Source organism: Aquarana catesbeiana, linkage group LG12 (genome assembly GCF_042186555.1).
Source record: "Aquarana catesbeiana isolate 2022-GZ linkage group LG12, ASM4218655v1, whole genome shotgun sequence".
NCBI classification, from domain to species: Eukaryota; Metazoa; Chordata; class Amphibia; order Anura; family Ranidae; genus Aquarana; species Aquarana catesbeiana.
Genome location: NC_133335.1, coordinates 204,325,788 through 204,614,145, shown reverse-complemented (window position 1 = coordinate 204,614,145; position 288,358 = coordinate 204,325,788). Strand labels below are relative to the sequence as shown.

Here is a 288,358-nt window from a genome sequence, read left to right as displayed (position 1 = left end):
TTTTTCCCCAAACAATGCGTTTGAAAAATCGCTGCACAATTACTGTGTGAAAAAAAAAAAATGAAACACCCACCATTTTAATCTGTAGGGCATTTGCTTTAAAAAAATATATAATGTTTGGGGGTTCAAAGTAATTTTCTTGCAAAAAAAAAATTATTTGTTCATGTAAACAAAAAGTGTCAGAAAGGGCTTTGTCTTCAAGTGGTTAGAAGAGTGGGTGATGTGTGACATAAGCTTCTAAATGTTGTGCATAAAATGCCAGGACAGTTCAAAACTCCCCCAAATGACCCCATTTTGGAAAGTAGACACCCCAAGCTATTTGCTGAGATATGTGATATGGCATTTTATGGCATTTTATGGCCTTCAAAATAGTGATAGGTAGTGAGGAGTGAAATCAAAAATTTACGCCCTTAGAAATCATGAAGGAGGTGCTTGGTTTTCGGGGCCCCGTACACGGCTAGGCTCCCAAAAAGTCCCACACATGTGGTATCCCCATACTCAGTAGAAGCAGCTAAATGTATTTTGGGGTGCAATTCCACATATGCCCATGGCCTGTGTGAGCAATATATCATTTAGTGACAACTTTGTGCAAAAAAAAATAAAAAATTGTCACTTTCCCGCAACTTGTGTCAAAAAATAAAATATTCCATGGACTCAACATGCCTCTCAGCAAATAGCTTGGGGTGTCTACTTTCCAAAATGGGGTCATTTGGGGGGGGGGTTTGTGCCATCTGGGCATTTTATGGCCTTCAAAACTGTGATAGGTAGTGAGGAGTGAAATCAAAAATTTATGCCCTTAGAAATCCTGAAGGCAGAGATTGGTTTTCGGGGCCCCGTATGCGGCTAGGTTCCCAAAAAGTCCCACACATGTGGTATTCCCATACTCAGGAGAAGCAGCTGAATGTATTTTGGGGTGCAATTCCACATATGCCCATGGCCTGTGTGAGCAATATATCATTTAGTGACAACTTTTTGTAAATATTTTTTTTTTTTGTCCTTATTCAATCACTTGGGACAAAAAAAATAAATATTCAATGGGTTCAACATGCCTCTCAGCAATTTCCTTGTGGTGTCTACTTTCCAAAATGGGGTCATTTGGGGGTGTTTTGTACTGCCCTGCCATTTTAGCACCTCAAGAAATGACATAGGCAGTCATAAACTAAAAGCTGTGTAAATTCCAGAAAATGTACCCTAGCTTGTAGACGCTATAACTTTTGCGCAGACCAATAAATATACGCTTATTTACATTTTTTTTTTTACCAAAGACATGTGGCCGAATACATTTTGGCCTAAATGTATGACTAAAATTGAGTTTATTGGATTTTTTTTATAACAAAAAATAGAAAATATAATTTTTTTTCAAAATTTTCGGTCTTTTTCCGTTTATAGCGCAAAAAATAAAAACGGCAGAGGTGATCAAATACCATCAAAAGAAAGCTCTATTTGTGGGAAGAAAAGGACGCAAATTTTGTTTGGGTACAGCATTGCATGACCGCGCAATTAGCAGTTAAATTGACGCAGTGCCAAATTGGAAAAAGTCCTCTGGTCCTTATGCAGCATAATGGTCCGGGGCTGAAGTGGTTAAGGTACACTGAGAGAACCTTCTGATTTTTGCACAATTGTCGTGTTTACTAGATCCTTTTAATAGATTCCTTACTGATTTCATGTGTTGCCTGGAATTGCTGTGTAACAATGATTGAATGTATATTTTTGTAAGAAAAAAAAAAAAAGTGAAAATCCAGTTTTTTCTGGACCATATGTATGCCTGAGCATGTTGAATGTATTTATATAGTGAACCATTGTTTGCAATAATCAGTCATGTTGTCAAAGTGTGAAATTACTTCTCAGTTGACCTGGTTTTTACCTGATACTGGCATAGTATTCTGTTTTGTTGGTTTTTGACATACCCTGTCCTGTTCCATCCTGCCATACATTGCTTTGTTGCTTCACTTTTTTGACGTCCTTCTTACCTTTTCTGCTGGTTTATCTGTAATAAGCATACTTACACACCCAGCATTGATCTGATGTGTTCCACCTCTCCACTGCTGTACACTAGATCCCGTGCTAGCATCTTCTTTTTTAATGTCATTAGGAGTCTGCTGATTTTTGTAGTTGGTCCCCAGTTGATGCACCACCAGGTCCACCCTCCAGTGCAGCCAGATATACCCTCTTCCAGCACTGTGTATGCCTGTGGGATCTGTAACATGGATCTCTCAGGATGCTTGTGTTATTCTTCCATAGGATGAATTGGAGGCAGGGAGCTAGGTGGATCAGAAATTAGACAAAAAAAATGTAAATTAACTATTTTTTTTAAGTGCTTTTTTTCCTATTATTTTCTTTTATTGAAAAGTAAAAAGCAATTACAGATATCTTAAACAGCGGTTAAACAATGAAGAATTGTAAAACCATATAATACCATTGCATAGAAAAACAATCACTTCAACATTGGAATATTTGTGGTGGGGGAATAGGACCCGACCTGTATTTCCAAATGTACTAAAGGATGGCAGAGAACAATAACTCAGAGGAGAGTCCAACATATGTTCGGTTGTAGTCTGGATTTGTAGGTATTGTGTTGTAGAGGAAGGACTTGACAGGTATGGGGTATAGTTAATGTGTTGGGTTAGGGTGTGGTCAGTGGATGAAGGAGATAGCTATGTGTTTGTCCACATCTAGAACTGGGTGCCCCTTCCTTTTGTGCTTGTCCTATACCTGGTTCCTGAGGCGGGTGATTTATGACTGTGTGAAGTGGTGGGAAGGTTAAATGTAATCACATCACAGACAAGGAGGCACTTGGAGGATACAGGACAGGAAGTTTTCCTACTCCACAGGCTGCACAGTGGCTCATACTGTGAGAGTGAAATACCTCCTTGTGGGGTGAATAATAGCGATGAGTGCGTTTCTTATGGGGCACTGTTTTCTAAGAAGCACAGAACAATTTGAAGGAGCAAATTGTCACTTTATTATTGGACTTTTTTTATACACCAAGGTTAAAAGCGGGATTCCGTCCTAAAAAAAAAAAAATTTTAAAGTCAGCAGCTACTAACACTGTAGCTGCTGACTTTAAATAAGTACTTACCTGTCCCGGGTGCCCGTGATGTTGGCCGCCCGAGGCCGACCTGTCCCTCGGCTCTCGGGTCCCGGCACCGCCATCCTAAGTAAGGGAAACAGGCAGTGGAGCCTTGCGGCTTCACTGCCAGTTTCCTATTGCGCATGCGCGAGCGGCGCAGCGCTCCGTTCTGTGAATGGCCCCGTGATGTTCTGGGAACACACACAGTTCCCAGAAGACAACGGGGCTGCTCACCGAGGAGAAGAATACACCGCGGAAGAGGCAGATTAGGAAGACTGCCTAGCAACAAGGGTTTAGGTAATACAAATAAACAATAAATACCGCGCTGTGATAAAAATAAATAAAGTGAAAAATAACAAATTTTGAAAAAACTATATCCAAAAAGCTGCCGCTACAAGTGAGATACACACCCAACAAAACAACTAGCAATAAGTAGCAGCGCTAATTAACCTAAAAAAACGTACACCAGAAATGATATACAAAGTGACAATATTAGTGACATATACGATTATATATATGTGAATAAACAGCAGCCCATAAACTAAATGGGTTAAAAAATATAAACATAAGTAAACAGCTCTAAATAGGCATCAATCAAGTCCATTTAGATGTAAGTGAGGAATTATATAATCATATAATAGTATCTCCAGGGTGATGTTGCTGGGTAAACAAATGAATCCTCCACCGCACCACTGTGATAACACCAGTAAATTTATATGCTTACCACAAGGCAAGCTCAAGTAAGCTTGTGACCTTGACCCCTTCGGGGCCTTTAAACAGAAGGGATGAATGGAGGCGATGATCCACCACACCACATAGAGGGGTCGGTCCCAGTAAAAACTTTTCACAAACACTTCCAGAGCACCAGAGTGACTTGTGTTCCGGTGCTCTGGAAGTGTTTGTGAAAAGTTTTTACTGGGACCGACCCCTCTATGTGGTGTGGTGGATCATCGCCTCCATTCATCCCTTCTGTTTAAAGGCCCCGAAGGGGTCAAGGTCACAAGCTTACTTGAGCTTGCCTTGTGGTAAGCATATAAATTTACTGGTGTTATCACAGTGGTGCGGTGGAGGATTCATTTGTTTACCCAGCAACATCACCCTGGAGATACTATTATATGATTATATAATTCCTCACTTACATCTAAATGGACTTGATTGATGCCTATTTAGAGCTGTTTACTTATGTTTATATTTTTTAACCCATTTAGTTTATGGGCTGCTGTTTATTCACATATATATAATCGTATATGTCACTAATATTGTCACTTTGTATATCATTTCTGGTGTACGTTTTTTTAGGTTAATTAGCGCTGCTACTTATTGCTAAGGGTTTAGGTAAGTTTAAAATTTTTTTTTTTTCAAATTTTTTTTTTTTAATTTCTTTTAGGATTTTTTGTGATTTTTTTTTTTCAGGGTGGCCCTCCACTTTAAGGACGGTATATGCATGTTTCTGAGCCCAGTTTCACAGCAATACTATATACCAGTCATATATGTTGTATTTTTTGGCACAGAAATGTTACTTTGAATTGCAGATTTTGCACAGGATTGTGAATTTCACACAGGAAAAGTTAGCACTTTTCTATTTGTATTTTCATTTTTATTTTTTATTATATTTTTTTGTTTGAATGCACATAGCTTCTAACAGTATGCATTATAAATAAGCGATTAGGAAGCTTACACAGTAGGATATTCTATACATTTCTTATTTTCTGCACTTTTTTTTCACTTTTTGCATTATATGCACCCGTGGTATATACACTCAAGTATCTAGAGCAGTGGTTCTCAACTCCAGTCCTCAGGACCCACCAACAGGCCAGGTTTGCAAGATAGCTGAAATACATTACAGGTGATATCACTTGCTGCTCAGTGATTGCAGTATTCTAGTCTGCATCTCCCCAAGGTAATACTTAAAATCTGGCCTGTTGGTGGGTCCCGAGGACTGGAGTTGAGAACCACTGATCTAGAGGTTGCAAATTACCTCTTAATTAAAGCAGCACCAAATCTATCCTTTCCTTTTTTTCACAAGTTTGTAAAGGAGGCTTCCAGGGAGACCCAGAACCAGGGGAATATTGGTTTGTTCCAGTTTTTGAGGTCAGAGGTTAGTTTACCTATATATAGATCTGAGAGTTTGGATGGAATTTGGATGCAAGTATGTGATTGATTCGTGTTTCCACTGAAAAGGAATGTTCTCTTTGCACTGGTCTACTAGGTTTTGAGGTAGCAAGATATTAAGGGCAAAGGACTTAGTAAAATTAATTTTGAGCTTTGAAAGGAGCTGGAAGTATATAAATTCTGTCAGTAATATCAGTAGGGTAGTCAATGGATTTGTTAGGAATAGCAGAATGTCACCTGCGAAGGCAGCGTACTTATACTCCTTCTTGGGTGTTTGAATTCCCTGTATGTCTGAGTTAAATCTCAGTTTGCGGAGGAATGGTTCAGGTGTAAGTACGAAAAGAATAGGGGACAGTGGGCAGCCCTGTCTCGTTCCGTTGCGGCTGGAGAAGGCATTCGACAGAGTGTTGTTGACCCTTACCTTAGCTGATGGGTCTGCGTATAGCGAAAGGATCAGACCAGACATATGTGGGCCTATGGCTTGCAGGACCACTGTCATGTAGTCCCATGCCACGCTGTCGAATGCCTTCTCCGCATCTAGTGATAGGAAGAATCCTTTTTGGTTTGTTTGGGTTATCAGATGATATAAGTTGATAGCTTTAATGGTGTTATCCCTGGCTTCGCGGCCAGGGATGAATTCTACTTGGTCTTGGGAGATGATGGAGGGAAGGAGTGGTAAGAGTCTGTTTGCTAGTATCTTGGAAAATATCTTAATGTCCACGTTTAACAGTGAGATTGGCCTGTAATTTCCTGTTTGTGTGGGATCTTTTTCGTCTTTGGGAATGACCACTATGTGGGCTCCCAACATCCCCTGAGTGAAAGGATTTGAGGGGGAGAGGGAGTTGAAGGCTTTTAAAAAGGGTGTTTTGAGGGGTTTTGAGAACGTCTTATAGTATACTGCGGAAAGGCCATCTGGGCTTGGGCTCTTACCGGGTTTTAATTGTTTAATTGTCTGTTCCTATTCTGTAATGGTGATCGGGGATTCAAGGTTAGCTGCTGTGCCTTTGGAAATTTTCCCTGGGGCAAATTGGTCTAGAAACAAATTCATTTCTACCTGATCTTTTGGAGGGTGGAGTCGTGGGGGGTCGGATGTGCTGAGGTCGTATAGGGAGGAGTAGTATTTTTCAAATACCTTTGCTAAGTCGTTGTTGTTCGTGAGAGTTTTACCTGTAGGGGTGTGTAGTTGATGTATCATGTTGTTGCTTTTTTCTTACGCAGTGCTTGTGCAAGGAGATGGCCACACTTATTTCCATACTCGTAAAAGAGTTTCTGGGATAAAATGTATTTTTTCCTGAGGTTGTGGCCTAATTCTTCTTGTATGAGCGTACGAGTCTCAATTAGTTCTGAGTGCGTTTGTTGAGCTAGGTTGCGCTTATGTAGTGCTTCTAGTTTTCTAAGTTTGGTGAATAGGGTAACAAGTTTAGCTTTCTTTTCTCTCTTAAGCGCAGTTGTTAAAGAGATCAGTTTTCCTCGTACAACACATTTGTGTGCCTCCCTTTGTGTCAGTTCTGATGTGTCTGGGGTGTCATTTTCAGTGAAGTAGTTAGTTAGACAGTTACGGATCTCTTGTTCTTTTATTTTGTCAGTCAGGATAGATGGGTCTAGTTTCCATATATACGTGTGGTTGAGTTTGTCAGGGAAGGTGAGTATCATTGAGATGGGGTGGTGGTCAGAGAGTGTCATCAGTTCTATGGTTGCCGCCGTCAGGGTTGGGAGGTCCTGTTGCATGAGAAAGAGGTAGTCAATGCATGAGTATTTGTTGTGGGGGGCAGAGAAGAAGGTAAAGTCTGTGTCTTTTGGATGGAGGGTTCGCCAGGTGTCACAGAGTTGAAAACATTGTCTAATTTGCTTAAGTGCCCTATATGGTAGATGGGATTTACCTGAAGAGGTATCTAGGAGAGGGTCTAGTGGGACATTAAAGTCCACCCCTAGGATTAAGATCCCTTCCTGGAAGGTGGATAACTGTCGTGTTACAGCTCGGAAGAAGGGGATTTGGGATGCATTGGGGCTATATATTTTTGCTAATGTGATTGGCCTGTTTCCGAAGGTGCTCTTAAGGAAGATAAATCTCCCCTGGTCATTGATGAGGGTATCTGAAATTTGTAATCGTACCTTTTTGGATAGGAGTATTGAGACTCCTTTAGATTTGAGATTGGGGAAGTGGCATGGTAACTGTGGGGGAAGAAGTGGTTTTTCAGTTTTGGTATGTTTTTAGTACAGAAGTGGGTTTCCTGGAGGAAGACTATGTCTGCTTTCGTGCTCCGCTTGCTGGTTAGTAGTTGTGAACTTTTTTCTGGGGTATTCAGGCCCTTAGTGTTGAGAGAGAGTACTTTCAAAGGTCAGAGGTTTGTGGCTTGTGTGGTGCCATGTTGGACGTATGACGAGGCTGGGTTTCAATTGTGTTGAGTTATTGTAGGGAAGTCAGAGACGGGGGAGGATGGAGGGGGACCAGTGACAGGGGGTGAGAAGGGCGGATGGAGGAGGGGGAGTGGGTCTTGGAAGGGTTTGGGGAGGTGGGAGGTAATGGTTAAGGGTGTCTGGGAAGTCCAAATGGGGGGGGGTCTGGAGACTATACCGGGTGTGGGGGTTGTCCTGCAATCCCACCTAAAGAGACGGGGGGATCCGGTTTGGGTCAGCGGTGTCTACCAGAGTCCGCTGTGAGTGGAGGTAGTAGGTGACGTTCAACCAGAGGAGGGAGTTCTGTGTCCCTGTGAGGTCAATGTAATGAATGAATCATGAATCAATGAAATTTGAAATTTTAACTTGAATGTTTTAACTTGAAAACTAAGGTCTACATGACACAGAGAAGAAAACTGAAGTTAACCAACACATTAGCTGCAAGAATAACTGTATTATTGGTAGTTGTATTTATACCTGTGAGAATTACGAGTAAGTATTTTCGGATCCGAGGGGGATATGCTCAGCCCTGGTCCGAGGGGCCGTACTTTATGTATAGTTCCCTTTAGTTCAGTGAGGGAGATGAGTATTGTGTGCTAGTTAGGAGAAAGTTTTTGCTCCTGTAGATGGTAGGGATCAAAGAACAATAAGGGGTGTAGTGGACTCCTTACCTGAGCATATCCCGCACGGACTCCAGACAGCATTTTCATATCTGGATTTCTAGAAATCTAGGTACCAGGTTTCCCTAAGGCAGAAAAAAGAGGTAAGTAAAATGCATATTAACTGCACATGCTGATACAAAATTACTACATTTTGAAGGAGCAGGAGGGAAAAGAAGAGAGAGTTGGAAAGGGAAGGAAGGGAGTAGGGATAGATGTGTAAGTGTAGGGAGGGGGTAGAGGGGAGTGGAAGAAAAGAAGGAAGGGTAGTTGAGTGGAGTCACTGATATCTCGGGTCATTCTTTGGTACTGAATATGTCCTTTTCTTCTTTGGGGTGCCTGTGCAGGGCACCTTTCTAGTTCAGGCTCTGTCATTAAAACAGAGATTTATCAAAAAGGGTTATGATCCAGACGCTATTGACTTGGAACTACAAAATGTTGCGCAGGTTGACAGACAGTCATTATTGACTACAAAACCTTCACGAGAACCTAATGAATCCTTTAAGTGTTCCATGCTTACAACATTTTCAGTACAGCACAAAGATATTTAGGCTATTATCAACCGCCACTGGAATATACTCAGAAACTATCGTATTCTTGGCACTGTCTTACTCGAACGACCAAAGGTCATTTTCAAGTTGGCCCCCTCCTTGCAGAGTAGAGTTGCCCCCTACATTATTAATCCCCAAAGCGTCCCACATTTTTTCATGATATGGTGGGCTATTTCCCGTGTAAAAAGTGCACAGTATGTCAGCACAACTCCTGCGGGAGACATAAGACATTGGAGTTTCGATCAAATGTGACAAATAAAACTTACCCCATCAAAGAATTTTGTACTTGTGCAACTAGGTATGTTGCATACTTGATCACCTGCCCGTGCGGTAAGCAATATGTGGGTCGTACGATCCGTACCTTTTCCGTTCGGGTAGGTGAGCATATTGCGAAGATCATAGGTGGCGACACTAAACACACCATACCTAGGTATTACAGACAGCACCATAATCGTGACCCTACGGGATCACAATTTCTTATCATTGATCGATATGTCCCCCCCCTGGAGAGGTGGGGCCTTGACCCGTGGGGTGTCACGGCTAGAAACCTATTGGATTTATGAACTACAGTCTCATTTGCTATTAGGGTTAAATGTGGAATGGGATATTAATGCATTTATTAACCAATCCTAAGATTTGTCCGATTCTGGGTGCAGTAACATGATATTTTGCACATCATATTCCTAATTTTTTATTTTCTCTTTGTATGGTTCATTTATGTATTGTATGGCGTCTACAGAGGTTCCATATTGAGCTATGGCTCCTCGATTGGAAGGAGTGTAATAGACATGAGCATACACACTACGTTTCTGTATTTTTAAATTATCACATTGGTTTTATTCACTATCAATTTAGATACTATTGTCTCCTTACATTTAACTTAGTAGGTCATGTCCCCTATTTACTTCTGGTTAACATCAGTAACTTTTTGTTTCCAGTTTTCATGGCCTTGTCTATAATGTGACACTTCAGTACTGTCATTATTTATCTTAAATTGTTGTTTTTCACTGACGGCGATGCTTGGGCTATGCGTGATGACACTGTTTGTTCCAGTGCGAGGTATGCTATGTATCACCGCTATGCACTTTCAGCTTTTGACTCTTGTTCATAACGAGTCTTGAGCCGCATGTGTATCATGCCATCACACTTACCCGGATGTGAACGTAATTGTGTGACATCCGTTTTGCGAAGCGCACGCCACTGACGCCATCTTGCCTACCCGGAAGTAAGCCTAATTGAATGGTAACGTTCTATTGGAGCCATAGCTTAATGTGGGGGCTTCTTTTACTATATATAGGCAGTATTTACAGTGGATCTGTACCCCAGATGATGTCCCATAGGACGAAACGCGTCATTTTTTTTTTGGACATTAACTGTCCATTTATTTTTTATACTGTTCAGCGCTGTTTTATATTTCACATGATTTTTGCACAGTCACTGTTTGTGTATACTTGCTACTATTCTCAGTAGGAATCTGAGATTCACAATTTTTAGCGCTGCACTTTTTTATTGTATGCCCGTGCAGGGTGGCATTTTAAGGCAGTTCCGTGGGAGTTTGTTGGAATCTTCCATGAGGTGCCCAAATGGGCAAAATGAGAGTTTGACTAGTTTCTGTGGTTGAGATTTTGTGTGGGAGTCCATATATTCTTGCTTGGGGATAAATTGTTGAGTTGTTTGGTCGGGAGCAGAGGGGGAGTGTCCGGGCCTTGTGCTCCAAAGTTGGATTTTTCTCTATGGGGCATTCTTTGGGAATGGGCAAATTTCGGCGGTCCCCTTGTGAGGTTTTGCGGTATATGGCATGGGTTCTGAACATGAGTTAATGGGAGTCTTTTGGAAGAGCGAATTGTCGTTCTGCTTGCATGGTAGAAGTACAAACTGCACTGTGTCTTGTTGTAAATAATAAAGGTTGATTGACTTGGAATGTGTGTCTCAGGCTCTAGTGAAGTCAGGCGAAGTGAACTCTTTCAAGTGTAAAGTGCAAGGAGTAGAGTTTGTAGAAAAGAGGGAGGCGGCTGTTGTCGGGTAAGCAGACTTGGGTTGCGTTATCCATGTCTCTAGCTGGTGGAGATAGAGGGAGAAAGATAAATGGGTTTCAACCTGGTGTTGTAGCCAGCAAGGATCAGAGGGAGATTCGTCTGTCTTGTGGGACCGTAGTAGCGTGGTTGCCAACATTTCGGGGCTTTTCAGACAGGTAATAAAGTTAGTAGACATGCTATGCTAACATGGGAGGTGAGGAACAGAACATGGAGATTAGGTCTCTGTGTCATGTATAAAGAGGAAAAATATTGCGTTTACCTGTCTAGGTGATGCGGGCCCTGCATTGAGCTGGAGAGGCTGTAGGGCTACTGTTCCGTGGTACTCACGGATCTCTTAGTTGGGAGTGAGGAGGTAGAGGATGGGGACGGCGGCATCTGATACTGAAGTTGCCCGCCTCATCGATGCCTTCCATGGGTGTGGCTCTTTTGAGTGAGGATAGGCGAAAGTCGCTGTACCAATCTGGCAGATCGACTAGTGGGATATCCAGAGTAGTGCAGAAATACTGCAAATCTTCAGGCCTTGATGTGATGCTGAAATGCGAAAGGGGAACTTCCATCGGTATATTATGGACCTGGCTCTCAGGTTATCCAGTAAAGGCCACAATTCCTGTCTGCGTTGTAGGGTGATGTTAGACAGGTCTTGGTAAATCTTTATCACTGTACCTTGGAAAGATAGTTGGTTTGCCACTTCTTGCTTTGCGGAGTATTTCCTCCTTTAGTGGAAAGTCCATGAGACAACAGACCGTGTCTCTGGGAGGATCTGTGTCTCTCCGCCTCGGGCGCAGCGCTCTGTGAATTCGCTCAAAGGCGATCGATGTGTCTGGGGATCTTTCTAGTAGGTCATTAAAGATGTTAGTGACCGTTTGGGAGAGCTGGCTGGGATCGATCGATTCTGGGACTCCTCTTACCCTGAGATTGCGACTTCTTCCATGATTGTCTAGATCATCCATGTGACAATTGATTTCTCTAAGATGGACGGCGTGGGACTCTGTTATCTGCTGCACATGGCACAAAGATGAATCAAGGCGTGCCTGTGTGATTTCTACCTCTTCCACTGTTAGGGCCATGGCTTGGATGTCAGATCTCATGTCTGAAATGGCTGCCATGAGTGTGTTCTTAATGTCCGCAGAAACGCTGCAGAGGTCATCTAAGTTTGGGAGGATGTCTCTGTCCTGTCTCCGAGCTCCGGAGCAGTGGGAGCTATCACTTGGGGAGTGGGACTCACGTGAAGAGGCTGTTTGTGAGGCCTGCATTCTGTCCCTGGACCGCGACCGAAAGATCTCGGGGATGTGCCTGCTGAGCTGCGTATCCTGTCCCCGTGGAGATCGGGACCGCATTGCCGAGGCACTACGGGATGTTCTCACCATGGATTTGGGTACAGATAAGATGAGTAGCTGAAGTTGCTGGACCTCATGGACGGGAGCTCCAGACTTACGTGTCCATCTTGGAACGGCACCAGACCAGGCCCCCCTTTAAGTGCTTTTTTAACATTAGGGAGGGGGGGGGGGGGTTGCAGTAGTTGTTGCAAAGTTGTTTTTCTGTATGAAGGTCTGCTTTAAGCTTTTAACCGCTTGCGGACCAGCTGTCGCAGTTTTAACTGCGGCAGTTTGGCTCCACTGCGTGAAATCGCGGTATTGTATGTGATCTTGCGAGGCTTGCATAGCAATCCGCGATCGTCTCAGGGAGAGGAAGAATGGTGAGATGCTAATGTAAACAAGCTTCTCCCCGTTCTGCCTAGTGACTCTGTCACTGATCACAGCTCCCTGTAATTGGGAGCGGTGATCAGTGATGTGTCACACACAGCCCCTCCCCTCACAGTTAGAATCACTCCCTAGGACCCTCCTGGTTAACCCCTTTACTGCCAGTCACATTTACACAGTAATCAGTGCATTTTTAATCGCACTGATCGCTGTTTAAATGTGAATGGTCCCAAAATAGCGCCAAAAGTGTCCAATGTGTCCGCCATAATGTTGCAGTCATGATAAAAATCGCTGATCGCCGCCATTACTAGTAAAAAAGAAATTATTAATAAAAATGCCATAAAACTATCCCCTATTTTGTAGACGCTATAACTTTTGCGCAAACCAATCAATAAACGCTTATTGCGATTTTTTTTACCAAAGATATGTAGAAGAATATGTATCGGCCTAAACTGAGGAAAAAAAATGTTTTTTATATATATTTTTTGGGGATATTTATTATAGCAAAAAGTAAAAAAATAATGCGTTTTTTTCAAAATTATCGCTCTTTTTTTGTTTATAGCACAAAAAATAAAAACTGCAGGGGTGATCAAATACCACCAAAAGAAAGCTCTATTTGTGGGGAAAAAAGGACGTCAATTTTGTTTGGGAGCCACGTCGCACGACCACGTAATTGTCAGTTAAAGCGACACAGTGCCGAATCGCAAAAAGTGCTCTGGTCTTTGGCCAGCCAAATGCTCCGGGGCTGAAGTGGTTAAGCATCTTTTATACATTAGAACAAACAAAAGCACTAGCATTGAAAACTATTTCGTTTAATTGCGCACATACAACGTTAAACATTAAAAGTACAGATCATAGAAGGAGTTGACAGTCCAACAAGACACACGTATTCCCTAAGGGATGAACTTTAAGTGGGATGTCTTTTGTTTCTAGGATTGAAAAGGAAAAGGCGTCTATGTAAAGACTTCTTTATTGTAACATTCTGTAAACTGATGTTTTTTGATGTATTCATATTAATCACTCTTTGTCCTCGCAAATCACCAAACTGTTCTACAGTTTTATTTATTTTTCCTATTATCTATTTTTGTTTTATTATTAAACATAATAAAGTTTGATTTCTACAGTATATACTAAACTTTACTATTTAAAACGTTTTTGATATACATATTAATGATCTTAGAATTTCCCATCAAGGGGTATAGGTTGGTTATATGAACACCACCTCCAAAAAAATTCTAGAAAATAAAGAAAAAGGACTTCCAAGTGTCACAAGTCATCCTGAGAAAAAGATAAGTACACAACCGCAATAAAAGCAAAAATATTTTATTACAAATACCAATAGTTAAAATGTAGCACAAAAACACAGGATGCTAGGATTACTACATTTATGGTCATTCAGAAAAGCGCTTATCCTGTATCGCCCAACAACAACACATATATAATTAAAAAAATATACAAATGGTATCATATATGATGGGAACCAAAAATACAAGATCGGGTCATGGGTCTCGATGCGTTTCGCTGTAGATTAACTTCCTCAGGAGGCCCTATTGTTGTAAAGAGTCACTTATGGGGGTCCATTTTGCTTTTCAGACCCCACTAGGCCTCCTCATTCTCAGGTACTAGGGACACTCTGATTGGTCAGATGCAACGCTATACACGTCATGTTTGTTATGGATTTGTGAGTATACAACTATAAGATGTCTTTTAATTTGGATATTGATTGTATATGCTATATACTAACTGTCATCCACTCTTTTAACTATTGATATTTGTAATAAAATATTTTTGATATTATGGTGGTTGTGTACCTATCTTTTTCTCGGGATAAATGATGACATCTGAAAGTCCTGTTTCTTTATCTCCTCTTTTCTATGTATGCAACCATGGTGACCATGTTTGTTTTCATGTTTTCATCAGTTTTCCATTTTTTCCCCCTTATCCTGGCCAATGTTCTTCCCCCTTCCCATATCCTTAACCCCCCCCCCCATCTCTCCCTCCTTCTTGGTTCCCTTCCACTCTACTCTTCCTTCTACCTTTCCCTTTCCTCCTTTCCCCCTCCTCCTCTTCTCCCTCCCCCATACCAAGATGCATCATTTTTTTCCTGCCCTTTCATCCCTCTTCCCCCTCCATCAACCACTTATCCTTCCCTTTATCACCCCCAGGTTATTCTCCCACCAACCCATCTACCATTCTTCCCATTCCCCCCCCCCCCTGTACATTGCCTATAGAAATAATAATGATCAGGTTGCATGCTTACTTTAAAGCCGCGTACAAACGAGCGGAATGTCCGACAGAAAAAGTCAGACGAAAGCTTTTCATCGTATATTCTGATCGTGTGTAGGCCTCATCAAACTTTTTTTTCCGAAAATTCTGACGGAGCTAGAACATGTTCTAAATATTTCCGACAAGACCAATTCCTATCAGGAAAACCGATCGTCTGTATGCTGTTCCGACGGACCAAAAACGACGCATGCTCTGAAGCAAGTACGAGACGGAAGCTATTGGCTACTGGCTATTGAACTTCGTTTTTCTAGTCCCGTCATAAATGTTGTACGTCACCGCGTTCTGGACGGTCGGACTTTGGTCGGACTTTGGTTTGACCGTGTGTAGGCAAGACCGCTAGAATGGAATTCCGAGTTTGCACAGCAATAAAACAAGGGTTAAAATATTGCAGGCGATTGCCTCTTTCCCCCTGACCACCTCAGCCTCCATGATTAAACCCATCAAGTGAAACATGTCAGAGGAGTGGTCCTGGGGCGGAACCATGTACTAAAGCTTATTGGCGCAATACATTTCGCCTGTAAAGACATCAGTGTGTAGCTTTTCCTTTGGATTATACAGAGGCATGTGTCTCTTTGCTAGAAAAAAATGCTGACAAGAGGAAAAACAATTATGTGCCAAGACTTGTAAAATATCTTGTGGAGAAATAGCAGTGCGAATTAAAACCCTGATGACATCTATTCTCTTTGTCATCTCCTAATTAAAACCATCATAAAATAGGATCCTATTTGAAAATGTGGAACTTGGCTTTACTGAGAAAAAAAAGCCATTCTTCCATGGTATTTAAGGAATAACATTGCAAGGATTTTTACACCATCACAGTCAGTGCCAAACTGAATCACCTGCCCCCTACTTCCTGCAGCTGCTTCCTACAACTTCCTGACTGCCGAGTGGGAGGGTCTTCATGTACAGTACTAGTCACATATTCAGTCCTAGTATTCTAATAAATAATAAAAAAATCTGTTGGAAAAAAAAAGTCCATAAAGCTTTTTTATTAAATCCATCATAAGGCATTATACAATTAAAATCCTAAGTGAAATAAAATAAATAAATATATATATATATATATATATATATATATATATATATATATATATATATTTATTTTTATATATATAATATATATATATATATATATATATATATATATATATATATATATATATATATATATATATATATATATATATATATATATATATATATATATATATATATATATACAGTGGGGAAATAATTATTTGATCCCCTGCTGATTTTGTAAGTTTGCCCACTTACAAAGCAATGAAGAATCTATCAATTTTATTATAGGCGTATTTTAAATGATAGAGTCAGAACATCAACCAAAAATCCAGAAAACACACAGGATACAAATGTTATAAATTGAGTTGCAGTTCAGTGAGTAAAATAAGTATTTAATCCCCTACCAACCAACAGACTTGCTACAGTATGTGCTCATGTAGTACACAGAATAGTCCTGTCGGTTTACGAGAGTGCTCCTAACCACAACTTGTTATGTGTATAAAAGACACCTGTCCACTGAATCTCTTTCTTCCATTCAAAACTCACCATCATTGACAAGACCAAAGAGCTGTCAAAGGACATCAGGGACAAGATTGTAGACCTGCACAAGGCTGGAATGGGGTACAAGACCATCAGCAAGAAGCTTGATGAGTACGAGACAACTGTTGGAGTGGTTATTCAGTAACTAATAATGGCGGCAATCAGCGACTTATAGCGGGACTGCGACATTGTGGCGGACAAATCGGACACTAAGTGACATTTTTTGGGGACCAATGACACTAATACAATGATCAGTGCTAAAAATATGCACTGTCACTGTACTAATGACACTGGCAGGGAACGGGCTAACATCAGGGGCGATCAATAGGTTAAATGCGTGCCTAGGGAGTGCTTGCTAACTTTAGGGGAGGTACTTTTATTATGGGAAGGTAGAGATCCACGTTCCTGCTTTGTAGGAACACAGGATCACAATTTTCCCTTCTGACAGAATGGCGATCTGCTTTATTTACGTTTCCCAAACGATCTGCGAAGTCCTGGTGGACATTGTGTCCGCCGGACCCGATAATTGGCTCCCGCTGTGTCCAATCACAGCGGGAGCAGGTTCGTTGGTGGTGTGGGTGCGCACCCCAGACCCAGAAGTGCAGGATCACACACAGGTATACGGTATAATAATTCGGCCTATCCAAAATTCAGAAATCCTATGTCATATTTTTAATTAATTCACCAATGCTCTGACAATATATATATGTGTATATATATATATATATATATATATATATATATATATGCAGTATATACTATATTACTAAAAGGATTGGGACCCCTGCCTTTACACGCACATGAAGTTTAATGGCATCCCAGTCTTAGTCCGTAGGGTTCAATATTCAGTTAAGTTCCTCCACCCCAAACTTGCTCATCCATGTCTTTATGGACCTTGCTTTGTGTACCGGTGCGCAGTCATGTTGGAACAGGAAGGAGCCATCCCCAAACTGTTCTCACAAAGTTGGGAGCATGAAATTGTCCAACATTTCTTGGTATGCTTTAAGAGTTCCCTTCACTGGATGATTTGGACAAAGCAAGGTCCATAAAGACATGGATGAGTGAGTTTGTGGTGGAGGAACTTGACTGACCTGCACAGAATCCTGACTTTAATCCGATAGAACACCTTTGGGATGAATTAAAGCGGAGACTGCAAGCCAAGCCTTCTCGTCCAACATCAGTGCCTGACCTCACAAATGTCCTTCTGGAAGAATGGTCAAACATTCCCATAGACACACTCCTAAACCTTGTGGACAGCCTTCCCAGAAGAGCTGAAGCTGTTATAGCTGCAAAGGGTGGGCCAAGTCAATATTGAACCCTACAGACTTATGCTGCGTACACACGAGCGGTTTTGCCGTCAGAATAAACTCTGAAGGTTTCTCCAACGGAATTCCGATCAAGCTGTCTTGCATACACACGGTCACACCAAAGTCCGACCGTCATGAACGCGGTGACGTACAACACGTACGACGGGACTAGAAAAAGGAAGTTTAATAGCCAGTTCGCCACCCTTTGGGCTCCTTCTACTAATCTCGTCGGAACAGCATACAGACAAGCGGTTTTACCGATAGTAATTTGTTCCGTCGGAAAAATATAGAACATATTCTCTCTATCTAAATCCGTCTGAATTTTCAACGGAAAAAGTTCGATGGGGCATACACATGGTCGGAATATACGATACATAGCTCCCATCGGACTTTTTCTGACGGACATTCCACTCATGTGTACACGGCATAAGACTGGGATGCCATTAAAGTTCATGTGCATATATATATATATATATATATATAACAATTAGCCAGTGCACTGCAGCTATTCTGCTGGAACATAAACCAACTTAGGTATAAAATTATGAAAAGGACAGCGCTGTGCTCAGATATGTTGTGTTCTCTCCTCTCCCCTCCTCGGTGCTTTAATCCTATAAATCAGGGATATGCAATTAGCGGACCTCCAGCTGTTGCAAAACTACAAGTCCCATCATGCTTCTGCCTCTGGGTGTCATGCTTGTTGAATCTTGCTATGCCTCATGAGACTTGTAGTTCTGCAACAGCTGGAGGTCCACTAATTGCATATCCCTGCTATAAATGATAACCAATACTATTCAGTATAAATTATGGTGTGATACACCCACATATGCTAGAGCGCCATTGTGCAAAACATATTAAACCAATAGGATTAAATATAAGTAAAAAAGTCTATGTAATTCATATATATTTCAAAAGTAACAATATAATAAATACAGGTGAAAATTTCTTTTAAATCTTTCTTCCACCACACCACAAGTGAAATCAACCTCCAAATGTGCTAAATGAACCCACCAGAGGTAAATGCTGGTAATATTATAAACCGCCTAGCAGCGCATTCTCCTCTTTCACAGCTATCAATATATATATTTAGAAGGAAGAGAGGAAAGCTTGCATATTGTGAAATCCTTAAAAACTCTTTATTCATAGAATCAATCCAATAAATTCACATTTCCGTGTGTCTCCATTGACACAAGTGTAATTCACATAAAAGCAGGCTTGCTCCAACCACGCCCCCCGGAGGAAGTTGGATAACGAAATGCGCAGGAAGGGGCTTGGAGTTGACATCACCACGCACGCAGGGACTGCACTCCCAGCCAGGAGTCATGGTCAGAGAGAGCCTGTATCCTCCTCTTCTCTGTCCCTCACCGGCTTTCCTGGCCCCTCCTACTTGCCAAGTGACCCCACAGCATGCAGCTTGCAAATAAGGCACCCGAACGGAGCCGGTGCTCCGTGGGTCCATTCGGACACAGAACCGTGGCTCAGCCCCGCCCTCTCTCCCCTCATTTGCTCACTGACTTTGATTGACAGCAGCGGGAGCCAATGGAGCCAGCTGTTGTTTCTCATCCAATCAGGAGGGAGAGTCCCGGACAGCTGAGTCTCTCGTGTAACATCGCTGGATCAAGATGGGACTCAGGTAAGTATTAAGGAAGGGGGGGGGGGGGGCTGAGGGGGGCTGCTGCACACTGAAGGTTTTTTTATCTTCATACATAGATGCATTAAGATAAAAAAAACTTCTGCCTTTAGAACCACTTCAAGTCTCTTTTCTTGCACTACAGTCCTTCACAGTTTTCTAACAGTCCATGTCCAGTGGATGGAGGGCAACTTAAAGTGATTGTAAAGCTTCTTTTTTTTTAAATTAATCTTTTTTTTAAATTAAAATAACAAACAAACATATTATGCCTACCTGCTCTATGCAATGGTTTTACACAGAGCAGCAGCCCCGATCCTCCTCTTCTGGGGTCCCCAGCATGAGCTACTGGCTTTACCCCCCGAGCCAATGGCTTCTGCTGCTTTATCTGAGCCAATGAGAAGAGAGAGAGCCTAGAAAGCCTCGACTCTTGTGCACATCACTGGATCGAGATTGGGCTTAGGTATTTATTTAGGCGGGCTGTGGGGAGAGCTGCATGCAGAAGGTTTGTTACCTTATGGCATAGAATGTCGTAAGGTAACAAACCTTCTGCCTTTACCACCATTTTACCACTATCTGCTCTGTGTTCTGTGACAGCAGCCAGTTCTGCAGCCATGCAAATAAACTGTCTCTGAATCCTCTCCACAAAGGTAGCTTCGGACTGTATGGATATAGCTAGATAGCCCTTGTAGTTCTGGAGAAGGCATCCAGCATCCATCCAACTGCAGCCTCTGTTTCTAGGCGATTAATAAAATACATAGTCCTTGTTTTCATGCTTGTTCCAGGTCAGTGACTCATAGTATTGAAGCATTGGGGTCAGCATGGGCAGCCAGGCAACTAGCATTTTCAGAAGCAGAGGTGAACAAAATCAGATTTTTGAGTTTCTTTCCCGAAATGTTTTTATTAGTTCTCGTTGTTCCTTTTCTAAAACAAAACACCTGTTCGACCTCGTCCTGCGGAACATGTGGCTTGTATAGAGCTGCAGGATGTCTGAGACTGGTTTAATTTCCTGCTATGGACCTAAAAAAAGTCAAGGAACATTATTTGTTCTTCCAAAAACAAAATGCAGCCAGCTAAATGTATTTTTACATGCTGTGTTACTTGCCTACTGGGGCAACCTTTTCATTTTTTCATGTCAAAATCTTTTTGCTAGAAATGACTGAACCTTCCCCCCCAAAAAGTATATACTTTCTGCAGAGACCCTGGAAAATAAAATGGTGGTAGTTGCATATTATTCAGGAAAAAACACATTAACGTGAATTTTAATGTAAACAAACACAATATTATATCTAAATGTTGGTGAAATATAAATGATGTGCTGTGTCAAGTAATAAGATACCAAACATGTTAAGTGTTAAAATTGTGCATGCCCATGAAATTGCGAAAAAAAAAAAAACAATGGTACTCAAAATTCTCTATAGATGATGTTTTAAAAACCTTTATAGATTATTGATTTGGAGGTAACTATGGCCCTAGAATTTTTACTCACACTTCGGTGTTTGTGACAATACCTCACATGGGCGGCGCAATCGATGTTTACATACACGTGCTCATCCTACGCTGCATTTTTATATGGAGTGTATGAAGGCGTAACAGGGGTACTTTAAAAAAATGTTAAATTATTTTATTTTATATCATTCTTTTTTTTTTTTTTGCTTTTTTTTTGTTACATTACATTACATTTTTTTTTTACATTTTTTTAGATTATTGGTTTGGAGTTAACCATGGCCCTAGAATTTTTACTCACACTTCGGTGTTTGTAACAATACCTCACATGGGTGGTGCAATCAATGTTTACATACACGTGCTCATCCTACGCTGTATTTTTATATGGAGTGTATGAAGGCGTAACAGGGGTACTTTAAAAAAATGTTAAATTATTTTATTTTATTTTCTATCATTCTTTTTTTTTTTTACATTACATTACATTTTTTTTTACATTTTTTTTAGATTATTGGTTTGGAGTTAACCATGGCCCTAGAATTTTTACTCACACTTCGGTGTTTGTAACAATACCTCACATGGGCGGTGCAATCATTGTTTACATACACGCGCTCATCCTACGCTGCATTTTTATATGGAGTGTATGAAGGCGTAACAGGGGTACTTTAAAAAAAAATTTTAATTATTTTATTTTATTTTCTATCATTCTTTTTTTTTTTTTTTTCCTTTTACATTACATTACATTTTTTTTTACTTTTTTTTTTCGATTATTGGTTTGGAGTTAACCATGGCCCTAGAATTTTTACTCACACTTCGGTGTTTGTAACAATACCTCACATGGGCGGTGCAATCGATGTTTACATACACGCGCTCATCCTACGCTGCATTTTTATATGGAGCGTATGAAGGCATAACAGGGGTACCTTAAAAAAAATGTTAAATTATTTTATTGTATATCATTCTTTTTTTTTTTTTTTTTGCACTTTTAAAAAAAAAAAAAACTTTATTGCTATCACAAGGGGGCTAGCAAGCCTCTATATGATGGCATGGGCAAGTGACAGGTACTCTAATGGACCCCTAATGTTTTCCATACCCTCTGATCTGTATTTGAATAGCTACATCCTCAGCTACACTAGCCAAGGACTGACAGCTGTGACCCCGGAGGTGACGTAATACACGTAATACACAGCTGTGACCCCGGAGGTGACGTAATACACGTAATACACAGCTGTGACCCCGGAGGTGACGTAATACACGTAATACACAGCTGTGACCCCGGAGGTGACGTAATACACGTAATACACAGCTGTGACCCCGGAGGTGACGTAATACACGTAATACACAGCTGTGACCCCGGAGGTGACGTAATACACGTAATACACAGCTGTGACCCCGGAGGTGACGTAATACACGTAATACACAGCTGTGACCCCGGAGGTGACGTAATACACGTAATACACAGCTGTGACCCCGGAGGTGACGTAATACACGTAATACACAGCTGTGACCCCGGAGGTAACGTAATACACGTCACTGCAAGGGTCATTAGTCAAGAGGGATCAGGGAATTGATGTTCCACAGGTTTCTCCTGCTTTCAATGGGGAAAATGATTCCTGTTGTCCACATTGGGTACCTCTGGCAGGAGGGGCGCCCTTTGAGAGACACCCAATCACTTTTATCGGTAAGCCTTTTGCTAGCTCTTAAAGCTGATACCAACACTTGATGTAGCTACTTGTCTACCATACCGTTTATAAATTTGCCTTGGTAGACAAGTGGTTAATCTGGTGCTTTTCTCAGTTTTCTTTTGTATATTATTTCTTGTAATATAGAACTACTCCCCGAGAAGCCAGTCTAGCAGCTCTCATGATCTTGCTAATCTAACTGCTAAAGTAAAACTCCAAATTAGCCACGAACTCAGAAAAAAAATTAATTATGAAAGAAAATCCGACAACTAAGATATTAAATCCACATGGTATAAAAGAGCTAACTGCGTCAAGAGTAGTTATGCTAAACTACTAAATGCTAAACATTCTGGCCGTACTTGTGAAGTCATTAAAGCGGATCTCCACCCGATTTCACAACACTAGCTGCAGAGGATTGCCGCAATGTCCTAATGACAAAACTGCACTTTTTTTTTTTTTTTTATACTGTACCTTTGTTGTTGATTGTATCTGTGTCCTCCAGGATGTACAGGCTGTGGATAGGGGCGTGTTCTCTGCGGCTAAATCGTCACTTCCTCTTAGCCGCACTGGCTCCTGGGAGCTTGTGTCATTGTTCCCAGGAGTCAGTGCGGCGGCCTGTTGTGAGAGTTATCTCGGGAATTCAATCCTGGGAGTGACGTCATTGCCATCACAAAGGGGCGGGACTTCCTATGACGCCGCTCGTTGTGATGGCAACCGGAGCTGTTGATGGCGCTGCGATGTCAATCTACTGCGCATGCGCGAGATCGAGAACAGAACGGGCGGTGCATGCTGGTTGATCAGCAGCACCATATCCCGGAAGAGGATGCCTGTGGGCTTCACATGCCCACAGGCAAGATGACAACCGCCTGGATCGTAATTTATAAGTTTCTTTATTAGGAGAAAACGGACAACACTCATCTTTAAAAACCAAACAAGTGAGTTCTATATTCATAGAGCATATTCATTGTCATTTTGCAAAAAAAAATAAAAAATCTCGGAGATAGTGGAACCCTGCTTTCAAGTGATGTAGCAAATAATGAAGCTCAAAAATTCAGTAATTTAAAAAAAAATAAAGTAAAAAAAGTAAAACATTTAGTAACCTTATTTTGTTAGGATTGCAAAATCCAGACTTCTAACACAAGGTGAAAAAAAAAGTGACTACAGTTTTTTCTATCTTCTATGGCACATACATGCTTATATTGGTCCAAGCTGGATAAATGTAACCTATGCAAAAATTGCCATACCTAAACTTAAACAATAAAAAACTTGCATACGTCCTTCTTACTCATTGCAAAATTATTAAAGGGCGACTCCAGAAATTAGAAAAAAAAGTGGAATCTTGCAGTGAATCTCCTCTGGACCACGAAGGTTAAATGTTCGTTATGTCTAGGGGTGTTGGAACAAAGAGAAATACTTACCTTATTTTGTGTTCCAGCAGGGTCCCACTAGCGGTGCGAGACGAATGGTATAAGGTCCGCTACCCTTTTTTACATCTACATATGCTGGATATATCCAAAAACAAAAGAGCCTGTGTAAGTAATGAAGGTATGAAATAAATAAAATGTTTGATACAAATATCATTTAAGTAAAATGTTCCAAAAAGTGTCCGTGCCTGAATTAAAGTGCAATCCATGACTTCATGAGATAATATTCATTAAACATTCAAACAAGAAAGTCCATTGTGATAAACAAGCGCAACGTTTTTATTGAAACAATTGGTTGGTGTATAGCTCAATCACCTCCTCTAATGATCGATGCCAGTGCTCTTAAAGTGACAGTGCAGTGCTATTCCACTTCAATTCACTCCATGTGTGCTGTGCCTCAACCCCAATGGGTCCAGACTCACCAAATGTAGTTGACCTCTTATGGCTCATGCCAAAAGGGATCAAAAGAAACACTGAACAGCATGGATGTAAAGATCTCCTGCTACGGCTTTTATATTCTGAACAGATGGCACCGCCACCTAGCTCCTTTTTTCAATCAAAGGATGTTGAGCGGAGTGATGCCACCAAGGCCATCAACGGATCAAATTGTTTCCAGTATATTAGAACTGGTCGAAATTTTCAGTATATAGTGAATCATTGCCACAGCACTATTATGTTCTATGACGCTGAGCATGTGCACTCAACTTCTTTGGTCGACCAAGGAGAGGCCTGTTCTGAGTGGAACCTGTCCTATTAAACCGCTGAATGGTCTTGGCCACCGTGCTGCAGCTCAGTTTCAGGGTCGTGGCAATCTTCTTATAGCCTTGGCCAGTGATGGCGAACCTTGTCACCCCAGATGTTTTGGAACTACATTTCCCATGATGCTCATGCATTCTGCAGTGTAGTTGAGCATTATGGGAAATGTAGTTCCAAAACATCTGGGGTGCCAAGGTTCGCCATCACTGGTCTATGCCCTCTTTATGTAGAGCAACAATTCTTTTTTTCAGATCCTCAGAGAGTTCTTTGTCATGAGGTGCCATGTTCAACTTCCAGTGACCAGTATGAGAGAGTGAGAGCGATAACACCACATTTAGCACACCTGCTCCCCATTGACACCTGAGACCTTGTAACACTAACGAGTCACATGACATCGGAGAGGAAAAATGGCTAATTGAGCCCAATTTGGACATTTTCACTTAGGGGTGTACTCACTTTTGTTGTCAGATGTTTAGACATTAATGGCTGTGTGAGTTATTTTGAGGGGACAACAAATTTACACTGTTATACAAGCTGTACACTCACTACTTTACATTGTAGCAAAGTGTCATTTCATCAGTGTTGTCACATGAAAAGATAGAATAAAATATTTACAAAAATGTGAGGGGTGTACTCACTTTTCTCAGACACTGTAGCTGGCGGCACTGATTGGGTGAAAAAGAACACGACAGGCTGGTTGTTCAGAAATCATTGTTTACCATGTTAAGGCAGACTCTGGTCAAACATGACATTTTTGCAAGTTAACTGACTCAGAGGACACAGTATACCTCTGAAATGGCCCTAAATGTGTGAATATTTGTCTTTTGCGCCTCCCTGCCCTGCTTTTTAGATCTATATACAGTAGTTGACATTATCCTTATTTTCTAGACAGCCTTGGACTTGAGATTGCGAAAATACAAGTTAATATGTTTTCTGGCTCCGTCTCTGTGGGTTCACTGGGATCTCCAACAGGAGTAGAAACGCTGCTTCAAGCCAATGATACTGCACAAACGGGGTGATGGGTGCAATTTATATAAAATTTTATTTTTAAACTTGTATATACAGTTGTGCTCAAAAGTTTGCATACCCTGGCAGAAATTGTGAAATGTTGGCATTAATATTGAAAATATGACTGATTATGCCAAAAAACTGTCTTTTATTTAAGGATAGCAATCACATGAAACCATTTATTATCACATATGATTTAAAAAGGATCCAAAAATGCTAATGATAACAGAAATCACCCAAATGGCCCTGATAAAAAGTTTACATACCCTGGAATGTTTGGCCTTGGGACAGACACAGAAGGTGGCACACACAGGTTAACCACTTAAGGACCAGCCTCGTTTTGGATTTTAGGTGTTTACATGTTTAACCCTTTCATGACTAAGCCTATTTTTGAAATTTGGTGTTTACAAGTTAAAATCCATATTTTTTGCTAGAAAATTACTTAGAACCCCCAAACATTATATATATTTTTTTAGCAAAGAATCTAGAGAATAAAATGACGATTGTTGCAATATTTTTTATCACACGGTATTTGTGCAGCGGTGTTTTAAACGCAAATTTTTGGAAAAGTGACACTTTCATGAATTTTAAAAAATCCAAACAGTAAAGTTACCCCAATTTTTTTGTATAATGTGAAAGATGATGTTACGCCGAGTAAATAGATACCAAACATGTCACCCTTTATAATTGCACGCACTCGTGGAATGGCGACGAACTACGGTACCTTTGAATTTCCATAGGCGACGCTTTAAAAAAATTTTACGGTTACCAGGTTTGAGCTACAGAGGAGGTCTAGAGCTAGAATTATTGCTCTCGCTCTGACGATCGCGGCGATACCTCACATGTGTGGTTTGAACACCGTTTACATATGCGGGCGCGACTTCCGTATGCGTTTTCTTCGCTGCGCGAGCTCGCGGGGACAGGGGCACTTTAAAAAATTTTTTTTTTTTTTTTTTATTTAATTTATTTATTTTTGTACTTTATAAATTGTGTTTAAATTTTTTTTTTTTTTTTTTTACTTTTATTGCTGTCACAAGCAATGTAAACATCCCTTGTGACAGTAATAGGTGGTGACAGGTACTCTTTATGGAGGGATCGGGGGTCTAAAAGACCTCCCATCCCTCCTTTACACTTCAAAGTATTCAGATCGCCGAAAACGGCGATTCTGAATACTGTGTACTTTTTTAAATTCGGCGCCATTGGCAGCCGAGTAAACGGGAAGTGACGTCATGACGTCGCTTCCGCATTTACAAGAAGAAGGCTGGAACGAAGCCGCTCGCAGCTTCGTTCCAGTCCGCCCCCAGCCGCCGAAGGCAGCGGACCGGACACCGGGCCTCCCGATCGCACGGGAGGCCCGGTAACAGCGGCGGGAGGCGGCGGGAGGGGGGGGATGTCCCCTCCCGCTCCTCCGGTATAACAACCGAGCGGCTTTTAGCCGCATCGGTTGTTATATTCGGGTAGCCGATCGCCCGCTGAAAACAACGGTACCGGGATGATGCCTGCAGCTGCGGGCATCATCCCGGTATAACCCCGGAAAGCCGAGGACGCATATATGCGTTCGGTCGGCGGGAAGGGGTTAAAACAGGTTTTTCTGCTAGAAAATTACTTAGAACCCCCAAACATTATATATGGTTTTTCTTCTAACACCCTAGAGAATACAATGGCGGTCATTGCAATACTTTTTTTTGCACCGTATTTGCGCAGCGGTCTTATAAGCGCACTTTTTTTGGAAAAAATTCACTTTTTTGAATAAAAAAATAAAACAACAGTAAAGTTAGCCCAATTTTTTTTTATATTGTGAAATTGATACCCAACATGTCATGCTTGAAAATTGCGCCCGCTCGTGGAATGGCGTCAAACTTTTACCCTCAAAAATCTCCATAGGCGACGTTTAAAAAATTCTACAGGTTGCATATTTTGCGCTACAGAGGAGGTCTAGGGCTAGAATTATTGCTCTCGCTCTACCGGTCGCGGCGATACCTCACATGTGTGGTTTGACCACCGTTTTCATATGCGGGCGCTACTCGCGTATGCGTTCGCTTCTGCGCGCGAGCTCGTCGGGACAGGGGGGGTTTAAAAAATTTTTTTTTAATTTTTATTATTTATTTTACAATATTTTATTTATTTTTACACTGTTTAAAAAAAAAAAAAAATTGTGTCACTTTTATTCCTATTACAAGGAATGTAAACATCCCTTGTAATAGAAAAAAGCATGGCAGGACCTCTTAAATATGAGATCTGGGGTCAAAAAGACCTCAGATCTCATATTTACACTAAAATGCAATAAAAAAAAAAAAAGTCATTTAGAAAAATGACATTTGAAAAAATATGCCTTTAAGAGGCGTGGACGGAAGTGACGTTTTGACGTCGCTTCCGCCCAGCAGTGTCATGGAGACGAGTGAGCGGCATCTTGGCCTCACTCGTCTCCAGACACACCACGGCACAGGACGCGATCACCTCCGCCGCTACCGACGGCTCCAGTAAGTGGCAGAGGGCACCGGATCGCGGCGGGAGGGGGGGCCCTCTCCCGCCACCGATAAAAGGGTTCTCGCGGCGAATCCGCCGCAGGGACCACTTTTATCTGAAAGCCGGCTGCCGCACGAAAACGGGGATACCGGGGTTATGGCTAGACATGTGCACACTGAAATATTTCGTTTCGGAATTTCGTTTTCGTCCAAAAAATAAATTTATTTAGTTACTCCCGAAATTCGTTTTTATTTATTTAGTTTTTCGTTAAAAATTGCATTCGTCCGAAAATCCAAATTGGGGTCGAATCTGTCATTGAAGGCTCATGGTGTCTGTCGAATGTTCAAAGAAGACTCGACGGAGCAGCTAAACTGTACGACGCCGTATAGTTTACCTGCTCCGTCGAATCTTCTTAGAACTTTCAACAGACACCATAAGCCAAAGTACGTGTGTACTTAGTTCTAGCTATTTTACTGCTCCTCCTCTTTGGTTACAATCAGCCAATAACATTCATCATCATCATTATTTTTATTCATCTTTTCTCCCCTACGTCGAATCTTTTCTCCCCTACGTCGAATCTTTTCTCCCCTACGTCGAATCTTTTCTCCCCTACGTCGAATCTTTCTCCCCTACGTCAAATCTTTTCTCTCTATGTAGAATAATCTTGGACTAATAGAGTTAAAGTTAGGCACATTCGACCACAGGTTTGATGGACACAGATTGTTATTGTCATCATCATGTCGAATCTCCTATCTATATCGAACTGTTGTAGCAACGAAAATGAAAATAAAGCATATGTTTATGTCGGATCTTTCGTTTTTCGGATTCTGCACTTTCGTTATCGTTTGTTAAAACGATAACGAAAATACCTGAAATTCGGACGAAAATGCATTCGGACGAAAACGAATGCACATGTCTCCTTATGGCAGCTAGCTGCTGCCATAACAACGATATCCTCAATCAAACTTAGGACGTACATCGTCGTGCGGCGGTCGGGAAGTGGTTAAAATGACAATTAAAGGTTCATTTCTCACATTTGTGGCTTTTTAAACCACAATTAGTGTCTGTGTATAAATAGTCAATGAGTTTGTTAGCTCTCACTTGGATGCACTAAGCAGGCTAGACACTGAGCCCTGAGGAGGTAGTAAAGAACAGTCAAAAGACCTGCCTAACAAGGTAATGAAACTTTACCAAGATTGAAAAGGATATAAAAGATATCCAAAGCCTTGAATATGCCAGTCAGTACTGTTGAATCACTTAAGAAGTGGACAATTTGGGGATTTCTTGATACCAAGCCAAGGTCAGGTAGATCAAGAAAGATTTCAGCCACAACTGCCACAGGAAAAGAGCTGCATGGTCAAGTTGCCAGAAAGAAGCCTTTACTGTACAAGTTCCACAAAAAATCCTGGTTACAATATGCCCAACAACACCTTGACATGCCTCATTTGCTTTTTTATCGCATTGGCGCAGTAAAGGCTTCCTTCTGGCAGCTCAACCATGCAGCTCCTTTTTGTTCAAGTATCGTTGAATTGTGCTCCTTAAAAACAACCACACCGTCTTTTTGGAGAGCAGCCTGTTTTTCTCCTGTGTTTACATGTGGGTTTTTCGTTGTATTATGAGCAATTCTGCCGCCAGTTGCGGCTGCAATCTTTCTTGGTCTACCTGACCTTGGCTTGGTATCAAAAGAGCCCCTATTTTTCCACTTCTTAATAAGTGATTGAACAGTACTAACTGGCATATTCAAGGCTTTAGACATCTTTTTATATTCTTTTCCATCTTTGTAAAGTTTCACTACCTTGTTACGCAGGTCTTTTGACTGTTCTTTTATACCTCCTCATGGCTCAGTGTCTAGCCTGCTTAGTGCATCCATGTAAGAGCTAACAAATTCATTGATTATTTATACACAGACACTAATTGTAACTTAAAAAGCTACAAATGTGGGAAATTAACCTTTAATTGACATTTTAACCTGTGTGTGCCACTTTCTGTGTCTGTACTAAGGCCAAACATTCCAGGGTATGTAAACTTTTTATCAGGGCCATTTGGGTGATTTCTGTTATCATTATGATTTAAAAAGGATCCAAAAAACTATGTAATAATAAATGGCTTCATGTGATTGCTATCCTTAAATAATAAGAAAAAAATAATAATTTCTGCCAGGGTATGCAAACTTTTGAGTACAACTGTAAGTAGCATGAACATCTATTTAAAAAATATAAACTTGAAAAAAACTTGAAAAAAGAGCCCAGTGTCAGAGCTGGAAGTGGAGAGGAAGGCGGGTAGCAGTCCCTGGCTGCCTACGCCTTCTGACGTCCTCCGGGGACCCTGATCCGCCTGCCCTCGGGGCCCACTGTCAGAGCTGGAAGAGAAGAAGAGGGCCCCAATCCCCCTGTCCTATTGGCCTCCTGTCAGAGCTGGAAGTCTAGAGGAGGTTGGAGGAATCCAGGCTCTGGGCGGCAGTGGCGCCGCCATATCAGGTATGCTGCACCTGCTGCTCCTCACCTCTCCGGTGGTCAGGGAGCTCTTATCCCTCCCGGGCTCTCGCTTATCCCTGATCCTGCTGCCACCGGGTCATGCCTCCCCATGACAAGGGGCTCAAGGGGCAGCTGCTTTGAGCCCCTCAAAAATGACTGTGCCCTTGGCAGCTGCCCTTTTTGCCCCACGTTAAAGAAGGCCCTGAGGCCAGTGATGTTGCTGGATTGGAGTTGGAGTCTTTAACAACAGTGATGGAGAGAAGAGTGTTGTTCAAGGTACGTTCAATCTTGGACAACTCCTCCCACCCATTTCACAATACGCTGGTCAGTCTGCGGAGTACTATCAGTGACAGATTGTTACAGCCAACGGTGCACCACAGAGCGACACGTGAAATAATTTTTGCCCATGTCTACCAAGTTATACAATTCTTCTCTGAGGGCTGGAGGTGAAGATTTAATTCTGGTTTATGATCAGGATTTTATGTCGTTTTTATAATACCCTGTTCCCCCGAAAATAAGACCTAGCGTGATTCTCTGTGATGGCTGCAATATAAGCCCTACCCCCCAAATAAGCCCTACCCTGTTTCCCCGAAAATAAGCCCTACCCTGAAAACAAGACCTACAAGGACTTTAACTAGGGCTTATTTGGGGGGGTAGAGCTTATATTGCAGCCATCACCGACAATCACGCTAGGTCTTATTTTCGGGGGAAACAGGGTATGTTGGCATTATGTTTATTATTATTTGGAATAATGTTTAAACAAGTGGTGCATTGTTTACATTTTGGTAGTTTGATTCTCTGTCATTTTTATTCTACGTTATTTATTTTATGTTGTATTTTCATTGGTTAGAATGTAGTTTTAATTTGTTTTAGTTGGTGCTAATGGCTGTTACTGGTAATTTAGTGTCTTTGTGTCTTGTTCTGTTCATTGTGATCCTGTGTTGTCTTTGTTGAGTGTGGCTGTGTCGCAACAATTTCCCGTTGGGATTAATAAAGTATTCTGATTCTGAATCTTATCAAATTAAAAAGTATTTTTAAATATTTTGTTTCTATTACTGGTGCCTAAAAAGTCGATATTCTCTCTCCATATGCAACCACTGCTTTAGACCAAACATGCATTAGAGCCTTACTATAAAGGGGAGCTACCAAGGGGGGACTTTTAACAGTTGACAAGGGTTCAGCTTTACCAGGAAAGAGGCTCAGTTGTAGAAAGCATATTGTATAGAAATATGTACCTTGCAGGGGGCCAAACATTTCTCTTTTATTTATCCAGAGCACATAGATAACTCTACAGGCAAAGGAGATAACCCATTTTAACCACTTGCCGACCACTGCACGCCGATATATGTTGGCACAATGGCAGTGGTGGGCAAATGGGTGTACCTGTATGTCCCCTTTAAGAGCCGGGGATAGCAGGCACGCGCGCACCAGCCGTGTATATCGTGACCGTGCCCATGGGACCGGCGGACGCGATGTCCACCAGTCTCCTGGTGATCGTGTCACGGAGCCTCAGAACGGGGAAGTGTAAACAAGGCATTTCCTCGTTCTGGCTTCTGTCATGACAGAGATCACTGCTCCGTGTCATCGGGATAGGTGATCGCTGTCATGTAACTTGAAGCCCATCCCCCCCACAGTTAGAATCACTCCCCAGGACACACTTAACCCCATTCATCGCCCCCTAGTGGTTAACCCCTTCACTGCCAGTGTCATTTACACAGTAATCTGTGCATTTTTCTTGTACAAAAGTTTTATTGAATAGAAAGACCATTAATTATACAGTAACAAAAGGAACACATAAGTGAACATAATGCAATGACTTGCTTACATAAGCTTAATGAGTAGTCTCAAATTACATAACAATAGCGATATGTAAAGTGATGTATTGTATGATACACAAATGAACGTATTATCTGACCATAAAGTAATGAACAATTCTCTAAAGTGGCAATATGTGCTCATATAATAATGTCATCTTATACCCTGTCCCAGACAGGAGTAAGCCCGTGGGTCAGAGACTGAAAAAAGAAAAAGGAACCAGAGAATGTTAGAGAAGAAAGGGGCAGAGAAGAGCTATAGTAGGTTTATAGAGTAGAAAAGATGGGGGGAAACAAAGGAGAGAGTATGAGGGGAGAGGGAAAGTAGTAGAGGGGAGGGGGGGGTCCGCGGGGTGAAGGGGTGGAAACCCATTACAGTGAGAGTAGCATTGAATCAAATCTGGAGGGATGGGCATAATTCACCCATGGTTGCCATGTCCGAAGAAATTTATCGTGCTTATCTGATAATATTGCAGTCAATTTTTCATTGACCATGATGTCATTAACGCGGGTTTTTACCGCTTCAATACTGAGAATTGGGGTTTTCCAAGCTTTTGCGATAGTTAATTTAGTTGCAGTAAATATATGGGATGCCAGTTGGCGTTCTGGTCGCAACAGTTCAGTGATTGGTTTCCCCAGGATGGCCTCAAATGGGTCCCTCTTTATATTAGTGTTGAAAAGATTTCGAAGGAGTGCATAAACCCTAATCCACAGTCTGCATACCCTGGGACACCTCCACCAAATGTGTGCCATCGTGCCCTCTTGCAAACACCCACGGAAACATAAAGGGGAATATGATGGGATGAAACTCGCCAGTCTGGCTGGAGTATAGTACCATCTGTATAGTACTTTGTATGCATTTTCCAAGAAAAGAAGATTCCTAGAGCTTTTGGACAATGCAATAGTCATGACCTGCCAATCCTCCGGGTCCAACCTTTTTCCCAGTTCTGCCTCCCACTGGAGATGATATGGTCTTAAAGGCGGTTTTGTGGAGCCAATAATGGCTGCATAAATCAATGAAATCAGACCCGAGGATTGGGGCCGTGATCTGCACAGACTTTCAAACGGGGTTAGCGTGTAAGAGGTAGTTTGTGATTTTATGAGGGATTGCAGAAAGTGTCTTATTTGTGTGTATCTAAAATGTTCTCTGAGAGGGATATTGTGGGAAGAGCGTAAGGCTGCGTAAGGCTGCGAATGTTATAATTCTAGTTGGGGAAAGTAAGGAGTGGACATCCGTGAAGCTGTTTTCAGACCACCACCGGAATTGCTGTGGTAATCTGTGCATTTTTATAGCACTGATTGCTGTATAAATTACAATGGTCCCAAAATAGTGTCAAAAGTGTCCAATGTGTCCGCCATAATGTCTCAGTCCCGAGAAAAATCGCACATCGCTGCCATTACTAATAAAAAAAATGAAAAATAAAAATTCCATAAAACTATCCCCATTTCCCGCTATAACTTTTGTGCAAACCAATCAATATATGCTTATTGCGATTTTTTTACCAAAAATATGTAGAAGAATACATATTGGCCTAAACTGAGAAAAAAAGAGTTTTTTTATTTATTTTTGGGGGATATTTATTATAGCAAAAAGTAAAAAATAATACTTTTTTTCAAAATTGTCACTCTTTTTTTGTTTATAGCGTAAAAAATAAAAAACACAGAGGCGATCAAATACCAACAAAAGAAAAGAAAGCTCTATTTGTGGTTTATTCACTGTATAAGTTTCACATACATTGGTAACTCACACATACTTCATATACCCCCCCTTAAAGGAGCACCATTCACCCCAATTTTAATATAATATACACTTTAGCCCCTTGTGGGTCTAACAGGGGAGGCTGCATACCTTTTTTCCTTTTCTCTCTTTTTTTTCTTCTTCTTTTTTCTTCTTCTTTGTTTTCTTTCCTTTTTTCTCCTTTTTTTCTTCTTTTTTCTTTCTTCAGTCCTAAGCGCGGAGCCTCTGTGTCCTTTGTTATTACCTGGGAAAAAAAGGATGTCAATTTTGTTTGGGTGCCACGTCGCACGACCGCGCAATTGTCAGTTAAAGCGACGCAGTGCCAAATCGCAAAATGTGCTCTGGTCAGGAAGGGGGCAAAATCTTCAGGGCTGAAGCAGTTAAGCTCCACCCATGAAACATCAACTTCAATTAAAAATGTATAAAGACAATTATATTACACATTTTAAAAATTATAAAAAAATGATATTACACTTAAAGCCAGAATGAAGAACAGGCAACCTCTGTAACAGCTGCTCAAGTCACTGGGAATCAGTAACTGTAGGAAAGGATCCCTTATCAGCGCTCACTACAGCTCAGCATCTCCCCTAAACATAAATTTAACATTAATGGAAACTGTGGTAGCTTCCTGCCGTAGTGTTTTACATAGATTTTAATCCACTGAGATATAGCAGGGTTTATTCCACACAGACAATCATCAAATAACCGCATTAAAATTTGAAACCTGCTACATGTAGTGAATGCCACAAGTATTCCACTCTGTCTGCTGAGCCTTGAAATGGAGAAGACTTTTGACAGCCTCTTAAGGAATAGCTAGGAAAGGTTTACTGAATGGTGGAAATCAAGAAGGGCTTTGGCAGAATGTTATAGAAGAAAAAGTCAAAGAAAATTTGAAAAGCAATTAAAAAATATTTGGCTGGTTCAAAATATATATAACTAACTCTATTGATTTTAAATATATTAAAGAGGTTCTCTGGGAACTCTTTTTCAATTGTACAGAGGTGTTCTGTTTTAATAGCCACTTTATACATTGACATACCTCCTTAGACCCAGTCTGTATGGACAGTTTGGTCACCTGCTGACTTGGCAAAATCCACAGGCAGCCAGGGGCGGACTGACAACTCATGGGGCCCCCGGGCAATCAGAGATTATGGGGCCACACAGTATACACAAACACACACAGTATACAATCACACAGTATACACATACATGTACACACAGTATACACAGACATGTTTCTATTGGCTGAGAAGGTACTGGAGAGGTGGGGCAGCTATAATCTCGGGATTTTTAGACCAAAAGGATGTCGGTAAGGGACATTTCGGAGACAAATGTAAAAAAAACCCACAGATTTTTACATACTGTCCCTGGTTTTACTGAGGCTGGCAACCCTGATGGGGCCCCCTAGTGGCCCGGGGCCCTCGGGCAGTGCCCGAGAGGCCAAATGGTCAGTCCGCCCCTGCAGGCAGCTTAACTCTTCAATAAGACACAGAAGTCAAAGTGGCACTAAACCCACAACAGTAAAATCAGTCTGTATATGCAGTAAAGCATGCTTGTTATGCCGTGTACACACAGGCGGACTTATCGACCGGACTGGTCCGACGGAACTAATCCGGCGGACAATCTGACCGTGTGTGGGCTCCATCGGACCTGCAGCGCACTTTTTTGGTCAAAAATCTGACGGACTTTTGATTTGAAACACGTATCAAAGCTTTCCGACAGACTCGAGTCCGGGCGAAAAATCTGCTCGTCTGTATGCTAGTCCGACGGACGAAAACCCACGCTAGGGCAGCTATTGGCTACCGGCTATCAACTTCCTTATTTTAGTTCAATCGTATGTCATCACGTACGAATCCGTGGGACTATGGTGTGATCGTGTGTAGGCAAGTCCGTTCATTCAAAAGTCTGTCGGAAGTCCATCCAAAGTCTGTCGAAAGTCCGTTGGAAAGTCCATCAGACCAGTCCGGTCGAAAAGTCCGCCCGTGTGTACGCGGCATTATAATCACCGTGGAACCTAAGAGGTTATTCCTCAGCATTGGTTAAAAAAACTGTTTGATCCTGTTTTCTCTGATCCTCCCCTTCTTCCACTGTCCCCAATCCATCTCTTGATAGTACAGAGCCTTGGGGGCACTCTGCACATGCTCATTTTGGTGTGTATTGCTAGAGAGTTTTTTTTTCTTGGGAGGATGCATATGATCAGCACAGGGCCAATCAGCCATGTCCAGATATAGGGTCAGGGGTCCTGCAGTCCCATAGGACAGTCAGAGTAGAATGAAAACTCCTCCTACAAGCTTTAACCACTGCTCAGCTGGACACTAATAGAAGTCACAAGACTGCTATATACTGCTTATGAGACAAGGTATTTAGCAGTTTATATTTACTAAAATAATTGCATTTCCATATTCTGTGTACTGTGGGAGACCAGATATAGTGAATGCAGGCTCCTGGGTTTAGTAATACTTTAAATCCAATTTTTCTCCAGCTAATTGCAGTACAGTGGATGTGTTTGAAGTGTAAAAAGACAATGACTTTCCAAAGCTCTGTCTCAGTGAAGAACCAACACTGACTGAGGGAACATGGAACAAACAGGGAGGGTCAAGTTTGGACTGAACTAACTAGCACTAAAAAGGAGGTGAGAGCATAGAGAGAAAACAATTCACATAAGTAAACTAGTTGTAGTGACCACTAGGTGTCAGCATGCAACAGAACAATCATACCCTCATGCAGTTCAATACAATACAGAAAAAAATATATATAAGTGGATAGAACAAAAGGTACCCACTGCAACCCTGCTGGGGGCTGGAGTGATACCATTTAGGGAGATTGGCCTTTTCATAGCTGATTGTTGGCCTTTGGCTCCAACCCACTTTCCACTGAAGGACAGGCCAGAACAGGTGACAATACCAGAACTAAAGAGGAGTTCCACTCGTTTTTCAGTTTATTAAAAGTCAGCAGCTACAAAAAGTGTAGCTGTTGACTTTTAATAAACACACACTCACCTGTCCCACAGTCCAGCGATGCGGCCGTCCAAAGCCTCACTTCTCCCCCCCCACCTCTCCTCTGTGCTGGCATCACAAGTGTGGGCAACCGGCTGTGACAGCTTGCGGCTTCACAGCCAGGTGCGCACTGCTCATGCGCGAGTCTTGCTGCACTGTCCTGAATGGCCGAGCAATCTTCTGGGACCTGTGACATGTCCCAAAAGATTGCAGGGAGGGAGGGGGAGAGGAGGAGTCACCTAGGTGGCATGACCGGAAGTGGAAGCTGGGTACCTGTCAAAACTAGGTACCCACTCCTCCCCCCCCAAAAAAAAAAATGGCATGCCAAATGTGACATGTAAGGGCTAGTTTACACTTACTTCAAAACATGGCTTCGGACACACTTTGTTAAAGCTCTCTGAACGCCAGTCAAAGCCCCTGTCACTAAAATAAATGGTTAGCTTACAGTCCTGTTTACACCTTGCTTTTGCTTGGTGCTTCGATGAGGCTTTGATGAGGCTTCGGTGGGGCTTCGATGGGGCTTCAGTGAGGCTTCGTGGGGTTTCAATGCAGTTTCGGTGGGGGTTCGATGAAGCTTTGGTGGAGCTTCGGTAAGGCTTCATGGAGCTTCTAAGAGGCTTCGGTGGAGCTTTAGTGGGGCTTCAAGCGAGCTTTGCCATAGACTTCTATGGAGGCTTTGAAGATGCTTTGAAGCAACACTAAGGGCTAGTTTACACTTGCTTCAAAACATGGCTTTGGACAGGCTTTGTTAAAGCTCTCTGAACGCCAGTCAAAGCTCCTGTCACTAAATAAAATGGTTAGCTTACAATCCTGTTTACACCTTGCTTTTGCTTGGTGCTTTGATGAGGCTTCGGTGGGGCTTCGATGAGGCTTTGGTGGGGCTTCGATGGGGCTTCAGTGAGGTGTCGTGGGGCTTCGATGAGGCTTCGGTGGGGCTTCAGTGAGGCTTCGTGGGGTTTCAATGCAGTTTCGGTGGGGGTTCGATGAAGCTTTGGTGGAGCTTCGGTAAGGCTTCATGGAGCTTCTAAGAGGCTTCGGTGGAGCTTTAGTGGGGCTTCAAGCGAGCTTTGCCATAGACTTCTATGGAGGCTTTGAAGATGCTTTGAAGCAACACTAAGGGCTAGTTTACACTTGCTTCAAAACATGGCTTTGGACAGGCTTTGTTAAAGCTCTCTGAACGCCAGTCAAAGCTCCTGTCACTAAATAAAATGGTTAGCTTACAATCCTGTTTACACCTTGCTTTTGCTTGGTGCTTTGATGAGGCTTCGGTGGGGCTTCGATGAGGCTTTGGTGGGGCTTCGATGGGGCTTCAGTGAGGCATCGTGGGGCTTCGATGAGGCTTTGGTGGGGCTTTGATGAGGCTTTGGTGCAGCTTCGATGAGGCTTTGGTGGGGCTTCAGTGGGGCTTTAAGCGAGCTTTGCCATAGATGCCTATGGAGGCTTTGAAGACTCTTTGAAGCAACACAAAGGCCTAGTTTACACTTGCTTCAAAACATGGCTTTGGACAGGCTTTGTTAAAGCTCTCTGTCCAGTCAAAGCCCCTGTCACTAAATAAAATGGTTAGCTTACAGTCCTGTTTACACCTTGCTTTTGCTTGGTGCTTTGATGAGGCTTCGATGAGGCTTCGTGGGGCTTCAGTGCAGGGCTGGTGCAAAGATTTTTGAAACCCTAGACGAAACCTCATTTGCCCTGCCCATGTTACAGGAGCCGGAGCTATACAGCTTCCTTTAGTGCCGGCTCCGTTCTTCACACTGTTGCTCGGGAACCCGCAATCTGGGCTTGCCGACCCACCATCCCAGAGCAGGAGGTGGTGAGCCACATCAGAGGGCCAGCAGTTGGGCACCCCTGCTGTAAGGAATGCATTGTGTGTAAGACAGAGCTGGCTGTACTAGAACGATCACCAGAGAGTCTCTGAGAGAGGCAGACAGGTTGGTCACTGATGATCATAGAGGCGGGCAGTGGCAGGGGATGTTTGCTTCCGTTCTGTTGGTACATGTCCTCCAGTCATCGGTCAGATGGAGCGGCTGCCTGAGACTGAGCCTGCAGAGCATGAAGACGCGGAGGGAAACCAGCAGCTGGGCGCCCTAGGCGGTTGCCTAGTTTGCCTAGTGGTAGCACCTGCCCTGCTTCAGTGAGGCTTAGGTGAGGCTTCAGTGGGGGTTCAAGCGAGCTTTGCTATAGACTTCTATGGAGGCTTTGAAGAAGCTTTGAAGCACTACTGAAGCTACATGGGGTATAATTTTTGAAGCAAAGCAAGGTGTAAACAGGACTGTAAGCTAACCATTTTATTTAGTGACAGGGGCTTTGACTAGCGTTCAGAAAGTTTTAACAAAGCCTGTCCAAAGCCTTGTTTTGAAGCAAGTGTAAACTAGCCGTTAATGTGTGTTGAAGCCAAAGCAAGTGTAAATGAGCCCAAAGGGGGTTAGGACTCCTTAAAGCGGAAGTTCCACTTTTGGGTGGAACTCCGAATTAAGAAGAGCCTGTCACCAACTTGAAAAAATTGCAGGTAACAGCACAGAAAAATCAAGCACCGTAAATGCTTGCTTACATTTTTTCCTTACCATAAGTGAATTTTATTTACTTGCAATGTGTCTCGGAATTTGCCTGCAAAGTTTACTTCTTCCGGATGAGTTCCTGAGTAAAGCCCACTCCCTTCTTGCAGGTCATAATCCTCTCCCTCCTCTGGGATTGTCCTATTACTGTCTGTGCTGGTGCAACTCCTAGATCCCTCCCCTAATCAACCTATATACGTTTTTATGTGGATGCCGGGGAGGAGAGAGGGTTTATACTGCATTGGGGGTTATTTACTAAAGGAAAATCCACTTTGCACTGCAAGTGCACTTGGAAGTGCAGTCGCTGTAGATCTGAGGATGACATGTATGGAATATAAAAAACAGCATTTTAGCTTGCACATGATTGGATGATAAAATCAGCAGAGCTTCCACTCATTTCAGATCTACCCCTTAGATTGAGAGCGACTGCACTTTCAAGTGCACTTGCAGTGCAAAGTGGATTTGCCTTTCGTAAATAACCTCCATTGTGTCACTTGAGTGACAGCTCTGAGTGTGCTTGGGCTGCTGACATCACATCCAAGATGGCAGCCCAGAAGCAGTCTTTGTATAAATTAATAACAGGTCTAGAATATGTTAAATGTATATATAATATTATGGCATCACATTAGCTCAGTGGTAAGCACAGGGATCCCAGCCAGAACACTATCTGCATGGGTTTTCCTTGTTCTCTCAGTGCTTACAAGGGCTTCCTCTGATTTCCCCCTACACTCCAAAATTAAATACATAATGCATAAATGCCCATGATGATGTCTATGATGACGAAACGCGTTTTACATTTAATGTTTGTGAGTACTTTGGCACTTTTTTATTAAAGCACCTTAACACTAATACTACGCAATTAGGTGTTTATGTTTTATCTCCATGTGAGATTCGATTCATTTCTGGAAAAGAGACTTAGCCTGATGATCACATTCACTGTGGATTCAGAGGAGCTTCAAGTCCATATTGTAGACAATGCTGTATTGACTACTTAATTCGGGTAGTCCAATGTTTAGATTAAAGGTCAGTGTGTGTCCTTTTCATCGGTGGTGGTTTCCATTGCAACACCTACTGTTTGGGTTTATTATCACTGGACTCTTTTGGAACTTTGATCCATGTTATTATGGACTATATCTCTATCCTTACCATTGGATTTAAACAATACACTATTCACTTGGTGTTTTTGTTTCTTCAATGCACTGCATTTTATTATTATAATGCATGAACTGACAGAACTATATTAATAGATTGCAGGGTCCCTTTAAAGAATTTCCCAGGGCATCTTTTTTTTTTTAAATGCACAACGAACAGACAAAAATATATAATTTTTTAAAAGCACAATGCATTCAAAATTGAAAAATAAACCTTGCTTTGTATGAATGCAACAAAGCCTACCTGCTCAGAATCGCTATGTACCAGTTCACCTAATTACTTTTATCAGAAATCTGGTGATCCTGGAACACATCTGTTAGTGATGTTGGAACATCCTCCCTACTGCATTTTATACACAGAAAGCCTGATGTTTGTTTGGAATAGGCTTCAGGCTCTAATAAATGTAAATATTATATGACTACCTTACCGGACAGATTGGTTTGCTGTTCTGGGTTGCCCTCTGGAAATGCCAAGCAGGCCAGGTTCAGAAGGTGAGGCAAGAGGCACCCTAGACTGCCAGGTAACCAAGCCATCACAGGGAGTCCCAAAAGTGTTAGCTAGATAGGCACAAAAGAAGGATTCTTTCCAAGAAGGATTAGGATACCCAGGGTAAGTAAGATTACAAGGATTACTGAAAACAATGATAACCATAGAATGTGTATGCCAGAGGCTGGTTGATGTGATGTTCTCCAGAAGAGAATCTTGATCATAAATCCTGCAGTATTTGTTGCACATTCAGTCTCTGAGTATCCAGTGTTGTTAATTTTTTAAAGCTGAACTCATTGTTCATTCACTTGAATCATCTCTGTCCTTCTCTAACACCCTGTTCTTCATACCGATAGCCAAAAAAGTTCACTTGCCTCAAACTTTTCAGCAAACGAAAGAATAGCTGTTCCTATATTAAAAGTTAAAAACAATGCAGAGATTAGGTTTAATAACAGTTTTTAGGTTTTTAGTTAGTTCAAGCAAATGGGAATGTGGGATTCATATATACGGTATATATATGAGATTTATTTTTTTTATTATTAAATATACTTATATAACTATATTAACTATATACTTATTTATTTTTTTGTATGTATTAACATCATGTGTCAAGCTTTTTCTTTATTGTCTTTTTTCATCAGCTTTTGCAAATTATTGTCTTTATAAAATTTACCACTTGCGTCCAGCAGGTAGCATTATGATACAGATCAGTTTATAAACTTGTAAGTATATAAACCTACAAGTAAAATATAAAAGAAAATTGACAGAAAATACGGTTTCCCGTTAAAAAAAAAAAAAAAAAAGGTAAAGCATTGCATGCAAAACATGAAATCAGCTGTCACTATAACAAATACACTGTCCAGACTGAACATTTGCCATTTTTATCGTACACCTTAGCCAGTGCAAAGTATGAACATTCGTACAAAAATTCTCATCAATATATTCAATGACTTGACAAATGTCTTTTGAAAGTACTTAAAAAAAAACGTTGCTTTCAACATTCATTTCTCTAGTGAAAGGACTACTAGTGTATGGTCAACTTTAGTCCTTTTATTACTCTTCAATAATAATCCCTGCAATACAAACAAATGGCCTCTGCCCCCTCCTATAACTGGCCTTTGCAGCAAGGAGCACATGGAAGGGCGATTAATCCCAGCAATTAATCCCAGCAAGCCTGTACACATAGGAGTCTAATTATAAAACATCTGTTGGACAAATATCTCAAGCATTTGTCCACACTGCACAAATTTACCCTGTATTTTCTCAAATACCGAGGGGTCTATATATAAATCGTTAGTTGAGCAAATATCACACATTTTCGTCCAGGCTGCACAGAGTTTCCCTGTATTTTTTCTAATATTATGACTTCCTATGATCATCAGCTCCATCTAGTGGCCAAAATGAAATATATTTGGCCAAAATGATATATATTTTTGCCACTAGATGGAGCTGATGATAATAGGAAGTCAAAGTATTAGAGAAAATACAGGGAACGTTTGTGCAACCCGGAGGAATGCTTGTGACATTCATCCAAAGAATGTTTTATATAAATAGACCCTTATGACTTCCTATGACCATCAGCTCCATCTAGTGGCCAAAATGTGCCATATTTTGTGATTGAGGTAAAATATATCACATAGACCCCATAGTGTTATGTCTAAGCGTAGGCCCTCTTCATTAAGTATGGAGATTGGAACTGAGTTTTTGTACAAAAGAACACTATCAAAATCCTCAGTGGAATTAAAAGCCAAGACCTCAGTTTTAATGAAGTATTTGTCACAATCTTTTGTTGTCACCAAACCCTCTACATCTGTCAAGCGCTAATCTGCCATTTCATCACTAAACCACTATGAATATCAATCTCAGCCCTTCTGCTCCATAGCATACATGCTATAAATATCAGCCATTTGTCAAGGGAATTGCTATTTTTGCTACGCTGCTATGAAAGTAAGTGTCTCACTGCTTAACAAGAAACACTTTACGTAAATGCAACAGAGCAGATCAAAGCTAAAAGTCCTTCAAAGCTAAGCTATGACCATCAAACGCTGTAATATCCATGGCACTGGTAGCAGGCCTATCAGTAACGACAAAAGTCTACATCAAAAAATGACTGACATGTCACAATATACAGAAATGGTATAGTTTAAAAAAGCAGGTCTTGAGCTCCAATTTTGACCTCTGGTAGCTGAAAATTTTTTGGAATTTTTTTTTTTTTATATATAATTTTTTTCACATACAGCTTTCAGAGTTTGTAAAATGCTTAGAAATCACACAAAAAAGGTGCATGGACCTTTTCTTTTTTTAATACGCAGCACACCACAATGCATGGTGCAACACACATTTGTTATTTGAAGAAACAAGTTTATACTGAGCTGGCCAGCCATAGGTAACGTCGGTGGCAGCAAATGGGTTAAAGTGGACAAAAAGTGAAGATGTGCTATTTTATTGAGAAAATCTAGAAATATTAAAGTAGTATCCTGAATAAGCTACTTTTTTCTTTAACTCCTCCTAAAAATTGCACTCCCGTGTCTTGAGCCCTATAGCTGTATAATTGCTGTGTGAGGTCCAGGGCTTTTTTTCAGCGGGAACATGGAGGAACGCAATTCCGGCACCTCCACAACTAAATGTATTTTTTGGCAAGGATTGCTAGAGTGTGCTGGATGGTCTATTGATGTTGTCATTGTTGGGAGTCTAATTTTGTGTGGGAGTCTATTGTTATTGGGCAGGTCTATTGTTCCTGGCAGGGGGTCTACTGTTGCTGGGAAAGATCTACTATTGAGGGAGTGGTCTACTGTTGCTGGCTGCTGGAGGATCTGTTGTTGCAGGTGGGGTCTATTGTTGTTGGGGTGGTATTTTGTTGCGGGGGGGAAGGTCTGTTGTTGTGTGGGGGATCTATTGTTGCTGGAAGGTCTACTGTTGCTGGGGTGGGGTCTATCAAATTCCATACAAATTACTGCGTTAGCACTAATTAGCACAAAATGATACTTGGTTTTGTATTCTCTAAAAGGGACGATTTTGGGAAGTGTGTAGGGGTTGGAACCAAGAGACAGTGCTCAGAGGTGGGTAGGGGGCAGAGACGAAGGGTGACTCAGGAGGAGGGAGTTCCTGCACCTATTTTCTGAGAAAAAAAGCCCTGGTGAGGTCTAATACACTCCTGCCTCTGAATGCTAGTCTCACCAGATTTGAAGTTAGCAATGATATTCTTGTACTGCTTACTGTAGAGGAAGTTTCACCTGAAGACCTGCAATGCAAGGAACTTCCTGCTCCTGTTTCATTCATTCTGCGGATCTGTACTTCCTCCACCTTTCTTGCTTCTTTTTGATCATTATCTCACCAGTCATCAGAGGGGCCACGCTGACATGAGATGGTAAAATCCCACCTCTACCAAGATGGCCACCTCCACATAGAGATACAGTAGAGAACAAGGCATGGTATGCCCACAGGCAATACTGATGATGTTTATTGTACACAGATTCATGGGTTCAAAGCCTTTGAATTCTAGTAAGAAAAAGAAGGGGAGTTGGGACCTTAAATGAAGCACAACAAAGTGCCTCCATCCCAGTATTGGGTAATAATAAAGGGAAATTGGGACTTTAAAATGAATCGTTTGGATAGTGGAGGTAAATTTCACCATGTTTGAATTTCACCATGGAATGTTTGATAATATACAAACAATAAAAAGTATGGATTTCATGTACATATAAGAAGCGTGCACATGGCATAGGCATAGTAAAAAGGTACAGTTGTAACAGCACATGATTCTGGTAGTATAGCATAATAATGTAAGTGACAACATGCCAGATACCGACAAATGTACCCGTACGGTAAATATACATCCACCGAGTAGGAACAAGTAATATAGTTGAGTACATAAGATGGTGGTTCAATAAGTATTGTTGCGTATAAGATGTAGCTGGGGCATCACAACAGAGCTCGATGCGTTTCGTGGATGGATGTATTTCCACTCATCAGGAGCTGATGCATCCAAAAATTCCTATGGAAAATGTAGTAAGTAAGTAAAATGATTAGTAAGTAAGTAAATTGAAAAAATTGGTGGGAGATGAGATATACTGGTTGTTGTATATGTTGTAATATGTTCACCGAGTTATGTGGGACATTGTTGTGTGTATGTACACATGCAGTCAATGTTGACCAGGACAGAATGACAATGGTTGATTTGTCCAACTGAATTTTAACATAGCAAGGGGACAGCTGAAGACCCTTTGATGTGTTAATCTTATGCAAGTCTATTTGAACATTTCAAAGGGTGTTCAGGTGGTATCTGTTAATCTAATCTAATTACACATATCTAAGGGGACTTGTTGATGTTGATATGCAGGAGTGCAAATTGGCGTGGTTTATGACTGCAGCTGTTCATGGCTGGGAGTTGTTGTCTATCTGAAAGACTAAAGTATATACAGTAAAAGACCTGAATGGAGACGGCCAATCAAATTGCTCAGCCATTCAATATATAGGGAATATAACACGGCATTCAGTCTATAGTTTAAGTTAGGCTTATCTGTGTGTGAACACACAGACCTAAGAACATGGGACTTTGAATTATATACTCTGTCGGATTTTTTTGTCACCTGTGGACTTTGGACTTTGTTCTGTGTTGGAAGTCAATAAAGTGCATCTCTCTGGAAGAATTGGGTTGCTGCGGAAGAGTACTTACTCATTCATTATCATACCCACTCTACACTATATCCACCCAATATATTAAATCACTACACTGGTGTGCAAAAACTGCCATCATCCTAAATAGAATTAGAGAAATTATATGCAACAAAGTGCATGTAGGGGGATGCCCCATTGGATTTTAAAGGCAGCATATACGTAAGAAAAATAGATAATAATAAAAGGCAAAATCAATGCCAACTTTATTGTAGTACAAATATGAATAAAATTGTCTGAGACAGAACAAACATACAAAAAATGTTCAATATCTTTACAAATACTTGATTATAAGCCATACAGAGCATAAATAAATAATATCACCCGATGCCTTCAACCCCAAACCAACCCAGTCAAAATAGGCATGGTGGGGGTGGGCGGCTAGAAAATATATCCCGACATGTTTCGGAGCGGACCGTAGTCAAACTTGTATATTCCTTCTTCAGGGGAATTATTTTACATACAGGCGGGTGAAAAATATTTCTTGTCTATGGTTAAGCTCGCATCATAGATCAAAAAATAATAATTGAAGGGATCATATGCTGGCTGTAAGGGTCCACCGGTGGCAAGACAGGGGAAAGCCGTGGTGACACACAGAGCCGCAGGGGCACTTTCACAAGGGACGCCAGATCCTCCCTTGATTAGTGATTGATTGTATCAGATTGTAGAAGCACAAAAGCCATCTGCTGCTGACAGTCCGGTGTCCGCCTAGGAAATGGCAAAAGACATCTGATGACCAGACACACTCACCAACTCAGACAGCGAGTGCAGTGCATGGCGGTGGGTTCTGAATTGAAATTTGAATTCTAGTAAAGTGAATCTGCCTAGGTACAGTCTTCTCAAGGTCTGCCTAGAAGAGCATGTGAGCGGGTCCTATATTAAGGGCTTTTGGGTAGTACTACAAGCCATTAACATTTCACCAACAGTTCAACTTCAGTGTGGGTTGACAAAACTCATAGGCCAGAGGCCATATTACACTTCAGAACCCAACACACATCTTCAGTAAGATGAAGTCTTTACTTCAGCTTGCAACATGGTCTATCCTTTCCTATCTTGACTCTTGATCTCAACTACGAAGTCATTTTAAGAAAATAGCTCTGACTTATCTCCTCCAGATTGTTTTGACTCATTACACTGTACCATTAACTGTGTTTCACCCATACACACAGAGGGAAGCCACTGTACTCTATATCGAAAGGCCTTCGCTTACAGGTTTGGTCCCTGAGAGGGTCCTGCTCCGCAGTGGACTCCAAGACAGAGATTCAGCCGCTTAGTGAGGTACCTGAAGTACTACTGCTTTCTGTCAGAACCTCGATCATCAACCACCACTTACAGTCTCAGTTTGCCCTTACTCTTATCCCAGAGGTTTAACCATGGCTATACACATTACTTCCCCAATTCTTTGGATACACCATGAATACACTTGCTCTTGTCACACTGGATTCTTCTTCAAATAAGCAAGACCAGAAAACTTCTTCTTTTAAAGCGGTAGTAAAGATTGTACAAAAAAAATTTCACATTGCAAGGCAATGTCATAACATGCTAGTATGCATCGCATACAGGCATATTATGAGAGACTTACTTTAAACCAAAGCCCTCCAGCGGTGTACTATCACCTCTGACAGGTCTCCATCTTCACACAGTTCTCCTTCCGAGTGTGTGGACTCCACCCATCTGACTGGCTGGGCCACAATGACATCACTCCCGAGCATGCGCACAGCAGTCATGGCTAATGGCACAAACCTCTGAAGGAACGGCACGGTATGCCGTTCCTTCAGAACGCATGCATTGGTGCTGCTGTTTCTGTGAAATATCTCCTAAACGGTGCACGTAATAAAGCCTACCTGTAGGTAAAAATGTCAGACACGGCTTTACTAAACTTTAAACAAGAACTGAGTTTACTTGAATAAATGGTCATCACAAGTTGAGGTATGTGATGCGAACTGAGCACTCCAAAAACTGGTGTGAGAAGACACAAGGCAGCTATGTTGTGTATTAACCCCTGCATGCACCAAGCAGAACTTAAAGAAACATACTTAATAAAAACTGGTAGAACAAAGTAATATCTAAGACTGCTGCAGACATGACATGAAATTTCCTTGGTCTTTTCTTTTCCAAAAACTACACTCTCAACTGTACATTGTAACCTTTCTGGCAACTTGACACCAGGATTTACATAGCAGTGCCAAGAGCCAGCATCAAAGTCCAGGAAGTAGATTCTGACTTTGGATCATACGTAAACAACGATGGTGCAATCTTCTGGGGACATACAAAGGGCAAGGTAGTCCCGTCATACAGCATAATGTGATCTCATTGAGAAGTAATAAACGCCAACAAGTTTTACATTTGAACATTACACAATGCATGCACTTGAAAAAAATTTGTTCTGATGCCAGGTTCACTTTAAAGTCTCACCAAAGACGTTACAGGACAAGTGGTTGTTGGCAGGATTCTACTACAAAAAGAGCTTTCTTGTGAAGTATCATTCATTAAGCATACACATTGGGTTCATCAGAGAATGTATATTTGTGGCTCTTGAGAAGGAAGGAGGCAGAGCAGCCAGACTTCCTTGCCTGGCAACATCTTATCTTGGGGGGGGGGGGGGAGTGGAGAGCTAGATTTTCCTGACAGTAATACGAATTTTCCACACAAGTCCCCCTCGGCCTAGTCTCATTACATAGACAAGGCAATGTACCTACGTTCATATTGCTTTAGTTTACAGCAAAATGCTTTTTTGAAGAAAATAGGACAATGCACCCGCTAATGTGAAAGAGTCCTTGTTTCCCATGATAGCATAGTCATGTATGCTGCTTTTGGGATTTTTTAATCTTCCTTTTGTTGATTTTTTTAAAGGTTGTTTTAGCTCTGGCAGTGGCCCTTTGGAATCTGTAAACCTGACCAGATGTGATAAGTCCTTTCCATTCTCAGTCACATGTACAGTAAATCCTAGCTCAATTCCAGGTTTGGATATTTTTACATGGTTACATTTGTTCAGCTTGGACCAATGTAACTAGATATATACCATACCTGTAAAATCCCTCTAGAACCGCCTTTTTCTACCTTTTAAACACAGAGAAACCCTTAAAATAATGTTCCAGTCTCAGGAAACCCCGTTAAAAATGACAATATCTACAACTCATGATACATTACACTTATGGTCATTGGGAAGAATTCCCCCCTTACAGATAGTTAAAAATATCAATGGTGTCAGTGGGAACTTATCTGAGAGGCAGAAATTGCTCATTGTTCTAGGAATCCCTAACAACTTCTGAAGGAACCTGAGGGTTCCATGGAACCCTGTTTGGGAAACCCTGCTCTTGAAGCTGAAAACCACTGTAGAAGACACCGTTAATCCAGAAATCTCCACTTGCTTCTGAGTCCTGTGCCAAGTGGCTGCCCTGCTGCATTCTGAACATAGGAGGTTGGTCACATGGCACAGGCGCCAGAAGACACCACTACTTCAGTGATCTCTGCTAGCTTTCAGGTCCCATGGTGAGCGACTGGTCTGATGCATTGGGATTACAGGAGGTCGACCACTCAGCACAGGTACCATTCAGAGAATATTTTGTATTTTCTTAATGAATGCAAAGCCTTCTTTGATTTGATGAGGTGTGGATTGTGACATCACTACCTCATCTCTCCACCTCATCCAATCAGAGGATGCTTTGAATTCACTAAAAAAAAATGCAAGGCGATATCTGAATGGCAGACAGTATGGTCACCTGCTGACTTGGCACAATCCACAGGCATCCTAATAATTCAACAAGACACAGAAGTTGAATCCAACACAATTTTTCAGCTAATTGCAGCACAGAGCATGTTTTTCCAGACAGTGACCTTAGCAATCACAGTGGTCATGTAATTGGGAAGCCCACCTTCCCCCTTTCCTGGGCAAAGGACCCATTTAAAGGGACATTGGGGCTGGACGGAAAGGGGTAATATAGTAAAAACCTTGTTTTTTAATGTGGTATTAACAATTACCTCTCTGCTAATTTAAATGAATAGACTCTTTGAAATAATTGGTAGCCTAAGTTGCCTTGGTTGGGAGCCAAAGAAGAGCTGCTTTTCATGCAAAGAAAGGTATAAATTTTGGTATTTATAATAATCCTTTCTTTTGGCAAATATGAGATGTACCTTACAGAATTGTAAATGTTTAATACTAAATCCTGTATAGTAACAAATATAGAGAATCATTAGGGATCTTGGTATCAAAAAAGCTGGAATTGAGCATTAAATTTAAAAATGAGCTTGTTTAGCAATTTTATCTGTTATATCGATTGTTTAAGTAAAGTGGAATTTTCCTTTAAGCAAATCCAATTTAAATGTGATGCACCACACTTCAAAAGCTCCTCTGTGAATCGATTTATTATAAATTGTAGTGGAATACAGGAACCACAAAACTCTCTAACGCGTTTCATGCCTGAGCACTTAGCATACATTGGCATTAGTTATTAGATACTTAAGTCTACACCAAGTTTTGCTCTATAACTTATATAGCCAGAGGTAAAGGGATTATTCATATTGCTTGTTATCAGTGCTGACTGCAGGGGTAGCGAGGCATTATATATGCAGCATATCCAAAAAACCCACTGTGTATTGTGATCATAGCTCCTGTCTTCACAGTAGTTACAGATACTGGTTCATATTTACAGATCTTGTGAGCATATGAAATCTTGTGTATAATGTGGCTTATAACTATGTAGTCCATGAACAGTACTTTTTTTCTTATATAATATTTTTTTTTTCTTTATGACCTTGTTATAGGGTATGATGTGAGTCTTAGATATGAAGTTTCATTTAAAGGGTATCTAAAAAAAAAAAATTAGATTTTTAAAAACTAGAGGAAATTATTAAAAAAATGTTATATATATATATATATATATATATATATACAGTATCTCACAAAAGTGAGCACACCCCTCACATTTTTGTAAACATTTTATTCTATCTTTTCATATGACAACACTGAAGAAATGACACTTTGCTACAATGTAAAGTAGTGAGTGTACAGCTTGTATAACAGTGTAAATTTGCTGTCCCCTCAAAATAACTCAACACACAGCCATTAACAGGGCCGTCTTTAATATTGTTTGGACCCTGGGCAAATGTTTTCTTGCCCCCCCCATACAATTTTGCTCTCCACCTGCTCTGAGACATACAATAAATAGCAGCTAGACTTAAAATGAGTTTACTGTATCAGATCAGGCAGCGATTGCAATTGGTTGCTAGACATTACAGTGTATCATTGCCACTTACTGACTGGTTGCTAGAGGTTACAGCACACATTACGGCTCACTGATTAGTTACTAGATGTTACAGCACATGCTAGAGGTTACAGCACACATTACGGCTCACTGATTAGTTACTAGATGTTACAGCACTTGTGCTTGTTGATTGGTTGCTAGAGATTACTGTACAGTAATACTGCTCACTGATTGGTTGCTAGAGGTTATAGCATATCATCTCCTCACTGCAGGGGGTATGATACACATATGAATGCCGCTTTTATTTACACATCTATACTGCCGGATGCAGCTATTTACATATGAATGCTGCTGCAATTTACATATGAATGCCGGTTATTTACATGTAAACACAGGGTCTGCAGGTGAGTCATCTGTACACAAAAATAGGGCAGAGCTGGGCAGCATTAGTAGCAGCACTTCACACTGAGATATCAGGACACAGCAAGGGACTAAAACTTCAAGGGACAAGGGAATTTAAACTGGGATACTTGTAAAGTATGAGGCAGCTATGTAAAGTATTGGGCCCCACAACAATGACAGGGCCCAGGGCAGCTGCCCCTTTTGCCCTGCCTTAAAGAGGGCCCTGGCCATTAATGTCTAAACCCCTGGCAACAAAATGAGTACACCCCTAAGTGAAAATGTCCAAATCATGCCCAATTAGCCATTTTCCCTCCCCGGTGTCATGTGACTCGTTAGTGTTACAAGGTCCCAGGTGTGAATGGGGAGCAGGTGTGTTAAATTTGGTGTTATCGCTCTCACTCTCTCACACTGGTCACTGGAAGTTCAACATGGCACCTCATGGCAAAGAACTCTCTAAGGATCTGAAAAAAAAGAATTGTTGCTCTACATAAAGATGGCCTAGGCTATAAGAAGATTGCCAAGACCCTGAAACTGAGTTGCAGCACAGTGGTCAAGACCATACAGTGGTTTAACAGGACAGGTTCCACCCAAAACAGGCCTTGCCATGGTCGACCAAAGAGTGCACGTGCTCAGCGTCATATCCAGAGGTTGTCTTTGGGAAATAGACATATGAGTGCTACCAGCACTGCTGCAGAGGTTGAAGGGGTGGGGGGTCAGCCTGTCTGTTCTCAGACCATACCAAAAAATTGGTCTGCATGGCTTTCGTCCCAGAAGGAAGCATCTTCTAAAGATGATGCACAAGTAAGCCCGCAGAATCAGATGGTGTCAAGCATGTATGGTGGCAACCAGGTGAGGAGTACAAAGGCAAGTGTGTCTTGCCTACAGTCAAGGTTGGTGGTGGGAGTGTCATGGTCTGGGACTGCATGAGTACTTCCGGCACTGGAGAGCTATAGTTCATTGAGGGAACCATGAATGCCAACATGTACTGTGACATGCCGAAGCAGAGCATGATCCCCTCCCTTCAGAAAATGGGCCGCAGGGCAGTATTCCAACATGATAACGACCCCAAACACACCTCTAAGAAGACCACTGCCTTGCTAAAGAAGCTGAGGGTAAAGGTGATGGACTGGCCAAGCATGTCTCCAGACCTAAACCCTATTGAGCATCTGTGGGGCATCCTCAAAGATCTCTAACATCCACCAGCTCCATAATGTCATCATGGATAAATAGAAGAGGACTCCAGTGGCAATCTGTGAAGCTCTGGTGAACTCCATGCCCAAGAGGGTTAAGCCAGTGCTGGAAAATAATGGTGGCCACACAAAATATTGACACTTTGGGCCCAATTTAGACATTTTCACTTAGGGGTGTACTCACTTTTGTTGCCAGTGGTTTAGACATTAGTGGCTGTGTGTTGAGTTATTTTGAGGGGACAGCAAATTTACACTGTTATACAAGCTGTACACTCACTACTTTACATTGTAGCAAAGTGTCATTTCTTCAGTGTTGTCACATGAAGATATAACATATTTACAAAAATGTGAGGGGTGTACTCACTTTTGTGAGCTACTGTATGTTGTTTATTAAAAAAAAAAATTATATATATATATATATATATATATATATATATATATATACAGTATATATTTATATATTTACTGTATATATAAATATAGTGTACAGGAAACTTGGTGATGAGTTATTCACATTAAGGTCATCACAGAGGATAAGTCAGCACTCTTTACATCTAGAGGAAAAGAGATTTAATCTCCAAATACAGAAAGGCAACTTCACATTATGTGTGGAATAGACTCCCTCCAGAGGTAGTTCTGGCAAGCTCTGTAGATTGCTTTAAAAAAGGCCTGGATTCTTTCATAAATGTGCATAATATAGCTGGGTACTAACATTTATAGGTAAAGTTGATCCAGGGAATATTCGATTGTCCCTCGGGGGATCAGGAAGGATTTTTTCCCCTGCTGTAGCAAATTGGAGCATGCTTTGCTGGGGTTTTTCGCCTTCCTCTGGATCAACTGTGGGTATAGGATTGTGTATATGGGACTGTATGGTTTTTTTTTAGTGGAAATTAGATGCACTTGTGCCTTTTTTCAACCTAACTATGTAGCTATGTAACTGTAAACTTAAAGCTCCGCTCCAGGCTAGCCAGCTTAAAACAATGCAACTCTGGATACAATGCTCACCTCTTCTCCGGTGCTGCCCCCCTCTTCCTCACAGTAATCGTTTAAAAACACAATATATGTCCATAAAGTACACATATAGTGCCCTTTTAAACTATATAACATTGGAATATCTGTATGAGGTGCTTATCTATTGATGCCCCTAAGTGTCCATGTTTGCTTTTATTATATCTGGGACTTAAACTAGGTGGTACGCATGGCTTGTTTTAAATTTCTGTCAATTTGGCAAGTGTATGGTTGGTGTTCTTGTTTAGCCTTTTCAATGCTATTTGATCTATACAGATAATGTGTAGCTCATGCATCTGCTCCCATGCTCTCCCCGGGGGATTGACTGGGTGCCTCTATAGGGCTTATGTTTAATCCACTCCATTTGTTATCTTGGGTAAGTGTTTGATCATCATGTTCACTATGTTCACCAAATATACATATTATTATCATTAATATACAGGATTTATATAGCGCCAACAGTTTGCGCAGCGTTTTACAACATGAGGGCAGACAGGACAGTTACAATACAATTCAATACAGGAGGAATCAGAGGGCCCTGCTCGTTAGAGCTTACAATCTAGGAGGGAGGGTCAAGTGATACAAAAGGTAATAGCTGTGGGGGGTGATCTGATGGAGAAAGTAAAAGTACAGTTGCCCCAGTGTTTCCTGACGGATCAGCATCTGAAAAAGGATCTCTTGTTGATTGACCCTTATGGGAATGCCTTATTGACCCTTTATAACTTAAGGGTCCTGGTCATCAGGTGAGAGGCCACTCAGTGTATCGGTGTTGGGCACATTCATCAATCACTCTATTGGCATGCTGACACGTGTGGTGGATACTCACTGAATATCTTGGACATTATTATTGCTACATTTATCAATTATAGGACTGTTTGTTATGTTCCTCTGAAGGACTATTTGTTCTATTGATACCTCCGCATTTATCCCTTGAAGTCTACTAGTTTAAATTTTTTAGCGCTGCACCTTATTTTGTAATTTTTGGATTAAGGGATTTGATTGTGTTGACCCTGGTGTACAGCTGCTTTGTAGTTTTTGCATATATGCGCTGATTTACTCATCTCATTTTACAGTTGTTAGGTGGGGGTTGGATAGGCTTTTCTGGAGAGAAGGGTTTTCAGGGAGTGTCTAAAAGCAAGCAGAGTAGGAGATAGTTGGACAGATTGGAGTAGGGAGTTCCAGAGGATGGGAGAGGCTCAGGAAAAGTCCTGGAGGCAAGCATGGTAGGAGGTGATGAGGGAACTACAGAGCAGGAGGTCTTGGAAGGAACGAAGGGAACTTTGCTTAAACCCAATTGAAATGGGAGCACATATTTTCAGCTATTACATGTTTTCAGCCGTCCAGGTTAAATGATATCCAGTGTCATTCATCCTTAAAGACTAAGGACATCCGGTGAGTTCATGTTGTCATGGATTATCCCCATAAGAGGTGTCACCATGGAACCCTGCACTCACAATGTAATGATGCAGCGCTGATGTCATCTCAGCGCCAATCTTTGCATCATTGAGGACCACACGGCATTAGAGAAAGGACAGAGGAAAAATATCACAAGACCAACCTAAAGACATCTGGAAAATTTAGGTATAAAAAAAAAATAAAATAAAATAAAAAGTTGAAGTGGTTATACGGTCAGCTGCAGCCATTTTCAAAATTTTCAACCGGTGATAGGCTTTTCTGCAGAAATGTTCCAATTGGCTCTACAGGTACAGACTCGTTCATAGAAGGACATCTATCAGACCCTAGGATCCTGCCTATTGGCTTAATTGGCTCTGTGAAGAATCAGGCAGAATGCTGTCATGCAAGCTCTGATCATGGCTTGAATAATGGAAATCTCCAGATTTCAGGGCTCCCGGGGCTCCTCTGTGGATCAACTGTACATTCTGAAACCAGAGGTCTTTACTGTACACTCCCATGGCCGGCTCAGTGTCTGAAGATCTTACAAGTCTGCTTTACTCATGTATCAGAGACTTGCATAAAAATATACTAAAATAAAATACAAAAATGCTACGCTTCCTTTTCTTTTTCAGTGCAGTTTCAAATCAAATCAAAACTGTAAAATAACTTACAGCTGAGCAGAAAATGAGCAGATCTAAAACTGGAAAATTGTAAAAAAGTAACAATTTCAATGCTCTGCATTTTAGCCCCTTAAGTGCTAGGCACATTGTGGCTATTTCATTAAGATTCTAGGGGGATCACACGTAAAATACGCTTTTTGCTACTCATAAATAATGGATTGTTTAGTGAATTCCCTGTGGACATTACATCAAAAATTTGTTAATGTTACAGAGCAGATTCAACACTTTGATGTTTTAAAAGTGGCAACATGGCTTTTTAACACAGCCTGCTAGAGCTGAATTACTGCAAATCCATCTTGTTTTTATTTATAAAAATCTACCCTAAAAGCAGACCTTATTGACATTACAGAAAAAATCAGCAAAATGAACAAAAATAGAATATATAATATTATGGGCATTAGGCTTTTTAATGTACAGAAACAAACGTCCAGTTCTTAAAGTGGTAGTAAACTCAGTTTTACCATTTGTAGCTACAGGTAAACCAATAATAAGGCTTACCTCTAGGTACTGTGAATATCTTCTAAACTTGCAGAGATATTCTGAGCATACCGTGCCAGACCTTCAGAGCCTGTGCCGTAAACGTGACGTCATCGAACCCCCGACCACTCATGTATTCAGAGGACGCGGACCTGGAAGGCAAACCAGGAGAAGATAGAAGCCCTCTCAGCAGTGACAGGGCGGCGCTGGAGGGTTTGTTTTTGAATATCTCTTAAACTTGCACTGTTTGCAGAGATATTCCGAGCATACCGTGCCAGACCTTCAGAGCCTGTGCCGTAAACGTGACGTCATCCAACCCCCTACCACTCATGTATCCAGAGGACGCGGACCTGGAAGGAAGACCAGGAGAAGATAGAAGCCCTCTCAGCAGTGACAGGGCGGCGCTGGAGGGCTTTGTTTTTGAATATCTCTTAAACTTGCACTGTTTGCAGAGAGATTCCGAGCATACCGTGCCAGACCTTCAGAGCCTGTGCCGTAAACGTGACATCATCGAACCCCCTACCACTCATGTATCCAGAGGACGCGGACCTGGAAGGAAGACCAGGAGAAGATGGAAGCCCTCTCAGCAGTGACAGTGAGGCGCTGGAGGGCTTTGTTTTTGAATATCTCTTAAACTTGCACTGTTTGCAGAGATATTCCGAGCATACCGTGCCAGACCTTCAGAGCCTGTGCCGTAAACGTGATATCATCGAACCCCCGACCACTCATGTATCCAGAGGACGCGGACCTGGAAGGAAGACCAGGAGAAGATGGAAGCCCTCTCAGCAGTGACAGGGCGGCGCTGGAGGGCTTTGTTTTTGAATATCTCTTAAACTTGCACTGTTTGCAGAGAGATTCCGAGCATACCGTGCCAGACCTTCAGAGCCTGTGCCGCAAACGTGACGTCATCGAACCCCCGACCACTCATGTATCCAGAGGACGCGGACCTGGAAGAAAGACCAGGAGAAGATGGAAACCCTCTCAGCAGTGACAGCGCAGCGCTGGAGGTCTTTGTTTTAAGGTAAGGCTCTCATAATATGCCAGTATGCGATGCATACTAGCACATTATGACATTGCCTAGCAGGTGATTTTTTCTTCCTTTAACTGCATTTTATTACCGCTTTAAACAATACAAGTTGTTTATTCCAACAGAATGTAACAAAAACCTTATACTAGGCTAGAGATGAGGCTCAGGTTTGGCCCAATGTAGAGTTCAACCTAATCTTTGGATGTTTGGTGTTTCAGACCTGCTGAACAATTTGGCCCATTCACCAGCCTGAACAACTACTGCCAATAAATGAATACTTCTAGCTGTACAGCGGCGTTGGTTGCCAAGATGCCGTTAGCATCTTAGCAGCACTATGTGGCTGCTTGCCGGCTTTTTTTTTCTTTAACAAAGATGTGTGGTCTTCCCAAAAATCACCACTAGACCCTTACCCTAATTATTATGGATTAGTATGGATTTTAAGAGGGGCACATGAAAAAGAAAATATCCTTACAAGACCCTTATCTGAGCATACAGGCTGGCTGGTCAGGTAAAAGGGGGAAGCAAGCCTGGGGCACCCCCTTTCTGAACCATGGGAATGGTACCTTGCCAGAGGGGAACACCCCTGGCAAAGCATATTCTCCCCATGTTGATGAAGACAAGGGCTTAAAAAGTAAATAATCAATTAAAAAATAATTGATTAAAAATAAGGAGGCCCTAGATACATGAATAACCCCAGTTTACCCCATCACTCCTTCCAAATATTGTAAAGACATCTCAAACTTTTGTCCTGTATTTTAAAAAAAAAGTCCCATGACACATATTTTTTTTATCAATCACGATGTCTGGCAATTTCGATCCTTGTCACAATGAATGACACCCACTAACCTGTCGAAACAAAAAACACATCGACCCGCCAGGTACTCTCTCCATACTGGGGGCATGTGACCTAGTATGGTTCAGGGAAGGAGAGCGCTATGGTATTATTATTATTATACAGGATTTATATAGCGCCAACAGTTTGCGCAGCACTTTACAATATAAAGAGAGACAATACAGCAACAATACAATTCAATACAAGAAGGTTATGAGGGCCCTGCTCCTGGGAGCTTACAATCTAATAGGAAGGTACTGGTGAAACAGTAGTAACTGTGAGGGATGAACTGATGAGGGAAGTAGAAGGTTTGGTTGTTAGCTGAAGGCGGGAGAGGCCTCCCTTAAAGGGGTTGTAAACCCTCGTGTTTTTTTATCTTAATGCATGCTATGCATTAAGGTGAAAAAACACCTGTCAGTGACCGGCCCTCCAGCTCCCCCGTTTTACTTACCTGAGCCCCTTATTTCCATTGGCGGAGACGCGCTCTCCCCCTCTCCGCAGTCTCTTGATTGGATAGATTGATAGCAGCGCAGCCATTGGCTCTAGCTGCTGTCAGTCAAATCCAATAACGCGGGCGTCGGAGGGGCGGGGCCGAGTCTGGCATTCGTATCTGTGGACGCAAATACTGGACTCGGGAGTGTGCCCGCAAGGTAACCCCCCCGGGAGAGCGCTTCTCCTAGGAGGTTATCTGATGCAGGGAGGGGCCGCGAGATCCGCCGGGGGACCCCCAGAAGACCAGGTTCGGGGGCCACTCTGTGCAAAACGAACTGCACAGTGGAGGTAAGTATGATATGTTTGTTATTTAAAAAAATAAAAATCGAGCCTTTACAATCACTTTAAGAGATGAGTTTTCAGGGATCGCCTAAAAGTGGACAGAGTAGGAGATAACCAGACAGATTGAAGTAGTGAATTCCAGAGGATGAGAGAGGCTCTGGAGAAGTCCTGGAGAGGAGCATGGGAGGAGGAGACCAGGGAACTAGAGAGCAAGAGGTCTCGGGAGGAGCGGAGAGGATGGTTTGGGTGATATTTGGAGGTAGGTTTGGTGATGTAGCTCGGGACAGAGTTGTAAATGGCTTTGTATGTTATTGTTAGTGTTTTGAATTTTATGCAGTCTGATATGTAGTTTTAGGGGCAAACCGATGCGTCTGTAGTCCTCCCTTAACCATTATAGTAGACCATCTTCTAGTATAGATGAATGGAATCTCTAGTTTCTTTGTTTGCAAACAGAACAAAGCGGCCTGGAAATGTCATTTACTTTTTTTTGTGTCACGGGTACATAGATGTTGTTAAAAAGAATGTGACATTTTTAATATTTCACTTTGAACATTATTAAAATTTCTACTCTCTGCCAAACTGTTTTTTTTTTTTCGATCCTGATAACGTTTAGGGAAACTCTAATTAATAATATTAGTGTGTTGATTTCATATCTAGTTTTTTCCCTTGCCACCACGCAAGGTGGGGTTATTCTAGTTTGGGTTCATTCTGGAACACTAAGCAGTGGAAAAGAATGGGAGATGAACTTTCAGAATATATGAACTATGAACGAAAAATTTTATAAGCATATATTAAAATTTACGACAAAAAAATAAAATAATCTTGACAATAACACTTTGCTGATAAAAATAAAAAATAAAAGTTTAGGTTTCTGTTCATACATTTCTATAAGACAGAATTTCCCTGGAAGCAGCAGTAATTGGCAAGTGAACAATGACACTAAAGAATGCCTAAGGAATCGAATATTACTTTTTACAGCTATCAATTAAGTGTAGTATTGTTTTGGCAGAGGAAATTACAACACAGAAAAATAAATATTTTATTCCTGAATGTTTAGTTGGAATTTTCAGCTATTCCGCACATTAACCCAAGACCCTCCAGCCAAGGAAATCCCCCAACATTTTATTTTGCCTGCACTGTGCAGGAGGAGTATCAGACAGCTGGAGAGTGGAGACCTGGACCAGTGCGATCTATAAGAGACCAGCGATCCAGCTATACAGTGTGCTGATGACATACAATGCCTTGAAAAAGTATTCATACCCCTTAAAATTATCCATATTTTGTCATCTTACAACCAAAAACGTAAATGTATCTTATTGGAATTTTATGTCATAGACCAACACACAGTGGCACATAATTGTGAAGTGGAAAGAAAATGATAAATGGTTTTTATTTTTTTTTACAAATAAATATGTGAAAAGTGTCAATACTTTGTAGAACCACCTTTCGCTGCAATTACAGCTGCAAGTCTTTTTGGGGATGTCTCTACCAGCTTTGTAGATTTAGAGAGTGACATTTTTGCCCATTCTTCTTTACAAAATAGCTTAAGCTCTGTCAGATTAGATGGAGAGTGTCTGTGAACAGCAGTTTTTAAGTCTTGCCACAGATTGGATTTAGGTCTGGACTTTGGCTGGGCCATTCTAACACATGAATATGCTTTGATCTAAACCATTCCATTGTTGCCCTGGCTGTATGTTTAGTGTCGTTGTCCTGCTGGAAGGTGAACCTCCGCCCCATCCCAAGTCTTTTGCAGACTCTAATGCCCCGTACACACGGTCGGACTTTGTTCAGACATTCCGACAACAAAATCCTAGGATTTTTTCCGACGGATGTTGGCTCAAACTTGTCTTGCATACACACGGTCACACAAAGTTGTTGGAAAATCCGATCGTTCTAAACGCGGTGACGTAAAACACATAGGTCAGGGCTATAAATGGGGCAGTGTCCAATAGCTTTCATCTCTTTATTTATTCTGAGCATGCGTGGCACTTTGTCCGTCGGATTTGTGTACACACGTTTGGAATTTCCGACAACGGATTTTGTTGTCGGAAAATTTTATAGCCTGCTCTCAAACTTTCTGTGTCAGAAAATCCAATGGAAAATGTGTGATGGAGCCTACACATGGTCGGAATTTCCGACAACAAGGTCCTATGACACATTTTCCGTTGGAAAATCCGACCGTGTGTACGGGGCATAACAGGTTTTTTTTCGAAGATTTCCCTGTATTTGGCTCCATCCATCATCCCATCAATGCTAACCAGCATCCCTGTCCCTGCTGAAGAAAAGCATCCTCAGAGTAGGATGCTGCCACCACCATGTTTCACAGTGGGGATGGTGTGTTTAGGGTGATGTGCAGTGTTAGTTTTCCGCCACACATAGCATTTTGCTTATAGCTCAGAAATTTTAATTCTGGTCTCACCTGACCAGAGCACCTTCTTCCACATGTTTGCTGTGTCCCCCACATGGCTTCTCACAAGCTGCAAACTGGACTTCTTATGGCTTTCTTTCAACAATGGCTTTCTTCTTGCCACTCTTCCACAAAGGCCTGATTTGTGGAGTGCACGACTAATATTTGTCCTCAGACCTGAGCTGTGGATCTCTGCAGCTCCTCCAGAGTTACCATGGGTCTTTTGGATGCTTCTCTGATTAATGCTCTCCTTACCTGGCCTGTCAGCTTAGGTGGACGGCCATGTCTAGGTGAGGAGTATCAGAGTAAAGGGAGCTGAATACAAATGCACGCCACACTTTTCAGGTATTTATTTGTTAAAAAATGTAAAAAAACATTTATCATTTTCCTTCTACTTCACAATTATGTGCCACTTTGTGTTGGTCTATCACATAAAATCCCAATAAAATACATTTACGGTTTTGGTTGTAACATGACAAGGGGTATGAATACTTTTTAAAGGGACTGTAGGGCAAATTTTAGAGTATTAAGAATGTGCACAATGTAAAAAAAAAAAAAAAAAAACAGTTATAGCCCTCTTTTGGAAAAATGAAAAATTACCCTCTCCAAACAGTAGAACGCACTAAACCTGTAGGTAAATAAACACACATATCTGACTATGATAGGTCACTCCCTTTTTGCTATAAACAGAAAAAGACAGACAATTTTGATAAAAAAATATATTTTCTACGTTCTGCTATAAAACATACCAAATAAAAAATTGTAAAAAATCGAATGTATTCATCAATTTAGGCCAATATGTATTCTGCTACATATTTTTGGTAAAAAAAAAATCCCAATAAGCGTATATTTATTGGTTTGCTCAAAAGTTATAGCATCTACAAACTATAGGATAGATTTATGGAATTTTTATATCTACGGACGGTATTTACATTTTTTACTAGTAATGGCGTACAGGTACGTGATTTCACACAGGAAGGCTGCCCTGCCACAGTATATCTGTGTGGGACAGTCCATTTGGGCCAATTTGCTTTGTAACATGGCACCATTTTTCTGCTGAGAAAAGATAAAAATGTAACCCTGCGCTTACCAAACAAAGGAAGCAGCTCACACAACAAATAAGGATTTTGTCAAATTACAAATGCATATACAAGTGTAGCGCTGTGGATTAAAAAGCTAGTAAAATAATAAAAATAAAGGAAAAACGTCTATGTCAAACAACCGTAGTTGCAAATTATGTTAATCTTCACAGATAAAGAAAATAGACAAAAATAAACAAAATAAAGTCTCTGATGTTTCTTCAGAAGTTTTTAAAGGTTTGAAGAGAACTGGTGTTAGTCCAAAGGTATGTATAGTTCCTTATTCACCACGTGGATAATACATGCAAACGAGTGATGAACCCTCCACATAAGGAAAAATGAAGGCTTACCAGAAGGATTGAACTCATAAGAACATACGTTCAATGAGTCAATCAAGCTTGTAACCCCAACGGGTAATCAAAGAGAAGAGCCTTGCGATTGGATGGTGGTAAGGCTTCAGTATATGTCCACACTTCTGACGGAACTCAAGGTAAATGGCAAACCTTCCCACGGGTCATCTCAGATGGATAATCCATATATGAATAAAGAAGGGGAGCCACATAGCATAATACCGTATGGAAAAACAGATTTATTAAAATAAGTAAACAACTTACATTTCGGTAGTAAGAAAAGCGCTTCAAATTAAAATTATGGCAGGCAGTGGAGTCTCCCGACGCGTTTCGTCTCAAAAGACTTCTTCTGGGGTGCTCACTCACTGCTGCCATACCCCTTAATATAGATATCTAAGCCCCCTTAATGAGGATATAGCTCGTGTCTAAATTACAAAGGTACTTCCGGGTTTGGCCAAAATGGCGGACCCGCGTGCGTTCCACGCCTCAATTGGGTGTATGTATATGCGTTCCAGCATTGTACTGAGAAGTTGCTATAAGATGTAATCAAAATATTTTCCAAACGGTATTATGCTATGTGGCTCCTCTTCTTTATTCATATATGGATTATCCATCTGAGATGACCCGTGGGAAGGTTTGTCATTTACCTTGAGTTCCGTCAGAAGTGTGGACATATACTGAAGCCTTACCACCATCCAATCGCAAGGCTCTTCTCTTTGATTACCCGTTGGGGTTACAAGCTTGATTGACTCATTGAACGTATGTTCTTATGAGTTCAATCCTTCTGGTAAGCCTTCATTTTTCCTTATGTGGAGGGTTCATCACTCGTTTGCATGTATTATCCACGTGGTGAATAAGGAACTATACATACCTTTGGACTAACACCAGTTCTCTTCAAACCTTTAAAAACTTCTGAAGAAACATCAGAGACTTTATTTTGTTTATTTTTGTCTATTTTCTTTATCTGTGAAGATTAACATAATTTGCAACTACGGTTGTTTGACATAGACGTTTTTCCTTTATTTTTATTATTTTACTAGCTTTTTAACCATTTTTCTGCTGACCTTTTGGTATTATATTCAATAAATCCCTACATTGTTGTTTTGTCTGTTTTTTGGATGTATTGCGTCTCATATAAAGTTACACGGGCAAATCTCTGCATTTTCGCACGTAAATAAGAGAATAGACATGTGCACACTGAAATATTTCATTTCGGAATTTCGGTTTCGTCCGAAAAATAAATTTATAAATTAAAATATAAAATAAATTTATTTAGTTACTTCCGAAATTCGTTTTTATTTATTTTGTTTCATTAAAAAATGCATTGGTACAAAAATCCAAATTAATTAAGGTTGAATCTGTCAATTGAAGGCGTATGGTGTCTGTCGGATGTTCTAAGAAGATTTGACGAAGCAGCTAAACTGTACGACGCCGCAATCATATATTTCTGGTCGAATGCTCTGTCCACAAGCTATAGTAGAATTCTAATGTTGTTTGACTAGTAATAATTATAATTATTAATTATTATTATTACTGGTCAAACAACATTAGAATTCTTCTATAGCCTATGGGTGGAGCATTTGACCATAAATGTCCGCTCGTGCCGATCGTATGTTTTTAGCTGCTTCGTCGAATCTTCATGTCTCTATAATGTCAATTGTCAAATCTTTTCTCTCTATGTAAAATAATATTGGACTAATAGAGTTAGTTAGGTTAGGCACATTTGACCGCAGGTTCGATAGACACAGATCGCTATAGTCACCGTCATGTCGAATCTTCTATCTATCTATATTGAACTGCTGTCGTAACGATACGAAAATATAATGGATATGCAAATAAAGCTTTTTTTAAATTTTGGATCTTTCGGATTCTGTGTGTTCGTTTTGTTAAAACGTATACCAAAATCCCCGAAATTCAGACAAAAATGCATTCAGACGATAACGAATGCACATGTCTATGACGCCGCGTACACACGACCGGTTTCTCCGACGGAACTCCTACGGAATTCCATTCAAGCGGTCTTGCCTACACACGGTCAACCCAAAGTCTGACCAAAGTCCGACCGTCAAGAACGCGGTGACGTACAATACTTACAATGGGACTAGAAAAAGGAATTTCAATAGCCAGTAGCCAATAGCTTCCATCTCGTACTTGCTTCAGAGCATGCGTTGTTTTTGGTCCGTCGGAACAGCATACAGACGAGTGGTTTCCCAATAGGAATTGGTTCCGTCGGAAATATTTAGAACATGTTCCATTTCTAGGTCCGTCAGAATTTTCGAAAAAAAAAAGTCAGATGAGGCCTACACACGATCGGAATAGACGATGAAAAGCTTCCGTCTGACTTTTTCTGTCGGGACATTCCGCTCGTGTGTACGCGGCTTAAGAGAACCAGAATCTTTCATTATGTGGAAGAGTGGGTTTGATAATAAGGTTGGCAGTGCCTCCTCCCAGAAAAGGGCGTCTGTGATCAGAGGGGATTCCCTTTCTGGGAAATTACCAACCTGACAAGTAAAAAACAAGAGGCGTCATTCATGGAAGGTCTGCTTAGATGAGAGCCCCACAGCACTCTTCTGGTGTGCACTTTAATTCCTATGCAAAAGGGAAGCCTTAAACTTAACATTTCCTTTTTTGATTAATGGATTGTAATAATTAACCTTAAACCCGAAAAATAAACGTAACTGTAACTGGCTAAGGTATGCTAAGTTTGTACTTATTCTTGAAAGACGTGAGCAAAAAAGGAAACATATGGAGAGGATGGGGTGATGGAAAATATCAGTACCTTGCTACTTTAAAAATATACAGTTGATGCTTTTTGGCTTCACATCCCTTCACAGGTCCTGTTTGCTATGACCTCTGCATGGAGGGTACTGTATTTGATACTTGTTAACTACATACCTTTATAACTACATCATCTATATCAATATTTTATTTGGCAAGGGCTTTCCTCCGCTGAATTGGTGCTTGGATTAACACTACTTGTAAAGCCCTGTCTCAATATTTCTTTCCATGTCCAGGTTACCAAAGACAGTTCTGCTTGTCATAGTCCATAGAGGTACTATTCTACTTTTGTTTGGTCTGTATGCGCTAATTATGTTTAATTTGTTTTAATTGATCATTTCTGCCGTAAGCACTTATGTCGAAGAATGCTAAAATTGGTAAGCATACACTGTATGAATAGCTGAAGATCCAGAAATACAGCCTATATATTTCATATCAAGGGAACATGTTTCCATTTGGTTAATTATTTAAAATGGTAGAAAAGGGCTCTGTTTTGGCTACTGTAACCAATCAGCTGCAGAGATTTCTCATTGCACATACACTGACCGGCCACTTTATTAGATACACCTTGCTAGCACTGGGTTGGACCCCCTTTTGTCTTTAGAACCGCCTTAATTCTTCATGGCATAGATTCAACAAGGTGTTGGAAACATTCCTCAGAGATTTTAGTCCATATTGACATGATAGCATCATGCAGTTGCTGCAAACTTGTCGGCTGCACATCTATGATGCGGATCTCCCAAAGGTGCTCTATTGGATTGAGATCTGGTGAGTGTGGAGGCCATTGGAGTACAGTGACCTCATTGTCATGTTCAAGAAACCAGTTTGAGATTAATTGAGCTTTGTGACATGCACCATTATCCTGCTGGAAGGAGCTATCAGAAGATGGGTACACTGTAGTCATAAAGGGATGGACATGGTCAGCAACAGTACTCAGGTATTCCGTGGCGTTTAAACAATGCTCAATGCTAAGGGGCCCAAAGTGTGGAAAATAACCCTCATACCATTACACTACCACCACCAGCCTGAACCGTTGATACAAGGCAGGATGGATCCATGCTTTGCTGTTGGTTAATACCAAATTCTGACCCTACCATCTGAATGTCGCAGCTGAAATCAAAACTCATCAGACCATGCAATGTTTTTCCAATCCTTTACTGTCCAATTTTGGTGAGCCTGTGCGAATTGTAGCCTCAGTTTCCTGTTCTTAGCTGAAAGGAGTAACACCTGGTGAGGTCTTCTGCTGCTGTAGCCCGTCTGCTTCAAGGTTCGATGTGTTGTGCATTCAGAGATGGTATTCTGCATACCTTGGTTGTAACGAGTGGTTATTTGAGTTACCATTGCCTTTCTGTCATCTCAAACCAGTCTGCCAATTCTCCTCTGACCTCTGACATCAACAAGCCAATCTCCTCTGCACAATTGCCACCCGTGGATATTTTCTCTTTTTCCGGCCATTCTCTGTAAACCCGAGAGATGGTTGTGCGTGAAAAATAGATCAGCAGTTTTTGAAATACTCAGACCAGCCCGTCTAGCACCCACAGCCATGCCACGTTCAAAGTCACTTAAATCCCCTTTCTTCCCCATTCTGATGCTCGATTTGAACTTCAGCAAGTCGTTTTCACCACGTCTAGATGCCTAAATGCATTGAGTTCCTGCCATGTGATTGGCTGATTAGCATCTTGTGTTGCCAAGCAATTGAACAGGTGTACCGGTGAGTGTATATGATACAGTATAACTTCTTATACTAGTGCAACTTTCCTAGGACTCTTACAAGCAAACATCAGGCACCAGGCAGTGGAGCCCTTAGGTAAGGCTAAGGTAAGGCTGACAGCTTTTGCTTTCTGCTCATAAGTTTACATACCCTGGCAGAATTTATGATTTCTTGGCCATTTTTCAGAGAATGTGAATGATAACACAAAAAGTTTTCTTTCACTCATGGTTAGTGTTTATAAGAGGGGGGGGAGGTTGGGACTTTGAATAAGGGGTGCATGGTGGGACCAATCAAATTCACATTCACAAGTCCAAACATATGTATGTTTATTGAGACCAATGATTGACATGGCATAAAGAACAGTGTTGCATACATAAATCGTAAAAATTAGTCAATCAGTATATATTGAAGTAACATACATAACAACAAGGCATGAACAAGTAAATGGTACATCCTAATCCTCCATTGGCCAGGGTACACTATTGAAAATGAAAGAGAGGGGTAAAACCATCTAAAATCAATCAATGTATGTGGGATGCATCGAGGTGGGCTCTATGCATTTCGTGGAGTTCTATCCACTCGTCAGGAGCCAGGTGCATCTACGTTCTATAGATAAAAGTGGGTAATCCATATGTTCTGGTTAGTATACCCTTATATGGAAAGACAGAAAAAATTAGTATGAAAAGAGTGGCCATGCCAAATTGTACATAAAACCACAGCTGGAACCATGCTCGCCTCATTCATGGTTAGTGTTTGGCTGAAGCCATTTATTATCAATCAACTGTGTTTACTCTTTTTAAATCATAATGACAACAGAAACTACCCAAATGACTCTGATTAAAAGTTTACATACCCCAGTTCTTAATACCGTGTATTGCCCCCTTTAACATCAATGACAGCTTGAAGTATTTTTTGGATTTGTGGATGAGGCTCTTTATCTTCTCAGGTGGTAAAGCTACCCATTCCTCTTGGCAAAAAGCCTCCAGTTCCTATAAATTCTTGGGCTGTCTTGCATGAACTGCACGTTTGAGATTTCCCCAGAGTGGCTCAATGATATTGAGGTCAGGAGACTGAGATATCCACTCCAGAACCTTCACTTTATTCTGCTGTAGCCAATGACAGGTCAACTTGGCCTTGTGTTTTGGATCATTGTCATGTTGGAATGTCCAAGTACGTCCCATGCGCAGCTTCCCGGCCGATGAATGCAAATGTTCCTCCAGTATTTTTTGATAGCATACTGTATTCATCTTGCCATCAACTTTGACCTAATTTCCTGTGCCTTTGTAGCTCACACATCCCCAAAACATTAGCGATCCACCTCCTTACCTTTCATCATAGGCCTTGTTGACTCCTCTCCAAATGTAGCGTTTATGGTTGTCACCAAAAAGCTAAATTTTCGTCTCATCACTCCAAATGACTTTGTGCCAGAAGGTTTGAGGCTTGTCTCTGTGCTGTTTGGCATATTGTAAGTGGGATACTTTGTGGCAATTGCGTAGTAATGGCTTTCTTCTGGCGAGTCGACCATGCAGCCCATCTTTCTTCAAGTGCCTCCCTTATTGTGCATCTTGAAACAGCCACACCACATGTTTTCAGAGAGTCCTGTATTTCATCTGAAGTTATTTGTGGGTTTTTCTTTGCATCCCAAAAATTTTCCTGGCAGTTGTGGCTGAAATTTTAGTTGGTCTACCTGACCAGCGTTTGGTTTCAACAGAACCAACAGAATCCCTAATTTCTGAGATTTTTAGCAGAACTGCGACATTGCAGCGGACTGATTGGACACTTTTGACACTTTTTTGGGACTATTTATACAGCGATTAGAGCTAAAAATAGCCACTGGTTACTGTATAAATGTCACTGGCAGGGAAGGGGTTAACACTAGGGGTGATCAAGGGGTTAAAGCTGTTCCCTGGGAGTATTTCTAACTGCATGGGGGATGGGACTGACAGGAGGAGAGAGATCACTATTCCTAATCACTAAGAACAGCAGATCTCTCTCTAACTCCCCTGTCAGAACGGGGATTTGTCTGTTAACATTGACAGATCCCCATTATGGCTCTCATTCCCGAGATCGCGGGTGGCTGGCGGACATCGCGCCCGCCGGCCACGTGCATCAGGTCCCCCGCCGTACAGCAGGCACGTACACCTGCTACGACTCCTTAAAGGAGCCGACGTACACCTACGGCCATTTGCAGGAACGTACCGACCTGCCGCCGTATAAAGACGGCGGCTGGTCGGCAAGTGGTTAATGTAAATCTCAGTTGGCCTAAAGCCTTCCCTATAGGTGACTGCCAGCCACTGTCCTATCCATCTCTCAGGTCCCAAGCTTACGCTACCCATCTTTCTGGACCAACCCCATCCCCACATAGACAATGTTGCAGAGTTAGGAAAATAAACTACCAAACTTAATTCAATAATTCTTAGTGTTGTTCGGACATCAAGAACAACCAAAGAGCAAAAAGAAGAAATGGAATATGTAGCGTTACACAATAACCTGGAGAGGAGTCATTTTATTATGCAGTTTCAAAATTTTCAAAGACATTACAACTTCATAGGAATATTCAAGGTTTGTTAAATATGCAGACATACCAAAGAGATTCCTCACAATGATGGGATGCGCACCATTATTCCCATATGTATATTAGTAGCCAGGCATATAGAACATGCTTGTTAACTGATGACTGTAATATAGTATAATACGGCTGTGGAAAACACTCCTGGGGCCACTAAGTATCCAGCTTTCTCTGTAATCTTTGAGGAGCCAATGAAAGGGTCAGGTGCCACATGAAATATTTAAATCTCAAGGCGTTTCTCAAATATTAATCCATTTTTACCTTTTTTTCTCAGGTCGGTTTCCAAGGTTCAAGGAGACTATTATATCTCATTACACAAGGAACAGAACACAAGAGATGGACTACAAACACATCTACCTGCAGACACGTTTGAGCTCTATGGAAAATTTAGTACACGTAGAGCGGAGAATGTGACCAGAAATAACAGCACTGCATTAGTAGCGGTGAGGTGCATCAGTGGAGGATAGGAAGCGTTCACAAAAAAAAGGCCTGAAAACAAGGGGAAGAGACTTTTTAAACAAACTAAATTAATAAATAAATAAAAACAGAGTCGTGGTATACTTGACATTTAATTATATTTTGGTGTTTACAAGTTAAAAACAGTTTTTCTTTGCTAGAAAATTACTTAAAACCCCCAAACATTATACATTTTTTTTCTAACACCCTAGAGAATAAAATGGCGGTCGTTGCAATACTTTCTGTCACACCGTATTTGCGCAGCGGTCTTACAAGCGCACTTTTTTTTGGAAAAAATACACTTTTTTTAATTAAAAAATAGGACAACAGTAAAGTTAGCCCAATTTTTTTATATTGTGAAAGATAATGTTACACCAAGTAAATTGATACCCAACATGTCACGCTTCAAAAATGTGCCCGCTCGTGGAATGGCGACAAACTTTTACCCTTAAAAATCTCCATAGGCGACATTAAAAAAATTCTGTAGGTTGCATGTTTTGAGTTACAGAGGAGGTCTAGGGCTAGAATTATTTCTCTCACTCTACCGATCGTGGCGATACCTCACATGTGTGGTTTTCACATCGTTTTCATATGCGGGCGCTACTCACGTATGCGTTCGTTTCTGCGCGCGAGCTCGGCGGGACAGGGCGCGTTTAAAAAAAAATATTTTTTTTAATTTATTTTACCTTTTGTTTTTTATTTTTACACTGTTCTTTTTAAAAAAATGTGTCACTTTTATTCCTATTACAAGGAATGTAAACATCCCTTGTAATATAAAAAAGCATAATAGGACCAAAAAGACCTCAGATCTCATATTTACACTAAAATGCAATAAAAAAAATAAAATTTGTCATTTAAAAAAATAATTAAAAATAAATGGCCCTATAAGAGCTATGGGCAGAAGTGACATTTTGACGTCGCTTCCGCCCTGCAATGCTATGGAGACGAGTGGGGGCCATCTTCCCCTCACTTGTCTCCATGCCACAGAGGAGAATGGATCCGATCGCCGACGGCTCCAGTAAGCGGCGGAGGGCACCGGAGCGCGGCAGGAGGGGTGGCCCTCTCCTGCTGCTGATAAAAGTGATCTCGCTGTGAATCTGCCGCAGAGACCACTATTATCGGAAACCGGATCGCGGGCCAAACAAGAGGATACCGGGGTTATGGCAGCTAGCTGCTGCCATAAGAACGATATCCCTCTTCAAAGTTATGACCTATATCGGCATGCGGCAGTCCGGAAGTGGTTAATGTAACACACGTTATCACGTATTGTACCGCACCTTAACATATCACACAGCTCAAAAAATATATGAATGGGCCCTGAACTAGTAATACGCCTAGGGCTTTTTGTTTACTCCTAGAGTAGTTGAAAACCCTTGAACTCAAGATAAGCCTAATACTTTTTTGGAATCTTTATTATGCAATATGCTTATTTTTTGGCTGCCCTGAATTTTGCATAAACAGCATTTTTTTTAGCAGGTTTGAAGTGTTGACAAAGCTTATCTAGATTTTAGCAAAGCTTTGATGCTGTTCCCCACACAGTAAGTAGCACTTTTACAATCTAATGATTTTATGATTTATAGCTGTTGGATTTAATCCTGTTCTTAGAAGGATCTCAGCAAACTTTAAAATACAACCCTACCTTTGACAAATCGGATATTGTAAAGTGGAGCAGTAAAACTATCTGCTTGGTAAACAGAATGCAGCTGTGTCTACATAACATTCATCCAATGAGGTTCAGCATTAGGGATGAGTGGAATCATTTTGACTATTTTTTTAATAAGGTGGAAATTCTCAGTTTTCCTGATTAAAGAATAATCCAACCATGGCACTACCAGGCTGGAGTTTGCATGTTCTCCCTGTGCCTACTTGGGATTCCTCCTCCAAGTACTCTGGTTTCCTCCCGCACTCCAAAGACATGCTGGTAGGTTAATTAGATCCTGTCTAAATTGTCCCTAGTATGTATGAATGTGAGTTAGGGACCTTAGACTGTAAGCTCCTTGAGGGTAGGGACTGATGTGAATGTACAATGTATATGTAAAGTGCTGCGTAAATTGACGGCGCTATATAAGTACCTGAAATAAATAAATTAAATAAATAAATAATACATAAATAAATTGGCCCTAGTATATGTATGAATGTGAATTAGGGACCATAGATTGTAAGCTCCTTAAGTATATATAGGAATTGGAAAAATAATAACTTTTCAGGCATATTGTACTATTTGTTTAAAAAAAAATCAGTTTATTTATTACAAATCATTCATGAAAAAAAGATTAGGACAATGATCAAAACATTTACATAAGTGAATGTGGTTGAAAAAAAATATCTCAGTGACCAACCAAACAGTCCAGAGTTCAACTCTGAACCTGCATGGACTGGGGTTGGCGGATTGACAAGAGTTCTTAATGGGTCCGGCCGCACCTGGAGTATGCTGTCCAGTTCTGGGCACCAGTCCTCAGGAAGGATGTACTGGAAATGGAGCGAGTACAAAGAAGGGCAACAAAGCTAATAAAGGGTCTGGAGGATCTTAGTTATGAGTAAAGGCTACGAGTGCTGAACTTATTCTCTCTGGAGAAGAGACGCTTGAGAGGGGATATGATTTCAATTTACAAATACCGTACTGGTGACCCCACAATAGGGATAAAACGTTTTTGCAGAATAGAGTTTAACAAGACACGTGGCCACTCATTAAAATTAGAAGAAAAGAGGTTTAACCTTAAACTACATAGAGGTTTCTTTACTGTAAGAGCGTCAAGGATGTGTAATTCCCTTCCACAGGCGGTGGTCTCAGCGGGGAGCATCGATAGTTTCAAGAAACTATTAGATAATCACCTGAACGACCGCAACATACATGGATATACAATGTAATACTGACATATAATCACACACATAGGTTGGACTTGATGGACTTGTGTCTTTTTTCAACCTCACCTACTATGTAACTATGTTTGACAAATAAGCTCCTAATGCCGCGTACACACGAGCGGACTTTACGACCGGACTTTCGGCTGACTTCTGACGGACTTTCCTAACGAACGGACTTGCCTACACACGATCACACCAAAGTCTGACGGATCCGTACGTGATGATGTACGACTAAAATATGGAAGTTGATAGCCAGTAGCCAATAGCTGCCCTAGCGTCGGTTTTAGTCCGTCAGACTAGCATACAGACGAGCGGATTTTTTGACCGGACTCGAGCCCGTTGGAAAGATTTGAAACATGTTTTATTTCTAGGTCCATCTGACTTTTGGGAAAAAAAGTCAGCTGGAGCCCACACATGATCGAATTGTCCGACGGAGTCCGGTTCGCCTGACCAAGTCTGCCGGAAAGTCCGCTTGTGTGTAAGCGGCATTAGAGATAATACACGTTCATACCTATAAGATTATCCAAATCATCCTATCATGCAATGGTTATATATAAAGGAGTTGATACAGCCAAATGAGAATAGATCAATTCTGCTTCAATATGCAAAAGCTGCAAGAAATTGCTTGACTAGTTTCGCGCTCTGAACGCGCTTCTTCTGGAGCCATATGGATCTATTAGAATACAGAACAAGGCAGAATATCTATACATGAACTTTAAACATTTTTTTGCCCAGAGACAAGAGGGTATATACTTTGTTAGAGAAGAAGCAAAAAAACATAAAACATAAATGTGACATGACATAAAGCCAATATTCATGCAATAATTTGTTAACTTACATATGTGTAAAGAAGCAAAAGGTATACATTTGTCACTGAGATAAGGCAGACAGGTAGCCCAGGGACTTCACAAAGGGGTACCTGGTAACTCTAGGCAACTATGGAGACATAGTATATGGGATACCTCATAAGACACATGAATGGTAGAATTGAAAGTACATGATTTACCTGCACTTCAATTCATAAACAGAAAAAAAATCATATATATTGTTGTATATATGTTAGGTATTGAACAGAAGCACAGATACCCACCTACAAATAATAAAGCACATGGTAGTGGGTAAGTTTGACCCTTTTCAGTTTACAAAGGGGGTGGGTAGTAACTTGCAAAGATTTTCCTGATGGATGTTTCACTAGATGTATTCCTGTATATACATGTGTGCTGAAACAGAGAAAACATATATATATATATATATTGTATTGAGGATAACGGTGTAGTAATGTACACTAAACTTGGAAGTTCAAGTTCATGTTTAATATCTAACCGCTCTGGCATCTTTCAAGTGCCCAAATTAGCTAGCTCCAGGTGAATTCCATTCCAGATCCCGTATTCCTTATATCTTCTTGCTCTCAATGTACGTTACTAACACTGTTATCCTCAATACAATATATATATATGTTTTATCTGTTGCAGCATATATGTATATATAGGCACCCTTTGCAGCTATAACAGCTTCAACTCTTCTGGGAAGGCTGTCCACAAGGTTTAGGAGTGTGTCTATGGGAAAGTTTGACCATTCCAGAAGCGCATTTGTGAGGTCAGGCACTGATGTGGACGAGAAGGCCTGGCTCGCAGTTTCCGCTCTAATTCATCCCAAATGTGTTCTATCGGGTTAAGACTCTGTGCAGGCCAGTCAAGTTCCTCCACCCCAAACTTGCTCATCCATGTCTTTATGGACCTTGTTTTGTGCACTGGTGTGCAGTCATGTTGGAACAGGAAGGGGCCATCCCCAAACTGTTCCCACAAAGTTGGGAGCATGAAATTGTCCAAAATGTCTTGGTATGCTGACGCCTTAAGAGTTCCCTTCATTGGAACTAAGGGGCCAAGCCCAACCCCTGAAAAACAACCCCACACCAACACCCCCCTCCACCAAATGATTTGGACAAGTGCACAAAGCAAGGTCTATAAAGACATGGATGAGCGAGTTTGGGGTGGAGAAACTTGACTGGTCTGCACAGAGTTCTGACCTCGACCCGTTAAAACACCTTGAGGATAAATTAGAGCGGAGACTGTGAGCCAGGCCTTCCCGTCCCACATCAGCGCCTGATCTCACAAATGCGCTTCTGGAAGAATGGTCAAACATTCCCATAGACACACTCCTAAACCTTGTGGCCAGCCTTTGCACAAGATTTGAAGCTGTTATAGCTGCAAAGGGTGGGGCAACTCACTATTGAACCCTCTGGACTAAGACTGGGGTGCCAATAAAGTTAATGTGCGTGTAAAGGCAGGCGTCTCAATACTTTTGGTAATATAGTGTATGTTATATATGTAAAGCTCTAAGTAAATTGACGGCACTATATAAGTACCTGTAATAAATAAATAAAAAAACTATGTGATGTAGCCTGCTAAAAGTGGTTTTAAAGGCAGAAGGTTGTTTTTTACCTTAATGCTTAAAAAATGCATAAAGTTAAAAAAAACTTCTGCAGGCAGCTCACACCCCCCCCCCGCCAACTACCCCTTAAATACTCACTTTCTCTCTCCTCATTGGCTCAGACACAGCAGTGGAAGCCATTGGCTCCTGCTGTTGTCAGTCACAGCCAGTGAGGAGGGAGTGGGGGTGGGGCTGAGCCACACTCTGTGTGTCTTATGGACATACAGATCTGGCTTGGGAGTGTGTACACACAAGTGCCCCCATGGCAAGTGACTTGCTATGGGGGCACTCAGAAAGGGGTAAGGGGCCAGAAGTGCCAGCAGAGGACCTGGGAAGGAGAGAATTGTGGCTCTTTTGTGCAAAACCACTGCACAGAGCAGGTAATTATGATATGTTTGTTATTAAAAAACTGTGGCTTTACAATCATTTTAAGTTGTAGGTGATATGAAGGAAGAGTTGTCTTTTAATCACAGCTAATAAACACTTTATTACAAAAAATAAAAAATGTATTTGGTCCTGCTAAAATTTTGAATCATAGGAAGTTTACATTGCAATAATAGCTCAACTATAATATTAAATTGTTACTAATGAAATGAAATCAGTAAAACAAACTTGGGTATAAGTGCACACTGTTTTCAACATAGAGAAAACCTCAAATTCAGATTGTAGGCCAAAAAGGCTACATGCAATGTAAACAGTACTACAACAGAATTTTCTCATCAGACAATGTCTACAAATAATTTGTACACTTTTGATAACCTTGTCAGCCTGAAGTATAGCAATATTTTAGAAATTTTGCAACATCCTTCCTGACTCAGCATGGCCATGACCTCTCCAAGTTCAACCAAGGACACATCTGAAACATTGCATTTTTGCTTTTAGTATTTTGGTGTTAAAACGAAGAACAATAATATAACATATTGCAGTTTTCTGTCCTTGGTTGTGCTGGCTACATTTCATTTCCTTTTCTTCAACCGTTGATTCCCTTTAATTTCATCTGGTTATCCTACCAGTAACACACTCCAAGATTACGATGCTTAATCACTGTACTGTTTATAGAGTTGTCACCCCAGGAAATGACTACAGAACACCTCCCCTTTTCTCTTCTCCATAATAAGGGGGGGTTATTTTATTCCACAGATAAAGCTGACAATTATAACCAGGCCCGGACTGGCCATAGGGCACCCGGTGGGCCGGAGCCTCTGGGCTGCATGTCCTATGAAGAGTAGCCTGTTGATGACCAGTCCGCAGAGCAGGAGATAAGTGGTGACCGTGGTTTGGACAGGGCTAACACAGACCGCGGCCGCCGCTCACCTCCCGCTATGCGGACGTGCCTGAAGCAACCTTGGTTAACGAGTAATGCGGTTAACGAGCTTTTTGAAAGACGAGCAACTTTTTTAAAAAAATTATGACTCAGTTTGCGAGTGTTGTCTTGCAATACGAGCAGAATTCAAGCTAATGTGGTGTGCAGTACCGCATTTGGCCAGAGGTGCGGGGGCGCCGGTGACACTCGGAACGGTTCGGAGCTGTTCAGAAACACTCGGAAATTCTCAGTTCCTGAATGTTTCTGAGCCTTTCCGAGGGTTTACAAGCTCAGCCGAGGCTCTCCGGTGCCCCCCCACCTCTGGCCACATGCGGTATTGCATGCAATAGAAGTCAATGTGGAACGAATTATCTTCGTTTCCATTTACTTTTATGGGGAAACTCGCTTTGATATGCGAGTGCTTTGGATTACAAGCATTCTCCTGGAACCGATTATGCTCGTAATCCAAGGTTCCACTGTATGTGCCCTGTAGATATTCATGTTCCTCATCAGCAAGAATCTCTCAATATTAATTTCATAGGATCCTGTCCCTATAATAAGAAACAAATTTTATCTCTTGCTGTCTCATATTTGTGGGGCCTTGAAAAATAAAAATAAAAAAAAAGCTGTTTAAAGCGGCATTCCACCCAAAAGTGGAACTTCCGCTTATTCGTCTCCTCCCCCCTCAGGTGCCACATTGGCACCTTTCAGAGGGGGAGGGGGGTACAGGGACCTGTTTTTGACAGATCCCCTTCCAGACTCCCATCGGTCCCCGCCGCGGCAAGGTACATCAGAAGTCTGGCCCCCATCTCCTTTCTCCGCCGCCGGACCAATTGGAATGAGCAGCATGCTTTGCACATGCGCAGTAGGGTTCCCGAAAGGCCTCACTTCCGGGTTCCCTTACCGTAAATGGCGGTGGCTTCACCTGACAGCCAATCCGAAGATCAGCTGCGGTGCCAACATCGCGGGCACCCTGGACAGGTAAGTGTTCATATATTAAAAGTCAGCAGCTGTAATATTTGTGGTTGCTGACTTTAAATTTTTCGTGGAGTAGGCGGACCTCCACTTTAAGTCATATAGCAGTCATTCAGATCTTAACATGTACTCTGTTGGTGACCTATTGGGTTAGATTTCTTCTTCACTGTTGAAGTATCCATGACCTGTGTGAAGCCGGGGCTGATTCAGAACACCTGGCTCTACTTATACATAAAAAATACGTTTCGGGTAGAATAGTCCTTCAAAGCGAAGCTTCAGAAATTATCTTTATTGCCAATGTACATTGGTCCAACTTGGCACATTGTACTCATTCATGTCTTATATCTGGAGGATCACTGAAGATGCTCGAAAAACAACTGTAGTTGCCCAATGTTATAGAAAAAATTGTGGAAAAAAAAAGGCGCTGTCTTATACAAATAGTGGTAGCTGCCAGCACATCTGATAACCTGTGAGTAAGTGAACAAATAAAGTAGTATAGTGCAGCGCTGATGAAAATGAAATAGGCAATAAAATTATACCAATATTAAGTGGATATGATAAAACAAAAATAAAAATACACAGCAATAAAATATCACAACGATAATTATAAAATAGTATAAACCAACAGTGTCAGTGCATATAAAGTGCATAAAGTCCATATATGACATCAAATATAGTGACTGTGAATCTGTGTGAAATGGTTGTTTGTAGATACTCCACCACCGTAAGGAAAGGGGCTTATCAGACAGGATGAACCCAACTAAGCATATGCCTGATGAGTCAACCAAGCTTTTGGTGTAACACACCTAAGGAGGTACAGCAACCACGACTTCCAAAATAGACCAAACCAGATAGGGATCTGTGACCATTTTGACATCAGTAGCTGTCTACCATAGGAATAGTATTTTGTTTTAAATATTCATTTATCATATCCACGTTATCTTGGTATAATTTTATTGCCTTATTTCATTTTCATCAGCGCTGCACTATACTACTTTAGTTGCCCATGCTATAGACAATGATGGTCCAGATCCTGCTTGAGTGATTTCCCCTCTGAACATTGACCACAGGAGAACACTTGCTCAACACCACTGCCATTCAGAGAACACCTTTTTTTAAATGAATGAGAAGCATTCTCTGGACTAGGTGGAGAGGAGAGTCGAATGACGTCACGATTTACCCCCATCCATGCTACTACACCATCCCCAGCATCCCTCCAGATATAAGATATGGATAATTAAATTGTGCCAAGCTGGACCAATGTAAGTTGGCAATAAAGATGATTTTGCTTTAACTTAAGGGGATTTTGACCAAGAGTGCTCAATATGTCTTTAGGGGCGTGAGGAGGATGCTGTTGGAGAACATGGTTCTTCTTTTGGGAGAAGAATTAAAGAGAATTATGGAAGCTATGCCCAAAAAGGCAAGCACAGGGCAAAGGATTGGTTGCCAGTATTACCTACAGCTGCCTTTCTCAACCTGGGTTCCATGGAACCTCGGGGGTTCCTCCAGAGGTTGCTAGGGATGCCATGAGATATGAGCCATGTTTGCTTCTCAGATAAGTAACCATTTTTGCCACTGACCATTACACTGTTGTATATCAAGCTGTAGAAAAAAGTGGTAATAGCAAGACTTCCCTGAGAATATAACTTTATTTCAAAGGTTTCTCTGCATTACAAAGGTTGGGAAAGGCTGGCCAATAGGCTCCCTGCAGCTGATATTTCCCTATTACTGATTAAACTTGTTCTGCAAGGTTCCTCTTTGTGTGTGTATGTAGGAGGCATTTTGGTAGAGGAGCAGGGCTTTGCTTCCTCATATCAGAGATGCTCCCCTAGTGGTGATCAGTAGACTACTGAGGAAATGTTCAAAAAGCACCAGGACATTGGAAGGGAGCACAGATCCACACAATGAATGAATGAAGAAGAAGCAGGGAGATGTATGCAGTGCAGATTCCTCTCCAGCAAGCAGCACAGTAGTAACAACTTCAATTGTCACTCCAAATCTCCCAACAGTGCCTTAGATCTGATACTGCAGATATACAGCTATGGGGCCTTAAAAGGATAGTTCACCTTGACAAAAAAAAACTGCCTATCTACGTAAGGGATGTTTGTAGATGAAAACAAACTGTGCAGCTCTGACTAGAGATAAATAATACCCTTGCTATAGGTGTAGGCCATTTACATACCTTATGAAGCCTGACTACAATACTCCCAGGACATTGCTAATTACTTCCAGGACGTTGCTAAGTACTCCCAGGACGTTGCTAAGTGAGGCCTAGTCATCACTGCGCACCTTCACCATCACAGGAGTAAGCTCTAAAATGATGTGCTCAGAGCTACTGCATCAGGGGAGAGAAAGAGTATGTGAGGGGATTTGACTCAGAGAAAAAGCTCACTCCCGTGATGGAGGAGGTGTGCAGTGACGACTAGGCCTCATTTAGCAACGTTCCTGGGTGTATTCCAGTCAGGCTTTAAAGGGTATGTAAATGGCCTACACCTATAGCAAGGGCTTTATTCAACTTTAGTCAGAGCTGCACAGTTTCTTTTTATCTACAGATGATTCTTATCTGCATAGGCAGTTTGGTGGTAAAGGTGAACTATCCCTTTAAAGTGGTTGTTAAGCCACTTAGTAAATTACATGCAATCCTCTCTGTAAGGCTCTATTCACACTAATGCGTTTTTTGATGCATTTTGCAGAAATGCATGGGAATTTTTTAACATGGGTTCCTATGGAACATGTTCACATCAATGCATTTTTGTGCCTCTGCGTTTTTGGAAAGGGTCGGGGACTTTTTTTCATGCAAAATGCAGTGTTTTGCATGTAATAGAATTCAATGGACCCGCATCCAAAAGGCAAGTACCGCGTTTTTGCCACGTTTTACCGTGTTTTTGGCGCATTTTTGGCACGTTTTGCATTTTTTTTTCTTTCTTTTTTTTTTTTACACTGTATACAGTATAAAAAAAAACTCTGTAAAAAAAACCCGCAAACCGCGGCAAAAACGAATGTTCAAAAACGCGGCAAGCACCGCAAAAAGCACTGCAGAAACACTCAAAAGCAACATGCATAGATGTGAATCGAGCCTTAGAAAGAGTCCTATGCTGCAGTGTATGCGCTTTGTAAAAAATATGCCCGTTTATACCTGAATTCACAGTGCCGCTCGATGCCCACGTGAATCCTCGCTGCTCCCTCTCCCAATCTGACAGCTAGAGTAGGAGGGGCCCAGAATCCCCCGCTGAAGTCAGTCAGGAGGAGGGGAGCAGAGGAGGAGAGAGCCGAGACGTCAGTCGGGGAGGATGGGAGCAGCGAGGAGTTACGTGAGCACAGAGCGGCACTGTAAATTCAGGTAGAAATTGGCATATTTTTTACAAAGCTTAGACACTGCAGTTTAGGACACTTTCTAATGGAGGGGAATGCATGTAATTTACACTGTAATTTCAGCAGCGGTCACTAGCTGACAGGCAGGGAGGGAGAGGGGAGAGGATGGGGGAGAGAGGACAGATTAGAGCTGCAGACGTAAACTGACCACGGTGTCAGGGCTCAGCAGCCACGATAAACCACGGTCAGTTTACAGGGGGGAGGGCAGAACCAGGCATGATCAGCCATGAATTTCAGGTGATACAGGGGGCCAAATTACACAGCACAAGCACTGTGCTGTTTAACATGCTTTAAAGGAACAGGATACAATTTTTTAGGATTACAAACGCTTTAAGTATGAGCTCTGTTGTTTTTCTGGAGGAATATAGGACAAAGGAAAATTTTTTAGGATACTACGTAGGCAAAATTAACATTTCTAAATATTCCCTATAACATAGCAAATCTTTACTGAATTCAGGTCCACCTTAGGACTTTGTTTTGAGACTTACTTTACTGATATAGTATCACAGGTGAGCAATCTTGCTCACCTCCACCTCCTATGCCCAATCAGCACATACTTATATGCTGATTGGGCATTGGGGTGGAATTACCACTTAGAAGGATAAAGAAAAAATGGGATTATTGCATGCATAATAGTCAACAAGAAAAGACAACCTTTTCCTCTGCTCTTGTAGTGTAGGCAGTCCTGCAAATAGAAGTGTTTTTTCTTATGCAAAAGTAAGATCTGCAATTAGTTTTATATATGTAATTTTGATTAGATCATGTTACTTTTCTCAATGTGATATACTCATCACAGTTTTACAAGGGATGTGAACTGGTAAAAGGATAATAATTACTGCTTTGACTTATCAATGAAGTCTAACCAGAGCCAGAGTGGCTCTGGTGAAGGGTGTGCCCTCAAAATGCATAAGTCAAGTTGCAACATTGATTTGGTTTTTATGTTGGTGGTCAAGCGTTTATGGCCTGACAGCTAAGCTGTTAGTTGGAGACATTTTGGACTTCATGGAATATACTGTATGTGATATGCATGTACCTCTAGTTTTATTGTGGGTACAATACAATAATAAAATATAGTTTTTATTGAGGATTTTACACTATGCCTGTGTGCTCTCTGCTTATTTTATAGTATCAATGAAGTCTATGTTATTGCTCTGATAATCAACCCCCCACCTCCAGCTCTGCTCCTTCTATAGCTTCCTCTGCTTAGGTAGCCAACATTTCCCCATAACTCTCTGCAGGCCAGAAGGAAATTGAGAATGACTGGAACTACAAGTCCTTAGAATGGCAGATGCAAACACAAATGATGAGTGACACCTTATCTGTTCTGTTTCATATATATGCACCTGTATGGATATAGTAAATGTGCACATTTGCCATATGTACTGTATGGCCCCAAAAGTTTGATACTTGACCATCACACCAACCTATTTGGTTAAAGGTATGTGGACATCCCTCTAAAATGATTGAGTTGAGTTTTTGCCAGTCAAGGGTTATGTTAATGATACAGCATACACAGTAATTTAATCAATTGCGGGATTCTAGCCTTTTGACAAACATTTGGGGAAGGCTCTCTTCTGTTTCAGCATGAACATGCCCCATGCACTAAGTCAGGTCTATAAAGCTTTTGCTTGATGAGTTTTCCAAGGAGGAACTCAAGTGGCATATACAACCCAGACCTTATCCCTACCAAAACACCTTTGGCCACGGCGGCTGGTGGTGTTTTTTTTTTGGGGGGGGGGGGCGGCAAACAATGCACCCACACATGTTGCCTACAAACATTTTTCAGACCGAGCAAATACAACACTGCACCGCAGGCCAACGTCGTGTTACTGATGTGCAGTACGAACACCCCACTCCACACTGTTTGACTTTGAGGATTCCATTCTCACTGCTTCATTCCACTAAGTAACAAAGAGACACCAGGTGTACCAGTCCTTGATGTGGTGCCTTCCCCCTTTGGGGCTGGAGCTGAGTGCCCTCTGTGGGTGGTTTTGGTCGAATCCGCTGTGCGCCTCCACCCTTTGGACCTTTCTGAATGGCCTATGGCAGCAACTATTCACTGGTTTTTATAATGATGGAATACCCATGATATTCTACACAAACCACATGACACAAAACGCTTTTTCCATAACCACTTACCCCTGATGAAGAGGATCAATGCTGTAACTTGAAACGCGTTGGGTACACTCTGTTGCGTATCTTACTCGACAGAGCAAGTGGTTTACTGTATGACATGCTTTGTGCATTCATCTTTGTAATTGCATCAATTGCGGTTTTATCATCACATTTTTCCTACTTGCTTGTTTTTTGTGGAGCCCTTGCCCCCAAAAGTCCCATTAGAGGAAAACTTCTTTTGTAAAAATGCACCCAAAACCATCCCCCCTCCCCCCAGTTGGTCGGGTCACCCGCAACACCCCCAGCCCCCGGTGGGTAGGTCGGGCGGGTCAATCGTCTCAAGACCCGCTTCCTGATTGGCCGGGAGGAGAATCAGTGTGACAATAGCGAATATTCATTCGCTATTGTCACACAACTGGGTGGGCTTGGGGTGCAGTGCCCATTGGAATCCATGCGTCCGGTGCCCCGCATGTAGATTAGGCCCCTGCGCCCTGTATTACGGGCCGCCACTGACCTTTGGGATGAATTGTAACGCCCCGTACACACGGTCGGATTTTCCGACGGAAAATGTGTGATAGGACCTTGTTGTCGGAAATTCCGACCGTGTGTGGGCTCCATCACACATTTTCCATCGGATTTTCCGACACACAAAGTTTGAGAGCCGGCTATAAAATTTTCCGACAACAAAATCCGTTGTCGGAAATTCCGATCGTGTGTACACAAATCCGACACACAAAGTTTGAGAGCAGGCTATAAAATTTTCCGACAACAAAATTTGTTGTCAGAATGTCCGATCGTGTGTACACAAATCCGACGCACAAAGTGCCACGCATGCTCAGAATAAATAAAGAGATGAAAGCTATTGGCTACTGCCCTGTTTATAGTCCCGACGTACGTGTTTTACGTCACCGCGTTCAGAATGATCGGATTTTCCGACAACTTTGTGTGACCGTGTGTATGCAAGACAAGTTTGAGCCAACAATCCTAGGATTTTGTTGTCGGAATGTCTGATCAATGTCCGACCGTGTGTACGGGGCATTAGGCTAATTGAGCTCCAGGTCTTCTTTTCCAACGTCAGTACCTGACCTCACGGATTCTCTTCTGGCTGAATGGGCACAAATTCCCACAAATACACACTGAAATCTTGTAGAAAGCCTTCAAAAAAAAGTGCAGGCTGTTATACCCACAAAGAGGGGTCCAACTCAATAATGATGCTCATGGTTTAGAATTGGATGCCTAACAAGCTCATAAAGGTGTGATGCTCATTTTTGAGCAAATGTTTGGCCATATAGTATATCAATATACCTGTATGTGTAACATTTATAGACAGTGTACACATGGACACATTTACTAATTCAATAAAAAAGCAAAGCCTTTCACATTTGCAACCCAGTGCAAATGACTCTTTATTTCATCAGATATTTCAGACTCAAAGAGACCGGATGAATGGTTCCAAAATAAATACAGGTATCTGGCTAAGGAAAAGAATTTCAAAAGATCTCTTTTAAATATCACGCAGCCACACGGAAATTCTAGATTACATTGGTAAAGCAGTCTAGTGTCCACTAGAATGTCGCATATTTATTTACACATACAAGAAATTCATATAAATAGAACAGATGAGTTATGTAGACATTTGGATGAATGCTCCCTAGTTCATTGCGCTCATGGGATGTTGTTTGCTGGGGGCTTGTCCATAGCATGATGAGTACGCCAGCAGTCCAAGGGATAACACATGTTGTTATGGCTAAGTGGTGGGTGGCTGGAATCCGGTGAGCTGAATCCACTCACACTTCCCTCGGAAGAGCCTGAACTGGCAGCTGCAATACACCACAAAAAAAAAATTCTTGATTGGTTAATTTCTATGTAAAATATACTGAAATGGCCTGATTACATATAAAATATAGCAGACTGAAATGTTAAACCAGACGGAAGGAAAAAAAAAGTGTTGTAAATGACAAAGCATTGTGTATATCACTGGTAATAAAGCATTGTACCACTTCCCACTCGGCCTATAGCAGAATGATGGCCGGGCGGTGGTTCAGTTATTCTGACTGGGCGTCATATGACGTCCTTCAAGATAACAGCCGCCGCGTGCCCGGTGGGGCGCGTATCGCGGCAATCGGTGGTGGGGTGTGTCAGTCTGACACACCGCTACACTGATCTCGGTAAAGAGCCTCCGGCGAAGGCTCTTTACCACGTGATCAGCCGTGTCCAATCGCGGCTGATCACGGTGTAAACAGGAAGAGCCGTTGATCAGCTTTTCCTCACTCGCGTCTGACAGACGCGAGTAGAGGAGATCCGATCGGCAGCTCTCCTGACAAGGGGGGTTGGCGCTGATTGTTTATCAGCGCAGGCCCCCCTCAGATGCCCACACTAGACCATCAGGAAAGCACCCAGGACCACCAGGGAAGCCCTTAGCATGTGGATGGCCAGGTACATCCCCCATGGCCATCCACATGTGAAAAAATATGCCCAAAATATGCCAATCAGTGCCCACAAATGGGCACTGACTGGCACCTTTGTGGCACATTACAAAACAGGGATGCCCAGCAATGCCACCCATCAGTGTTATCAGTGCCACCCATCAGTGCCCATCCATGCCACCTATCAGTGCCACCTATAAGTACCCATCAGTGCCACCCATAAGTACCCATCAGTGCCGCCTACGAGTGCCCATCAGTGCAGCCTACGATTGCCCATCAGTGCCACCTACGAGTGCCCATCAGTGCCACCTACGAGTGCCCATCAGTGCCGCATACCAGTGCCACCTATCAGTGCCCATCAGTGCCGCCTTATCAGTGCCCGTCAGTGCAGCCATATTAGTGCCCGTCATTGAAGAAGAAAATGTACTTATTTACAAAAAAATTAACAGAAACAAAGAAAAACTTGTTTTTCAAAATGTTTAGTCTTTTTTTATTTGTTGCTCAAAAAATAAAAATTGCAGAGGTGATCAAATACCACCAAAATAAAGCTTTATTTGTGGGAGCAAAATGATGAAAAAATTTGTTTGGGTGCAGTATAGCATGACCGCACAATTGTCATTCAAATTGCGACAGCGCTGAAAGCTGAAAATTGGCTTGGGCAGGAAGGTGTCTAAGTGCCCGGTATTGAAGTGGTTAAAGTTGAACTCTGGGAATAACACAAAAAAACACCCTTGCTTTACATCTGTGTAAGGGCCACATTTAATGGTGCGGAGGTACATCCCTGTGCAGGCAGTCTCTGTCACGTCAATTGGGGTGCAGCAGCTGCACAGACACACGCGCTGCTCCAATTGGACAGCTGTGTGCGTTTCGGGCCACGCACCCATGCGGCTATCAAATTAGAAGCAGGAGCTGTGTTCTTGCAGCTGCTGCATCCCAATTGACATGCAAGAGGCTGCCTGCACAGGGATGCATGGAACACCTGTGCATCCCAGTGTGGCCATAGGCTGTAGTAACCCTGTGTGAATGAGGTCTTACATACCTCCCATTTTTTGAGATGGGAATGAGGGACACCTATAAGCAAAAGTGTGCAGGCATAGGACACACCCCTGGCCACGCCCCCTTAAAGGAGAGTTGTACAAAAAAACAAGATTGCTTAAACCCACAAGTCCTTTTTTTACCACTACTATTCCTTTAAATTGGCTTTTGGAATTTACAAATGCAGCAATTTAGAAATCAGATGAAAGGTTTAGCACTGGGAAACACTTTTTCATAGATAAAAGGTGCATTTTATATACATCTATATAGATCAGACCAAAATGAGGGACAAATGCGGAGGAATGAGGGACAGAGGGACATTGCTCCAAATCAGGGACAGTCCCTCGAAATCAGGGACAGTTGGGAGCTATAGGTCTTATATGGGCTGCCTGCATGAAGCACCTGACATCTTAAGCCCTTCCCGCCGACCGTACGCAGATGTGTGTACTCGGCTTTCGGGGGTTATACCGGGATGATGCCCGCAGCTGCAGGCATCATCCCGGTACCGTTGTTTCGAGCGTGCAATCGGCTATCCGTATATAACAACCGATGCGTCTAAAAGCCGCTCGGCTGTTATACCGGAGGAGCGGGAGGGGACGCTCCCGCCGCCTCCCGCCGCTCTTACCAGGCCTCCCGTGCGATCGGGAGGCCCGGTGTCCAATCGGCTGCCTTCGGCGGCTGTGGCGGGCTGGAACGAAGCTGTGGGTGGCTTCGTTCCAGTCTTCTCATTGTACACGCGGAAGCGACGTCATGATGTCACTTCCTGTTTACTCGGCTGCCAATGGCGCCGAATTTAAAAAAATACACAGTATTCAGAATCGCCGTTTTCAGCGATCTGAATACTTTGAAGTGCAGAGGAGGGATCGGGGGTCTTTTAGACCCCCGATCCCTGCATAAAGAGTACCTGTCACCACCTATTACTGTCACAAGGGATGTTTACATTCCTTGTGACAGCAATAAAAGTAAAAAAAAAAAAATTTTTTTTTTTTTAAACACAATTTATAAGTATAAAAATAAATAAAACAAATAAAAAAATTTTTTTTTTAAAGCGCCCCCGTCCCCGCGAGCTCGCGCAGCAAAGAAAACACATACGGAAGTCGCGCCTGCATATGTAAACGGTGTTCAAATCACACATGTGAGGTATCGCCACGATCGTCAGAGTGAGAGCAATAATTCTAACACTAGACCTCCTCTGTAACTCTAACCTGGTAACCGTAAAAAAAATTTAAAGCATCGCCTATGGAAATTCATAGCTACCATAGTTTGTCGCCATTCCACGAGTGCGTGAAATTATAAAGCGTGATATGTTTGGTATCTATTTACGGCGTAACATCATCTTTCACATTATACAAAAAAATTGGGGTAACTTTACTGTTTGGATTTTTTAAAATTCATGGAAGTGTCCCTTTTCCAAAAATTTGCGTTTAAAACACCGCTGCACAAATACCGTGTGATATAAAATATTGCAACAATCGCCATTTTATTCTCTAGATTCTCTGCTAAAAATATATATATAATGTTTGGGGGTTCTAAGTAATTTTCTAGCAAAAAATATGGATTTTGGATTGCACCAGCCACCTCTGCTTCAGGTTTTTTTTATATCAGATGTGAATCTCTGATGAATCCACTAATATTGTGAAAATATGCATTAGTTGTAATGCTAGAAGAAAATATATCTTATTTCTTTCAAGTCAAGTCCTTTTATCTTTCAGGCTGCATTGACATCTAAGCAGTTTCCCGAGGTATAACGTCAGAAATCACATGACTGACGGATACCGATGTCATTATTCCCCTAATACCAAACCACGTCCATTCCTACCCCAATAACTCAAACCACACCGAGCTTGGAGTATAAAAGGCCGTAGTGGCCTCATTTTTATTTAACAAATAATTTTATATAAAAATATAACATATAAAACATTATCAATCATATATAGAAGAACATCAACAACAAACAACAACATCTGTTAAAACAACCTGTTTGATCATCAAGCGTTGGTCTGAGCAATATCTTAAAAAATCCTCCGTGTCCATAACAGGACTAGCACTGCGGTCCCATCAAATCTATCAAAAATAGGCCTCAAGCCGACAAGCTGGCTCAGAGACTAGCAATGACCGCAGTGCCCCATTATCACTTCCCGGTTAACCTCCGTTAACCGGGAACCACAATCCTGAGCCATAGCAACGCTAGGCTCCCAAAAAAGACTCTTACTTTTACCATCCACCTTCTTTTGCCCAGACCAACGCCCGCCATCACTTTCCTTTTTTCTCTTTTTTTTTTTTTTTTTTTTTAAAACTTTAACCTTAACCAGATCTACTCGACCGTAATATATCAAAAAAGGGGAGGGTGGGCGGGAACTTTCTCCAACCACTGTTACTCCCCCTTGGGCGGGGTTAACCTATAAAGCCCTGTTTGATACCTCCCCCTCGGTTACTTTTTTGTACCCACCCCTTAAACTATTAACTCCCCTGTTCCCACAGTCATGTATGCCCTCCGCTATGCATTACATGCTGTTGCTACGGGCTTCTCTTGACTGACGGATACCGATGTCATTATTCCCCTAATACCAAACCACGTCCATTCCTACCCCAATAACTCAAACCACACCGAGCTTGGAGTATAAAAGGCCGTAGTGGCCTAATTTTTATTTAACAAATAATTTTATATAAAAATATAACATATAAAACATTATCAATCATAAATAGAAAAACATCAACAACAAACAACAACATCTGTTAAAACAACCTGTTTGATCATCAAGCGTTGGTCTGAGCAATATCTTAAAAAATCCTCCGTGTCCATAACAGGACTAGCACTGCGGTCCCATCAAATCTATCAAAAATAGGCCTCAAGCCGACAAGCTGGCTCAGAGACTAGCAATGACCGCAGTGCAGGGCCGGTACAAGGGGTGGGCGGAAGGGGCGGATGCCCTGGGCGGGACCATTTACTGGAGCAATGGGGGCGCAGTAGAAGTGCTGGTATACTGGCCGCGCTACATAAATAACAACAGCATGTGCCGAGTGCGCTCCTGCACTTGGCACAAGCCTGAGACCAGTCCCGCCCCTCACTTCTTACAAGTGAGAGAACGCCTGTCATCTCCTGCAGTGATTCCCCCTCCCTCTCCTCAGTGACTCCACTGTTAATGCGAGTATCGCTCGCACAGCCAGGCCGCCCATCTGCTCCCCCAACTGAAGTGCAGACCGGGTCTCCTGCTTGTCATAATGACTGCAGCAGATCCGGCTCCTGAAGCCAGCGAGCAGTGTTCCCGACCCCCAGCCCGCCCCTGTCTGTATTCTCAGAAAGCTAAAACTCACAGCAAGGAGATGCAGGATGATCTGTGCAGTCACATGGCAAATCTTATCCAATCATGCTACTCCAGCCCCTCCCCTTTCCCCTGCCGCCAGATTTGGACAACTTTTAAGCAGCAGTTCCAGAGGAGGAGGAAGTGGCTAAATAACCCTTCTGCTCCTCTGAGTCACAGTGAGTTTTGTTTTCCTTTGCTTCAGGAATAGAAAGCAGCAGCATGGACAGTGATAGGGAGAGGGGCAGCAGCATGGTAGGTTGGTTGTTTAGTGCAGGCAGCAGAGAGAAAGGGGAACAGGATCCGAGGAAGACATGCTCTTACAGTTTGTTCATGTTCATCCTGACACCAGGCTGTGAAAGATCTTCATCAGAGACTTGCATTCCTTTAAACTAGCAGAAATTTTGTTTCTTACATTAGATCTCTACCTGGGATAAAAGAATGCAAGGTCTGTGTGTTCTGTACCTCTGCTTCATCTTAAAGCCTTAGGGCTCGTTCATACTCATTTTGCTTTCTAAAGAGCACTCGAGCACTCCACATGCAGATCACTCTTTAGAAGGCATTAGACACCCACAGCCACTGCCTTTATGCAGCTAACGGGAGTAGCAGTTGGGGGTGAGGGTAAAAACTTGGCTCAACTGCAGGGTTTAACAGCCCCCCTCACCACTTGTGTTAATGATTTCTAACATTGCTGGTGTTAAGATAAGACAATAAAAATACCACATTACTCTCAACTTTTGTGTATATATATATATATATATATATGTGTGTGTGTGTGTGTATATATATATATATATATATATATATATATATATATATATATATATATATATATATATATATATACACACACACACTTATTTAGTTTATTTTTGGTGGTATGATTTACTGGTAAAAATTATTAGTGCCCCCCAAGTTTTGACTGTGGCATCTTGTGTACCCCCCCCCCCCCTATATATTGTTCCTAGTCGCCGCTGCGCCCAACAGGCGATTCCTAGTCCTGGCCAGCGGGACTTCACAGAGAGGCTGGCCGGGAGGTGGGATGGAAAACAAGCATGGAGTGCTGCCACCTGCCAGAGCTATTAAAATGGGAGTGTGATCAAGGAGGACATCATCACTCAAGTAAGCAGATTTATTAATTAATTAGCAATGGTATTGGTATTATGCCCCAGGAAGGGGGTTAATGCACTGTCACTGATGTATTAGTGGCCAGTGGCAGTTAATTAACCCCTTTGTGCTGCATTAGTGGTACCAGTGGGTTAATTAACACGGACACTGGTACCACTAATGCAGCACAAGGGGGTTAATTAACTGCCACTGGCCACTAATACATCAGTGACAGTGCATTAACCCCCTTCCTGGGGCATATTACCAATACCATTGCTAATTAACCACTTGCTAACCCACTGCAGGTGGCAGCTACAGGCACCAGGACATACCCACATGTCGCTGCCTGTTTCGGGTTTCTCCCACCTACTCCCCTGTAATTGTACACAGCGACAGTCTGGTATTTGTGGCTGGGATCTGCTGATCGGCTGTGTCTAATCACAGCCCAGAGCTCTGTGTTAACAATCAACACAGCGCTCTGTACAGAGGGAACAATCACTTTTTTTTTCTTTTCTGTGCAAAGCAGGGAAAATAAACAAATCAGTCAGTAGTAAAAAGCAGCTTACATTACACATTGTTAGATACAATTAACCCCTTGATTCCCCCTAGATGTTAACCCCTTTCCAGCCAGTACCTTTAGGAAAGACTACAGTTGAATGTTATATGTTTCAGTGAAAAATAGTGTAATCCCTTGATTTTGCACTTTTATATGTTAATATTTTGTATTGAGGGTTCTTTTTTGCTGAAGGCCATGTATGTTGGTTGAGAAGTTTGTGATATTTTTTGATTTTGCATTTTTCCTATTTATGTGAATATTTGGTATTGGGGCACTACCTCACACAAAATAATGCAAAACTGAAAACTTTAGTATGTTCACATGGGCCTTGACAGAAAAAATAGTTACCAGGCCTTTCTACAAGCACATTTTTTTGCATTATTATTTCAAAGTGCCTCCAATAAAAATACATATAATTAAAATGTGTGAGTGAACTCTGTTTCTATTGCATTAAACTTAATTGAATTTGTATTGTTTTAAGTATATTCTTGTTTTGAAACAACATTAATTCTTTCTTAAAAACGGGGGGGGGGGGGCACAGTTTGACATCTTCGCCCTGGGCACCAAATGGCCTTGTCCCAGCACTGCCGCAGTGCCCCATTATCACTTCCCGGTTAACCTCCGTTAACCGGGAACCACAATCCTGAGCCATAGCAACGCTAGGCTCCCAAAAAAGACTCTTACTTTTACCATCCACCTTCTTTTGCCCAGACCAACGCCCGCCACAGCACCCAAGAATAACACCTTAATCTTGGGTGCCCCTCCACACCCGAAGTGCTCTCTGTATGCCATCTTGTAGCCCCCAGGCCCACAAATCAATTCCAACCTCGTTCAAATGCACTCCATCCGCTCTTAAATACCGCCATGTCTCGAACTCGAGTTCCAAATGCCTAACCGCCAGCCCACCGTTATTTACTACAAACTTGCTAACTTCCCTATTTATTTTTTTACGTGCCCTGTTGACCCCCTCAACTGATCTCGCCATCCTCCAGGAAGTCCGGGCCACCATGTCTGACCAAACAATCACCATTTTCGGAAAGGCTTCTCTCAACCGCAAAACATCCAACTTGATGTCGCGCTTCAGGTCCACCATAGATCTAATACCCAGGTCATTACCGCCAGCATGTATTACCAATACATCCGGCGGCCTATCGCGCTGTGCATAACGATGCACCTCCGGCACCAATCTGCCCCACAACATGCCTGGGATCCCCAGCCACTTTATGCACGCTTCCCTCCTGCCAAAACCCAATTGCCTCCCCTCGTGTCGGGCGTCCCCTCTCCGAGCCCCCCACGCCACATAGGAATGACCCATGATCCAGACCATCCCAGGCAGCGAATCTGAAATAGACAAAAACACAGGAAACCATACTATAACCAACAACCCTATTAACACTTACCGAACCATACCCATATCTCTATTACACCACAAATAATTAACCTACAAACTAACCACCAAATTGGGCCGCACATAAGATTGAAACCTCTTGGATGCCCATCTACCAATCTTTTTTACCATCTCCTCCCCCAATCCATTCCTGGCTGCTTCCGTGGCTGCTCCTATCCTGAAGGAATGTGACGAGAATTCCTTCTCGGTCAGTCCTAAACCCCGGATACATTTTGCAAAAACTGCCCCAAATTGGAATCTGGATAAACATTCACCACCTGAATGTACCAAAAGGGGGCCCATTCCCGCCGGGCGCAAACTCAAAAACTCCCGCACTGTCCCAACTGGGCACAACACCGAACCCACAACCGGATACACCCTAACGATTCTGCCCCTTCCCAGTTGATCGGTCTTTGATTTTCTCAAATACAACTGCAAGGCTTCCGCCTCACACTTCACATCCTGATAATTCAGCCCTCCCTGTACCTTCTTGGAAGGGCTAACCAACTCCCCTATTCTAAAGGCCCCAAAAAACGCTAATAAAAAGGCTACCTTGAACAACAGCACTTCATAACCTGAAGAGCACACCCTCTCCAGTTGTGCTATAACACCCTGCAAAATCTCGAATGTCACCGGCCTTCTCACATCCTTCTTAACCCAAGCCTTTCTGTAACCCTTCATTGCCTGCCGGACCCAGAAGTCTTTCGTAAAATCCATCTGACCCTGCAACTTAAACAGAAAGGCCAACCCAGATACATTCTTATTCACTACAGCTGCAGACACACCCTCCTCCATCTTCCTGGCAATGTAGTATATCAAGAGCAACCGCACCTCTCCACCCACCGGCTCCTCCCCGATTTCATTCACAAAATCCATCCATTCCTGCCATACCCTGGTATAAGCCGCCCACGTAGACCCACTTACCGAGTTCTTTATCCATCCGGCGATGAGGCCAATGCTATCCCCCACAGCCAGTCGGGACAAGGAACCCCGTGTTGCTCCGCCTCCGGCGCCAACTCCCGGAACCTTTCCCACTGGAAGCGAGACAACGCATCAGCTATAACATTTTCCACCCCTGGTAAATGGACCGCATGAATGAAAACATTCAGTTGCAAACAACGTAGTACCAGATGTTGTAATAGCCTAATCACTGGCGGAGATGATGCCGTGTTCCTATTAATTACCTGTACCACACCTAGGTTGTCCCCGTGGAAACGCACCTTCAGGTCCCTGAATGATGCTCCCCATAACTCCACCGCCAGCACCACCGGAAACAACTCCAGCAGCACCAGGTTTTTTGTAAATCCTGCTTCCAACCACGACTGAGGCCAAGGCCCAGCACTCCATTGTCCCTGAAAAAATGCCCCAAAACCGGTTGAACCTGCGGCATCAGTGAACAGTTCCAAGTCAAAATTGCTGACCGGACCAGCCATCCAGAAAGCCCTCCCGTTAAAAGCTTCCAAAAAGGTGTGCCACACCTTTAAGTCCGCTCTATGTGTTTCTTTTAATCGAACGAAATGCCTTGGCGATTTTACGCCGCTCGTGCTGGCCGACAACCTGCGACAGAAGACCCTCCCCATTGGTAATATGCGGCATGCAAAATTAAGCTTACCCAATACCGATTGTAGCGTCTTCAGTCGCACTTTCCGCAAACCCATGAGCCCCGCAATTTCCCTCTTCAGGTCCTCCAGTTTATCGCCCGGCAACCGGCATTCCATTGCTTCCGTGTCTAGCACAATGCCCAAGAACGTGATGACCGTACTCGGTCCCTCCGTTTTGTCAGCCGCCAATGGAATGCCAAATTTGTCTGCGATATGTTCCAGCGTAGCCAAAAGCACCGCGCAGATCCTTGAATCAGCTGGGCCCATGCAGAGAAAGTCATCCAGATAATGAATTATAGAATTCACACCTGACACCTCCCTAACTACCCATTCCACAAACGAGCTGAACTGCTCAAATATCGCGCACGATATAGAGCAGCCCATTGGTAAGCATTGGTCGACATAAAATTCGTTGTTCCAATGACATCCCAACAACCGAAAGCTGTCCGGGTGTACTGGCAGCAGTCGGAAAGCTGATTCCACATCTGCCTTTGCCATGAGAGCCCCCTTTCCATACCGTCGCACCCATCCCACTGCCGCATCAAATGATGTATAGGTCACGGAACACTCACCCTGGTCTATCGCATCATTGACCGACCCCCCTTTTGGGAAAGATAAATGATGGATTAGCCTGAATTTTCCTGGCTCCTTCTTTGGGACCACACCCAGCGGTGACACCACCAAATTATCCAACGGCGACACCGAAAAAGGACCTCCCATCCGACCCAATGCAACCTCCTTCCTTAGTTTCTCAGAAACTACCTCCGGGTGTTGCATGGCTGACTTTAAATTAGGCGACACAGGCGGGATAACCGACAGATTGCACGGTATCCTAAATCCCACTGAGAAACCTTCATCCAACAATTGCGCTGCTTTCTTGTCTGGGTACCTACCTAGAAACGGCCGCATCTTTTCCACTCTCACCGGGGTCCTCCCTTTTGTTTGCAGTTTCTCCTTGCCTACCCTTTCCTTGTTTGAAACACCTTGACCCCGGGTGGGATCCCCCACATCCTGAACACTCATGCTTGTACTTACATGAGGTTCCGAACCTGCAGGTCCCGGCGTTGTATTGCCAACAAACCCCCTTTTTGTTTCCGACCGTATGTCCCTGGGTGGAAGGTCCACCGGTCCCTCCTGGAAAAAACTGGTTGGGGGCCCTCGTCGTCGTCATCGTCAATCTCATCCATAGGCTGATGTCCTTGTGATCCCAACGGAGCGCCGGTCTGATTGCCCTCCGTTGACGGAACTGTTCATCGTACCTCAGCCACGCCGTGCCCCCATAAACCCTGTACGCCTCTCCGATAGCATCTTGATAGCAAAATAGAGCTGAGCAATGCTCCGGGTGCTTCTCCCCTATCACACTTGCCATAATCGCAAAAGCCTGCAACCAGTTTGCAAATGTTCTAGGGATCAGCCTGTACCTCCTCTTCTCCTCGTCCTCCTTCTTTGAATCATCAGGTTTCACCCTATCCAGATTAAATTTCTCTAACGGCAGTAGGGAAAATATCTCAACATATTCACCCTTCCACAGTTTTTCCCGCACTTCTTGCTTCAGGTGCGCGCCCAACGGTCCCTCATAGCATACATACACCTCGCACCTGGCTGCATCATCCAATCTGGTTATATCCTGCCTACTTGTGGTCTCAGCTGTCTCGTCCGTCCCCTGCGCCCCTGTACTCCCGGGCGTTACCGGTGCAGGCGTGGCCACCGCCGCCGTGACCGAAGGCCCCGCCGTTGTCCCTCCCGTGAGTGCCACCGCCCCGGTGCCTCCTGCCGGCGGCGCCCACGCTGTTGCAGGGCCCGAGGGAACCGTCCCTGCTCCTTCAAAGCGCTGCAGTAGCTCCCTAATGCCTGCTAAAACCCCCCCCCAATGCTGTAGCCCCCCCACTGCCTGACACCCCCGACCCACTGCTGCCCCCGCCCCCCACTGAAACCCCCGTCCCCCCCACTCTGGCCTGACTGGAATTAAGGGATAAAACATTGGACTCACCAGGCTGCACAGGCGTAGCCTCATCAGCCGGAACAGGGATCTCCACCGCTGCTGTTCGCTTTTGCTGGGGTACCGATTCTTCCTCCGACCCGGACCATCCACCTGTTCGATCGCTGCTTCTCTCTTCTTCTTCCTCTGACGAAGGCCCGCCCGGCCTGGCCGCCGGGGTTGCCGCCGTGACTGTGGCAGTACGCCCCCGCCTCCGCGTGTCACATCCGCCCGCTGACTTGCAGGTTGCCTTGCCCGGACCGGTGTGCCTGACCTCAGTCCTGCTGCCTGGTACATGTGGTGCCCCGCTGGGCCGACCCCTCTCGATCCTCCTGTGTGCCCTTGCCGTGGAACCGGACGGCCCAGGGCTTGCTGCACGTGTCCTCTCCCTTGATGCTGGCTGACTCCTGCAGGGGGCGGGGCTCACACTCCTCACTCTGCCCGCTCTGCTGGGCCGCGCCGCCGCTTCCATCCCTTCCAGACGATCGCTCCGCCGGGTCCCGTCGGCGTTCGCTCTGCCGCCATCCGCTCCGGCCATTCTCTTTGGCGGTGGGCCCACCGCGAGACCCGAAGGAGTCCCGGGTTGCCGCTGTCCAGAAACCCGCTGGTTGGGGGAGAACCGCTCGGGCGGCCGGGACCGCCGCGTTCTGGCGCCGCTAGACCTACCCAGCGCCTCAGGCTGACTGGTCTGCAAAGCCGCAGCTATGGTCTCTTGCAGCCATGCTGCCCCACGAACCACGGCCTCCTTCCTGAGCTGCTCCATAAGTCCGTCCAGCTCCATCTTCAATGAACTTTCTCCAACCACTGTTACTCCCCCTTGGGCGGGGTTAACCTATAAAGCCCTGTTTGATACCTCCCCCTCGGTTACTTTTTTGTACCCACCCCTTAAACTATTAACTCCCCTGTTCCCACAGTCATGTATGCCCTCCGCTATGCATTACATGCTGTTGCTACGGGCTTCTCTGGGAAGCTGCAATAAATCAATCAGCTCTGTTTATATTTGTTGCGGTGCAGCGTTGTGTTATAGAGAAGACAACATGTGAATTTCCTGCATCGACATGCATTTTGGTATCCAAAGAATGTAAGGCTCAAATCCAGCCAAAACACCTTTCCTTAAGGCTCGATTCACATCTATGTATGTTGCTTTTGAGCGTTTCTGCAGTGCTTTTTGTGGTGCTTGCTGCGTTTTTGAACATGCGTTTTTGCCGCGTTTTGTGGTTTGTTTTTTTTTTACACTGTGGTTGCTTAGCAACCAGCTATATACAGTGTAAGAAAAGAAATAAAAGAAAAAGCAAATCGCGGCAAAAACGCAGTAAAAACGCAGTACTTGCATTTTGGATGCGGGTCCATTGAATTCTTTTACCTGCAAAACGCTGCATGAAAAAAATGCGTGTTTTAATGCATTTTGCAGAAATGCAGGGAAATTTTTTTAACATGGGTTCCTATGGAACATGTTCACATCAATGCATTTTTTTGCCTCTGCGTTTTTGGAAAGGGCCGAGGACTTTTTTTCCCGCAAAATGCAGCGTTTTGCATGTAACAGATTTCAATGGACCCGCATCCAAAAGTACCGCGTTTTTACAGCGATTTTGCCGCGATTTGCATTTTTTTTAACTGTATATAGCTGGTTGCTAAGGAGGGGGCCAGGAAGCCGCATCCTTAACAACCGATGAGTCATCAGTCAATGTAAAAAAAAAAAGAATTGGCAGCTAAAAAAGAAATGGAGAAAAAACAGAGTGGGGTCCCCCCCTGGTCCATACCAGGCTCTTGAGTCTAGTATGGACCCGGAGGGGACCCTAATGCCAAAATTTTAAAGAAAAATGGCGTGGGGTCCCCCCAAAATCCATACCAGACCCTTATCCGAGCATGCAGCCCGGCAGGTCAGGAAAGGGAGGGGACGAGCGAGCGCCCCCCCCTCCTAAACCATACCAGGCCGCATGCCCTCAACATGGAGGGATGGGTGCTTTGGGGCAGGGGGGGGCTCTGTGCCCCCCACCCCAAAGCACCTTGCCCCCATGTTGATGGGGACAAGGGCCTCTTCCCGACAACCCTTGCCCGGTGGTTGTCAGAGTTTGCGGGCGGTGGGCTTATTGGAATCTGGAAGCCCCATTTAACAAGGGGGCTCCCGGATCCCGGCCCCCTCCCCTATTTGAATGAGTATGGGGTACATTGTACCCCTACCCATTTACTAAAAAAAAGTAGTGTAGTGTCAAAAAACGCATAGTGTGAATTGAGCTTTAGGGTTAAATCAGGTAGTGAGGAGGTGACATATAACCTCCCAGTCCACCACCCTCTGAAAATGATCCACCAAGGGGCAGTAAGGGTTGAGAACAAGCCATAAAGTAGAGATAAACCATAACTGAATCACATGTTGTTTGTTAACCACTTCAGTTCCGGAAATGTCTACCCCCCTTCATGACCAGACCATTTTTTGCGATACGGCAATGCACTAATTTAACTGACAATTGCGCGGTCATGCAACTCTGTACCCAAATAAAATTGATGTTCTTTTTTTCCCACAAATAGAGATTTCTTTTGGTGGTATTTGATCACCTCTACAGTTTTTATTATTTGCGCTACAAACAAAATAAGACCAACAGTTTAAAAAAAAAAAAAAAACGCAATATTTTTTACTTTCTGCAATAAAACATTCCCAATAAAAAAATGTAAAAAGATCAAATTTCTTCATCAATTTAGGCCAATATGTATCCTGCTACATATTTTTGGTAAAATAAATCCCAATACATGTATATTGATTGGTTTCCACAAAAGTTATCGCGTCTACAAACTATGGGATATTTTTTATTTATGTATATATTTACTAGTAATGGCAGTGATCAGCGACTTATAGCGGGGCTGTGATATTGTGGACAAATCAGACACCTTACTGACACTTTTGACACTTTGTGGGAGCCAGTGACACTAAAACAGTGAGCAGTGCTAAAAGTATGCACTGTCACTGTATTAATGACACTGGCAGGGAAGGGATTAACATCAGGGGCGATTAAAGGGTTAATGGTGTTCCCCGGGTGTGCTTACTAACTGTGGGGGGGGGGGGGATTTGCTTTGACTGGGAGAATGTAAAGATCCATGTCCCTGCTTAGCAGGAACATAGGATCAACAGATTTCCCTCTCACAGAAGAGCAGGCTGCCTTGCTTATATAGACAGACCGGCATTCTGCCTTTCTCTTGAACGATCGGCAGGTCCCGGAGGATAACGCGTCTGCCGTACCCACTGATTGGCTCCCGTTGTGTTCAATTACAGCAGAAGCGGGTCACCGACGGTGCGTGTGCGCCCCAGACCTGGAAGTGTCAGATCACGCACTAGGTTCGTGATTTGGCACAGAGCGACCGCACTGCTGCAGTATATGTAAGTGGGGCAGCCACTAAGCGGTTAAAGAACTCTGCAATATAAATAATTGCCATTTTTAATTAAAAACATTTATTTATATAATTTTTCATTCTTTGTTGCATCCCAGTGCTGCTGTCTTCCTGAACCCTTTTTTGCCGCCACGCCATGTCTAAATGTACAACAGCAATGCTTGCATGGCAGTTCTTAGGGTGCCCATCTAGCTCCTCTATTCACAGAAGCCATACTAACAGCAATTTCATGGGGGACAATTAAAAAAATATTTTTGCCCAGAGTTGGGCTTTAATTGTTAGCAATAATGTGACTGGGCTCCTAAAGATCGCCCGTGTACTGTTTAGCTAAGAGATCTTAGACTGGACACCCCGATCTGACAAAGAGAGAAGCAATATTTGAGGGAAAAGTAGAGAGTAGCTTCTTTACATTGCTTGTAAATAAAGCATACCACCTTGCTAGTGTAGAGCATGCTGCTAGGTAAATTTACTTTGGCTCCCCTCTCTGGAGCAGAGATTGATCATTTAGGGCTGCTCAGTGTTTCACAGGCTGCTGTTCTGTTACTCCCCCCTGTCTTCCCAGAGGATTCTATAAGTATAGTGGGAGGAAGGGCAAAACAAGTAGCCTAAATATTTATGGAACTCCACCCAATCCCTGGGAGGTGTGCCCAGAAGGTGGAGAGAGCTCATAAATAGCCTGAGGCCTGAGCAGCAGTGCAGTGTTCCTGAGTCCAGTCCTGCAGAAGGAGACCCCTTGTGAGGGGACTCTGCTCCCCTTGTGCAGAGTCTTAGAGGAAGACTTGTGGAAAACACCAAGGTCCCAGCTAGGCTTAGCTCGGAGGGTTGGGAGAATCTCACTGGAGAGGGGGAGGAGGAAGTTGGAGGGAAGGAGTCCAGCTGCCCTATGGGGGGTGTGACCCTACATCTCCCTCGCTAGGAAGAGGCTGGTGGATATCAGCAGGAGGCAACTGATGATCCTGTGGCTGAGTGAGTAGATGACACTCAGAGCTAGAGGAAAAGTGACTGTGTGTAGCTTTTACCTCTGAAAGGAGTACAGATCACCAACAGCATAAAAGATCCTGTGGGACATTCAGCAGTTTGTGCACTGCAGGCAGAAATTTAGGAAACCTCAAATTATTTAGTTCCACAGTTTTTGGCTATTCCATATCCCCTCTCCCTATCCTAGTTCATCGTTTCCAATAAAAACCCTAAAAAGAACCCCTAGACTGTTTTTTTTCAGCCAGTGAAAGAATGAAGAAAATGCTGTGTGTCTGGCTGTGGGTGGCTAAATGTGGATATAGGACCGAATTTACGAGTGGCTCCTTAGGGGGTAAGCTACAAAAGCATTAGAAAATTTCTAAATTTGCATCACATTGATGAAAAAATATTTCAATAGTAATACGTCCTTTTAAAATTGTAAAGCATGCACAATGATCTTAACTTTACTCACTTAAGAAAACGTTGGCCTCCTTTTCATGGAGGGGTTCTGCTCTACAGCATCTCCAGGGCATGTCAGATCCATGCTGGGGGCTGAGAGAACCGCGGCCAGAGGAAGTGGAGGAACACCCGCCTAGAGAAACGGCACTGCTAGCACTGCTCCTGGAGCCCACTGACATGGAGCGAAGTGGAGGAGGAGATGTGGGGAATGGTAAAGCAATGGCTGGGGGGGAGTGTAGATTTTCATCTGGGAAAAGAAAGGTGGAAAAGAATAATAATTACAGTAAAAATTCACAACTTTCCTTGGGTTCACCAACATGTCTTACATGTATTACCAAAGTCCACCTAGAATCACGGATGTGGTAATTAGTAAATTTAGAAAAAATTAAGTCAGTGTTACATCTTTATGCTTCAAACAACGAGTTTCCCGTCTTCTTAAAGGTGGTCGAACATTTAGTAAGACGTGATATTTTAAAGATTTACATTATGAAATAAATTAAACAAAGAAGAATGTTTTTATTCCTGAAATGTCAACTCTTACTCAACATTCTTCCACCATTAATAAAGTGATGGAAGACCTGAAGTACAGAGATAACTTGGTTTCTTCATAGGACCTTTTAATGCCATGGATGCTTGGCAATTGGACTGTCAAAAGTGAAAACACCCTCCAGGAACCCATGAGCCGGCCCCTACACCATTATAGTAGTGATGCAGAGCCAGTGGAAGGAATCATAACCAAAAGAGTGCTGGAGGCCAAAGATCTTTCAGCAACCTTCTCTCTTCACCACAGCAGAGTTTGGTGGTGAGCATAGCAGGAGAGTTAAGTATTATTTGCTTGCTTTGCGGAGGGCCCTTCTGGTTACCTTTTTTAAAAAGAAACAGTCGCTTTAGGAAATGAAAGGGCCTATTAGGCACGGCAGCCCAAACACTTACCCTTTCTGTAACCCGAACACTGACCTTTAATGTAATATTATTACTTACCCTACCTGTAGCTCGAACACTAACCTTTACTGTAAGACTATTACTTAACCCTCCCTGTAAACCTAACACTAACCATCACCGTAACCATAACATTACCTTCACAATCACCCTAACACAAAGCCTCACAGCAGGACCGGATAAACATAGGGGCTATTGGAGCTGCAGCTCCAGGCCCCTACCTTAATAAAGGCCCAGCAGGGGCAGACTGACCATTTGGGCTCTTGCATAAATAACACTAATCCTCTCTGTAACCCTAACATTAGACTTCCTTGTAAGTCCAACACTAAGCCTCTGTGTAGTCCTAACCCCTCTTGTACATGGACGGGCTGGGGTGGTAAAAAAAAAGGAGTTACGCCACAGTTTTACAGCCCTCTGACTGCCCAACTAAAACCTAACACATGGGGGGTCTATATAATGCTGCGGCTGCTATTGTTTGCATGGCAGTAAATTTAACACTGCTTGTCAAGTTGAATGGACCCGTCAGATTCACCCAATAAAGTCAATAGGGCACGTTAGTTCCATTCAAAATGGTAATTTGGCAAAGAAAAAAAGAAGAGCAAAAAAAAAAGGGGGGGGGGGCATTTACGAAGAAGCAGTATCTCCTTCTGAATCCCTGAAATCTGCTCTCTGAAAATCATTCCACCACAGATCGCTTTCAGATATTGCTACAGTGTGAACACTAACCCTCCCTGATTTAAACTTAGACCTTCTTTGAATACTCACTTCTCCTGCATTGGCATTCTCCCTGCCAAGGACCGACCCTTCCTGTGCTGAAAGATCCCAGCAGCAGAACCATGGTGCCCGAATCTCCTTTGTTGCCCCCAGCTAACATTGAGCTCTACCATGGAATTAAAATACGGCTATGCCACACCTGTACAGAAATTGAACCGAAAGTGTAGAACTCACACATTGTCTGAAATCCTTCTAATTCAAAATATATTACCTGCCCCTCCGGTCAGAGGGATGGCCCTGCTACTGATGGCTGCTTCGCTTGGCTGGATGTCAGTGAAAGGTTTACATCCCAGACCTGAGAACGCTCGCTCCTGTCTGCGCATCTCTGCAGTACAATAATGCAGGAGGTTAGTAACTTGGGAGTAAAGCAGAAAAAAAAATGAAAGACTATAACTTTATAATAAATCGTCCCATCCTTCTATCCTTAACCACTTCCAGGCCGGCCCAATTTTGGCATTCCTCGTCCTCACATGTAAAAAAACATAATTTTTTTTGCTAGAAAATGACTAGAGAACCCTCAATATTATATCATTACTTTAGCAGAAGCCCTAGAGAATAAAATGGTGGGCATTGCATATTTTTATGTCACACAATATTTGCACAGCAGTTTTCAAATTAAAAAATAAATAAACGTTAATGAATTTTAATGCACAAAAACACAATATAATACCCAATTGTTTGGTAAAATATCAAAGAGGATGTTACACCAAGTAAATAGATACCAAACATGTTATGCTTTAAAATTGCGTCCACCTAAAATCTCTATAGGCAACGCTTTAAAAGCCTTTACAAGTTTAAGTTTAAAGTTATGCATGAGGTCCGGCGCTAAAATTATTGCTCTTGCTCTGACGTTCATGGTGATACCTCACATGGGTGGTGTGATCGCCGTTTACACATGCGTGCGGAGACCTACGCGCACATTCGTATTTGCATGTGAGTATAGGGGAACAGGGGCACTTTTTTTTTTTTTACATTTTATTATTCTATTTATTGATAAACAGGACAAACAATATATATATATATATATATATATATATATATATATATATATATATATATATAAACAAAGTAATATTTTAATCAATATCTCAATGAACACAAGAACAATTTCCAGAATTTTGACAAAACTGGGTTTTATAGAACATTTGTTTAGCTCATTACATGAAAGTAAGGTTAATATAACTCAGATTACAAAATTTTAATTTTTACTAATTATGATGCAAAAGTGAATACACCCCGCTACAAAAACTACTACATCTAATATTTTGTATGGCCTCCATTATTTGTAAGGACAGCACCAAGTCTTCTATGCATGGAATGAACAAGTTGGCGACGTTTTCCATTCTTCAAGAACGACCTCTTCTAGAGCCTGGATGCTGGATGGAGAGTGATGCTCAACTTGTCTCTTCTGAATTCCCCATAGGTGTTCAATTGGGTCATCGTCACAATTCTAATCTTTTGGGCTCTATACACCACCACAATGGATTTGAAACGAACAAGATGTGCTTTAACTGCAGACTTTCAGCTTTAATTTGAGGGTATTTACATCCAAATCAGGTGAACGGTGTAGGAATTACAACAGTTTGTATATGTGCCTCCCACATTTTAAGGGACCAAAAGTAATGGGACAGATTAACAATCATCCATCAAACTTTCACTTTTTAATACTTGGTTGCAATTCCTTTGCAGTCAATTACAGCCTGAAGTCTGGAATGCATAGACATCACCAGATGCTGGGTTTCATCCCTGGTGATGCTCTGCCAGGCCTCTACTGCAACTGTCTTCAGTTCCTGCTTGTTCTTGGGGCATTTTCCCTTCAGTTTTGTTTTCAGCAAATGAAATGCATGCTCAATCGAATTCAGGTCAGGTGATTGACTTGGACATTGCATAACATTCCACTTCTTTCCCTTAAAAAACTCTTTGGTTGCTTTCGAAGTATGCTTCGGGTCATTTCCATCTGCACTGTGAAGCGCCGTCCAATGAGTTCTGAAGCATTTTGCTAAATATGAGCAGATAATATTGCCCCAAACACTTCAGAATTCATCTTACTGCTTTTGTCAGCAGTCACATCATCAATAAATACAAGAGAACCAGTTCCATTGGCAGCCACACATGCCCACGCCATGACACTACCACCACCATGCTGTTGTTCCAGAACTGTGAAGGCTTTTTTAGATGTTGTTTGGCAAACTCTAATCTGGCCTTTCTGTTCTTGAGGCTCACCAATGGTTTACATCTTGTGGTGAACCCTCTGTATTCACTCAGGTGAAGTCTTCTCTTGATTGTTGACTTTGACACACATACACCTACCTCCTGGAGAGTGTTCTTGATCTGGCCAGCTGTTGTGAAGGGTGTTTTCTTCACCAGGGAAAGAATTCTTCGGTCATCCACCACAGTTGTTTTCCGTGGTCTTCTGGGTCTTTTGGTGTTGCTGAGCTCACCGGTGCGTTCTTTCTTTTTAAGGATGTTCCAAACAGTTGATTTAGCCACACCTAATGTTTTTGCTATCTCTCTGATGGGTTTGTTTTGTTTTTTCAGCCTAATGATGGCTTGCTTCACTAATAGTGACAGCACAGGGAGTAACTGAAGCAAGTACCGGATCAGCATTCTCACCAAATGGGGACAGTGAAGAATGAGGAAACTTCAGTGGGAATCCAGACAGGGACCCAGCCAGTGGAGGTGACACTTGCAGAAAATCTGTTTTGTCAAGCCAGGGACTGAGCAGGCCAGGGGGGTGAAGCTTGAGAGGTATCTAGAGTGCCAAGCTAGGAACCCAGCAGAGAAGCAGGGGTGACGCTTGAGGAAGATACCTCCGTGAAGATTGGAGGAGCTCAAGGGATTCAGTGGCAGTGAATCAGTGGGTCTAGTGAGAGACTGGGAGCTCAGTAGGCTGAAGAACTACAAGGAGTGATTGTAGTGAAAGTGAAAGAACTTTTTGTGTTAGGATTCCTACCTTAGGAACTGTTAAAGACTGTTGCCATAGGAGACAGCATTCCTGCACATGCAGATGTGTCATCTTTATGGGTGCCTTTCCCTTCGTGGCTGTCCTATTGAAGTCTTGGAGTCTGCCAATTAATCTTGCAACTACCTAAGGGTGTCCTGGTCCTAACCCTCTCTCCCTCAAAAAGTTTGCTAAGAGAAATAAACTTTCTTTTGCATTCAAGATGTGTCTAGTAGCCAATAACTTTAACTACTGTGCACCCATCATGCCTCACAACCCCCTACATACAGAAGGATGTCAGCTATCCTAGGCTCTGGAGGTTCTCATTGGATCAAAGGAGGCCTGGGACCTTGCTACATACCCAGTTTCCCCGAAAATAAGACCTAGCGTGATTGTCGGTGATGGCTGCAATATAAGCCCTACCCCCCAAATAAGCCCTAGTCCTTGTAGGTCTTATTTTCAGGGTAAGGCTTATTTTCGGGGAAACAGAGTAGGGCTTATTTGGGGGGTAGGGCTTATATTGCAGCCATCACTGACAATCACGCTAGGTCTTATTTTCGGGGAAACAGGGTATATATATATATATATATATATATATATATATATATATATATATACACATACACATACACACAGTGCCTTGAAAAAGTATTCATACCCCTTGAAATGTTCCACATTTTGTCACGTTGCAACCAAAAACGTAAATGTACCCCGAGGGTTAAATTAGAACAGTTTCAACGACCCAAGGACCAGGGGGTTGCTCTGCCTAACCCATGGTTATAGTCCATAGACCTCAAGATTACACAGGCATTGCTTCAAGTCACGTCAAAATTGCAGCAAAATCGAGTCAAAATCATGGCAAAAATTGCGGTAAAAAAAGTCGCACAAGTATGAAAGGAGCCTTAGGACTAATTCCACAAGCTCACTGTCCCCATCTGCACTATCCATTATGCGATTTCATATGAAAACACAGGACATACCGGGGGGCTTAGAATCCTCATGTTTTAATACTTCTAACAGGCTGTATCCCACGTACTCCCTGATTCAAAAAATCTGGTTAAAGGTGCGGTCTATACAGAGCGTTACGGGATTCACATACTACAGTCCGCTCTGGCATAACCTTGTGTATAAGGAACTAGTGAACCTGCCCTGTGTGGGGATGTGGACACGATGGGGCATCACTCATTCATTTGAGGCAGATTTTTCAAAATGGATTGCTCTGGTCCTTTGAGGACTTCCACCTTCCCTCCACAATGTACTTCTACTACCTCCAGGTTCGGCATGCTGTCCACTCCCAGGGTGTATCGGCTGACTGGCCTCAGTCCCCCACCCCAGTGTTTTGGTATATTCAGTCTGTACAAGACACCAAGGGGTTTATTTCTAATTTCTATGGAACGCTTGCTGTCCTACTTAGAAGGTTACCCTTGTAATGCCAAAGGGAAATGGGAGCAGAATGTGGGTCCGATAGATGATGAGCTGTGGGACAATGTCCTTGAATCAATACTACATAGCTCATCGAACATGGTGCAAAGACTCTCCCAACTGTATATTGTGCTCCGTGCGCACTATACTCCCTTAAAATTACACTGCATGGGTATCCTACAAACTCCACTGTGCGCTCAGTGCACCACTATGAATGGGGATCTTATACATCTTCTATGGCGCTGCCCCAAACGACATTGTTACTGGGAGGCAGTGGTTATTACTATTAACTCAGTTTTACATGTTACAATGCCACTTGAGCCCATCAGATGCATACTGGGGATCTTGGACGAGTTCCCGATAACTGAACTTCAAAAAATAGCTATTAACAGAGCCATGTTTCAGGTCCGTAGGCTTATTCTGTTACAGTGGAAGAGTGATAGCGCCCCCACTCATAAAGAATGGGTCTTCAGTATAGGACATACTTAAACTTAAAAAATTATTATTCCAGCACCGTGTCTGTCTGCACAGGTTTGATATGGGATGACTGGCTAGCAGTACCAAGTCTTACACCCATGGATTCAGTAATGGATAGAATATTGGGTTGAATTGTACCTTATAGTAATCAGAGGTGTTGTTGGACCTGTTCACCCTTGTTTCTTACCAAATGTTTTACTGCTACAGGGCGGCAACTGTGCGCATTTCCGACCTGTAAGGGGCGTGTGTGTGCCACTGGCACGACGCTTCTGCTGTAAATGTTCACAGCAGATGCCGATCTGCGGGTGCCAGGCACTTGATGTCCTCCGGCACCCGCCAATCATCGGTAAAGAACACAGACGGGCGATCTGCCTATGTAAACAAGCATTACAATGCGGCCGCTGCGCCACTATGAGATCCCTGCTCGGCGCTCGGCTCTCCTCTCCCTGCCTGCTGTGATGATGGGCGTGCAACGCACACCACGGCTGAGCTGATGCTGAAGGACACATGGAGTCTCCAGGTCAGGTAGGTCAGTGTGTGTCACTAGCGTCAGTGTATGTATGTCAGGTAGGTCAGTGTAGGTCAGGTAGGTCAATGTGTGTCAGGTAGGTCAGTGTATGTCATGTAGGTCAGTGCATGTGTGTCAGGTAGGTCAGTGCATGTGTGTCAGGTAGGTCAGTGCGTGTCAAGTAGGTAGGTCAGTGCGTGTCAGGTAGGTAGGTCAGTGCCTGTCAGGTAGGTAGGTCAGTGTATGTTTAACACCTTTCCAGCTAGTGCCATTAGTACAGTGACAGTTCATATTTTTTACCACTGATCACTGTATTAGTGTCACTGCTTCCCAAAAAGTGTCAGTTAGTGTCTGATTGTCCACCACAATATTGCAGTCTCGCTATAAGTTGCTTATCGCCGCTATTACTGGTGAAAAAAATTTAAAAAATAGATAGAGATTCCAGTAAATATCCCACGGTTTGTAGAAGCTATAACATTCGCCTAAACCAATCAATATACACTTATTGGGTTTTTTTTTACCAAAAACATGTAGCAGAATACATATTGACCTAAATTTATGAAAAATTTTTATTTTTATAAATTTTTTTAATGGGTATGTTTTATAGCAGAAAGTAAAAAATAATGTTTAGTTTTTTTTCAAATTGTATTTATAGCGCAAAAAGAATAAAAAAATTATTAAAAGAATTAAAAAAAAAAGTGGTGAATTAAATACCACCAAAAGAAAGCTCTATTTGTGGAAAAAAAATGTCATAAATTTTATTTGGGTACAGGTTGCACGACCGCACAATTGTCAGTTAAAGTAACGCAGTGCCGTATCGCAAAAAATGCTCTGGTCAGGAAGTGGGGGGTAACTCTTCTGGAGGTCAAGTGGTTAAAGCGGAATCCGTTAGATTAATATAACGCAGGTTACTCTTTTTTCAGTCACCGTTCGGCCATGGTGAAAACATATTAGTCTATAAAATATGCTGAGTAATCTCTTTTTCCAGGCAAGACTGCACCATGGGAAATTGTGTAACACATATCAGTGTAAATTACAGGGCTGACTTGATCATGGACAATGCCTATAAAAAGAATGCAGTGTCCTTGGTGACATTAAAGCAATCTAAGCGTTCAGAAGGCAATAAAAAAAAAAAAAGTGCTTTGTTTCAATAAGATCAATATTATGAGTTCACCTCGGTTTTTTATTGCCTGGTCCCACAGAATCTTCTGTATGTCCTCAGTCCAAGCTTCCTTGACATCAGCAGATGGAGCCTGAAAAGTGTACGTGTCCTCCGATTTCCTCCTTCGAAACCAGATTTCAAAGCAGAGTCCACTGCCTCCCAATGTGTGAGTTAAGCCGATTTCTGAAGTCTGAGAAAAGTCAAGGATAGAAGATACTGTATATTAAAGTGTTACTAAACCCAGGACCCTGCATTCACTATATCTGGTCTCCCACAGTACACAGAACATGGAAATGCAATTGTTTTAGTAAATATAAAATGCTAAATACCTTTTCTCATCAGCAGTAGGGCTTCTACCATTGTCCAACCAAGCACTGGTTAAAGCTTGTAGGAGGAGTTTTCTGACTGTCCAATGAGACTACAGGACTCCTGACCCTCTATCTGGACAGTGCTGATTGGCCCTGTGCTGATCACATGCACTCCCCCCCCTCCCCCCCCAAAAAAAACCTCTCTAGCAATACACACCAAACTGAGCATGTGCAGCCTGACTCCATAGACTCTGTGTTATCGTGAAATTATCAGGGGACAGCGGAAGAAGGATCAGAGAAAACAGCATAAAGCAGCCTTTGTACACAATGTGGAGGATTAACCCCTTAGGTTCCACAGTGAGTATAACAAGCATGCTTTACTGCATATACAGACTGATTTTACTGTTGTGGGTTTAGTAACACTTTAAGCTGGCCATACAATATACAATTTTCTTTAGATTCGCCTTTACCTATGTAGTGCTAGGGCCTGCCTGATTGCAAACAAATTGAAAGTGTTTAGGTTGGACCTCATATTATATGGTTTTGGTAGAATTGTATAACACTTTAACCACTTGCCGTCCGCCCACCGTCTGACGGCCACTTGACGGCGGCAGTATGGCTCCCCTGCGCAAATCACCGTAGCTGTATGGCGGGCACTTTAAGAGGTATACGGGGCACGCGCACCTGGCCCGTCACTAAGGAGCCCATGCACGTGCCTGGCGGCCGCGATGTCCACCGGGCACCCGTGATCGCTCCTGACAGAGCCAGAAAGGGGATCTGTGTGAGTAAACACACAAATCCCCATTCTGTCAGGGGAGAGGAGACAGATCGTGTGTTCCTAGTATATAGGAACAGCGATCAGTCTCCTCCCCCAGTCAGTCCCACCCCCCACATTTAGAACACACACTTAGGTGAACATATTTAACCCCTTGGTAGCCCCCTAGTGTTAACCCCTTCCCTGTCAGTGACATTTACACAGTAATCAGTGGCTATTTTTAGCACTGACCGCTGTGTAAATGTCAATGGTCCTAAAAAAGTGTCAAAAGTGTCCGATCTGTCCGCCACAATGTCGCAGTCCCGATAAAAATCGCAGAATAAAAAAAAATGCCATAAATCTATCCCCTATTTTGTAGAGGCTATAACTTTTGCTCAAACGGATAAATATACGCTTATTGCAATTTTTTTTTACCAAAAATGTAGAAGAGTATATATTGGCCTAAACTGATGAACTGATGAAGAAATTGGGTTTTTTTTTGTTTTTTTTTTTATTTGGGATATTTATTATAGCAAAAAGTAAAAAATATTGTGTTTTTTTCAAAATTATCGCTCTTTTTTTGTTTATATCGTAAAAAATAAAAACCGAAAAGGTGATCAAATACCACCAAAAGAAAGCTCTATTTGTGGGAAAAAAAGGACATAGATTTTGTTTGGGTACAACGTCGCACGACCGCACAATTGTCAGTTAAAGTGAAGCAGTGCCGTATCGCCAAAAAATGGCCTGGTCAGCAAAGGGGGAAAATTCTTCTGGGACTGAAGTGGTTAACAAAGATGCCCCATGTGTCAGTTATTCACAAGAATATCTTCTATTGATCACTATGTCATAGCTTATTTGACATAAGGGCTAGGTTCACACAATAAGGCTAGGTTCAGAAAAGCAAAGCTCTAAAAAGTGATCCACCACAGAGGAGGCGATAAGGGTTGGTGCGAAAAGTAGCGGCAGGAATTAGAGATATTTGCTGCGCCTCTCAGCCGCTTGCTCAAGCTCTCAGTTCGGCCCCTTTCATACTGGGGTGGGGGCGGCGTCAGCGGTAAAGCGCCGCTAATGTTAGCGGCGCTTTACAATCAGTATTCGGCCGCTAGCAGGGCGGTTTTACCCCCCGCTAGCGGCCGAGAAAGGGTGAAAAACCACCACAAAGCACCTCTGCAGAGGCTCTTTGCCGGCAGTATAGCCGCGCTGTCCCACTGATTTCAATGGGCAGGAGCGTTGAAGGATACACTGCTCCTTCACCGCTCCAAAGATGTTGCTAGCAGGACTTTTTTACCCATCCTGCTAGCGCACCGCTCGAGTGTGAATGCCCTCAGGGCTTTCCCACTGGAGAGACAGCAGCGATTGTTTCGGGTCGGTCTGCAGGCACTATTTTTAGCGCAATAGCGCCTGCAAGCCACCTCAGTGTGAAAGGGGCCTTCCTGCTGAACCAGCCGAATTTTGATCAATCTAGGCAGACTGGTCGTACCGAAGTCAGTCTATCAATCGACTTCAGTACAACCAGCCTGTTTGTTTTGTTGTGCGATCACAGCTGGCGGCTATAGCCGCCAGCAGTGATCATTGTATTCTGACGGCTGGAAACCTCCTGCTGTGAGAATAGAATAGCAGTGCGGGAGGAATTCCCCCATCAACAATGGCTGTGATAATGGGGGAATTAAACAATTTTCTTTCCTTAAACCTGAAGGTGAAGGAAAGAAAATCACATAATGTATGGCCTGCCTTAGAGAATGCTCTTATCAATAGCTAGAAGAAACCATTGGATTACCTTAAAGGACTGTTTGTACACATAGATTTCCTTTCCCGAGGCGTTTTTTTTTGTTTTACTGAACAGAATCAGGTCTTCAAAGAGGAACACCCTCCTCAGGCACTTTCTCTTCCTGTAGGAGATCACAAACTCCCCTTGGCATAGCAGTCGGCCTTGTTCCTTCAGGTTAACCTATAAAAATAGAAGTGAGCGGAACAAAAAAAAACCACAAGGGCATTAAAAAGGGGATAAATATAGTGAAACCGGGTTAAAAAAGTATGTCAGTGTCTTTCATCTGCTCTACTTTACAAAGATAAAAAAAGATAATCTCTGAAATAAAAACCTTTTACAATGATCTTTTCATCGGTCCTGAGCATGACACATGAGCATTAAAGTAAACCTAGAAATACCATTTCTGGCCTTCTGAAATTGCTAGTTGCCTGGCTGTTATTTTGATCCTCTGGTCTAATACTTCTATGTCATTGACCCCCCAAAAAAAGTAAGCAGACCAGGGAAGTCAGAGAAAAGATGAAAGTTCTTAATTGTTCACTTGTTCTGACTTGTTATTGACTCAAGCCTTAGTGGTGTGACTAAAACTCAGGACCCTGCATTCACTATATTTGGTCTCCCACAGTATACAGAACATGGGAATGCAATTATTTTAGTAAATATAAACTGTTAATTTGCTTTTCTCGTCAGCAGTATAAAGCAGTCTTGTCACTTCTATCAGCATCCAGCAAACCAAAGGTTAAAACTTGTAGGAGTTTTCATTCTACCCAAAGGCCCCTTTCACACTGGGGCGGGGGCGGTGTCAGCGGTAAAGCGCCATTCATTTTAGCGGCGCTTTACCGTCGTATTTGCAGGGGTATTCGGCCACTAGCGGGGCGCTTTTAACCCCCGCTAGTGGCCGAAAAGGGTTAAAACCACCCACAGCAGCGCTTTGGCGGCGGGATAACCGCGCTGCCTCATTTATTTCAATGGGCAGGAGCGGTGGAGGAGCAGTGTATACACATCACTCCTTCACTGCTCCAAAGATGCTGCTAGCAGGACTTTTTTTTACCGTCCTGCCAGCGCACCGCTCCACTGTGAAAGCCCTCATGCATGTGTATGTATCTACATATACGCATACCCCACTTTTAAGTACACAATGGGGTTTATTTACTAAACCTGGAAAGTGCAAAATCAGGCTCACTTCTGCATAGAAACCAATGAGCTTCTAACCCCAGCTTGTTTAATTAAGCTTTGGTAATAAAACCTGGAAACTCATTGGTTTCTATGCAGAAGTGAGCCTGATTTTGCACTTTCCAGCTTTAGTAAATAAACCCCATTGCGTACTTAAAAGTGGGGTATGCGTATATGACTCTGGCACATTGATCTCCCTGCTGGCACAGTGAAAGAGAAAAGGATAAACACTTCTTATATGGCAGAGCCGGTAAGAGGGAGATCTTTCCCATGTTCCTGTTGCTACACAGAACGATAACACTAATGCGCACGGGGAGATTAGGGTGTGCCTGGGCACACCCGGCACACCCTGTGCGCACGCCTATGGGCCCTGAGCTGATCACATGCACTCTCCCAAGAAAAAAAAAAACCTCTCTAGCAATACACACCAAACTGAACATATGCAGAGTGACTCCAAATGCACTGTCTTATCAGGCGATGGATTGAGGACAGTGGAAGAATAGGGGGATCAGAGAAGACAGGATCAAACAGCCTTTTTACACAAAGCAGAGTATTAACCCCTCAGGTTCCACAGTGAGAATAACAAACCTGATTTACTGCATATACAGACTGATTTTACTGTTGCGGGTTTAGTAACACTTTAAAGCCATTGGGTCAGATTGACAGCCAGGAATCTAGCATTTTCTGAGAGGTCAGTAAAAGGGCTGAGTGGAGTAATTTGACTTGTCAAGCTGCTTAGGTGAAATCTGCATAACAAAAATAAAATCTTCTTTTTTCTATATTTAGAGGTCCAGCACGCAGGTGTCTGGGGCTAGAAAACTCGAAATTCGAGGATATTTCCCTGCCTGGGAGCCACAGAAGTTAACAGCTGAGTACAGCTATCCATAGGAATCAATGGCTCTATGCAGCTTTACATAAGTATATGCTGTTTTTTGGGTAAACAAGCGTACGCATACGGATGTACGACTCTGGATTTAAGCTATATGTATGCATGTGTGTGCTTATGCAAGTATCAGCATAAAGCTGTATACAGCCATTGAGTTCTATGGGTGGTTGTAGGTCCATATGCATGTTCTTTTTTTATACAAGTACTAGCGTATACCTGCAAACAGACATTGATTTTTTTTATGGGTTGCTGTAGGCCCCAGGAGTGGGGAAATATGCCCAAATGTTACATTGCATGGTCCCAGGCACCCATGTTCATGGAAAGGGTTTGGGTGCTTAGGTATATTAGGGTAGTTTAGTTTATTTAATTTAACGAACATTTTTTTTTAATGATCATTAATTGCATGCTGATGTTTTTTTATTTTTGAGATTTGTTAGAAATCCACTAATTAGGAGGTCTAGGTTTATCTTAATTGCTTGCCTTAAGTCATACTGTGCTAATTATCTGTAAATCCTAATGGCTTATTAAAGCTGAATTCCAGCTAGACAGCAAAATCAATGCAGATATGTATCCTATAAAGAGAACCTGCCACCACTTAGCACGTTCTAAGTTTAAATTACAATTCAATACTGTACTTTTTTGGACAAAAAATTAGTAAAAATTGGAATGGAATCTAATGCCCCGTACACACAGTCGGAATTTCCGACAGAAAAAGTCCGATGGGAGCCTTTCATCATATATTCAGACCATGTGTATGCCCCATCAGACTTTTTACGTCCAAAATTCAGACGGACTTAGATAGAGAACGTGTTCTATATTTTTCCGACAGAACAAATTCCTATCAGGAAAACCGCTCGTCTGTATGCTGTTCCGACGTACAAAAAATGACGCATGCTCTGAAGCAAGTACGAAACGTCGGACGTGTTGTCCCGTCGTACGTGTTGCACATCACCGCGTTCTTGACGGTCGGAATTTGGTGCGACCGTGTGTATGCAAGACAGCTTAAGTGGAATTCCATCGAAAAAGCCTTCAGAGTTTATTTCGATGGCAAAACCAGTCGTGTGTACAGGGCATGACACATCCGGGAATGTCTGTTTCCAAGGTTCATTGCCCCTCGTTTCTGCTCCCTCTCCTTCTAGCTTCTTCTGCAGTGACTCCCAGGACAATTGCATAAAAGCTCAGATGAACGGCCTAAGGCACTGCATGGGAACCTGGAGATGTATGGCAACCAGGGCGGATCAAGGGATAGGCAGAAAAGACGGCCACCTTAGGCACCTTTGCAGGAGGACCAGACGAATGTCCCTGAACTGGATCAGGAGGACTCAAAAGAGATCTGGGACAGGCCATTCAAACAATTCTTCTCCATTAGGGACTGCCTAATTCAATGTAAAATTGCACACCTTGCTTATTTTACACCACACAGGCTCCATAAGCTTAGCCCAGCGAACTCTTCCTCCTGCTGGTGGTGCGATCACTCCGTGGGGGACTTTTCACATATCTACTGTCCAGCTATCACTCAATATTGGCATAATGTTGTGAATGTTGCCTGCTAGGCTTAGTGGAAGGTCCTTACTATTGGGAACGGACACTCCTCATCCTCCTACTGTTTTATGCTAGAAAAACTATTATGTTACATTGGAAAAAGCCCTCTCTTGCCTCTAATAATTTTTGGAAGCACCTTGTGAACTCCACTCTTACCTTTCTACCAAGCCACTTACAGTAACAGAAGTTTTTTTTTTTAATCCGTGGTGGTGCTTAAAACCAAAAACAGAAAAACCATTAAGCGAACAAAAAACGTGCATGTGAAACACACACACTAAACAGTGCACTTAAGGGTGTGCTTTGTCCACCCCTCAAAGGGGTAGGACCTCTCCCTGATTCCCTGGGGTGCGAGGCTCCTGACAGGGACATAGGGTTCGACATGGTCTGTCTGACCAGAAGGTTTGGCAGACCCCTCTCTTCATGGCCAGCTGAAGCCGACCACCAAGTACTAGGTCGAGGGGCTTTCCCGAAGAGAGAACCCCCAGGGTCAGAGGAGGGAGGAGCTTGAGGGCCACACATCCACCCCCTGGACTTCAGGGCAAGCCCGAGGACTAACACCCCCAATCCTAGTGAGAAAAAAACACACGCAAAAGTGAAAGTGACAAAACAGTGGAGGAAAAATAAATAAGTAAATAAGTGGCCGTGCAATGTGCACTGGCCGGGCTCTGAGGCCTGGTAACAAAAATTGCCCCGGATTTAGCCCTAAAATCGCAGTACAGAAAAAAGTATTTAGTGTTTGTGCCGGTTCACCACTAGGGCAACCACTCCCAGGGGGCAAAGACACCGCAAAAACTCTCTGCCTTTCCAGCCCATGGCCAGACAAGGTAGATCCATTCAATTCAGGAGGAACTGGGTCCATCCAGTTTTCCTGGGGGAATTACTCCCGTGTCCCAACAGCCTGTGGGAGCCCCAGTTTCTGTTCCAGCCGGTACTAGCCTTCAGAGCCCCCATCACTCCAGCAGTGGTACTATACAGCCAATCATCCCCATCATAAGGCGGGAAAAATGTCATAGCACCCCTACTGGACACTGATAAGAACAGATACTACAATTGATCTTAGCCAGAAGGCCAGGAAATAATACACTTATGCCGCGTACAGACGATCGGAATTTCCGACAACCAAACCGTGGATTTATTTGCGACGAATGTTGGCTTAAACTTGTCTTGCACACACACGGTCACACAAATGTTGTCGGAAATTCCAAACATCAAGAACGCAGTGACTTACAACACGTACAAGGGGAAAAAGGAAAAGGAAGTTCAATAGCTAGTGCGGCTCTTCTGCTTGATTCCGAGCATGCGTGGAATTCTGTGCGTCAGAATTGTGTACACATGATCGGAATTTACGACAACGGATTTTGTTGTCGGAAAATTTGAAAACCAGCTCTCGAATTTTGTTGGTCGGAAATTCCGACAAAAAATGTCCAATGGAGCCTACACACGGTTGGAATTTCCGACAACAAGCTCACATCGAACATTTGTTGTCGGAAATTCCACTCATGTGTACGCGGCATTACAGTAACAGAAGCAGTGGCGGCTGATGCTAAAATTTTTGGGGGGCGGCAAACAACCCCCCAGGTCATCCTTCCAGGGTCACAGTGCCGTGGCTTCCCTGATTTCTCCTCCCGGCTAACCCAGTCTTCTTTAGATCCGCCTCCTGTCCCGATTGGCTGGGAGAAGAAGCCGGAAACCGATAGCGTATATTGATTCGCTAGTGTCACAAGAAGTTGTCCAAAAAAATTCACCAAGGTATGGGCAGGCTAGCTTGAAAACCCCTCTACGGCTACAGCCCCTAAAGTTCAATGACAACTTTAGTCGTGGTTGAGTTAAAACTTGATACAACTTCACAATCCAAATGCTCCTGCAGACTATTCCTCCAGCCCGAGGTCAGTATTACGGTACAGACCATCACTTATGGAGCTGGAGGATGTAAACTGGTACATCCTCCAGCTCCATAAGTGATGGTCTGTACCGTGATTACGAGTGCAGTGACCTCACCACACTTGTGCTGTCCCTCTGCTGCAGTGGCTGATGGGATTTGTAGTCTCTCCATTCACAGACATCAGATGGCTGTACATGCACAGGTATACTAACTTTAAATTAATGGCATTTAAACCCCGGACCCTGCATTCACTATATCTGGTCTCCTACAGTACACAGAACATGAAAATGCAATAGTTTTAGTAAATCTAAACTACTAAATACATTTTCTCATCAGCAGTATATAGCAGTCTTGTGACTTCCATCAGTACCTGGTTAAGCCTGTAGGAGGAGTTTTCATACTGCACTGAGCTGTCCTATCAGGATCAAGGACCCCTGACCCTCTGTCTGAACAGTGCTAATTGGCCCTGTGCTGATCACTAGGGATGAGCCGAACACCCCCCTGTTCGGTTCGCACCAGAACATGCGAACAGGAAAAAAATTCGTTCGAACACGCGAACACCGTTAAAGTCTATGGGACACGAACATGAATAATCAAAAGTGCTAATTTTAAAGGCTAATATGCAAGTTATTGTCAATAAAAGTGTTTGGGGACCTGGGTCCTGCCCCAGGGGACATGGATCAATGCAAAAAAAAGTTTTAAAAACGGCCGTTTTTTCAGGAGCAGTGATTTTAATAATGCTTAAAGTCAAACAATAAAAGTGTAATATCCCTTTAAATTTCATACCTGGGGGGTGTCTATAGTATGCCTGTAAAGGGGCGCATGTTTCCCGTGTTTAGAACAGTCTGACAGCAAAATGACATTTTGAAGGAAAAAACTCATTTAAAACTACCGCGGCTATTGCATTGCCGACAATACACATAGAAGTTCATTGATAAAAACGGCATGGGAATTCCCCACAGGGCAACCCCGAACCAAAATTAAAAAAAAAAAATGATGTGGGAGTCCCCCTAAATTCCATACAAGGCCCTTCAGGTCTGGTATGGATATTAAGGGGAACCCCAGCCAAAATTTAAAAAAAAAATTGACGTGGGGTTCCCCCTAAATTCCATACCAGACCCTTCAGGTCTGGTATGGATTTTAAGGGGAACCCCGCGCCAAAAAAAAAAAAAAAAAAAAAACGGCGTGGGGTCCCCCTAAAAATCCATACCAGACCCTTATCCGAGCACGCAACCTGGCAGGCCGCAGGAAAAGAGGGGGGGACGAGAGTGCGGCCCCCCCCCCCTCCTGAACCGTACCAGGCCACATGCCCTCAACATTGGGAGGGTGCTTTGGGGTAGCCCCCCAAAGCACCTTGTCCCCATGTTGATGAAGACAAGGGCCTCATCCCCACAACCGTGGCCGGTGGTTGTGGGGGTCTGCGGGCGGGGGGCTTATCGGAATCTGGAAGCCCCCTTTACCAAGGGGACCCCCAGATCCCGGCCCCCCCCCCTGTGTGAAATGGTAAGGGGTTACTTACCCCTACCATTTCACTAAAAAACTGTCAAAAATGTTAAAAATGACAAGAGACAGTTTTTGACAATTCCTTTATTTAAATGCTTCTTCTTTCTTCCTTCATCTTCTTCTTCTTCTGGTTCTTCTGGCTCTTCTGGTTCTTCCTCCGGCGTTCTCGTCCAGCATCTCCTCCGCGGCGTCTTCTATCTTCTTCTCCTCGGGCCGCTCCGCACCCATGGCATGAGGGGGGAGGCTCCCGCTCTTCTCTTCATCTTCATCTTCTTCTTCATCTTCTTCTTCATCTTCTTCTTCTTCTTCTCTTCTTCATCTCTTCTTCCTTCTTCATTTCTTCTGCGGGCCGCTCCGCATCCATGCATGGAGGGAGGCTCCCGCTGTGTGACGGCGTCTCTTCGTCTGACGGTTCTTAAATAACGGGGGGCGGGGCCATCCGGTGACCCCGCCCCCCTCTGACGCACGGTGAATTGACGGGACTTCCCTGTGACGTCACGGGGAATGCCACAGGGAAGTCCCGTCATGTCCCGTGCGTCAGAGGGGGGCGGGGTCACCGGGTGGCCCCGCCCCCCGTTATTTAAGAACCGTCAGACGAAGAGACGCCGTCACACAGCGGGAGCCTCCCTCCATGCATGGATGCGGAGCGGCCCGCAGAAGAAATGAAGAAGGAAGAAGAGATGAAGAAGAGAAGAAGAAGAAGAAGATGAAGATGAAGAAGAAGATGAAGAGAAGAGCGGGAGCCTCCCCCCTCATGCCATGGGTGCGGAGCGGCCCGAGGAGAAGAAGATAGAAGACGCCGCGGAGGAGATGCTGGACGAGAACGCCGGAGGAAGAACCAGAAGAGCCAGAAGAACCAGAAGAAGAAGAAGATGAAGGAAGAAAGAAGAAGCATTTAAATAAAGGAATTGTCAAAAACTGTCTCTTGTCATTTTTAACATTTTTGACAGTTTTTTAGTGAAATGGTAGGGGTAAGTAACCCCTTACCATTTCACACAGGGGGGGGGCCGGGATCTGGGGGTCCCCTTGGTAAAGGGGGCTTCCAGATTCCGATAAGCCCCCCGCCCGCAGACCCCCACAACCACCGGCCACGGTTGTGGGGATGAGGCCCTTGTCTTCATCAACATGGGGACAAGGTGCTTTGGGGGGCTACCCCAAAGCACCCTCCCAATGTTGAGGGCATGTGGCCTGGTACGGTTCAGGAGGGGGGGGGGGCCGCACTCTCGTCCCCCCCTCTTTTCCTGCGGCCTGCCAGGTTGCGTGCTCGGATAAGGGTCTGGTATGGATTTTTAGGGGGACCCCACGCCGTTTTTTTTTTTTTTTTTTGGCGCGGGGTTCCCCTTAAAATCCATACCAGACCTGAAGGGTCTGGTATGGAATTTAGGGGGAACCCCACGTCAATTTTTTTTTTAAATTTTGGCTGGGGTTCCCCTTAATATCCATACCAGACCCGAAGGGCCTTGTATGGAATTTAGGGGGACCCCCACATCATTTTTTTTTTTTTTTATTTTGGTTCGGGGTTGCCCTGTGGGGAATTCCCATGCCGTTTTTATCAATGAACTTCTATGTGTATTGTCGGCAATGCAATAGCCGCGGGTAGTTTTAAATGAGTTTTTTCCTTCCAAATGTCATTTTGCTGTCAGACTGTTCTAAACACAGGAAACATGCGCCCCTTTACAGGCACACTATAGACACCCCCCAGGTACGAAATTTAAAGGGATATTACACTTTTATTGTTTGACTTTAAGCATTAATAAAATCACTGCTCCTGAAAAAACGTCCGTTTTTAAAACTTTTTTTTGCATTGATCCATGTCCTCTGGGGCAGGACCCGGGTCCCCAAACACTTTTTATGACAATAACTTGCATATAAGCCTTTAAAATTAGCACTTTTGATTTCTCCCATAGACTTTTAAAGGGTGTTCCGCGGCATTCGAATTTGCCGCGAACACCCCAAATTGTTCGCTGTTCGGCGAACTTGCGAACAGCCAATGTTCGAGTAGAACATGAGTTCGACTCGAACTCGAAGCTCATCCCTACTGATCACATGCACTCTCCGAAGAAAAAAAAAACTCTCTAAAAATACACACCAAACTGAGCATGTGCAGCCTGACTCCAGTAACTCTGTCTTATCTGGACCTGTTCTAGAGAGAGTAGAAGAAGAGGAGGATCTGTGCATACAGGATCAAACACCTTTTTTACACAATGCAGGGGATTAACCCCTTAGGTTCCACAGTGAGTATAACAAGCATGCTTTACTGCATATACAGACTGATTTTACTGTTGTGGGTTTAGTAACACTTTAAGCCAGCCATATAATATACAATTTTCTTTAGATTCACCTTTACCTATGTAGTTCTAGGGTCTGCCTGATTGCAAACAAATTGAAATTGTTTAGTTTGGACCTCATATTATATGGTTTTGGTAGAATTGTATAATGTACGGCCAGCCTAGGCAGAAGCCTGCTGGGATTCAGGTAAGTTTGAGGGGGGTATAGGTTTAGGGTTGGGGGGCTGGGGAATGGCCCCATGTTACTTACTAAATATGGGTGTAACATGAAACATGTTGTGAAAGGTGGAATTAGCCTTTAACGCTGCGAACATGCTTACAGTAAGGCCCCATTCACACCTAAGCTTGGCGTTTTCAGGCAGAAAATCACGCAATTTTACCGCGGTTCTGCTGCGTTTTTTACCACGATTTTGCTGTGTTTTTTACCGCGATTTGCCGCGATTTTGTGCAGGGCAAAAGGTCACCTATGCAAAAAGCAGAAAAACGGGTCCAGAACTTGTTTGAGCTTCAGGCGTAGGGCTTCAGGCGTTTTGGAGTGGAGATGTGAACCATCTCCATGGAGAATAATTGTTTTTGTCCCCTCCAGCGTTTTGTAGCTTCAGGCTTCAAGCTACAAAACGCTCAGGTGTGAATGGAGCCTAATGCCGCGTACACACGGTCAGACTTTACGGCAGACTTTGCCCGGCGGACTTTTCGACGTACTTTACGACGGACTTTCTGAATGAACGGACTTGCCTACACACAATCCACCAGTCTGTCAAATTCGTACGTGATGACGCACGACCGGACTAAAATTAGGAAGTTCATAGCCAGTAGCCAATAGCTGCCCTAGCGTGGCTTTTTGTCCGTCGAACTAGCATACAGACGAGCGGACTTTTCGACCGGACTCGAGTTCGACGGATAGATTTAAAACATGTTTCAAATCTAAGTCCGTCCAACTTATGAGCAAACAAAGTCCGCTGGAGCCCACACACGATCGAATTGTCCGACGAAATCCCGTCCGCCGGGCAAAGTCTGCCGTAAAGTCCGCTCGTGTGTACGCGGCATTAGAGGGAGCAGAGTGGGTGCAATGATGACTAATTAGCAAGCTGCTGTCCTTTCATTGTCCAATCAGCAGGCTGAAGGGGTTGTGCCCTGAAATGAGATGAACTGCTTAACTGCAGTGAAGGTCCAGGGCTTGGCTGTCTGGCATAAGTGTATAAAACTCGACCAAAGGGAATTACATTTTTTTTCTGAGACGGTTCCCATGTACATTTTTCCACTATGTATTCAGCTGTTTGCCTGGAATTCAGCTTTTAGTTTTTAAATATTAATACATTCTCAAGCCAGAAACCTGCACTTGGAGATCATTTCCCAGGGCACAGGGCCGGTCTGGCGGTATGTTACGCGCGCAGAGGTCACTTCACGCTACGTCTTTTCAACCGGCGAAGATGCTGATGTTGGGATTCGATGACAGGTGACATGAAAGCGGTGACAGGAAATACATCCAGGACAGGTGTCCTATTCTTGCAGCATGTGGTTGTGCTTGTCGGGGGACAGGATAATCTCAGAGCTGTTTGTAATAACATCACTAGCCTGGTTACCCCCTGTTGACCCCTGTTGTTCCGCTCTCCTCGCCTGGGATTTGTCCATATTGTAAATGATGCTCTTCTCCAGCAGCTTCTAGATAATTCTGTACTCTGTCTCTGTCCCCATGTGATATCTTCGCTGTGCCCCAGTCCATTCCTGCGTGTATGTGATTAATCTCACTCCTCCTCTTGTCTCCCTCTGCTGCGTTCCGAGCAGTTACTCTTGCTGCTCAATATGTCTCGCTCTCCCTTATGTCCCCTCACGCGCATTGGTAATCCACTTTACCTCTAATAGCCATAAATGCTTTGACGCTGCTGATATTACATCTTCCTCGCTACATTTCACTGGGAATTTAAAACCTGTCTGTCACCTATCTGCTTCCATCTTTCAAGGGATGGAAGGAGCAGATCCTATGTAACCTTCTACTCAAAGATGTCAATTATCTATTGAGACAATCAGGCTTATCTAACCACGTAAGGACTGCCCCACGCAGATATACTGCAGCAGAGCGGCCCTCCTGCGCGGAAATCATGTACAGGTACGCGATTTCGTGAACAGGGTCTTGGGCATGCGTGCGCCACCAGCGACCCGCTCCCACTGTGATTGGACACAGCAAGAGCCTATCAGCGTTTCTGGCGATGTCTGCCTGGGACTGGAGAGCAGTGGTGGTGCGTCCATAAAGGCGAACGGCACCGCCCCCTCTCTCCTGCCACCCCCTCTATCACCAATACATAGATTCATGCATTGCATGAATCCATCTATGGCCGCTGCTGCCACCCCATATTCAGGAGCCCGGCTCCTTTTTGGGTGCAGGGCGCCTGAATTACAGCGGCGGGGGCGTGGTTTTGAAGCACCTGATTAGAGCCATAGGCTCTAATAGGCGTCAAAAAAGTGACCTACGAGCGCCATGCTGGGCGTTTGCAGGTCACTCAGCTGTGTTAGAAAAGTGAATATTTGCTTTCTTAACACTAAACCGCCTCTCTGTCAATCAGGTGCTTGGATCTGTTACCCGTCACCTAATTGGCTGAAACGACAGGCGCTGTGATTGGACGCCAGGCATCCAATCATAGCAGAGGACGGGAGAAGACATCGAGGAGCTGTCCCACCGAGACAGGTGAGTGCAGACGGCGGGCCGATGGGCGGCACACTGGCAGCATTTGATATGGCACAGTGGCGGCAATTGATGGGCACAGTGACGGCAATTGATGGGCACAGTGGCTGCATTTTATGGGGCACAGTGGCTGCATTTTATGGGGCACAGTGGCGGCAATTGTTGGGCACAGTGGCTGTGTTTGATGGCACAGTGGCGGCAATTGATGGGCATGGTGGCTGCGTTTGATGGCACAGTGGCTGCATTTGATGGGCACAGTGGCTGCTTTTGATGGGAAACAGTGTCTGTGTTTGATGGCACAGAGGCTGCGATTGATGGGCACAGTGGCTACGATTGATGGTACAGTGAGGCTGCAATTGATGGGGTTTTTTTCAGAACTTTTCAGTTTGTTTGCGCCCCCCCAAAAAATTTTGAACACCAGCCGTCACTGCTGGAGAGGTAGAACGGGTGGTCTGCCTATGTAATCAAAGCAGACCGCTGTACTGTGAGAGAGGAAGATGGAGATTTCTGTCTACCTCCAGGTACAGCATTTCCCCCCCCCCCCCAACAGTTAGAAAGCACCCCCTAGGGACACACTTGACCCTTTGATCACCCCCGATGTTAACCCCTTCCCTGACAGTGTTATTAGTATGTCTGCCCCCATGTTGTAAAGCACTGCGCAAACTGTTGGCGCTATATAAATCCTGTTTATTAATAATAATAATAGTACAGTAGCAGTGTATATTTTTTAGCACTGATCACTGTATTAGTGTCACTGGTCCTCAAAAAGTATCAGAAGTGTCAGTTAGGTGTCTGATTTGTTTGGTGAGACACTCACGCCTTGGAATTAAATTAACCTGTATATATGGGCCGCTGCTGTAGAAAATTATCCCCACAAGGTAGGGTGAATGAATGAAAGTGAATTAAACAGTGCTTGCTCCTCCTAGTTATTATTATTTTCTAATAATTAATAACCTAGGAATTAAGGGTATGACCTGATACTAAATATTAAAGAAGTGGATACTTATACCAACTAAATAGTTGTGTACCAATAGATTAAATTGAATAATAAGGTGACAATATTACATCATATATTAGATTAGATATGGTGGTATAGTGCAAATAGTCTTTTTCTTTGTGCCAAAGAAAATTGAGTACTGTCCGTGATACTTTTTTTATTTGCACTAACATACAATTTTTCAGGGCAAGCTTTCGGGGTATGTCCCCTTCTTCAAGGTCCAAGCAGTACTGCTTGGACCTTGAAGAAGGGGACATACCCCGAAAGCTTGCCCTGAAAAATTGTATGTTAGTGCAAATAAAAAAAGTATCACGGACAGTACTCAATTTTCTCTGTCACAATTGCACTAATACGGCTACAATCAAATCAAGTATGAATCTTTGTGCCAAAAATGCTATAGTGCTCCAAGCCCCAATACTGTGGTGATCCACCTCTTGGGAATTGGACGCCCTTTAATTCCCAGGTTATTAATTATTAGAACATAATAATAACTAGGAGGAGCAAGTGCTGTTTCATTTACTTTCATAGGTGTCCGATTTGGCCGCCGCAATGTCGCAGTCCCGCTAAAAAGTGCTGATCGCCGCTATTGCTAGTAAAAAAAATTAAAAATAAATAAAGATTCTATAAAAATATCCCCTAGTTTGTAGATGCTATAATTTTTGTGCAAACTAATCAATATATGCTTATTGGGATTTTTTTTTCACCAAAAATATGTAGCAGAATACGTATTGGCCTAAACTGATGAATAAATTTGATTTTTAATTTTTTTTTAATATGTTTTATAGCATAAAGTAAAAAATATTGTTTTTTTTTTTTTTTTCAAAATTGTCATTCTTTTTTTGTTTATAGCGCAAAAAATAAAAACGGCAGAGGTGATCAAATACCACCAAAAGAAAGCTCTATTTTTGGGGGAAAAAAGGACATCAATATTATTTGGGTACATCATTGCACGATTGCGGAATTGTCAGTGAAATTATCACAGTGCTGTATCGCAAAAAATGGCCTGGTCATGAAGGGGGTAAACCTTCTGGGGTTGAAGTGGTTAAATATTTATTTGTGAAATAAAGATCTAATACAGAGAATTTAAAAATGACATAGAACCTCAGCTTATAAATGTGTAAGTACTTTCATTTAAAAAGCTGAAGAACAATTGTCAACTCTGTATCAGGCTGTAAGGCCCCTATAGAGGCTACCCAGTCTCCTGCCTGAGCTCTGGGCTTACAGCTGGCCCTGTGCAGGCAGTTGGTGCACGTTGCAGATGGCAATTAAAGGAGAGGTATGACCAAAGCTATTTTGGCTGTACTTATCCTATGGATCACAGGAATGCAGTTTGTTCTGCACTCCTGTGACCCGTTTTCAGCCAACAGCGGGCTGACGTCACTCAACCAGTCCAGACTTTAAAGTTGAGATCCACCCAGATACCTGGACCAACAGCTGGCTCAGCCTCTCAAAATGCTGCTGAGAGCCTGAGCCAGCCGCTTCTGCCTCCTGCACAACCCTACACTGGCAGAGCAGAGAGCTGGTGACTGACAGTCACTGTCTCCCTGCTCACTGAAGGCTGAGAAATGAGTGATCAGCAGTCTTTGATCACTCAGTTCTCAGTCTTAGAAGTAGCGGGGGACATATGCAACATCAGATCAATAGTATCATTTTTTTTTCTTTAGGAAACCCATACTTCTCTCTTTTAACAAGGCCCCTATTTATATTTATATTTTTTATGTGATCCTGACAGCACCTTTTTTATAAGATGTTTTTTGAGTGTCAACCAGTGGCGGCTAGTGTTTTTTTGTTTGGGGGGTGGGGGCAAGCAACCTCAACCCCCATTCCCCCCCCCCCCCCCGCTGTTTGCTGGTCCACTTACCAGATCGGCGGGCACAAAGAGCAAGGGGACAGGCTGCGCCAAGCATCTTGCAGCGTCTTTCGTGTCCTTCTATGATCACAGCGGCTTCCGCCATGCGTCTCCTCCCCTCTTCCTAGGCGTCCAATAGGATCGCCTAACCTTTCAGCCAATTGGGAAAAAGGTAACAGACCTGCGCTTCCTGATTGGCAGAGAGGCGATTCAGTGTTAGAAAGAAAATATTTGCTTTTCTAACACATCTGGGTGGACTCCGAGTGCAATGCTCTGCGCTTCGAGTTCACCTTTTTTGAAGCCTATTAGAGCCTATGGCGTCCGAAAAGGGGGTGGCAGCGGCGGCCATGGATAGATGCATGCAATGCATGGGGGTGGCACTCATGTGCCCTTAATTAATGGGCCGCCCCTGGTGTCTGCTATTACAGTGAGTACAGGGAGGTAGTATGGACGTAAAGCTAGATATTTAGTCTGACACACAACACAGTGGCGTCGGGAAGGGGGGGCTGGAGCCCCGAATGGGTCCCCGGAAAGCCCCGGGTCTCAGGCATGCACAATTGTATTGTTAGCCCCAAGCCCTGCCGAGCAGGGACCGATCTGATCCCGAGCGCCGCCGAGTGCGGCTGAGTGACATAGCAGGTCCCGCCTTCTGGAGCCTGCAGTGCCTATGATGGACGTCCCACTGGCCCAATGGCGGGACCGTGGGACGTGTGACGTCCATCATAGGTGCTGCAGGCTCCAGAAGGTGGGAATTACAATGCGACCGCCGCGCCACATCACTGTAAGATCCCTGATCCCCGCTGGCAGCTCTCCTCTCCTCCTCTGGCTGCCTGCTGTGATGATGATGGGATGGGACCGCACACCATGGCTGAGCTGAGCTGCTGTTGCAGGACACATGAAGTCTGTCTCAGGTAGGTCAGTGTATGGCAGGTAGATAGGTCAGTGTATGTCAGGTAGGTCAGTGTATGTCAGGTAGGTAGATCAGTGTATGTCTGGTAGGTCAGGTAGGTAGGTCAGTGTATGTCAGGTAGGTCAGTGTATGTCTGGTAGGTCAGTGTATGTCAGTGTAGGTAGGTCAGTGTATGTATGTCAGGTAGGTAGGTCAGTGTATGTATGTCAGGTAGGTAGGTCAGTGTATGTCAGGTAGGTCAGCGTATGTCAGTGTAGGTAGGTCAGTGTATGTATGTCAGGTAGGTAGGTCAGTGTATGTATGTCAGGTAGGTAGGTCAGTGTATGTATGTCAGGTAGGTAGGTCAGTGTATGTATGTCAGGTAGGTCAGTGTATGTATGTCAGGTAGGTCAGTGTATGTATGTCAGGTAGGTAGGTAGGTCAGTGTATGTCAGGTAGGTCAGTGTATGTCAGGTAGGTCAGTGTATGTCAGGTAGGTCAGTGTATGTCAGTGTAGGTAGGTCAGTGTATGTATGTCAGGTAGGTAGGTCAGTGTATGTATGTCAGGTAGGTAGGTCGGTGTATGTCAGAGTAGGTAGGTCAGTGTATGTATGTCAGGTAGGTCAGTGTATGTATGTCAGGTAGGTAGGTAGGTCAGTGTATGTATGTCAGGTAGGTCAGTGTATGTCAGAGTAGGTAGGTGAGTGTATGTATGTCAGGTAGGTCAGTGTATGTCAGAGTAGGTAGGTCAGTGTATGTATGTCAGGTAGGTCAGTGTGTGTATGTCAGGTAGGTAGGTCAGTGTATGTCAGAGTAGGTAGGTCAGTGTACGTATGTCAGGTAGGTCAGTGTATGTCAGAGTAGGTAGGTCAGTGTATGTATGTCAGGTAGGTCAGTGTATGTATGTCAGGTAGGTCAGTGTATGTCAGTGTAGGTAGGTCAGTGTATGTATGTCAGGTAGGTAGGTCAGTGTGTCAGGCAGGTGAGTTTAGTGGTCAGCATTGATGAGCACTGGTAAGCCAGGCAGCAACCAGCAAGTGAGCTTACCCCCCACCACACAACCACACAACCCTACGGCCCAGGCAAAAACCCCGCACCACTACAGCCTACAGCCCCCCCCCCCCCCCCCACACACACACACACACACCTGTGCCGGCCTTGGACTTCGGGCTGAAGCCCCTGGTCTTTTTGACACCTAGCAATTCCCCTGCTGACACCTCTGCTCTGACAGGGTGAGAATACAAGTAAATAATAAAAAAAAAATCAAGGAATAATTGAGAGGTAAGACTACATTATTATAACCTGTTAAGAGTACAGATTTAAATGATTATAAATGCTCATTAATTACTGATTATCTTTAAAGTTGCACTCTGGGCAGATTAAAAGCAGAAATGAATGCAGTGGTTAGACCAATTAGTGTCCTGTATTCACATGTTCTGACAAGGAAAGTACTGATAATAGGAGATACAAAAGAGACGATCCCATCAGTCTGCTTCTGGTCCTTTACTGTCCAATCACATGTTCACTATCCCCATATGTACCGATGTGTACCAACTGCAGTGCACAAAACTCATATGAGGAGTGCAATCAAGAAGTCCTACTCCCAAGTGATAGCATCTCAGCTGTTGTGTACTGTATACTTCAAACAGGATATTAGTCATATAAATAGGTTTTCTTTTTATAACACAACACAAAGTTTAATGCTGTTTTAAATTTGGTGTCACAAAACACAACACAAAGAGGCTAATTTATTTTCATTCTCTTACATCACAGTCCTGAATGTCATCCATGGCAAGTAGATCATTTCCATGGCGCAGCTGGAATCGCACGACTTCCCGCGCAGCCCTCATTTCCCCCTCCCGTGTGCTCTGTCCCTTGCACTCCCACTCCATGTCCTGCAGGAGCAGGCTGTACTTGCTGATGCGCTGGATGGGTTTTAGCAGGTAGGAGGAGAGGTCCATCTTGTCAGCCAGTTCCTGCTGCTTTCTCTGTGAATACACAATAACCACATAAGTTGTATAATACCAATTGTGTTCTCATCTTTCTTTAAAAGGACATTACCACTCTGATACCCAGCTATTTTTCCTGGTCTTACCTTAAAAAACAAAGCCCCATGCTCTTGTAGTAGTCGGTCGGATTGAGGCTTGTTCTTGCTGTAGAAAGCATACAATCCAAACTGTTCTTTCTATAACAGAATGCAAAAGGTTACAAGAATTGAACAGATTATTATTCTTACAGAAGGAGAAGAAAAAGAGACACGATCATTTTTTACTCCCCATAGTACTTGGCATAAAGTCTATTTTCTAGTATTTCATGTTTTTTATTTTTTTATAGGCATTATCCACTCTGCAATCTGTAATAGATATCTCTAACACATATCTGAAACTGTGTCCCTCAGGGGGGCTTGCAGGTGGAACCACAATGTTGCAGCAGGGGACAAGGTATCCCGCACAATGCTGAAGATTCTACTAGGGAAATTACTCTGCAAGAGAGCAACAAGTCAGGGGAGGGACTGACAGTCAAGCATCGGTAGTCTTCTGAAATCAAAAAGAGAAGATTATATTATATACAGTATCTCACAATAGTGAGTACACCCCTCACATTTTTGTAAATATTTTATTATATCTTTTCATGTGACAACACTGAAGAAATGACACTTTGCTACAATGTAAAGTAGTGAGTGTACATCTTGTATAACAGTGTAAATTTGCTGTCCCCTCAAAATAACTCAACACACAGCCATTAATGTCTAAACCACTGGCAACAAAAGTGAGTACACCCCTAAGTGAAAATGTCCAAATTGGGCCCAATTAGCCATTTTCCCTCCCCAGTGCCATGTGACTCGTTAGTGTTACAAGGTCTCAGGTGTGAATGGGGAGCAGGTGTGTTAAATTTGGTGTTATCGCTCTCACTCTCTCATACTGGTCACTGGAAGTTCAGCATGGCACCTCATGGCAAAGAACTCTCTGAGGATCTGAAATAAAGAATTGTTGGTCTACATAAAGATGGCCTAGGCTATAAGAAGATTGCCAAGACCCTGAAACTGAGCTGCAGCATGGTGGCCAAGACCATACAGCGGTTTAAAAGGACAGGTTCCACTCAGAACAGGCCTCGCCATGGTCGACTAAAGAAGTTGAGTGCACATGCTCAACATCATAGTCAGAGGTTGTCTTTGGTTAGTAGACGTATGAGTGCTGCCAGCATTGCGGCAGAGGTTGAAGGGGTGGGGGGTCAGCCTGTCATGCTCAGACTATACACCACGCGCTACATCAAATTGGTCTGCATGGCTGTCGTCCCAAAAGGAAGCCTCTTCTAAAAATGATGTACAAGAAATCCTGCAAAAATTTTGCTGAAGACAAGCAGACTAAGGACATAGATTACTGTCCTGTCCTCTGGTCTGATGAGACCAAGATAAACTTATTTGTCAAGCGTGTGTGGCGGCAACCAGGTGAGGAGTACAAAGACAAGTGTGTCTTGCCTACAGTCGAGCATGGTGGTGGGAGTGTCATGGTCTGGGACTGCATGAGTGCTGCCGGCACTGGGGATCTACAGTTTATTGAGGGAACCATGAATGCCAACATGTACTGTGACATACTGAAGCAGAGCATGATCCCCTCCCTTCGGAGACTGGGCCGCAGAGCAGTATTCCAACATGATAATGACCCCAAACACACCTCCAAGACGACCACTGCCTTGCTAAAGAAGCTGAGGGTAAAGGTGATGGACTGGCCAAGCATGTCTCCAGACCTAAACCCTATTCAGAATCTGTGGGGCATCCTCAAATGGAAGGTGGAGGAGCACAAGGTCTCTAACATCCACCAGCTCCGTGATGTCGTCATGGAGAAGTGGAAGAGGACTCCAGTGGCAACCTGTGAAGCTCTGGTGAACTTCATGCCCAAGAGGGTTAACCCCCCTGGCGGTATTCCGGAGTCTGGCTCGGGGTAGATTTTCAATACCAAAAGCGGTATCCCCGAGCCAGACTCGGGATCGCATCGCAGGATCCATGTAGAGGATACTTACTTTGTCCCCTGGATCCTGCGATGTCTCCCCGCTGTGATCTGCAAGCCGCCGGGTCTCGCTCGATTCACAGTGCCGCGCTTCGTCCCCTGCGAGCGTTGCGACGCACGGGGACGGAGTTCGGCGCCAAATACAAAAAAGTGAAACACACAGTACAGATACAGTATACTGTAATCTTACAGATTACAGTACTGTATCAAATAATTACACATCCCCTTTGTCCCTAGTGGTCTGTCCAGTGTCCTGCATGCAGTTTTATATTATAAAAACTGTTCTTTCTGCCTGGAAACTGGAGATTCTCCATAGCAACCAAAACTGTCCCTTTACATCAAAAGTGGCTTTAGACCAGCTAGAAAACAGCGATAATAAATTAGAAGCACTTGCAGAATTGAGCGATAGTGATTTGTGGGGAAATCCGTCTTTAAACACTAAAAGTAACGAAAGCGACAATTCTGCAACTGAGCAAATTTCAGTGTTTTTGATTTGATTACATTATTTTATAATTTTTATTATTATTACATGGTATAATTATTTATAGTTATTTATTATATTATAATTTTTTATTTCGTTTTTCAAACTTTATCATACCCGGGATGTCTACTAGACTCTTGTTTGGACAGATTTAAGTGAATTATTCCTAAGAATTACAGGCCTATAATATAAAATGCCAAATTTCTGAGCAAAATAATTGTACCGCTTTCAGCACCTAAAATCTAAAATAATCATACCACCAGGGAGGTTAAAGCAGTGCTGGAACATAATGGAGGCCACACAAAACATTGACACTTTGGGTCCAATTTGGACATTTTCACTTAGGGGTGTACTCACTTTTGTTGCCAGCGGTTTAGACATTAATGGCTGTGTGTTGAGTTATTTTGAGGGGACAGCAAATTTACACTGTTATACAAGATGTACACTCACTACTGTCATTTCTTTAGTGTTGTCACATGAAAAGATATTATAAAATATTTACAAAAATGTAATGGATGTACTCACTTTTGTGAGATACTGTATATGGAAAATGAATGTGTCTTTGCAGTACCCTAACACTGTCCCCTTTTCTGAAACTCCTCCTCCATTTCCTAATATGTGCATACAGCTTCAACGCTGTATATCTGGGATGGGATCTCAGGCACTGCTGCCTCTGAACGCTAATCTAAGGAGATTTGGAGTGAGTTGGTGATGTCACTACCCTGCTAATTTGCTGCTCACAGTTCTCTTTACTGGAGGCTCTGATATGACATGGAAGCAAATCCCTGCCTATACCAAGATGATGTCTTCACACAGAGGCTCAGTGTAGAACAAGATACAATTGCCCCAGAAAGAGCACCAAACAAACGATCCCAGAGTCAAACAATGATTTATTGGTTCAGTAAATGACAACAACCAACATGTTTGGGGGCTGATAGATCTGCCCTTTCCTCAAGGCTACAAGACATAAATATATAAGTTCAACAGTTGGTAAACATTTCCTTTGGATTTGTATACATTTGTTTGGTAATCTAGTTACAATTTTAGTAATCTGAGAAGTCATATGTTTTTACGCCTGTCTTGTAGCCCTGAGGAAGTGGGAGATTCATGGGTCCCTGAAACCTCTTGGTTGTTTGTTGCCCTTTCGTGGTCATTTACAGAACCAATAAATCAAGCTGGACTCTTGGATGATTTGATTGATGCTCTTTCTGGTGCAGCTGTATATAAAACACTGAATTTGGGAGACCCCCTATTATTGAGGGGCCCCCAAACCAAAGCCATTTGGCTCCACCTAGGACTTCTTTTCTATTGGTAGAGGAGCCATATTCAGTGCCTCACCCCCACCTCGTCTTGGACAGTAAAGCAGTAAATGGAAAACATCAGCTTCAGTGAGACCATAGGCAATTCTGTCGACTAGTACCCTGTCCTTTATCTGACATTTTTGGCCATAGCTTCCAGAGCGTAATTCCTCTTCAAATCAGCAACAGAATCAATTTATTTATTGGCAGAATGTTTTTTAATAAATTAAATATATACCCCATATACCAGTCTTTCTCAACCTTTTCAACACAGACGCTTGAAATAACTTTTCAGTCTCAGGGATTCCTGCTAAACATTACCATATCTACAATTCAAAATACATTAGTGTGATGGCCAATGGGATGAATGATCCTCACACTTGTGGTCACTGGGAAGAATTACAGATATTATAGATAGCTAAAAAGATCAATAGTGTCAGTGGGAACTTATCTGAGAGGCAGAAATTGCTTATTGCTCATGGAACCACTAGCAACCTCCGAAGGAACCCTTGGTTTCCATAGAACTCTGGTTGAGAAACCCTGCTATATGCCATATAGATTATTCTGTTACATAGAAGTAATTGGCTATATATATAAATTGTAAACATATATCACAATAAAATACATTTTTTTGCCCACAGCAACCACTCAGTGAAGGTTTTGTAAGATGAAATTCTGTCTGGATGTAAAGGGGAAACAAACACATCTTTAGGGTTTATGATGGTGGTAGAGAAGGATGGATTTAGGCACAGTCAATTTTTGCAGCAAAAGTAAAAAATTGTCTATCCACTGTAAATCATGCCTATAAATTGGGCTCAGGGAGATAACAGTTCACTCACATGTTTGAGGAAGCATCGTCCCACATGACTAGGGTCTCTTCTGCAGCTTGTAAGCTCCTGGAGGAAGACATGACTGTGGAACTCATAAATTTTTTCTAAATTCCCAAAGATGGCAGCATGCTGACCACGTAGGGCTGGTGGGAGGTCGGGCTGATCCATCTCACACAGGTAGTGAGAAAGAACGTAACCCAGTGAACACACGTAATCTCGCTCAGTGGCAAGCAGCTCTTCCATTATCCTGTGGAGTTTCCTAGGAAGGTATTAAAATATGAAATATGAAAATTCACATGTTACTGGGATATAGAAGATACAATCACAAAAGACAGGCAGCACAGAAAAGAGATGTACTGTAGTATTGATGTAATATACCTGTGGTGATTAGAAATATGGCAGCTCCCATTCTACAGTACCCATACCTCCCAACCGTCCCAAGACATCAAGTCCTGGTGTTCCGTGTATTTAGGCTGGAGTCCCGGAGGCCACTGCTGGTTTAGTCAGTGGGCTTGTGTATCAATGAATGCAATAGATGCTTTTATACACTGCACCCAGTGAGCATTCCTTCATGCCCGCACTCTCTGCCTCTCCTGCTTGCCATCCACTACAATCCTTAGTTGCAGTCATTTGTCGCTAGGACCGCCAGCATCCTAGCAACTGATCACCTGTTTTGCAGGCACACTCTAGGAAGAAACTACCTTCCTCCAAACTGCTTTAGGACCTCCTTGCTCCACCCCATGACATGGGCTTTCGCTTCATGCCTTCCAGAGGGAGCAACACTCAGCTGGCTCTCCACTCCCCAGCCACTCTTTCAGAAGTTTAGGAGCTGTACGTAAACCCCTCTGATCTACCTGCACTCAGACAGCTGCCACCTTCCTGGACTCTTGTCAGTCTCTCCACTGCCGTCCTCCTGTACGAGTCCCAGGGCATAACAGCAGCGCCCGGCAGCTATATGCTTAATTATAGTATGCATGCAGTTTGTAATGCTGCACCAGGGCTCCTACCCTGTCAAGCACAAAACATAATACATTTTCCCATGCCATCACTTCATCTTAGGGACCCAGGAAGCAAGTAGCAGAGAGAGAGCTGCTTTGTTTTTATTTTTGGCAGTGTATGACAGCACTGTAGCTGGTGTTCTGACAAAATAGGCAACTCGGCAGAATATCGAACCACGTCACTTACGGACTTATTTAATTATTATTTGCAGATTATTATGAAGTAATTTCAGATGATGAGGAATACGTGTTTTGACACAAGAGCGGCAACCGAATACAGTCCGGTGCATGGTATCATGACCGGAGATTGTTACTCCGCTCCAACATTAACCAACAATATGGCCGCCTCCAAGGCAGCGACAACTTTGTTCCTTTACCTGACTGCAATCGGTTGCCGCTGTTGTGTCCAAACACAAAATCGTCAAAATCTGCAAATACTGTGGATTTTAAGAAACCATAAGTGATGTGGTTCGATATTCTTCTGAGTTGTGTATTTTGGCAGGACACCGGCTGGTAGCAGTCATTCAATGGCAATCTGTCAGGCATCGGTGAAGTGGAGGGATTGGCACAGGGATCCAGGTGGTGGTGAGTGCACATCAGCAGCACAGGCTGGAAAGGAATACAGATGATATAGTAAGCCATCACACTGCAGTCATGCACATGTTGATACAGCCAGGGGCCAGCCTACAACACCTGAACTGTGTGATCACTGATCATCATTGTGATAATGATGATGATCACTGATTGTCATCATGATGAGGATCATACAGTACAGATGCTGTGGCTGTATCATTCATGGACATGGCAGCAGTATTTGTTCTTGTGGTATCTTACTGTGCTGATAATTTTTAGGTCTCCTTAACATTTGTGTTTAGGGGAGGGGGAGCTGTGATAAAAAAATCTGCATGTTTTTACCACTTCCCAACCACTCCCCCTTATGCCACAAACACAATGCTTTTTACACATCAACAATTTTGCCGTGGACATGATGCCGTGGACATATGCAACGAATACAATGCTTTTTGCCTGGCAACAATTATTCACACTGTTGTGTTCAGCGTTTAATGCTGCCTGCTGAACACAACTCATGATTTGGGGGGGGGGGGGGGGGGTAGAAGAGAATTTGTACTAAAAAGGGGGTAATTGGAGGGATTTTGTGAGAATTGGTAGTTGTACTGGAAGGGGAGAGGATTTGTGCTGGTAATAGGAATTTGGAGGGGGGGATTTGTGCTGGGAGGAGAAATTGGAGGGGAGGGGAGATTTGGGGGGGGGGGGATTCATAGAGGAAGGGAATTTGTACTAGAAGGGGAATTTGAAGGGGTGGAAGAGGGTTTGGGTGGGGAAATTGTGCTGAGATTGGGATACAGAAGATCAATGCTAGAAGAGGGGAGAGGATTTGTGGAGGTGAGTATGCAGATTAGTGGTGGATTTTTTTTCAGTATGAGAGAGTACATATTTTTAGCTAAAAGGGTAAAGCTGGTAGACAGTATTGCTTGAGGGGGAATTTTGCAGGAATTTTCTCCTGACCCCTACACTGAACAACACACACCCCTGTACTCTTCATTATGTTCTCCTCATCCTACTGTGTGTTACACACTCCTGTCCCCATTCATTCTGTGCATTACATATTACTGACTTCAGTACTGTATGCATTACACACCCTGGATCCCTGCACTCTGCATTATGTATTCCTAAACCCGACACGGACTGCAGCATTCTGTGCATTACATACTTGTGATCCTTAAACACATTGCATTACACACCCCTGACCCCTGCACTCTGCCTTACCCACTCCTGCACTATATACTCTATATTGTACATTACATACTTCTCATCAAAGTGTTCATTGTCTCCATAGTTCCTGGATGCTGTGCAGGCCCTTACTAATATAATGAAGTTCTATTTTTAAGGTTGGCTCAGACAAAGTGTGAGCAAAACCATATTTAATGGAAGCTTTTTTAAAAATGTTTTAGTGATTTTGCTGAGGTTTATATGTGGCTGTGAGATTCTTGCTTGTGGCACAGAAATCAAGGTATATTTTGTAGGTACAAGGAACTCTGGGTTTTGTTTTAGCATGCCCCTTAAGCTCTTTCCACTGTTAACAGTCTGGCCACACCCACTTTTTGGCACAGTGCGTGGAGCTCATCGCAGGTTAATTCCACCGTCAAGTGTCCCTCATTCTCAAGTTCTAAAGTTGGGAGGTATGAGTACCTAACAAAAGAAGTTCTGCCATAAAATTGGTATGGACCATGTGGTTAAGTATATTTAAATGCAAAACGTTTTATTTGTAGCTTTGGAGCGTAGACGTGTTAAAATACCTGCTACTTCTTAAAGAGGAGTTCCACCCGAAGTTCAGTAAAAAAAAAATAAAAAAATTAAAAGTCAGCAGCTACAAATACTGCAGCTGCTGACTTTTAATTGGACACTTACCTGTCCCAGGGTCCAGCGATGCGGGGGATCGAAGCCCCGCTCGTCTCCCCCTCCATTCAGCGGCGCCGGCATTGCAACTGTGGGCGCCGGGCTGTGGCTTCACAGCCTGGCACCCACTGTGCATGCGTGAGCGGCGCCGCGCGCTGTGATTGGCCGCTCAGTCACCTGGGACCTGTAATGGAGGGAGGGAGAAGAGCTGAGCCCTTCCTGTGCCGAGGGGGAAGTGATGTCACCAGCCCAGGCACTGGAAGAGGCAGACTACGAGGGACCACCTAGCAACAGGCATTTAGAGGTAAGTAAAAAAAATATATCCAAATGTTTTTTTGTATTTTTTTTAGGATTTTTCATGTATTTTTTTTTTTTTTGTGGAACCCCACTTTAAATGTAACCTGTGTCTTTGCTGGAGAGATTCACCAGATCCTGGTAACCATTGTCACCAACACAGAAAGTTATAATTGATTCAACGTTTTACCCTTTGTCACACCTGATTTCTACAAGGGACAATTCAATTCAGTTTAAAATCCTCCACAGGATATATCTCACCCCTCAACGGTTACATAGGATTTACCCTGCGGTCCCCTCAAGATGTTAGAGATGCATGACAGGCCCAGCGGATCTTGCCCATATTTTTTGGCACTGTCACTTGATTCAATCCCTTTGGGCTGAACACACAACTTTTTTTATGTTAGCTACTATTCCAATGCCCATGAGCACTGAAATTTGTATATTTGACTTGGTTCATCAGCTAGCCCCTACATCAGCTGGCACTGAAAGTTCTGCTGGGACTTCCCCTATTCTATGCTAGAAAAGCCATTCTACCGAAATGGAAATCTCCAGTGGCCCTTACACATGACTATTTGAAGCATTTCGTCAACTCAGCCATTACACTTTATAAATTTGCATATGCTTATAGGGTTTGCCTTAAAGTGGTTGTATACCTATTTTTAAAACTTTTACCTACAGGTAAGCCTATAATAAGGCTTACCTGTAGGTAAAAAAAATATCTCCTAAACCTGTATGGTTTAGGAGATATTCCCCTCGCAATGAGCCGCTGACTGCAGCGGCTCATGCGCACAGGGGATTCTCGGCTGAAAGCCCGGCAAACTCCGGACTTTGCCGGAAAGAAGTCTCCCGCGCGCATGCCGGAGCCGCGATACCCGGAAGACACGCCGAGGGGAAATGTCAGCTCCCTCGGCGTGGACCGGGTGAGATGCCAGTGCCTCGTTCTAAGGTAAGTATCTCATAATGAGCTAGTATGTAGTGCATATTAGCTCATTATGCATTTTACCTTACAGGTGTAGGGAAAGAAAAAAAAAATTCAGCGGGTTTACTACCGCTTTAAGAAATTCTCCAAAGTCTGGCATATATGGCTGAATTCTACTTCCACAAATGCTGCCTTGGAAGAAACCTCTAAGGCTCTGACATGACAGGATAGAATAATAGGTAGTGCTCCCTACGGAGGAGATTGTGTGAGGTAGATTGATTTTACTACTTCTCAATCAGGATTTTGGGTGTGAGGGTTTGGTGTCTTAGCAGATGTCATTGATTTCATTATCTGAGTTACTTGCACATTTTATCTTCCCTTCCATCGGACTGAGTACATACGTAAGTGAGGATTTGTTGTGTTTGTTTGCCTTTATACATTTTTTTGTAACTAAAAAAGCCAGGGTATGCCCAGATGGCTCTGTTTTGTATTTTTCTAAACCAGGGATCCTCAAACTACGGCCCTCCAGCTGTTGCGGAACTACACATCCTATGAGGCATTGAAAAAATCTCACATACACAGACATGACTAGGCATGATGGGAATTGTAGTTCCTGAACAACTGGAGGGCCATAGTTTGAAGACCCCTGTTCTAAACCATACATTTCAATAAAAAAAAAAAACAGGAAACCTTGTTTGGCAACAACTATTTAAGAGGAGTCTTGCCCTAACTTTGGGGGAGATTTCCTCTTTCCAGTTGTGTCTGCAGGACTTAAAGGGATAGAATATCTCACCAATGGGGGTGCAAAAAACATGACAAGGTTTTTTCTTTTTTAATCATTCCCTAATTTGTCCAGATCCAAAATATTTGAATTTAGATGTTCCTTACTTAGGTTTTGAACTGAATCTTTGGATTTTTGCACTGCTGTACTGAATTTGCCTATCCAGAATATGGAATCATTGACTGATATACATAAATTTTGACTTACGCAAAGCTGAATTTTGCTGTCCAGTCACTGTCCCGAGATGACTCCGTCAGAGCTCTTCTCATCCAAGGAAGGCGTGGATTAAGTGGCTCCATTGCTAACAAAGGAGAGATTGCTGAAGAACTTTCACTGGAGTACTGAGAGGCCGAATCTCCTGTGGAGAAGCTGGCATGCCTTGAAAGATGACATCGCTTTCCAGACTGCTTCACTCCTTTGCCACTCTCATCCCTAGAGAGGCTACTCGAGTCATCGCTGCTTGTTCTTCTATAGTACATCCAAGGGAAATGATCTGGAGTTGTAGAAGAAGGGTTTTGAACTGGGACAGACCTAGAAAGTTTGGGGCTGGGAGTATGTAAAATCTCTAGAGCTTCATTGTTTGAGTTCTGAACTATCAGCTCAGTGTTCTCTGGGTCTGACCCACTGCTGTTCTTAGACTCATCAATGGTGGAGCATCCCTGTGAGGTTACAGTCTCTCTGGCTGTCCTTCCATTCCTATGGCTCCTGGATGCCTTCAGAAAGAGCCCCATAGAGCCAGAATGAAGCCCGAAACTACAACAGTTTATAATTGTTGACTCTGCAGATCGCATACCACCCCTAGGCCTGAACTCATCTGTTTCCTTTGGATTCCCTTGTGCAACATCACTTGAAAAGCTCACCATGGTGCCATCTCCTTGACTACTAACACCAGAGACCAAGGTGGTATCCTTATGCCAGCCTAAGGCCATTGCAGCCTGTTCATCCCTGCACTTCTCTAGAGTCTCTTCCACAAGTTGCTTCGCCTCTTGACATCTGAGCCAGGTTTCATTCCACACCGCCAACCCTCGACAACTGCTAAGCTTGTAGGCTTCCTCTTTCATCTCCTGGAATTTGTCATCTGACAATTCTTCTGTCAGTCGTTGCAAGTAGGTCTCAAGGCACTGTTGGGTTTCTGGTTGGCACAGTTTTTGTTCGGCCACCTTCAGTTGGCCCACATAACGACTGCAACTCACAGTGAGCTGTGTGATCTAGTAGAAATCACAGGCAACAAAATACTTGCTACTTTAAACAGAACAAGCATTGGAAATCAAAATCTGAGATCACAATTAAATTATGAAATTTTAAGGATGCAAATATACAAATAGACCCATGAAACCAATAAAATTAGGGGGCTCATATTTTAAGTAGGACTGTGTAGCATTTGTGTCCTAGAAAGAGTGTATCATGTTTTCTTTAGTATAAAAATAGTACTTTTACGTCTATCCATAATATATTTCCAGTGCTGATAGGATTTTTAGAAATTGGGCACAGAGCTGCAGGAATATTTAGACCTAAGATTTATGACTGCAATATGGTAAAGGCCCCATGCACACTGCACGTTAAGGCACCTTTCACATGGACGGCTATTCTGCTGCAGTTAAAAGCATGTTTTTTTTTCTGTGAAATTCAAGACACCAGGCACTGCGATCAGCTTCATTTGTACAGTGCGATTAGCTGGGGCATGATGGGACTGTGACGACATAAGGGGCCGGGTCACTGGGTGACATCACCCGATGGCCACGCCCCATGCCTATATAATTGGTTGTGGACCTCGCTCACGGCATTACAGCGAGATGGAGCGTTGTGTCAACATCTCTGGAAGAGAAGAAGAAGACGTCTCAGGGAAGAAGACCGGGCTCCTCAGCTAGCAAAAGAGCGGCAAAAGAGCAGAAGATAGCGGAGGAGCCCGGCAGAAGGAAGAAGGCACCGGAGAAGAACCAGAGAGCACGGAGACGACACCGGAGAGAGGGAGAAGAGGCCTGAGAGACCCCCGAAGTCAGCAGAAGACCCCCAAAGTCGGAAGAAGATCCCGGGAGCTGCCTAATAAATTACTTTTAAAACCTGTGTAGTGTGTTTTTTTTATTGACACTTTTTTCCTCAGGTGAATGGGTAGGGGTACTCATTCACATAGGGTGGGGGGCCAGGATCTGGGGGCCCCCTTATTAAAGGGGGCTCCCAGATTCCGATAAGCCCCCCACCCGCAGACCCCGACAACTAACGGCCAGGGTTGTCAGGAAGAGGCCCTTGTCCTCATCAACATGGGGAGGAGGTGATCTGGGGTGGGGGGCCCCCCCTTGCCCCAAAGCACCAACCCCCCATGTTGAGGGCATGCGGCCCGGTATGGATCGGGGGGGGGGGGCGCTCGCTCGTCCCCACCCCCTTTGCTGACCGACCGGGCTGCGTGCTCGGATAAGGGTCTGGTAAGGATTTTGGGGGGACCCCCACGCCATTTTTTCAGCGTAGGGGGTGCCCCTTGGAATCCATACCAGACTGAAGGGCCTGGTATGCTCTTGGAGGGGAACCCATGCCGGTTTTTTATTTAAAATTTGGTGTGGAGTTCCCCCTCAAGATTCATACCAAACAGTGCCTGGCATTGGCGGGGATCCAAGTCGAATCCCCGTGCTTGTCGCTCATTGGGAAAGGAAAAAACATTTTTCCTTTCCTGATGAGCGAGCCAGCTCAGCGCTGCTATCCGCAGCTGACACAGTGCGCTGCGATTACCTGCGGTTATGTGCGGATAGCTGCTCTAAATCGCTCCTGAACGCAGTCAATTCTATTTTTTCTATCCGCACAAAACCACATGTAATCAAAATGCAGCTAAACGCAGTGTGTGAATGGGGCCATAAGAAAGTATTGTGTGCATTTAGCTGCGGTAGAAAACGCAGCTAAAAGCACAATTCTATCCGTCCGTGTGAAAGTAAGGTAAGCCATCTTCTATGATAATATATTTATTATGATTTCTTCTTGTACCTTATCACAAAACCTGTAAAGACTGAGAAGTTTCTCCAGCTCCTCCTTTTGTCTCTCCACACTCATGTAGAAGCTGCTTAGTTTGGCCTGGAAGCCTCCTCTTGTAGCCTTAAATGACTCCATTTCTGGAAACAGTGACCCATTGAACTTATTTGCATTATCCAGAAGGACCAGCCCATGGTTATAATGCACCTGTATCAAAACAACAATTCTGGTGACTTTAGGTAGAAAACAATTCTAAATCCAATTTTGGTGAATGAAGAAAAATCCAAAAGAGGGGTTATAACAATCATGTCAAACTCAAGTCTAAGGATGGGCAATTGTGCCTCCATCCACTGGCCACATTACAGTAGTTCATCAGCATTTAGAAATATAACATGGTGGAATTAAAAAGAGAAATGTTGATAGCTAACAGAGAGGATAAGGAGCTCTATTAATTTACAACTGCTAAGCCTGTTGATAGCCACCACCTTCTACTCTGTACTAACTTGGCTGGTTAATGCCATAGTATTTCATCCCACCACCTTCAGGCAAGATGCCTCTTAGGCTGCCTTAGATTGATTGTGTCTTCCTGACAATCTACTACCTTTAGGGAGGATGCCTCTTAGGCCTCACTGCCCACCACTTTCAGCAAAAATGCCTTTTGGGCATAGGGTTTTAGGATGAACGCAAAAAGAACAGGTTCCTCCATCCACACTATACAGTGACTATGGATGAATCTCCCTCTGTAGCTATTGTATTTAGAGAAATGGCCCCATCCGCTGCCATAATGCTCAAATTGCAGATGCAGATGCATCCTGGCTCCTTAAATTTTTTAATCAAGGGTTGCCGAGCGACAGGTCCACCCACTGAATTTCAGCCAGTTCATCAGGAACCAGTCAAAATACATACATACAGTGTATGATTAACTTTAGAATCTTTATTTTAAGCCTAAGAGGTGTCTCTCCTGAAGGTAGTAGGTGGGCTAGGAGGTGCCTTAACTGAGCTTATAAATCATCTCCCTTGAAGGTGGTGGGTTTCAGGAGCAAAATACTAAGGTGCAGGCTGCATAGAAGTTCTACTTTACAACCGGTCTACTGCAAAGCGGAGAGTGGAAGGCAGCACAGTACTGAATTGATGGCGGGTGCAGGAGCTGCCGGAGTTAACTTTTCATACTAACAAGCTGGTGATTGGTGGCTAGGACACTGGGTGGTCCTAGCCACCAATCACCAGCTTGTTAATATGAAAAGTTAACTCCGGCAGCTCCCGCACCCGCCATCAATTCAGTACTATGGCAGAGTTAACTTTTCATAATAACAAGCTGGTTTTTGGTGGCTAGGACCACCCAGTGTCCTAGCCACCAATCACCTGCTGAATAACTTTAAAGTTGACTCCAGAAGCTCCTGCTCTCCGCTCTGCAGTGAAGATGAGAGCGGCAGAGGCTGATGGGAAGGACCAGCAAAGCAGGGACATGTTCGCAATTTACCCGTCAGCTGCCCGCAGTCAATGGGTAGATTGCGAACCACGGCTTGCAGACCCCCGCAGTAGGTTAAGTATCACTAGTGGTACGCATTCACTGTAGATGGTACATGGCAATACTCAGGATTAGAGATGAGTGAAATTGAGAGCTCTTATTTAATTGAAACTTCAACCACAAAAGATTTCAGTAAAGTCTTGATATATTGGCGAACTACACTTGGGAAGGTGAAACTGAGATGGATTTTGTTGATAGGCAACAGTGCACGGGGCTTTAAATGGCTCCTAAACATTACAATAGCTCCTAATAACTGGACCCAATAAAGTGGCAAAAACAGCCCCCAGTCACAGAAACAAAAACAATATATCACATTTACTACTACTATTATGAGGTAACAGTTGTGATTACGTGAAGCATGCTGATTCGGTTAACATACTGAGAGAGTCTGCTTTTATGGGCTATGCTACAAGGTCATACTATACAAGGCAATATCCATAATGTATATCAGCTTTCCCAGCTAGTTGTTTAATAACTTTAGATAGGAATGATGAAGATGATGCAAAGGAAAAAGCAAGGAAATGGTAAAATGAGTTTCGAGTCACTGCTACACAGGGATGGCCAGTACAACTACCAGTGTTGTACAGTATAAGGTGGTGTTACATGATATACCATTAATAGTGTAGCCATTACTTAAAGACTTGGAAGAGCAAAGGGGCCTTTGCCCTTTTTAAGATATGTTGGACTAGTGGCCCCGACTGAGCATAATCCCCATTCTGGACTCAATCACAGCAGCGTACACACGGTCGGACTTTGTTCGGACATTCAGACAACAAAATCCTAGGATTTTTTCCGACGGATGTTGGCTCAAACTTGTCTTGCATACACACGGTCACACAAAGTTGTCGGAAAATCCGATCGTTCTGAACACGGTGACGTAAAACACGTACGTCGGGACTATAAACGGGGCAGTGGCCAATAGCTTTCATCTCTTTATTTATTCTGAGCATGCATGGCACTTTGTGCGTAGGATTTGTGTACACACGATCGGAATTTCCGACAACGGATTTTGTTGTCAGAAAAATTTATAGCCTGCTCTCAAACTTTGTGTGTCGGAAAATCCGATGGAAAATGTCCGATGGAGCCCACACACGGTCGGAATTTCCGACAACACGCTCCGATCGGACATTTTCCATCAGAAAATCCGACCGTGTGTACAGGGCATATGATGCAACCAAGTGCACAAAGGAAGCTAATTCTGGAAGATGTGAAAAGGTGTGTCACAATAAACTTTATCCACCTTGCCTACCAATACCTGGGGTACCATGGCACTGCCCGCATAAATCTGTCACTACAATGAAAGGATCACTTGATCATAGCTACTCCCCAGGTCAAGGATTTCCTATCTTTTACCTGCAGAGAAACACTGATATATTTAATACTCACTGTTGCTTGGAGGAAGAACTCCTTAAACTTTTTGTGATATTTCTCTAAGCTTTCCAGAGACCATTCCATATTATCCATTTCACGCAGCTGAATGTCTCCATCTCCATTCATCCAAGAGGTAAGCTGCAGATGTGGACAACAAATTAATTTAGGAGTGAGTCAAAGGTACACAAATGTTGTTAGCTGGGTGGCAATGATAGAATTAAAAAAAAAGTTTTTGGCTTATAACTTTGTTGTACCAGATATCCAGGGGCGTAACTAGAAATAGCAGGGCCCCATAGCAAAATGTTGTATGGGGCCCCCCTGCAAACAGCCCCCCCCACAGCTGCCCTAGTGTCAATGCAGCGTGACCTGTGCCACATACAGCGTGACCTGTGCCCAATGCAGCGTGACCTGTGCCCAATACAGCGTGACCTGTGCCCAATGCAGCGTGACCTGTGCCCAATGCAGCGTGACCTGTGCCCAATACAGCGTGACCTGTGCCCCATACAGCATGACCTGTTCCCAATACATCCTGGTCTGCCTGTGCCCCATACAGCCCCACCTATGCAGAGGAAGAGGCAAGCCACCCGGTTCAGCAGAGAGCGGGATTGCCCGCTGTAATAGCTTTCATTTGAATTTCCTGTCTTACCGGGGCTCATCGTCACATAGCCCCACCTCATGGCCCAAAGCCTTTGATGACGTCACATGTCCCGCATTGGATCGGCGTTCTGTCTATCAAAGGCACCGGGCCAAAAGGTGGAGCTATGTGACGTGAGCCCCGGGAACACTGGAAGTTCTAATGAAAGCTCTTACATCGGGCAATTCAGCTCTCTGCTGATGCGGACAGCTCGCCTCTTCCTTTCCTCTCTCTTCCCCTGGCTGGGAGACTGGTTGGGAGCCGGCGGTGCTCTCATCCTCACTGGGCCCCACTCGGCTGTGGGCCCCATAGCGCCCGCATGGGTTGCTATGGTGGTAGTTACGCCCCTGCAGATATCTATGGCCAGGGTAAGTTTACGATTACATTCTTGGGCTGCAAGTTGTTAGGTTCCCACATGGGTAATTTTACTAATCTTTTTGACCATACAGCTTCACGCATTGTGTATAAAAATAAAGACAGGCAATCTGTAATCAAATAATGAATGAATGAATAAATGAATGATAATAAAGAACTATATTGCAGTAATAAAATAAAGGGAATCTCTGTGTGCCCATGGTCTATGTGTTCTTCCTACAAAAGCAGGATCTCCCAGATTTGATCCAAAATTTGCTTGTAATATAGTTCTCCTGATTTCCTTACCTGGTCAAATTGTCCCTCCAGCTCTTTGACCTTTAACAGTGACTCTAGAAGCTCCAGCCTACGGTTGGACTTAGTCACTAAGGCATGCACTCGTTCCTCTAGGTGATTGTACATCTGCACAGCGGACTCCACAGCACTCCTAAGAATGAGTGAATGATCAGTGATAAACATTTATAACCCAGCAGGGTTTTAAAATAAAAAAGCATCTCTGGGGAAGGGGGGTGTCACCACAAACTCCTTCACTTACATAAAGAACTGTGCAAATGTTTTAGGCAGGTGTAAAGAAATGCTGTAAGGGAAGAATGCTTTCAAAAATATATATATTAATTGTTTATTTTTATCAATTTACAAAATGCAAAGTGAGCAAACAGAAAAAAAATATAAATTAAAGCAATATTTCGTGTGACCACCCTTTGGCTTCAAACCAGCATCAATTCTTCTAGGTACAATTGCACACAGTTTTTCAAGGAACTCGCCAGGTAGATTAATCCAAACATCTTCAAGAACTAACCACAGATCTTCTGTGGATGTGGATGTAGGCTGCCTCAAATCCATCTGACTCTTCATGTAATCCAAGACAGTTTTCATGATGTTGAGATCAGGGCTCTGTGGGGGCTAAACCATCACTTCCATGCAGTGCTGGGACAAGGTCAACCGGTGCCCAGGGCGAAGATGAAAAACTGCGCCCCCCCTGTGAAAAACTACAGCGCCTACAGACGATGGAATCTATACTAATGCATTAGTGGCAGTGCATTAACCCCCTTCCTGCTGCATATTACCAATACCATTGCTAATTAAGCAAACTCCCCTCAGAGACTGCAGACATGATACAAGAGATCAATGCAGTCTCACCAGTGCCCATCAAATGCAGCCTACCGCTGTGCCCATCAATGCCGCCTTACTATGCCCATAATTGCAGCCTCAATGTGCCCATAATCGCAGCCTCTGTGACCATAATTGCAGCCTCTCTGTGCCCATAGTTTCAGCCTCTCTCTTTGTGCCCATAATCGCAGCCTCTCTGTGCCCATAGTTTCAGCCTCTCTCTCTCTGTGACCATAATCGCAGCCTCTGTGACCATAATCGCAGCCTCTGTGACCATAATCGCAGCCTGTGTGACCATAATCGCAGATTCTCTCTGTGAGACCATATTTTCAGCCTCACTTTGCCTATGAATGCAGACTCACCATAGCCTGCCCTGGATGCATCACACAGCCGACATCTCCTGCAGCGCTGTGTGTCACACAGCTGGGTCTGTGTGTGTGTTCGGCGGCGTAACAAGGTCCCGCCCCCCTAGACTGGCTCGTGTGATAGGCGGAACACTGATTCAATCTGCTACCACATGAGCCGGTCTAGGGGGGCGGGTCCTTTTTACGGCGCCGCCGAACACACACACAGACCCAGCTGTGTGACACACAGCGCTCCCGCCGCTGTGTATCAAACAAGAGGAGGAGGTGGGAGGGGAGCGCTGCAGCCACAGATCAAAGCGTTCTGTAGCGTGGCCTCTACTGCGCCCCCCTTCCTCCAGTAAATGGTCCCGCCCTGGGCATCCGCCCCTTCTGCCCACCCCTTGTACCGGCCCTGCTTCCATGGTTCCTTGTTCTTCTTTTTGCTAAAGATAGTCTTTAATGACATTGGCTGTATGTTTGGGGTTGTTGTCCTGCTGCAGAATAAACGTGGGGCCAATCATACACCTCCCTGATGGTATGATGGATATGTATCTGCCTGTATTTCTCAGCATTGAGGACACCATCGATCAGGCAACCTTGAGGACTGTAGATGCAGTGGTCGGCCGAGGAAACTTAATGCAGTAGAAGAGAGACACGTCATGCTTATTTCCCTTAGACATCAGAAGATGCCCGGCAGTGCCATCAGCACAGAACTGGCAGAAACCAGTAGCACTGCAGAGCGGGGAGACGCCAATTTTCGGACTTTTTTGCAAATATACGGGGAGATACACCCATAGGACTAAGGATACTTTGGAGTCACTTACTGACCTGGAGCCTTATTTAAAGCTCTGACCAGCCTCCCATCCTATATAGATCTATGGACATTGACCTCAACGCTTTTTGGTTGGCGTCCATCCACACCCCGCTGACACAGTTGCGTCACCCACTTGCCTTTAAGGAATTATTTTACATGTAAAAACAAATGATGACAATACATACTACTATCCTATACCCCTGACAAAGGTGTTTAACCAGAAACACATCGGGTACCAGGGATTACTATATACCAGAGAGTACAATTTTGTTGTCATATTTTTCATGTAAATTGTTGTTTTTTGATCTGGTATGGTGAAACCCACTTTTCTGGCAGAAACCAGTAGGACCCAGGTACACCCATCTACTCTCCAGAGAAGTCTGTCCAGAAGTGGTCTTCGTGAAAGAACATACACGATGTACACCATTTTTTCACACCTGCCTAAAGCTTTTGCACAGTACTGTACATTAATGCTGACAGCAACACTGACCTCTTAATATCAGTGCTGCTGTCTGCATCACTAATGATCACTGGAGAAGATACAAAAAAGACCCTGCATGCCACGTGACTTTGTAAAAAACAAATCAATCAGCGCAAACAGTATATGCAGGTTCTGCACGTCATTCCGTCACCACTGATGAAGTCCCGCCCCCTGGGACGTAACACGTACGGAACCAAGTAACTAGTGACGTCACCGCGTCTTTTGTTGATCCTTGTGGAAAATTGTTATTGTTTGCCTTATCACCTTAGCACTGAGGTACAGTGCCACACTTGTAAGTGTAATTCCTTTTTTTACAATAATTGCTTTTTATATATCAAACGGAGAGCAGTATATAGTATTGCTGTCATTCTGTGTATGAACTTACCAGAGCCTATGGTCAGGATACAAGGGATTCCATACAATCAGTATGCACTCATCTCCAGCGTTTGGTAGATCCAGTGGATCAGCTTTTATACCCTTGTGAAGGGACTGCCTATGTGACCTAACTGATATACTCAGTCCACACGTTGAGGTGAGCGGTTAGGATTCATTGCTGGTGGAGGTTGTCACACGATCACCCTGTTTTTCATCCATAGAATCACCGTTTTGAACACTTGATGGTGTTTTTCTGAATATGAATTTTATGGACTTCCTTATTGTCATTTTATATTTTTTACGTTTTTGATTGTTTATGCGCTGCACGTCCGACTTTCAATGAACAGGGATCCAACTTGGATCCCCGCCAATACCAGGCACTGTGTTTGGTATGAATCTAAATAAAAAACCGGCATGGGTTCCCCCTCCAAGAGCATACCAGGCTCTTAGGTCTGGTATGGATCTTAAGGGAAACCCCCTACGCCGAAAAAACCCCGCCCCTTATTACGTCACAGTCCCAGGGCATAATGGGACTGTGACGTAATAAGGGGGGGTCACCGGGTGACATCACCCAGTGACCACGCCCCATCCCTATATAAGTCGTTGCGGACCACGCACACGGCATTACAGTGGGAGAGAGCATCGTGTCAACATCGGAAGAGGAGAAGAGGGAAGAAGACCGGGCCACCGCTAGCAAAAGAGCCGGCAAAAGAGCAGAAGATAGCTGAGGAGCCCGGCAGAAGATACCGGAGAGCGGGAGAAGAACTGGAGAGCGTGGAGAAGAAGGAAGAGACCGCGGAGAAGAACTAAGAGACCCAAGAAGTCGGAAGAAGACCCCCAGAGCTGCCTAATAAATTATTTTAAAAACCTGTCTAGTGTGTTTTTTTTATTGACACTTTTTTTCCTAGGTGAATGGGTAGGGGTACGATGTACCCATACTAATTTACATAGGGTAGGGGGTCGGAATCTGGGAGCCCCCTTAATAAAGAGGGCTCCCGGATTCCGATAAGCCCCCTGCCCGCAGCCCCCGACAACCAACGGCCAGGGTTGTCGGGAAGAGGCCCTTGTCCTCATCAACATGGGGACAAGGTGCTTTGGGTTGGGGGGGCCCCAAAGCACCTACCCCCCCATGTTGAGGGCATGCGGCCTGGTACGGTTCAGGGGGGGGCGGGCGCTCGCTCGTCCCCACCCCCATTCCTGACCGGCCAGGCTGCGTGCTAGGATAAGGGTCTGGTATAGATTTGGGGGGGACTCCCATGCCATTTTTTCAGGGTAGGGGGTTCCCCTTAAAATCCAGACCCAAGGGCCTGGTATGCTTATGGAGGGGGAACCCATGCTGGTTTTTTATTTAAAATTTGGCGCTGAGTGCAACCTCAAGATCATCTAAGCACAAGTCGCATGCCAAAGTCGAATCATGCGAGACGACGATCCGACTTTGATCCGACTTCAATGATAGTCAGTGGGCTGAAGTAGGATCAAAGTCAGACCAAAGTAGTACAGGGAGCATTTTCAAAGTCGGACCGACTTGTGTAAGACCAGTTAGGACCGCTCCCATAGGGAAACATTGATTTTCACACGTCATGCGACATGAGCTCCTAATGTCGGAGCGTTTGTCGCACTAGTGTGAACCCGGCCTTAAGGATGAACTCCTCACAGATATAAAAACAATTAATGTAGTTAAGTATTCATTAAACATCGTTAAATTTATTTTTAAATGTGAGTGCTTGCATTTTTCCTATCCTCTTGTAATCCCCTATAGCCTGAGAGAGGGTGGGGCAGCACTAAAAGCCAATAAGATTATGCTAATGTGCATATGCGCCTACAGACAGGAGGTTATGGAAGAACTGTGTCTCTGTTCTCTTATTGTCTTTTCTGCACTTCAGTGGTTGACAGTGGAGGAAATTGCACATTTGTTCTCATTTTTTTTTCAGTTTTAATGAACTTAATGAAAAACTAAAATATAGGCTCTATTTTAGGGATTGTTGGTGGTTATAATAACAACTCCCTGGGTGTCTTTAAAGAAGAGCAGGTCATTTTGTTTGTGTTTGTGAGATATGAACAGCACTTCCCTGAGTTTATGAAATTTTTTCCCTGGCTTTTTGTCCTTGACGCCCAAGGTCCTAAGAAACGACCAACCTATATGCTTTGAAAGACAATAGAAGTCTTATCTTCTAGGTGAATTGCTTGGTAAAATGGGATTAATAAAATAACTAATAAATAAATGAATAATAAATAATAATAAAGAACTAATTATTATTAACATCCAATTATAAAATTAATTACAAAATTTCCAAACCAATAATCTTTGCACAGGATTCACCAGTGCCTACGAATGCCCTGGAACAACACAAGTAGCTATGTAAGCATAAACCCTTATGAAAATGTATCCATGCCTATAATTAAATATGATTAATGGCCCTAATCTCACACTATTTAGGAATCTGCATACAATGCATTTTTCCCACTCATCCAAATTACTGTATTGCTCTTTGTTTTACTCTCCCTTTTAGATCTATAATGCATGTCTTTATAGTTATGGCCCTTCCCTTGTTCCCCATCAAAGTGTCTGGCTAGCTTGTAAACCAATCATAAGCCTGCTCAATGGGAGCTTTACTACACATTTTACTGTTTAATGTTGATTAAGGCCTTGTATGAAGTTCACTCTGTCTGCAAGTCTGCTGAACTATTATGAACTGGAATAAAATGCAACTATTTATTGTCATTGTCACAGGACGCTTCGTCCCACAGGGTTCACCAATTCAAAGTTCTATTAAATATTAAATCGTAAGAGTAAGACTATGCATGCTCAGAAACTAAAGAACACATACAAAACAATTCAACACATTACATCACTTCTGAAGCTGAATTCTGTCGTACAAGAATTTTCGTATTTTGAGTAACCTCTTCACTTTCCATATGAGACTAGCAGCATACAAAAAAACAGATGAAAATTTGTCTGCTAATCTGATCATGTGTACTCGGCTTTAGAGAAAGCACAGGGAGCAGAAAAATGAACCCATCAGTCTGCTGCTACTCTTTCCCTATAAAATCAGTGGGCTGGATGTGGGGAGAGGAGATCACTATATTCCTTAGTGTCTGTCTCTGAAAAAAGATGCTTCCAATACTTATTCCTCAGATCTTTCCCCTTCTTGTAGAGTTATGTCCTTCTGACATAACCTTCACATCCGACGCTTCTGCGAGTGTCAGATGCTGGTGACCCCACCACATGCCGTGGTTCCATCCCCGACCTCTATGTCACTACTGTGTCCTATAGTGATATAGGGGACAGCGGACAGAACCACAGCACTCACTGGGGCACCAGGAATTCAACACGTCAGGAGGTTTGCTGGTTGTGAAAATTCTGCCAATTCTGTACATTCTGTTTTGTGATCCAGATCCTACCAGACATCACAGACAGATCCTCAACCTTCATTCAGGAGCACAGCTTTGTCAAAACCCACTCCCAGCCTGCAGATTGGATAATGACAGATGTAGCACCCTTCATCTAGTGTAGGTGCTAGAGTAAGATTTTTTTTTGTAGTGCATGTAAATTTAGGCAGGCCTAGCTGAAAGCTAGGCCTGTTTGTTTTGATCTGTGGGTCTGGGAGTGGCTTTAGAGTAGTCTGGTGACTCACAGCTAGTTTCATCTTTCGGTTACCTCCCTTTTGCTTCTAGAGGCTTCTAGAAGGAAAGTGGGGAAGAGGGGTGGAGCTGTCTGGGGTGTTCTAAGGAGATACAAAAAAGGGTGTGCCTCCACTGTGGGGACACTTATAAGTTAGTGTTAGGTACCACAGATACCAGGGTGCCTTGACAAGGCTCTGTGACTTACACATGCATTTGCAAATGTGTGTAGACTTAACCCCTACTTTTATCGCATACTGTTAGACAGGTTTACTTGGTTGTCTGCGGTAGGGTTGCCACATCCCTTTAATCCAGGACACACATTAATTACACAGGTTCTGTGGCTGATTAAGGTGGTAATTAAACTCACTTGGTGCCTTATATGCATTAAATCAGCCTCAGAACCTGTGAAATTAATATGTGTCCTGGATTAAAGGGATGATGTGGCAACCCTAGTCTGCGGGCTGGTCGTAAGTTAAGCTTGTTTTTTTCCTTGGATTTATCTTTGGCCTTGTTTATAGGTGTTCTAAGGAGCCCTGACCAATCCCGAACCTGGATTGGCAGGGGGCAGGCCTCCTTAAATACCTGGAGTCAGCCCAGCTGGGAGGAGTTGTTCGGGTGGAAGAACTAGATGGAGTATTAGGCTGTTGGGGCCTTTGAGGAAGAGTCCCTGTCTTTGGGTGACCTTGGGCCAGGGGCTCAGAGCTGTACAGGAACCCCACACAACCCAAGGGGTGTCCTGAACAGGAGCAGGAGGGGACAGCGGTAAATGCTGCCGGGCAAGTCTCCAGGAGGAATCCACCAGGTGTCGGTGACTGGCAGGCACAGTAGGGAGAGGTAGGAGAGGCATGCCGGAGAGAACTGGGAGTGTGCAGTCAGAGATGGATGTAAAGCCAGTGGGAGAGACTGTGATGTTACTGGTAGTGAAGTCGGGCTGCTGCAGTTGGAAGGGCTTTCAGGGTCTGCAAAGGGCTGACTGAGATCGGCATAGTTGCCAACATTGTAAAAAAAAAATGTGGGACACTTTTGTGGCTGTAGGCGGAGCTGTCCAATAATTAGGGGGCGGGGCATCCGTCAGCAGGCGTGGCCTAGGAAAAATGGAAAAGTGCGGCGCACGAAGCGCGCCGCGGCGAAAATGGGCGTGGTTTACGTGAAATTGTGGGTGTGGCTTAAATGGCCGTGGCTCTAGAGGGTGTGGTTAGAGTCTGAAATGAATGAGGGATGGAGAGGGGGAGAGAGGGGGAGAGAGAGGGAAATGACGGGACAGCAGCCCCAGATCCTACACAATAGAAATATGTGTATTCTAGAAAGTTTAACAATCAGCAGATAAAGATACTCCAAACACCTGGTGTTAGCACTTCAATCAATCCGCACCATGGTTGTTATGGTGTCAGGATGATTGAAGCGCATTATTTCTATTATTACATTGTAATATAAAATTAAATCATTCAACTCACCATAATGCAGAGTCAGTGGGATCCCTGAGCGTGTCACCAGCCACGTCGCCTGCCACCAGCCGTCCGTCCTTGCTTCAGATGTCCGAGCAGAGTCCGTCCTTGCATCAGATGTCCGAGCAGAGTCCGTCCTTGCATCAGATGTCCCCAGCGGAGCCCCCCTCACACCAGGAGTCCCCGGCGGAGCCCCCCCCTCACACCAGGAGTCCCCGGCGGAGCCCCCCCTCACATCAGGAGTCCCCGGCGGAGCCCCCTCTCACATCAGGTGTCCCCGGCGGAGCTCCCCCTCACATTAGGAGTCCCCATTGCCCCCCCCCTCACATCAGGTGTCCCCAGTGCCCCCCCCTCACATCAGGTGTCCCCAGTGCCCCCCCTCACATCAGGTGTCCCCAGTGCCCCCCCCTCACATCAGGTGTCCCCAGTGCCCCCCCCTCACATCAGGTGTCCCCAGTGCCCCCCCCACTCACATCAGGAGTCCCCAGTGCCCCCCCACTCACATCAGGTGTCCCCAGTGCCCCCCCCCACTCACATCAGGTGTCCCCAGTGCCCCCCCCACATCAGGTGTCCCCAGTGCCCCCCCCCACTCACATCAGGTGTCCCCAGTGCCCCCCCTCACATCAGGTGTCCCCAGTGCCCCCCCACTCACCTCAGGTGTCCCACAGCGGTGCGTGCGCTCCCCCCCACCTAGAACCCCCGCCCCTTTCCATATCAGACTGGCAGCGGGGCGGGGGGTAGGCGGGCCGAGGCGGAGCGGGGCGAGGCGGGGCGAGGCGGAGCGGGGCGGGCCGAGGCGGAGCGGGGCGAGGCGGAGCGGGGCGAGGCGGAGCGGGGCGGGCCGAGGCGGAGCGGGGCAGGGGTGGGCGGCGACGTAGAAGCTTCGTCTAGCCCCCCCAGCCGTCTTCCTGAACTTCAACAAAATGGCGGCGGCGGGGGCGGATTCAAATTCGGGACATTTCCCGGGACACCACAAATCCGGGAATGAAGTCCAAGTCCCGGGAATGTCCCGGGAAATCCGGGACAGTTGGCAGCTATGGATCAGTAGTCCACCAAAGAGGGCAGCTAGCACCAGAACTCTTTTTTTTCTACACTATAGGGGCCTGTGGTCCTTGCCTGTAATAAGGAACTTTGCTAAGGCCTGGCTGAAACCAGAGTTAGGCCTAAACATGTGCTAGCTGCACCTGAAGAATTGTGCTGGAGGCAGAAGGAGAGATAGTCTGCAGCAAGTGTTGTGCAGAAGAAAAGTATCTATATTGGCCCAAACCATGCAAGAATCTTTTTGTCCATAAATTCCTTAACCCCATTCAAGTCTCTTCCGTCAACACAAAAACAAATCTGATGGACTTGTTCATTGTCTTGGAGTGTCTGAAAGTGAATGGGCTGGGCAGGGTGACAGGTGGGCAACAATCACTCAGCAGCCCCTACGGGGGGTACCGCAACACAGAGAAGTAGCAAACCGATCAGGCCACCTTTTGCTCACTTTGCTCTTTTCTCCTATCATGTTCCCATATGTGCACTACATCGGATTCTGATTGGCTACTAGTGCAGCCCTTCCCTCTCTAGGTGGAAATTCTTACTGATATCAAAACAAATGTTGATACACTACAATAATTAAAAAATCTACATAAGCTCATAAATTACTGTTTTATATCTGGCTGAAGACAAGCTTTGAAAGGCAAATCCACATTAATCACAAAGGACTGTGATCCTATGCACATTTTGGTGGCCAAGAGATTAGGATATTAATTTCTTGAATCTGCAACCAATTCCAAAAATGTTTGGCTCTACAAAAAAAAAAAAAAACTGCTGAAAATAAATCCATGTAGGCTTTCATCTCTGAAGGCTATACTGATTTTCCCATAGACATCTGCAGAGCTGACAGCTAGACGATAGAAATGGAGGTTCAGGCCACTGGCCTCACTTCAATGGAGACTTTCAAGCTGCAAATCAGACAAGCGTGGGCATGGAGGGGGCCAAAACTAGACATGACCACTCAATGCATTCCCCGCCTTAACAGCCTGCTCTATGAATCTGTGTGGTCTTACTCTTTAATTATTTGTACGTAATTATATTCTGTTTTCTTCTGTTGGAGTTAAAGGTTGCATCACTTTGATGCACCGCTCAGCATTTACAAAATCGTATTTTTCATAACGCGATTTTTCAGGCCGCTGACCCCATGCTTGGAGTCACTGGCAGGAAAGGCTGAGTGCTAAAAGGCTGGCTGCTGACAAAGGCTGAATGCCCAGAGAACATGTAATGAGCAGTATTTAACACCTATCACTCCCCAATGAGGTCAGCTCAGCTTGTAATAGGAGTCAGAGCTCACCTGCAGCTCAGAAGTGTTACACTGACACCTAGTGGACACAAAATGTTTCAGCGGCAGAGAATTTGTTTTTAAATACAGATGGCCATCGATAAATTATTAATTTGTTTTCCAATCAATCTCTTTGGATAGGAATAATCAATCTATAGTCGACAACCAATTCAATCAATATGCCAAACACAGGGAAGTGGATTTCGGTTGATAGTCAACATAGGATTGTAATTTATGATTGCAATTTCATGCAATCTCATAATCTGATGGATTGAAATACAAATGTATTCATGAACAAAGTATCTCAAGTGCTGCCTGATCGATGCAAAAAGATTGATAATAATCCACCCGACCGACTCACTTTGATCAAATGTGATCGAGCCTAGATCAATCAAAAGGAAAGCTATGGCTAATTGATTGTTTGTGAATTTGATCGGTTTGATCTCCTTATTAAATGTATGATCTCCTTATTTGTGGCCATACACGCTTTGATAAATGATCAATTTATTTTTAGATTGATCTTTTCCGATTAGAACAATTGATCTATAGTTGACAATTCATTCATTCGATATGACACACATGGGAAGTGGATTTTGATCCAGTTGGAAGATACGATAGTAAATTATCGATCACATCTCTGCTGTTTTTATTATGTAATCCTATAATCTCATTCATAAAGAAATCATCTCAGTTCTGCTGATTGAAACACTAATTGAAATCAATAATATTCCGCCCTGGCCAATCAACTCCAATTTGAATCAAGTCTAAAATGATTGGAAAGGAAGTTATGACTATTTGATTGTTTGCCAATTTGTTTTCATCGAAATAGCACATCAGTAAAATAATAATCAAAGGATGTATGGCCACATTTAGATCTACCATCAACTATGTAGCACAAGGAACTGCCTGATTTGATAATATTTGAATGGATGGTTTAGGTTGGTCTAAATATTACATTGGTTTGGTAAAGGTATAGCAGATTGTACAAAGATTGTACAGTCACACTGTACAGTGGGTTATGACTAAGGCCTTATTATTATTATAATACACGATTTATATAGCGCCAACAGTTTACGCAGCGCTTTACAATGTATAAGGGGGACAACACAATTACAGTACAATACAAAAGGTACAGGAGGGCCCTGCTCGTAGAGCTTACATTCTAAAGGGAGGGGGTGGTGGTACAAAAGGTAATAGCTGCAGAGAATGATTTGATGGGGGTGGCTGAATTATAGGCTGAAACGCGTCAACTGATTTAATCAGCGTTTGTTCACTGTGGCTAGTCAATGAAATGAAGAAATTTTAAGAGCAACAACCGGAGTGTGGATCATTTTTTCTACATTACTCTACTCAGCCAGCGACTGTGGATCGAGCACCCGGGAGCTCTGCTATCTATGTGGTGTATGGGTAGTAGCACTGACCTTTCTGTTTATACATTGTACAGTGTATCTGCTGCCTTTACAGGTGTACATTTGTCACATGCGCAATGCTTTGCATTGCAATGTGGAAAAATGTATCCCTGTTGCCGCTTGCAGAGGGCATTACCGCCTGCCATATACAGTTATTTACCTGAATGGGGCCACACTACAATCTCCCTGCAAATGTGTGCAGTGCATGTGGTTGTGGCACGGTGCAGCAGATTTTTTAGGGGTTAAAACCAGCAGCGAGAAGGCGCTTCTTTGCTGCCTGTCAAACACCCCCTGAAGAGCAATCCACCGTGGATCTGATAAGGAGCTCATCGTGTGAGCAAGCCCTTAAGCAACTTCGTTGTTGCTCCCTATCTCATTATTTACAGAACAGAAGCAGGACAGGATCTGTTATGACATCCTCTAAGAACCCAGAAAGGAATATAGTTATGTAGTTATAGTTTCATGTTACCATGAAAACAAAGTGAAAGCGAATCACAGATATGAAAATCACACCTGACATCCTTGGAGCAGCAGAAGCGAGTTGCCTCCTTGCGCAGTCTGGCCAGGGTGGTCCCTCCTTCTCGCTGTAGCGTCACTAGGCGTGAGTCACTCAGGACCACCTTCATCAGCTCCCGATATTGGTTCATCTTTTCCTCTGCTTCCTGCAGGATTAACCAGAGTTTATAGTTTAGATCAGGTTAGGTTCCACTTTTCTGCTGACTATTTCTCAGGAGGTTCAGAAGGCCTACCTTTGAGTCTAGGGTGCTGCCTTCACCCAGTTCCTGGATGGCATGCTGTAGTAAGTCAGAGGCCTTCCGCAGGTCTGCTAGGAAAGCATCCAGCTTCTGAACCAGAGAAAACGAAAAGAGCTATGAGACTAAGTGTGCAGAGGAGCAATGGCAAGATATGAGAAGAGTAAGGAGCTTCAAGTCTAGTGGAGAAGAATTGGAGAGGAGAAGAGTGGGGAAGAGTTGGAGAGGAAAAGAGTGGAGAAGAGTTGGGGAGGAGAAAAGTGGAGAAGAGTTGGGGAGGAGAAGAGTGGGGAGCGTTGGAGAGGAAAAGAGTGGAGAAGAGTTGAAGATGAGAAGAGTGGAGAAGAGTTGGGGAGGAGAAGAGTGGAGAAGAGTGCACACACTACATCAAAACTGTCCCTCCTGAACCCGGCCATATTTCAGTGTATGGCCAGCTTATGCAGAAGAAAATGGATGCAGAAGAATTTCAAACTGTACAACATCCCCGATACAAACAGTTGAGAAGAGGTAAAGCCTGGAGTTAGGCTTTTAAAGCAAACAGTTTGATTTTCTTGAAGGACCTCTACAATACATAATGAAAGCTGAGCAAACGCTTCCCGGTACATATTGATTCTATCTGAAGGACTGTAAATTACTTCCCTATGTGGAATACTAAAAGGAACTGTTAATTTCAAAAGACAAATAAAAATTAATTTGAAACAAGCTATCACTTTAATCCATTATAATCAAGAACATATCGTGGCATATCTGCACGCTAACTCCCTGTTGGTGTTTATGGGTTTAGCAGGCTCTTCCAGCACACAGCAACCCTTGAAAATGTCAGGATCCTCCTGCGGTTCTAATTATTAGGACTTTGCTTGTATGCAAAATTGCTCAGGCTGTGGGTAGAACAGAAATATTACATAATATACAAGGTGTTAGGCCTTGTTCACAATAGCCCCCCCCCCAAAAAAAATAGGCATCTGGACGGTGTGCGGTTTCAACACGCGACAAATGTGCATAGGGCACTTGGGGAGAGTTTTTTAACTCCCCTCTTATGTGCAATAAACGTCCCTCAAACTCAACTAACAACTTTTTTGGCGGCGCTTGGTTCCGCGCTGCCATGTTTTGTTGTGACCTCATTAAGAGGCGGCTGGCTATTCTGTGGTTCAGCCGGTGGACCTCCCAATGGCGCTCTGCTAGGTCCACACCCTCCTCCTTTACTGAAAGTCTTCGCCTCCTGGGATATGTGACATTCGCCTAGGCGAATGACATGCAGGGGGGCTAAAGCAGGACAATTTATTTACAAAAATAGATAAATAATAATAATAAAAAAGAGAGTGTTATTCATGCAGAGAACCGATGAAGGAGTGGAAAAGAGGGATCATGATTTAGAGGGTGAAGATCCATCAATAAGTGGCCAGCAGAAGAAGTATGCAATCAGTGGCCTTCTCATCTGCATACTTGTAATTGTAGGATTAGCATGACAGCCAGGCAACTACCAATTTTCAGAAGAACATCAACAGTGGCTGCCTCAATATTCCTCATATGACAGGTTTCCTTTAACAGAGTCTTTTGGATAAATACCTGAAATAGTGGCAGATGAACAGCCTGCAGCACAGAAGACATATGTTTACATTTTTCCCAACTTTTACCGGAGAGACTAATGAAGACCAGCAACACATGTTGCCGGCCATGTAAATCCAGTGTGATGTACACTTAGTGCTGACATCTGTCTTACTAATAGAACAAGATGGTTCCTAAACTGCTCACAGTAGCTGCAGCCGCACATTGATGGCTCTCCAGTGTTGCTCATTGGTGTGTTTCCATCATAAATCAGAGGCAGACAAGCATTTAACACGCAGACCAGGTGTGAAATGAGATGCGGTGACAGACACACCAAGCCATGGATCATTTAGTTATACTTTACAGCTTGTTAGCAGGCAGTGGCACCTGATAAAATTGGACCCACTCGCTGTGACAATACGGGTAGGTGCCTCCGAGGTCCCAGGTGAGCTGTCCAATGTCTACCGAACGGCCCAATGATTTCAAGGATGTCAGGACTTCCACCTGTACACAGAGTAGACAGGAGTATTAATCACCAGAATAAAGTCCCATTTTCTAATAAAAAAAAGAAAGTAATGAATTTAAAATGAAAAGTTGAAATAACCATTAGCAGTTGTGAATGCTTTCCTTACAATAAGGTCCTATCCACACCACTCTCCATATAATGCAGGCATTGGAGTACATGGTCCATACATGACCTCAGATTTCCCATTGTGTTAAGCCAGCCATAGATCGTTTGATTGCTGAAACAGCCGAGATTCGAACCATGTATGGGTAGGCTGAATGTACTCGATCGATCAAATTGGGTACAGCCAGTCTGTCAGATTTTACATGTGATTATTGCTAGTGGTTATTATAACCGCTAGCAGTAATCACTATGTTCTCCCGGGAGGGATGGCTTTCCTCACCCCCCTGCCAGGAGAGCACAATGGCTCCTCAGGAGGGATTCCACCATCAACACAGCGCCATCTATGGCCAGCTTTAGTTTACATCTGTGAACTGTGTTAATGTGCTTTGGCCAAGAAGGTGAAGGTTGGTTTTTAGTGCATCAACGCATGACAGCTCATGAATATGCATGTAAGATGCGTTTTAGCGTGTTTCCAGTGCATGGTCACCAGTCCCTCCCACAACAACATTTTAATGGCTGATAGAACCCAATAAAGTGGCACAGAATGCATGAAATGCAAATAAATAAATGTGCATGACAACGCACATGGAAAGGTGTGAACCCAGCCTAAAGGTGGCCATACAAGCTTTGATAAATGATCAATTTCTTTTGTAATCAATCACGTTTGACAAGAATAATCAATGTATATCAATGTATATATATATTACCTTTTGTACCACCACCCCCTCCCTTTAGAATGTAAGCTCTACGAGCAGGGCCCTCCTGTACCTTTTGTATTGAACTGTACTGTAATTGTGTTGTCCACCTTATACATTGTAAAGCGCTGCGTAAACTGTTGGCGCTATATAAATCTCGAATAATAATAATAATGTATAGTCAACAACCCATTTGCTTAATATGCTACAAATGGGGAAGTGGCTTCTGGGTCGGATCTGAACAATTCTCTCTCTGCGCTGGCAGTGACCAATCAGAATCACTCTGATCCATGCCGGAAACTCTGGATTAAGAAGAGGAAGATGAGCGAGGATTTCAAACCCCTGGACCTCTACACAGGCTGTGTGGCCCCTGACAGTTCATCACCCATGGCGGTAAGTGCAGTGGGGACCGGGGAGTAAGGGAGGGTGTAGGGTGTTACTTCAACTTTTCATGTTTTCTGAAAAGGTGAACTAACACTTTAAAATAAGATTATAGTTTACAATTCTACGTTATCAATTGTATGTCTGTTTCCACATATAATCTTATAATCTGATCCATCGAAACTTGTGAACATAGTATCTCTACTGCCAACTGGTGAAAAACAGTTTGATCAAATCCAATCAAAATTGAGTCTAAATCAATTAGAAGGGAAGTTATGGGTATTCAATTGCTTGTAGATTTGTTCAATCTGCTTGAATAGCACATAGATCGGCTAAAAAACAAATAGAGGAGTGTGGCCACCATTAGAGTTAGGATTGGAGCCAAATTGAGCGTTAAGGTTGGAAGGATGGTTTGTGTGAGGATTAGAGCCCTTACACACTTGGGCATTTAGTTGCAGTGCATCCCTCCTGACCCTTTAGTGTGCCCAGGAGGGACAGGTGTAGCATTATAGTCTATGGCAAGCTGCCGTTGTATGGGGCTTAACGCTGTACCAAGTAATACTTGCATTTAAGGCCCTGTCCTTTCACATTCTAGCCCAGCGTCTCTCTATCTTTTCAACACATAAGAATCCTTGAAATAACTTTCCTGTCTCAGGGAACCCCTCTTAAAAATGACTATATCTACACCTCATGACACATTAGTGTGATGGACAGTGGGAAGATTGCTCCTCTCACTTGTGGTCATTGAGAAGAATTACCCCCTTATGGATAGCTAAAAAGATTAATGGTGTTAGTGGGAACTCATCTGAGAGGCAGTCATTACTTATTGCTCAAGGAACCCCTAGCATTCTTTGGAGGAACCCTAGAGTTCCATGGAACCTTGGTTGAAAAATCCTGCTGTAGACCAAAAACTATCAGTCCTGATCTCCCATTCATGGAAGCTAATGAGTGACTGTAAATCTGGCCAAACAGTTAGATTTTCATTCAAAGTCCAGCATGAAAATTCTAAAAAGAAATATTTGTCAGCAGCATTCTTTCTAGTCATCATAGAGTCAAATACTTTTGATTGAAAGCCCTTAAATTGTCCAGACCTGCTACTTGAATGGAAACCCAGATGTATCAAACAGGTTATTACAATAAGTTTTCCCCAAAGGAAAACCACATTGTTCACAATTTTGTTTGTTTGAGAAAAATTTTCCATCCCGCACCTTTCAACTTTCCCACTACGGTCGAAATCGAACATCGATTCAACAGCACTAACGAAAAAATTTCACAAAATTCTACTTGTACTTGTTAGGTGTAACTGTGCACATTTCATGCAAGCTAGGCGTGTATCTCTCCATCCTAGGTGCAAATTCTTTTTCATGAATTAATTCTGCCATTTTGGACATAAGTATCGTTGCTAGGAAGACGAGACTGGATTTTAAGCACAAAAAATGGCAAAAACAAATGTATACAGGCATTTTTTATGCACTTTTATGAAGTGTATGGACCGTGTGGCACCTTTTAAAAAATGTTACCGCACTATGTTGCGTTGATGTGATAGCAAATATTGTGATTTCCATTGTCGTGCATTGCAGAGTGATGGCAGACATACAACAAATTGCACTAGCGTGAACGGGGGGGCTTAATAAAGGCACTTGAAATTTAAAAAAATATTCATACATGTTTCAAACGTGTTTTAACCACCATGCAGTTTTTAATATCCAATACTGTTTGCGATAGTAGCCTTATAATGCATTTGGGGTTTGCTATGTGAATACAGATAAGCTTTTGCACAATTCCTTTTAGTTTAATTAATACACATGACACTTTAATGGTGTTAGAAGGTAGCCTAGTGCCCACCTGCAATCCAGGGATTCTCTCCAGCTGAGGAGACGTCTCCTTTTCTACAAGCATCACAATGCTTTGGATAGAGCCGGGAGAGGAAGCCTGGAAGACAGAAAAGTCGTCAGTAAATGAAAGTGCAGAATTTTTTTATTGATACATCACCATGATTCACATTTTTAAAGGGACCCTGTAGCCAGACTCATTATTTTAACAAAAATCTTCCCATAAGATTTTATGGGTATTTAATGTAAGCATGTTATTTGGCTGTAAAAGGCTTTGTTGTGTAGACATTTAAAAGCCCTGAAAGTACTGCTAGGCACTGCCATCTTGGATGTGATGGTAGCAGCCCCAGCAGTCTCTGAGCTGTCACTCAAGTGACAATTTATTGTATTCCCCTTTGCTTCTCCCCCAGAAGTTGCATTAAAGGACATGTAGGGAAAGGAGGGGAGGGGCAGAGGAGCTGGGTCAGCACAGACAATAATTAGACACTCCCAGAAGAGGAAAGGGCTACGGGGTGATTTTGGTGCTCCCCTATTCATTTGAATGGATACTGCCCACTAGAGATGGGTGAACTATTCAGGCCGAGCATCGGTTCGGCCCCAAACAGCGCTTGTCCGGGTGTTCGCTGAACACCGGAAATTTTCGGGGCACTCGGCGAGATGTTCGCCCGTCAAACGCACAGTGAATAACTGCCAGTAGTTAAGGAGCAGACCGGGGAACTGGCCGAGGCATCCATAGCAATGGATGAGTTTTCACCTGTCAGCAGGCTTCCCCACTAATAGCTGAATGAAAAAAAAACATTGCTGAAGAAAAATTAAAAACAAAGGTTGGGACTTTATATGAGGCACAGGGTGTCTCAAGCCAAGTGTTTCAATCCCAATTTAATGAATACGAGGAAAGATTCGGGACTTTGTGTGAAGCATGCAACCAGGGGGATAACACAATAAAAATGTGTCTGGCGAGTACATACCAAGACATTGCATGAAGGCATAATGCACAATAACAATTTACAATCAAAATTTACAATAAAAAAAAAAAAATATTGCATACAAGTTGTATAGTAACATAATAATATAGTAACATAATAGTTCATATTGTCGAAATTATAAAAACCAAACTCATTGTTGCGTGTCTCCACAGAATAATGAACATAGCCTAAATTAATTGGTACAATCCAGATTGGCATGAAGGGTAAAAATTTTGCGGTATAAACACAGGGGAGCATCTAATAGCTCAACGCATTTCGTGGGCTCGTTCAGGAGAAGATGTAGGGTAGATGTCTAAAGGTAGAAACTATGTTATAAAATAGATCCCTTGATAGGGAGACGAGGGGAATAATTACCCAGTAGTATTTACAGACATGCTAATGAGTCTGGGCGCAAGAGTAGAGGGCTGAAGGCCGGCCAAGAAGATGGCTTGGGTGATGTGGATCACATTCATTTTCAATATCCATAGGGGTTTACTCCTGTTTCCTACTGGTTTTCCACTGGTATGTGTCGGTGTCTTTCCACCTCAGCTCCCCGGGCTGATAACTCTTCTTGGCCGGCCTTCAGCCCTCTAAGCTTGAGCCCAGACTCATTAGCATGTCTATAAGTACTACTGGGTAATTATTCCCCTCTTCTCCCTATAGACAGATTCATTTTATAACATAGTTTCTACCTTTAGTAATTTGAACACATTTTTTATAGACACCTACCCTTCATCTGCTCTTGAAGAGTGGCAGAAGCCACGAAACGCGTCGAGCTATTAGATGTCCTCCTGTGTTTATACCGCAAGATTTTTACCATTTTCCCCTTCATGCCAATCTGAGTTGTACCAATTAATTTAGGCTATGTTCATTATTCTGTGGAGACATGCAACAATGAGTTTGGTTTTTATAATGTCCACAATATGAACTATTATGTTACTATATTATAATGTTACTATACAACTTGTATGCAATACATTTTTATTAATTGTAAATTGTTATTGTGCATTATGCCTTCATGCAATGTCTATGGTTTTAGCTTATTATGTACTCGCCAGACACATTTTTATTGTGTTATCTCCCTGGTTGCATGCTTCACACAAAGTCCCAAATACTTCCTCATATTCTTTGAAAAAAAAACATTGCTGGCAATAGAAAAATTTGATAAAAAAACAGCGTGGGGGTCCCCCCCCAAAATCCATAGCAGACCCTTATCCGAGCATGCAGACTGGCAGGCCAGAAAAGGGGGAGCGAGCGAGGGTCCCCCCATCCTGAACCATACCAGGCCACATGCCCTCAACATGAGCGCCCTCTGCCCCATGTTGATGGGGACAAGGGCCTTTTCCCCACAACCCTGGGTGGTGGTTGTGGGGGTCTGTTGGCAGGGGGCTTATCGGTATCTAGAAGCCCCCCATGTGAATGAGTACAATGAGTAGGGGTACATTGTACCCCTACTCATTGTACCCCTACTGATACATTGTACCCCTACTCATTGTGCCCCTACTGATACATTGTACCCCTACTGATTCACCAAAAAAAAAAGTGTCAGAGAAATAAAAACACACACACACAATTTGACAATTACTTTATTAAAAATAAAAAACAATGTACCCCGATGTAGATCCATCGTTAATCCTGGCGCCCACCACTGACTGCTTGCTCCACCGTCTGACAGTTACTAAATAGGTAGGGTGCAGGAACACTTGGCAACGTCACCTGGTGGCACTGCCCCCATCTGTTGTCACTGACCCAGCATGCCCCGGTTGGTGATGTCACAAGGGGACAGTGCCACTAGGTGAAATCGCCAGGTGGCTCCGCCCCTTATCTATTTAAGAACTGTCAGACGGCGGAGCAGGCAGTCGGCAGTTAGCCTTCGTCGCAGGCGGAGCTTTCTTTTTCTTTGTCCAGCAGTGATGTTGTGATTGATGATGGATGTACATCAGGGGACATTGTTTTTTTGTTTTTAATGTACCCCATACTCATTCACATGGGGGAGGCGCGATCTGAGGGCCCAGCTAAGCCCCTGCCCGCAGACTCCCACAATCACTGCCTAAGGTTGTGGGGAAGAGGTCATTGTTCCCATAAACATGAAGACAAGGTGCTTTGGGGTGGGGAGGGGTGGGGGGCAGAGCAAAGCACCCCCCATATGGAGGGCATGTGGCCTGGTATGGTTCAGGAGGGGGCGCTCGCTTGTCCCCCCCGTTTCTGGCCTGCCAGACTGCATGCTCCGATAAGGGTCTGGTATGGATTCGGGGGGGACCCCCACACTGGTTTTTTTTTTATATATTTGTATTTTCAGCAATTTCTTGCAGCCAGAAAAATCTATTTAAATGTCTTTTTTTTTCTTTATATATGTACTGAGTACTAACATTTATAGGTAAAGTTAATCCAGGGAAAATCTGATTGCCTCTCGGGGGGATCAGGAAGGAATTTTTTCCTCTGCTGCAGCAAATTGGATCATGCTTTGCTGGGGGTTTTTGCCTTCCTCTGGATCAACTGTGGGTATATGGGATTGTATGGTTTTTTTTTGGTTGAACTAGACGGACATGTGTCTTTTTTCAACCTAACTATGTAACTATGTATGTATATGTCAGTTTTGCTGCAGCAGCTTCTATACATGGTACAGATGCACCACTTTACATGCAGACTAATGCCCCGTACACACGGTCGGACTTTGTTCGGACATTCCGACAACAAAATCCTAGGATTTTTTCCGTCGGATGTTGGCTCAAACTTGTCTTGCATACACACGGTCACACAAAGTTGTCGGAAAATCCGATCGTTCTAAACGCGGTGACGTAAAACACGTACGTCGGGACTATAAACGGGTCAGTGGCCAATAGCTTTCATCTCTTTATTTATTCTGAGCATGCGTGGCACTTTGTCCGTCGGATTTGTGTACACACGATCGGAATTTCCAACAACGGATTTTGTTGTCGGAAAATTTTATCTCCTGCTGTCCAACTTTGTGTGTCGGAAAATCCGATGGAAAATGTCCGATGGAGCCCACACACGGTCGGAATTTCCGACAACACGCTCCGATCGGACATTTTCCATCGGAAAATCCGACCGTGTGTACGGGGCATTAGGGGACCACTCCAGGCACTATATTTAAAGGAATTTTTCATTTTTATTGTTTCACTAAAATCACTACGCTTTTGAAAAACAATATTTTTAAAACATTTTTTTTTACATTGAAACATGTCCCCCAGAGCAGTACCCGGGCCCCCATACCCTTTTTATGGCCAATAACTTGCATATAAGCCTTCAAAATGCGAACTTTTAATTTTTCAAGCTCGGGTCCCATAGACTTTAATAGGGTTCGTGGTTCAGGCCTGAACTTTTTCCATGTTCAGGAGTTCTGGTGTGAACCAAACCGGGGGGGTGTTCGGCCCATCACTACTGCCCATGCGAACACCATAATAGCAATGTTTTTTTTCACGAGCACAAAGCACCACATCCTCAGCGTATGAACACTCCCATCTGCTGCTTTTGCAGTTGGGGGGGGAGGGGTGTTAGGAGCATTAAAAGGATACTCAAATGCGCATTTTCAATGCCCCCAACCGCAAATCTAAACGAGTCCTTAAGAACAAATTGTAATGTATATTGACAGCTTTAGAAGCCCATTCTTATCTTTTTTTTTTTTAAGTGCATTCTAAACATTTTTTTTTTTATATTTGGATTTTTTAAATTTACTTTTATTTCCTTTTTATACTTTAAGTGTACCATTATGGAGATTCCCCCTTACTGTACTTCCTGCCTTGTAACTACTGTCCCCATTAAAATATTTTCTATTTACTCCTGCAATTAAAAAAAATGAGGCCCCAGATATCCTGTACTGCAAAGTGCATCTGAACCCTCCTAAAAAATGTAATGTGTAGCAGCCTGCCAATCCTTAGATGGTGGTGGCTGCATTTGTTTTCTATTTTTCATAGTTTATTTCCTTTATTTTCACCTGTGATCCTGTCAGTAACCCACTTCCTTTCAAAAGATGACAACACTCACCCACCATTGTGTAAATATGCAGCGTTGTCACCCAAGGACAGAAGGCATATGAGGACTCTGATAACTCCCGCTCCCTCTTCTACCTAACATATAGGGGATGGTGTTCTGTAATTGCTAAGATCAAAAGGGAGCAATTAAGAGAAGATTATTTAAGTTCTTCTCCAAACATTCTCTTTCTCAGTATACATATAACTCTGTGCTGCTGAGAATAAATAATTACTGCTTAGTTATCACTTTCTAAGAAATACATTAGTGTAGCTTTAATACAAATATTTTCATTTACTATACTTTAATTTATTCTCAAACCCATTATAACGAGCAGTCTAAACTCATTATAAGAGGCTCGCTCTAATTCCGCATCTGACTTATTATTATCACCTAATAAACTTTAAGGAACTCTGCTGCCTAATAGCCTAATAAACTTTAAGGAACTCTACTGTCTAATGACAGAATTCATCCTTAAATGTCATATTTAGGCAGAGCACCCTAAACTGAAAACATCTCCATGTTACTGCCTAGTAGGCCAATGCAATGTTACACAAGAGCCTAGAAATGTGGGGATTTCCGGTGTTTTGTTGCCGGTCAGATGGCAAATAATTTATGCGATATTATCGGTAATGATAGCATTGAGCAAGTCTTGGCTTAAACATCTGTTATTTGTATGAATCATTCAGCAGCAAATTGCCGTTTAGATGAATATATGTCTAGGACGATGAGATAATAGCTTTTAAGTATAGTCTATATGTGAGAGACTATTTTGAATTATTATTGCAGGATTTACCTTCATTTTTATAAGCTTTTCTCATGTTTATATGCTTGCTCTTTGCCTTATTTTTTGTACTATATTACATATAGAGATTTGTAACTTAACCACTAGAGGGCTCATTGGTCCAGTGCAACTGCCCTCTCTCTGTTAATGGGGTGCATTTATTAAAAAAAAGTCAAGGCTATTCGTCCTGTGAAACTACATGTACATTCATTATGAGTGAATGTGGCAAAATCAAATATTAGCGGGCTATTTTCTCTGCAATTGGAATGTTGTTCATTGAATAAAATAGTGTGAATGGGTAAAATACCACAATATGGAAACTGAGTTGGAAATAATTATGCTCCTGGGCTCCATCTAGTGGCCATAATGCAGTATTTCGCCATTCACAATTTCTTTTCTTAAAGCGGAGTTCCGCCTGGGTAAAAAAAAAAAAATTAAAAGTCAGCAGCTACAAATACTGCAGCTGCTGATTTTTAATATAAGGACACTTACCTATCCTGGGAGCCCGCGATGTCGGCACCCAAAGCCGACCTGTCCCTTGACTCCGGGTGCAGGCATCATTACTAAGGGAAACAGGAAGTGAAGCCTTACGGCTTCACAGCCTGTTTTCTACTGTGCATGCGCGAGTGGCGCTAAACTTTCAGAATGATCCTTGCTGTGTTCTGGGACCCGTGTGTACCCCAGAGGGCAGCGGGGGAGGGGGGGGGGGGGAGGAGGGGCCAGACATTACGTAGTTCGCACAAAGTGCGGCAAACTTTCCCCGGAAGTGGGAGCAGATACCTGGATTTGACAGGCATCTGCTCCCCCCTGAAAGGTGCCAAATGTGGCACCAGTGGGGGGGATCTGATCAGCGTAAGTTCCATTTGTGGGTGGAACTCCGCTTTAATAAATACCATTTGAACTATAGAATATCTTACACAATTTTTTTAGAAATACATGTGTAAATATAAAATGACAAACATTATCACTTCAATTCTCTTCTTCCCATTGATGAAATAACGATGCCTTTAATGCATAATCTAAACCCCCCATTAAATATTGAGTGATTCTGCCCTTTCCCTGCTCAAAGCAGGATTTTCTTTGGTTACTGACTATGCTAACCACAGAACCAGATCTGCGTTAGTGTGGTTGGTTTGCTTCTCTTCTTCTTCCCATTGAACCTACAGGGCTCTGCGCTGATGCAGGCATGCCTGCAGTCAGCATATCCTGCCCAGCACTGCAGAACCTAAGAGACAGCAGCAAAGAAAATGAATAAGGTATTGCGCTGACTAGAACCCAGCTGTCATTTAACAGGGCACATAAGAGGGTCAGAAGGGTGGTAGGGAACACCAGGTGAAGTGGATGCAGCTTCTCTCAGATTAGATCTTGAGATCCTAAAGCAAATATAAAAACAAACACAAGAGGGCGCCTCTATCTAGGTGTAGCGATTTATAAAAAAGACTAAGGGCTCTTTCACATTGGGCGGATCAGTGATGATCCGCCCCGTGCACACCCGCTTGCTCAGCGGGGATCGCTCCGCCCATCCCCGCTGAGCAGGAAGATGACAGGTCCGTCGCTGCACACTGTGCAGCGACGGACCTGTCAGAGCACCGCTCTCCCCTATGGGGTATTGGGTGATGACGGACCGTAGAGTCCATCGTCACCCGATCTGATCCGAAAACGGATGGAAAAGTAGGTTTTTCCTCCGTTACACTTTTTCGGATCGGAGCGGGTCGGATGTCAGCGGACATGTCACCGCTGACATCCGACGCTCCATAGACCTCCATGGAGTGTCCGTTCAGGTCCGCCTAAAAAACTGACAGGCGGACCTGAACGGACAGTCCGTGTGAAAGAGGCCTTAAGGTGTCAGGGCTGGGCTCAGCCCTTCCTTCTCTGAGCTGGCCGCTCAGCTGTTGACTAATTGCAAGCTCCTATCTCTCCACAGTTACTCAGCTGTTGATGATATCCTGCTCGTCAGTCCTGCCTACTTAAGCCGTTCAGCCCAGTGGATCTCTGCCTTCGCCTTGGTCAACATCACAAGAGACTATCTCCTGTGTTCCTGTTTAAAGACCGGCTTTGCTGACATCTCTTCTGGCTCCAGATCCTGCTTGCTGTTCCACTACATTGATCCCTGACTTCTGGCTTGGCCGACTATCCGTTCAGGTTACTGAACTACTGGCTATGTTTTGACTACATTTGGTCTTTTTAGTTTTATTATTAAACAAGTGTGATTTAACTGTACTTCTGTCTCAGTCTGATTTCATGGTTTCTGACAAAAAGACAATAAAAATGCACCAAAAAATAAAAATGCCAGTGAGTGCATTTTAATTGTCTTTTATTCTTTTTAACAAATCGCTACACCTAGATAGAACCGCCCTCTTGTGTTTGTTTTTTATAAGTGACAGCGGCTCCTGGCAGGAATTTCGGACAGTTATCAGTTGGATACTCCACCCCTACCATTCAAAGCTCAAGAAACACAGGGAATATGGCAGTCACATGACTGTCAATAAACAGAAGCCAAAAATGTTTTAAAATACATTTTAGGTAATCTGATTAGTAGTGCATGCCTATAGAAGTTTTACATACACATTAACAACTGTTGACATGACATATTATCCACATAGGAAGTGCATTGTTTTTATTTAGTCTGTCAACTCGTACATTTGCACTGTGAGAAGGAGCAGAAAAACTCGACCCTTGCGTAGTACTGCAGAGCGGGAAGCAGAGTCTGTACTTGTAATAACAAATATGGCTGACTCCATGGCTCAAGGAGAAAGAAGACACAAAAAGGGGCACATAGTACAACAGCATTTTCTTATATTACACCAACAAAACAAGGACTTGTAAGATCTTAATCCCAACACCAGACAAAACTTTTGTTTTTAGTTTAGGATAGAATGGAGAAGGGTTAGAACCTCTGTCAGATTTTAATTGCTATCCATTCCTTTGGGAGATTCCTTCTGACCTCCTGCATATTCTAAGGGTATCAGTCAGTGGGCTCACCTGTGTACATTGTAGAGCTGCATGGAGACATGGAGATGGAGGGTGTTTCCTGGCATCCATTAAAACCATCAATCCAAGGTCTTTTATCTCCTTTCTAAGGAAACGGTTGAGAACAAGCATTATACATCAATACAAGCCATAACATTTATAAGAATTGTGCTGCACGGGGTTTGTTTAGCATACATTGGGGACAAGTATCAATCAAATTATCAATAAAATTTGACACAAACCAGTCTGCCTATCAGTTCACAAAATCTACTTGACAGATTTATATACAGTGGGGGCAGAAAGTATTCAGACCCCCTTAAATTTTTCACTCTTTGTTATATTGCAGCCATTTGCTAAAATCATTTAAGTTCATTTTTTTCCTCATTAATGTACACACAGCACCCCATATTGACAGAAAAACACAGAATTGTTGACATTTTTGCAGATTTATTAAAAAAGAAAAACTGAAATATGACATGGTCCTAAGTATTCAGACCCTTTGCTGTGACACTCAAATATTTAACTCAGGTGCTGTCCATTTCTTCTGATCATCCTTGAGATGGTTCTACACCTTCATTTGAGTCCAGCAGTGTTTGATTATACTGATTGGACTTGATTAGGAAAGCCACACACCTGTCTATATAAGACCTTACAGCTCACAGTGCATGTCAGAGCAAATGAGAATCATGAAGTCAAAGGAACTGCCTGAAGAGCTCAGAGACAGAATTGTGGCAAGGCACAGATCTGGCCAAGGTTACAAAAAAATTTCTGCTGCACTTAAGGTTCCTAAGAGCACAGTGGCCTCCATAATCCTTAAATGGAAGACGTTTGGGACGACCAGAACCCTTCCTAGAGCTGGCCGTCCAGCCAAACTGAGCTATCGGGGGAGAAGAGCCTTGGTGAGAGAGGTAAAGAAGAACCCAAAGATCACTGTGGTTGAGCTCCAGAGATGCAGTCGGGAGATGGGAGAAAGTTGTAGAAAGTCAACCATCACTGCAGCCCTCCACCAGTCGGGGCTTTATGGCAGAGTGGCCCCCACGGAAGCCTCTCCTCAGTGCAAGACACATGAAAGCTTGCATGGAGTTTGCTAAAAAACACCTGAAGGACTCCAAGATGGTTAGAAATCAAATTCTCTGGTCTGATGAGACCAAGATAGAACTTTTTGGTCTTAATTCTAAGCGGTATGTTTGGAGAAAACCAGGCACTGCTCATCACCTGTCCAATACAGTCCCAACAGTGAAGCATGGTGGTGGCAGCATCATGCTGTGGGGGTGTTTTTCAGGTGCAGGGACAGGATGACTGGTTGCAATCGAGGGAAAGATGAATGCGGCCAAGTACAGGGATATCCTGGACGAACACCTTCTCCAGAGTGCTCAGGACCTCAGACTGGGCCGAAGGTTTACCTTCCAACAAGTCAATGACCCTAAGCACACAGCTAAAATAACGAAGGAGTGGCTTCACAACAACTCTGTGACTGTTCTTGAATGGCCCAGCCAGAGCCCTGACTTAAACCCAATTGAGCAGCTCTGAAGAGACCTAAAAATGGCTGTCCACCAATGTTTACCATCCAACCTGACAGAACTGGAGAGGATCTGCAAGGAGGAATGGCAGAGGATCCCCAAATCCAGGTGTGAAAAACTTGTTGCATCTTCCCCAAAAAGACTCATGGCTGTATTAGATCAAAAGGGTGCTTCTACTAAAGACTGGGAAAAGGGTCTGAATACTTAGGACCATGTGATATTTCAGTTTTTCTTTTTTAATAAATCTGCAAAAATGTCAACAATTCTGTGTTTTTCTGTCAATATGGGGTGCTGTGTGTACATTAATGAGGAAAAAAATGAACTTAAATGATTTTAGCAAATGGCTGCAATATAACAAAGAGTGAAAAATTTAAGGGGGTCTGAATACTTTCCGTCCCCACTGTATATTTGTGACCCGTGCGCCTTTAATCCTGGAAACCAAGAGATTTGCACAGGTCTGCAACAGAATTAAATGCATAATCCATCTTTGGAACGGTGTTTTATGTTTGACTAATATCTAGGGTGTAACATAAAATCTAGTTCAGGGCTGCTATTAAAAATCACGGGGCCCCATACAGTCTGCCCATAAATGAGAACCTTGTTAAAACCATTGGGAAGTACTTGGCAACCAGCAGCTGTGGGGACAATAACCACTTTAGTCAGGCGTATGCAATATAGAACATAATATATTGAGTGCAGGAGTCAGAAGGATGTACCGTAACTGTCCCTGTTTAAAATCATTTGGAGGGATACCTTGAAGGGATTTAGAAGAAGAATGGGGCACACTTAGCGTGCCACCCACCAGAAACTTGTAACCGTGATCAATAAAATATATGTTGCTTTATGGAAAATGGCTTGTTGTGTGGCACCTTTTCCCAAAGCTCTGCTATATTTTAAAAAACACAGGCCCAGGGGGTACACTGAAGTGAAAATGGGAGTAAAATAAACCCCTGTGCTGTCAGTAGCACCAATAATAACCTCCAGCACTGGTGTCAGTGGTCACAATAATAACCCCCAAACATTGCTGCCAGTGTCTGCAATAATAATGCCCAATACTAGTGTCAATGGTCACAATAACCCCCAACAATGGTGTCAGTGATCACAATAAATACCCCCCACACTGGTGTCAGTGGTCACAATAATAACCCCTGAACATTGGTGTAGTGTCTGCAATAATAACTCCGCCATTTGTTACAGTGTCTGCAATAATAATATCCAACATTGATGTGAGTGACCACAATAATAACCCCCAGCATTGGTGTCAGTAGCTGCAATAATAAGCCCCAGCATTGGTGTCAGTGGTCACAATAATAACCCCCAACCCTGGTGTTAGTGGCCACAATAATAACCCCCAACAATGGTGTCAGTGGCCACAATACTAAACTCCAACACTGGTGTCAGTGGTCACAATAATAACCCCCAACAATGGTGTCAGTGGCCACAATAATAAACCCCAACACTGGTGTAAGTAGTCACAATAATGGCCCCCAATACTAGTGTCAGTAGTCACAAAAATATAGCCCCCAACACTAGTGTCAGCGGTCACAATAGAAACCACCAACACTGGTGTCAGTGGTCACAATAATAACCCCCAACAATGGTGTCAGAGGTCACAATATTAAAGCTCAACACTAGTGTCAGTGGTCACAATAATAACCCCCAACACTGTGTAGTGCCTGTAGTAATAACCGGCATTGGTGTCGGTGTGTGCAATATTCACACCCAACATTGGTGTCAGTGACCACAATAATAATATTAATTAATATTAATAATAATAATGGGGTTGTCTACTACATGGAGAACCTCTGGGGGAATCTAGGATCAAAAAGGACCTGGGGGTCCTAGTAGATTATAGGCTCAGCAATGGCATGCAAAGCCAAGCTGCTGCAAGCAAAGATAACAGAATATTGGCATTAAAAAGGGGGTTAACTCCAGAGATAAAACGATAATTCTCCCGCTCTACAAGACTCTGGTCCGGCCGCACCTGGAGTATGCTGTCCAGTTCTGGGCACCAGTCCTCAGGAAGGATGTGCTGGAACTGGAGATAGTCCAGAGAAGGACAACAAAGCTAATTAGGGGACTGGAGAATCTCAGCTACGTGGAAAGACTGCAAGCACTGAACTTGTTCTCTCTGGAGAAGAGATGCTTGAGAGGGGATATGATTTCAATGTACAAATACTGTACTGGTGACCCCATAATAGGGATAAAACTCTTCTGCGAAAGGGAAATTAAAAAGACAACCGGACATTCACTAAAATTAGGAGAGAAGCAGTTTAACCTTAAACTGCATAGAGGGTTCTTTACTGTAATGCCCCGTACTCACGGTCGGACTTTGTTCGGACATTCCGACAACAAAATCCTAGGATTTTTTCCGACGGATGTTGGCTCAAACTTGTTTTGTCTACACACGGTCGCACAAAGTTGTCGGAAAATCCGATCGTTCTAAGCGCGGTGACGTAAAACACGTACGTCAGGACTATAAACGGGGCAGTGGCCAATAGCTTTCATCTCTTTATTTATTCTGAGCATGCGTGGCACTTTGTCCGTCGGATTTGTGTACACACGATCGGAATTTCCGACAACGGATTTTGTTGTCGGAAAATTTTATCTCCTGCTGTCCAACTTTGTTTGTCGGAAAATCCGATGGAAAATGTCCGATGGAGCCCACACACGGTCGGAATTTCTGACAACACGCTCCGATCGGACATTGTCCATCGGAAAATCCGACCGTGTGTACGGGGCATTAGAGCGGTAAGGATGTGGAATTCTCTTCCACAAGCAGTGGTTTCAGCCGAGAGCATTGATCATTTCAAAAAACTATTAGATAAGCACCTAAACGTTCACAACAGGGGTATACAATGTAATACTGACATAAAAGCACACACAGGTTGGACTCGATTGACTTGTGTCTTTTTTCAACCTCACCAACTATGTAACTATGTAACCCCAGCATTGGTGACGGCGACTCCAATAATAACCCCAGCATTGGTGTCAGTGAAGCAAAAAAAAAACAAAAAACTCCAGAATACTGCACTTGTTGTTCAATATTTTCTTCCTCCAGTCCCATAACAGAACCAACATACAGATCTGGCTTATCAAAATATGCAGGAGTCTGTGCATTGCCCCCACAACACACTGATCACAGGTGCAATGCTCTGCAGTCTCCAATGCAAACATGTATTAAATACACATTCTTCTATGTTATGAATGTGCAGGATTGAATTTTTTTTTTTTTTTGCATTGGGTGGACTATGCCTTTAAGATGAGACAGATTTTCTCTAACAGATGCATAATTAAGAAGTGGCTTCACAGCCAGGCACACACTGCGCATGCGCGAGCCGCGCAGCACGCTGTGAATGGCCGGGCAATCATCTGGGACCTGTGACGTGTCCCAGATGATTGCCGAGAGGGAGGGGGGACAGGTGATCTCCCTTCCGGTGCTGAGGTGTTCCCCGGGAGGAAGTGGGAGCTGGCACCCTCTAAAAAGAGGGTTACCACTCCCTCCCCAAAAAATGAAATATAGCATGTCAGGGGGTCACCTTCCCTTAAAGCGGAAGTTCCATTTTTGGGTGGAACTCCGCTTTAAATCACATTGCTAATTGCATATTCTACAAGCCTAAATACTGAAATGTGCACTTAAAACTGTAATTTTGTAACTTTTGAAAATGCCAGTAACCAACCTTTGATTTAAATCATATTTTAAATAATTTTGTTTAATATCTTTAATTTACAAAAAAAAAAAATATTGCTTGAGAACACCCTGTATATACTGTAACTCTCCCTTATCAGTCATTCCGCAGTCTATGTAGTTGAATCTCCCTGAGTTTTGCTTCATGGTCCACCCACTCCCTTCCTGGCTGATACCTACCTTCCCACCCACCCCCATAGCCATGATCCATCTTTCAGAGCCCATAATATAAAGCCCTGTGTAAGCTTAGTATTGGTCAGTGTCAAGGCTTACCCAGGGCTATGGGCCATTCCCCCACCACCATGTGGCAGTGCTTGGGTCTGCCTACTCTGACACCAAGAACTGCATCACAGAAGCAAGGGGAGAAGGTCACATGAATGTTACACGAGTTCTGGCAAGTGAATGAAGCAGCAGAGGAGAGCAACAAAGGTTATGCCGCGTACACACGATCGGAAATTCGGCCAGCAAAAGACCGATGAGAGCTTTTGGTCGGAAAATGAGACTGTGTGTATGCTCCATCGGACTTTTGCTGGCAGAATTCCCGCCAGCAAAAGATTGAGAGCGGGTTCTCAATTTTTCTGTCGGAAAAAGTTCCTATCCGAAAATGCGATCGTCTATACAAATTCCGACGCGCAAAATTCCTACGCTTGCTCGGAAACAATTCGACGCATGCTCGGAAGCATTGAACTTCATTTTCTCGGCTCGTCCTAGTGTTGTACGTCACCGCCTTCTTGATGGTCGAAACTTAAGAGAACTTTTGTGTGACCGTGTGTATGCAAGGCAAGCTTGAGTGGAATTTCGTCGGAAAAACCATCCAAGTTTTTTCCGACGGAAAATCTGCTCGTGTGTATGCGACATAAGTATCAGCAGGAGGGGAGTGATTGGTGATATTGAAAACACTGAGATAGTTATTTAGCACAACCTTCGGGAAGCACACTACCGGTGACCTAAGCAGTTTGGTTGTGTGGCCTAGCTGCAGTGGATTGTGAACATTCTGACTTGTGTACAGCTGTAGGGTTTGCTGAATCGCTTTAGTAGCTCACCTACTGATTTTGCTTGTTGCTTGTATTGCCATTTTAAGTATCCAAGAGAAGGACATTTTTTGCGGCAATTTGACGGATCATGCTTTTTGAAAACCAGGCCCCTTGCATGCATGTCAGGCAAACTCCCTGATTTCCCTAAAGGCTTCAACTTATCTTTTCTCAGTCACCAGGTAGCAACTGGGAATTAAATTTTTCAAAGCTGCTGAATCTCCTTCGAGATGCTGGTCTCAGGAGACTCTCTGCTGCTATCTTTTCTGCCCTAGAAAAAAAGATTGCAGTAAAAATGCTATGAAACCATATGAAGTCATACTGTGTGAAAATGTTTCTTTATGTGACAGTGTTTCTGCATGATTGGCCAGCTTTAAGGACCAGTGAGCCAAGCTAATAATAAAAAATAAACCTGCTAACCAGCAAAAGGGATCATAGTAAAGAGGACCAGTCATAAATGGGCATAAAGAGACACTGTCACCTTTGCCCATTCGGTATAAATTGTTGTGACTGGCAGATCAAGATGGCACACTCCAGATTTATGTTCAGGCACATGTTGGCAATTCTATGATATCCCTTTTGTGACACTGGCCTAAAAATGACAATGACATCACAAGGGTGGAGATTTCCATCCCATGCCTTCATGTAATGTTACATCTGAACTCCAGGTATGGTCTTAATTGCATACTATTGGACCAACTAGAAGCAATGTAGGTATACATATTTCATACCTGATAGGTCACTCTGGAAGTTGACAATCGTGTAGTTATCACTACTACAGTGACCACTGTGACCACCGGGAGAAGCTGTCCCACTGCCCACTGACCACAGGGGACACTTGCTCAGCATTTTCACCGTTTACAGACCTTATATTTATTTCCTCTCCACCATGTCCAATCTGAGAACACCTTGTATTCATTGAAAACATACAATGAGCTCTTTGAATAGCAGAAGCACCGGCAAAGCCTGCCCCCCCCCCCTTTTCCCACCTTCTTCATTCTTTCCTATTTTGAATCCTCCTAAACCCAAAGCTTCGAATGAATTGAGCATTTGCTCTTTCGCTGCTCTATTGATTGAAGCCTTTTCTCATTGTATTTTGTTAATCCTCATTATACTTCCACTTACATATCTGTGTATGGACTGCATATTACTGGGGATGCACGGAATGGGTTTTTTGGTGCCGAAACCGATACTGAAAATGAAAAATACACTAGGCCGAAAACCGAAACCGATACCAAAACTGACCGATACCGAAAATGACTGTTTTTAAAAAATATTTTTATACAGGAGATGGTCAGAGACTGGGGACATGGTACATGAGATGGTCAGAGACTGAGGACATGGTACAGGAGATTGTCAGAGACTGGGGACATGGTACAGGAGATGGTCAGAGACTGCAAACATGGTACAGGAGATGGTCAGAGACTGCAGCCATGGTACAGGAGATGGTCAGAGTCTGCAGTTCGATGGACGTTAGTAGATAATGGCCGATCGGCCCTCTCATCTGACCCAGCAATACCCCAGCAGGACAAACCACCCTCTCCATTAGTACAGACCCCCCCAGGACAAACCACCCCCCCTCCATTAGTACAGACCCCCCTTCATTAGTACAGACCCCCCAGGACAAACCACCCCCCCTCTATAGTAAAGACCCCCCTCAAGACAAACCACCCCCCTCCATTAGTACAGACCCCCCAGGACAAACCACCCCCCTCCATTAGTAAAGACACCCCAGGACAAACCAACCCCCCCCTCCATTAGTACAGACCCCCACAGGACAAACCAACCCCCCTCCATTAGTACAGACCCACCCAGGACAAACCCCCCATCCATTAGTACAGACCCCGCCCCAGGACAAACCCCCCTCCATTAGTACAGACCCCCCCAGGACAAACCCCCTTCCATTAGTACAGACCGCCCAGGACAAACCAATCCCCCTCCATTAGTACAGATCCCCCCAGGACAAACCCCGGCCCCCTCCATTATTACAGACCCCCCCAGGACAAACCCCCCTCCATTAGTACAGACCCCCCCAGGACAAACCCCCCCCCTCCATTACGGTACATAAAAACAGATGGGAGAACAGGTGGAGAACAGATCGCAGCAGATCGCAGGCAGGAGTTAAGACAGAGAGGAGGAGAACACATGCCACTGCAGGCACGGACCGCCCCCTCAGCGACATCACTGCATGGCTAGTCTCTCTCCACACAGAGACAGCCGCTCCGATCTCTGGCTGCTTCGTTCTCCTCCTCTGACAGGAGGAGGGACGGGCTTGGGAAACACAGCGGCGGCGGCGACTGGCGGGGAGAGCCGCCTCTCGACACAGACAAGGAGAGGAGGAGGAGGATGGAGGGGAGCACTCTGGCGCTTCAGCGCCCCCACCTTTGTGGCACCCGGGTAAACTGCACCTGCCTAGGATCGGCCCTGATGACACCGCTGTAATGGGCGGCATCAGGGGCGGGGCCCTGCCCAGGCCCCACCCCATTTTTTGGCGCCATTATCGGTGTAATTTCTCTTTCGGCAAATTGCCGAAAGGCCATTTTCGCCCGATATGTTTCGCTACATATTACATACATGTACCCGTGTTTTACTCCAACCTCTACTTCACTGGATGTTTATTGTCACCTTATCTGGCTACCATTGTACAACTTATTTTAGGGCTGTTATTGATTAAAATTTTTGTGTTCGATTAATCAATTTTTTTTTTAATCGATTAATCGACTAATTTCGATTAATTATAACGCACATACAGATCCAACTACTTTTAGCTGATTTAGCACCATTGTTATGGCAACGGCCGAAGCCGGACATAGCGGGGCATGGCTAAAATGTCACACATCATAAACTCAGCCTCACCGTGCCCATAATCTCAGCCTTACTGTGCCCATAATGCAGTCTCACCGTGCCCATAATCTCAGACTTTCCATGCCCATATTCGCAGCCTCACCGTTCCCATAATGCAGTCTCACCGTGCCCATAATGGCAGCCTCACCGTGCCCATAATCGCAGCCTCACCGTGCCCATAATGCTGTCTCACCGTGCCGAAAATGCTGTCTCACCGTGCCCATAATCGCAGCCTCGCCGTGCCTATAATGGCAGCCTCACCATGCCCATAACGCAGTCTCACCGTGCCCATAATGCAGTCTCACCGTGCCCATAATGCAGTCTCACCGTGCTCATAATTGCAGCCTCACTGTAGGCAGTGCCTGTGCCTGGATTACACAGTCTGCGGGCATCTCCCGCTGTGTGTCTCAAGGCTGAGTGTGAAAACTTTGGCTGTGAGAAAAGTCCCGCCCTACTCCTAGATCAGCTTGTGTGATAGAAAGAACACTGCGTCTATCACACGAGCTGATCTAGGAGGAGGGCGGGACTTTTCTCACAGCGCGGCCAAAGTTTTCACACTCAGAGACACACAGCGGGAGATGCCCGCACACTGTGTATGACATATAGTGGAGGAGGAGGAGGAGGGAGCTTGGCCCAAAGCGGCCCTAGGGCAGGCAGTCTACCGATCAAAAAAATTTTGTTCAATCAAAAAAATTAACGATTAATCGAGGAGTTATTCGTTAATTTCCGCAGCCCTAATTTATTTGTCTTTAGTCCATTTATGGACTTGTATTTGTGTTATTTGTACTTTTTGTTTTCCAATAAAACATTTGAACAAGATTAGCAGAAGTACCAAATGAGCAACGCTCTGTGGCTAGTTTGCAGTTGGGAAGCCCCTCGGCACAGGACCTGGAAAAACATGGTAATCATTGTAGTAGTGCCAACTACTACTACAAGGATTGGAAAAAACTCAGCTTTTGGACAATATACCAACAATATAGCACAGCATCCCTTAGTTAATTGGTAGATAGGAGGTTTATGGGATTTTTAAGGTGCATATTAAATCAACTAGAAAAAAATTATTCAAAATGTAAATTTTATTAATACATAAAAACAACGCAATTGCATTAAGGAAGACTCATACAGTACAGTCCTTTAAGGTACAGCACGATGGTGTGGTTTCCAACATGTTTCGCCCCATATAATGGGGCTTCCTCAGGGGATGCTGTCCAGTAAATATCAGAGCCTTCCCAGAATATATTATACTGCACTAGTAATGTTCCAGAATTTGTACACTGTTAAGTTTGGAAATTCAGTTATTTCACTTGATTACTATGGATATACCGTATTTATCGGCGTATAACACGCACCCCAATTTAGGAGGGAATTTTAAAGGGAAAAAAAACTTTTAGGAGGGAAGTTGAAGGGAAAAAAACTTACATTTAAATGCCCATCATTGCAGCCATGCCCCAGTGCAGCCATGTTAGTGCACCCTTGTCAGTGCAGCCTTCCCCAGTGCAGCCTTGTCAGTGCAGCCATGTCAGTGCAGCCTTGTCAGTGCAGCCATGTCAGTGCAGCCTTGTCAGTGCAGCCATGTCAGTGCAGCCTTCTCAGTGCAGACATGTCAGTGCAGCCATGTCAGTGCAGCCTTGTCAGTGCAGCCATGTCAGTGCAGCCTTGTCAGTGCAGCCTTCCCCAGTGCAGCCTTCCCCAGTGCAGCCTTGCCCTAGTGCAGCCTTCCCCAGTGCAGCCTTGTCAGTGCAGCCTTCCCCAGTGCAGCCTTGTCAGTGCAGCCTTCCCCAGTGCAGCCTTCGATCCCCTGTCCCTGCCATCCTGGGCTTCAAAATCGCCGGCCGCGATTTGAAAATGGCGCCGCTGGCGCCAAAATACACAGAGCCGGTCCTCGGCTCTTTCCGGCGGCTCTCGTTCACTTTCGGCTCCACTCGTAGTCCCGAGCGGAGCTATCCGAGTAGGTTCGGATAGCTCCGCTCGGGACTACGAGTGGAGCCGAAAGTAAACGAGAGCCGCCGGAAAGAGCCGAGGACCGGCTCTGTATATTTCGGCGCCGGCGGCGCCATTTTAAAATCGCGGTCATCGATTTTGAAGTTTTGACAGCTCGGGATCGCAGGGGATCGGCGTATAACACGCACCTGCGACTTTCCCCTGATTTTAAGGGGAAAAAAGTGCGTGTTATACGCCAATAAATACGGTAGTTCCCCAAAACTCTTTTGATTTTGCAATGTCTTTTATCCTTTCTTCTTAACCTCTTATGTCATATAATAGTAAAAAGTCAATACAAATGTGTAATAATACCCTAATGCGAAATATCTATCACTGCTTGCGAGGCCTGCTAGAGGTTCAGCAGCTGAAGGGTCAGTCTTTCTTACCTCCAAATTAAAGTAGAACTACAGGAAACACTTTTTTTTTTTTTAGTTTTGGATGGAGTGGAGAGGGATTAGAATGCTTGTCAGGCTTTTATTGCTGTCTTTTCCCCTGTTACCCAGTTGATTTTCCCCTCCTTCATAACCAGGCCATTTTTTGCAATACGACATTGCGTTCGTTTACCTGGCAAAATTGCATGATCATGCAACACTGTACCCAAATAAAATGTATGTCCTTTTTTTCCCCCAAAAATAGAGCTTTCTTTTGCCGGTATTTGATCACCTCTGCTTTCTTTATTTTTCACACTATAATCAACAATAGGTAAATAATTTTGAAAAAAAAAAAAAAATAATATTTCTTACTTTCTGCTATAAAACATATCCAATAAAAAAAAAATCATATTTCTTCATAAATTTAGGCCATTATATATTCTGCTACATATTTTTGGTAAAAAATCCCAATAAGCGCATATTGATTGCTTTACGCAAAAGTTATAACATCTACAAACTATGGGATTTTTTTTTCTTTACTAGTAATAGAGGCAATCAGCGACTTAAAGCGGGACTGCGATATTGCGGTGGACATTCTGACACTTGACACTTTTTGGGGACCAGTGACACTAATACAGTAATCAGTGCTAAAATATGCACTGTCACTGTACTAATGACACTGGCAGGGAAGGGGTTAACATCAGGGGTGATCAAAGGGTTAACTCTGTGCCTAGCCAGTATTTTATTATACTGTGTGAGGTGCTTTTACTAGCGGAAGAGATGGAATTTATTCCCTGCTTTGCAGGGACACAAACTCCATCCCTTCCTTCCTGTCAGAATGGCGATCTTCCTTGTGTACAAAGGCAGATTGCAGTTCTGTGTCTCTGCCTAACGATCAGAGGGTGCCAGAGAACATCGAGTACCGTGCATCCCCCGATCGGCTTCCGCTGCGTGTAATCACAACGGAAGCGAGCCGCCGGCGGCACGCATGTGTACTTCCTACCTGGAAGTTTTGGATCACGTGTATGTAAAGTAAAATATATATTTGAATATATATATATATATATATATATATATATATACATACATATACACACACACACGATCCGGTGCACAGGTGCTGCCCTATAGCAATGAAACTGCTATAGAGTGGACCTAAAGTGGTTAAGAAGATTCATCCTCTTTATTTGTCCTGTTTACCATTATCATTGAAAGTGAAAGTAAAAGAAAATCCCAAATTTTGGGTTCTCTCCAGAAAAATAATAGAGGGGAAATCTTCCAATTGGGACACTAGTTCTGGGGACCTGGAGGGCCCCAAGGAATTCCCTTCATTTGCAGGGATTTCCTCTCACTTCCTGTTTGGCTATGGGATAGGAAGTGAAGCAAAATCTCTGCAATGGGACACAGATGGAAAAAAAAAATCTGACAGTGGTTATAACCCTCCCTTACTCTATCCAAAATGAAAAAAAATATATAGTTTTGCCTATAGTTTTATTTTAAGTTAGAAGAAAATATGCTTTCTCAATGTGCTCTATGTATTTTTCTGCTCTCCTCTGTTATAACACTGCCACTTTCCATCCACTTTTTCACTGCCATTTTAAGTGCATAATCCCACATCTAATAGCCACGTATCATCTCTCACTGTACATAAGAGTGATGTAAGTGAATAAAGACGTTGAGCTATTCGTCTAGCAAAACTGCCATTCCAGATGAATGGGGTAAAATCGATCGGTTCAAGAAATGAAAGCCTCATGGCAGCTTGATTGAGCTGATGATTATAGGAAATGCATACTTTTTTTTCCTATGATCTTTAGCTCCATTTAGTGGCCATAATGTGGTATTTTAGCCTGAGGACATTTAAATGTTCCCCTAGTCACATAGTATGTACCAGCAGTTTCACTGGACAAATAGTTATGTTTATTTTTGTATAAATACACCCCTAAGTGTAGCTAATAAACTAGGAGTGAATGGTAAGTCCATAGACGCACTGAGAATAATTTTATAAGCTTTTCCATACTGCGATATAATGCATTTTGATAAAGTGAGTGTTTAGAAACAAATACAGAATGAACAGGGTGTATTAATCTGATCAATTCCAGTTCACGATTCTCTACATAGACCACATTGTCATTCTGCAGTCTCCACTTTTTCTTTCCCTTGAATGTGTTACCATTTATCATCGCTAACAGCAAGAATAATAGAATGGGGACTCAGATTTTAACAGGTATGGAGAGCGGTGTAAAAAAAAAATCTTTATTATGTATATAGCACATACCTTGCCATTAATAATTCTCAGCGCTCTACAGTGTTTTTTTTTTTGTTTGTTTTTTGTTTAATTTGCCTATACAACTCTTTTAACAGATGCCATATTTTCCCATACAACCTGGTTTTAGAATTGTATAATGGAATGTATTTGAAACTTATTTTAGTAAAGAACTTATGTCCACAATAGTGTGTATTGTTTGTTATATTCAAATTATGCTTTACTATTTTCAACATGCACAATGATTAAAGGCCAAGCCAAAATACATCCCTGGGAATTACAGACCAGTTAGCCTAACATCAATAGTATGCAAGCTCTTGGAGGGGATGATAAGGGACTAGATACAAGATTTTAGTAACGAGAACGGTATCATTGGCAGTAATCAGCATGGATTCATGAAGAATCGTTCTTGCCAAACCAATCTATTAACCTTCTATGAGGAGGTGATTTGCCATCTAGATAAAGGAAGGCCCGTAGACCTGGTGTATTTGGATTTTGCAAAAGCATTTAACACAGTTCCCCATAAACGTTTACTGTACAAAATAAGGTCCGTTGGCATGGACCATAGGGTGAGTACATGGATTGAAAACTAGCTACAAGGGCGAGTTCAGAGGGTGGTGATAAATGGGGAGTACTCGGAATGGTCAGAGGTGGGTAGTGGGGTCCCCTAGGGTTCTGTGCTGGGATGAATCCTATTTATTTTGTTCATAAACGACCTGGAGGATGGGGTAAACAGTTCAATCTCTGTATTTGCGGATGATACAAAGCTAAGCAGGGCAATAACTTCTCAGCAGGATGTGGAAACCTTGAAAAAAGATCTGAACAAATTAATGAGGTGGGCAACTACATGGCAAATGAGGTTTAATGTAGAAAAATGTAAAATAATGCATTTGGGTGGCAAAAATATGAATGCAATCTATACACTGGGGGGAGAACCTCTGGGGGAATCTAGGATGAAAAAGGACATGGGGTTCCTAGTAGATGATAGGCTCAGCAATGGCATGCAATGCCAAGCTGCTGCTAACAAAGCAAACAGAATATTGGCATGCATTAAAAAGGGGATCAACTCCAGAGCTAAAGCGACAATTCTCTCTCTCTCTCTCTCTCTCATTGTGTAAATATATATATATATATATATATATATATATATATATAGTCGTGGCCCTAAGACTGAGACCAATATGGATCACATAAATACGTGACAAGACATACAACATAAATAGACCTGAGGTGGGCCTTGGTGGTCTGGTCGGTATGCCAAGAAAAGGGGGCATTCTACAAGGTAAGTAATGGGTAATTATGGAGAAGGATGTGTTTGAGAAGAGCCCTGAAAAAGGGAAGAGGGCGGGGAGTATCGCGCACTGGAACCGACAAAGAGCATGGGTGAGTGGGCTGCTTAAATACCCCCCTGGGCCCCTCCCATAAATTCAGGCCACCATACTGGCCTTCTTACTTATGGTCATGGCCCTTAGACTGAGGCCGATATGGATCACATAAACACGCGACAAGACGTACAACATAAATAGACCTGAGGTGTGCCTTGGTGGTCTGATCGGTATGCCAAGAAAAGAGGGCAAAAGACTCAGATAGGGGAATAACTCTTTGCTGGTTCTTGAGGTTATTGAGCCAGCTTGGTGAAGGCCTGTGCCATTTCCACCTGAGGATTTGGGATGTATGTAGCAAAGGAAGCGATCATGTAGTCTGGTACTCCATGCTGGGATGCAGCTGAAGCTGCTCCAATCCGGACGGAGTGTCCAGAGAACTGACTGGGGTTAAAGCCCAAGTTGCTTGGGAGGATCCTGACATGCGTGATAAACTGACTGCCACTCAGGGGGCTGATAAGAAAGGGTAGCAACGGGCTACCACCAGATTGGCTAGGTAGTTGGGACAGTAGCCATCGAGCACCGTCACTGGGCACCAGGCGTTGTTGGTCTGAAACAGGTTGATGTCAACCCCGGGGCCAGTTTGTTGCATTTTGGAGACTGTAAGATGAAGGGTGTAATGGTTCGGAAAGTGAGTCAGGTGGCGTCGGAGCAGTGTCTGACTGCCGGAGCTGTTGGTGGTAAATTCACTAGGTCGTAGGAACCGTAGAAGGCCAAGTGGATGGCTGCTTGGATGACTAGGTTGGGCAAAGCCCCAAAGGGAGAATGGGTAAGGATTTCAGACATGTCCCAGAAGATGGCACTCGTGATAGGCAGGCGTTTGCCGCTGGCTACGGGTTGGTGCTTCTGTATGCTCCGTAGGAGGGACCTGACTGCATGGGCTGAGAATACTAATGGTTTACTGGGGTCCTGTAAGGACAAAAATGCTTGGACGCCGGATAGGTATAGCCTGATGGTATTGTGAGAAAGGGCTAGCAGCGTATGGCAATATGATATGAAGGCTAGGACATGTCTAATGTCACCTATCGCTTCCCCGGGGCAAGAGGCCAAAAACTTGTGGTAAGTGTTCCAAGCTGTGCGATAGGCCTTCAGTTAGTTGCGTGCCAAGGATTGGTTAATAAGCTGGGTAGCGTTGGCGAGTGCGATTTTAGTCCATCGTCAGCAACTACCAGGGTGGGACAGGAGTAGTCGTTGGGTCGGCTCCAGGCTCCTGCTGGAAAAACAAAGGTTGAAACGGGAGAGCGCATCAGCTGCGATATTGCATTCCCTGGAATATGTCTACAGAACATATTAAACTGGTGACAGAGTAACAGCTGCATGAGCCTGCGCAGGAAGGACATGATGGCGAGTGACTTGGATCTACCTTTATTGATGATGTCGGCCGTGGCCTGATTATCCATGGTGAAGAGCACCATCTGTCCTATCCAAGTGTGGCCCCAGACCTGGGCACCTGCCACAATGGGATACAGCTCGAAGAGTGATGAAGACTGGGTGAAACCAGGGACTAAGAGAATTTCTGGGGGCCAAGGTTCGGCGAAACCAGTGGCGGACGAAAAAAGGCGGCAAAGCCCGTCGGGGCTGCAGCATCGGTGAGCAGCAGTGGTGGCTTGGCTGACACTGCCGGAATGAGCATTGAAATGCCGTTCCAACTGGTGAGGAACTCGTCGTACATGGCTAAGTCCGCTACTGCTGCTTGGTCTAGTTTGAGAACTTGGTCTGGATCTTGCACTGGTGTGAGAAAGACTAAAAGTCGTGATATAAAGGACCGTGCTTGAGGAAAAATCCTCAACGCGAAGTTCAGCATCCCTAGTAAGGATTGTACCTGGCTCCTAATGCACCCTTGTGACAGGGTAAAGTTGTGGATAACTGTCCTGGTACGGGCTAGTTTGTCGGGAGGAAGGCTAGTCTGTATGGCACACGTGTCCAGAGTGATACCTAGGAAGGTAATAGAGTGTGCCGGGCCTTCCACTTTATGCTCGGCTATGGGCACGTGGAGGTTGCTGAGCGCTTTTCTCAACCTGTCTAGATCTGCCAGCAGTGTGCTTGGTTGTTCGATGAGCATGAAGTCTTCGGGGTAGTGGATGAGCGTCTGACAGTGGGCTTGGTGTGGCAGAATCCATGTGAGGGCCTGAGCAGAGAGGTTGAACAGCCATGGGCTGCTTTTGGACCCGAAGGTCAGCGTGGTGGCGAAGTAATAAGACTCCTTCAACTTAACATGGTGCCACCGCCAGAGGGATGGGTCGATAGGGAGGAGTTTGAACGCATATGAGATGTCTGCTTTGGACAGCCAGGTGCTGGGACCTATCCTAATGATGGCCTGAATGGCCATATCTACTGAGGCGTATTTGAGAAAAAATTCCTTGGAAGGAATCAAGGAGTTCAGGCTCGGTATGTGAGAGGAATGAGCAGACAAATCGTACGCTAAGCAGAGTTTAATGGAGAACTTGCCCTTAACAAGCCCAATAGGGCTGACTCTCTAGACTGGTGAAGGTGACTGAGGGAAGGGGCCATTGAGGAAGCCTCTGTCCAGTTCTGTCTGTAATAACGAGTCCATGGCCTGTTCGTCGACAGCTGCCGACTGAAGCAGTGGCGGACTGATAACTCATGGGGCCCCCGGGCAATAGGAGATTATGGGGCCCCCAGGCAATCAGAGATTATGGGGCCACACAGTATAAACACACACAGTATACAATCACACAGTACACACAAAGATGTACACAGAGTATACACAGACAGATGTAAAAAAACACAGATTTATACATACTGTCCCTGGTTTACTGAGGCTGGCAACCCTGATGGGGCCCCCTAGTGGCCCAGGGCCCTCGGGCAGTGCCCGAGTGGCTCAATGGTCAGTCCGCCCCTGGACTGAAGGTTCCTGCATTCGTGGGTTGCAAGGGGTAAGATGATGAAGCTGCTGAGGGTGGCTGAGCAGATAACATCTTTAAACATTCCAAATGCCAAGACAAACTTGTGACCGTTAGTTCACGATTGAGCCTGGGGTCTTTCGATTTGATGACCACTGAGACGTCCCCCCAGGCGTATGATCTGTTATCCGCCAAATCGTGCACTGAAGTCAGCAGAGACACTAGATTGACGTCCTTGCCCTCCAAGATGTCCTTCCTGAGGCTGGCAGGGACGAGGTGAGCAGGGAGGACGGTAGACATGGACTGTGGCATACCAGCAGAAGGGGATGCCAGCACCGTGACCGTGACTGGGTCAGGGAGGGTCATGGGAGGGCATACCTCCAGCGCTGTCACTCTGATCTGCACAACAGTAACTGCTGCGGATAAAGAGGAGACCGTGGAGTGCAGCTGGGAGATGGTCCCAGAGATGGACTGCAGGGACGCCTGATAGGCGCTGGGCCCTGCAGTGGCTGTCGGCGGGAAGAGGCGCCTGAAGAGCTCTGCCTTCCTGGCTGTGGCAGCATAGGGGATGCCATTGCGTCTGAGCTCAGGGATGGTCCATGTATGGAGGGACTGCACGCTGGCGCTCTCTGAGCCCGTGGAGGGTGACAGAGAGGCGGGAGTGAGGTTCTCACTGCTGGCCTGTGACATGACTCATGTCACAGGCTAGTAGAAAGGTCCTGGCACGGATCGAGCCTGACCAAAACCTGTGTAACCTGGTTCAGGATGGAGAACCTGAAATCGACTGACCTAAGGGAGAAAGACAGAGAAAACGATAAGTGGCCCATATGCCACTGGAGATAAACGGTCGACTGGGTGCCGCTACCTGTTTGTGTGGCTGATAGTGCCACTGAGATGTGCTTGCAAGTTAGTTTGTACGTATGTGCGTGCCGCAAAGTGTTTCATGCTACTGGAGACCAGGGCCGTCTTTAATATTGATTGGACCCTGGGCAAAAAATTCTTGGGCCCCCCCCGTGCAGTTTCGCTCTCCACCTGCTCTGAGACATACAATAAATAGCAACTAGACTCAAAATCTGTTTACTGAATTAGATCACGCATCGATTGCGATTGTTTGTCAGAGGTTTCAGTGTATCATTACCATTCCCTGACTGGTTGTTAGAGGTTACAGCACATGATTACTGCTTGTTGATTGGTTGCTAGAGATTACTGTACTCCAATACTGCTCACTGATTGGTTGCTAGAGGTTACTGCACATCATTACTGCTTACTGATTGGTTGCTAGAGGTTACAGCATATCATCTCCTCACGGCCTGCACACCATGGACTGGGGAGGTAAGAGGACCCATTAATAGACAGAAAACTCTTAGGGATCCTAGAACTCCTGGGATCAGTGGCGGTGCTGGGTGGAGGGGAGGGTATGATCAATGGCAATGCTGTTTTTTTTTTCACTGGCTACCAATATAAAGAGGAGTTATAGCACTGGCCACCAATAAATTGGGGTTTACACTGACCACTAATGTAAGGGGGGCATTCACACTGGCCACTAGTGTAAATGAAAGGATTCTACACCAAGCTCCAATGTAATGAGATTTACACTGACCACCAATATAACAGACATTTAGCCTGCGCTCACATTTGTGTGTGTTTAGAACGCATGCAAAATCGCTTTCCTGACACCACAGAAACTACTAGCCTTTAGCAGATACACACTAGTGACATTAATTGTTTTTGTGTGATTTTGAAAAAGGCTTTGGGACTTTCTACCGCATTTGTAGCGCATAGAGCAGCCCATTGAAACGAATGGGCTGCCCTACACGTAACCTACATCTTTATCCACCCTGTCAGTACACCTTTGCATCCTAAAACCTATGCTAACCTCTGCACCCCAAACCTCCCCCATACTGACCCCCCCCCCCCCTTTAACTCTACCTGCCTCCTCTGCTCATCTTTGCACCCACCTTCCTTACCTCCATACTTCCCCTTCTTGCTCACCTGTGCTCCCCAAACTGTAATTCCTTCTCTGTCTACCTCTGCACACCCCACACTACCCTGCCCCCCACTAATTTGCTTACCTTTGCAGAACAGACGGATGGTAGGCTTAATGACCACAGTTGCAGGCAGGACTTTCAAGCATGCCCCTTTACCTCCCCAGTGGGCAGGATTCAGTATAGGTGATGGTGGATATGACCTCAGGGGGTTACGATATACATATGAATACCGCCTCTATTTACATATCAATGCTGCTGGTCCGTCGCTATTTACATATCAATGCTGGTGTTTACATGTAAACACAGGGTCTACAGGTGAGTCATCTGTACACAACAATAGGGCAGAGCTGGGCAGCATTAGTAACAGAACTTCACACTGAGCTATCAGGACACAGCATGGGACTAAAACCTCAAGGGACAAGGGAAATTTAAACACATTCCTGTCTGCTATAACAGCTGGGACTGGGTTTAAATTTGCTGAATAAGCAATGGGCTTTCATGTGTATGTGATTTGTGTGGCTGCAAAGCTGCCTGATCACTTCCACAGCCCACTGAAATAGCGCCCAACCGCTTCTGCCATGTGTCCTGGGCTTCACTGTCCCACATGCTAAGTAAAAATGTGCGATTTGTTTCGGGACAAGACGAAAATTTCGTTTCGGACAAAATTTTCGTTGTTCGGAGATTTTAACGAATCCGAAATAAATTATAACAAAAACAACAAATTCATCTGTTTCTTTCAGGAGACATGATGCAATAGTTTGGCCCTTTTTTTAAGGTATGAAGCATCCAAAACTAAGCAAAAACATAACAAATGATCCGAATAGATTTGGATCCATTTCGTTTTAATTTTGCATTATTATTTTTCATTATCAACTTGAGCTCTGGAAGATTTTTACCCCCTTCATGACCAGGCCATTTTTTTCTATACAGCACTGCACTACTTTAACTGCGCTGCCATGCAATGCTGTACTCAAACACAATGTAAATCATTTTTTTCACACAAATAGAGCTTTCTTTTGGTGGTATTTGATCACCACTGTCATAGCTCCCAACTGTCCCTGATTTCGAGGGACTGTGCCCAATTTGGAACAATGTCCCTCTGTCCCTCATTCCTCCTCATTTGTCCCTCATTTTGGTCTGATCCATATAGTTGTAGATAAAATTCACTTTTTCTATCAAAAAGTGTTTTCCAGCGCTAAACGTTTCATATGATTTCTAAATTGCTGCTTCTGTAAATTCCAAAAGCCAATATAAAGGAATAATAGTGATTAAAAAAAAGCACTTGTGGGTTTAACCAATCTTGCTTTTTTGTACAATTCTCCTTCTAAGGGGCGTGGCCAGGGGTGTGTCCTATGCCTGCATACTTTTGCTCATAGGTGTCCCTCATTCCCATCTCAAAAAGTAGGGAGGTATGCCACTGGGTTTTTATTTATTTGTTGCGATATAAACAAAAAATTTTTATATAGTGCCTACAAACTATGGGATATATATTGGAATTTTTTTTTTATACTACTAATGGTGGTGATCAGCCACTTATAATGGGACTGCGATAATGCGGTGGGCAATCTAACACTAACTGACGCTGAGGGGAACTGACTAACTGCCACTGACATCACCAGTGCCAATAATACAGTGATCGGTGATAATACTATACACTGTCACTGTACTAATGACACTGACTGGGAAGGGGTTAACATCTAGGGTGATCAAGGGGTTAAATGTGTGCTTAACCACTTCAATACCAGGCACTTAGACACCTTCCCGCCCAGACATTCCCGGGACTTAGACGCCATTCCCGAATTTGTGGTGTCCCGGTAAATGTCCCGAGAAATCCGGTTCTTCACGATTTCGCCGCCGCCGCCGCTGCCGCCGCTAGAGGTCCACTGGGGGCACCTGATGCAAGGACGGACTCTGCTGGGACATCTGACGCAAGGACGGACGGCTGGTGGCAGGCGACGTGGCTAGTGACACGCTTAGGGATCCCACTGATTCTGCATTATGGTGAGTTAAATGATTTCATTTTATATTACAATGTAATAATAGAAATAATGCACTTCAATCATCCTGACACCATAACAACCATGGTGCCGGGATGATTGAAGTGCTAACACCAGGTGTTTGGAGTATCTTTTTCTGCTGATTGTTAAACTTTCTAGAATACACACATTTTTATTGTGTAGGATCTGGGGCTGCTGTCCCGTCATTTCCCTCTCCCCCTTTCCCCCTCTCTCCCTCTAATCCCTCTAATCCCTCTCCCCCTCTCTCCCTCTCCATCCCTCATTCATCTCAGACTCTAACCACACCCTCTTGAGACACGCCCATTTAAGCCACACCCACTATGTCGCGTAAACCACGCCCATTTTTCATCACGCCTACAAACGAATGCCCCGCCCCCTAATTATTGTACGGCTTTACCAAGATCGGTGGAGCAGTGTGCCAGGCTGACACACCGCTCCACCGATCGCCGCGATGCGCGGGTGCACGGCGGCATGTTATCCTGCTGGACGTCATATGACGCCCAGTCATGATAACGGAACCACTTCCCGGACGTCAATCCGCTATAGGGCGGGCGGGAAGTGGTTAAAGCATACTTTCCAACTGTCCCGGATTTCCCGGGACATTCCCGGGACTTAGACGCCATTCCCGAATTTGTGGTGTCCCGGTAAATGTCCCGAGAAATCCGGTTCTTCACGATTTCGCCGCTGCTGCCGCCGCTAGAGGTCCACTGGGGACACCTGATGCAAGGTGGGCTCCACTGGGGTCACCTGATGTGAGGGGGGGTCTGCCGGGGACACCTGATGTGAGGGGGGGCTCCACTGGGGACACCTAATGTGAGGGGGGGCTCCACTGGGGACACCTGATGTGAGGGGGAGCTCCGCTGGGGACACCTGATGTGAGGGGGAGCTCCGCTGGGGACACCTGATGTGAGGGGGAGCTCCGCTGGGGACACCTGATGTGAGGGGGAGCTCCGCTGGGGACACCTGATGTGAGGGGGAGCTCCGCTGGGGACACCTGATGTGAGGGGGGCTCCACTGGGGACACCTGATGTGAGGGGGGCTCCACTGGGGACACCTGATGTGAGGGGGGCTCCACTGGGGACACCTGATGTGAGGGGGGCTCCACTGGGGACACCTGATGTGAGGGGGGCTCCACTGGGGACACCTGATGTGAGGGGGGCTCCACTGGGGACACCTGATGTGAGGGGGGCTCCACTGGGGACACCTGATGTGAGGGGGGGCTCTGCCGGGGACACCTGATGTGAGGAGGGGCTCTGCCGGGGACACCTGATGTGAGGGGGAGCTCCGCTGGGGACACCTGATGTGTGGGGGGCTCCACTGGGGACACCTGATGTGAGGGGGGCTCTGCCGGGGAGACCTGATGTGAGGGGGGCTCCGCCGGGGACTCCTGGTGTGAGGGGGGGCTCCGCTGGGGACTCCTGGTGTGAGGGGGGGCTCCGCTGGGGACTCCTGGTGTGAGGGGGGGCTCCTCTGGGGATATCTGATGTAAGGGGGGCTCCGCTGGGGGCACCTGATGCAAGGACGGACTCTGCTGGGACATCTGACGCAAGGACGGACGGCTGGTGGCAGGCGACGTGGCTAGTGACACGCTTAGGGATCCCACTGATTCTGCATTATGGTGAGTTGAATGATTTCATTTTATATTACAATGTAATAATAGAAATAATGCACTTCAATCATCCTGACACCATAACAACCATGGTGCCGGGATGATTGAAGTGCTAACACCAGATGTTTGGAGTATCTTTTTCTGCTGATTGTTAAACTTTCTAGAATACACACATTTTTATTGTGTAGGATCTGGGGCTGCTGTCCCGTCATTTCCCTCTCCCCCTTTCCCCCTCTCCCCCTCTAATCCCTCTAATCCCTCTCCCCCTCTCCCCCTCTCTCCCTCTCCATCCCTCATTCATCTCAGACTCTAACCACACCCTCTTGAGACACGCCCATTAAGCCACGCCCACTATGTCACGTAAACCACGCCCATTTTTCGCAGCGCCTCACTTGTGTATTTTTAAGCCACGCCTACAAACGAATGCCCCCCTAATTATTGTACGGCTCCGCCTACAGCCACAAAAGTGTCCCACATTTTTTTTTACAATATTGGCAACTATGCCATAGCAACCAGATTACTCAATACCAGAGTCAGGGGAGGGGAAGATGGTTCCTGATTGGTTGTTATGGAATAATGCTTGCCTGTCAGAGCACTGCACAGTGCACCGTAACCTGATTTTAGTTTTGTGGAAGGGAATTGTCATTTAGACAGACAAATGTCTTCTGGACAGGGAGCCACCAGCCGATGGACACGCGTGAGTAGCCGCCCGACTGAGTGCCTCAGCGGCACTTTGCCGGCGGTTCCCATTCAGATCAATGGGCAGGAGCGGTTTAGGAGCGGTGTATACCTGAATGGCTGTTTGGAAATGTGGTCACCCGACACTGTGCCCATCTGCAGCCTCACTGTGCCATCAATGCAGCCTCACTGAGCCATCAATGCAGCCTCACTGCCCCCACCACCAATCTCATTGCACACAATTATTATTATTATTATTATTATTATTATTCGGGATTTATATAGCGCCAACAGTTTATGCAGCGCTTTACAATATAAAAGGGAGACATTACAGTTATAATACAATACAATACAATAGGATTAAGAGGGCCCTGCTCAGAAGAGCTTACAATCTAATAGGGTGGGGCAGGTGGTACAAAAGGTTGTAACTGTGGGGAATGAGCTGGTGGAAGTGGTAGGAGATTAGTTGGAGATGTGATAGGCTTTCCTGAAGAGATGAGTTTTCAGGGATTGCCTGAAGGTAGCAAGAGTAGGGGATAGCCGGATAGATGGAGGTAGCGAGTTCCAGAGGATGGGAGAGGCTCTGGAGAAATCCTGGAGACGAGCATGGGAGGAGGAGATGAGAGAGCTTGAAAGCAGGAGGTCTTGAGAAGAGTGGAGAGGACGATTTGGGTGATATTTGGAGACAAGATTAGTGATGTAGCTTGGGGCAGAGTTGTGAATGGCTTTGTATGTTGTGGTTAGAATTTTGAATTTAATTCGCTGGGTGATTGGGAGCCAGTGTAGGGATTGAAGTAGAGGGTTGGCAGACACTGAGCGGTTGGTAAGGTGGATAAGTCTGGCAGCAGCATTCATGATAGACTGAAGAGGGGATAGCCTATGGAGCGGTAGGCCATTGAGAAGGGAGTTGCAATAGTCAAGGCGAGAGATAACAAGGGAGTGAATGAGGAGCTTGGTGGTTTCATTTGTTAAAAAAGGGCGAATTTTAGAGATGTTACGGAGGTGAATTCTACAAACTTTTGACAGCGATTGGATTTGAGGCTGAAATGACAAGTCAGAGTCTAGGATTACACCTAGTACCCTGGCGTGAGGGGAGGGACTGATGGTTGCATTGTTGATTTTGATGGAAAAGTCATGGAGGGGGGCACGGGCGGGGGGGAATATTAATAGCTCAGTTTTAGAGAGATTTAGTTTAAGGAAGTGGTGCGACATCCATGCTGATATGTCAGTTAGTAAGTTAGTAATGCGAGAGGAGACTGAAGGAGTGAGGTGAGGAGTAGACAGATAGATTTGGGTGTCATCAGCGTATAAGTGGTATTGGAAGCCGTGGGCAGTTATTAAGTGACCAAGGGAGGAGGTGTAGATAGAGAAGAGAAGGGGTCCAAGAACCGAGCCTTGGGGGACCCCCACAGAAAGGGGCAATGGAGAGGAGGAGACAGAGTTGTAGGTGACACTGAAGGAGCGCTGTGATAAATAGCCAGAGAACCAGGATAGAGCAGAATCTCGGAGGCCAAGGGAATGTAGTTTATTGAGAAGGAGCGGGTGTACACAATACACAATGTATTGTAGCAAACAGTGTTGTACCATGCACACCACTACTCGCCTCATATCCCCCACACTGCTGACCCTGTACACTGTGTACACATTCACACCACCAGGACAATTGAAGAAATTCACCCAATGGCTGGGCACACTCCTACTAATCTAATAATAAAACAATTATGTAATGAGTCTGATATATAATAGTGATTAATCCATGTATACACCCAGAGCCCACACAGGTGGGTACAAATATTCATTCACAGACACAGCTCCTGTGAATTAGTGTGTCGCACACAAGCCATGAGTATAAATACATGACGTCACCTGTCCTGCCCCTGTACCTTTCTCCTCCACACCAACAACCCGAGAGCGGCTCAGCGACTGACGGCGATTTCCGGGTACAGGGGCAAAGCCAATGCCTCCCGCTCACCAAATCAGCGTTCAGGCCGGGCCTCCGGTCTGACTTTAGACCAATGCGGCACTTTCTACTGCCTGGTTACCATCTCTAAGAGGTTTCTGGCGGATGGAAGCCTGTTTGAGTCCATATTAGTTTTCTTTCTGAGCTGTGACATGGTGCTAAGTCCTGTATGATAATAGGTAGCTGATATAGTCCATATCCTGTGGTACCCGGCCCTGCTCCAGGCAGAGTGGCAGTGCAGGTTCAGCCGGGAGATCGTGCCACATTCGCGGGTGTCCGTGAGCCTGCCGTCAAATGCGGGAGTATCCTGCGAATTGCATAATTGTTTTATTATTATACGTGAGGGGAGAGCAAATGGCAGAAAGTGAAGGAGTGGGGAGAGGGGATGATCGGTGTGATTGGGAAGGTGTACAGACTTACATTACATGGAGAGAGGAGGAAGTAAAGTTAGAGGACAGTGACAATAGCATAGCAGGTGCCCCTTCCTCCCCCCCAGTCCTGGCCCTGCATGTACGGTACCTTCTCTGTGTGTTTCCAGGGATCCGTCTGTGTGCACTGCTGGCTGCCGAGTCTGTCACAGGGAGATGGATGGAGGACATGGACTGCTGCACGGACCTGAGCCTGCCACCGTTCTTCTTCTCCTGCCGATTCCCTCAGCACTTACTTGCTGAAGGAGGCAGGCAGTGTGTGAGCCAATTCACTCCTCCGCCAGCAGCACAGGGACTGAGAGCCGGGACTTCAAACTTAGTATCAGCAAATGCGGCCAGTGTAAATCCGCATAGGAGCGGAAATAGAAAAAATAGTCCCTCCAGTTAGTCTCCCCGGCTCTCCCGATGACCTTTATGCCCCCCCCCCCAAGTCCAGGGGTCCTCTCTTATCAGCAGCCCTGGATAGAGCACTGGATGAATGGCCAGTTGGCCACCTACCTGTATGCAGGCTGGGCAACGATTGCCCTGGGCACTCCACTGGCCAATCCTGTATTCTATGGGCTAGATAGCAGCAGGCGGGGAGGTGTACAGGAGAGTCTGATGGCCGGCCAGCCGACTCAGAGATGCTGAATTCTTGTGTTCCACCACCATGGGACCGGGAAAAGTTGACCAGCGAGACCGGAAGTGAAGCAGTTCAGCTAAAAGCACCGCCCTATGTCCTCCATGGCTCCGCCAATCACAAAGAATAATTGTATAGTGGGAGTGTTGGGGCACACGGCTCTATGCCCTGAGGAAATGCTAAAGGAAGCCAATCAATCTTCCCAGCTGCAATCACATGATTGCAGAAACGTCATGATTCCCATAGACACCTGTGTGTACTACATCACACTGAGACCAAGCAATTTCATTGAGAAACTCTTCTCTTTAGTTCTGCCACTATTTTGGTAGTTTTATGATATTTATATTTTGATGTTTTTGGCAGCAATACATGTATTAAAACTAAAATCCAGGTATGATCTTAATTGCATATTTATATAGGTCCATCTTGGACCAATTAAAGTATGCATATTTCATACCTGACAGACTGCTGTGGAAGCTGACAATCTTTATAGTATCTTGCACGATTACACTGATAGTCACAATCTTCCGTGTTGAGCAACTGCCTAATGCATACATTTACAGAACGTCTTGTATTTTTCTAACCAACCTTCCTTTCCACCTCCTCCAATCAGAGATCATCTTGTATTCAGTAAAAAAAAAAACAAGGCATTCTGTGAATGCTGCCATTAGGCTACAGCACCCATGTGAATGAGCCCCATGACCTCACTCACATACGCAGCTTTATTTAACTCAAAGCGGCTTTATCTTTCAGATTTAGCAGGGATTTTGTAAGTTATGTTGTGTTTGTGTCCACTAATAACAATTTTATTGTAATTTTTATTTCTTTTTGGAAAAGGAAATTATGACAAAATAGTCAGAATATTCACAGGAAAAAAAGCAGCTAAATGCAATATGAGTTTAAAAAAACAGCCATAAAAATGCAGGTAAACGCAAGTGCTTCCATATGAGTTTTTCTTGCATTTTGTACTCTCACAATTGTGAACAGCCGGCATGTTTTGTATTCCAATAGACTTGTAAAGGAATACACCTCAAATAAACAAAATCCCATGGACACAGGCCCTTCATCTAGTGGTCAGAATATCTTTACAGGTCATTGATGAGCCTCAATTCACACAGTTTTAGCACAAAGATAAGACTCTCTATTTGTAAACTGCCATTTTCAAATCTAAAATGCAAATAACGGTTATTTTTTTTAGAAAATAATAGTCCTTTTGTGTAACCCTCTTATCCCTAATTGTATTGCAACTGTAACTGTCTCCTTTTTATTTTGTAAGGCTCTGTGCAAACTGTTGCCATAAAAAAAAAAAAAAAAAAACTGGTGGCATTAAAAAAAAATAGAAATTTTTTTGCTATAATAATGTTAGTTGTGTGAACTGAGCCTATTCAAAATCTATATTTGAAAAATCTGTTAAACTAGAAAGAAAATGTTCATTTTGACAGTTTCATAAAGTTGGTTGAAAAAAAAAAAAAAAAAAAAACTGTCAGTTGGAAAGTCCTCTGTGATGTCATCACCTGCAGGAATAAAAAAGCCAGCCAGTGCAGTGCTCATCAGATGCCTAGTAGGAGCCACACTGAAAGCATTGCTGAGGTGTTGGTCCTGCGATTTTCAGATTGTTATTGTCTTTAGTGAAATTTTTCACATATATATATACATTAACATCAAATAGGCATCTAATAGACATCTAATATTACCAAGATGTCAAGAGAAAGCTATTCACGACGCTACAACCGTGAAAGGCCATTAGAAAGGCAGAGATACCCATTTCCATATGGTAAGTCATGTGATCCATTTTAATATTATCATTTTCACTTATCAAAATGTACTTTTAATTCATTTTCTAATAGTAGTTTTTAGATTTGATGATTCCCAAAATGAAAATAGTTATTCTCATGAAAGAGAAAGTCAGTAATGAGTTTTCAATTAGATCTAATTTATAGGAAATAGGAGTTTATATCTGTAAACCTAGTGGAAATGGATTTCTTCAGAGGCTCATTTCACTCGGCTTTAACACAAGCAGAAGATCTATTTTTAGACATGTAACGTTTTTATTTTCAAATCTCACTGGATGGCTCAGCAGAAAATAACTGCCAATCCTTGGAAAACATCCTGGTGTGTTAGCTTTGTGAATGGAGCCTATGGCTAATGAAGCCACGTATTATGGATGTAATCTTTCATATAAGATATGCAGATCCTCATTACAGAGCAATCACATAGGTAAAATAATTAATTATTTCATATTTAAAGTGGAGTTCCACCCACTTTTACAACTCTTCAGCATCCCTCACTAAACTGTGCACTGTAAACAAATTGGATATTTTTTTTTTTTCTCAGCACCTACTGTATATCTGCTGTATTCATTTTTCACTTCCTCCTCACTGGCCGTGGCCCATCGTATCATTTCCTGTTTGCAATGCCTTCTGGGAAGGGGCAGCATCTTCTTCTGAAACTGCCGTTGCTATGGAAACCCGACCTGAAACCTATTACACTGCTTGTGCTGCACTGAGCATGTGGGGCAGCAACTTCCTCTCAAACTGCCGTTGCTATGGAAACCTGACCTGAAACCTATTACACTGCTTGTGCTGCACTGAGCATGTGCGAGATCTGCAAGGATGAGATCCAGGAAGAAATACAGTCTGGCTTCAGATGCCCACTCTTAAGATGGCCACGGCCTGCTATAAGTTTATAAAATAACAAACTACTGCTATAAACTAACAAAACAGACCTTAGTTTACAGACTAACTTTACTAGAATACATTAAGCTTGTGTATTATAGGGGTATTTTTATTTAAAAAGTATAATTTCGGACGGAACACCACTTTAAAATCTGCAATTCTCAACAGTTTTGCCCCAGAGGAAGCCTTGAAATAACATTTAGATCTCAAGGAACCTCTGCTAAGAATACAGATAAACACATCCTCCTAACATACCTCTCATATAGATAGAGATTCATATATATACATATTACTGGTGATCGTATTTATGATGGAAATCTGGTTAGAATTATAGAAGATTGGCACATGTGTGTCCTGTATTAGGGATTCTGCAGGAGAGTCCCTACACTGGAGCTCCTCCCTTCACACTTCTATGGCAGCAGTTACAGAGGGGTGTTTATTAGAGGGGGGGTTATCCTCTGTTTTGGATATTAAATACATTGGGGGACATTTATCAAATAAATTAGGAACACAATTAGTCACAAATCAGGCTACATCTCTTTTAGCAAAGTCACTGCGACTGGTAAACTGACTTGTGTGACTATATTCCTGGGCAGCCAAGTGCAACAGTTTGCAAAGTTCACGGATAGATTTATTACTGAAGATAAGACAGATTTTCACTAAAAACACTGAAAAAAAGAAGGATAGGGGTGTGTGGCGCTACCTGTGCCGGGGTATCCTGTATAGTAACTGTGTCGTGCCTTTAAACTTAAATCTGATAAAAACCTCTTGCAAATAAATCCATAAACATAAGTGAAAACTACAAAAAACGCATACCCCCTACCATATAAAGTGATTACACCTTGCAATAACGTTGGGAGAGATAATAGCCATCAGAGTCTCCCCCAATGTCCCATAACAAATGGTATAAATCAATGTATACACCCTATACAGTGTCTAATGAAGTGATAATAGATAATCAGTGTCCAACAGGTCAAGCATGTATATAATCAAAATGATCTGGAGTCCATTGTGACCAACAGTCCCATCAGGCAACCAATAAATGAATACAACAGTATAAATAAATAAAAATTAAATCAAAAATGGATAAAAGATGAAAAAAATGCGAAAAAAAATGTGAAGAAAAAATGTAAATGTGAAGCTCCAGAATGGCACAAAGTTCTTGTAATTAGTGACTCTCGTGATGAAAACTGATGATATCCAGTGACTTTAGTGCTCCCCCTCAAGGGTCCCCACTCACCAGCTCCTCATACCCCTGCAGAGGTATTAGGCATGTAGCAACAGACGAGAAAGGGCGTCCCAGATCCAGTGCAGCCGTCACCAGGTGTCTCAGCTCCAAGCAGGGGATGTTGCACCGATCTCTGTATCACGTCCTCATAGGAAAAAACAGGGCTCCCATAGTGTAGTAAGTTTTATAAAAAGGATTTTATTAACCACTTCAGCCCCGGAAGGTTTTACCCCCTTCCTGACCAGAGCACTTTTTACAATTCGGCACTGCGTCGCTTTAACTGCTAATTGCGCGGTCATGCAATGCTGTACCCAAACGAAATTTGCGTCCTTTTCTTCCCACAAATAGAGCTTTCTTTTGATGGTATTTGATCACCTCTGCCGTTTTTATTTTTTGCGCTATACACGGAAAAAAAACGAAAATTTTGAAAAAAAATGATATTTTCTACTTTTTGTTCTAAAAAAAATCCAATAAACTCAATTTTAGTCATACATTTAGGCCAAAATGTATTCAGCCACATGTCTTTGGTAGAAAAAATGTCAATAAGTGTATATTTATTGGTTTGCGCAAAAGTTATAGCGCCTACAAACTAGGGTACATTTTCTGGAATTTACACAGCCTTTAATTTATGACTGCCTATGTCGTTTCTTGAGGTGCTAAAATGGCAGGGCAGTACAAAACCCCCACAAATGACCCCATTTTGGAAAGTAGACACCCCAAGGAATTAGCTGAGAGGCATGTTGAGCCCATTGAATATTCATTTTTTTTGTCCCAAGTGATTGAATAATGACAAAAAAAAATTACAAAAAGTTGTCACTAAATGATATATTGCTCACACAGGCCATGGGCATATGTGGAATTGCACCCCAAAATACATTTAGCTGCTTCTCCTGAGTGTGGGGATACCACATGTGTGGGACTTTTTGGGAGCCTAGCTGCGTACGGGCCCCGAAAACCAATCACTGCCTTCAGGATTTCTAAGGGCGTACATTTTTGATTTTGCTCCTCACTACCTATCACAGTTTTGAAGGCCATAAAATGCCCAGATGGCATAAACCCCCCCCAAATGACCCCATTTTGGAAAGTAGACACCCCAAGCTATTTGCTGAGAGGCATGGTGAGTATTTTGCAGCTCTCATTTGTTTTTGAAAATAAAGAAAGACGAGAAAAAAACATTTTTTTTTTCTTTTTTCAATTTTCAAAACTTTGTGACAAAAAGTGAGGTCTGCAAAATACTCACTATACCTCTCATCAAATAGCTTGGGGTGTCTACTTTCCAAAATGGGGTCATTTGGGGGTTTTTTTTTGCCACCTGGGCATTCCATGGCCTCCGAAACTGTGATAGGCAGTGAAGAGTGAAATCAAAAATTTACGGCCTTAGAAAGCCTGAAGGCGGTGCTTGGTTTTCGGGGTCCCGTACGCGGCTAGGCTCCCAAAAAGTCTCACACATGTGGTATCCCCGTACTCAGGAGAAGCAACAGAATGTATTTTGGGGTGTAATTTCACATATTCCCATGGCATGTTTGAGCAATATATCATTTAGTGACAACTTTGCGCAAAAAAAAATAAAAAAAATAAAAAATTGTCTCTTTCCCGCAACTTGTGTCACAATATAAAATATTCCATGCACTCGACATGCTTCTCAGCAAATAGCTTGGGGTGTCTACTTTCCAAAATGGGGTCATTTGGGGGGGTTTTGAACTGTCCTGGCATTTTATGCACAACATCTAGAAGCTTATGTCACACATCACCCACTCTTCTAACCACTTGAAGACAAAGCCCTTTCTGACACTTTTTGATTACATAAAAAAATAATTTTTTTTTGCAAGAAAATTACTTTGAACCCCCAAACATTATATTTTTTTTAAAGCAAATGCCCTACAGATTAAAATGGTGGGTGTTTCATTTTTTTTTTTTCACACAGTATTTGCGCAGCGATTTTTCAAACGCATTTTTTGGGGAAAAAACACACTTTTTAAAATTTTAATGCACTAAAACACACTATATTGCCCAAATGTTTGATGAAATAAAAAAGATGATCTTAGGTCGAGTACATGGATACCAAACATGACATGCTTTAAAATTGAACACAAACGTGCAGTGGCGACAAACTAAATACATTTTTAAAAGCCTTTAAAAGCCTTTACAGGTTACCACTTTAGATTTACAGAGAAGGTCTACTGCTAAAATTACTGCCCTCGATCTGACGTTCGCGGTGATACCTCACATGCATGGTGCAATTGCTGTTTACATTTGACGCCAGACCGACGCTTGCGTTCGCCTTAGCGAGAGAGCAGGGGGGACAGGGGTGCTTTTTTTTTTTTTTTTTTTTTTTTTTTTTTTTTCTTTATTATTATTATTTTTTTATCTTATTTTTAAACTGTTCCTTTCATTTTTTTTTTTAAATCATTTTTATTGTTATCTCAGGGAATGTAAATATCCCCTATCATAGCAATAGGTAGTGACAGGTACTCTTTTTTGCAAAAATTGGGGTCTATTAGACCCTAGATTTCTCCTCTGCCCTCAAAGCATCTGACCACATCAAGATCGGTGTGATAAAATGCTTTCCCAATTTCCCAATGGCGCTGTTTACATCCGGCGAAATCTAAGTCATAAAATGCTCGTAGCTTCCGGTTTCTTAGGCCATAGAGATGTTTGGAGCCACTCTGGTCTCTGATCAGCTCTATGGTCAGCTGGCTGAATCACCGGCTGCATTCTCAGGTTCCCTGTTGAGACAGGAGAGCCAGAGAAAAACACGGAAGACGTTGGGGGGGGCATTCCCTCCCACTGCTTGTAAAAGCAGTCTAGAGGCTAATTAGCTGCTAGGATTGCTTTTACATGAAAGCCGATCTCTGGCTGAAAAGAATGATACCAAGATGATACCTAAACCTGCAGGCATCATTCTGGTATAACCACTCAAAGTCGTGAATGGTGTACCTGAAGACAAAAAAATGGTTAACAATAAAGCACAGTAAACGGTAAGGTATAAAAAATTGCATATCTGAAAAGCAAACATGATAAAACATAACAACAATAAAACATTGCAGAATAGAATACAGTAAAAAAGAGCAGAACAATAGAGAGAGAATAGAGAGAGAGAGAGAACAATAAAACGACAACTATTTTTTTTTTTTTTTATATTTTTGTATGTGTTTTTTTTTTTTTTTTACACTTTTTTTTGTAACTAACTTTTATAACTGTAACCGGTTCCAGGTTCGGGTCTCTCAAAATGCGATGGCATTTTGGGAGACCCTGTGAAAGTGTGCCTAGTCTGTGCAATGCTGTACCCTACGCTAATACTCAACTAGTGAATGGTAGCGTTCAAAACATTCACCAATGCAAAGACCAGGATTGTCAGGACAGGAGGGACAATAATAGCGGGTGTCACGCCTATATCCGCGCTTGCTGCAGACACGACATCTTTTTTGGGGGTTCGCTGGGTAGGGGTACTCGGGAGGACATAAAGAAAATGCCTCTCATGCAGCCGACTGCATTTGGTTGGGGATGTGAATGGGGGAAGTACGGGCGCTGCAGAAGTGGTGGGTTCCCAATTAGGATTGGCGAATGCAGCAGGAAGGGCATTATGGGCACGACGGGCCTGTGTTTGTCTTTTTGGTGGCAGCGGGACACTACTTGTGCTTGCCACCTCACCAGCTTGAACTGCACTTATGGGACTCGCCACGTCACCAAGTGTTACTGCAGTGCTGGTTTGACCACGACCGGGGTGTACTAGGCCGCTGGTGCTTGCCAGTTCACCAAAACGCTACAAAAAAAACTGTTAGCGATCGCAGGGATCAGGCCTGACTCTGCGAACGCTGCAGTTATGCGTTTAGTGTTTTGTAAGTGTCAGTGATCGATCGATACTGCACTTGGGTGGGCTGGGCTGGGCCGGGCGGAGGGGCAAAACGCAGGTGCTAGCAGGTATCTGGGCTGATCCCGCTAACACTGCGTTTGTGGGAACCCTAAACTGCTGGGGACGCTAGTATAGATCTGATCAGATCAGATATTGATCCGTTCAGATACTATACCACTAAGGGAGGTGTACGGTGCGTGCGTGGGTGTTAGCGGTACTGGAGCTAACCTGACGCTGCCTGGGGCTGGTGCTTGCCAGTTCACCAAAACGCTACCAAAAAAACTGTTAGCGATCGCAGGGATCAGGCCTGACTCTGCGAACGCTGCAGTTATGCGTTTAGTGTTTTGTAAGTGACAGTGATCGATCGATACTGCACTTGGGTGGGCTGGGCTGGGCCGGGCGGAGGGGCAAAACGCAGGTGCTAGCAGGTATCTGGGCTGATCCCGCTAACACTGCGTTTTTGGGAACCCTAAACTGCTGGGGACACTAGTATAGATCTGATCGGATCAGATATTGATCCGTACAGATACTATACCACTAAGGGAGGCGTATGCTGCGTGCGTGGGTGTTAGCGGTACTGGCGCTAATCTGACGCTGCCTGGGGCGACGCATATCACCGCCGGGCGATCAGGGGGCTAAACCTTTATTCGGTAATAAACGGCGGGTGCCCTGACACTATAAAAAATAAACGAACTAACCAGCGTCACCCGTAACGGTTATACGGTGATCAGTGGTGAAAGGGTTAACTAGGGGGCAATCAAGGGGTTAAAACATTTATTAGATAGTATATGGGGGTCCCTGTCGCTATAAAACGCTGACGGCGAACCTAAATATTTACCTCCCTAACTAGCGTCACCAGCGACACTAATACAGCGATCAGAAAAATGATCGCTTAGTGACACTGGTGACAGGGGGTGATCAAGGGGTTAAAACTTTATTAGGGGGGGTTAGGGGGGTATCCTAGACCTAAAGGGGGGGTAATACTCACTGCCCTAACACTGTAACTGTCACAAACTGACACCATGCAGTAATCAGAAAAAAAAAAAAAAAAAAATACTGCTTGCTGTCAGTTTGTGACAGGGGAGGGGGGGTGATTGGGGGGGGATCGGGGGGCGATCGGGGGGGATCGGGGGTGTAAAGTATGCCTGGCATGTTCTACTGTGTGTGTGTGTGTGTGTGTTGTGCACTCACGTCTTCTCTCCTCGGTGCTGGGACGGAAACTGCCAAGCCGAGGAGAGATGACATCACATCCTCTGCCTGTGTGAAACTACACACAGGCAGGGGAGGATTCCGATTGGGGGGGCCACGATCGGATGGTCTCCCCCTCGCCTCCCGACGCTCCCTCGCCTCCCGACGCTCCCAGTCAAATGCCGACCGCCGCTGGCACCGGGGGGGGTCCGATCGGACCCCCCGCCCGCGGGAGGCAGATCACGTACGGGTACGTGATTCTGCCTGCCCGTGCCATTCTGCCGCCGTATATGTGCGTTAGGCGGTCGGCAAGTGGTTAAAAAACAGCCAATAAAACAGCCAATAAAATCAGCCTGAACTCCTCATGCAAGGGGAACCAGAAAACTCACACTCGATTGGGAGAAAAACATATACAGAGGGAACTGTGGATAGGAGACATCAGCCGAACTGCGTGCGCCTCCGCTGCGTTCCAAGCTCGCTCTGAGTTCCGGGTGTGACGTCACATCCATTTTTGATTCAATTTTTTTTTATTTATACTGTTGTATTCATTTATTGGGTGCCTGATGGGACTGTTGGTCACAATGGACTCCAGATCATTTTGATTATATACATGCTTCACCTGTTGGACACTGATTATCTATTATCACTTCATTAGACACTGTATAGGGTGTATACATTGATTTATACCATTTGTTATGGGACATTGGGGGAGACTCTGATGGCTATTTCCTCTCTCAACGTTATTGCAAGGTGTAATCACTTTATATGGTAGGGGGTATGCGTTTTTTGTAGTTTTCACTTATTTTTCTGGATTTATTTGCAAGAGGTTTTTATCAGATTTAAGTTTAAAGGCACGACACAGTTACTATACAGGATACCCGGGCACAGGTAGCGCCACACACCCCTATCCTTCTTTTTTTCAGTATCTTATCTCACCCCCTTTGGGAGGTGCGATTCAGGGGAGGCTGCAGACCGGTCTATCTGTGAGCGCGGAAAATTTGTGTTTGCTAGTTCACTAAAAACAGACACAGAATTAAGAAGTGATCAGGGTCAGGATTACTGAAGTCACAAGTGCAGCCAAAGAAGGAGTTTAGGATTTAGGCCCCTTTCACAAGAGGCGGACTCCGTTTCTACGGAGCCCGCCTTGGTCCGCCGGCTCAGCGGGAGATCTGTCCATTGATCTCCGCTGAGCCGGCGGATGACAGGTCCCTCTCTGCTCACTGAGCGTGGAGGGGCTTGTCAGGTGCCGCTGCCGCCTATGGAGGGATCGGATGAAAACGGACAGCATGTCCGTTTTCATCAGATCTCACCCGATCCGATAGCGAGGGACCTGGAAGTAGGGCCATCCGTCTGCTTTTAGCGGATCGGACCGGGTCGAATGTCAGCGGACATGTCTCCGCTGACATCCGACGCTCCATAGACTAACATGGAGCGCCCGTTCAGGTCCGCCGTCAAAACTGACAGGTGGACCTGAACGGTCCGATCGTGTGAAAGGGGCCTTAGGCTCTAACCTTGTAATAAATCTCTTTCATGATTCATCTCACTGCTCCTGTTTAGCACTGCTTTACCTTGCAACAGGATTGAAAAAAAAGAAGTTTAAAGAACATTATTTGGAATTTGTCTTTTAATTGTTATTATCTTGTTTATTGTTATTGCAGGGCAAGATTCTCCAATATCTCAAAGGAGAAGATCAAGATCCCCACTGCGGGACAGAGAGACTGAACATCGGTTTCACCGGAGATGTCACAATCGCATCATCCGAAGATACAGAACACAGTCATCGAACATGACTGAAGATCAGCTGCGCCAGAGACATCAGGACCCTGACGTTCCAATGGAATATACGCCGCCTGAAGTCGATCGGAACCAGCCAGATCCGGGGAGCATCCAGAGCCCCCATCTTCATGATCAGCAGAGGGAGGAGCATCCTACTTGCAAAATCTGCCAACAGCAATTGGAAGAGGGAGCAGAGATCCGCAGACTATCCTGTTCCCACCAGTTTCATCCCATTTGCATCTTCAGATGGGCACAAGAGAGGGATTCCACCTGTCCCATCTGCCAGGAAACGTTCCCTTGGTATATGACGGTAAGTGTCTTACATCTGTTTTTTTTTTCTCCCACATTTTAAAGGTGATTTTTTTTTATTAGCTGGATAAAATGATATAAACTTATTTAGTTGATTCAGAATTTTACCTTTGGGAAACTCTTAATAATGTAATAAATGTAATTTCTCTCTTTTCACATACAGCGTACAATTGTCATAGAGGATTATGGAACCATGAAGTTGATGATCCCTGGCTCACTCTGGGCCAGCCGGGCCTCATTTTCCATTGGATTTGACAACAGAGAGCCAACTATACAAGGACTGCCAGGTAAAATATTAATACAATTTTTGTTGGGTTAGCGGGAAAAAAAGCCTTCTGCTGTGTGAAGGAAGCTTGGGTTGGTTACAAAATGAAGAATAGCTTTGTAATCATTCAGCAGGAACCGGCCGACATTCGGTCAGTGTGTACAGCAGTCTGTCCTACAGATCATTAGACTGGCTTTTGTCGAAGGGACATTCTGGAAAACCAGCATCCAATAGCCCTCACAGCCAATCAGCTGATCAGTGTATTCTGCCGGTGGAGGAGGTGGAGTCCCCATGTCAGAATACAATAGCACAGCGGGGGAGGTCGCCTCACTAATGTCGCTTGTGTTGGTACGGCAATCTGTCAGGTTTTTGTTTTTTTTATTCAACCTGCTGGGTTGAATGAAAAAAAAAAATTGTAGTTCCGGGGCATAATAATCATGTCTGCTGCTTTATTCAAATTGTCTACTTAGCTGCCAGACAACATGCAGCTGTTAAAGGGCTAGTCCACACAAAATTGATATCTAAGTGAAGAGGAGTGAGTAGAATTCTCACTACTGGTTCCCCAAGAAGAAATAAAATGCCACACACATGGGGATCAATGCATCCTCTATATAGATATAAAAATGAGTATATCATCTGCTGATGAATATATTTATTATGAAAATGAGGTTAGAATTGCAGATAATTGTCCTGTGTTTGTCCTGCCCTGGAGTTCCTTGCTCTAAACATCTGTAGCAGCAGTTACAGAGGGGGGTATATTCTCCATATTGGATACAAAATATATTTAATAACATACAGAAAATAATAGAAGGACATTTTGCCTAGACATTCTCCTGCTACTGAGGACAATGTCCTAAGGTCACCGCTGTGACTTTACACAAATGAAAAAAAGGTTAAAAGTAAAGAAATAAGATTTGAAATGTGTCTTTAGCATTTGACAGGAGGGAAGCCTCTCCAATTTACTAAACATCATTGTTTTTGCAGGCCAAGATTCTCCTATACATCATATCAGAGAATCCAAAACTTTAATATGGGCCCGTTGGCCTGAAGAACAAGAGCTCCAGAGTTCCAGAAGCGTCCAGAACACTGACAGAAACAGCTCTACGGTGGACCAGAACCAGGCAGAACCGGGGAGTGCCCAGACTCCACCTCCTTGTAATCAGCACAGCGATGAGCTGCCTGAATGCAGCGTCTGTTTACTGGAGATAGAAGAGGAAGACAAATCTTCTAGACTACCCTGTTCCCACCAATTCCACAACGACTGCATCAGCAGGTGGATGGAACAGAGCAGAACATGTCCACTCTGCCGGGACGGGGTCAATCATCATATATGGGTAAGCGTCCTACATCGGTTATTCTTTTCTATCACTTATACTATTTCTGAGTACAAGTGATTGTTTTTTAATATCTGGCAAAAACATTTAGAAATGATTTTGTTCATTAAGAGCATTTTCTTTACGAAACCCTCTTGATAAATCTAACTTTTCTTCTCTCACCTACAGTCCGCGTTTGATCTACCAAATTATGGACGGATGGCCGTTATCATCCCTGGACTATTATCATCTCTACAGCCACCAGTTAGGATGGACTTTGATCGTGAAGCACTAACTTTACGGATTCATACACCCACCAGAGATGAATAAGGGAACAATTTCAGCAGCAGTAGGTAAGCCATGCCTGATAGAAGGATAGATTTCCCCCATTACAATAGTTTTCTTTACAACTAACAAAATGATCACTTATTGAAAAATAGGGATCCTTATCCTTGTGTGATAGCTTTGTGAATAGAGCCTAATGACAATGAATCCCGTTATAGTGAATGTAATCTATGAGGTTTGCTATAATGCAGGTCCTTGTTACAGAGTGATTAGATGGATAAAATCTATCAATAAATTGGTGAATCAGATAAATAAAGCCTTCTACATTGTGAAGGAAGTTTGGGTAGGTACAAAATGAACATTAGCTTTGTATTTGCTCAGAATCATGTCCGCCAACTGATTTGGATTGTCTGCTTAGCTGCCAAAGGCTATAAAGCTCTTACAGGGCTAATTCACTAATATTTGATACCTCAATTGTTGGTAAATGGTGGAGGTACGGTGGAGGTACGAGTGAAGCTCGTTCCCCAGGAAGCAATAAAACCTAACAGAGGTTCTAAGCTTTCCCTGCTCTATGGAAAACAAAAAAAGAAAATATTTTATTGGATGATTCATTAGCTGCTGTGGCTGAATCAGGATATGAATGCAAGAGACGAGAACCTGTCCACTGTGACGGCAGAGGGTTACTTGGCTAATTCTGATTTGTGTCTTTTCTCCCAAAACTGCCTCCTTGACCACTGTTGGGTGACAGTGATTGTTTTGTTAGCTGGTATAATTATTTAGAACATTTCTTTTGCTGGTTATTTATACTTCTTTTATGAAATCCTTAATACATTTTTCTTCTCTCCCCACAGATACAACTGCTGAACTGAGGATAGATAGTGTGTTTGTTGTGTTTGCGGTGTGTGTGTGTTTGCGGTGTGTGTGTGTGTGTGTTTGGTACGGGCAGCACAGTGGCATAGTGGTTAGCACTAATGCCTTGCAGCACTGGGTCCTTGGTTTCCTTGGATATTACCTGCATGGAGTTTGCATGTTCTCCCTGTGCCTGAGGGGGTTTTTCGCCGGGCACTCCGGTTTCCTCCTACACCCAAAGACATGTTTAAAAGGTGTGGTGAATGATTAGGGACTGGCCAGAGAGGGATTACTTTGACGCAGTTGGCCAGCTTAAACATACATTGCAATGTGTGTGAACTAAAAATCCCTGTTATGTAAAGTGTATTAGAAAGGGTGTATAGCAGTGTGCAGAGTGTTCATTCAGAATTTTCAGTGTTAACATGTGGTCACACCCCTTTATCACCTGAGATATATATATATCTATATATAGGTATATATATATACATAGTTGCCAACAGTCCCGAATTTCCCGGGACAATCCCGATTTTGGGACCCTCGTCCCGATCGGAGGCTGTCCCGAATCGCCCAGGGAAAATTGGGAATGTTTGCAATTTCCATTTTTTGGCAAGCGGGCTTCAGTAAAATGGTGGCCGGTTCCGCCGCCGCCGCTCGATAGCTCCCACTTGTGTTCAGTAGAGAGGGGAAGATCCGTGCAGCCAATGAATCGGCTTCTCCTCTCGCACGGATCGGCCCCTCCCCTCTCCACTGAACACACGATCAATGAACTGAAATCTATATGAGGCAGGTAAGTAGATAATCAGGAAGTTGGAGGCTGTAGGAGACAAAGAGGGAGCTGATCGCTGAGCTGGGAACTGTAGGAAGCAGAGAGGGAACTAGTCGTAGACTGGAAGCTATAAGAAAGGGAGCTGTAAAAGGATCATGAAACTGTAAGTTGTAGGAGACAGAGAAGCAGATGAAGCAGAGAAGGAGATAATCCTAAACCATGTAGGAGGAAAGACGAGGCAGATTGGTTGTTGGCTCTGAACCATAAAGACATGCAGGAGGCACAGTGGACCCTGATTGCTGCCGTGAATGGACAATAGAGCAAAGTGACAACATACCCTATAAAAGCTTGAGATGCAGAGAAGGCACGGTAGTAGCCAAACGGGAAGGAAAGAGAGAAGAGACAGGTCATATGCCGATTAAGTATTGGGACGGGAGAATAAGAGATGGCAGATTTGTATAAATATGGTCAGAAGAAAGAAAGTGAGTGTCAGAATGTGAACTGATCAAAGATGTGTGAGGGCACAGAGGTAATCATACATTGGCAGAAGAGAAAGAAGGCCAGAGGTCTGATCATGACCAGAGGATAGATGTGGCTGAGGCTGAGTATGATCTGATCACAGTCTATTGTTAAAGTAGTTAAAGTGGCTCTGAACATGACTGAGGGCAGAAAAGGAAGATAATCGTAATGGTAGCAAAGATAGATAGGGGACAGTGGGAACAGATGTCTGCTCTGAGGGGGTCTGCACTGATGAGGGGGGTCTGCACTGATGGAGGGGGGTCTGCACTGAGAGGATCTATACTGACTCTGCTGGGGACACCTGATGCAAGGACGGACTCTGCTGGTGGCACCTGATGCAAGGATGGACTCTGCTGGTGGCACCTGATGCAAGGATGGACTCTGCTTGTGGCAGGCGACGTGGCAGGTGACACGCACAGGGATCCCACTGATTCTGCATTATGGTGAGTTGAATGATTTATTTTTATATTACAATGTAATAATAGAAATAATGCGCTTCAATCATCCTGACACCATAACAATCATGGGGCGGGGATGATTGAAGAGCTAAAACCAGGTGTTTGGAGTATCTTTATCTGCTGATTGTTAAACTTTCTAGAATACACATATTTCTATTGTTGTGTAGGATCTGGGGCTGCTGTCCCTTCATTCCTCTCTCCCCCTTTCCCTCTCCATCCCTTATTAATCTCAGACTCTAACCACACCCCCTTTGAGCCACGCCCATTTAAGCCACGCCCACTATTTCACGTAAACCACGCCCATTTTTCGCCGTAGCACGCTTTGCGCTCCGCAGTTTTGTTTTTAGTGCTAAGCCACACCCACAAATGCATGCCCCGCCCCCTAATTATTATACGGCTCCGCCTACAGCCAAAAAAGTGTCCCACATTTTTATTTTGCAATGTTGGCAACTATGTATTACAGTTTTCGGGACCCGCGGGCACGCTCCCGCGGCGCTAGGCGGGAATTTCAAAGGGACATACGGGTACACAGTTTTACCTGCCTGTACCATTCTGCAGATGTAAATCAGCGTGCGGCGGTCGGCATGTGGTTAATATGCACCTTAAAAATTCCATAAACCTCCTATCTACTACAATGATTGTCAGCTTCTCAGGTATGAGATATGCATACTTACATTGGTCCAGCCAGACAAGTGTAAATACGCAATTAAGATCATGCTGGAAGTTTAGCTTTAAAGGAAGGTTTCCCACAGGATCTCAACAAAGTCACCCAGAAGGAGGGATCCCCTGCTCTCCTCTATGACACACTTCTACAATGGGGGATAGCACTGCCCCTCTGAAATTAGTAAACATATAGTTATATAGTTGGTTAGTAAGGTTGAATAAAGACACGAGTCCATCGAGTTCAACCTGAGCGAGTGTGGGTGCGTGTCTACAATTATCCCTATTTGTATTTAAGGTACCCATATAGCGCTGTGTCAATTTCTACGCAGCGCTCCACACATATATCACACACTCACATCGGTCCCTACCCTCAAGGAGCCACAATCCAAGGTCCCTAACATTCATATACTAGGGCCAATTTTTGGACAGAAGCCAATTAACCTACCAGCATGTCTTTGGAGTGTGGGAGGAAACCGGAGTACCCGGAGGAAACCCACGCAGGCACAGGGAGAACATGCAAACTCCAGGCAGGTAGTGTCGTGGTTGGGATTTGAGCCAGCGACCCTTCTTACTGCTAGGCGAGAGTGCTACCCACTACACCACTGTGCTGTAGTGTAGCAACTGCTAAGAACTTATTTGAACCACTTTTCACCACTTCTCTAACACTCCAGGGAAATGAAATATCCAACCAATAGAACAGAATTACTTGCTCATCTCTATTTATTAGTTTCTATTTTTGATGCAAAACTTAGTCTATTATACCTTGACACCACCAAGTAAATTGCAAGTATATTTTACATTTTAGCAAACAATTTACAATTTAATTCAGAAAGTTAACTAAACAGTAATAGAGACCACAGCTTAACCAGATATGTCATCTCACCTGGCCACCGAACACAGGTAGAGTAAGAGACGTGCCACCTCCTTCACTGAGCACCATGAAGCCTCCCAGGCTGAACTATCTGTGGTCACTTGGATTATTGCCCTGCCCATCTTGTCCCGGCTTCCTAGGATCACAATAACCAGAATTAAATATTATAACTCCACAAAAAGACATCAAAATATTCACATTATAATAACGTACAAAATACTAGACTAAAACAAAAACAGAAACTGCCCCAGTTTTCTAAGGTTTTAGACCTTTGTACACAGGCTTTGGGGTTTTTTTCTTGCATGTTTGTATGGACTAGTGAAGCCACTGATCAAAATTATGAGTCAATAGGAATGGTCAGGAGTGGCAGAGCCAACATCCAACGTTACCATACAGTATTGAAACTGTTTATGTAGCACAGGATTTGCATCCAGGCTGTAGAAGAATGCACCTAAATATACATGCCACCACTTGGTGTCTGCATTGTAATGTTGGAGGCTCTCAGTGTTGATACACTTCATGTTTTTAAAATGTTGAAAGGCAGCTGAGGCTGTTTTTTTTTTGTTTTATTTGATCATAAATGCTGGATCAGTGATTTTTTTTTTTTTAAACATCAAATTCTGTGGCTTTTTTCGATCCAAAAGTTAAGGAAATGTGGTTGATTTACTAAAACTGGAAAGTGCAAAATCTGGCGCCGCTGTGCATTTTTTTTTTTCATGACCATTGTATAACAGATGATCCATACTTCCCCATACCACCCTTACCATTAACCCATAAATGGAGACCACACCAAGTTGGAGTAAATATTGGCCGCAGAAGCCTCTTTATTAACAAAATCAACTTAAATTAACATAACCGTATAAAACATCTGTTAGACCAAAACCATCAGTCAATACTCGCGTTGGTCTTTGCAGGAATCCCAAACTAAAATATGTTTTAATAATGTACTGCGGTACCTTTTATATACTAATAGGCCTCCAGCTGACATACTAGCTCAGAGACAACCCACTGACTGCAGTGCACCCAATAACCAAATTCCAGCTAAACCACCGTTAAGAGGAATACCACCAGATGGGTCCCGAACTCTTCCTTATCTGAGATTTCTTCATTTACCCGCAAAGACCAACACCCGCCACAGCACCCAAGGGGAAAACCTTACCCTTGTGTGCCCCTCCACACCCTCAACGCTCTCTGGATTCCATCCTGCAACTCCAGGACCCACATGTCATTCCTCACTGCATTGAAGTATACTCCATCAACCTGAAGGTATTGCCAAGTATCCACTTCCAGCTCTAAATGTCTGATAACCTGCCCCCCATACCTAACCACAAATCTGCTAACATCCCTGTTAACCTTCAGGCCTTATTGAGCAGCTATACTGATCTAGCCACTCACCAAGTCGTCCGAGCAATGATGTCGGACCACATGATAAGCATCCGTACACCCAACGGACACAGGCTTCCTGCTTAGGAATACCCAATTGTCTCCCATCAGGCCTAACATCTGCTCTTTTTGCCCCCCAAAACACATATGAGTGGCCCAATATCCAGACCAGGTCCTGCACGCCACCTGAAAGAGAAGAAAAAACATACCACAAATAACAACCAACAGGCACGCAGAAACATGCATACCCACCCAAAACATGCCCAAAAAGCTTCCCCTCCCCTTTTAATCAGACAACAGGTGAGGACGAACATATAACTGGAACCAACGCGATTCCCACCTAATGCACTTGACCACCTCTTCACCCAACTCCCATCTAGCAGCCTCCGTAGCCACGCCGATTCGGAAAGAATACAAGGAAAATTCTTTTTCCCCTAAACCTAACACCCTTAAGCATTACCGGAAAACAGAAATGAATTGAAATCTGGACAAAGGGGATCCATCAGCATGTACCAAAAAAAACCCCCCCAATCCGGGACCCCCCTCACAGCCTCCACCGGAGATAAGGGCGAACCCGGCACCAAAAATACCTTAACCTTCCTACCCCTGCCCACCTGATCCGTTTTGGACTTGCGCAAAACCAGGGATACCCTATCCTCCCCACAGGTGAACTCTGTAGCCCCCATGTACCCTCTTCGAAGGGCTAACTAGTTTGCCGATCCGAAAAGCACCAAAGAACGCCAGGGAGAAAGCCGTTTTAAACAAAGAAACTTCATAGGCCGATGAACACCAACTGGGCTAAAACCTCCAGCAGACTCTCAAACGAAACAGGTCGCCTGGAGTCCCTGTGCTTCTGAGCTCGCCGATACCCCTTCAGTGCTTGACGTACCCAAAAATCTTTAGTGAAGTCCTGGCAACCCTGCAATTTGAATAAAAAGGCCAATCCAGCAAATTTTCTCTCTAACACCAACACCCTCTCCTGAAGATTACGTGAGACAAAGTACAGCACCACCAACCACACTTCCGGGCCCTCCTGCTCCACCTCGGCCTGTTGCAATAAAGACACCCATTCTTGCCATACTTTGCTATATGCAGCCCACGTTGCATCACTTACAGACTGTCTGATCCATCCAGAGACGACCCCAAGGCAATCCTCCACAGCCAGTCGGGACAAGAAACCCTGCGTTGCTCCGACGCCAACTCCTGGAACCTGTCCCACTGAACGCGAGACAAAGCGTCAGCTATGACGTTCTCAACTCCCGGGAGGTGCACAGCATAAATAAAAACATTTAACTGCAGACATTGCAACACAAAGTGTTGGAGCGGTCGAACCACAGGCAGAGACGAGGCCGAGACCTTGCTGATGACCTGTATCACCCCAACATTGTTCCCATGAAAGCGCACTTTCAGCTCCCTGAAAGACTCTCCCCACAGCTCCATGGCCAGCACCACCGGAAACAATTCCAGTAATACCAAATTAAGAAGAAAACCCACCTCTTTCCACGAACCCAGCCAAGGCACTGCACTCCAACAGCCCTGAAAGAAGGCCCCAAATCCAGTCGAGCCGGCTGCATCCGTGTAAAGTTCCAGGTCAAAGTTGCTAACTTGCCCAGACATCTACAATGCCCGCTCATTAAAAGATTCCAAGAAAGAGTGCCACACTCGCAAATCCTCCCTGTGCTCCTTTACAAGGTGCACGAAATGAGTGGGTGATTTGACCCCCGCCGCACTTGCCGACAGCCGTCGGCAAAATACTCTCCCCATCGGTAGGATGCGACACACAAAATTCAACTTACCCAGCAATGACTGCAGTTCCCGAAGTTGAACCTGGCACAATCCCAAGACTCCCTGAATCTCTTCCTTGAGTGCCGCCAGCTTGTCTTCCAGCAGGCGACACTCCATTGCGTCAGAATTCAATACAATGCCCAGGAAACTAATTCGGTGGTTGGCCCCTCCGTTTTTTCCAGGGCCATGGGGATGCCAAAACGAGTGTCGATGTGTTCCAACGTAGCCAGTAGTGCCGCGCAGATCTCGGAGGAGGACGGCCCACACAGTAATGGATGATGGAATTCACCCCGAGACGTCTCGAACTACCCACTCCACAAATGAACTGAACTTCTCAAATAGTGCACATGAAATAGAACAGCCCATGGGCAGGCAGCGATCCACATAGATTTCCTCCTGCCAATGACATCCAAGCAAACAAAAGCTGGATGTACGGGAAGCAATCTAAATGCAGACTCAATATAGGATTTTGCCATCATAGCCCCTTGCCCGTAATGTCGTACCCAGAAAACAGCCGCATCAAAGGAAGTGTAAGATACTGCACATACCTCCGAGTCAATCGCATCATTGACCGAACCTCCCTTCGGGAAGGAAAGGTGGTGAATTAGCCTAAATTTATTGGGCTCCTTCTTCAGCACAACCCCTAAGGACGAGATAATCAAATCCGCTAAAGGTAACGAAGGGAAAGGGCCACCCATGCGGCCTAATGCAACTTCCTTCCGCAATTCCTCAGAAACCACTTCCGAATGTTGCAAGGCCTAACGCAAGTTCCGGGTCTCCACAAACTAATGTCCTTGTGGTCCCACTGCAAGGACGGGCAGATCATTCTCTGCTGTCGGAAATGTTCGTCGTACCTCAACCACGCATTTCCCCCGTAGACTCTGTAAGCCTCCCCGACTGCGTCCAGATAGCAGAAGAGCGCCGAACAGTGTTCCGGGTTCTTCTCACCAATCACACTAGCCATAATGGCGAAAGCCTGTAGCCAATTAGGGAAAGTCCACGGAATAAGTCTTTACCGTCTCTTTTCCTCATTCTCCTTCTTGTTCTCCTCTGGCTTGACCCTATCCAGATTTTCGCCAATGGTAGCAGTGAGAATATCTCCACATACTCACCTTTCCAAATTTTCTTTTTTTTCCCCCGGACCTCCAATTTAAGGTTGGACTCCCAGGGGCCCCTCAAAACACACATAGACTTTGCATTTTGCCGAGCGGCCTCCCCCGCCGTCTCAGCCTTGTCCCCTGCTGCCGACTTACCGGCCACCGCAGCCTGTCCCATCTCTGTGGTCTCCATGACGGCGGGCGCCGCCGCCACAGTAGCAGTGGGGGGCAACCCCAGACCCGGGAGCCCCCATCGCTGCTGCCCCCCTGCAGATGGGACCCAGGTCGCCACCAGAGTGGCTTGTCCGCTCATCCCAGGTTCAAACCTCTTGACCGGTTCCTTAAAACCCATCAGGAACCCCTGTAACCCTGTATCTGACTCTGCTGTGGCGTGACCACGGATCGAACTAGCTAGGGAAGACCCCGCGAGCAGCTCTGCCCGCGTTTCCAAAGACTCCCTAAGGGACCTAGGCCCACCCCTTGAAACCACCCCCTCTTCCCCCTCAGACTTTATAGAACAAGAATAAGCAAAATTGGACTTACCAGGCTGCCTAGGAAGAGTCCCACCAGCCAAAGGTCCATCGCTGCAGAACGTCCACGAGGCTCCTCCTCTTCTGACACGGACAGCTCGCCCTCAGATCTCTCAACCGACACCTCTTCACCTCTCAACGACAGCCCTCCAGGGGATGTGTCTCTGGATGCCAAGGATCCCTGTGGCTGCAGGCCCCACCTCCTCGCAACGGATCCACCCACCGGTTTTCTTGTCGCTTTTCCTGGGCCCTTGGAGCTCTCCCATCTCTTCCCTCCTGCATCCTTCCGCGTCCCGGTCCTCGGCTGATGCTGACTAGGCTCCGGAGAGCCGCCGGCTGCTGCTGTGTGATTTCCACGTCGAGGCCCCGCCCCTGCAGACTCATAGCCAGGGGTGGCACCCGCATGGTCCTGCTCCAGCCGTGGGGCGGGTCGTGGGGAGACTCCCAGAGGCCCCGCCCACCGAGCTCCGTCTATGAGGGGGATTCCTCCCAGGACCACCTACCGCAGGCACATCGGAACGCTTTTTGGGTGGTCCTGAAGGGGCCTATATGAGACTCCCAGTGTGATGCCGAGGTCTGGGGGAGGTGTCAGGGGAGAAGCGCTCTGGAGGCCGAGACCTCTGAGCTCGTGTGGACTCCTGCCCCACTGTACCTGATCCGCAGGCCCGATCCCCTAGCATAGTGGACAGCTGATCCGCCCGCAGCTGGACCAACAGTCTTTCCACCTCTGATATGCTAGACACTTGCAAGCTCACTCCTCACGCTGCCACTGGATGCTGGGGAGGAGCCATCTCCTTTTTTACTGCCTGTGACCCCTCCTCCCCCAGCTCACCCAATCAGGTGAGCTCTCTCATTTGCCAGTCTGTCCCCTGTTATGCCAGCCCAACGCTATTTTTTTTTTTTTTCGCTTTGGGCTTCTCTTTTTGGATAGAATTGGGGAGGGTCATAACCTGTGACATTTTTTTTTTTTTTTTGCCATTTGTGTCCCATTGGGGAGATTTCCCTTCACTTCCTGTCTGTAGCCAAAACAGGAAGTGAGAAGAAACCCCTGCAAATTAAGGGAATCTTTTGGGGACCACTAGGTCCCCAGAACTTGTGCCCCCATTAAAAGATTTCCCCTCTGTTACTTTTCTGGGGACAACTTTCACTTTCAATGATAATGGCAAACAGGACAAATAGAGAGGGTGAACGGCGGCACAGACAGCCATAAAAACTGACAGGTGTTCTAGTCCCACTCCACTCCATCCAAAACTAAAAAAAAACTTTTGCTATTAGTTATACTTTTTAGCTTTGACAATAAAGGCTGATTTTGCACTCTCTAGTTTTAGTAAATCAACCCCAATGTGTTTTCTTTCATGTTAAACTCGGTACACACAGATCGAAAATAGTCAGGGACCAGCCAAAGTTCCCTGCTGTAAAAATAAAACAGCACAGTGGGGAGGATTCCTGCATCCACCTTGCTTATGTGTTCCCAGATAAATCCTGACAGCATCTAAAGTAGGAGATAAGATAGATGGAGGTTGATTTACTAAAGGCAAATAGACTGTGCACTTTGCAAGTGCAGTTGCCACAGAGTTTATTAAATGAGGTGAAGCTTCACTGCAAAGAATACCCAATCACATGCAAGAAAAATAAAAAAGCACAATTTTTATGTGCACATGAGAGGATGACAGAAGTCAGCAGAGCTTCCCCTCATTTACTAAATTCTGGAGCAACTACACTTGCAAAGTGCACAGTCTGTTTGCCTTAGTAAATCAACCACGTTGTGTGGGTCTTACACCCTGACACTTCTATTCTGATAGGGATAAAACATACTAAATAAGAGAACAAACAATGATCCCTGAGATGAATTTCTGTAATGTTATAGTGTATGGCGATTCAGATATTACAATTGTCGATTTGTAAGTGTTGCCCTTTAGGCTAGGTTCACACTGCTGCAGTGCGAATTTAGCGCAATTTTGTTCCGATTGCGTTGCGAATTTGCATTGCGATTTCTATATGTGTTCTTGCGATTCTACTACAAATTTTGCAGTCTATGGAGCTGAATTCACATCGCACACGGATCAAACTCGCACAGGACGTTTTTTTCCCGCAGGTTGTATTCGCAACGCATTGATGTGAATGGCACTAATGTTAATCTATGTAATTTAAACGACTTGCGAATTTGAGCGATCGCAACGGCTCAAATTCGCAGTAGAATTCGCAGCAGTGTGAACCTAGCCTAAAATTGGTTAAAGTGTTATATGTATAGGTAAACATCTGAAGGCAGACTTAAATACATACCTGGAAGACATGCAATTCCAGAATACAGTAATTTGGCACTAAGATCCTGACACTCGATAGGAAGATCGTTGATGATCTCCCAAGGTATGGTCCCTCTAGATGGAGAACCTACAATGGAAACCCACAGGCCAGATTTGGATGGCACTTTCTGCACCGATGATGTCACCTCGACACCTGGGCTGGCATTCACTGCTGATCCTGTCGAAGAAAGAGAAGTGTTGTTAGTAGATACCACCATGAAATTTAAAAAAAAAATAGATTTTTTAAAAATATGACTGTACTGTGGAAGCTTTCAGCAAAAAAGACAAGTAGAGGACAAAGGACTAGTCACCAGTATTGCCTAGGGTCTCCCTGTAGCTCATCATTTTATCATTACAGACTTATGACACCTTGTACTACAACCTTAAAGAGGTGGAGATCTACCTGAACAACACAGGAGCAGTCAAAGATCACCAGGCACAGTGTCGCCTACTCACACCTGATTTAAACCTCTAATTGCCCTACTACCGTCTCGCAATCGCGTGCAGTACATGGCAATCATGAGTTTAAATCAGGTGGTGAGGAGGCAACATATTGCCACCTCACCACCTGTCAACACACACTCAGATTGCTTTTCAGAGGAGCAGAAGTGCCTGCTGCACTTATGAATGAGCTCTTAGTTGCATTTGGCAGCGGCACTCTTAGGGCTCGTTCACACGTAAAGTTGGAGGGTGGTAAAACAGCAGGATATAATAGACGTCTATGGTTTAGCACAGCAAACCCACAGGAAAGCTGCAGATACACTGCACTGCACCTGCAATGTGAAAAAACCACAGTGCATCAGTGTGAAAGCAGTCCTATATTGTTATGCCCGGTGTATTACTTCACACTGACCTGAAGAGCTCCCCTTTCCTGCTGCTGGCACCACTCTGGAGGCCACTAGCCGGGATAAGTCATGAGGTGCAGTTGGTATCGCTCCGCATGGGACAGGATCCAGCACTACACAGGAGTCATTGGCTTATGTGGCTCTTGCTCCCTACTACAGCTCAAACTTTTCAAGTAATCCCTCTGCATTGCACTCTAATTGATGCTCTGGAATGGTGGGTCAGCAGACCCAGAAGCTGTGGGATTGAGTTGCTAAAGGCAAATAGACTGCACTCCGCAAGGGCATTTGCTCCAGAGCTTAGTAAATGGGGGAAGCTGACTTCCATCATCCAGTCATGTGCAAGCAAAAATGCATTTTTTTTTAAAATTCTTGCATGTGATTGGGTATTCTTTGCAAAGTGAAGCTTTGTATCATTTACTAAGCTCTGGAGCAAATGCCCTTGCAGAGTGCAACTGTCTGTGCATAGTGCACAGTTTATCTGCCTTTAGTAAATCAACCCCCATGGCTTTGCTTCTCCATATCAGAGCAACTCTTCGCAGACTGGTGAGTTGATGATTGGTGTGGTAATGATCAAGAAGCAGCAAGAAAGTTGGATGAATCACAGATCCGCAGAATGTTTGCTGCAGGAGCTGGGAGATCCTTCCACTGCATATCCTCAGGTACAGATTCCTTCCCGGTGGAACGCAAGCATCACTTCCGGGTTGTCGCGTAGGTCATGGTGTAGGTGAGGGCGTGACCTACACGACAACCCGGAAATGATGCTTGCGCTCCACCGTCTACTACCACCTACCAGGAAGCTAGTGTGGTGTCTGCAGAGAAACACACACCCCATCCTGGACGGCTGGATAGGGTGACAGCGCCCTTTGGGCTTTTTTATCTGCTTGTTTCACTTTGTTACAATGTACGTAGTTAGGATTAAGGGGACCACTGATGTATAGGGGATTTTAACATTAATAAACAGGATTACGCTATGTGGTGTTACTCTTGTGTTTTATGGTATATATGGAGCCCCTTTGCCAGTGGATCTTGCTGATGATGAGGACTTAGTATTGAAGTGGATGTTGAATACTTTACTCAATGCTCTTTTATTAGCGGCTTCTGGTGAGTTTGACCCCCTGAGGGAGTGTGCAGCACATGGTGGAATACGTTTATTTTCTGGTAAAAGGTGCACGCTTGGACATCAGTGGTTCTACACCTGTAAAAGCTTTTGAACTGTCTTCATTATCACCTTCTACATAGAGACTTACAACTGTGTTTCTGGCCAGATTCAGGGTACTACTTACTGTATGTACAGTTAACAATTTGTGATGTTCCGTGTAAAACGGCAAAGCTTCACTCGTTGAGTTCAGGTCCACTTTAACTGTTTCATTATAGGATCTCAGCTGAAACGTTATAAAGTAAACATGATTCATTTAGCCCCTAGTGCTTGATGCTATTAAAAACGTCTGACACAGTGGAAACCCCAATTCAGAAGAATGATCCTTCAACTTGGTGTGTCACAGAAATATGTTATGCTTTTGGGGGTCACATAGGGTCACGGGCTATTTCTATACCGTTCAAGGATCTGATTCCTGAATAAATACACATAGTTCACACTCTGCAAGTTCCCAAGAGTATGACCAATAATACATGGCACCAGCGATTGTCTCAAATATGAAATAGACTCTAATGCCCTGTACACACGATCGGACATTGATTGGACATTCCAACAACAAAATCCATGGATTTTTTCTGACGGATGTTGGCTCAAACTTGTCTTGCATACACACGGTTGCACAAAATTGTCGGAAAATCCGATCGTTCTTAACGCGGTGACGTAAAACACGTATGTCGGGACTATAAACTGGGCAGTAGCCAATAGCTTTCGTCTCTTAATTTATTCTGAGCATGCGTGGCACTTTGTGCGTCGGATTTGTGTACACACGATCGGAATTTTAACCGATTTGTTGTCGGAAAATTTTATATCCTGCTCTCAAACGTTGTGTGTCGGAAATTCCGACGGAAAAAGTCCGATGGAGCCCACACACGATTGGAATTTCTGACAACACAATCCGATCGCACTTTTTCCAGCAGAAAATCCGACCGTGTATACAGGGCATAACATTTTAAGAAATTGTGCCCGACATATTCAAGCATATGCCTCTTTTGGAATTATTTTTAGATTGCATTTATATAGCATACAATGGATATTATTAAGATATATGAACAATGTGGAAAAACATTTATTATGCACATCCTTATTTTTAGGGGTAGTAAAAAAAAAGGAATTTTATTTGCACATTTGGATAATTCATGTTAGCTTCATCAATCAAACTGAAAAATACATTCTTCCAATAAATCAACACCACCAAATAAAATATGTACATGTAGTTAAAATAGGTGAATTCTTTCAGTTACAGTGCAGACTGCAGACAAGCTTACTGTAAACAATGTAATGGATGATACCTGTGTCAACAGCTATTAAAACACAAGAGAAGAAAATGCAGCGGTAAGTTATCCTTTATAATGAACTTTTACCTTTAAATGTGTTAAACCACTAGGAAGACTCAAGTTTAGGCACCCAGAATCTTATCAAGCAACATTGTTTAGTTACAGACCCAACCCTTAAAGTAATATTAACCACTTGCTTACTGGGCACTTATACCCCCTTCCTGCCCAGGCCAATTTTTAGCTTTTAGCGTTGTCGCACTTTGAATGACAATTGTGTAGTCATGCAACACTGCACCCAAACAAAATTTCTATCATTTTTTTCACACACATAGAGCTTTCTTTTGGTGGTTTTTAATCACCACAGTTTTTTTTATTTTTTGCTAGCCTCCCTGGCGGTATGATTATTTCAGATTTTTGCGTCTCAAAGCGGTACAATTATTTTGCATAGAAATTTGGCGTTTTATATTGTAGGCCTGTAATTCTTAGCAATAACACAGTTAAATCTGTCCACCAAGAGTCTAGTAGATATCCCGGGTATGATGAAGTTTGAAACACAAAATCATAAATTATAATATAATAAATAAATATAAATAATTATAAAAAATAATAATAATAAAATAAATTTCCCCACTATTCACTATCGTTCAATTCTGCAAGTGTTCTAATTTATTATCGCTGTTTTCTAGCTGGTCTAAAACCACTTTTGATGTAAAGGGACACTTTTTGGTTGCTGTGGACAATCTCCAGTTTCCAGGCAGAAAGAACAGTATATATCATATAAAACTGCATGCAGGGCATTGGACAAAACACTGGGGACAAAAGGGATGTGAAATGATTTTATACAGTAATGTAATCTGTAATATTACAGTGTACCGTATGTATTATGAATTTTCACTTTTTTGTATTTGCCGCCAGGCTCCGCCCCGTGCGTCGCGATGCTCGCAGGGAACGGAGCCCGGCACACAGGACATCGGAGCGGAGGACAGAGCCTGCAGACACAGTGGGGGGGACATTGCAGGATCCTGGGGACAAGGTAAGTATACCGCACCAGGATCCTGAGATGTAATCCCAAGTGTGGCTTGGGGTTACCATTAGTGGTGCTGAAAATTAACCCCGAGCCACACTCGGGAAAACCGCCAGGGAGGCTAGAGAAACAAAAAAACACAGAAAATTCGGAAAAAAACAAAAACAAAACATTTTTCATAGATTGTTATAAAATTTTGCAAACTGGTAATTTTTCTCCTTCACTGATGAAGCTGTACTGATGGGCACTGATGCGCACTGATAAGGCGGGGACCATCAGTGGCACTGATAAGGCGGGGACCATCAGTGCCACGTCCTCTCTGATGGACTCTGAGAGGCGGAACTGAAGGGCACTGAGATGGGCACTGATAGGTGGCATTATTGGACATTGATAGTTACTGGTAAGTGGCACTTATAGGCAGCACTAATAGGTGGCACTGGTTATGAGGCACTGATGGGCACTGATTGGCAGCACTGATGGGCACTGATAGGTGGAATTGATAGGTGGCACTGGTGGGCACTGATTAGCAGCACTGGCGGGCGCAGATTGAGACCGATGTCCCTGTAACAGAAGTCAGTTACCGACTTTCTTCTATTCTCCTCGCACTGATCGTGAGGAGGAAAAAAGCCGATAACTGCCTTCTGTTTACTTCCGTGATCAGCTGACAGCTGATTAGGTGTTAAAGGGCTGCTGTGATTGGCCATTTCCCCTGTGCTGTGATCACGAGTCCGAAGGACTTGACGATCACAGAGCGCGCCAGTCATGCGTAGCAAGGGGTTCGCGAGCAGCATGCTCACGGGAGGACGCCTCCGACACTGGAAGCCCGTGCTATAGCTGTCTTTCAACTATAGCGTGGCCGGAAAGTGGTTGAAGGCAAGCTTTTTTTCTTCCTTTTTAAAAAACAAACATGTTATACTTACCTGCTCTGTGCAGTGGTTTTGTACAGAGCAGCCTTGATCTTCCTCTTCTTGGGTTCCCAGCCAGCGCTCCAGGCTCCTCCCTCCTGCAAAGCGCCACTAGAGCAAACAGCTTGGTATGTCCAATCAGACACAGAGCCGTGGTTTGGCCCCATCCCCTCTCTCTTTTTATTGGTTCACTGGCTGTGACTGCTGTCTCAGCCAATGAGGAGGGAGAGTCCCCCGAGTACAGAGGCTGTCGTGCACATCGCTGGATCGCGATGGGGCTCAGGTAAGTATTGAGTGGGATGGGTGGGCTGCTGCACACAGAAGGTTTTTTAGAATGCATGAAGGCAAAAAACCTTGAGCCTTTAGAACCACTTTAGGGGTCCATCACACAGGGCTTAAAAATATGCTGATTCTAGAGGGGTTTTGCATTGTTTCTCCTGGTTGTAGAAGCAGCTTAATGTTATCCTATGTGCTAGAACTGCACGATAAATCGTCAAGAATCATTATCGCGATTTTTTTTCCCCGTTGCGATCTTGACAAAAGTGTTTCATGATTCTGTCTATGCAAAGAATTCTCTCTGCTTCTCTGAAGCCACAGCCAGAAAAAGAAAGGAAGAAAAAAAACGGGCAGTCTGCCAAGAATCACAACATTCTTTAGCAGTGAAACTTAAGTATAGACAATTTGTAACAATTTGTCAATGGAATAGACTTCGTGTGTAAATGAGGAAAGTTTAACCACTGAAACACTAAACCTTTTTCTGACATTTGTTGTTGGTTTCAAGTTAAAATCTTTTTTTTTTTTTTTTGTTTGCTAAAAAATTACTTAGAACCCCCAAACATTATATATATTTTTTTAGTAGTGACCTAGAGAATAAAATGGTGGTTGTTGCAATATTTTATGTCACACTGTATTTGCGCATTGTATTTTGGAAAAAATTACTTTAATGAATTAAAAAAAAACAAAAAAACTAACCAGTAAAGTTAGCCCGATTTTTTTGTATAATGTGAAAGATTTTACGTCGCGAGAATCGTGATCTTTTTATTCTAAGCAAAAAATCGTGATTCTCATTTTGGCCAGAATCGTGCAGCTCTACTATGTGCCCATTCACATTATGACATATAGAGGCATATTATGGAGGAGAATTTAGAGGCAAAAAAAGATAAAAAAACATCATGTGCGTTTTTGAGAAGAGTTTTCAGGCAGAAAATGTTTTTTCAAAAACGCGCATAAATGCTGCATTTAAGTGCGTTCAGTGTTTTCAAGTGTATATTGAAAAATTAGCCCAGGGGAAGGTTTAAAAAAAAAATGCTTATAAAAGCAAATGACCGAAAACTCTCTTAAACTCTTCTAAATTCATGTGCAATACGAGCGACTATGAGCACTCTTTATGATGCTTTTTCTGGTATTTTTTTCTGCTCCTAGTGTGCGTGGCCCCCTAGCCTGCATCCTGAAGAGTAACATTTCACAAAGGTGAGTATAAAGCTGGCTGTACATTTGAGCTGTGGGTGGCCCTATTGGCACCTTCTCGCCTGACATAATTCAATCTAAAAGTAGAAGGATACAGGTGAAAATTGTATGGCCAAACAGTGGCTGCATCCCTCCAGTTGCACTGTTCAAGAATCCTAACAGCCACCAACAAAGAGAAAATGGATAGCTGGAGTTCTACTTTAGGGCATGAATCTGTGACTGTATTGAACAATACCAGCACACTGATATTACAGGAGCTGAGAGTAATGTATTACATATCCAGGATCATCCATCTATGTCAAGCCTCTGAATAAGTCAGATGTAGCATAAAGATAAAGATCATAGATACAGCATCAGCGGTTAGTTACTTCGTTAGATAGTGCAGTGAGAGCATCAGTGTGACTAAGGTGTTTGATGATTCAATTTTTTTTGCAGTAAAATAAATGTTTTACAGTAAAAAAAAGTCCTTGTAGGCAGTGGACTGACTGCAGTATGGATGGCTGCTCAAACAAGGCAAAATTAAACTAATTCATCAGGTCTGAGAGATACAATTTTGATTACAGAAGTGGCATATCAAGCGATATCATCACACCAGATATCTCTTGCTTCATCTTATCGGAAAATACCTCAGGTGTTACTTAAGTGAACATATGGGAAATGCTAAACATTTGTGGTAGACTCTTGACAAAACATGCTTTTTGCCCCAGTGTTTATTGGATAACATGTCTTCTATGGCTGGGTATAGCTTCTGTCCTTAGGCAGTTGGACACTAGGCTAAACTGAAGGCACAGCCCCATCTAATGACCATAACTCATGCATGCACTGGATGTGCTCAGTTTGGTTGAGTGTCCTAAGGAAGTATGTTAGTAGGGAAGAGTGTCTTTCCACTTTTATTAGGTTTTAATATGTGGAAGTTACAACTTCAGTTGATGCCATTTTTGGCCCCACTTACATGGACCTATAGGCAGTATCTAAGTCTTAGAAAAAAATCAGTTAAAGGTGGGGTGTTGTATGTAGTAGTTCAAAGAACTCTAGAGGAGGTATCATCCTCAAAATCAATGTATATATATATATATATATATATATATATATATATATATATATATATATATTAAAAAAAAACATCAAAAATATCTAAGTCTCATCTTGGACACAATCCAGGGAGCGTATGTTTCTTCCCAAGGAAAATATTTGGACCCTTTACTCCAAGGTAGCTTTTGCATGAGGGTGCTAGGTTTCATGGTAGCCTATTACAAGGCATTCCCTTATGCTCACTTTCATTAAAGACTGCTGCAATCCTGACAGCATGGGACAAACAGTCTCTGTTCTTGGAGCAACCCATGAATCTAAGCACTAAAGCAAAGTTGGCTATTGGTGGCTTTCCAGCTTGGCACTGGAGTCGGAGAAATCAGGGAAATCTTGGTGTGGAATGCCAGGCTGGGAAGGAGTCCTTGATTCCCCATCGGTTCAGGGGATGTGGTCTTCAGAGGAATTTCGGATGCAAATCAATGTCCCCAATGATCCCCCTACTCTGCAGACTGCTGGTTTGGGTCCAATCCAACAACACCATAGCTATTGCATACATATTTCATCAAGGCATAACCAGGAGTCAAGCCACTCTCTGAGAAGTGGACCTCATTCTGACTTGGGCAGAGGTGAACATTTACTGTCTACGGGGCACATTCCAAGAGTGGAAAATTGGCAAGCAGACTTCTCAAGCCACCAACAGCTGGATTCTGGGGAATGGCCATTCCCCCTGGAGATTTTTCACTCTCTCTGTCTCCTGCGCGGAATGCCAGATGTAAACCTTCTGGCTTCCAGGTTCAACCACAAACTATATAGGTTTGTACCCAGGTCCAGGAATCCTCAGACCTTCGGAGTGGATGCCCTGGTCTCTCCGTTGATTCAGCTCAACTGGATTTATGCATCGACCCTCTTAAATTCCTACCTTATTTGCTTCGGAGGATAGAGAGGGAAGGCATACCGGTGATTCCCTTTCGACTGGATTGGACCAGGAAGGTGTGGTACTATAATCAGATCACTGGCAAACTCTGCACGGGCCCTACTTGACTTCTGGACCTTCTTTTACAAGGTTTAATCCTGCTTCACAGTCACTGGCTTTGACGGCATGGCTGTTGAAGCCCAAGCCCAAGTCCTGAGGGACAGGGTTCTTTCAGAAAGCCCTCAACTGACCTGTGTGGAACACATCGGGTAAGCAGGGGTCAAAAACAAAAAAAAAGTGTGGGGGGGGGGGGGGAGGCTGAAGGTCCACTTTAACTCTCCTGTGTCCTGTGATGCACTCCAAGAAGGGATTTTACAGGAAAGTGAAAAATCCAGTTTTTGTTTTTGGACTGTTACCACGGATAAAATATTTTCTCTGGAAGGTTACTCTTTGGAGTTTTGCCATTTTGTTGGTGTTCTTGGCCTCATTCAGTACATATATGGGATATAGGCACTAGATGGGGCTGTGTCTTCTGTTTTGCATAGTGGCCATCCTCCTAGAGGCAACATCTACACCCAACGACTGTGTTCAACAGGGGTTGAACTAATGGAATAAAGGATTTTAAGGTTTGTACAAAAACAAAAATCCCCCTTTGTCTGTCTCCTCATCACAGCCCAGAGTGCTCCCAAATAAGATATTCAAGTGCTGTGAATGCCTCTTCTGTGAGTTGGTAACCAAGCCTTAAAGATAATCTGTCACTTTGTCTTGAATGGACAAACCTAAATGATAAAACAGTTTAATTACGTATTTTCTGCTGGACTGAAGGCTCAGTGGGTACGAGAACCTGATGCTTTGCTGCCCATAGTCAAAACACAGGTTAACATTAAACCAATAAATAACCATGGTTGGCTCAGAAGGGTAATCTGTTTTCTATAACCAACTGCAACATTTCCAGCACTCAGAAACGTTATTCTCTTCAAGTGAAAGGAAAATATATGCCAGCATCCTCAGCTCTAATGTTCTGAGAGATTCATTTGAATCTACTGTCAATGGGTCTCCTGCTGTCACCACCAACTGAGGTTTGATTGGCAGATTAGCAATCTAACAAGGTAGAATACCGTAGCTTGCTGTTTTTTCCTTCCTAGTGAGCTTGCTCTTGTGTATCCATAGCATTTCCTCCACTTCCCTCCATAGACATAAACACAGCAGTCACATCAAAAGCTGGCCTGAAGGCACTCTGATCACATCTGATTGTCCAACTGCCCACCAGTCTCTATGGCCAGCTTAAAACAATGAAAATACAAATATGTTGTCAGGTATCGGTTTTAGATTCCTACATTATTTTAATTTACAGGCTTAGTCTATGGCCAGCCATACACAGTTCAAATCTTCGAACAGTTAATATACAGGCTGAATGTATCAAGCTGATCGATAAACTTGGGTAAACCAGCCTGCCGAATTCTCTTGCGATTATCGATAGTGGCTGCTATAGCAATAATCACTCTCTTCTCCCAGGGGTGACGGCTTCCCCTGCCTCCCTGCCGGAAGAAGACAATTGCTGATTCCCCTGTCAGCACTGACAGGGGAGGCAGGGGAGATGGGGGAAAGAAATTCCATACATAGGTCGAATTCTGAAATAATTTTCTTTCAAAAATCTTAACTAGGAATTTTGGTTTGGATTTCGCATCATTAGTGGGCCGCAGCAATGGCCGATTTTTGTGCGGCCATCAAATTTGAGTGATCGGGCATGTTGGAAATCTTTTGAAAAACGAATGATTTTCTAATCAATGATGGGAGAATCGTGCAAGAAAATGGAAAAAGAAGTGAGCATGAGCGCAAGAAAAGAAAATTCCTGGAAAAAAAAGAAGATTCCCACCCACGAAAATTATTTTCTGTAGCCATATGAGGTGAAATTAAGAGGCCTGGTTGATCGAATTTCTAAATCAATGGTCGCACCATTGGACTACAAAACAAACAAAATTTCTGATTTCTGATGAGGTGGCACTGATGGAAAGGCACTAATATGCAGCACTGATAGGCGGCACTGATGGGCACTAATTGGCAGCACTGATGGGCACTGATTGGCGGCACTGAAAGGCAGCACTGACTGGCATCTCTGATAGGCACTGACTGGCATCAATGCTGGGCACTGTTAGGGCTGCACTGATCATCAGGGCACTGATGATCAGTGCCCTGATTGTCTATGCAGGTCTCCCCTCTGAGAAAATGCCACTGATTGGCTTTCCTCTACTCTCACGCCGTCAGTGTGAGGAGAGCCGATAACCGGCATTTCCTTGTTTACATGTGATCAGCTGTGATTGGACACAGCTGATCACATGGGTAAAGAGCCTTGTCATCGGCTCTTTATTGAGATCGGGGATGCGCTGTGTCCCAGGGACACAGCGCGCCACCGATCGCCGCACTTGCGTGCCGACGGTGTGAGTGGGACAACATCATATCACGTCATCCCAGAAGGAGAGAGCCACCACACTGCTGTCATTTGTCTATACGGCAGGCGGGAGGTGGTTAACTACAGTGGCAGCTCATGCATGCATTATGGGCACACGGGCGCCGCCCCCCCATCCCTGCCGCCGCCCCCGTAACCATGCGCCCAGCCCCTTTCAGAACGCTGGGTGCTTGGACTCCTATGGCAGGGGTGGGAGGGGGTGTTTTTTTTTTTATGCACCTGATTAGAGTCAGAGGCTCTAATAGGCTTCAAAAAAGGGTGGGCACGGGGCACAGAGAGTGTGCCTTGATTCCACTCAATTGTGTGACCATAGCGAATTAATTTTTGCTATTCTCACACTACAGTGCCTCCCTGCCAATCAGGAGACAGGTCAGTGAGACCTGTTTCCCGATTGGCTAAACACCAGGCAATCCTATTGGATGCCCAGCTCTTTGGCAGAAGAGGAGACACAGAGGGGAGAAAGCATGAGGAGCGTCAGCCCGCCCCTGCTGCCTGCACTGGAGGCGATACAGCAGGAGGAGAGGACACCACAGCCCGGTAAGTACCATGTGGGGGGCTGCTGTCAGTGCCAGGAGACCCGCACCGGGCAGGGGGGGATTGCTGTCAGTGCCAGGAGACCTGCGCCGTGTGTGGGGGGTGCTGTCTGTGCCAGGAGACCTGCGCCGCACGGGGGGGGGGGGTGCTGTCTGTGCCGGGAGACAAGTGCCGCAGGGGGGATGGTGTCAGTGCTGCGAGACCAGCGCAGCGGGGGGGAATAGGCAGTGCTGCAGTCCTATATACCCCATCTGTGATGCTGATCTATATACCCCATCTGTGATGCTGACCTATATACCCCATTGGTTATGCTGACCCATAAACCCCATCGGTGATGCTGAGCTATAAACCCCATCTGTGATGCTGATCTATATACCCCATCTGTGATGCTGATCTATATACCCCATCTGTGATGCTGATCTATATACACCATCTGTGATGCTGATCTATATACCCCATCTGTGATGCTGACTTATATACTGTATCTGTGATACTGACCTATATACTGTATCTGTGATACTGACCTATATACTGTATCTGTGATGCTGACCTGTATAGCCTATCTGTAATGCTGATCCATATACCCTATCTGTGATGCTGATCCATATACCCTATCTGTGAGGCTGATCCATATACCCTATCTGTGATGCTGATCCATATACCCTATCTGTGAGGCTGATCCATATACCCTATCTGTCAGGCTGACCTATATACCCTGATCGGTGAGGCTGAGCTATATACTCTGTCCTGTGATGCTTAGCTGTGTTCTCTGTCCTGTGATTCTGGGGCTGTATACGCTGTCCTGTGATGCTGAGCTGTATACCCCTGACACTATGGGTGGAAGCAAGTGCAATAGAGGGGACGTGGGTGGATTATATAATGGGTGGGGCTTATGAGAAGTGGGAGAGGTCAAAAAGGAAAGACAGGTTCTGGCACCCCTCCATCCTAAAACTTCACCAGCCGCCACTGGTTAATTAACGTTTTAAGGATGCCTTTAAGCTGTATGTGGTGTTACAAAACAGTACGATTTTCACAGACAGTCTAAGTGACAGCATACCCTGGCAGCACATATTTGGTTATGGTACTGATATTTTTCTTTTACAATTATCTTGGCTTACATATGGGAAGAGCACCTCAATCTGATACATTACAACTTTATATAAAATCCCTACAAACACTTCAATTTATTTATTACAGCAAAAAGTAAAAAAATTTAGTTTTTTTTCAAAATTGTCGGTCTTTTTTTTATTTATAGCCCAAAAAATAAAAACTGCAGAGTTGATCAAATACCACAAAAAGAAAGCTCTATTTGTGGCAAAAAAAGGACATCAATTTTGTTTGGGTACAGCGTCGCATGACCACGCAATTGTCAGTTAAAGCGACGCAGTGCCGTATCGCAAAAAAGGGCCTGGTCATTAAGGGGGCAAATCCTTCAGGGGCTGCAGTGGTTAAAACGGAGCATACCCTTACATATACAGTATGTTATGTGTTACTTAATTCTCTAAATATAGGAACTCAAGCTGGCGTTACATACAGTGCCTTGAAAAAAGTATTCATACTTTTATGTGCCACTTTGTGTTGGTCTATCACATAAAATCCCAATAAAATACATTGACATATTTGGTTGTAACATGACAAAATGTGGAAAATTTCAAGGGGTATGAATACTTTTTCAAGGCACTGTATATTGTTTTTTCACATGGCGCAGAGGTCCTATTCACAATCCCATAATCTGATCTATTGCAAAAACGGTTTATTTACAAAAAATTATCTCCCCTGCCAATTGGTGCAAAATGATGGGTAATGTTGCACGCTGGCCGATCAAATCAGTTTGATTGAGTCTAAAACAATCGGAAAGGGAAGTTATGGGTATTCGATTGCTTGTTGTTTTGAATTGCACATTGATTGGATAAGAAAATTGAAGAGTTTGGCCACCATTAGAGTTAGGGGAAGGAGGAGGGGCCGAAAGATCCTTGTAGATCGCCGCAGCGATCTGACCCGGAAGTGGGTACCTGCCAAAATGTCCTGACGAAGCTACGTGATTTACCTTTGCAAAATGCGTTGACATCATCAACATCATGTGATGCCTCTTCGTTCTATCATGTCCCGTAAGTGAGTCCACGATGAGCGAGGGAGCTTCCTAGCCTAGTGGCTGTAACACAGCGTGGAAGCCTTGGAACTCTGGAAGAGCTATATGCGCTGTTAGCGCCAACACTGAGGGACAACCACAGAGTGTTTGGATACATGTTATGAGTCCGGTGTGTAGAGCTGACTAATCGTGCTGAGCATCACTACAGACGGGTATTGTATGGCTGGCCCCCTATATCTTACACAGCGATTAATATAGTGCTGGATACGGGGTAACAATTTAGGTCTGTTTAACCCAATCAATAAACATCATTAACAAGTGCGTTAAGGATCAGAACATTGAACACCCCTCTCCTCTCCTTTTTGTTGGATCTAATTAGGACACAGCAACAATCTGATACACTAAAAGTAGTAAATATGCTCCACGATATTATTGGTTCCACCCCATGGGATATTTTTGGAGCATAGGTCTCCATAGAACATAAAAGATACTGTATGGTTACATCCTTGAATTAATCTGGACTACATATCCTTACCAACAACACTGTTGCCAACTGTTACCTCAAATACAAATTATCTCCATGGACTTTACATTCCATAATAATTGAGAAGCAAGAATTTACCTGCTCCTCTAATTACAGCCACCTGTATTTTCCCGGCTAGGAACTAGATCTAACTCTTCCCTCCCCTTCTTTCTATTAGTATCTTGTGGACTCAAGTCTTCCGGTGACCCCTGCGTGGATACCCATGCCATCATTTTATTTATTATTAATGTTTATACGACTCATTGGTCGTGGCATGGACATCCACGCATAGATCTCTGGCATTCGGACGTTTGTTGCCTTGTGCTGTGTGTTGCCATATCTGGAGACTATATGACACAGTAGTCTCTAGATATATGTCATGTTATTAGTGTCTTAACTATCACCTCCCATTGTGGAGGTTTATGGAATTTTATTCATCAATAAATGTTCTATATCTTTTTCTACTTTTCCCTACATTGTATGGTGTGTCACTCATTTGGTCTTCTGGTTTTTTACTATCTCAGTAAGGACAACCCAGGAGGCACAGGAGGAGAAAGAGAGGACAGAAGGATGGAGCACTGCCGGGCAAGTCTCCAGGGAGAGGAACAACTGGTCGCAGCAAGGAGGAATGGTGAGTGACATGCACAGGCCTGAGAGGACTGGGGAGGCATGCCTGAAAGGACTGGGAGAATGCAGTCTGGGGTCTGGGATGGGTGCAGAACCAGAAGAGTGGACTCTAGTGTCATGGGCAGTGGAGAAGGGTGGCTGCAGCCAGGAGGGCTGGCAGGGCCTGAAGATGGGTTACTGGGCTCAGTAGCCTAATGTAGGACAGCTAGCTCCAGGAACTACTTATTTTTGCTACACTATAGGTGCTTACATCCCAACTTTTTGAGATGGGAATGAGGGACACCTATCAGCAAAAGTATGCAGGCATAGGACACACCCCTTGCCACGCCCCCTTAAAGGAGAATTGTACAAAAAAACAAGATTGGTTAAACCCATAAGTGCTTTTTTTTACCACTACTATTCCTTTATATTGGCTTTTGGAATTTACAGCAGCAATTTAGAAATCGGATAAAAAGGTTTAGTGCTGGAAAACACTTTTTGATAGATAAAAAGTGCATTTTATATACAACTATAAAGATCAGACCAAAATGAGGGACAAATGAGGACATTGCTCGAAATCAGGGACAGTACCTCGAAATCAGGGACAGTCGGGAGCTATGTAGGTGCCCATGGTCCCTGCTTGCAAAGGGCAATTGCTAGGCCTGGCTGAGCCAGTGTCAGGCCTAACCACTTTGTGCTAGCTGTGCCTGAAACTTCAATTAAGCAAAGTGCTGGAGGAGTTGAGGAGTGATAGTCTGCAGCAAGAGTTGTGCTGGAGTGGAGACTGGAGTGTATATACCGGAGTGTATATAGTTGTCCTAAGCAAGTTCTACTAATTCTAATGGGCATCCCTTACTTCCCTTACCCCATCCAAGTTCAATCCCCTCAATTAAAACACAAAAACAAAGTACATGGACTGTTCTATGTCTTGAAGTGTCTGACAGGTGAATGCCAGGCTGGGCAGGGTGACAGGTGGACCACAGTACTCAGCAGCTCTTACGGGGGTACCGCTACACCCCAATAGCAAGTGGCTTTCTATGGGGCACTCCGAAGGGGGAAGGAGCCAGAAGTAGCGGCGGGGGACCGAAGAACAGGCAAATCTGGCCTGCTCTGTACAACCATTGCACAGGTAAGTATGACATGCTTGTTATTTTAAAGAAAAAAAAATCCGTAACGGCAACAAACTGTTGGCCAAACAGCTGCTGCATCCAATCAAATGCAGCGACTGTTCATTTATTCTGACATCCATCTATAAAAATACAATTGGCACAGCAGGTGGTGTATGGCTGGTTTGAGAAGGATTGACAAGAATGGAACTATTGAGTTTTATCACAGGTGACAGAACAGTGTAAAACTGGCCAGCAGAAGGACAATTTTAATGAGCAAAGCTAAGCCAAATTATTTTAGATACAAAGGCTGCGGTTTTAATACAAGAATTAAGATACTGTAGAGGATTCAGCAGTGGCAAATTTTTATTATTCGATTGTAAGCTCTCAGGAGCAGGGCCCTCCAACCCTCTTGTATTGAATTGTATTGTTGCTGTATTGTCTCCCTTTATATTGCAAAGAGCTGCACAAACTGATGATGCTACTTAAGTCCTGTATAATAATAATAATAATAATAATATGATGAAGAATAAGATGAAGAATAATTTTTATTATAGAAGACGACGTCGTCCCTGCTGCAGGCCGCATCCATCTTTGCCCGTCTTCCTTCCGGGGCCGCGGACTCCGGCTCTGTGACTGGCTGGAGCCGCGTGACGTCACTCCCGTGCATGCGCGTCGGAGCCACCGGTCACAGGACACTCGCCTGAAGAAGCGGCACGGGCGGTCATTCCTTCAGAGCGCATGCGGCGATGACATCATCGGCACAGTAAACAGTAAATATCTCCTGAACGGTGCAAGTTTAGGAGATATTTACCATACCTATAGGTACAACTTCCCCATGGAGGTTTTCAACCTCTTTAACCACTTCAGCCCCAGACCATTTGGCTGGCCAAAGACCAGAGCACTTTTTGCGATTCAGCACTGCGTCGCTTTAACGGACAATTGCGCTGTCGTGCGATGGGACTCCCAAACAAAATTGACGTCCTTTTATTCCCACAAACAGAGCTTTCTTTTGGTGGGATTTGATCACCTCTGCGGTTTTTATTGTTTGTGCTATAAACAGAAAAATAGCGACAATTTTGAAAAAAAACACATTATTTTTTACTTTTTGCTATAATAAAATATCCCCAAAAAATATATAAAAAAACATTTTTTTCCTCAATTTAGGCCGATACGTATTCTTCTACATATTTTTGGTAAAAAAAAAAAAAAATCGCAATAAGCGTTTATTGATTGATTTGCGCAAAAGTTATAGCGTCTGCAAAATAGGGGATAGTTTTATGGCATTTTTATTGATAATTTTTTTTTCACTAGTAATGGCGACGAGCAGCGATTTTTATCGTGACTACGACATTATGGCGGACACATCAGACACTTTTGGCGTGATTTTGGGACCATTCAGATTTATACAGTGATCAGTGCAATTAAAAATGCATTGATTACTGTGTAAATGTGACTGGCAGTGAAGGGGTTAATCACTAGGTGGCGCTGTAGGGGTTAAGTGTGTCCTAGGGAGTGATTCTAACTGTGGGGGGGAGGGGCTGTGTGTGACATGACACTGATCACCGCTCCCAATTACAGGGAGCGGTGATCGGTGACAGTGTCATTAGGCAGAATGGGGAGATACTTGTCTACATTAGCATTCCCCCATTCTTCCTCACCGAGAGACAATCACAGGTATCCCCGCAGACATCGAGTCCGCGGGACCCGTGATCATGGTCACGGAACTCCGCCTCTTAAGGGGCCACGTACAGGTACATTAATCTGCCTGTACGTGCCCTTCTGCCGCAGTATATCTGCGTGAGGCGGTCGGGAAGCGGTTACAGTATAAATAGTTTTGGATAGAGTGGAGAGGAATTAGGAATTAGAACCCCTGTCAGTGTTTATTGCTGTCTGTTCCCTCTGTTAAGGAGATTCACCCTCTCTGTTTGGCCTGTTTACCATTAAGGCTGCTTTCACACTGGGGCGGTGGGGGCGTCAGCGGTAAAACATCGCTATTTTTAGCGCTGCCTTACCGCGGTATTTGGCCGATAGCGGTGCGGTTTTAACCCCCGCTGGCGGCCGAAAAAGGGTTAAATCTGCTCGTATAGCGCGGCTATAGCCACGGTATTGCCGCGGTATAGCCGCGCTGCCCCATTGATTTCAATGGGCAGGAGCGGTTTAGGAGTGGTGAATACACCGCTCCTTCACCGCTCCAAAGATGCGGCTTGCAGGAGATTTTATCTTCTCCTGTCAGCGCACTGCTTCAGTGTGAAAGCCCTCGGGCTTTCACACTGAACAAACAGCAGCGGCTGTTTTGGGTCGGTTTGCAGGTGGTATTTTTAGCGCAATAACGCCTGCAAACCGCCCCAGTGTGAAAGGGCTCTATGTAAGGAAAGTCCAAAATTTTGAGTTGTCCCCAGAAAAGTAATAGATGGGAAATCTTCCAATGGGGATACTAGTTCTTGTTACCTGGGGATCCCCAAGGGATTGCCTTAATTTGCAGGGATTTCCCACCACTTCCTGTTTGGTTATGGGACAGGAAGTGAAGGGAAATCTCCGCAATGGGACACAGATGGCGAAAAAAAATCTGACAGGGGTTATAACCCTTCCTTACTCTAGCCAAAAAAAAAAGTTTTGCCTAAAGTTCTACTTAAAAAAAAAAGGACATTACTGCATGTTATGCATGTCCTGTCAAAAGTTCAGTAAAGTTGTTCCAACTGCTCAAGTCCTGGTCTGAAGTTACTCAAGGGGTGCAGTCTAAGAGGACAAGAAGTTTCCTTGGGTAACCATAGGAGGAAACAGTAACCAGTCATTGGTTTGGTACCTGGATGGGTGACGGGATGTCCAGTAGCGAAGGGGCTCGGTTTTGCCACTCCCTCCCTAGCTGCCAGTCCCTGGGAGCGAAACAGCATTATGGAGATCTATGGCCTGGTCATTAGGTACGTAAGGCAAGAGTTAAGTGAGAGCACACATGAGGTCTGTGCTAAGTGCTTGGCGGGACCCCATTAGACATGTGCGCCGTCAATAAATTTGTTTCGTTTCGCTCCGTCCAGTATTAGGATTAATTCGTATTTCGTAATATGAGTCCGAAATTCCATTTAAATTCGTACGAAATACGAATTTTCGTTAGGTTCGTTAACTTTTCGTAACAATTACGAATGTTCGTTATGATGAATTTATCATTATGAGGGGCTCCCACCATCCCTGTGCTGTGCTCATTATGAGGGGCTCCCACCATCCCTGTGCTGTGCTCATTATGAGGGGCTCCCACCATCCCTGTGCTGTGGTGACTTCCTGGGTTTTTAACTTTTAGGTTCGTTAACTTTTTGTAACAATTACGAATGTTCGTTATGAATTTGGATCCGAAATTCGTAAACGAAATTTCGTATTTCATACAAAATTCGGAAGCATAGCAATTCGTATTTCGGATCCTCCCGAATTTACGAATTTACGGAAATTCGTATGAATTTTCGATTCATACGAAACTAATCGCACATGTCCAGAGCCCATCCTGTTACTAGGAGTGAGGTAACAGAGGTACGCTGACTGGTGGAGTGGGCATAGGCTCTGCATGCCCCTCATAATGCACAACACATACACCTGTACAAGTGTGTAGGACAAGGGACAACATATTCTGCAGGGACTCCGCTTACAACACTACACACAAGTGGCTAATCTCTAAGTTGGGGGACTGCCCTAAAAGAGAAGTATAGGGTTTTTTATTTGTTTGTTTTTTAAAGGGTAAGTTCACCTTTACAGAAAACTCTGTAAGGTGAACTTACACAGGTCCCCCTCCTCACCCCTCATGGTCCCGCTGACCTGGACTGCGGATATCTGCGGTTCTAAGCCCTGGTATATCCGCGCCAGGTGACCAAGGCTTAGGAATCCTCCTGAGCTGAATGTCCAAAACATCCCTCGTCAGGGGGACGTTTTGGAGCATTCTAATTGATCAGCGCCGTCACATGGGCGGCGCCGACCAATCAGCAGCCGCATAGCCTGTCCTGTCAGCTATGCAGAAGACGCGAGGATGGAGAGAGGTTTTCTAATCCCCGGCTGCTGACGATATACTGGGCTTAGAACCGAGATTGCAGCGGTCCAGGTCAGTGGGACCATGGGGGGGGGGTGAGGAGGGGGACCTGCATCTGTCCCCCGGCATCTCCAACACTGAGAACTGAGCGATCGAACACTGCAGATCGTTTGGTTCTCACAGCTCCCTGAGCAGAGAGCTGCTGACTATCAGTCAGCAGCTCTCTGCTCTGCGCCCCCACGCTCACTGGAGCATCGGGCTGTGGAGGGGGCAGGAGTGGTCAGCTCAGGCTCTCACCGGCTCACTGAGAGGCTGAGCTGGGTGCGGGTCCAGGCATGTGGGCAGGTCCCGCCTCCATTGTCGCATTCCTGCCCGAGCCTGGAGCAGCTCTGTGACGTCAGCAGACATCAGCCCGCTGTCTGCTGAAAACAGGTCACAGGAGTGCAGAACCTACTGCACTCTTGTGATCCACAGGAGAAGTACAGCCAAATGAGCATTGACAGTACTTCTCCTTTAACCCCCCTAGCGGTATTACCGAGTCTGGCTCGGGGTGGATTTTCAATACCAAAAGCGGTATCCCCGAGGCAGACTCGGGAATGCATCACAGGATACTTGTAGAGGATACTTACCTTGTCCCCTGGATCCTGCGATGTCTCCCCGATGTGATCTATGAGCCGCCGCGCCTGCTCGATTCACAGTGCCGAGCTCTGCTCCCTGCGAGCGTTGCGACGCACGGGGACGGAGTTCGACGCCAAATTCATAAAGTAAAACACACAGTACAGATACAGTATACTATAATCTTACAGATTACAGTACTGTATAAAATAATTTCACATCCCCTTTGTCCCTAGTGGTCTGCCCAGTGTCCTGCATGCATTTTTATATTATAAAAACTGTTCTTTCTGCCAGGAAACTGGAGATTGTCCATAGCAACCAAAACTGTCCCTTTACATCAAAAGTGGTTTTAGAGCAGCTAGAAAACAGCAATAATAAATTAGAATCACTTGTAGAATTGAGCGATAGGGATTTGTGGGAAAATCCGTCATCAAACACTAAAAGTAACGAAAGCAACAATTCTGCAACTGAGCAAATTTCAGTGTTTTTGATTTGATTACATTATTGAATACCAGAATTTTTAATATTATTATTTGTTATAATTATTTATAGTTATTTATTATATTATAATTTTGTTTTCGTTTTTCAAACTTTATCATATCTGGGATGTCTACTAGACTCTTGTTTGGACAGATTTAAGTGAATTATTCCTAAGAGTTACAGGCCTATAATATAAAATGCCAAATTTCTGTGCAAAATAATTGTACCGCTTTCAGCATCAAAAATCTGAAATAATCATACCGCCAGGGAGGTTAATGTTTGATTCTTCACATGACCGTGGCCCCAGCCTGATCCCTGGCATTGATGAGCACACCTTCGGGCGAGGTGTTACCCCTGTGCTAGGATGAGTGACCCTGGACACCGCCTGGCATAGCCCAAAGAGGGGGGGGGGGTTATTCTCTCATGTGACCCAGAACTTGGCGCCCAACGAGTTAAGAGGAAGCATGGAGGAAAGGTTCATCATCCTCCACCTACCCAACAACCGTCCTGCCCCCCCCCCCCGCATATCCTTATGCAGTTTGTCAGCATTCCCCACAACAGCTTCATATACATTGGCACTTTGACTGATCAGTGTCTCCCATCATTTTATAGGTAGGGGGCTGGGTAATACAGTTCAAATAAATTCTCCTGGGTTGAACTAGATGGACTTGTGTCTTTTTTCAACCCGACTAACTATGTAACTATCATGCACATAAACTAGCTGGGACAGTTCAAAATTGGAGTTTTAAGGTGCAGAAAAATCTATCAAAAGCAAAATTTACAAAAAAATAGAACATTTATTACATAGATATTCTAAAACAATTTATAAAATTTAGGCCATAAAGAACCAGTGGTCAAGGTACAAAAGTGTGATTGCCTCTACATGTTTCACCACAAACGTGGCTTCTTCTCTTTTGTAGAAGCTTGTTATATTGTTATTGTATTGTTAAATATTTGCCACCTTTCAGAATGGTCTTGGTTCCAAATGATCCCTTAGACCCATCAAAGGGTTTTATGGGGAACGTCTGTGCCAAAAAAGAGGAAATAGAGGCATTGCCCTATAGCAGCACCTAGTGTTTCAAGGAATTTTAATGAATCGATCAATCAATATTTCAGTCCTTTTCCGTATATAAACCTCTTCTATTGCCAGCAAGTTTATAGGGCAATTATACCATCTGAGCACTTCCCTCTTTTAGTTTATCACTGTTCCTTGGCTCAGTGTCCGCACGACACCTCTTTAACCAGTGACGATTGAAAAATTTTTTTTTATTTCAATCTATCACAAGGGCTAAACCCTTTTGAACAGGTTAAGAGCCTCAGTAGCAACTGTGTGGATGGCCAGTTTTTTGAATCGTCACTGGTTAAAGAGGTGTCGTGCGGACACTGAGCCAAGGAACAGTGATAAACTAAAAGAGGGAAGTGCTCAGATGGTATAATTACCCTAAAAACTTGCTGGCAATAGAAGAGGTTTACATACGGAAAAGGATTGAACTATTGATCGATCGATACATTAAAATTCCTTGAAACACTACGCTGTTTCCCCAAAAAAAAGACCTAGCATGATTGTCGGTGATGGTTGCAAAATAAGCCCTACCCCCCAAATAAACCCTAGTTAAAGTCCTTGTAGGTCTTATTTTCAGGGTAGGGCTTATTTTCAGGGAAACAGGGTAGGGCTTATTTGGGGGGTAGGGCTTATATTGCAGCCATCACTGACAATCATGCTAGGTCTTATTTTCGGGGAAACAGGGTAGGTGCTGCTATAGGGCAATGCCTCTTTTTTGGCACAGACGTTCCCCATAAAACCTTTTGATGGGTCTAAGGGGTCATTTGGAACCAAGACCATTCTGAAAGGTGGCAAATATTAAATAACAAGCTTCTACAAAAGCTCCAGAAGAAGCCACGTTTGTGGTGAAACATGTAGAGGCAATCACACTTTTGTACCTTGACCACTGGTTCTTTATGGCCTAAATTTTATAAATTGTTTTAGAATATCTATGTAATAAAATTTTTTCTTTTTTTGTAAATTTTGCTTTTGACTGATTTTTCTGCACCTTAAAACTCCAATTTTGTAAGTATATATTGTTTTGTCATATTTAACCGGTTCCCGACCGGCTCCTGTAGATTCACGTCGGCAGAATGGCACGGCTGCGCAAAGTAACGTACCCGTACGTTACTTTGAATTTGCTGCCGTGTGCGCGCACCTGCCGCGATCTCCGTGAGTCAAGTCGCGGGTCCCGCGGACTCGATCGCCGCGGGGATACCCGCGATCGCCTCACGGAGAGGTCGAACGGGGAGATGCCGCAGAGGTGATCAAATACCACCAAAAGAAAGCTCTATTTGTGGGAAAAAAAGGACGTCAATTTTGTTTCTGAGCCACGTCGCACGACCGCGCAATTGTCAGTTAAAGCGACGCAGTGCCAAATCGCAAAAAGTGCTCTAGTCAGGAAGGGGGTAAATCCTTCCGGGGCTGAAGTGGTTAAAGGATGGTGGTGCATTTATTAGAGTCTCCTAGCTCCAATATCGATTTGATAAATAGATGGGACAGTTAATGCCAAACCCAAAGGATTCACCGACAGCCCATGGTAGTGGCAAACCTGAACCTCACTCCGTCCCCTACTCATAAATTATAATTGTGATCTCAACGATCCATCGAGACATCCCAGCTACAAATACTGTAAATGTTATGTTTCTTGATTTTTTAAATATAAGCAATATGATCCTTACAATAGATAGATAACAGATGACTGTTGTGGTTGGCGTATTTCCAGGTCTGGATCTCACAAGAAGAACTCTTCCCCAGCGCTGTCTTGTCAGTTAATTGTGCAGTCAACTGACCTATTGTGCAAAAATGTCTTCTATCTATTCAAATGCTCTAACAATGTTTATATAACGGCCATTATTTTCAACAATGACAGCCAATGAGAGCTAAAAAAAAAAAGTTCCATGGCTGAAAATAATGATCGTTAGGGCAATAACATGTGTTGTACCTTAGTAAATTGAGCCTCATTTCTCTGACAGCTGTTCTTTCAGCCTAGTTAGTACATTTACAATGAGGACACTTCATTCGAAATCCTTTGGATGCCAAGCTCTGAAGATTGACTGTTAGGGGTAAAGGTCAGGGTGACATTCTATGGGGATGGCGGGTTAGCTATAAAAATCTGCCTGGAGTTACTCTGTAATAAGAAATTATCTTTAATTCACACTGCGGAGAATGAGGAGAAAATCATTTGAAAAAAAAAATGACTATCCATTTTCTTTCTTTCTTTTCTTCAATTATTGCTGAAATATGCTGTAATAAGTGATCCTATGAAAAAGTCCCAATTAAAATAAACCGGTACTTTGCCATACAGATTCACTTTACTGTCGGGACCCCTTAAAGCGTATCTAAACCGAAAAATAAGAATGGAAAATTTTGCAGCTTATCAGTCCTCAGATGTGGTGTACTGGTCCAAATCATTTGGTGGAGGGGGGATTATGGTGGGGGGTCGTTTTTCAGGGTTTGGGCTTGGCCCCTTAGTTCCAGTGAAGGCAACTCTTAAGGCATCAGCATACCAAGACATTTTGGACAATTTCATGCTCCCAACTTTGTGGGAACAGTTCGGGGATTGCCCCTTTCTGTTCCAACATGACTGCGCACCAGTGCACAAAGCAAGGTCCATAAAGACATGGATGAGCGAGTTTGGGGTGGAGGAGCTTGACTGGCCTGCACAGAGTCCTGACCTCAACCTGATAGAACACCTTTGGGTTGAATTAGAGTGTAAACTGCGAGCCAGGCTTTCTCGTCCAACATCAGTGCCTGACCTCACAAATACGCTTCTGGAACAATGGTCAAACATTCCCATAGACACACTCCTAAACCTTGTGGACAGCCTTCCCAGAAGAGTTAAAGCTGTTATAGCTGCAAAGGATGGGCCAACTTAATATTGAACCCTACGGACTAAGACTGGGATGCCAATAAAGTTCAAGTGCGTGTAAAGGCAGGTGTCCCAATACTTTTGGTAATATAGTGTATGTTAGGACTGCAGAGCATCCCCCTCTAGCCTTATCTTTATAACATAAGGGGCAGGTGTTCTATAGTTAACACTGAGAACTAGCAAAAATGCTAACTGATAGCATAGCAGTGGATGAAAAGAGATATCCCCCTCACCCGTGTGATCACCAAGGCAGGAATTAAGCACATTCTCTCTAATAGGGGCACAAACAGTAAAGCAATCCATAGGTTATGCGATACCATGCATGGAAGGAAAGAAAATTGCTTGATTCCCCCCATCAACACAGTCAGTGTTGATGGGGAAATCGCTTTCATAGCGCTATTTTGTTCTGTCAGCTGGGAACCTTCCCGGATGGCAGAACACGATTACTGCTAGCGGCTATAGCTGCTGGCAGTAATCACATGTAAAAATCTGACAGGCTGGATAGATCAACATGGGTACCACCAGCCTGCCCATAGATGGATCGACTCTCGGCTGGTCCTTGCTGAACCAGCCTGTATTTGATCCATCTATAGGCTTTGTTTTTGGCCTCCGTGATGGTGTCTGGATCCTTAAGCTGGCCATACATGGATCAAATCCCGGCTGGTTCAGCAAGGATCGGCCAAGATTCGATCCACCTATGGGCAGGCTGGATGTACCCAAGCTGATCCATCAATCGACTTGGGTACAACCAGCCTGCCCATAGATGGATCGAATCTTGGCCGGTCCTTGCTGAAACAGCCAGAATTCGATCCATCTATGGCCGGCTTAAGGCTCCGATCACACCATGGAGTGCACATGCTTTTTTGCACATTTTCGCGCATTCTTGTTCTTTGCATATAGGGTAGTCCATTCATTTGAATGGGCTTCCCTATGCGCAAGGAACGCACAAAAAGGTATCTCACATGAATTCATGTACACTTCTGCCACACGTCTATAAAAGAGCAGAATGTTTTTGTGCGTTACAGGAAAGCACATGATTTTATGCATGCTCCTGAAACACAAGTGTGAACAAAGCCCAATAAAGTGTTTTTTCTAACAGAGTGCCAGTAATGCACTTCCTGGCGACTCTCTTTTGAAACATTCCAGTAATTATTCCCTGGTTCACCAGGAGTTCATTTTATTGAGTTTAGAATACCTACTGACTAGGTGACCACATTTCCAAACTGCCATTCAGGGACACCCCCCACCTTCCTTCCCCCCAAATAAAGATGGGGGGGGGGGATCTAGTCTCGGGGTTGATGGGGAATTTGGCAGCAGGTGATTTGTCAGGCGAATGTGTCACTTGCCACCCATAGCCTGCCACCAGATGCAGTGTGCCACTTGCCACCCATAGCCTGCCACCAGATTTAGTGTGTCACTTGCCACCCATAGCCTACTGACTGATGCAGTGTGCCACTTGCCACCCATAGCCTGCCACCAGATGCAGTGTGCCACTTGCCACCCATAGCCTGCCACCAGATGCAGTGTGCCACTTGCCACCCATAGCCTGCCACCAGATGCAGTGTGCCACGTGCCACCCATAGCCTGCCACCAGATGCAGTGTGCCACGTGCCACCCATAGCCTGCCACCAGATGCAGTGTGCCACGTGCCACCCATAGCCTGCCACCAGATGCAGTGTGCCACTTGCCACCCATAGCCTGCCACCAGATGTAGCGTGCCACTTGCCACCCATAGCCTGCCACCAGATGCAGTGTGCCACTCACCACCCATAGCCTGCCACCAGATGCAGTGTGCCACTTTCCACCCACAGCATGCCACCAGATGCAGTGTGCCACTTGCCACCCATAGCCTGCCACCAGATTTAGTGTGTCACTTGCCACCCATAGCCTACTGACTGATGCAGTGTGCCACTTGCCACCCATAGTCTGCCACCAGATGCAGTGTGCCACTTGCCACCCATAGCCTGCCACCAGATGTAGTGTGCCACGTGCCACCCATAGCCTGCCACCAGATGCAGTGTGCCACTCACCACCCATAGCCTGCCACCAGATGCAGTGTGCCACTCACCACCCATAGCCTGCCACCAGACGCAGTGTGCCTCTTTCCACCCATAGCCTGCCTCCAGACGCAGTGTGCCTCTTTCCACCCATAGCCTGCCACCAGATGCAGTGTGCCTCTTTCCACCCATAGCCTGCCACCAGACGCAGTGTGCCCCTTTCCACCCATAGCCTGCCACCAGACGCAGTGTGCCCCTTTCCACCCATAGCCTGCCACCAGATGCAGTGCTGCTGTCACTCCCTCTGCATGAGCTGTGGGTGTAGAAGGAAAGGGGTGGAGTCACTATCTGGAGAATGAAGATCACACCAGTCCCTGCTGCTTGCCGCTGGGTGCCGGAGATGGAGGAGGTGCCGAGGTGGGTGGGGACAGCAGTGCTGCACTAGGCGCAGGCCTCGCTCCCGGCCTCACTGTCTGAGAGTAAATTACGTCACTGGTTGCAAGATGCCAGGCAGCGCTGTCCCTAGCCACCAGTTCAGGAAATATAGTTACTAGTTAGTAGGGGGTGGCTGTGTCCTCTATTTAATTCCGGGACACTGTATTGTCTTGGAATGAAGGTGCCCGGCACCCAGGACAGCATTGTCAATTGTGGGACTGTCCTGAGCAATCCGGGACACGTGAGCACCCTACTACTGACCCACAATTTTTTTATGTTCGATGGGGACCACTACCTCCAGAAATGCAGGGACTCTGTGGGTGTGAAATTTTCTCCCTCCCTTGCAAATTTATACAAGGGATGGTGGGAGAGGTCCGGCATTTTTGGCGCTGGTTGTCCACATCGTATTAACATTGGATTGTTAGTGCAACGGCTCCGACCTGAACTGTCAGTAATTTGGTGAGCAGGAGGCTTTACAGTGCAAGGGAAAACTGTGGATGGTGATGTAAAGCAGAACTCTGTGGACTCTGATGTACGTCCGCAGCATTCCCCCTTACATCACGGTCCCTAGCATTGCCTTTTATACTAGAGTTTTCCCTTGCACTGTAAGGGGGAACTCTGAAGACTCTGATCTAAAGGAGGATGACAATAAAAAAATGTTTTTTTTATAAACCTTTTTTGCAAAAAAATTAAAACTGAAAATTTTATTTTGGATGGGGTTGGGACTTAAATCATAAAGGGGCTGTGCACACCACACTGGCTTCTACATGACAGCCGCTCAAGCACTCTACTGATCATTGAAAGTATCACAATGAATGTATACCTGCCACGCAGAGCGCTAATTATGCCTAAAGCCTCGTACACACGATCAGATTTTTGGATAATCCTTTGTCTGTTTTTTGTTGCATGCTAGTCTCATGTCGAAAGTGAAGAGGTTACTCACCATACGAAACTTCTCATATGACAGAATACAACTTCAGAAGTGACGTAACGTGTTGACTAGTTTTGTATGTGTTCTTTAGTTTCTGAGCATGCGTAGTCTTGCTCTTAAGATTTTTTTTGTACAAAAACCGTACTAATTAAGTGAAAATCGGATGTTGAGTTCACGTACAACAAAAATTTTATAGTCTGCACATCCAGCTTTTGACGGACGAAAAAACGTAATCAGCTGTTGAAAGCTCCACACTAACGATCCTTAAATCCGCAGATCGTCCATCAGACAAAATTTTTCTTCCGATTTTCGTATCATGTGTACGAGCCTTAACTCTATACCTCAGACTGATCCACAATTCTAAGAAATCTGGGTGATTGCTTACCAGGCTTTCTTTAGAATCTCAATGCAAAGAACACTTAGCAGGTATAAGTGTATTTAGCACTTTCTGAAAATGAGATCTGGCTGCCAAGAGTTACGTCTTAGACATTTACGGGATAAAATCTGGCAAGCGAAACCTCTGTTATTGCCAAATGTAGTGAACTATATGCTGTCAGCTTATAAGGAAAAACCATCATATTGTACAGTAGAGCCGACATACAATACCCGCTGGCCGTAGATCAAGTTCTACTGTTACAAATAGTGCCCAGAGTAGAATGTTTCCAAACAGCGGCCTCATGACTGGAGTGACTGAGAGAGCAACTATATTACCCCTAGCAACAATGTGATTTATCATTTTCAGGAGATCCTACAGTAGCTCACAAAAGTGAGTACACCCCTCACATTTTTGTAAATATGTTATTATATCTTTTCATGTGACAACACTGAAGAAATGACATTTTGCTACAATGTAAAGTAGTGAGTGTACAGCTTGTATAACAGTGTAAATTTGCTGTCCCCTCAAAATAACTCAACACACAGCCATTAATGTCTAAACCACTGGCAACAAAAGTGAGTACACCCCTACATGAACATGTTCAAATTGGGCCCAAAGTGTCAATATTTTGTGTGGCCACCATTATTTTCCAGCACTGCCTTAACCTTCTTGGGCATGGAGTTCCCCAGAGCTTCACAGGTTGTCACTGGAGTCTTTTTCTACTCCTCCGTGACGACATCACGGAGCTGGTGGATGTTGGAGACCTTGCGCTCCTTCATCTTCCGTTTGAGGATGCCGCACAGATGCTCAATAGGGTTTTGGTCTGAAGACATGCTTGGCCAGTCCATTACCTTTACCCTCAGCTTCTTTAGCAAAGCAGTGGACGTCTTGGAGGTGTGGTTGGGGTCGTTATCATGTTGTAATACTGCCCTGTGGCTCAGTCTCCGAAGGGAGGAGATCATGCTCTGCTTCAGTATGTCACAGTACATGTTGCCGGACATGGTTCCCTCAATAAACTGTAGCTCCCCAGTGCCGGTAGCACTTTTGCAGCCCCAGACCATGACACTCCCACCACCATGCTTGACTGTAGGCAAGACACACTTGTCTTTGTACTCCTCACCTGGTTGCCGCCACACACGCTTGACACCATCTGAACCAAATAAGTTTATCTTGGTCTCATGAGACCACAGGACATGGTTCCAGTAATCCATGTCCTTAGTCTGCTTGTCTTCAGCAAACTGTTTGCGGCCTTTCTTGTGCATCATCTTTAAAAGAGGCTTCCTTCTGGGACAACAGCCATGCAGACCAATTTGATGTGTGTGGCGTATGGTCTGAGCACTGACAGGCTGACTCCCCACCCCTTCAACCTCTGCAGCAATGCTGGCAGCACTCATATGTCTATTTCCCAAAGACAACCTCTGGATATGACTCTTAGCAGTGCACTCAACTTTGGTCAACCATGGCGAGGCCTGTTCTGAGTGGAACCTGTCCTGTTAAACCACTGTATGGTCTTAGCCACCATGGTGCAGCTCAGTTTCAGGGTCTTGGCAATCTTCTAATAGCCTAGTAACAATTATTTTTTTCAGATCCTCAGAGAGTTCTTTACCATGAGGTGCCATGTTGAACTTCCAGTGACCAACATGAGAGAGTGAGAACAATAACACCAAATTTCACACACCTGATCCCCATTCACACCTGAGACCTTGTAACACTAATGAGTCACATGACACCAGGGAGGGAAAATGGCTAATTGGGCCCAATTTGGACATTTTCACCTGGGGTGTACTCACTTTGGTTGCCAGTGGTTTAGACATTAATGGCTGTGTGTTGAGTTATTTTGAGGGGACAGCAAATTTACACTGTTATACAAGATGTACACTCATTACTTTACATTGTAGCAAAAGGTCATTTCTTCAGTGTTGTCACATGAAAAGATGTAATAAAATATTTACAAAAATATGAGGGGTGTACTTTTGTGAGATACTGTATATACTATGCTTTGCATGTTGCATCAGCAATACCCTTTGATTACAATGAGGCCCTATGGAGATAACAGTACAGTAAAGCTGAATTGTATCCAAGGGTAACAGGAATGAACACTGCTTGAGCAAATAATAAAAATGTATAAAAATAAAAAACAAAGGGGTCGATTCACTAAAACCGGAGAGTGCAAAATCTGGGGCAGCTGTGCATGGCAGCCAATCAGCTTCTAACTTCCTTGTTCAATTAAGCTTTGGATATAAAACCTGGAAGCTGATTGGTTTCTATGCAGAGCTTCACCAGATTTTGCACTCTCCAGTTTTAGTAAATCAACCCCAAAGTCAATTAGTAAAAGTTGCAGGAGAACATCCACCATAATAAAATCAAACCAATCTCCCAGGAGCGGGATGGACCACTCAGAGAGAAATTTAAATTATTGGTGATATCTGGTGGGTTAAGTCACCCGAAGGATTTGAATTACTTGTAGGGACTCCAGCGGTCAGATCTTGATTCTACAGTCCCCAACTGCTTAGGGGAGTCTCACTGCTTTTGCTGCAGCAGGAGTGTTCTCTTTCCTCTTTTAACAATACCCATTACTGTATATAAAATAATGTAAGAAAAGCCAGCTACAGGCAAAAAGTTTTTTTTTAGCTTTAAATAGAAGGTTTAAACTTATGTCATTTTTTTTCTTTTTTGCTGTCTGTGACTACGCTGGGGAGATTTCCTTTTATTTTTAAATCTGTGACACCAAGACAGGAATGTGAGAGCAAGGTTTACTGGAACAGGAAGGAGGAAATAAGAAAAAATGTAGTTGTTCTAGCGCTTATCAATGATTATAAATTTGTGTTGTTGTTTTTGCCCAGTAGGGACATGTAACAGATTTTGGGGTTGATTTACTAAAGGCTAATAGACTGTGCACTTTGCAGATGCGGTTGCTCCAGAGTTTAGTAAATAAGGGGAAGCTCTGCTGACCTCCATCATCCAATCATGTGCAAACCAAATGCTGTTTTTTTTACATCTTCCCTGCATGTGATTTGGTATTCTTTGCACAGTGAAGCTTTGCCTCATTTACTAAACTCTGGAGCAACTGCACCTTCTATTTGCCTTTAGTAAATCAACCCCTTTATATCCATTCCCTATTTTACACAAAACCAAAACAAAAAAATGTAGGCTGGAGTAGCCGTTTAAATGTATTTTGTCTTGAATAAACATAACCATTTCACATCATCTTTTGGTACACTTTTTTTACCTTTTCTACTCCAGAAGAACCCTTGAAATAACTTTCAGGTCCTGGGGAACCCCTGCTAAAATGAATTTATCAGAGATCCTTCAAAAAATGCTCCTCTTACAATGGTGGACAGTAATGCCACTCTTGAAGACAGCTAAAAAGATCCAACCCTAGAAAAGGGATTACCGCACACAAACAGCGATAAGATCCATAAACTTTATTTCCAAAAAACAAAAAAGTCCAAACAAAAAATACAGGGTGAAGAGCAAGTGTTGACGCGTTTCACGCCAACAGGCGCTTGTATAGCACTTGCTCTTCACCCTGTACTTTTTTGTTTGGACTTTTTTGATTTTGGAAATAAACTTTATGGATATTGCCGCTGTCAGTGTACGGTCATCCCATACTTATGTTTGATGCTTCACGGTACGAGCTGGACCAGCATCTGATTCATCAAGGGTTAAACAATTGAAGCAGACCAGCCTAGAGCGGTGTAGTGTTTGGACATCTAAAAAGATAATTAATGTCATGCTTCTGGCTTTATTAAATGGTGGTGGACCCGTAACTATGCAGGGCACCATCCGGTGGAAGATCAATCAGCCACAGCTCAAAGAATCCCTAGTAACCTCTGGAGGAATCTTAGGGTTTCATGGAGAACCCTTAGTGAGAATGTCTAATGCCTCGTATACACGAGCGGAATTTCCGTCGGAAAAATCTTGGATGGTTTTGCTGACGGAATTCCGCTCAAGCTTGGCTTGCATACACATGGTCACACAAAAGTTTGCTGAACTTTTGACCGTCAAGAGCGCGGTGACACACAACACTATGACGAGCCGAGAAAATGAAGTTCAATGCTTCCGAGCATGCATCGAATTGTTTCCGAGCATGCATGATTTTTTGCGCGTCCAAATTGCATACAGACGATCGCATTTTCAGATAGGAACTTTTTCCGACCGAAAAATTCAGAACATGCTCTCAATCTTTTGCTGGCTGGAATTCCGCCAGCAAAAGTCCAATGGAGCATACACAAAGGGTCATAATTTCTGACCAAAAGCTCTCATCTGACTTTTGCTGGCAGAATTTCTGATTGTGTGTATGGGGCATTAGGATTTCATGGAGAACCCTTAGTGAGAATGTCTTATATATCATCTCCATCTCTTTGCCTGCTTCTGAATGCTTTCAAACTCCTCAGCCCTGGTTCACACTGATGCGATAATGGAAATGCACAAGATTTGCAATGCACTGCAAGGCAATCTCACAGCATCCATCAATCTTAGATTAACGACATCCCAAAACAGATTGCAAAACAGTGCGATTGACAATTGCATCACATGGGTGTGAACACCCATGCGATGTGATTCAGGTGCGGATAAAAAAATTGTCCTGCATCATTTTGGGACGGATGCTATGTGATTTGAGCAATACAAAATGTATGGCTGAAACCGCACCGCACAGACATCACATGCGATGTGCACAGGAATGCAGTGCAGTTCCTGTGCGAAACATGAGGTGTCTGCATCGCACCAGTGTGAGCCAAAACGTAGCATATATTCCAGGTGAAGTCTAAAAAAGTTATATGCATATTATAATTGTTAAAGCATATATAGCTATTTAAAAGTAAACCAATATAAAGACATCAACATTAAATCAATGATTCATTTGCAACAACACATGCCTAGGGCCCTGACATTTTTTACTGCTCATAGAAACAAAGTATAGCATGCTCCACTACTAACATCAAAGGGAGACTAAAACTGTCTGTTTCAGGCAAAAAAAATGGTTTAAGGCAGTTTAAAATGCAGTGACATTCCAAAATGAGGTCCTCGCTAAGCAAATTAAAGATGTAGTATAGGGGCCACATAAAAATAAAGGCACCACTACATTGGAGCCATAAACCAGATCCATAGAAGTGGGAAGCTGAATTGGTTTCCCATAGCCATTAAACTTTTAATTTTTCTAGATCATGCTAGAAAGAGAACCAAGACATCTGCTTTGTTTGATCTACTTAAAATCAAATGTCACTGTTAATGGGGGATATTGTACTGTTTACTGTACTCAGGCTCTATGTACTGACATATCTGTCAAATGTACTGTCCTTAAACCTTGGAAAATGCAATAAACACATTGAAACGAAAATCAAATGTCTTTAAAGGTTGATGTCTTGAACAAAACCCATCATGACAAAAATATAATACCATTGTTGACCTCTCCTAAAACATTAGTTGCCTGGATGTCAATGTTTCAATACATTGGTTCACTGTCCTGGGACAGACAAGTTTTTTGTCAAGGATTTTACTCTTTTTTCCTGATTTGAACCCTTGCTTTGGATCAGTGACTTCCTGGGGTAGGTTTACTAAAACTCAGAATCTGGTGCAGTTGCGAATGGTAGCCAATCAGATTTTTCAGTTAAAGCGGAGTTCCACCCAAAAATGGAACTTCAACTTTAAGTGCAGGTGACCCCTGACCCCTGACATTTGGCATGTAATTTTTTGGGGGGAGAAGCGGGTACCCTATTTTTATGGGCACCCAGTTTCCACTTCCTCTCTGGGCTCCACGGCGCCGGAAGGAAGTTCACCTCTCCCCCCTCCCTCCCTGCAAGATTGCCCGGCCATTCACAGTGCGCAGCGTGGCTCGCACTTGCGCAGTGCATGTCCGGCTGTGAAGTCACAGCCGGGCGCCCGCAGTTAGAATGCCGGCGCTTCGGGGGGGAGGGGGAGAGGATCGGGGCTTTGCGAGCCCACATCGCTGGACCGGTACAGGGACAGGTGAGTGTCTGATTACTAAAAGTCAGCAGCTACACTTTTTATAGCTGCTGACTTTTAAATGGGTGGAATTCCGCTTAAAGCTTTGACAATAAAACCTGAAAGCTGATTGGTGTCTATGCAGAGCTGCACCAGATGTTGCAGATCCCTGATTGATTGCTTACAGGGCAAGTTTATTGTAATATTTCATTTATAGGTTCCATCTAACTACATCGGTGGTTACAGTCACAACTGCCTTCCCTCTTGTCTAATTGCTCATATTTATACTACCTCCGAGTCCAAAAGATAGTCATTGCTGACCTTCTTCTGAAAATGCTAGTTTCCTGACTTGTAGGCCAACTCTTTGATGTTCCAGTTTTAAGTAAGTAAACCCTACAGTACGGACATCAAAGAGTTGGCCTAACAGTCAGGAAACTAGCATTTTTAGAAGAAGGTCAGCAATGACTAGCTTTTAGGCTCTGAGGGAGTATAACTATGAGTAATTAGACAAGAGGGTAGGCAGTTGTGACTGTAAACACCAATGTAGTTAGCTGGAACCTCTAAATGAAATATTGGATTGAAGTTGCCCTGTAAGCAATCAATCAGGGATCTCTATTGGGAAACACAGGGGTTGATTTACTAAAATTAGCGAGTGCAAAATCTGGTGCCGCTCTGCATAGAAACCAATCAGCTTACAGTTTTTTTGTTAAAGCTTAATTGAACAAGCTGAAGTTAGAAGCTGATTGGCTACCATATACAGCTGCACCAGATTTTGCACTCTCCAGTTTAAGTAAATCAACCCCACAGTATTTTGTGTAGGATCCAAATGCAAAAACCTTGTGGACTGCTCTAAAGGCATATATACTTTTTTGTTTTCCGAAATTGAAGTGATGCCTTAAATACTACCAAAAAAATAATAATTTTATACAGTTTACCGTATGCTTCAGAAACAATTATTGTTCTTTTCACCAATACCTTTTCCAGAGAACTTGGAACGACTAAGCCGAGGGGAGCAGACTGCAGATACCCGTCTCCATGTTCCACTGTACTGGCTTGAATTAGAGTCCATAGACAGGCCATCGCTCCCAGATGAGGAATTACGTTGGCCTCTTAGAAAGGAAAACCTGTGTACAAGAGACGGGGACGATGAATCTGACCCTGAAGTGGGATTGGTTTTTGGGTTTTGTAGCGGTGTATATACTTCTCCTGACTTTGACTCTGTTTTTGGTGAGAAAAGCCAAGACGAATGCGCTTGGCTTTGAGTTTTGCGACGTGAACAGATGGGGCTTTCTAGAGCTGCAAACGTGGTAGATCTGCTCCTGGGTTCCTCCAAAATATCATCCATTGGGGCAGAGGTGAAGCTAACGGGATTTTTGAGGGCAGCGACGTAGGACTGACGAAAGCGACACTTTGTTTCCTTGGCGTTGGGATCTTTGTTAAACTTCCTCCTTAGGCAAGGGGTACACGCCCCTTTTTCGCTGGCCTGAAGTCTTCCACACACCCACTTATTATTATTAGTGACACTTGTAACAGGATCTTCGTTGCCTTTTGGGATCTTGTTGGCATCCCCCATTTCAGGGTGGCAAGGAGCGATTGGTCTAGTTTCTGCTGTGTCAGCAGTATCTAAGAGGTCCACATAGTCCCCTTCCAGGTCTTGGTTAGCGGCATTGTCAAAGTGAGGTGTCATTAGATCACTAGTGCTCTTTATGAGTGGTACATATTCTGAACTGTCTTCAAAGGAATAGGGGTTTCTGTTTGGCATGGACGTTATTCTTGTTCCACCAACGAGACCTTAGGAAAGCCTCACTTTCATCCGCTTACCTTTTTTTAGCAATCTTTGGACCGTACATAAGTCACGAAAACCAGCTGCAGCACTTAAATAAAATCATTTCTTAACATCGGTTCAGTAGCAAGCTGACCTTAAAAAATTTTCTTTGGTATAAAAGAAAAAAAAAAAAAAAAAAAGAAGAAGAAGAAGCAATTCAAACTTCAGCTTTGATTTCTACGTAAGGCCACCAAATTTCCTGGCGTCCCTGGGAATGTGCCCAATTGGAGCAAAAAAAAAATCAGTTAAATTAGTTTTCTGCTTGAATGGAAACACAATGTCACCGCCGAAATGTCACCGTGCTAACGAACAGCTTGATCCTGTCATGGCCTTTAAACATCTTTGCAGAACTCCCAAGAAGACAGAACAAATGCGGCGTTCCAGTACATGTCTCCTGTTATAAGTCCATGTGGGGACCAATCTCGCTGCAGCCACCAAACGGAGACTGCAATTAGACAGTACATTAACCAGCCTTGTAAGGACTCTAATGAAGCGGCAGAACCAGCTTGCCTGGCGCCTGCAGGAAGAATACAAACTGCATTAAGAATAAGTTCTGCGGAACAGGAAATATACAGAAACACAAGGAAAAAAAAGAAATGCAAAAAATTTACGATAAATACCCAAAAGGATCACCCTTTCTGAATGTTTACATTTTCCTTGGCGCAAGGGGGCATTTTTCACACCGCAGAGAATATAAATGTTTGTTTAGCAGCTGCTTATCGGCACTTATTCTCCTAAAGGGAGATGGATAGGACGGATAACCTTGCACACACAGCTACGGAAACGGAAGGTTTCTACGGCTTGTCATCAGTCACAGGTGCCTGCAAGCAGCGGCCCCTGCTATGCAAGCCACTAACGCTCAAGCAGCATTGTCTCAGTCCCCAAGTATAATGGCTGAATGGGTGTCCCTGTGCATTCTGGGAGTGCAGCCTCCTACTTTACAGAAACTTTGCAGAAAGGAGAAGAAAAAAAAAAAGAGAAGAATGCAATTAACATATTAGCCACGGGTGATGACGGCGGTCATCCCAAACACACCCTGCAAAGCCTGTAATACCTGTCAATAATGGATACCTGGAGGGAGCTTGTTGCTTGCGACTTCTCAGAAAGAGTTGGAATGTCTCCTACAGGCTTCAGCAACCATCAAGCCCATGGCTGCCACAAGAAAAAAAAAAAAAGGGGACAGGAAAACGAGACCCTAGCACCTAGTAAGCCTTCCCTTTTGGAGGACCCCCTCCCTGTGCCTTCCATTGATGTGATTGGAGGGCTGCGTTCCGAATTTAGCCGCACCAAAGGCAGAGGAATGCGGAGACAGAGCTTGGTGTCAGGCTGTCAGACTTTAATAGAAGAGCCCCCCCCTCCCCTCCCTTCCCCCCACAGCTTGCTGGCACTGATCAGAGGCTAACAGTTGTATCAACAGTCACCTGCTGGGACTTGTACCCATTCACACACCCTCAGATTAGAGTAGAAAGGAGTTGGTGGGCCGGGCAAAGGGGGGCCGTGCAGTTACTGGACCCTGAGCAGCCGAATCCACAGGTGCTGCGCGCACCAGCTCTACAAATGTAGCATTGTGTTCACCCTCTGCTTGGTGGAGCTTCATACATCTTGTGTCTAAATAAAGTGTATTTATATATAATGCGGTTGAACATCCAGCACCTGTTTGCACCGGGATCCAAGGTTTAGGAAATTATTAGACATGTGCAATTAGTTTCGTGCGAATCGTAAAATTTGTACGAATTTCCGGAAATTCGTACATTCGTGAGAATCCGAAATACGTATTTTTATGCATACAAATTTTGTACGAAATTTAGTTTACGAACTTTCGGATCCAAATTCCGTTACAACAGAATCGGACAAAATAAGAATGTTCGTTAATTACGATTATCCGTTATGATGAAGTTAAAAACCCCAGGAAGTCAGCACAGCACAGGGATGGTGGGAGCCCCTCATAGTGATAAATTCATCATAACGAACATTCGTAATTGTTACGAAAAGTTAACAAACCTAAAAGTTAAAAACCCAGGAAGTCAGCACAGCCCAGGGATGGTGGGAACCCCTCATTATGGACAAAGCAGGTGTACACTCAGACCCGGGAACTCAGCACAGGGATGGTGGGAGCCCCTCATAATGGACACAGCGGGTGTACAGACCTGGGAACTCAGCACAGGGATGGTGGGAGCCCCTCATAATGGGCACAGCAGGTGTACAGACCCGGGAACTCAGCACAGGGATGGTGGGACCCCCTCATAATGGGCACAGCGGGTGTACAGACCCAGGAACTGAGCACAGGGATGGTGGGACCCCCTCATAATGGACACAGCGGGTGTACAGACCGGGGAACTCAGCACAGGGATGGTGGGAGCCCCTCATAATGGGCACAGCAGGTGTACAGACCCGGGAACTCAGCACAGCGATGGTTGGAGCCCCTCATAATGGGCACAGCGGGTGTACAGACCCAGGAACTCAGCACAGGGATGGTGGGAGCCCCTCATAATGGACACAGCGGGTGTACAGACCCGGGAACTCAGCACAGGGATGGTGGGACCCCCTCATTATGGACACAGAAGGTGTACACTCAGACCCGGGAACTCAGCACAGGGATGGTGGGACCCCCTCATAATGGGCACAGCGGGTGTACAGACCCGGGAACTCAGCACAAGGATGGTGGGACCCCCTCATAATGGGCACAGCGGGTGTAGAGACCAGGGAACTTAGCACAGGGATGGTGGGAGCCCCTCATAATGGGCACAGCGGGTGTACACTCAGACTCGGGAACTCAGCACAGGGATGGTGGGAACCCCTCATATTGATGAATTCATAATAACGAACATTCATAATTGTTACGAAAAGTTAACGAACCTAAAAGTTAAAAACCCAGGAAGTCCGCACAGCACAGGGATGGGATGGTGGGAGCCCCTCATAATGATAAATTAATCATAACGAACATTCGTAATTGTTACGAAAAGTTAACGAACCTAAAAGTTAAAAAGTAAAACCCAGGAAGTCAGCACTCAGCACAGCACAGGGATGGTGGGAGCCCCTCATAATGGGCACTGCGGGTGTACAATCAGACTCGGGAACTCAGCACAGGGATGGTGGGAGCCCCTCATAATGATAAATTCATCATAAAGAACATTCGTAATTGTTAAGAAAAGTTAACAAACCTAACGAAAATTCTTATTTTGTAGGAATCCAAACTGAATTTCGGACACGAATTACGAAATACGAATTAATTCTAATACGAAACGGAACCGGAATGAAACAAAACAAATTTATTCACGGCGCACATGTCTAGAATTTATAATAATGTGTTGACAGCTGAGGTATCCAGCAGTAGACTGGACCTCTGAAATAAGTTACCCACAGCAGATCTTATTTTTTATTTTATTAACACATTCCATTATATATGCAGACACTCCCTGGCTGTACATGTAAACCCTTATGCCGCGTACACACGATCGGAAATTCGGCCAGCAAAAGACAGATGAGAGAGAGCTTTTGGCCCGAAAAATGCGACCGTGTGTATGCTCCATCTGACTTTTTCTGGCCGATTTTCAGCCAGCAAAAGATTGAGAGCAGGTTCTCAATTTTTCGGTCGGAAAAAGTTCCTATCCGAAAATGCGATCGTCTGTAGCAATTCCGACGAGCAAAATTCCTACGCATGCTCGGAAACAATTCGACGCATGCTCGGAATCATTGAACTTCATTTTCTCGGCTTGTCGTAGTGTTGTATGTCACTGCGTTTTTGACGATCGAAAGTTCAGCAAACTTTTGTGTGACCGTGTGTATGCAAGGCAAGCTTGAGCGGAATCCCGTTGGAAAAGCCATCATATCTTTTTCCGACCAAAATCCCCGATCGTGTGTACGCAGCATAAGCCCTCGTTTACATTAAATGCGGCTGTGAAATTGTGCGACTTCATCTGAAATTGCACGATTTTGAAGCCAGATGTCAGTGCGACTTTGAAGACATCTGTGCGGCTTCATGTGCAGATGTCTATGCAAGTCGGGCCCTAAATTGCCAAAAGTAGTGCAGAAACTACTTTTTCCAATCGATTCAGCACCGCAAAAAACGCGTCACACCGATTTGACCTGTCAAATCACATGACAAGTCGCTCCAATGTGAACAAGGGCTAAAGGTTGGTTTACACCAGAGTAGTTATGGTGCGCTGGGTGGCGTCACCCAACACAACCTCAACACGATATGAGACTAAATTCACAATGACTTGCGAAAAATTGCAGGGATAATAAATGTACACATTCATCTATCTTTTGCAAGTTCTTACACGCGTTGACTTACGTTGACGCTTGTGATGCATACTAGCCCATTATGCTTTTAATTTGCAGGCTTTGCAGGGAGCAAAGGAGGAAGTAAAACCCATCAGGGTTTACTTCCTCTTTAATAAATTTATATTTTTTAAACATATAATTTTTCCTTTTTCTTTCTAAAATTGCTTTTAAAATCTCATTTTGAGGTTTTTTTTCTTCAACATTTTTGCCATCTGTACCCTCTGTATCAGTGACGACCGTTTCTTCAATTTGTTGTCCGAGTATCATAGGGATAGGAAGTGATGGAAAATCGTCCCAATGGGGTTACAGGCAGAGATAAAGGACCGGTAGATATTTCACTTTGGGTTGGTGGGAAAAGATTGCGCTAAGCTAGAATCGTGAAACAAAATGAACAAAAGCTGCCAACACTCAAACATACAAGGTTCCAATAGATCAGGGATCCTTAAACTACGGCCCTCCAGCTGTTGCAGAACTACACGTCCCATGAGGCATTGCAAAACTCTGACATTCACAGACATGACTAGACATGATGGGAATTGTAGTTCCTGAACAACTGGAGGGCCGTAGTTTGAAGACCCCTGCAATAGATAATGAAGTGGCAGTGTGGCGGGCTGGCCAGAGGAAGAGAGGAAGTGAGTTGGCCTTTGGAATTTACGTTGGAATATTTTGGGAGACGATTGCCTGGCGGTGGACCACCTGTTGAATCCAAGGATCGAGAGCTGGGGATATCGCATCGGATTCGCCCGATTTTCCTACGTTCAACACCTGAGCACCTTTGGATCCATGTTCCATAGGATCCCAAGCCTGTATGACCCCTTTGTCGTATGACACATAGGGTCCACCACAGTTGGTAAGAGTATTTACCTTTGAAGTGTCACAGAAATTGACTACAGACAAGCACTCTATTCAACTGAAGACACCACCACAGGAATCACGCACCTACTCACATTTCTGTGGACTTTACGTTACTCACATTCACTGTGTTGCACACAGTTCCATCATTTCATTGTGGTTTTGTTTTAGTTTTTTGTTTGTTTACATCTTTGTTACACTTCATTTTACAGTAGCGCCACACTTTTCCCAACTACAGGGACAATCCAACCAAACCTAGCAATCTGTACTGGGTAGGACATCTCTAAACACTAATGTTTGTATCATCTGCTTAGGCCTATGGAGGAGTAAAGTGGGCCCTTTGAAGAAGAGAAAAAAAGAAGCTGAAATTAGCTCATGACATGATGTTTTTGTCTAGTCTGATCAAAAAATATCTAAGTCAACCCATGAATAACTCATCAGGTACAGGTGGAGTGTGGCGGTCTGAGTCACCCACTGGCTTCTCATGTCTGAGGGGTAGAGATGAGCTAAAGCATGTTGAGACCTTGGTGTGAACTCCGAACCCAGCAGAGCTATCCGCCTCAGCCCCAGGTGAGACTTTGTTGACCCAGACCACTTACGTATCCCAGGACATTGGTTGGCACTGACCAATGAATTGTATGTGAGTATTATTGAAACATCTGTTTCTTCTGTACTCACTTTCTATCTATCCATAACTGATTATATACTAATAGATGTTTTATTGTTTCAATTCTTGGTTAATTTGCATCTGACTCCTGATGATTGGTAGAAAGCCAAGAAACGCGTAGAGTTACCAACTTGTGGATGCACATATTGTTTTATTATATAAGAACAATAATATTTCTTTTTTCTGTAATTGTTTCTATTTCATGAATCATGTTCATTGTCTCACTGCCTGTATATGATAAACTATATTGTACGATGTATTCCATGAAGTACCGTATTTATCAGAATATAACACACACTTTTTTCCCCTTAAAATCAGGGGAAAATCGCGGGTGCGTGTTATACGCCGATCCCCTGCGATCCCCCGCTGACTGAGTGGAGGGATCGCCGGGCGCGATCTGAAAATGACGCCGCCGGCGCCGAAATACACAGAGCCGGTCCTCGGCTCTTCTCGGCCACTTTCGGCTTCACTCGAGCGCCGCCCGAACCTAGCCGAGTGTACTCGGCTAGGTTCGGCTAGCTCCGCTCACAGTCACGCCCATCCCGGGCGGGACTACGAGTGGAGCCGAAAGTGGCCGAAAGTGAACAAGAGCCGCCGAGAAGAGCCGAGGACCGGCTCTGTGTATTTCAGCGCCATTTTCAAACTGCAGTGACACTGACATGTCACTGCAGTTTAACTGCAGCCTGGGCAAGGCTGCAAAAGGACACAGAAAAGCTTCAGATCGGCACTGGCAAAGCTGCAAGGCTGCAAATGACGCCAAGGCTGCAAATGACTGCAAGGCTGCAAATGACGCCAAGGCTGCAAATGACGCCAAGGCTGCAAATGACACCAAGGCTGCAAATGACACCAAGGCTGCTGAGTGCAAGGCTGCAAATGACACTGGACAAGCATGCAGATGGACGCTGTGCAAGGTTGCATTGATGGACACTTAAATGTAAGTTTTTTCCTTAAAACATTTTTTTCCTTATAATTCCCTCCTAAACTTGGGGTGCGTGTTATACGCCGGCGCGTGTTATACGCCGATAAATACAGTATGTCTTAAGCTAATTTTATTAAAATATTTTGTATTATTTAAATCTTTGGAGATTATGGTATCCCAGGCTATACGCACATTTATGGACATTATACTATTTTACCAACTTTAGATGTATTAATTGCTTCAGGTCAATTTCTTTTGATCCTGAACAACTAATCCTTATACCCATTGGCAGGTCTCACATAAAGTCCCGCTACTATCCCCTCTTTTTTCGCTCTACAATAGGAAGACTTGCCTCTACAACAACCATCACATTCCCTTCACTTTGAAGAGAGTTGCTCTCACTTCCTGTTATATATACAGGACAGGAAGTGAAGGAAAATCTTCTCAATGGGACATAGATGGCAAAGAAAAAGGAAAAAAATGGACAGGGCTTTTAATCTTTCCCACTCAACCCAAAGTTTAAAAAAACTGTTTTGGCTTTAGATATACTTTTATTTTTGTACGCTCAGTTGTAGATGTGTTCCAACATGATAGAAAAAGTTACGTGGGGAATAAGGCTAGATTTAGCTGTGCCTCTAAACCTGCTGCTCTTCTAAAAAGCGATCCAGGTTTAGATCACTTTTCAGAGGCAATTGACAGGCGGTGAGGAGGGAATGTGACACCTACTGATCTCCTGTTTTAACCCAATTTTTTAGAACAAACCTGCCATGTCGGCATGCACTGCACGTGCTCGTGGGGCATTTACAGCACTTCCCCATGCATTTGAATGGGTCAGGTTCGATTGCGATATGTTTGGATAAATTTTGCTGTGGTGCAGCATGTGAACACCCCCTTTTGCTGCCATTGTAGCTTATGGGGGGGGGGGGGCGCTAAAAACATGTATCAATTGTACATTTTTATTACCCCCAAACCTACACGCCTAAACTTAAGCTGGCCATACACTTCCGGACTGCTGCACGACGATCTACGTCCTTACTTTGAAGGAGGATATCGTTGTTATGGCAGCAGATAGCGGCCATAACCCTGGTATCCTCTTCTTCAGCCGGCGGTCCGGTTTCTGATAAGAGTGGTCTCTGCAGCGGATTCGCAGCGAGATTACTTTTATCGGCAAAGGCAGAAGGGCCCCCCCCTCCCGCCGCGCTCCGGTGCCCTCCGCCGCTTACTGGAGCCGTCGGTAGCGGCGGAGGCAATGGGATCTTCACCCTTGCTGGGCATGGAGGCGAGTGAGGGGAAGATGGCCCCCTCCCGTCTCCATAACAATGCAGGGCGGAAGCGACGCCAAAACGTCACTTCCGCCCATAGCTCTTAAAGGGTCATTTTTTTTTTATTTTCTTTTTTTAAATGACAATTTTTTTTTTTAATGCATTTTCATGTAAATATGAGATCTGAGGTCTTTTTGACCCCAGATCTCATATTTAAGAGGCCCTATCATGCTTTTTTTCTATTACAGGGGATGTTTACATTCCTTGTAATAGGAATAAAAGTGACACAATTATTTTTTTTATATAAAAAACAGTGTAAAAATAAAAAATAAAAGGTAAAATACATAAGAAAAAAAAAATTTTAACCTCGCCCTTACCGCCGAGCTTGCGTACAGAAGCGAACGCATACGTGAGTAGTGCCCGCATATGAAAACGGTGTTCAAACCACACGTGAAGTATCACTGTGATCAGTAGAGCGAGAGCAATAATTCTAGCACTAGACCTCCTCTGTAACTCAAAACATGCAACCTGTAGAATTTTTTAAACGTCGCCTATGGAGATTTTTAAGGGTAAAAGTTTGTTGCCATTCCATTTTGAAGTGTGACATGTTGGGTATCAATTTACTTGGTGTAACAGTATCTTTCACAATATAAAAAAAAAAAATTGGGCTAACTTTACTTTTTTCCAAAAAAAGTGTGCTCTTAAGACTGCTGCGCAAATACGGTGTGACAGAAAGTATTGCAACGACCACCATTTTATTCTCTAGGGTGTTAGAAAAAAAAAAGTATAATGTGTGGTGGTTCTAAGTAATTTTCTAGCAAAAAAAACCCTGTTTTTAAACAACAAATATCAAAAAGAGGCTCAGTCCTTAAGTGGTTAAAGTGTTTAGGTTTGACCTCATATTATATGGTTTTGGTAAGTCTAAAGAAAATTGTATAATGTATGGCCAGTCTTAGCCTTAAATTACTATCAAAATGCTGCACTGAAGATTTAATTAATTAATTATTATTATTTTTTTTTTTTTAAAGCGATCACTTGATCTGTAACCTAAATGAAAGGTCTGCAGTACAAGTATCAGTAGTCCTAGAGAAATCACAAGCACCCCCATACACCGTACTCTAATATGTACATTGGAAATGCTTTTTATTTGTTTTTCCTTCACATGAGGAATCCCGCATCTGGATTTCCTCGCCATTAGTAGCAACTTTGTGACAAATCTGACATACTTTGCAGATTGCAGCTGTCATTGCCGGTGTCCCTATTTGTTCTCATGGCCCCTCAGATCTCCGCACACACGTGTGACAAGTATGCCACTAAAACGGGATGTGTCAACAGCACTGGGGATTTAACAAGGTCTCGGCTTACATCCTAACAGTCTGCTTCTGATATTATTCCTGGAAGAAGTATCCCCGAAACAAATTTAAAATATCGGCAGAGATGACCTTAAACTCATCACACATGTTACAATCTGATTGTACAACCTCCCGCCAACAACTAATGCCATGTACACACGGGCGGACTTTTCAGCACCAAACGTCCAACGGTCTTTCCGACGGACTTACGAACGAACGGACTTGCCCACGCACTAAAGTCCATTCTAAAGTCCGTCGAAAGTCCATTGATTTTGAACATGATGACGTACGACGGGACTAGAAAAGGAAGTCAATCTCAACGCTTTTATCTGCGAGATTGACACCTTGCGAGCCCCGTCGCGGGAGCCAGCGCCGAGCTGTCTCGCTCATCGGGAAAGGAAAAATGTTTTTTCCTTTCCCAATGAGCGACAAGCATCATTCGCTCGCTCGTCCCCACCCACTTTCCTGACCGGCCAGGCTGTGTGCTCGGATAAGGGTCTGGTATGGATTTTGAGGGGACCCCCACGCCTTTTTTTGGTGTAGGGGGTTCCCCTTAAAATCCATACCAGACCTAAGGGACATTTTCGCTTTCCTCTCGAGCTCGTCGCAATAGAAAAATGTGTTTTTCCTATTTCAGCGAGCGTGAGATGTACAGTACCCTGTCGCCGAGAACCAACGCGATAGGATCGCGCTGGAAACATTCTCGCGGGCAGGTGCTGTAGCTGCCCTTGCATCGCATTTGGTCCAGCATACAGACGAACGGATTTCCCGATAGGAAATGGCTCCGGCGAAGTTCCGGCCGGGAAGATTTGAAACATGTTTCAAATCTAAAGTCCGTCTGATTTTCGACCGAAAAGGTCCGTCGGAAGTCCAGTGAAGCCCACACACGGTCGGATTGTCCGACGGATTCATTCCGGCGGACAAGTTTGGTCGAAAAGTCCGCCCGTGTGTACACGGCATAAGTAGTGCAAGGTCTTCATGGTTGGATACAGACTGATGGCATGGTTTAGGTCGGTAGTCATAGTACATAAATTTGGTAAATACAAAGTTGATTGTACGTAGATTGCACATAGATTTTGACCCTTATGCTTACCACACAGGTTACAAATCTGATTGTACAATCTCTTTAGATCTATCGGCAGCTATGTAATGTAAGGGCCTGTGTTATGTGAGAGAAGTTATTTGGATTGCATAGGTTTTAAATGGCTTTGGTATATTAATATCAGGTTGTACAGGGATGGTACAATGAGATTGTAGTGTGTATGGCTACCTTTAGGTAACGGCATACATGGAGCGAATTTCTTTCCTGCAACCAGGGGTTGCAGGAAAGAAATTTGCATGATTCCCCCATCAACAAAGACAGGGGAATCCCTTCTGCTGAGCAAGGGGGAAGCCGTCCCTGCCCAGAGAAGACAGTGATTATTGCTAGCGGCTATAGCGATAATCGTAAGAGAATCCAGCAGACTAGTTGTACCCATGGTGATTGATGGATCAACTTGGGCACATTCAGCCTGCCCATTAACGGTTCGAATCTCGAACTGGGTATGGCCGGCCTCAACTATGTAGTGAAAGGGCCTGTCTGATTGCATACAAATTGGAAGTGTTTAGGTCTGACCTCATATTATATGGTTTTGGTAAATCTAAAGGAAAAATTCTAAAGAGAATTGTATAGTGTGTATGGCCCCTAGTGTCCACACAAGCTTTCATTTTTTTTTTTTCCACACTAGGTTCACAACTTAGGCCTCATGCACACGGACGTTTTTACAGCTGCTTTTTTGAGCGTTTTTTGCAGCTTAAAAACGCCTGTCTATGTTAGTCTATGGCTTCATGCCCACCTAGGCGTTTTTCAGCTGCAAATGGCATAGGCGTTTTTAAGCTGTTAAAAAAAAACAAAAAAACTAGTGGGTTCTGAGAGATGTTTTTCAGCTGTAAAAACGTTCTAACGCTGATAAACGCTGATAAACGTCGATAAACGCTCAAAAACATTGCTCACCAGCGTTTTTTTAACGTTTTTGATCCACTGAGAAAAGAAAAAAAAATTTTTGAAAAAAAAAAAAAAAAACGCTAACGTGGAAAAACGCTAAAAAACGCTATTGCAAAAATGTTAAAAAAAGCTGAAAGAAGTTGAAAAAAGTAAAAAAAACTCACTGCAAAGCTACTGACGTTTTCATAACGTTATTTTTAACGTCCAGTGTGCATGAGGCCTTAGCATTTTGTGCGACTGCATTTGCAAGAGCACGGCAGCCCATTCAAATGAATGCAAGAAAAAAGTTGCATGCAGATTTTCAAAAACGCAGCTGCAGGAAAATCGCATGGACATTTTGGACCATGCGATTTTCCTGCAGTTCCCGCATTGTGATTCTTCATGTGTGGGGGTGCCATTCAGAATGAATGGCAGCTCCGTGCGATTTTGCAAGGCAGTGTGCTTTCACTGCGGGTGGTTGCAGGCGTGGCAATCGCTGCGATTTCTGCACCTGCAGTCACACGCAGGAGTGTGAACTGAGGGTTATTCTAGTGATATGCAATATGCAAACTGTGTAATAGTCATAGTTTCACTTCCAATAAATGTAGACTCAATTTCAATTGGATGTGATTAAACTGAGTCAGTCAACCAGGGTGGAATATTGTCGTCATTTTGCATTGATCGGCAGCACTGAAACAACACAATCGTATTTCAATCGATCTGATTATGAGATTATATAGTGGAAACAGATTTGATTGATAAATCACCACTGTAAGTTACAATCTTGTTTTAGCTATTGATCAGAATCCACCTCCCCGTGTATCACTTATCGGTTGTAGATCATTTCTTTCGGAAGAGATTGTCTAAATATATATGGATGACTGCACTAAAAAACAGCTTCTTTTTTTTTTTGTCTGTTTAACCGCCTCGATACCGGGCACTTTCACCCCCTTCCTGCCCAGACCATTTTTTAGCTTTCAGCGCTGTCACACTTTGAATGACAATTACTCAGTCATGCAACACTGTACCCATGTGAAATTTTTATAATTTTCTTCACACAAATAGAGCTTTCTTTTGGTGGTATTTAATCACTGCTGGGTTTTTTATTTAAAAAAAGAAAAAGTCCGAAAATTTTGAAGAAAAAAAAGTTTTTCTTAATTTCTGTCAGTAAATTTTGTAAATAAGTAATTGTTCTCCTTCACTGATGGGCACTGATGAGGTGCAACTGATGGGCACTGATAGGCTGCACTGATGAGGCGGCACTTATGGGCACTGATTAGGTGGCACTGATGAGGAGGCACTAACATGATGCACTTATAGGCACTGATCAGCACTCATAGGCGGCATTGATGGGTGGCACTGATGGGCACTGATTGGCGGCACTGATGGGCACTGATAGGCGGCACGGATAGGCGGCTCTGATGGGCGGCACTGGTAGGCATTGATGGGCAGCAATGATGGGCATTGATGGGCAGCACTGATAGGCGGCACTGATAGCCAGTACTGACTGGCATCACTAATGGGCACTGATTGGTGGTACTTGTGGGCACTGATTACTGGCACTGGTTGGCACTGATTGCCGGCACTGGGTGGCGCTTTATTGTAATCAGGGCACTGAGGATCAGTGCCCTGATTACATGTCTCACTGCCCCTTGCGAGGAGATGCTGCTGATTGGCTCTCCTCACCACAAACACTGTCAGTGTGAGGCGAGGAGAGCCGATTACCTGCATTTACGTGTTTACACGTGGCCAGCTGTGATTGGACACAGTCGATCACATGGTTAAAGAGCAGCGGCTGCGGCTCCTTACAGAGATCGGGGTCGCACCGTGTAATAGCAACAGTGGGCGCGGCCATTCGGGTGCGCCGTCATATGACGTCCACCCAGAACGAGAGCCGCACCGTCCCTTCGTCATTTGACGGTGGGCGGGCGGCAATCGGTTAAAATGACATCCACTGTGCAACAAAAGAAGGGAGACTGCTAATGTGTTTGACTCTGTGTAGCGCTTAGTCACGGCATGTGCAGCACGGTGGTGTGAACTGAACTAATGTGGTGAAAGGCCAATTGGCTTGTCTTTACATCAGGACTGTGTGGGGCAAAGCTGCCCAGTGCAGCCCTATGCATATGGTGTGAATGGGTGCTTAACTACTTCTTCTCTGTGCTATAGCCAAAAGACAGCTACAGCACCGGCTCACTTTGCCAGGAGGGCATCTATGGACGTCCTCAAGTGATCGCACTTCCCGCCTGCCCCCTGCAGTACGGATCTGTGATCGCCTTGTCCTCCGGACACAGCTGATCACAGATTGGGGTAAAGAGCCAATCACAAAGCTCTTTACCATGTGACCAGCTGTGTCGAATCACAGCTGATCACATTGTAAACAGGATTTGCTGGTTATCAGCAGTCCTCTCCACACACTGACAGCGCATGAGGAGAGGAGAGCTGATAACTGGCAAATCCACACAGGGGACATCTACACTAATAATCAGGGTCTAAAGCCTCGTACACACGATCGGACTTCAAACAAACTTTTCTGTGGATTTCTGTACAAAGGGCGTTGGCCGTGAACTTGGTATGCATACACATGGCAGGACTTTTTCAGCCAACTTTCACCAAATCACGTGGTTTTTCAGCTCTTTACTGCCACCCTCTGGTCAACTTCTGTATTGTTGTCTGATCATTGAACATTGGTTCCGAGCATGCGTGTTTGTACTTTGGACTAAAGTCCAATGGATTTGTGTACACACGATCGGACTAGCCAACCTAGGACTTTTAGGAAAGTTTGTCTGTTCGCACAGCCAACATTTGTCCGATGAAAACCGAAAAAGTTTGTCCGTTGGAGCGTACACACGGTCGGATGTTGCCTTAAAACAGCTAATTTGCATGTTTGTTGTCAAAAAGTCTGATCGTGTGTATGGGCCCTAACAGTGCCCATCAGTGCAGCCTATCACTGCCGCCTCATCAGTGCCACATCATCACTGCCATGTCATCAGTGCCCATCAGTGCAGCCTAATCAGTGCCCATCAGTGCCGCCTCATCACCACACATCAGTGAAGAAGAAAATATACTTATTTAGAAAATTTTATAACAGATACTAAGAAAACTATTTTTTCAAAATTTTCGGTCTTTTTCCATTTGTTTAGCTAAAAATAAAAAACAGAGGTGATTAAATACCCCCCAAAAAAGTTCTGTCTCAAATAAACGATAAAAATTTCGTTTGGGTACAACGTTGACTGCGTGATTGTCATTCACAGTGTGAAAGCTGAAAATTGGCCTGGGTAGGAAGGGGGTAAAAGTGCCCAGTAGGCACGTGGTTAAGCCCTGCAGTTACAGATTTCTTTCATTCAGCCTGTGGGCTTAAAGCAGTTGTAAGCCTCAGACATGAAATACGAACAAAGCATATCCCTCTATAGTGTGTACTTGTCTCAATTAGGGATGAGCCGAACACCCCCCGGTTCGGTTCGCACCAGAACCCGCGAACGGACCGAAAGTTCGCACGAACGTTAGAACCCCATTGACGTCTATGGGACTCGAACGTTCGAAATCAAAAGTGCTCATTTTAAAGGCTAATTTGCATGGTATTGTCCTAAAAAGGGTTTGGGGACCCGGGTCCTACCCCAGGGGACATGTATCAATGCAAAAAAAACTTTTAAAAACGGCCGTTTTTTCGGGAGCAGTGATTTTAATGATGCTTAAAGTAAAAAAAAAAAAAGTGAAATATTCCTTTAAATATCGTACCTGGGGGGTGTCTATAGTATGCCTGTAAAGTGACGCGTGTTTCCCATGTTTAGAACAGTCCCTGCACCAAATGTCGTTTTTAAAGGAAAAAATCTCATTTAAAACTGCTTGCGGGTTTAATGTCATGTCGGGTCATGGCAATATGGATGAAAATCAGTGAGACAAACGGCATGGGTACCCCCCAGTCCATTACCAGTCCCTTTGGGTCTTGTATGGATATTAAGGGGAACCCCGCACCCAAATTAAAATAAGGAAAGGTGTGGGGCCACCAGGCCCTATATACTCTGAACAGCAGTATACAGGCGGTGCAAACAAGACAGGGACTGTAGGTTTGTTGTTAAGTAGAATCTGTTTGTAATTTTGAACATTTTTAACGTGTTTAGCTCCAGCCAAAAAATCTTTTCTAAGCTTTTTGGAAAACATAGGGAAGGGTTATCACCCCTGTGACATTTGTTTTGCTGTCTTTCCTCCTCTTCAGAAGATTTCACCTCACTTTTTTGTCCCAATGAAAAATGTTTTTTGAAAATTTGGGTTTTTTTGTGGAACAAGGATTGGAAAGCATCAGTGGAAAGGAGAACTTGTTTTCCCATATTAACTCTTACAGGAGAGAATTTCCCTTCCTAGGGGTAGATTTCATCTCACTTCCTGTTGTCTCCTTCCGTTTGCAAGTAGGAGTCGTTTGTAAGTTAGATGTTTGAAAGTAGGGTCCTGCCCTATATACTCAGCAGAAATTTGGGCCTTAGGTGTTGCTGTGGCCACAACACTGTAAGCCCTCACAGGGCCCTGCTGTGAAATATTAGATCAAGAATTGTAATTACATGCCCCTGTTGAACAGGAGCTGAAAAATTAGGCCTTAGGCACTGGTGCTGGTGCCACAACACTGCAACCCCTCACAGACACTCTAGTTGGAATGCAGGAACGAGCCCTGCTGCAAAGTATTACATCAAAAATTGTAATTACACGCCCCTGTTAAACAGGGGCTGAAAAATTGTGCCTTAGGCACTGGTGGTGGCGCCCAGAACCAAAAATGTTCTTACAAGCTATCAGCGTGATGATTGAGGAGGAAGAGGATAATTACTCAGGGATAGTCACTCAGCATCAGCATAGGCAGTCTTTGAAGGGATCTGAGATTTCAAAAAAAATTATTCGGTTACATCAGCATCAGGTGCTTGGTAGCTGGTGGTGATCCAAGACTCATTCATTTTTATGAAGGTCAGCCGATCGACCGAGTCGGTGGACAGACGCACCCTGTGATCGGTTACCACGCCTCCAGCAGCACTGAATGTGCGTTCCGAAAGAACGCTGGATGCAGGACAGGCCAGTAGCTCAATTGCATACTGTGCAAGCTCTGGCCAGTGATCCATCCTCAAGACCCAGTAACCCAGAGGATTTTCGGTGGGAAAGGTGTCCAAGTCTGATCTTGCCCCTAGGTATTCCTGCACCATGTAAAACAGACGCTGGCGATGGTTGCTGGAACCGATCATACCTTGGGGCTGCGGACCAAAAAATTGTCTGAACGCATCGGTCAGACGGCCACCTTCTCCACCGCTCCTTCTTTGACTGACCGAAGCCTCAGCAACACGTTGTCCAGAAACAGGAGTTTGTAACCTCCCAGTCTCTGGGAACGCGTTGCACAGACCTTTCTGCAAGGCCTCCCGAAGATGTTTCATCCTCTGCTCCCTCTGCGATGGCAAGATAAGGTCCGCAACCTTACCCTTGTAACGTGGATCAAGGAGGGTTGCCAGCCAGTATTGGTCCTTCTCCTTGATACCACGAATACGAGGATCCTTACGCAGGCTTTGCAGGATCAGGGAGGCCATGCAGCGTAGGTTTGCTGAGGCATTCGGTCCGGAGTCCTCTGGGTCACTAAGAACGACATGGTCCGCAGCCACCTCCTCCCAGCCACGTACAAGTCCATGTGTTTCTTGGGACTGATCCCTTAAAGACTGCTGCTGATGCTGAGTGCCAGGCTCCACCTCCATACTGACACAATCTTCCTCCTCCTCCTCTTCCTCCTCGTCCTCTTCCTGTGTGATCGGCGGGCACGCAGGAACACTGTCTGGATAAAGGGGGCCTTGAGAGCTAAGGAAGTCCTCCTCTTCCTGCCTCTGTTCTGCCTCAAGTGCCCTGTCCATTATTCCACGCAGCGTGTGCTCCAACAGGTGGACAAGGGGGACAGTGTCACTGATGCATGCACTGTCACTGCTCACCATCCTCGTGGCCTCCTCGAATGGTGACAGGACAGTGCATGCATCCCTGATCATGGCCCACTGGCGTGGGGAAAAAAAACCAAGCTCCCCTGACCCTGTCCTGGTGCCATAGTCGCACAGGTACTCATTTATGGCCCTCTGCTGCGTGTGCAGCCGCTGCAGCATGGCCAACGTTGAGTTCCACCTGGTGGGCATGTCACAGATTAGGCGGTTCTTGGGCAGGTTAAACTCCTTTTGGAGGTCCGTCAGCCGAGCACTGGCATTATATGACCGGCGGAAATGCACACAGACTTTCCTGGCCTGCCTCAGGACATCCTGTAAGCCCGGGTACCTGCCCAAGAACCGCTGCACCACCAAGTTAAGGACGTGAGCCAAACAGGGCACATGGGTCATTTGTCCCTGTCGGAGGGCAGAGAGGAGGTTGGTGCCATTGTCGCAAACCACCATTCCTGCCTTAAGTTGGCGTGGCGTCAACCACCTCTGAACCTGCCCCTGCAGAGCTGACAGAACCTCTGCCCCAGTGTGGCTCCTGTCCCCCAAGCACACCAGCTCAAGCACCGCATGGCATCTTTTGGCCTGCGTACTTGCGTAGCCCCTTGAACGCCTACGGAGCACCGCTGGTTCCGAGGAAGAGGCCATGGAGGAAGAAGAAGAGGAGGGGGTGGAGGAGAGAGGTGTGTCACAATCAGCATTTTGGAGGCGTGGTGGCGGAACAACCTCCAACACTACTGCACCTTGTCCTGCATCCTTCCCAGCTGCCAGCAGAGTCACCCAATGCGCCGTGAAACTTAGGTAACGTCCCTGTCCATGCCTGCTGGACCATGAGTCAGCGGTAATATGCACCTTACCGCTGACCGCCCTGTCCAGCGAGGCATGGACATTGCCTTCCACATGCCGGTAGAGAGCCGGAATCGCCTTCCGTGAGAAAAAGTGGCGTTTGGGTACCTGCCACTGAGGAACCGCACATTCCACAAACTCACGGAAGGGGGCAGAGTCTACCAACTGAAAAGGCAGCAGTTGAAGTGCTAGCAATTTTGCCAAGCTAGCATTCAACCGCTGGGCATGTGGATGGCTGGGAGCAAACTTCTTTCGGCGGTGCAGCAGCTGGGGCAGGGAAATTTGCCTGGTACAATCTGACGTCGGTGTACCAAAAGCAGATTGCCCACAAGTACTTGGCTGTGACACACCTAATTCTACACCTTCATTCCTCTCACTGCAGGTCTCAGAGAGGACTGAAGGTCTAGTGGGGTTGGAAATCTCAGCTGATGAGGAGCAAGGAGAGATCCTCTTTGTTCTTTGGTGTGGGTCTTTTAGATACGCTTGCCAACGAACTGCATGGCAGGTCAACATATGTCTGGTCAAGCATGTGGTACCCAAGCGGGAGATATTTTGGCCACGCGAGATACGCTTGAGACATATGTTGCAAATAGCAGCGGTGCGATCTGATGCACTCGTCTCAAAAAAGGCCCACACCAAAGAACTTTTTGAATAACGCGCAGAGACTGCAGCGCCCTGCACATGTGGAGCTTTGGGGTGTGATGCAGTCAATGTGCTGCCCTTAGGCTGGCCCCTGGAGGGCATCCTGCCTCGTTGGTGATGTGCTGCCGCCTCCTCCTCCTCCTCCTCCTCCTCCTCCTCCTCCTCTCTCCTATCAGGCACCCACGTTGAGTCAGTGACCTCATCATCCCCTCCCTCCTCATCACTGGAGCAAACCTGGCAGTATGCTGCAGCAGGGGGAGCATGACTGCCAGATTGCTGTCCTTCTTGGGCACCCCCTCTGTCCGCGCTCATGTTACTGCCTTCATCGAGCTCAGTATCGTCATCAGAGCCTTCCAAACGCTGGGCATCCTCCTGGAGCATGTACCCAACACTGTGGTCAAACAGTTCGAGGGAATCCTCATGAGGACATGGTGGAGCTAGGGAAGGAGTCACTGATGACATTGAGCTGAGGGAAGAGGCCGCTGCTTTGCCAGACAAAGCACCCTGGGCATGGGTGAGAGAGGATGAGGAGGATGAGGACGGCTTGGTCATCCACTCGACCAAGTCTTCCGCATGTTGCGGCTCAACATGGCCAGCTGCCGAAAAAAAGGCCAAGCGTGTCCCATGGCCACGTGCTGATGAGGATGCACCGTCTCCACGACCAGCACTAGACACAGAGCCTGCTTGCCCTCTCTTATTGGCTTGTGACTGTCTGCCTCTCCTTCTTGGCCTTCCAGACATACTAATGGCCTGTAGCTGCACTAAGCTGGGATAGAACACCTGTAATTTTCTTCAAGTAGCTTTATATACTGTAACCAGACAAGCCTGCCTGTCAGTAGGAAGATAACAGGAACGGATCTAGCTGAACACTGTGAGCAGGACGCACTGTACTAAATGTAAATAGTCTAGCTGCCTGACCGTGGTACTAATAGGATCAAATAGAACACCTGTAATTTTCTTCAGGTAGCTTTATATACTGTAACCAGACAAGCCTGCCTGTCAGTAGGAAGATAACAGGAACGGATCTAGCTGTACACTGTGAGCAGGACGCACTGTACTAAATGTAAATAGTCTAGCTGCCTGACCGTGGTACTAATAGGATCAAATAGAACACCTGTAATTTTCTTCAGGTAGCTTTATATACTGTAACCAGACAAGCCTGCCTGTCAGTAGGAAGATAACAGGAACGGATCTAGCTGTACACTGTGAGCAGGACGCACTGTACTAAATGTAAATAGTCTAGCTGCCTGACCGTGGTACTAATAGGATCAAATAGAACACCTGTAATTTTCTTCAGGTAGCTTTATATACTGTAACCAGACAAGCCTGCCTGTCAGTAGGAAGATAACAGGAACGGATCTAGCTGAACACTGTGAGCAGGACGCACTGTACTAAATGTAAATAGTCTAGCTGCCTGACCGTGGTACTAATAGGATCAAATAGAACACCTGTAATTTTCTTCAGGTAGCTTTATATACTGTAACCAGACAAGCCTGCCGGTCAGTAGGAATTTAACAGGAACGGATCTAGCTGAACACTGTGAGCAGGACGCACTGCACTAAATGTAAATAGCAGGAACGGATCTAGCTGAACACTGTGAGCAGGACGCACTGCACTAAATGTAAATAGTCTAGAAGATAACAGGAACGGATCTAGCTGAACACTGTGAGCAGGACGCACTGCACTAAATGTAAATAGTCTAGAAGATAACAGGAACGGATCTAGCTGAACACTGTGAGCAGGACGCACTGCACTAAATGTAAATAGCAGGAACGGCTCTAGCTGAACACTGTGCGCAGGACGCACTGCACTAAATGTAAATAGCAGGAACGGATCTAGCTGAACACTGTGAGCAGGACGCACTGCACTAAATGTAAATAGCAGGAACGGATCTAGCTGAACACTGTGAGCAGGACGCACTGCACTAAATGTAAATAGCAGGAACGGATCTAGCTGAACACTGTGAGCAGGACGCACTGCACTAAATGTAAATAGCAGGAACGGATCTAGCTGAACACTGTGAGCAGGACGCACTGCACTAAATGTAAATTGCAGGAACGGATCTAGCTGAACACTGTGAGCAGGACGCACTGCACTAAATGTAAATAGTCTAGAAGATAACAGGAACGGATCTAGCTGAACACTGTGAGCAGGACGCACTGCACTAAATGTAAATAGCAGGAACGGATCTAGCTGAACACTGTGAGCAGGACGCACTGCACTAAATGTAAATAGCAGGAACGGATCTAGCTGAACACTGTGAGCAGGACGCACTGCACTAAATGTAAATAGCAGGAACGGATCTAGCTGAACACTGTGAGCAGGACGCACTGCACTAAATGTAAATTGCAGGAACGGATCTAGCTGAACACTGTGAGCAGGACGCACTGCACTAAATGTAAATAGTCTAGAAGATAACAGGAACGGATCTAGCTGAACACTGTGAGCAGGACGCACTGCACTAAATGTAAATAGCAGGAACGGATCTAGCTGAACACTGTGAGCAGGACGCACTGCATTAAATGTAAATAGTCTAGATAGAAGATAACAGGAACGGATCTAGCTAAACTGAATACAGTGTATATATATATATGCAACACCTGGGATGCATATATATACACAATACACTGTAAGTGCAGCTAACTGACTGACTGTTCTGCCTAATCTATCTAACTCAAATCAAATGACACTGTCTCTCTCTCTCTCTCTATCTCTCAGCACACCGGAACACACACTACACAGGGCCGCCGTGCAGGCGGCCTTATATAGTGTGGGGTGTGTACTAAATCCCCTGAGCCATAATTGGCCAAAGCCACCCTGGCTTTGGCCAATTACAGCTCTCTCTACTGACAGCGCTGTGATTGGCCAAGCATGCGGGTCATAGTGCATGCTTGGCCAATCATCAGCCAGCAATGCACTGCGATGCCGCAGGGAATTATGGGCCGTGACGCGCCACACGAATTTAGCGCGAACGGCCCATAACGTTCGCAATTCGGCGAACGATCGAACAGCCGATGTTCGAGTCGAACATGGGTTCGACTCGAACACGAAGCTCATCCCTAGTCTCAATTAAAAGCAATAAGTGTCATTTCTGTCTTCTGCCTCATTCCTCTGCTATCAGCATGACTCACTTCAAGTTTTGCTGACACCAAGAGAAAAGTGGTGGCAGGGGAGGGATCTCCAGCTGATTGACAGCTTCAGCTCTGTTCCTGTGTGCTGTATGAAGGGGGGGGGGGGGGGTTGTCCCTTCCATCCAATCAGCCTTTAAAGCTCCCCTCACTGAGCTCTGCTGAGTGTAACTTCAGCTCTCCGCCCCCTATTTTCAGAACTGCCAGACAAGCTTATAAATTCAGCACTTTGAATGGATGTAGAGGAGAGAAGACTGCAGATAGACAGGTACAACTTATGTCAGAGGATTTGTTTAATCTCTGTGTAACGCAATAGCAATAGCACCATGCCTGTGTGCCAGAATGACTGTGCTCTGGGGCATGCGCTGCAGGGACATCGTCCTGCAGTGGCACATTAAGAAGACTGGCACCTGGCAAAAGATGCCAGAAAGAGGCCCTGTGAGTGTTGAACCATTGAAGCAGAGGTAAGTATTGCTGACTTTAGTTTCGCTCTAATGAAGCGCATGAATGAATCTCCCCTGACAGCTATTGTATTCTGACACCTGTCATCCTTGGCTGTCAGAATACCTGTGCCTGTATCTGATTGGATGAGGCTCCTTCATTAAAAGTCAATTGAAGAAGCTGGGTGGTGCCGATTGGGGCAACCGCGATTCTAATTCCGTCTGAATCTGCTGAAATGCGCCAGCTTTAAGGCTGAATGACCCCATCGTGCAAGCGTTACAGCATCATTGTTGCAACATGTTTATGCGTGTTTACAATGCGCGTACTTGCGGTTTTTGTTGAGCTGCATTATCTTGTGGTGTGTCATGCGCTTGTTTCTTGTGACGTCACGTGGAAAAATGGTGGCAGGAAGGGGAAACCCCTTTTTTTTTTCTTTTTTTTTTTAAAACTTTATTTGTACTGCAAAATCATGTACGGCCTGCAGGACTGTAGCATTGCGGTGAGATGCTCCATATAGCATTGCTACAGCTATGTGTTGCACAAAATGGTGCATATATCATTTTGGCGTAACCCAAGGCAATGCACCAAACACCAATTACTGCCAACGTTTTTTTCCTTCAGGACTAATTCACACTAATGCGTTGATCTGTGTTTAAGTGCAGCTGTAAAACAAATGTCAATGCAAAGAAACCTAAAAAAACAATTGTGTCCTGTTCACAATGCAATGCTGTGTCGATCAGCGTTGCGTTAAAATGCAACATGTATGCATTTAAACCCCTTCCCGCTGACTGCCTCCCATCCCTTTAAAAGGAGGTAGAGGTGGTCACTCAGGTCATGAGACTGCTGTGATTGGCTGTCACAGCGGTCACATGATGGGAAAGCGCCCGATCGCAAGTATGCATTGGTGAGCTTACTGATCCCTGCCGGCTACCATGCTGGGAACTCGCAGGGAGTGCGCCCTCAGCGCGGTAAGTAGTAAACACAGGGCTGCGTATATGCGGCCGCTCAGCGTCATGACCCACCAGCAAAGCTACCAACTGTCCCAGATTTCGAGGGACTGTCCCTGATTTGGAACAAAGTCCCTCTGTCCTGCTTTCCTTCTCGTTTGTCCATCATTTTGGTCTGATCTATTTAGCTGGATATAAAATGCACTTTTTATCTTTCAAAAAGTGTTTCCCAGAGCTAAACCTTTCATCCAATTTCTAAATTGCTGCATTTGTAAATGTCAAGAGCCAATATAAAGGAATAGTAGTGGTAGAAAAAGCACTTGTGAGTTTAACTAATTTATTTTTGTAGAACTCTCCTTTAAGGGGGCATGGCAGGGGGTGTGTCCTATGCCTACATGCTTTTGCTAATAGGTGTCCCTCATTCCCATTTTAAAAAGTTGGGAGGTATGCCCACCAGCCAGAGAGCGCGCTCCCTGCGGGTTCCCAGCACAGTAGGCGGTGGGGATCAGTAAGCTCCCAATGCATACTTGCGATCAGGAGCTTTCCCATCATGTGACCGCTGTGACAGCCAATCACAGCGGTCACATGATGGGAAAGCTCCTGATCGCAAGTATGCATCGGTAGCTTACTGATCCCCACCGCCTACTGTGCTGGGAACCCACAGGGAGCGCGCTCTCTGCATGGTAAGTAGTGGACATGTGCAATTAGTTTCGTTCTAAATTAGTTTTTTAACGAATTTCGACAAATTAATAAACCCGTTTAACGTTTTTTTCCGAATATTTGTAAACTCGAATATTCGAAAATTCGTTCATTCATAAATTCATTCATTCGTAAATTAGTTAATTCGTAAAATTCATTCATTCGTTCATTCGTACATTCGTAAATTCATACATTCATAAATTCGTACATTCGTACATTTGTAAATTCGTACATTCGCAAATTAGTAAATTAATGAAGTTGTATATTTGTAAATTCGGAAATTCCGAAATCCGAAATAATAATTAACTAATAATAATGTAACTATTACTAACTATTAAATTATAGGTATTGTAATTTCCTTTCAAATTTGGCTGTTAGTGAACGTAACACATACAAATTTATCCGAAGTTACGAGTTATCCAAAAAAAACAAATGCCGTATCAAAACGAATGGAACGTAATGAATTAATAATAAATAACAATAATAATAATAAAAACGTTTTATTATTATTATTATTTATTATTAATTTGTCCCGTTCCATTTGTTTAGATGCGGCATTCGTTATTTCGGATAATTCGCAACTTCGGATAATTCGTAACTTCGGGTAAATTCGTATTTGCTACGTTCACTAACAGCCAAATTTGAAAGGAAATTACAATACCTACAATTTAATAGTTAGTTACTATTTCAGATTTTTGAATTTTCGGGTTTTTGGATTTTCAAATTTTGAATTTACAAATTTCCGAATTTTCTAATTTACAAATGTGCGACTGTACGAATTTACGAATGTACAAATGTACGAATGTACAAATCTATGAATGTGCGAATTTATGAATGTACGAATGTATGAATTTACGAATGTACGAATTTACGAACTGCGATCATAACGAACGACCCGAAAAACGAAAAAAAAAAAAGTAAACGAATGAAACGAACACGAAAACGAACACATTTTTTGGCAGTGCACATGTCTAGTAAGTAGCAAACACAGGGCTTCATATGCGGCTGCTCAGAGTCAAGGCCCACCAGCTGAGAGGCCACATATATGGCATCTGAGGGTTAATGCAATGGAGGTCAACGTGTGTATACACGCAGGTCAACGCAAGGCAAGTAAATTTAAAAAAAAAAAGTTTCCTTGTCATTAATATTGTCCCTAACCCACAAACAGGAACAGGATGTGATGTCACAGGTAACATGCAAAATGCAGTGCATTACTTTCCTCTTTGTTTCCCTGCAAAGGTAAAGCATAATGGGCTACTATGCATCGCATAGTAGCCCATTATGTGTCACCTGACACAGGAGCCTGCGATGTCACCGCTGTCCCCTCTGCTACGGAGCGTCCATCTTCTTTCCGGGTATTGTGGCTCCGGCGCTGTGATTGGCTGGAGCCGCGATGACGTCACTCCCACGCATGTGCACAGGAGCCGCCACTAACGGCATATCGCCATTAGCAGCGGCATGCTCAGTGCGCCTGCGCGCCGCTGTCTATGGTGCATGCGCCGTAGACAGCGGTGCCTGCCTTTTTGCAAATATCTCCTAAACCATGTAGCTTTAGGAGATATTTCTTGGACCTACAGGTAAGCCTTAATCTAGGCTTTCTTGTAGGTCAAAGTGGTCTGTAAGGGTTTACAACCACTTTAATACAGAATGAATCATAAAAACAGAATTCTTATGGAAAAAACCACAAGAAGAACACATATATGCATTGTAAATATTACACAATGGTTGACAGAAGTGGTAAAATCCTACTACATAGATTGGAACCATCCATGCAGATAGCCAAAGATGGTAAGTAGTGGAAAAGTCCTGCGTTTCGAAAAGCGCATAAATTATAATCTTCATCAGGAATGTTACCACCTCTGAAAATGTAAAATACAGTATAAATGCATTAGGTACAAAATTACATTGAACCATTAAATACAAGATTAACTTCGGAGTATACTAAACATCTCTCAATACAATCAATAAACTTACATGTCAAATAAATTAATTTGGAGAAAATATTCCCTAAACACCTAAGATCTTCCTGGAAGTTTGTATAAGCCTTTCATCACACAAAGGGGCCATAGGGTAAGAATCCCAACAAGGGCGTCAAAAAGGGGAGATCCCAAAGTCGTCCAACAAGGCAACAAATATGTTGTCAGAGGTTCAGACCCTGCCCTGATCTACTATATGCGTGTCCATGTTTGGAGAGATTGCCCAACATTTTTAGTCCTAATAGAAAATTATGGGGAAATTTGCCCAATGACAACGCAGTATTGGAAAATGACCAGGGAATAGGTTGCTGTGGGATACTCTTCTACTTTCATGAAACGCTCCTGTCTAAGGTGTTGCTATCACATTCCCGTAACCAAACCCACCTGTGTAGCAGAGCTGTTAGAAATCTGAACCTAAATACGTATTAGATTACCTCTGTACAGCAGACACATGTAATTACTATACTCTTTCTGTTTTCTTTCCAGCTCTGCCAGCTTCCTGTCTTTTCAAGATCTAAGCACTCTTCAGCTTTCCTTTGTTCCTCCTCCATGTAAAGTACAGATGTGTTACTGGGAACCGGGTACGAGAGCCCACCAGGTTTTCTGTAGACAGTGTAAGTGTGAGAATTAGTCACCTTGCTAAGCGATAGCTTGCAGCGCAACTCACACAAAGGCTTTGATTTACTGCAGTGGTAATCCTACCTACAAGACTGTCCATTCTGGGTCCTCAATCTTGGAAATGGGACAGAGATACTCTACTCTGATTTACTAAGGGCTCAATTTTGCTAACAGAATGTGGTAATGTGCCTTAAAATAAAACGCACATTAAAGAATAACTCTTTTGCTGAGAAAAAACAATCCCCTCTAGGTGATCAATTTATATTGCAAGGATTTTAACAAATTCTGAATGGGAGGGTCTGGTTCATTATAATCACCTGGGACAATCTCAGTGTTCTCATTAGAAAAGCTGCA

The 288,358-nt window shown here is 44.0% G+C and overlaps 1 protein-coding gene across 2 annotated transcripts; it reads right to left on the bottom strand.

The window, feature by feature from the left end:
* Positions 1-84,771: 84,771 nt before the first annotated feature.
* On the bottom strand, positions 84,772-262,796 carry KIAA1755 (KIAA1755 ortholog). Of its 2 annotated transcripts, none has more exons than XM_073606536.1 (21): positions 262,544-262,796; positions 260,623-261,989; positions 224,987-225,184; positions 217,921-218,044; positions 173,660-173,753; positions 164,952-165,038; positions 161,790-161,906; positions 159,855-159,950; positions 159,619-159,767; positions 147,475-147,613; positions 146,196-146,318; positions 143,297-143,488; positions 140,534-141,534; positions 134,923-135,172; positions 130,393-130,482; positions 130,064-130,285; positions 112,621-112,791; positions 109,794-109,971; positions 103,483-103,596; positions 101,572-101,805; positions 84,772-85,189 (listed from the first exon to the last, which is right to left on the bottom strand). In XM_073606536.1, exons 2-21 carry the CDS (start codon positions 261,407-261,409, stop codon positions 85,035-85,037), a joined length of 4,521 nt encoding a protein of 1,506 aa, XP_073462637.1. In that variant the 5' UTR covers positions 261,410-261,989; positions 262,544-262,796; the 3' UTR covers positions 84,772-85,034. The 2 variants fall into 2 exon arrangements, with proteins under 2 accessions (XP_073462637.1, XP_073462636.1); XM_073606535.1 differs by lacking the exon at positions 262,544-262,796 and adding an exon at positions 262,093-262,358.
* Positions 262,797-288,358: the final 25,562 nt, after the last annotated feature.

Excerpts from the sequence above, each read along its gene's own strand:
- KIAA1755 (XM_073606536.1), bottom strand. The coding sequence starts at position 261,409 with ATGCCAAACAGAAACCCCTATTCCTTTGAAGACAGTTCAGAATATGTA. Across the intron at positions 159,951-161,789 it reads AGTGGGTCCAATTTTATCAG|AAGCTGGATGCTTTCCTAGC; the intron begins GTGCCACTGCCT and ends TCTCTGGTTCAG. Across the intron at positions 159,768-159,854 it reads GCAGCACCCTAGACTCAAAG|GAAGCAGAGGAAAAGATGAA; the intron begins GTAGGCCTTCTG and ends TTAATCCTGCAG.